Raw genomic sequence first — 262,769 nt, 5'->3', positions numbered from 1 at the left:
AGAGGGGCACGTGGTCCTCAGCTCCAGTCCATTGGTGCCATCTGAAAATAATGCTGCCAGCTGGGCACAGTGACACACAATTGTAATCCCAGCTCTCCAGAAGCAGGAGGGTGTCAATAAGTTTGTAAGTTCAAGGCCAGCCCGAACTGCATAGTGAGACCCTGTCCTCAGAACAAACCAATAAGAAAAGGGATAATGTTGTCCCGTGGGGGAGAGTGGAGGAAAACTGGAAATCCCAGGTGCTACGTGAAATTTTCCAAGTTTAACATTATGGCAACTGGTTTCCTAACTGTTTAAATCGTGTGCAGGCCAAGGTATAGATCTGGAGGAAGCTCTCACCTCCAGACTGCAGCCTGAGATGGGCAGAAAGACAGAAAAACAGACAGACAGATGAACAGACAGGAGTCCTTGGGTCTGAATCCAGGCATGTGGGGTGGGGACAGGAAGGACACAGACCCTGACTTCAGAAGCAGGACCGCTTGTCTGAGCTGGGCTGCAGAAAAAATCTTGAAGCCACCAAGCCTTTTCCTGCCTCCTGGCACAGAGAGGATCCCACTGGGCATCTGCACTCAGTATGCAGAGGCAGGCAGGGCTGGAGTCGGAGGCGCTAGGGCTGGTGACCCGGGTGGAGGGGAACACGGGAAGACACTCAGTAAGTTACAGATGCAGTGAAACCCTGACAGTGGGGGCCCCACCAGCCGCCTGGGAGGGGTGCAAGGCCCGGGAGCCTCCATCTCTCTGAGCCAGCAGGCCCTTGCAAGGGCTCCTGCCAGCCCTGCCCCAGCTGTGCTATGTTGGGGTCCCACCCACCTCCCCGAGGCCCGAGGGTGCTGTGCACATCGAACAGTCCAGTGGCTGTGCCCCAGTAGCTATGACCTCTCCCACCCACAACCTGCGGCTCAGGCAGAGGACACAGGGGAGTGAAGGGGGCCAGGCCTCAAACCCAGGACCCCTGGCCCCGACAGCAGGCACAGCAGACTCCCCGCTGCCACTGAGCCTAAGGCTCACAGGCTGCTGCCTTGTCTACAGCCCTGCGCATCCCCTTGTGTGATTTGTTTTCCGAGAAAACATGCTGAAGGCCAACACAGCCTGCATTTCAACATCTCCCAGAGCCAAGGGAGAGCAGTAATTCCACTGGACAGGAAGGATTTCCGGTTGGACTTCACACGGATGTCCAGAGGCAGCTGGCCACCGAGAGGCCCAGAGCGGGTGCCGGGAAAGGCACTGGGGACCTAAGAAGCTGGGCAGCTCAGGCCAGAAGCTGGCCCCCACTGCCCATGTGGCAGAGGCAGGACTTGAACCCCAGTGCAGGATTGGGGAGGAGTCCAGAGCAGCACAAGAGTGAGACCCGGGCTGGGGTGGCCCCGGGGTGGGGTGAGAGAGGAAGTGGGAAGCACAGCAGCCCAGGACAGTTGCGAGGTCATGAGGGCCCTCTGGTGTCACCGCCGGCACAGCAAAGCCAGCACGCCTGCCTGTCACCCTGCTCAGTCGGTTCTGACCACAGCTCAGGGACAGCTGCTCCCCTGCCACCAACCTACTCCGGGCAGATGCTTCTGGAGGTGGCCCTGGGGGCCAACCTGGCCTTCTGGCCTCCTACGTCCTGGCAGGAGCCAGCATGCCAACAGGGCAGGTGGGGAAACTGAGGCTGGATGGATCCCTGACCCCTCAAGATGACAGGAAGTATCCTCTGTTGTACCCTGCCCCTGTGGTACCCTCTATGGTCCATGCTGGCTCATTGAGGCTGCTGCATGCATGGATTTATGGATCCTGTCCCAGTCTCCAGCAGTCAGGCACCCAGCGCCATTTCCTAGGTGGCTGGACCCCAGGCCCTGGGCTACGGGGGCCCACAGAAGCCAAGCAGCCCAGCTCTCCACCTTGACGTCCTGACCAGCTTCTAATGGCCCGAAGATCCAGGTGGGCATCCAGCACTTGCTGCCCTTCCAGCTGCTGCCCGGCCAGGGTGGCCTGGGCCTGTCATCCCTGCCCCCCCACCCCGCGTGTTTGGGAGACCGGTGTTGGGGCAGGGGGAGGCGACAGCTGGGGGTGGGCTCCCTTGGCAGCCGAGTTTGGCTGTTCCCACAGTGCTGTGACCGGAGCCAGGAACAGCCTGTCCTGGCCTGGGGCCCCCAAAGCCTCCCCCACCATTGATCCTGGGGCCAATTCCCAGGAAGCAGGAAAGGCCCTGCTCTCCATCCCTCCCGGATACACACACACACACACACACACACACACACACACACACAGCACACACCTCTTCCCACACTCATGGACACAAACAGTTCCACACACGTACACATTCACATACACACATATTCACACTCATTCATACACATGCACAAACACAAACCCATATTCACACATACACACACACACACACACACACACACACAGAGCAAGGGCTGAGCACCCTAGGAAGATGCTCCCCACCCCAGCCAGGTCCCTATGGAGATGGGGTCCCCCAGCTCGGAAGCCTAGGGCACCCTCTTTTGGCCCTGTTAGCCAATCTTACTTTCAGAGGAAAGAGACTCAGAACAGAGAAATGAGCTTCTGGTGAACCCGCCCAGCTCCTGTGCTGCCAGCTGGGACCCCAGGGAGGGAGGGAGGAGGGAGGAGCAAGCCCCAAACCCTCGCCTGGCATCGAGGAAAAGCCTGGCTGGCCTCCCAGTGGCAGGGGGGAAATCAGACACCTGGGCCCTGTATCTAAATGATCCAGAATGGCGGGTAGGTGGGGAGCCGGGCCAGGACCCACTAACCTGTGGTGCCTGCTGGAGACTCTTCACCATGCTGTTTCCCGACTGGGCAGGAGCTGAGCCCTGAGTGAGTCTGGTCAAGGAGGAGCTGTGATAGCCATCATTGTGCTCAGGGACCATGCTGGGCCATTTTATTTTTTCAGTACCAGGGAATGAAACCAGACCTTCTTCCTATGAGCCACATCCCCACAAAGTCACTAAATTGCTCATGCTGGATTCAACATTGTGATTCTCCTGCCTCAGCCTCCCCAGAGTGCTGAGATCATAGGCGTGCACCACTCCTCTGAGACTATGACTCACAGGGGGGGAAGCTGAGGTTCGAAAGCTGGGGTGACTCCCTCTACCCCACCCAGAGTGGCTCTCCATCCGAAGAGAGAGCAGTCTGGGGTCTGGTCCCTGCTCTGCCTCTTCCTGCTGCAGAGCAGCGGCCCCCAGAAGCTCTCAGCCCCCTCCCACATCTGTCCTGGAAGAGTTGCCAAGGTGCCCCCCCAGGGTGGGCAGCTCCACTTGCATCCCCAGCGAGTGAGCCAGTGGCAGCTGTGCCTTTACCCCAGGACACACTCCTCCTTGTGTCCTGCTGACCACACAGACTCTGGGAGCCTTTTCTAGGCCCGAGATGCACGCACATCCTCCACGTCGGTGCAGGAAGTCAGAGGCCCTTCCCTGCACCCCTGAAGGGCACAGCACCCACTCCCTGATCTGGCCACACAGCTTAGCCTCGCTCCACAGCCCCTGCACATCTGCACCCCTTTGGGCAATGTAGGGTCCAAGTCCTGCTCAAAAGCCTAGGCTTATGGTGCTGCTGTTACCTCCATCTCTGCCTTCCTGTCCTCAACCTGAGCAAGGACTCAAGTCAGATGGACTGGGTCTTTCTGAGCCTCAGCTTCCCCCTTTGTAAATGGGAATGACAACACCCACCTACCTACCTGAGGGCCACGGTCAAGAGTAAACTAGACACGGCATCACAGTGCATGGGACTCGGGTGTGAGTGAGTTGTTGACAGGAGGGGGTAGGGGCAGCTAGGCCATGGTCCTCTGATGTGGCCCACGAGCCCACCTCAGTCTCTGCCCAGCCGTAGACTCTGGAAACTGTTGGGCTGGCAGCCGGAGCCCACACCTTACCCCAGGAAGGGCCCAGACCTGTTGGTTCTCCTTGACCCAGGCCATTCCCCTCCTTTCCCCTGTACCGAGCCTCTCTTAGCTTAGTTCTGACCGAGCTTGTGCCTCAGTTTCTCCATCATGCTGTGGCAAAGGACCCTTGGCCAGCATATAAATACCTTATCTCTTCTCCCTGGGAATCTGACCTTGGCTAGGCACCAAAGTGGACACGACTTCTGATCCTGGGGCCCACTCTATCCTGACAAATTTGCGGGCTCAAAATTCTCCAGATTTTGGCCTCTTGTGCCTATCATCTGGGTGTCTTCTGCCCTCTGGTGGCTGAATTGGAGTACTGCAATTTCCTGCTGGCAGGCAAGTGGGTACCGTGTAAGCGAATTAGAAGGGGTTTTTTTTCTTTCTCCCACATCCTAGGGTGAGCCCAAATCTCCCCAGATCTCATTGTGCTTGAATGAAACTCCAAAAGCAATAGACCTGGATTTTCTAGATATAAATAATTCACACAAAATGTGAGGTGGAAACAACACAGAAAGATGTAAAACATTACCAGGCAGCCGACTTTTCTCATGCAACACCACCCAGAGATCGGCTGTGTTCTTCTACAGTCTTTTTGCTTGTGTGTGTTTGCGTGTGTGCATGTGAGTGTGAGCGTGTGTATGCATGTTTGTGTGTACAGAACCGTCTCTTTTGTCTAATCGTTGGTCGTGTCCCTTTGCTGGATAATCCATTTATCATTGCTATTGAAGTTTGAAGCATTCTTGTTTGTAAAAGTCACAACCTTTCTCTCGCTCAGTCTCACATTCAGCACAGTGACAAGATCTGAAGTCTGGAGAGCTAGGGTTTGACTTGGAAGCTCTCAGCCACTGTCTCTGGCTTCAACCCTTTGCCCCTCCAGGCCTCAGTTTCCCCGTGTATACAACTAGGGCACTGGGCTCCGGGAGACTCCCGGGGGAAGTCTCTGCTCCAACAGGCTCCCTGACCTGGGAAGCCATCCACGCTGTGCCTACAGCCTTTGGGCTGCCTGGGTTCGTCCTTGAGTTTTTAGCAGATGCTAGAAGAGGTCTTAGAGTTTACAAGGCTCTCCGAGGCCTGGGCCAAATGAACCGTCGTGTGCTGCATGGTAAAGTTGCAGACAGGGACAGATCACATAGACAGTCTCTTGGGGTCACACTGCCTTGGGCTGTTGTTGCCCCTTCAGTGTATAAGTAACTCTATGATGATCACACAAGGGCAAAATCAATGTATCTTATCATTAAGCGAGACATGTCTATATATAAACTATGTATTGCTATTCCTTGGTGTATGATGGGGGTTGATAACCCCATTGAGAGATGAAAATATTAAAAGCCAAAAAATGTACTTAATATGCCCAGATTCCTGTACCTCCCAACATAGCAGCACGGTGCCCTAGAGGACTGGCTGCTGTCCTACTTGACAGGGTGGCTGGTGGGTGGGTACTCACCCCCGCTGCTCAGCATTGCAAGACAGTGCTGGATCCCACACTGCCAGCCCAGAAAAAGATCAAGACGCAAACCGTGCCTTCTACCAAATGTATCTTTCTTTTCCATCACTACAGAGCATAAAAATCTTAAGTCAAGCCACATAAATTGGGGACCATCCATTTCAGATGAGGAATTTGTATCTATATAAAAAGCTTTTACAGCTCAACAACAAAACAATTATGAAACAGGCAGAGGCTCTAAACAGACATTGATTCAAAGAAGATACACAAATGCCCAATAAGCACACGGGCAAGGTGTTCAGCGTTGGCAGCCATCGGAGGTAAGAGAAATAAAGCCACAATGACAGACCACACCTACAAGATGGTTACAATTAAAAAAAGATAACAGCACAGTTGGTGAAGACATGAAGAAATCAGAACCCCATTCAATGCTGGCAGAAATGTAAAACGTAGCTTTTTTCTTTTTTGGAAAAGTTTGGCAATTCTTTTTTTAAAAAGTTAAAAATAAAGTTACCACCAATTCTTACCTATCTATAAATGGGTATATTATTTGCAATCAGTTCATAAGTTAAATCACTATATACCTAGCCCTAAAGAAACCACTACCAATGAAGATCTGAAAGATAATAGTAGAGATTAAGATGTAATCATTTGGGTGGGGGAAAAATCCAAAAGAAGGCAAAAAAAAAAAAAGAATGAAGGCCAGTTAACAGGAAATCAGAAAACAGAAAATCAGATGGCCAATTTAAATTTAACAATTACATTAAATACAAAAGGTCTAAGAATTTCACTGAATGAATTTCAAGTTGCCTATGAAAGCAATTGGCAACACACCAGGTGTCCGAGTGCTGTCTCTGAGCTCTTAAACTTGTTCCAGTGCCCTGCTCCAGACACTCACCCCGCCCTGGCCTCTTGGACCCATCATTAGCTTCACCAGCAGTGGGCGCTGGAGAGGGATGTCCAGAAGCTTCCTTCGCCTCAGGAATCCAGGGTACAAATTACTGTGTTGTCTCAGTCTCCGCTGTATGGAATGGATACCAACCGCAGCCCCAAGAGATAACTCCACAGGGATGGGTTTGGAGATCTGTCAGGTGGCGCCCCTGGACTGGAAGGCAGAGCTGAACCTCTCGCCATGGGAAATGGTATGCTAGTGATCCTCGGCAGGCAGTGACATCAAAGTGAGTCATGTGGTCACCTGTGCGTTTGCAGCACGAGAAGCATGTCCTCAGGTGGCCAGGTGTCTGCAGCACTTGATCATCATGACTGTGGCGGTGACCGTAAAGACCATGATGTGGGATGAATTCTGCAGCTGCTTTCCTGCTTACCGAAAGCCAATGGAAGACTTGGGTTCTTTTTTAATTCTCAGCCTGAGTTAAAATCTGAGAATCAGAAAGCTTCAGTAATAGCACCAAAAGGTTCTCTTACTTCTTGGAGGCACTGAGCTGATTCACCACTTAAAATGGAACACAACTTTAATCGTGCAGGTTGTTGAATCACAGGATCATTTGAATTCAGTGTCACGGAGCTTTTCACAGGAAAGGGCATGAACGGGAAAGGGACTCTGACATTCGATTGGCTCCAAATGAAACCAACAACTCACGCCCTCAAATAACTGCACTTTTCCTTTGGTGGGGTGAATTAGCCTGCCCTCCTGTGTCTGAGAAGACTGCTCTGTTCAGAAATTCTGTGATGATCTCACCCAGGACCACTGCTTTGAAAGTAGAAGAAACAGCTTATATACCCTAAGAATCACGAGACCTTGCTACGACTCATTTGTAAGCTGACAGGTGGTACAATTCATACACTGTGCAATTCACCCATCAAAATGGTTGTTGGTGTGGTTGCAGATATATACAACGACCCCAAAGGTGAACCTGAGAACATCTGCATGATCCCATAAAGAAGGCTCATGGCATCTCTACAACTATCTCCTCCATCCCGGAGCATCTGTGAATCTGCTTTCTCTGTAGACCTGTGGTAGATGTTCCCTATGAATGGGATCGCCTAGTGTGGGGGCTTCTGTGACTGGCTTTCACTTAGCTTGTGGTTCCCAAGGTTTGTCCAAGTTGGAGCAAGCATCACTGTCTCCTTCCTTTTTAGAGTACAGTAATTCCACTGTACAGATACATTACAATGCTTGGACATTTGCCCACTGTAGGGCTTTTGGGATATGCTAAGGTTTAGATCTAGTGTCCCCCAGAAGCCTGGTGTTCAGGGGTGTGGCTTTTAGAAGGCTGGATCACTGGATGCTGTGATCACCAGTGGATTCATCCACTGATGAGTTCATGGCTGAATGTGCCCTTAGAAGGTGGAGCCTGGTTGGCGGTAGGCACCAGGGCTGTGCCATGGAAGGGTGTACCCTTATCGCCAGCTCTTAGGCTCTCTGTTTCTTGCCACAGGATGAGCTCTGTCCTCCACCAGGTCCTTCCAGCATGCTGTTTTCTGTTCTGGAGCGATCACCCATAGACTGATCCCCATGAACACTAAGCTAGAATAAACCTCTCCTCTTCCAAGCTGTGCCTGCCAGGCAATTTGTCTCAGTGACAGAAAAGCTAAACCAGGTCATTTCTATTTTCTGACTATTAACAATGCTGCTATAAACATCCATGAGCAGGTTTTTGTGTGGATCTCCATTTAAACTCTTGTAAGGACCTATCAGGCTATTTTGCAAATACAAGGGTTTCTCTTCGTTTCTGCACATTCATTACCACCCAGCTTCTTCATACTAACCCTCAGAGCAGGTGCAAACTGGTATTTTGCTGGCCTTTGATTTGCATTTCCCTGATGATTAAGGATGTCCACTATCTTCTCTGGCCATCTGTACATCTTTGGAGAAACAGTTAAGGGGCTGGGGATTTAGCTCAGCGGCATAAGCGCCTGCCTTGCAAGCAGGCAGTCGTGAGTTCGATCCCTGGTACCGATAAAAAGGAAAAAGACCAAAAAAAAAAAAGAGAAACAGTTAAGCATATGCCAACCATTTTTGAAATCCTGGTTTCATCCTGGTTCCAGCACCAGGAGAAAAACAAAGTCGTTTGCATTGCACCAGACACAAGTTAACTCATTAAAATTTGGCTTTAGATATTTAAATTATAGACAGTTTCTTTCTAAAACCACAGACACCAGTCTTGTAGAAAATACAATTTATTATCATGTTAAAGGTGTAACACAAGTGTTCCAAAATCTTTCATATACATCATCAGTGGATTGGATTTATTCAACACACTTTGACAAAGCAAAGCCCACAAGAAGTATTTTCCTCCAGGGCCACTTCCATTGCCACACAGGAATTCACATTGAGTAGGCGCCACTCACAGCAGCTTGGCTTCCAGGTTCAGAGTTGAATGCAGTGAACCATTGAGTTTCACAGTGACCTCAGTCATGGGAGCTGTCACACGAGCCCTGAGTTGTGTTGTAACAGCCAGGATCTGGGGCTCTATGACCGCCACCAACCCAGATCATGTCACAGCTTCATTTCTAGGCTATGTTGTTAATTAAGTTATTGCAATTAGGAAGACAACAGTAAACAGGTATCACAGTCCTTTGGCAGCAACTGGCTGTCTCCCAGTCAGGTGACTGAATGCTATCCCATCACAACCACCAGTGTCCAAGGCACAGAGGAGCTCGGGTAACTGCAGGCAGCGCCTGCTGAGGGGTGTGTGATGCTGGCTATGGTGGGCAGGTGAGGAAGGCAGACACGAGGCCCTGGAGGAGGTGCACATCCCTAAGTGGCCTCCTTCAAGAACACAGGGACAGCAGCTTCTTCTAGGCACCTTGGCTAAGAATCCCCAGTGGTGACCTGGATGGGTCAGCTGCTAATGTCCCAGCACCCTGACCACCAGTTAGCTCAACTGGCCACAGTCCGTGATGACAATCTTCTTGGATGTCTTCCCACTCTTAGAGCCGAAAGATTCTATTTTCTTCACGACATCCATGCCCTCTTTGACATGACCGAACACCACATGCTTGCCATCCAACCTGCGGGGGTAGTGGTGCCGGTGAGCAGATGCAACATGAGTGCCACCCAACGCCCTGGCCACGGGGTCAGGTGGTATTCACCAAAAACAGCGATTCAGAATGGAACCCAGCCAGGGATTTAGCTCAGCGACCTAAGTAGTGCCTACCTGGCAAGCACAAGGTCTCGAGTTCAATCCCCGGTACCAAAAAAAAAAGAAAGAAAGCTAATACAGAATGGAGCCCCACCTTGAGTAGCTGGATCCACCCCTTGAACATTAATCAAATCATTCTGAGCTCCCCAAGTACACCCTACAGAACACCCGGCTTCCAGGACATGTTCTGCCCTCTTGCACCATGCAACCCTGCCCTAGGCTGCTTGGCCTGCATCCTAACCCTGTGTGTGCAAGATGAGCTATGCTTGTTCTGCCCGGGGAGTTGGTAAGTATTGAGCTGCTCAGAAAAAGCACAAAGTCCGCACAGCCCAAACCCCTATGAAGCAAGCATCAAAGCAACAGGTGTGCAACAGGGCGCCCCAAGCGGCCTTTGTGTTGAGGGCTCCAAGAATGTCAGAGGCACCAGGACCACGCCAGGGAAGCTGAGAGTGGCGACAGCCATGGCACATGGGCCCATGACGAGCTCTAGGGTCCATGAGGGCTCCATGGAAGGAGCACAGAGGAAGGGGTCAGCGATGACCTGCCCGGCCTGGCACCCCATCTTTCTCATCTGGAAGGTAGAGATGTTAGCATCCTACCCCATTCTCCAAGAATCCCTAAAATCTTGGAAAGGAGCTTCACGTAGTCTTAGCTCCTGGCCAGCTGCTGTCCTCCCAACCCAGATGTCCCAAAGCTAGGAAATAAGGGGACTCTGGGCAGAGAAACATTCCCCAGTGAAAAGACAGTCCTAGAATCCATGGCCCGTGAGAAGGGGCCACTGTTCCTGAGTAGTTATGGATGCCCTGGCCACACATGGTTTTCCTTGAACCTGCACAAACCCTGCTCCAGCTGCAAGGGCACCCTCATGCCCCAGCAGTGCTTGGAGGGGGCACTCACCAGTCTGTCTTTATGGTGCAAATGAAGAACTGGGAGCCATTGGTGTTGGGGCCTGCATTGGCCATGGACAGGACACCTGCAGAAATAAGCAAGAGTGGGTCACGCTGCCAAGGACACATGTCACCTGGGAGGGACAGAGGGCTCAAAGCACACCAGGGACATTTGACTCTACATATCCTGGGCCCGGAAAGGTACCAGGGCCACCAACTAGCAGCACCCAGGGCTTGTCTGCTCTGCTGCCACTAGGTGGTGGCGTGGCAGGAAAGGGTCTGGGGAAGTGCTCAGTGGCGCAGCTTTCCACATTCCACTTCGAGTCTTGTAGGTGACACCACAGTGGAGTTCTGTGTAAAGGCTCTCCCCCAGCTTCCCCAAGGGGAAGGCTGTTTCTAAACTAAGAGCAGGGTCGAAAGCTCTAAGGAAACCCAGTGAGCCAGAAACGAGAGCAGACCAGTCGCTGGAGGAATCGAGGTGCAGCACAGATGGGGGGCAGTCGGGCCTGGTGCCTTCAGGGCTGCCGAGAATGGCCGGGGTATGGACTCAAGGTGGACATAGCCCATACTCACCTGGCCCCTCGTGCTTCAGCGTGAAGTTCTCATCGGGAAAGCGGCTCCCATAGATGGACTTGCCCCCCGTGCCATTGTGGTTGGTGAAGTCGCCTCCCTGTGCACAGAATGACTTATGAGCAGTCGCCACACAGGACTGGTAGGAGTACCCCACCCCCCAGCTAGAAGCCCCTCAGGCCAATAGACACCCAAGGAAATGAGGATCGATGAGATAATAAGGCAAATGAGCAAAAATCGAAGTTTAAATATTTTCTGCTATAAGAACTGTCCTGGTTTTCTGGACACTATCTTCTTGTCTGAGCAAGCTTTTATGCATTCCTCAAAGGACCTAAAAGGCGTTCTGATGCTTAGTAGCCTAGGACTTGCAACCCCCCAGGTCTTAGAAGGCAACAAGGACGCATCCAGGCATCCATCCCTGAGCCTGCTCAGGTCATCAGGGTGACTCCCCCTCTCTGACCCCAAAATCCCTCACATAAACCCAGTAGACCCAGGATTTGGCCCACCAGGGCTGGCATCCTTCCTCAAAGCTCACCTAAGGTCCTGGCAACCCTGGCAGGACTTCTATAACCAGCTGTGCCCCGCAGAGCTTTGGCCACGACCACACTATGATTTTCCTGAGACAGCATTCTCAGATGACACAGATGACCTGCACAGACCTGCTGAGTATCAACAGGTACCCATGAAGTATCCCCAGACACATGGCCTCTGGGACCCTCCCACAGAGTGCTAACTTGGCTTCTGCCTCAGGTGGCACAAAGACTAGGGTTTGGCCAGGCTTGCACCATAGCTAAGCTCCTCCCTGCCCTGGCCATTTTCCAAGCAGATCCAGGCAGCAGTGCATCTACAGGCCCTGTCCCACTGCCATATACCACAGCGGCAGCTGCGGAATCAGGGGGCAGGGATGGGAGAGAATTCCAGGCCAAAAGGACTTCAGAGAGGTCCTCCAGGCCTTGACCTTGAGGGTATGCTGTACTAGAGGACATTACCCAGCACTGCATAGGTCCGCACCCCTGGGAAGTTCTTGCTGCCAACGCCTAACCCCTAAGCAATGCTAAAGCTTCTGAAAGCCAGGCGGGCAGATGAGCAGAGAATAAACTCATCAGCGGAGAACAATGCCGTCTGCTGGGAACAGCTCCTGCAAGCCCAGGCATGCACCTGCCAGCTGGGCCTGGCCTCCCTGTTCCCCCTCTCTCCTCTTTCTTCGTCTCATCTCCCATGCCCAGAGCTCAGGGGGGCACAGAGACTGCTGTCTCTGCAGGTCTTTCAAAGCCTTAAGATCCCTCCCACACACAACCATCCCTCAACCCCGTCTCCCTTGGCAGCTCTCTTTCCAGCGCTGGGCAGGCCCATCTCACACTGTGCACAGGTCAGGGGGCCACCTCGGCAGCCCAGTTCAGTATGTCCTATAGCCTGGAACTTTCGGGCTTATGAATGTTCTTATTAACACCCCACGCACAAAGGGGAGACTGAGGCACATTACCTGGCACATGAAGGATGGGATCACCCTGTGGAATGTGGAGCCTTTGTAGCCGAAGCCTTTCTCTCCAGTGCACAGTGCTCTGAAATTCTCTAAGGGGTGAAGGGAGAGAGGCGGTCAGTAGGCCTGCACCCCAATACCCCTAGGAGGGAATGTGGGGAACCCAGCCCACCTGCTGCATCTGCCCTGCCAGACTGACAGGGACTAGGACAAGTCACTTCCTTTCCCTGACCCCGGAGCCCAAACACTGTGACAAGAGCACATGCTTAGGCCAGGGATACAGCTCAGCGACATAGCGCCTGCCTGGCAAGCACAAGGTCCTGAGTTCTATTCCCAGTAGGAAAAAAGGCACATGCTCCTGGCAGGGCCTTCCAGGTAGGTCAGTGGAGCAGGGAGTCCCCCCCAGGACTGCCCTCCAACACACACACTGGGGAACAGGAGGGCAGCTGTCTCTGGGAATCCCCTCATTCTAAGGCTCCCAGCTTAGTATAGACAGATGGGCAGAGCCACCGGTAAGGCCCAGAGAGAGACAGAGGCTGCCCTAGAGCACACAACAGCTGAGCCTCACATGGAACCCATAACCTGGTTGCATTCTTGAGCCTCAACTCTTGCCCTGTGCCCACCTGCCCTCTCCCCAGGCTGAACTCAACACCCTGCCCTGCCTTACCTGCTGTCTTTGGGACGACATCTGCTTTCAGCTGTGGGGAGCAAAGAGGAACAAAAAAATGGTTAGTCCCAAGGCAAGCTCGGGAAGAAGCCTCCAGCCACCCATACCCACAGAGGCCTAAGGCATGTGGAAGAACCACAGTCAGCCCTGTCACTGCCAAACCTACAGACAGCAGTGGAGGCTGCTATCACTCCTGACAGCTGCTTCCTGAACCCCAGCTGCAAGGAGGCAGCCTCAGATCCCAGACCAGCGAAGAGCCAGTCTAAGTCCTTTAGTGCACAGAAGGGAAATGGATGGAGGCAGGGGAGGTCGGAGCCCCATCCAGGCCAACCCCCACCAGCTCAGCTTCAAGATTCACTCTTACACTGGAAGCATGTGGGGAAGGTGCCTCCCACGAAGAAGGGGAAACTGAGGCTTCACAGGAAATACTGAGTGCTCCCTGGAAACAGGCCACTCAAGGTCAATTGGCCCCTTTGCTTAAAGGGGGGCCAGCTAGTGCTTCCCACTTACCTTGGCAATTATGTTTCTTACTTTGCATTAAAAGTGGCCCAAAGAAACGGGCAGGTACTGATGGACCTTAGGAGCGTGGCTGGACTGGGGGCACCCAGAATACTGCTCCATTTCCAGACACGGGGGCGCCACTCAGGTCCTGGTGGCCTTGTGGCCCAGCAGTGGCTTTCCACACTCACTGCCCGAAGGTGGGCGCCAGCGGGGGCGGGTAGAGCACGTGCCACTTTATGCAAAGGCTTCCGTGTGAGCGCACGCCCCGCCAACCCGCCCCGGGGACTGCTGCACCCACCTCGCAGCTCAGGGGCGCTGACCTCTCTCCCAGTCAGACCTGCCGCGATCGCTGACCCTCCCCCTCCGCGATGACCTTGAGGCTCCTCCACCACCCTGGCTCGCCTCGCCCCAGCTATTCCCTTGGATGCTGGAAGGCACCAAGCCGACACCCCTTCCCAGAGACGGAGAAACTGAGGCGCAGGGCCCAGAAGCGGGAGGCCCAAGGTCACCCGCACACCAGGCGCCGCGCCGCGGCTCCCGGCAACCCGAGGATCGCACCCAGCCCCTTTCCCGGCGGGCGGTGTCGGGGAAGCGGCCTTACCTCCAGCACCACGCGGCCGAGGGGCCGCCCGTCGGCGCCCACGTCCAGGTAAACAAGTGGATTCCTGTTCCCGGAGGAAGAGGTCGGGTCGCGAGCGTCACCGCTGCTGCAGGCGCGGACCGGGACCGCAGAGAGACGCAGCGGCGCGGACCGGGCGCCGGAGTGGAGGCCGAGCAGGCGGGGGCCGCAGCGCAAAGCCAGCATCGCGGACGCGGGTGCGACAGAAACCCGCTAGCGTAGCGCAGAAGATAGGCCCGGCAGCGCACAGGAAGCGAGTCTCGCGGGCGCCAAGCAACCGCTTTTATTGGCCCTCCGGACTCCTAAGCCACGCCTTTAACACGCCCCCGTCACGCCCCCTCCGGGCCTTCCGCGAGCGACCCCTGCCGGCTGCACTGGGAAACACAGCTGGCTCGGGGGACGGAGGCGCGTGAAACCCGGTGTATGTACCATGGACCCTGAAAGATAGGCACTGCTATGCGAAAGGGGGCGAGTTCCATTTTTGTGAGGGTCCCAACAGAGTTTTTAAAAGGAAAAATGCTAAGACGTAGTTAATTCCAATATACTAGCATCCATATGTTTGTGTTTATATATCATCACAAAAATCTATGTTTGTGCCCTTTCTTGTGCAAGGCGCTAAAGCGCCGTCACTGCTTCCGCAAATAGCTCTACAGACAGGCAGAGCAAGGGCGAGGCTAGCACTGAAGATCTGAGAAATCTGGATTGGAGGTGGGATTACAGAGGGAGAGGCTCTGGAGGTGGCAGATAAGCAGCCACACTTCTCTAGACACCCACAGGTCATCTCATTGTCCTAGGCTGGACTTGTCCCTTTTTGCTTTCCTAGACCACACCCTCTGCCAGGAAGACAGGACATGCAGCCTGGGCCTAGTACTCCTGTGAGGCCCCTTTCCACCTCCCTCCCTCACAGAGGTAAGCCCTAGTCCCCACCAACCTGGCCAGCCCCAATACTCACCCTAGAACAGAACTGTACTCTACACACGGGAAACTGAGGCCCAGAGAGAGGACAGCATTGGCCAAGCCTAGAGAACCCTGGGTCCCACTTCCAGGCTGTGCCAATCTTCCCAGACCTGCAATGCGAGCTCCATGCTCTTCTGAACTCCTTTCACCCAGGTTTGTTCTGAGGATAACATGAACTAGAAGGGCCAGGGGATTCAATGCCAGTTAAGTCATTGGACCTATGAGCACCAGTGACAGCAGAGCCTAGACTTACTTCTGAGGGTTTGGGGTTCAGAGGGTTGTGGGTCTCCACTGCAGGGGCTGCAAGCCTGAGGGGCCAGAGAGGGAATGGGGGCTGAGCTTTGGACGAGGTGACCTGGATCTGGGACCTGCTTTGGACTGACCCACTCCAGTCTCTGAATCAGCTGCTGGCCAGAAATGGGGTACCAGAGACCTGGCCTGGCAAATGCATGAGGTCAAAACAGTATCCTAGGTGCTGGGGATTTAGCTCAGTGGCATAAGCGCCTGCCTAGCTAGCAGGCAGTCATGAGTTCGATCCCTGGTACCGATAAAAAGGAAAAAGACCAAAAAAAAAAAAAAAAAACAGTATCCTAGTCTGACATTTGACAGCCCATCCCTGTGTTCCTGGTTCTGGAAGGGCCTGGGCACTCAGACAAGCCCTGCTAGGGTCCTCCCCATCAGGGCAGGCTGAGAATGGTGCTGATAATCCAGGGAAGCTATCAATGGTCCCTTGTCCCAATCCAGGATGGGTCCTCCTTTTGCCCTAGAAAGTGGCCCCTTTCCCCTTGTGACTGTGTCCTGAAGTACACAGGCCTAACTGGGGGAACCCATATGCTCCCTGCTCTCCTGAGCCCCTAGCACCTCTCCCAGACCCCCAATATCCATGCACACTGCAGACTTGGGGGTGGAGGAGAGAAATCACCCTATACACTGGCCAGGTAGCTTTCTAAAAGCCCAAAGCCCCCTGCAATCAGTTCCAGGCCCCCAGCTCACACAGATCTCAGCACACTGAGGGGATCAGTGGGATCCCATCACCGCTGCAGCCTGCTTTTGGGGGTCCCCAGTATATTCTCCACCCAGATGATGGATGAGTGGTTTGTCTCAGGACCAGCTGCCTACTCCTGTGGCCACTTCCACCCTCAAAGCCCTCCCCAGCCCTGAGCTCATCAACAGATGGGGCCAAGCCTGGGAGCTGGGGAGTGGATTGCTCAAGGGCAGAGTGCCAGAGCTGGGATCCTAACTGGACTCCAGGATCAAGGTTACTACATGTCAAGCCCTCCTTGCTGTCACCGAGGGACAGGAATAGAAGTAGGGCAAGAGAGAAGCCTCAGGCAGCAACACAGCTCCACAGAAACAGGATGCAGCTGGGGCTGTGGCACCCAGGGGAGATTGTTTCTGCCTGGGGGCAGAGGGTAGCTTGACTGACTATGTCTGAGGAACAGAGGCACAAAAATATGAAGAGGTGGTTCCAGTGGGGAATGAGCTAACACGAATCTATATGGGAGGGTTCAGGGGACTTCAAGGAAAGAAAGGCCATGATACTGAGTATGAGCTGCAGGCCCTGTGTGGGTACAGTTTCGGAGGGCCGTGAAGCCAGGGTAGGATCTGATGTTATAGGACAGCACGGGGAGACATCAATGGCCCTATGTCCCCGCCCTCAGCTTCCTTCCTATTTCTCTTCTCATCTTCTTTGGAAAGACCAGACATCGTCACTGCCACCTGTGTGAGCCAGAGAAAATTCCACCTTCCCCAGGGCTTGGCTGTGATGTCACCAGTGATGCCAGGAGAGGGACAGCCCCTAGGCTGAGCCATGCTGAGCCACACCCAGCCCTTGAGGGTGCCAGGCTCAGGTGAGGTGATACAGATGGTGGCACTTACCTGGCTGCCAGCTGGTCATAGGCTATGTCATCCTCCCTGTCACCTCAAGTGACTTCTCCTCCAGGGTGTTGATGGTGACTGTCACCTGGAGCCTGTCAGCCTGTGCAGGCTCCGTAGAATGGAGCAGGTGACACAAGCAGGTGAAGACATTGGGAGTGAAGTCGTGAGAGGCACCTGCCAAGGACACAGCCAGATGTCATAGAAGGGACTATGGGTCCAGCGTAGCCAGCTCTACCCGATTCTCAGTAAAGGATGAGAACTTTAAGTTTCATTGACATTCAATTTTTAAATGCTGGTGATGGGCATGGCAGTACAGGAGAATTACTGTAAATCGAAGGCCAGCATAAACTCCAAAGGGAGACCTTGTCTCAAGAAAAATATTCTAGAAACTAATTTTAGAATCAAATTAAACACTGAGTGCACTATAAACATACCCACAGCCTAGATGAGACCTGTGGACAGAAGTTCACGATTTCCAGTTCCCACCGCATGGATGTGAGAGAAGCTGAAGCCAGAAGCTCAGAGGGCCGAGACTTGGCCTCCCTGTGCCCTTGTCTCGGGCCTCTGTGCAAGGCTAATGTGACAGTGGTGTTTTCCGAGTGCCTGGGTCAGGCAGCCCAGGTGCAGAATGACAGAGCCTTGTTAGGGTGACTGAAACCAGGGTGGCCACCTTCCAGAGCTCAGTGTGGCCTGGCTGTGCAGGGGACCTTTGGGCTGAGTCACAGGTAGCCGTGTGAGCCCATGGAGGCATTTGTTTTTGGTTCTTTGAGCCTCAGTTTCCTCACTGGTAGAGTCAGTAGTACAGAACTGTTTTAGTATGGATAATTGGGTGACAAGGGGCTTGAACATCCTTGGGACTCAGTCAATCAACAAACAAATGAGACACCGAATACATGCTGTCCTGTCCAGGCTGGTTGAGGGATCATGAAAACTGAGAAAATGACAGTGTGCCCAGTGGAGGTGTCCTGAGGGTGACGGTGTTCGCTGCTTGTTTTTGCAGTGTCTAGGGATTGTAAACCGAAATATCGAGTTCAGTCATCCAAGTATTGTAATCCTCTTTCTAGTTTTCCCCACAATCCAAAAGGTTATATTTGTAATCCCGCTGGAATCCTAGCAAGTTAATTCCAATCTACCACCACCTATCCAAAGACACCAAGACATATTCCAAGTTAAGACAGCTAATGGGTCCTAAATCCAATCCCCGTGAGGCCATGCGGACAAAGGGCTTGATCCTCGGTCTCTCCCAGAATTTATTATCTTGTGAAGAAGAGGGGTGGCTCAGGGATGAGTGACAGTGAGGATGGCGGGAATTACCTGAGTAACTTGAGCTGGCTGGCCAGATGCAAGATTGACATCTCTGGAAATTGCAGAGATAAAGATATGCAGAAGGATCAATTTACAAAATCCAATTAGGATAGCAGTGGAATTGTTTTGGGGGGCTATAGCTTTGGTTTCTGGTGTGCAAACTCTTGTGCCCTGGGGAGTCATAGCCTCTTATCCTAAGGCTCTACCCAGTTGACATTCCCAGAGCTGTTTGCTTTAACATCTCACAGTGCTCAATCCTGTACATGGAGAACACTATGTGAGGAAACAGGACTGTCTGTCTGCTATAGAGAATGCGTAATAGCACCTCAGCTAGCCTTATTTGCAATGCTCAGAGCCGATTGAAGAGAGAAGGAAATATCCTAGCCAGCTTTTTACATGTCAGTATAAGGAAATGAGTCTCCAAGTAATAAAGTCACAGTGTTTTGGATTCAAAGGGAGTCACTGGCGTTGTCTCCCACACTAGGGATTGAACCCAGAGCCTTCACATGGAGCTACTTCCCAAGTCCTATTTATTTTTTATTTTGAGGCAGTAGCTTGCAATTGCTAAATTGTCCAGGCTGGGACAATGTGCTATCATCCTGGCTCAGCCTCCCAGAGTGCTGGGATTACAAGTATGTACCATCATGTCTGGATTACGGGGCTTTGGGGTAGGTCCGTAATCCTCATCTGGAAGGATATACTGTACCATGTAGTCTTTTGCTCACCTGGGTGAGGGGAAGACGGACCATGTCCTGGGTGTTTCTGCTCTGGAAAGAAGGTGTCAGCCCCCTTTGCCCCATTGCATCCCCACCAAGGCAGCAAGCTCCACATGGTTTCCCTGTGAAGTTCCCCTGTGAAGGATGGATCCTTCCAAGATTAGGTTACAAAGAAACTGACTCCTGCTCTAGGTTCTGTGTGCCTCTCTCCATTTCTGTCTCTGTCACACACATGTACCACATCATGAGGGCACCGACAGCCAATGGGAAGCCTCCCCAGAGGAATCAGGTCTGCTTGAAGCTGCACAGGGACCCAGGGTGTGGATCTCTCAGATGACAGCTACCCCAGCTCCGAGATAGACCGAAGCCTCGCAAGATGCCCTGCGCCAGCGGCACCCAGCTGTCCCACACCCAGTGTCATAACCTTCATTTCTTGCTGTTTTAAGCCACCAGCAGTTGGTTCACTTGCCACGCAAGACTAAGATGTCACCTGAGCCTCAGGAGGACCCTGCAGAAGGGAGATTGTTTTCTGTCTTATAAGCAGAGGAGTGGAAGCCCAGAGAGGGTAGGCGATTTGCCAGAGGCCACCCTGGGATAAAGCGGAGCACAGAATTCTCCGCAGCTTGTCTCAGCTGTGAGCTTTCTGCCGGAGCTGGTGGGCTCGGGCCATTCTGAGATGGAGCGTATCAGACACCATCCACTCAGCACAGCTCTCCACAGTCACGCCGATCAGTCATCCTTCGTAGTCGTGCTAAGAACCCTGCAAGGGAGAGTCTTCGCCCTTGTGATGGGTCCCAGGAGACCAAGCTGGGCACGAGTCCAGGGCTGACTCGCTCCAAAGCCTGTACTCTCCCCGAAGGCCCTTTTGCCCCAGAGTCTACCACTGGCTCCCACCCTGTAGCTGCAGCAGTGGCCTTCAGCAGCCCAGCAGAGCAGCAGGTAAGCCCACAACCCCAGCTGGTTACATGGCTGTTTACATGGTTCCCACCCAGAGTCAACAGGAAAAGGAGGTGGCCAGCAAGACCCAAGACCCAGCCAGCCAACATTAGCCCTATAGCCTCCTATATATGCTATTTACTGGTTTGCAGGGGCTTTTCTCAGTGCCTTGTTATCCTAATGAAAGGGTCCCATTGTCAGGGGAAAAAGAATGAGGCGTTCACCAGGCCTGAAGTGCGGTGAGACAGACTCAGGCTGTGTCATTGTGGTTACAGACAGCCCGTAGGTTTGCAGCCACCTCTCCCTGGCAGTTCTCTCGAATCAAAACCCAGTGCAGTTCCCTGGAATCTACTGACCTGACCCTATTTATTTCTGCTTACTAACAAGGAGACCTTTCCTTCCTCCAATAGAATAAATCACCTTCTAATCAATAATGCTTGCCTTCTAGGTAATATTCCTCCCTTCTAGTCAATATCACCCACCACTGATGGTCTTTTCTTCCAACTGAAATAAATGCCCCAGCTGTGGGTGCAGCCAGCTTTCACTGCAACTTAATGAAACCTAGCTGGCCAGCACCTGGGACCTTGTTCCCTAAGCCCTGCAGGACCTAGGCAGCAGGAATGCGTGCACTGATACACTTCATCATCTCAGCCTCCAAAGCTGGCAGAGCGACATTAGCAAGCCAAGGTGGCCCAGGACTTCCCTAAAGTTAAGTAAGTGGCTGGTGGCCAGCGATTGGCCCTGCTCTGCCTAATCCTAGAGTTTGGCTTCTGCCTCTAGTGCTTTCTCTAGTGTTGTTGAATTTTAGTACAGAATGTCAGCAGGTCAGGCTGAAAGCAGTCTCCATGCACATGACAACTATCTCAGATTTTAAGCAAGTAGTCTTTCAAACGGTTGATGGGCTGCCAAGCCACATTCCTAGGTACTGGCCCAGCAGCATATCAGGGACAGCTCCCAGGGACAGCTGTCCAGAGCTCAGTGGGAAACCCAGAGACAATGGTACAGGATTCTGTGAATCAAGGGTACGGGTCCAGTTCTAACTTCTGTATTCACTAGAGAAGGGGGTGGAGTAGCACCCCAGGGGTAGATGCCAGAGGCCCAACCAGCATCAGTGGGACCCAGGTTTGGACAAATTTAAATAAGAAAGTTTTCTGGCCATCCACTGTATTGCATGATGACTCTGAAGTGGTAAGCTTCCCATGATGTGTGAGGAATACCAAGCCAAGATGCCACAGAAAGAATACTTGCCCAGGATGGGTGTTAAGCCCAGGGGCACAGATGAGGTTCATTCCGGGTCTGAGACCCTGTGATTCAGTCCTCCTGAGAAGCTGAGCTGCCTGGCGGAGCAGAACATTTGAAGTGTGATCTCGAAGTGCAAAGTCAAAATCCTCTACTAGCATGTAGGAGAGTGGAATAAAGCACAGAACTATAAACACCAGAAAAGAACACTTGGCGTGGGGTTGCTGGTTTCAAAATGTTCCTAAGCATGGTAAGCAACCGGAAGGAAAGGTAAGGAAAGATGTGGAAACTATTTGGGCATAACTTTTCTAAACATCTGCGTTTCAAAACCACCATGGTCTCAACTGAGGCAGAGTAAGCTGTGTTCTTGTATTTTTGTATGTCCTCTCTGATAGAATTTTTGGCGCAGCTAAAATGATAAGAAGTATAAAATAAAAGTGGCTTTTATTTTAAGAATGTGGAGAAAAGGGGATGGAGGATTTAGTTCAGCGGCATAAGCGCCTGCCTTGCAAGCAGGCAGTCGTGAGTTCGATCCCCGGTACCGATAAAAATGAAAAAGACAAAAAAAAAAAAAAAAAAAAAAGAAGGGGCTGGGGATTTAGCTCAGCGGCATAAGCTCCTGCCTTGTAAGCAGGTAGTCATGAGTTCAATCCCTGGTACTGATTAAAAAAACGAAAAAGACAAACAAAAAAAAAAGTAATCTCAAGAGAAAAAAGACCAAAAAAAAAAAAAGAATGTGGAGAGAGACTCTATGACCTCCGGGGTCTGGCATTCTCTCCGCCCAACACGTGGTGTGGGGGCATACTATTTGGGGTGGAGCCTAAGGGGCATTACTGATGCACTGGGAGCCCATTGGAATTCATTTTGAGCCATAGGTAAATTGCTTAGGGGCAGGAAAGGTGACCTCAAGAGCCTCTTGGTTCCGCCTCCCAGCCTCCCACCGCTGCAGCTTCCCAACCAGGGCACAAAATCCTTTCACTTTCCTCTGGTTTTGAGCAGGTGGGCCTCAGAAAAAATGACAAGAATGCTCATACCTACGTTCGAGATTTCAAAACAAAACATAATACAACGAAACCAAAGAACCTCAGGACACAGCGCATTCCTTCGGAAACAACGTGATTGCACAACCTGACTTCCCAACCGGCCTTTGCCTGTGAGGAGCAGAGAGAAGGGTAGCAACTTAGACCAGTGGGGTGGGGGCGGGGTGGAGATGAGAAACACCAGGCTTGAGGAATCTAAGAACTGAGCTGGTTTCTCAATAGAGCCCTGGGAGGAGAAGAGCCCAGAGAACCCCTCCCAGTGGGTTTAGAAATGTCACATGGAATGTCTCAGCCGTGGTGTGGCACAGGAAGAAAGGAACAGACTTCCTGGGGGCCCCAGGAGAGCAGAGTGACCCACAGACTTGACCACCTGGAGGCCTTTTGGTTGGACAAGGAGATGACAACAGGGACTGTGTGAATGGGCAGAATCAGATGGAAACAAGGACCTTGGGACATTAGAGGGGTCACATCCCTACCATCTTGGCACACCTCGAGCCCCAGGCACCAAGAGGCAATTTGGGAGAGAAGATAGGGAAAGAGTCCTCCTCCAGCTCACTGAGCTTGAAAAGGAAATGCAGTTAGGTTATAGAAAGTAAGTGTGGTTAGGTTTCTTCCAGATTTGCAGCTGTGGGCCAGAATTCACGTCTACTACGTGACCAACCAGGGAAAATATCTGTGATAGCCGTGTAACCTGAATACAAAAATGGTGATGAAAATCAGTAAGAAAAGTGTTAGCGCTCATAGAAAACACGTGGAGGAAACATGCAGGAAGTTCACAAAGTAGGAAATAGAAGTGTCTGGTGATCTTGAGAAAAAGACTCCTCAGAAGTCCTGTGATGCTCACAAAAGGGTTGGGTGTCAGTCTGCTCCATCACCCTGGCCATGAAATGCCGTGTGGTTGTTTGTGGTTCTCCTCTGTGACCTGAGGTCCTCTTTGTGACAGCGCCAACCCCATGTGGCATCCAGGTGAGCCCATTGCTTAGATCTTGCCTGCAGGAAGCTACCCAGGCTGCTGTGTGCTGAAGTGCATGCCCCTGAGCTAATTCCCAGCCAGGCATGGAGGGTGGCCAGGATGCTAAGGACAAAGGGCACCTGATCCCTCTGGTGGCCAGTGTGAGCTACAGGGCTCCCCAAAAAGCTGTCCAAACCCAGCCAGGGGCTGGGGATGTGGCTCAGGGGTAGAGTTCTTGCCTTTCCTGCACAAAGTCCTAGGTTTGATCCCAGTGCCACAGGAAAAAACAAACAAAAAATCCAAATAGGCTTAGGCCATAATCTTGAAAGCCACTGTCCCAAATGTTGAAATTGCAAAAGATCAATATCTCTAAACTCCAAAGAGATCAAAACCTCACAAATGTAGCTCTGGAAAAAGTGATTTTAAATATCCTTTTGTTTTTTGAGATGGTCTCACCTGGACAGTTCAGGCTGGCTTTGAACTCACTGTGTATCCCAGGCTCGTTTTGAATTTATGATGATCTTCTATCCTCAGGCTGCCAAGTACTGAGATTATGAGGGTCGCTGCCAAGCTAGCCTAAAAACTTCACCTTCAATAGAAATCAAAAAAACTTCAGGACACAGCCTGTGTAAATGAGACAATTTTTTTTTTTATATTTTGTTGGGAATTCATTTGAGAAACAAAAAAATGACAGCAATTCCCAGGCCACTTTATGCAATAATAACACACATATTTCTGCAGGTGTGAACACTCAGGTATAGTAACAATAGTCAAGGGATATAACAGAATACACCAAGAGACTGCATATGTAGGTTACATGTAATATACGTGTCCATATATGCCAACTCCCCAAACAAATGTAACTATTATGTACCACAAACATACACTAATAAAAACAAAGCATTTGAAAGGGCATTCAGTTATGAGGAAACACATCATACTATAAAAAGCAACAGACCAGGAGGTGAAATTCGTTAACACACATCACTCTGGTTGGTGAATATGCGCGCCCAGCTTGATAATGTCACATGGTTATCTGAACTACTGGGCAGACAACTTCAGTTTTTTGATGAGAATGATTAAAAAACCTTGATGATTCACTGCTAGATAAGTAGTTGCCCAAAGAGCTTAGATCCCAAGAAATTTTCTTCCTCAATGCAGACATCTCTGCTTGTTGAGGTAGTTTTAACAGTTTTATGTACACACACAGTGCTTGAGGGCTGGACATTTAGCTCAGTGGCATAGGTGCATGACTGACAAGTGCAAGGTCGTGAGTTCGATTCCTGGTACCAACAAAACAAAACCAAACCACACACAGTGCTTGCACACAGACCTAGGGTTATGACAAGGTATTTTTGTGCAGTGAATTTGCAAAAATGCCTCAGGCTTTTGTATAAGTCTTTGTATGATCTATGCCTTTGGTAATGGAAATGTTTAAAGGTGAAATGCATAATATAGTAAATTTTAAAGCCTAGTGCAGGCCAGGTGTGGAGTCACACACCTGTAATCTCAGCATTTGAGAGGTTGAAGCAGAAGGATTGCTGCAAGTTTAAGGCCAGTCTGGGCTACACAGTGAGTTCAAGGCCAACCTGAACTACATGGTGAGACTCTGTCTCAAAATCAGTAAGTAAGTAAATAAATAAATAAATTCTAGCGCTGCTGATTTAACATAGTGGAAAAAAAATCTAAAATAAGAAAAACTAAAAAGGAAATATAAACTGGGCATGGTAGCACATGCCTGTAATCCCAGCACTTGGGAGGCTGAGGCGGGAGAATTGCCATGAGTTAGAGGCCAGCCTAGGCTACATAGTGAATCCAAGGCCAGCCTGAAGTACATGGTGAGACTCTGTCTCAAAAAGAGGAGGAGAAGGAAGAGGAGGAGGAGGAGGAGGTGGAGGAAGAAAGGAAGAAGAAGAAGAAGAAGAAGAAGAAGAAGAAGAAGAAGAAGGAGAAGGAGAAGGAGAAGGAGAAGGAGAAGGAGAAGGAGAAGGAGAAGGAGAAGGAGAAGGAGAAGGAGAAGGAGAAGGAGAAGGAGAAGGAGAAGGAGAAGGAGAAGAAGAAGAAGGAGAAGGAGAGAAAACAACCCATGACCGAGAGTATTACAGATCATTCTAATTGCTTGGAGCTAGTCACAAAGAGCCAGCTGACATTCATGCTTATTTTATTTTTTTTATTTTTAAGACAAAGTCTTACTATGTACCTCAGGCTGGTCTGAAACTCACAGTGACCCTCCTGTTTCAGCCTCCTAAATTCTGGGATTACGGGCATGGCCCACCACACCCTGCAGTGATATACTTTATTTTCTTTGTTTATTCTTTTCCATATAGGTTGTGGATTTTCTCAGAGAAATGGTTATGTCCATTGTCTGCATGGTGCAGCTCGTTTTGAAATTCTGCAGTACAGCACACCCGGACAGGAGCGCCCGAGTCCATCTCCCCATCTTCTGAGGCCCACTACTGTGTTATTTTGGGTGTGGAAATCTGCTCCCCAGCACTCAGCGTGGCTGTGAGTTTGGGAGAAGCAGCCCTGGAGCGGAAACAACACAGCAGTCTGAGCATCTTCTCTGGTAAGTGCACACAATCACTCTCCCATCAGCCAGGGACTTGGCTGGCTGCTTCTGGCGCTGCTGTTTTAATCCGTTAGCAGTCCCCAGGATGTTCTCAGCTTCGAGGAGGGCCCAGCAGACAACGGCACACTTTTAAACTCCAGATTTCCTAGCTCCCTTATTGGTGAGCAATCTCCCCCCAGAACTGAGCTTTCTATCCGTCTTACATAGCTTCCCTCACTCTCAGGAGTGGTGGTTTGAAGGATTTCAACATTCTAGCTTTGCTTTGTTCTGTTCTGTTCTGTTCTCAGGGTCTCACCAAGCAGCCCACGCTGGCCTTGAACTCACAGCGATCCTTCTGCCTCAGTCTCCTGAGTGCTGGGATGACAGGTGGGTGCTACTGCACCCAGTGTCAACATTCCAGGTATTAAAATTTCTGGTTTACGATTTTCATTTTAGGAGTTTAGTATTTGGGTTTGTGATACACGAGCACCACATGGCTGCCAGACCCCACTGAGTTCCCAGCTTAGAGACCCGCAAATGAGGAGGCCTTGGGCTGACTCCCTCCCCAGCCACCATCTGCAACACCTCAGGGTCCCACAGTTAGCCCCAGAACCCTGAGCGGGGACGGGTATTAGATCACTGTTTTCTCTGACTATAAAAAAAACTTCTGAGGCCTGGAACTTTATAAAGATTCTGGCTCATGATTCTGGTGGGTAACACATTCAGACAGCATGGCACATCCAGCTACATCCCAAGTGACGGAGAAGTGGAAAGGAAGGTGACTGCACACAGAAGAGGCCACGCATGTGGGGGAGCCTTAATTCATAATGACCTACGCTCAAGAGAAATCACACCTGTGAGACTCAACCCACTCCATGGGACCGGTGTTCTCCATTATTAAGGGTGGAGCACCATGACCTAATCATCTTCCACCCTGAGGTGGTGCCATGGCCTCCCAATGCCACCAACCCAGGGATCACATGTCCAGCACGTGGAGACTGGAGGGACTCTCTCTAACCACATCCACACGATGGAGTCAGCTTTCCACAGCTGTCCCCAGCACCCGAGATACTTCAGTTTAGAACAGTCTATTGGGTGGTGTCAGTACATGCTCAACAGGCCCATTGCTTGGGCCTGGGTGGCACATCATGCTAGGAGCTTGTGGCCGGGCAAAGAGAGTCCCACCCTTCCACGGAAGAGCCCCACTGCCCTGTAGTCTTCCACTGGGCCCCAGCTCTTCAAAATTCTAGTGGGTCCCAAAGCACCAAGCACTGAACACAGGGCCACTTGAGGACACATCCGGTCCTGTCTATAGCACAGCCCGCAGTAGATAAGGACAATGGCTGCTACTGTTTTACATCCCTTGGTTTGGGGTGGCTGGTTACGCAATTAGAGCTAACAAGGACCCCACCCCCACCCCCTGCGTGCAGGTGGTGCATGGTGGGCAGGAGCTAACTGGAGCCCAGCAGTGCCTCCTCCAGCCCTGTCTACACCGTGAGCTACAGGATGTGTCAGACGCTCCCTCCCTGTCTCCACCCACCCCTCCCAGACTCCAGTGTCCATAAATAGCACCCACCCTCCTGGGCACCCCAGCCACAAACTCGTGTTGCCCTTGGTTCCTCCCTCTGCCACCCTGACCCTGTCCAGTTCACACCCCCTGCACTGTGTCATGTGCCTCCCCTGAGCACCCCTGCTCAGCTTTCTGTTAGGTTGGCACATACGTTGGTGAGCCAGGTTGGACCCAGTCCTCGCTCTCAGGAGGCTTCTAAGGAAGGAATGCATTATGTTATTTATTTAATTTTTTTCTGCAGTACTGGGGATTGATTGAACTCAGAGCCTTCCTACTGAGTTACTTCCATATAACTTCTTTTATCTTACTTTTAAATTTTGAGATAGTATCTCACTGAACTGCTAAACGGCCTAGGCTGATCTCAAACATATGATCCTCCTGCCTCAGCCCCTCAGAGGGCAGGGATTACAGATGTGTAGCACCATATCTGGCCACATCAACTCTTTTTTTTTTTTTTTTTTGCAGCACTGGGGATTGAACTCACGATCTCACGCTTGCCAGGCAGACGCTTATGCCACTGAGCTAAATCCCCAGCCCCACATCAACTCTTAATAACTGTGCATAAATTAAGCACCATATTAGGCTCTTCCTATTCATCAAATCATTGAGTCTCCATCACAACCCTACAGGGAAGAGATGAGCTCCAGAGAATCTTCCAGAGATTACTAGCTCCAGGGAGTCAGATAAGGAAACTAAGGCACTGAGAGGTAGGATGAGATAAACCGCCAGCATGAGGGTAGTTTCCTCCTAGCCTCTCCCTCCTGCCACTGCTGTCCTCTTGGCTCAGTACCGGGGTCCTCCAAGATGACTACAGCAGAGTTGGGAGTCCAGGAGGCTTACAAGGGTGGCTGCCCCTGGGGCAGGTGGGAGGAGGCAGCATGACTGGCAGAGCTCAGCCTGCTGTGAGCTCTCCCCATCAGGGTCCACTTGGGTCCTCATCCGCAGGACATTTGAGAGGTGTCCACTGCACCCATGTGGCAGGGCCTAGGACAGAGGGGCCTCCCAGCCGAGGTGGCCCTGCAGACACTGCAGCTCTCTGTACTCCTTGCAGCGAATTCCTTCTGGAAGGGAGAGGCGGCCCTCAGACCTCTGTCTCTGGCCCCTCTGCCCCCAGCACCCAACTCCCAGTCTGCAGCTGTAGTTCTGCAAGAGATATCAAAGTGAATGTTTAAATACAAAGGAGCACAGCTAAATCTAGATGCACTCTATATGTCCAACAACAGATGAATGGATAAGAAAATGTGTTTCCACACAATGGAGCACTATTCTGCCATAAAGAAGGATAAACTCAGGTCATTGGTAGGAAAATGGATGCAGTTTTGTGCCCATAATTTAGAGTGAAATAAATCAGACACATAAGCTAAAATATCACATGATTTATCTTACATGAGAAATGCAAAATATAAATAAAGTGCAAAATAAAAGCTAGATAATGAGAGTAAGGAGGCAGGTCTTTTTCAAAGAGGAAGAGGGACTGAGATGGAGCAAGTGGCGGGGGGCGGAAGGGGCATGAACAAAGGAATTAAGATGTGCTAAGCATGTGCACAACTCCACGCAAGGAATATAAACATTATGTATGCAAACATGTACAAACCCAAAAAAGGAGACCAGGCATGGTGGTGCACGACTGTAATCCCAGCACTGGGGAGGCTGAGGCAGGAGGATTGCCATGAGTTCAAGACAAGTATGGGCGACATAGTGAGTTCAAGGCCAGTCTGGAATATATAGCAAAATTCTGTCTCAGGCTAGAGATACAGCTCAGCGCCATAAACGCCTGCCTGGCAAGCACATGGTTGTGAGTTTGATCTCAGGTACCAAAAGAAAAAAAAGATTCTGTCTCAAAAAAACAAAGCAAAACAAAGCAAAAATAGGGACAGAGGTCAGAGTGTGGGTAGAGGAAGAAAGGAGAGACGGAGAGGGGTGAATAAAAAGAATTAAGATGTATTACATGCATGTACCAATTCCTCAAAAGAAACGTAAATAGGTACTACAAACAGGTACTAATAAATGATGGAAAAAAATTAAAAAGAAATAAAATTGGAATTACATTTTTACAATGTGTTACACAAAAGGACACATTGACATTAATTCCCCTCAAAGTAATCCTCCTCTCTTCCCACAGGCGTATCCCAGCCTTCCTGCCACTTTCTGAAGCTCTTCTGGAAGTCTTCTTTCAGGAGTGTCTTCATGAGGTGGGATCAAACACACACTGAACACTGCTGCCAAGTGCCACCCAGCAGAGAGACAGACACACACGCTGTGTCTCAGCCTCTTCGTTCGCTGGATCTGGCACCGTGTGACCTCTGGCTCTTCCCCAAAGTCAAAATGACTGTGAAAGAGAAATAATTTGAATCAATTCAGGACACTGAGAGAGCCACAACAGTGAAGCTAGAGACCGGAAAGAGCTAGACACCAGATCTGCTTCGGAAAGCGTCAGAAAGGGTGGGCTAAGTGTGTCTGAAGGCGGTATAGTATTTTGAAGAGGATCAATGGCAACGTGTCTTTCCCTGTAATACATTTTTTAAAAAAGGTAAACAAGTACCATATTTGTCAGTCATATCTCATTCAGTACACACTTCTCTCTATGAAACCAGAGATGACTCCATGCCTTCCAGGGGTGGGGGCAGGTCCTGCCCTCCCCGTCCTGTCCACTGCACTGACAATGAAGGGGCTGGGCCATGGAGTCCCCTGCATGCCCCCCTGGGTCTCCTGGGGAGACCTCTTGACTTTGCTTTATTGGAACGTCCTCTGAAGGCAGCTGTGGGGTCCAAAGAGACAGCAAGGGCATGTCCAGTGTGGGGCCACACAGAAGAAGGACACAGGGAGCGAGATTTGGCCTGGGACTGCCCGCCTGCAGGGGCAGCGTGGACCACCCTTGGGGCTGGCTGCAGGTCACGGGTCTTTGTCATCCTAAATCTGGAAGGGTGAGCAGAGGGGCTCCTCTCAGGCTCTCTGGTTCCCTTGCCAAAGCTGAAAGGCTGCTGTGAGGAAGTCTAGGCTGGCTAGGTGGGAAGGGAGGGGTATCTTCAAGCATGTAGCTTGCCCGCCCTGGCCCTGACCCCTGCTCCAGCGCCGATGGGTATTCATCTGACTGCTGCTCAGAGCCCCAGCTGTCCTGCCCACTGGCTGCTCCAAGGAGCCTTGTTTGCTGAGGTTCCAGGCCTGCCTGGCGCCAGCCTGGCCCGTTTCAGCAGCCCCTCCTCGGGGCTGTCCTCATGAGCCATCGCCTCCAACAAAGGGCCAGTGTCCCCACGAGGCCAGGTGCTGCCCAGCAGAATGGCAGTCAGACCTGCCACTGGGCAGTGAGAGCTCAACACAGAGGCCAAGGCCTGGCCAGGCTGAGGCCACAGCCAGCCGCTGTCTGCCAGGCTAGAGCCACTGTTCCTAGAAAGAGGTCAGAGTGAAGCATACAGGCCCAGGGGACATTTTCCAAGATGCTGGCTGGTGGCCAGATGAGGGCTGCCCTGGAGAGACACAGGGTCTCTGCTCTCCCTGCTACTGGCTGGGCCCTGCCAGAAGCCCCTAGGATCCGATTCGACCTGAGACTTAGCAGTGAAGAGCCAGGGTCCACCTCATTTTTTAAGCAGGGAGGAGCACTGCCAGCCACCTCAGGACACATCAATAGAGGCTGGGTATCTAAAATCAGGGACATGAGAGTTATCTTTTCTACTTGCAACTCAGACCTAAGGGAACGAGACACTCTACAGATATTGGAAAGAATGTCACAGAACAGGAACAAATAAACAAGTTTCTGGGAGTGATGAAAGCCACAGACTTCAGCACAACATGAGGACAGATAGAAAACTGTGGAGGATTTTGTGTGTGTTGTATTTTTCTCTTCCTCCGATCACAATCTCTTTGGGGCTCTAACTCTTCCTCTGTCTGAGTCTCTGACTTCCTGTCATCCCTCAGCTATGGTGGTGGCCATGAGTAGCGGTTGGATGGATGGTTGGATGGATGGATGGATGGATGGGTAGGTGAGTGGGTGGGTATATGTATGGATGGATGTATGGGTGGGTGGGTGGATGGTAGAATAGATGGAAGGATGGATGGATGGATGGATGGATGGATGGATGGATGGATGGATTGGTGAGTGGGTGGGTGGATGGTAGAATGGATGGATGGGTGGATGGGTGGGTGATATGCAGATGGTGGAAGAGTACAGGAGAGTGAGTGATTGAGTGGGTGGGTATAGATAGATAGATGTTGCTTGGATTAGGCTGGGTGAATAAACATCTCCAACACCAGAGGGATGAATGGAAGGTGGCATGACCCTTGCTAGCACAGAATCTTAGCTTCTTAAAAATTTCTTACCAAAGATTCACAAAGCATTAAATTAAAGGGATACTATAGGTAACTTCCACTAATACACTAGTAACTTCTGTGTGTCTTGAAGACATCATTTGATCTAGGCATGGTGGCACACTCTTGTAATCCCAAACTAGGGAGAAAGGAAGCTGAGGCAGGAAGATCACCATGATTCTGATGCCAACCTGGGGTACATAGTGAGTTCAAGCCAGCCTGAACCACATGATGAGATCCTATCTCAAACAAACTAACAAGACATCATTTAAAAATGAAATTTGTAAGTAAAGGCATGGAGCGGGAGAAAATATTTTCATTACATACAACTACCCAAAGCTCATAATCTAATGTGCTTGATGAACTCGCATAAATCAATATGAAAAGGTAAACAGCCTGGTGGATGGTGTTAAAGGTGTGAGTAAGCATCACACACATGTACACACACACACACACACCAGTATCCACATGACTCACAGACATGTGAGAGGCAGATAGTGTATTTCATCATTAGAAGAAAACAAATCGAAGCCCCACCAACATACCACTGTGAACCCACTAGCAGAGCCAAGTTAGCATGTGGTGACCCTGGAGCTTTTCTGCACTGTGGTGGGGTTTAAACAGGCACCATCACTATGGAAAACTGCACAGCAGTTATCTAGTAAAGCTAAATATATGCCTACTTATGGCCCAGAAATTCCAGTCCTGGGCATCCATCCAAGAGAAATGAGCATTATGCCCACACAAATACTTCAATGAATATTCATCAGAGTTCCAAACTAGAAACACCCCTAAAAGCCCACTAACAGTAAAATGTGTTATAGAACTGGGTCCACCAGAATACTATTCAGCCATGAGCAGGAGCAGGCAGGGATTCTCACATGGATTGGGGAACAAGGTCCTGTGCGTATAACCGTGTGATTCCAGCTGTAGAAAGTACAAGGGTAGGTAGAGCTGAGGCATGGTGACAGAGGTCAGAATAGTGGCTCCTTTTGGGGAAGGGGAAACCTGGAAGGGGGACCAGGGACTCTTCAAGAGTCCTGGGAATGTCCCCCATCTTGATCTAGGTGAAGTATATCAGCTTTAGTGTTGATGACCTGTGCGCTGGTTTGATGAGTTAAACCTCTCGAAAACATGTTTAATTTTTTTTTTCTTTTTTGAGACAATGCCTCACCATAGTTTGTGTTGGGTCTGAACTCACTGTGTATCCTGGGCTGGCCTTGAAGGGATCCTCTGGCTTCAGTGTCCCAAGTACTGGGATCACAGGTATGTGTCCCCAAACCCAGGTAGCAGCACAGACACCTGGCCTTTATTCTGGAAGATTTTACTGGGCAGTATGGAAGTAGAGAGGACACCAGAGCCCAAGGGAATCATCTCGGCCCCTCAAAGACACGTGGTCCTCTGGACTTGGCCCCAGACATCTCGGAGGAGCCTTTGAGAAAGGTTGGGGTGGATCGCAAGGAAAGGAAGTCAGGAGAGGCCATGGGATGGAGTAGACCACAGCAGGGACACATCCGGGACTTTCCTGCCTGTGGTGCTCCGGGCTACACACTCACTTCCGAGGCATGAGGAGAGGCTGGCTGGGCATCTGTGCCCTATCCAGTAGGCCCGATCCTGATGTCACCAGGCCTCCTGCTTCTCATCACTGCTCTCCTGGCTGCTGTCCAGGCTTCCGGTGGGGAAAGGGGACCCAGGAGAAACTCCCCAAACCTGCTGCCTTGGCCTCTTCTCTGTGAGGTAGGAGGCAGATGCAAACCAGGTGGGTCTCCTGCAGGCCTGGAGGTTCCTCCGGCACCCCAGACCCCCATGGGTCTAGGAGGACCCTGGCCCCTGCCCTTCCCCACAGCAATCCTATCTGGAAACCCTGAGGGCTTTTCCTCTGACCTCATTGTGCTGAAGTCATGGGGCTCCTGCCCCATGAGTCAGAAAGTGTCACAAGATGCTGGCACAGGTGACAAGTTCTGAGGCCACCTGGTCAGAAGTAGGCAGCCAGGATCTGGCCCAGCCCAGGCAGGAAGCTCATAGATACAGCAGGACTCGGCTGAGGGGTTATCCCAGGTGCTGGGAGAAACCTGTGAGCCTCTGTCGCCTCCTCCCTCTCCTGGCAGTCAGGCAGCTCTCACTGCTCCCCAAGTCCCCTGGCACCCCTCCATCCTGGTGTCCCTGCCCTGCGTCCTAGCTGAAGCCCTGAGTCTGGAGACTATAGGAGGCACTTCCCTCCTTTATCAAAGTAAAACTGACATCCGGTGCATGCTGGGACCTTAAGGGTAGAGTTTAAAGCACTTTGACAAAGCCAACACCTTCATTAAGGCGTAGACATTGCTATCACCTAGGGAGCTTCCCTGAGTCCCTTTTCCAGTGACCCAGGCACACCCAAAACAACCCTGTGCTGACTTCTGCTTCCACCCCCACTGACGAGTATCACAGGTCCTGAGTTTCACACAGGCACAGATTTCAGCACACACAGTAATTATACAGAACACACTCCTTCACATCTGCCTTCTTTCACTCATAACATTTTGACCCGTCCATCGTCTGTGACTTTCATTGTGTGCTTCTCCACGTTATGAATTCCCCTCTATTTGTTTATACATTCTACAAGTGGGCAGCCAGGCTGCCTTCAGTTTGGGGTGAACTGGAATGCTGCTGCTATGACTTCTACGGATTGATTGTCTGATTGATTTATTGATTGAGAAAAAGGTTTTGTTATATGGTCCAGGACAGCCTCCTATTCATGGCAATCCTCCTGCTTCAGGCTCCCAAGTGTTAGGACTACAGGTGTGTTCCACTAGGTCTGACCCAGTGACTTATAGACAAGACTTGGTGTGGACAAAATCGATTCCTCTTGGATAAATATCTCTAAGTTGAGTTTCTGGGACATGCATTAGATAGATTTTATCTTTATAAGAAACTGTCAACCTTTTCCCAAATGGTTGCACAATTATAAACTCCCACCAGTAGCACAGGATGTTCTGATTGCTTCTTGTTATGGGTTAAGTCTCAAATGTCACCCCAAAAGCCTGATGTGTTCAGAGATGGGATTTTAGAAGTCAGTTTTATCATTTGGGTGCTTTGCTCATCAGTGAAGCAATCCCTTGATAAGCTCATGGTGAGTGTCTTCTTAGGAAATGGGACTGGTTGCAAGAGGTGAGTCCCTGGGGTGTGACCTGGAAGGGTGTATCTTGTCCCTGGCTTCACTCTCTGTTTCCTGTCTGCCACAAGTTCAGCAGCTTCTTCTGCCATGCCCACCATTGCATTTCTGCTGCAGAGTGAGCCTGCCATAGGCTGCACCCTCTAAAACCATGTGTCAAAATAGATTTCTCTTCCTTTAAATTTCAGATGTTGGGTATTTCTGTCACAATGATAAGAAAGTGACTCAAACACTTCGGATCTGGTTTGGTCATCACTGTTATGGTAGCCACCAGAGAATCATTTATTCTTTTTCTTTTCTTTCTTTCCTTATTTTTTATTTCTTTCCTTTTTTGTGGTGCAGGTCCTCTAGACCGCTGGATAAGATGCTTACCCCTAAGTTACACTGCCAACCCTTAAAGGATATTTTTAAAAATCGTACCTAAACAACCTCACATGTCCACCAACTGGCCAAAGGACAGGTGGCAAGTAAGATGTAACACCTTCACACAATGGAATGTGATTCAGCAGTAGGAATGAAATTCTGACACACACCTGATAAACCTTGAAAGTATGGCACTCCGTGAACAAGACCAGTCATAAAAGACCACATACTATGTGATTCCACTTACATAAAATGTCCAGAATTAACAAGTCCTGTAGAGACAGAAAACAGGTTAGTATTTGCCCAGGATGGGGGAACTCGAGGCTGGAGGGTCTGGATTTCTTTTTGGGGCAATGAAAATGTTCTGATACTGTGAATGCACTATAAGCCATTGGACCAGACACTTTCAATGGCTGTGTGATCTATGGATTGTGTCTGAAAAGAATTGTCAAAAAGGCCAAACCCACCACATCTGATTAGCAGCCAACCCTGTCCTTCCAGCCAGTGTTCCAACATCAGATTCGCAACATCATCTCCTTAGTCTCCACACACAAGGGTCACTGCCTCTCCAGATGTGCTCTGTGCCACCACGTCTCTGGGCACTGGTACATCTGCTCTTCCTCCCCGGGACACAGTCCTGCTTCACCCCTGTGGTCCAGTTCACCTGACAACCTTCCCTTCTCCCTCTTTGGGTCACTCATCCACTCATTCAGACACTGTAATTATTAGAAGTCAGTCACATACTAGGCTCTATTTTATGCACTGGGAAATAGCAGCCCTCCCGGAGCTGATTTGTTCTGGCATGAACAGATGGTAACTGTGCAGTCTCGGGCTCCAGGCCCTGCCCTACAGCCTCCTCTACTCTCCCAAGGAACTTTCGATGCTCTTTTGGTTCAGCTCTAATTTCTCTAGGTTTGCATAAGTCAGCTGTGGGTTGGGGACCCCACAGGGTAAGGAGACTGCCCAGGTCTTCTGGCTGTTGAGCAAGTGTGGTCCTTGGCTCTATGCACACTTCCCAGGACAGTTTATAGAGCCCTGTTGCAGCTCTGGTCTCAGCTGCTTGCATGTCTCCCCTGTTCAGCATGGGGGGACAGGGGAGAGGAGATCAGGGGGCATGGAGTTCCCTGCCCAGAGGAGACAGTGAGGCCCCAGGAAGAGAACACTGGATTGTACCAGGCCACAGAGCTGCAGGATGGTGATGGGAAGCTGGCTTCTCCCATTCTCTGCCCTGTGCAGCTCCTGTGGCCTGGCAATCTCTGAATGTTGAGGATTGGTGTCCCCACACCAGGAATCCTTTTCAGGCTCAGCTGGGATCATGCTCATAGGCTGGTTCTGTGGGTCATGGTATCACCCAGGTTTCTGTTTCTCAGGCTGGGATAGTAGGTGGCAGGATCTTCAAGGAGCAGCGATAAGTCCTCTAGGCCTCTTCCCACCCTCAGCTCACTCAGGTAAGTCACTGATACCTGAGCGTGAAGTCATTCTCTGGATTTGTCTCGCAGTGGTTATGCAGGTGATGAAGAAGCCATGGGACAGGCACCTGGGGTGCAGGGACACTTCCTTGGGGTGTGATGAATGCTAATGGGTTGGTACTTTCTTCCAAGGCCTGCCGCACACCTGGCTCCTTCTCCTCAGTTCCCACAGCAGCAGAGTTGGTGCTGGTCTTCAGCTGACAGCTGCAGTATCCGGAGCCCTGGAACCTGCACCCCAGGCCTCTTTGGCTTCTGTGTCTTCGGTTGTTTGGGGTCAGGCCCAGGGCTGATGACATCACGTGACTGTCCCAGTTTTCTGCCGGGGAGGAGGGGAGGGAAACCCCATTGGGGTTCCTGTTCCTGGTACTTCTCCCTCCTTCTGGGGCACCAAGATCTGGGGCTACACACTGAACACTGGGACAGGGGCCTCTTTCAACCCCGTCACCCAGGACAAGGCACTTGAGGCTGTCCTACTGTGTTTCCACCCGCTGAATCTGAGGGGCAGAGGCCACTCAGGTTGGAGCCCACAGAAGAAAAAAGCTGCCACCTTTCTGGACCCTGAAGGAAACCTAGATAACCCCTGGAGATCTTCCCAGCTTCACCTGCATGGTTACCATTGACTAGGTAACATGTAAGCCTTTCCCCACTTCTCAGCCCATAGATACCCCCAAATCCTTTTCTCAAGGGGGTGCATTTGAGACCTGCTCTCTTGTCTCTGTGCCCTTGGCTGCATTGTGAAGAAACTTTGACAAAACTCCTCATTCCTGTGACCGACACATTGTACATCAGGAGAAATAGGTCCAGCAGGATGTGACCCTCCTCAGCCCCCTCCTTTTCCGTGTGTATGGCCTTGTCACAGCCTGGAAGGCTGGAGGTCAAAGTCTCAGAGACTCTGGGGCTGGGAAAAAGGAGGAGGCATTGAGTCTATGGATAGCACCTGAATGCTTTCCTGGCAGACAGCAGGGGAGTGGGGATGGTTTTCTGGGTCCTTGAGTCACCCTTGAGCTTGGATGTCTGCTCCTTCCTGGGAGGCAGGAGAGGAAGAGACCATGTGCATCCTGCCTGTCCCCTCAAATGTGCACAGTGACACTTTGACTGCCAGTGCTCCGTGATGAGCTCTGAGCAGTACCATGGCTGGGTCCACAGGGAGCTAGGAGCCACCGGACACAGTTGCACGGTTCTCCCCCCAGGGGTCCAGCAGCCTCAGCAAAGGGCAGCATTGCACACAGGGACTTCACCGTGGGTCTGGTGAGAAGTCCCAGCTGGGCTAGAGCGGTCAGGGTTCCCTGGACATCTTCTACTTTCCACAGGGTCTCTCCACGGTGTCTCACCATGGCAACTTTCCACATGGTAGCTTCCCAATGTTGTATGCATGCAGTGTGGCTAAAGATGACTGGGTCTGTAAGAAACATTCTTCTTTCTCCATTTGACACAAATTTGCCCCATTTCCTGACTGTGACCTTGATTTACTAAGCTTACAGAGTGCCCGCTCCTCCCAGCTCAGAATTGCGCTGCAAAGCATCTCTTCCATTAACCTGACAAGGACAAAGCCAGGGAAGGGGACTCAGCATCCTGTCCACATCACTGCACTTAATTCCTGTACTGCTCCTAGATGACAGGGCTAGGGAGGAGACACTGCAGTCCAAACACACACACACACACACACACACACACACATACACACTCTCTCTCTCTCTCTCTCTCTCTCTCTCTCTCTCTCTCTCTCTCTCTCCCTTCTGTTAGATTTCTTCCCCTTCCTCACAACGCTCTGACTTCCTGCAGAGGATATCTTTTTTCCTTCCACATCTCCTGCTTTATACATCAGTGCACCCAGGTGTTTGAAGTTTTGGTGGAAAGCAAATGTCTGCAAATATTTTCTTTAAGGATCAGATAGTCAACACAACAGTTTGTGGGCCATGAGGTGAAATTGAAAGTAGGATACAGGTGTTTATGTAATTGTTTAAAATGTAATCAGCACTTTAAAACCATTGGTAGAGCCAGGCATGGTGGTACACATCAGTAATCCCACCACTTGGGAGGCTGAGGCAGGAGACTGCCTCAGTTTGAAGCCAGTGTGGGCTACAAAGTGAGTTCAAGGCCAGCCTGAACTACATAGCAAGACCCTGTCTCATAAAAAATATAATAATGTAAAAATAAAACTAATTCATGTAAAGAACATAAAAATCAAAGCCCGGCTAGATTGAGGGCCCGGACTTGTAGTTTTCCAACCCAAAAGACAATGTCCTCTAACCTTACCTCTTACCACCAGAAGCAGTCTATGGACATGATATCCTCTTTGTCCAGCACCCTTGGGATCTTCTGAGCAATGACATGGGTGCAGGAACCCAGCTAGGCCTAGCCAAGACACTGGATTCCCATGGCCCTCAGCCCTGGCATGGTTGCTATGGCACCAAGACCTGAGACCCTTCTCACTTTGGCTCTGGAGTCTCCAAATCTTCCTGTAGATCCCAAGGAACTCATCTCGCTTCTTGGGGTGAATGACACCCTGCTGTGGGAGAGGGGTGGCTCACAGTATCCTTGCCCAACCCCAAGTCTCTCATGGCTTTTTTATGGATCACCTGTGCCCGTCACTGCAATAATCACACCTTGGGCTTAGGCCCACTGAACAGTAAGAGGCCACAGTTGTCAAATTGTCCCTCCAGAGGCCTAAGTGGTGCCCAGCTGACAGCCAAGTCATATTTTCATAGAAGAAAGGGGCCCCGCTGGCTCATGGACCTGGGGAAGACATGGATGTGGCTGGGAAATATTAGAATGAGGGTCTCTGGGGTACCCAACTCTCTCTGTCATTTTTCTCTGCTCTTCTGTGTATGATCCTCTCATGACTTCCTACCGAAGCTCCCTCTCCATGTGGCCCAAGACAAGACAGCTGGCTACCACAGAAGGATTTACCCAACCCAGTCCTGGAAAATCCCAGGGAAAGCTTCTGATTGGTCCAGCTGAATAAAAGCAACAGGCCAATTATGATCATGCTCTGGAAAGCAGGTTGTATTGACTCCCATGGAAAGATGTGGCAGAAGGTGGCTATGGAAGATTGTGACTGTCCACCCTGAAATTTCTCTCTTTCTCTACTCACAAATGCCTCTTCACAGTGTGACACTGAGGCCTCTTCTTCTCTATCCAGGAGTAGAATCTCCCTTACCCTGCTTTGAGCCTGAGCTGGCCTTGGGGAATGAAATCTAAGCAACATCATACCGGTTCTGACACTTAAGAAGCTTTACAGATTTCCCCGTTTCCTCTGAAAACCTGTCATCCCCACCTGAACAAGTGCCTCTCAGGGGATGAGAAACATGTGGCCTGGTGACCCCATCATGCCAGCCGACTAAAACTAACTTCCAACCACACGCATGCAGCCATCCCGAGATAACTGACTTGCTGACTTCAGACAAATGAGATTCGCTGAAATGAGGCCAGGTCAGTAGACTCAGAGGCAAAACTAAATAAATGATCATTTTGGACCTTTAGTAAGATATAGCTGTTTGTTACACAGCAAGACCTAACTGATACATTGGCTAGCAGTTCATCAAGTTTTTGGGAGCTAACATGACTCTTCCAGTCCACAATGATGGGCCCAGGGGGCAGGCACAAGTCCCACTGAATTAACCAGGACTCTTCTCCAGAATTCTCTCCTAAGCATGGAGCATGTAAGTGTGTAGACTATGAGGTTTAATCACAAAATATGATAGATGTTTACATTTTTTTTGAGGGGGAATTTTGAGATAGGGTCTTATTCTGTGGCCTTAAACTCACTATGTAGTCTAAGCTGGCCTCAGACTTGCCGCAATCCTCCTGCCTCAGCCTCCCGAGTGCTATACCACCATTCCTGGTAATTTTTAAATAATATTTATAGTATGAGACATATTGTAGACTCTCCTTCAAAACACTTCCTCTTGTTTTGAACACACTTACCCCATAATTCTTTCCACTTTTTGCAGCAGTTCTGGAAGTGCTTTTTTGTGAGCATCATTAGTTGTGTTGTCATGGCGACTTCCGTGTCCCCAGTAGATTCAAAACATTTATCTCTCATGGTCATTTTGACTCTGGGAAAGATCCAGGCATTGCTTGGTGCCAGACTGGATGAATACAATGGATGAGAAGGTGCTGTGATGGGTTTACCAGTCGAAGTCTAACTTTCAGCTGAGTGGCGCTCGGCAGGGGCTCTCATTCTAGTTTTTATCAGACATCATAAAGATGAAAAAGAGATTTACAGAGGGGTTAGTAGCAATGTGTGTTTTACCATAATATATATATTTTAAATTAATTATTCACGGACTTCCAGGAGAACATGGCGGATAGATAGCAGCACCTTTGGAGGTTCTCTGAGAAACCACATTTAAAATCCAGGAATGGTGCCGGGCGAGAAGTCCTAAGCAAGGGGAGACATACTTTGCCGACCCAGGAACGAACTAAACTAAGAGAAACCAACTGGAAACGCAATCCTGGTGATATAACAGGAACAGATAAGGTCTCAGCACGGAAGCTGGACCTCCCACCACTAGAAGCTGCGATTTGAATTTCCTGCAGCCGTTGCTGTGTCCCAACTGGCATGGCAAGGAGAGAGGCGTGAAAGCTCTGAGAGTGCGAAGTGGTGAATGGAGTTGAGAGCAGGACTGGACAGGAGCCCTGCATCGACCTGCATTGAGTGAGTGGATCAGGGACCCTTCCATAGAGTAGGAGGCTTCAGCAAAGGACATACTGGGACCGGGCAGATTAGCTGGAACAGGTTGTTGCAGTGACTTCAGTCACATATTCCCCTCTCAAGCAGGATTGGTGGGGAGTGCCTGGCTTAGGTGACGCCGCTGACCAAGACCCAGTAGGCCAGCCCAAACCAGGTCCCAGCGCCTGGAGGTGCACCCTAGCAGTGAAGCCTTCAGTAGGTTGACCTGGAGGGGCAGGCCCAGCATAGGCTGCCCAGGTCTGTGTCTCCCTAGTACATTGCAGTGGGCGGGAACACCTAGCCGGTGCAATTCAAACAAACTGTAACTGACAAAGAAAGAAACTGGGCCTCCTATGTACGCTTGTATAAAAGGAACAAAAAATATGGGAAGAGGGAGCAACAAGAAAGGGCCTTCGGCCCCCAGTCCTGAGAAACATGCAATATCAGACACGACTCTGATAGACATAAAGTGCTATCTCCAGAGCCTCATAGACGAGTTCAGGAATGAAATTATTAACAACCTGAAGCAAGATATAAGTAGAATAGTTAGAGAAATGCTAAGCACTGCCCAAGAAAAAACATATGGTGGAATGGAAGAACAGAAAAAAAGGGGAGAATTGTTTGATAGAGAAAATAGAGAAAACATAGAATACGTGAAGCAGGTTCAAAGAGATTACCAGGAAACTAAAAACTCTATCAAAAACTGGCATAACAGCTTGAAAGAAACTAAGGATAGATTATCTGAACTGGAGGGCAGATTTTTAATATGGGAGCATGAAATGAAAAACTTCTTAAAAATAACAAAAAAACAAACAGCAACAATACAAAGACTAGAAGATGATAAGAGGATTTATAACTTAAGAATTAAGAACATAAAAGAAATAGGGACATAAACAAATGGACTACAAAAGCTATTCACAGAAATAATCCAAGAGAACTTCCCTAATTTAGCAAATGGTAAAGATACTCAGATGGATGAGGCATACAGGACCCCAGCCACCTACAACCCAAACAGAGCTACACCCAGGCATATAATAATCAAAATTCCAGAAATCCAATATAAGAACAGAATATTAAAGGCTGTCAGAGACAAGAAACAGATCACTTATAAGGGAACACCCATCAGAATTACAGCAGACTTCTCAGCACAAACCATCAAATCACGAAGAGCGTGGGGGGGAAATAATTCAAGCTTTGAAAGATAATAGCCACCAGCCAAGATTGTCCCTAGAACAATCTGTCCCTAGAAATTGATCCCTAGAAATTGTCCCTAGAAATTGATGGAAAAACAAGGTGCTTCCAGGATAAAGAGGAACTAGGGAAATATGCAACCACCAATTCAACTCTACAGAGAATACTGCAGGATATTCTAAAAAAGGAAAATACCAAGATTCCAGAAATAGTGGCAGAGAGGCCACAATGAATGGAGCAGAAAGCGAAATGAAGAAGACAAACTGACAACAAACGACAGAAAAAGAGCTCAACAGAAATGAGGCAGAGAAGATCAGATGGTAGGAACAACTATTTTGGAGAAAACAAGACATCATAATAGCTAGTGCTGATTTAGTATCATCTTGTTTTGAAGTCCCATCAAACTTGTATTCCTCTGCCTCCATCGGTCTTAAAAGGTGGTATCTTATTGGATTTTATTATATATGATAATATAAGCAAAAACTTTTATAGACAAGGAGATTATACAGAAACCATTGTTCATTTTCTGTTAATTGTTTCTAAATACCCTGTAATAATGTCATTCTCTTGAATGGTTTTATAGTGTCTTGATATGTTTGGTGATACAGCATACGAAGTTATACTCAAAGATTTCAAGGAAAGAGACACTATGGTAACTATTTTTATGTCAGGATATCTTGTGGTGAAACACTATTTTGCTTAAATGGTTATGTTTTGACCTGCGCTGTTCTGTTGTTATGCCCTCTTTTATCTCAATCCCCTTTTTAAAAATTATTTACTTTTTTCTTTTTACTATAATGTATCCTACTTTGATTTCCTATTAACTTGATTTGAAGCCCTGTATTGCTCTCACCATCTTGTTTTGACTGATTTTCCCCTATTCTGCTTTGCTTGATAGTACTAAGTTCGAAAGTATAGGCAACAACTGTGAAGACAATAAGATTCATTATGACGCCCATTCTGGTTGACTATTATCTTCTTTTAAAGTCCTGTAATGTCTCCAATGCTTTGGTTTTATTCTTTACTGTTTTGTTCAATTTTATTATAACTGGAAATTCTTCTTAAAATAGCAAGAGGCAGTATGGTAACCATTGTTGATCACCTTGTATTTTGTTTTTACATTATCTATTATGTCCATCATTTGATTTGACTGACTCTGTTCTGATATGTCGCATTTGGTTTTACTTTCTCCAAAAAAAGTAATAAGAACTGTGGGAGTAATAAAACCCAAAATGTGTAATTGTCATTGTACAAAAGAAAAGAAAGTGCTCTAAAGGTTATAACTGCATATATGTTTAAGTGTATAAGATAGATAACCATATTACCGAGTTTTTTTGGATTATTGAACAAAACTGTTTGCACTCTCACTGTTTGAAAGTTCACTTTATATGCTTTAATTTTGTAACTTGAACAACTATTTCTAAGATGAGAATATGTAATCTATTAGCTATGATTTCTTACTGTTTATTTTTTAAATTTTGTATTACTTGTACCCTTTTTCTGTTTTTTTCTTTTTCTCCTTAAAAAAATTAATCATTCACTTTATATTTTGATCTTCTTTTGTACATTTTTGAGGGGCTTAGCCCTCTTTATGAACTCTTGGTAGCAAGTGATAGCGCTTTAAGGAATAAAATGCAGTCCTGGCCTACAGACTCACTCCATAGAGGATACGCTTTAATCTCTCCCTGTCTGGTAGCCAAGTACAGGGAAATTCCGCATTTGTCTGTTACGGCAGCCAGGCCCCATTCCTGGAGCAGGGAGAGCCAGAAAGAGGAGCAGAGTGAGTCCCAAAGAGAAGCCCGTCTTGTTTCTAGGAACAAAGAGGCGCTGAATGTGTCCTGGGAAGTCAGGTGCCACCTTGAACACCAGGCTTCAAAACCAACCCAAACGGAAAGCCCGGGGAGCTGCCAGGGGCAGAGCCTACAGATCTTGGTCGCCTCCCCGCTGTGCCCTGACAGACACAGCCTCTCTGGTTTGGTGGGGAAGATGTGAGGTCCTGTGTGGGAGGCAGCAGTCGCAGGAGGAGAGGCCCCCCAAGCCCACTCATTGAAGCAGAACCCCATCTTTGTCTGACATAGATTCCCACTGTAACAAACAGCCTTTTTGTTAAAACTAGAAATTTCCATTTGTTCTGAGAGCAGGAGTTGGAAGACTTAACTTTTGATATCAGAAAATTCATTTTAAGGAAAAGGGAAATTATGCAGCTGACAGGGTAGAGAATAAGTCAAAGCAAAAGGTGGAGCAGAGGAGTTATCCAGAGAGGAAGCCAGACTTCAAACCCAATGACCTGCAGTCCTGGGGCCACAGGAAATTTCTTGTAATGTGATCACTTACTGACCAATGACCAGTGACATGGGTCCCATGTCAAGTGTGCATCCTGGTCCAGTGGGCTGAGGTCAAGTCAAGGGGGTTTGCTCCTGGTGACCAGCATGGCTGTCCTTCTGCATAGGCAGATGGAGGTGCTTGAGTGCTCACCAAAACCCAGCCGGGCATCCCAGGAGGAGGGGCAGCCATGGGCATATCCACAGCAATGAGAAACAAGGAGAGTGTGTGAATGGCAGGAGAGAGGACGATGCTCAGGAATGGGAAAGGCAGGAGCTGGGACCAGTCGCAGCTCTGGGCAGGGACAGTCTCTCCAGGTTAGAAATGGTGGTTAAGCTCAGTCCTCTTTAGTCTCCCAGGACAGAGTTTGCATCTGAGTTCTACCACCTATGCTATCCAGGGATCCTGAGTCAGAGATCAGGAACTAAGGGCAAACAAAGCAGTCCACCTCTGGACATCATCTGGGCCACACAAGCATATTTTTATTTGCTATAGTTTTTTAAAAATATTTTTCTTTCTTTTTAGCTTCTCCCTATGCAGTTCAGGCTGGGCTTGAACTCACTTTGTAGCCCAGGCTGGCCTTGAACTCACAGCAACCCTCCTGTACCAGCCTCCCAAGTGCTGGGGTTACAGATATGCATCACTACACTTGGTGTAAATTTGCATTTCTAAGACTTCTTAGAAAATTAGAGGACTAAGAAGCACCTAGGGCTTCAGCCTCACCTGTCAACAAACACCTGCAGAAGCAGATGGCCCTGGGTCACCACCAATGCTTTAGTTGTCTACAATCTCTGCCTCCCCAAGTACCAGCCAGGTCTTGGTATCCTCCAGCATCAGCTTTCAGTTCTGCTTTATTACAGTAAGGATAACTTTTTCTATCTATGTGTAGTGAGCTGATTGATTTCTCACCATGATCCTCATCCTTGGACACTATGAATTTGCCATACACATGGAAGATGAGTTAAAGGTCACTATTTAACTGGCCTTAAAGTGGGAAGATTTTCCTGGGGCCCAGTGTAGTCACAGGGGTCCTTCAGGTGGCAGAGGGGGAAAGAAGAATCCGTGTCAGTGCTGGGATAGGAGAAAGACTCCACCAGCCACAACCAACTTTGAAGATGAAAGGAGTCATGGACCAGGGAAGAGGGACAAGGCCAGAGAACAATAACCTCCCAGAGCCCCAGCAAGGGACACAGTGCCTGTGACATCTTATTTACTTTCTATTGCTGGGGCAGAATACCTAACACTTACACGCTAAAGGAGCAAAGGTTTGTTTTGGCTCACAGTTTGTGGAGGTTTCCGTCCATAGTCGGCTGGGCAGAACAGTATGGCAGAGGGGCAGGGCAGAGGAGGAACCGTACATGGTAGAGCATGTTCTTTCCCTTTTTATTGCATCCAGGCTGCAAGCCCATTGGCTGATGCTGTTCACAGATTGGGTGGATCTATCCTCTTCAATAAATCCATCACCCACACCCAGAACTATGTTACACCAATCAGTGGCTAATCCAGTGTCAGACACTTATGATCCAGTACCACACTCCCATGATCCAGTCACTCTCCAAACCCCTCGTGTGACCACATGGGGCTTTGGGGGGAACATCTAGATATAAACCATAACATTACCGCTCGATTTCAAGCCCAGTCAGACCTGTTTTGAACATCTGGCCTTAGAAAATGGAAGATAACGAGTTGGTCTTTTGTTTTGGTTTTTATTTTTATTTTTTGAGACAGGTTCTTGCTATACTTCAGGCCAGCTTTGAAATCACCACACTACCATCTCAGCCTCCCAAGTGCTCACATTATAGCTGCTTACTACCATGCCCTGCAGTTTATCTTGTTTTAAATCACAGATTTTGTCACAATAGTTTATGACAGTCCTAGAAAACTAGCACATCTTGTCTCTTGCCAAAATGAATAGTAAATCAAGAAAGTGATGCTTTGTGGGAAACACTGAGAAAGCCTGTACCTTAAGGAACAGGAACACTACTCCTATTCCTGAGTACTTAATTTGTCTGCAAATTGTATGTGACACCTGGCTTATTTATCAAATTCCTTTCCCTGTCTGGTACTCTAGGCATTTGGGTTTGAAATTCCTTTTTCAGTCAATTATTGTCAGCTCTCTGTATCCAGGAGTCCTGAACCAGTGGATCCAACCAGCTGTGAACTGAAAACATTTGAAAAAAATATGTGTTAGTTGTAAACATGTAGAGACTATTGTCATTATTCCCTAAATAGATACACCATCTATTTGTATCTTATTTACATTGCATTTAGTATTATAATTAATCTCAAGATGACTTAAAATGCATGGAGGATGTATGTAGGTTATATGCAAATATGCCAACCTATCTGAGGACTTGAACATTCCTCATGTAGGGCTCTGTGCATATCTGTGATAGGAGCCTTGAGAAAAACCTCTGTGGGTGACCACTGGTGACTGGTTTCACGTTTCTGCTCCTCACTTCTCTCTTCTGTAAGCTTGCAGCTTTATTTTAATAAAGAAAAATTAAGCAAGTAAAGCAATTCGTATAGCCCCTCACATGTTGATGAAATGGCATTAGGATTGGTGACATGGGTGAACCAGTCAGAACAGGCTAGGCCTTGCTGCAGGAACAAGTTCACTCTCATTTCCCTGACTTAGCATGAACAAGATTTCTTTTTATTCAATCTACATTTCCAGCGTAGACCAGAAGAAGCCTCAGGGCAAGAGGTCACTGAGGGACCCAGGCTGGACCCATTAGTCTTTAGTTGTCCCCTTCTTTGTCACTGTGGCAGGGGCAGGGCACTCAGGAGGGCCTCACAATGGCAATAAAGGCTTTGACCTAGAGATGACACACTTTAGGCTAACAACTCATTTTTAACAATGCACCTGAGAATGATGGGGAAGCATAATATTCCCAAGTTCATGGAAGGTTATAGGAGATTTAGACATGAAGGAATGGCCAAAGTCTCTTGTCTTAGTCTGTTTTGTGTTTCTATAGCAAATTTTTGGAGACAGAGTACTTTATAAGGAGAAAATGTTATTTGGCTCATTTAGTTTTAGAGCTAAAAGTCCATGATCAGGCTGCCCTGTCTGGTTGGCCTCAGTGAGGCTGCGTCTGGATCATAACAAGGAGAGAGATGGAGGGAGAGAGGAAGGGAAGGAGAAGGAGAAGGAGAAGGAGAAGGAGAAAGAGAAGGAGGGGGAGGGGGAGAGGGAGGGAGAGAGGGAGAGGGAGGGGGAGGGGGGAGACAGACACAGAGAGATAGAGAAACAGAGGGCCTATGCTCATTCTAACTCACATAATGAGCTGTTCCACTGCAGTAAAATGAGCATTTATCCCTTCACAAAGGCAGTCATGACCCAGCCACCTCCCACCAGGGGCCCCACCTCTTGAAGGTCCCACCAGTCTTTTATATTGTTCCACTGGGGACCAAGATTCCAGCTCAAGGTCCTTTGGGACGCAAACCATATCCAAATCACAACATTTTGTTATAGCTTGTGCCTAGATGTCCCCCAAAGCCTCACGTGCCCAGGGTGGGGCTTTTGGGAGGTACCTGGATCATGGGGGCATGATAGTCGTCAGCGGATTAGTCCACAGATGACTTTATAGCTAAATGAGATTTTGAAAGGCAGAGGCTGTTTGGAGGAAGTGAGTGGCTGTGGGTGTGGCCTGGAAGACTCTATCTCCCTCCTCCTCCCTGCCACCACACCATGAGCCGTATTTCCTCTGCTGTTCTCTCTGCCGGGCCACCCTTGGAACGAGCCAGCTATGGACTGAAACCTCTACAACTGTGAATCAGAATGGATTTTTTCTACTTTAACTTGTGGGTGTTGGGTATTGTGTCCCAGGAACAAGAAAGCAACTCAGATACATCTTTACTACAATGGATCTGAAAAGAATAAGAACAGGGCTAAGAGGTCACTTAAGAAGCTGTGAAGTTGTGCCAAGGAGAACTGTAGGTGGACCTGGGTTATGGTAATGGCTTTAGGAATGGAGTGGAGATAGGTGAGAGGGATATTAGGGAATCATCGAAACTTCTTGGTTGAAGTGATAGGAGGGGTTGAGATGCAAAGAGACCACGAACTGAGAAAAGGGTCTAAGATTAACATTGAGACTGCAAGAAAGGAGCTGCTGGTCTTGGGTGGAGCGCTGTAGCGGCGGAGTCTGCCACGAGGATCATGGGAAACTGATCTTTTGAGCTGCTGGAGAAGAAGGGGGATGAGGAGAATAATGTCAGGGTCTCAGAGCGAGACTCCCTTTGGTTGGGTCATAGAACAAGGGCTTAGGAGCATGGATCAGACCACAGCGTTACCTTCCCAAGGCAAGAGAGCTGGCCTTTTAGATTCTGGACTAGCCAGCCATTGCTCATGGACCATGTAAGGGGTACAATTCCAAAGAGAGCTCCTGTCATCTCAGGGCAATTCTCTAGAGCAGAAGTCACTATGAGCTCTCAAGAGTGAACACAGCAGCTGGGGACAGATGTGGCAGCCCAGTCAGAAGAACTGTGGCAGAAATCTCAATGTTGCTGCTCCTTTTGCTTGTCACATTAAGTTGATTCATGCCTGTCCAAGGTCATTGACTTAGGGAGTACAGGGTACCTTGAAGGACAGTAATCCATCTCCTTTCTCTTAGCAGGTGTAACTTTCAAGTTGTATCTACCCTTTCAAGGTTGGCAGCCACTGGGTGGTGTGGTACATGGTAGAATCAGTGCATCTGATGGTCAAGTACCCACTGCCACAGTACCCTTGCCATGACTTATCTCTTGGTCTGTAGTAGTGCTGTGTAAGAGATCACAGCAAAGAATTCCTTACCCTGAGAACCTCAGGTCAGACTCTACAGGAAGCACAGGCAAAGCCTGTCTCACACCCAGAATATGCTTGCATTCTGACCAGCGGGATGCAGCCTTCTCACAAGGAAGAAGAACTGTACAATAAATGATAGAGAGCCCATCCTAGACCTCGTAGCCATCTGGGGAGTTTATTTTTGTAAATCCATGGAAAAGTTATTGGAATTCCAATAAGTTAACTCCAACCTACCACCTTAACGTCCAGTGCAACCCACAGCAAGAATAAAGACACTAAGACATAGTTAAGGGACGTCAAGGTGTCCTAAATCCAGCCAGGATGAAGTTCAACAGAACAAAGGCCTCAACCAGGGCCCAACCTGGATTTTCATTAATTCATGAAAAGGCAGTGGCTTGAGGATGGTGACTGTGAGAATGGCGGGAATTTCTTGAGTACTGTGAGCTGGGTTAGCTAGGAGGCCTGAAAGCACCTCTGCAATATACAGAGAGAAGGGTACACAGAAAGAGTAATCTGCATAACACAGTTGGGACAGCATTTAATGTTAAGGGGGCCGGTGCTTCAGCTCTGATGTGCAAACTTTCTGGTCTGGGAAGTCATAACGTCTTATCTCGAGGTTCAATCCTAGTTGACAGCCTTGGAGTCATGGCTTTTCATCCCGTTTAGCTCAGCTATCTTTTTGAGAGTCATGGGGTGGGGAAACAGTGACTGTCCCTGTCACCTAGCATCAGAGATTACGCACCAGCGCCTCAGGTAGCTCTATGACTATTGCTTAAAGCCAGTTGAGTGGAAAAGAAAATGGCCCAGCCAGCTCTGTTCATATCAGTACATGGAGACAGGGCCAAGTTTAACCAAAGTGGAGATAACTGCTCTTCATTCAAGGAGAGCCATCCAGCTGGTCCTCCACAATCAACATGCTAACCACTAGCTAGTCAGTCTCCTGGGATGCTATTGTACCAGAATCTCTGTTTTGGTATCTGTTGGTGACAGTTTATCATTCACTAATAGCAGTAGCTGGATCAGCCTTGATGAGAGGGGGCCCTGTCTTTTGGAGTCATATTTAGGTTTGTTGCTGGCACTGTGATATTCTGCTAATGAGCCCATATTGTGAAAGCTCTCGATGAATGCAAGGTCAGAGACTGGCTGACATCCATAGCCAATGCCTCTGGCCTCCTTTCTAACCAATGACTCTCCCGTCCTGAGGGTGGATAGACTCCTACCTCATGATGGGTGTTAGCACCCCCAAGTACTGTTCCTGCCATGTGAATGACCATGTGTTCTGTGCAAAGCTTGATATGCAGCAGGGGATTCTCCATGGTGGGCTGAGGCACCCATTTACCAAGTTGACCTATCTGTGGACCAAGCTTGAGAACTTTCCTTCTAGTCCTCTGACCATTGTAAACCCTCCATGTGGCTGCAGATGTGTGCCGAGGAAGAGGTGTTGAGACAGTCCTCATCCCAAGATGAGAGCACTCTTCTCCCTATCACTAGGGGCCTGATTTGGTGGAGGAGACCAGCCCTAACAGAGAATTCAGCTTTTTCTGACCTTCCGGTGTTTTGGTAATAAAGTCCTCCTTCTAATCTTTTTTCTGCCTGCCCTTGTTACTTCCTGCCAAGTGATTGCCTCTCAGTTTCATACTTCATTTTAAATTGTCAGTTAAGAAATGTGAAACTACAACTTCCTTTCTTCAGTGCCTCACTGACACTTGGCAATAGCCACCCAATTCCATAGTCTTTTGGGGGGGTGGGGTATGAGGGACTGAACTCACAAACTTGCACTTACCCGTCAGGGGCATGGGCCACTGAGCTAAATCCCTGGCCCTCCAATTCCATTGTCCTCATATCTAATTTCTTTCCTTCTTTCCTCTGAAATGCCAAAGCCTTGACCCAGCCTAGCTCACTGCTCCCCCACCCCTGGGACTGGCAGTCTCTACCTGCTGGATTTCCATTGCTACCTGGGCGGGAGTCCAGATAGGTGTCCTTTCCTTGGGGCCTACGCTCTCAACCCCTTCCTACTTCAAGGACCTTTGTCCCTAGGAGCAGAGACTCAGTCAGGGGTTGTCATTTAGGATCTGTAAAGTGGAGAGCATCCCTTTGATGATTAAGAGAGGCAGAAATACAGATTGCATTACATATACTGGGGTCATTCTGGAGGTCACTCCCATTCCCCTGGAGTAGGGACAGTGTGAGAAACCTGTGGTAAGGACTGTGGGTGACATCTTTTTGGCTCCATGGTGTTTCCCAAACAGATTTCTATGGAGCATTCTGGTTGGAGAGCTAATACAGGTAGACAGGCTCCAGAAGGGCCCATTGGGGTGGTTACCAGGAGGTGGCTGTAAGCATGCAGCGGAGATCAGGACTGGCCACTGAGGAGCAGGGAGGAGGCACAGAACAGGAAACTCTCAGGAATGATGTTATGGCTTCTGCCTGGATGTCTCCCCAAGGCCTTGTGGGCTGGGGAAGTGACTAGATTATAGGATGCTAGAATTGGTTTGCTCTTGGGAGGCAGTGCCTCTTGGCGGGGGGTGCTCACTGGGGCGCGGCCTAGTGGGCTTTCTCTCCTTCCCTGCATTCTCCCTTTGCTGTCTTCTTCCTGGCAACCATGACGTGAGCCATGTCATGTCTCTGTCACTCCCCTCTGCCATGCTGTTCTGCCTTGGAGCCAGTTGACCGTGGACTGTAAATGTGAATGGAATAAACCTTTCCTCTTAATTTGTTGGTGGCGGGTACTGACTCCCAAAGACCACAAAGAGACTAACGAGTGACCGGAAAGTGATTAAGGTGATGAGCCACTTTTGGGGTGAGATAGTCAAACTTAATTTAACATAGATGTTGCAGTGTGGGTAGGTGGTGATCGTTCACTATACAGGCATGCAGAGGGCCATGGTGCACTGAGGGAGGGGACTCAGGGGAAGTCTGGGTGGGAAGGGGAGTAGGGAAGAGGACAGCAGAACAAGGACAGGCTCGGGGGCAGTGTCACCACTAGTACCCCGGGGAGGAGCAGGGCCCCATCCCGTCATTCTCTGCAGCAGGCAGCAGTGGGCAGCTTTCTTGGCTGAGGGCTATGCATGTAGCGTGGAGGGCGGTCACCTCCCAGGCGAAAGATCCTTGTCTGCTGTCGGCAGCCCACCCTGTAGCAGCAGAGGTAAAGGACCTTCTTGGGACTTCCTGGAAGCTCCACAAATACCTGGTCACTCTGGAATCTGTGAAGACAGAAGGTATGCGGGGGTATCTAAGAATGAGAAGAGAAGATGGTGTCATGGAATCCTAGGAAATTTCTGGGAAGCAGGGGCAGCTGTCACGTGTGACCATGAAGTCCAGGGTCCAAAAGCAGCATGAGTGCTAAGCAACCCAAAGGCCACTGGTGAGCAGAGGGGTGGGGGCCGGGCATGAGCTGGGGACACAAATGGGGATGGAAGGGAGTGACAAGGGCCTGTTCCTTAGCCACCACAGGAGACTGTGTGCAGAGCAGAGGACACAGACAGCTGGGGTGGGGACAGCCTAGGGTCAACCTTGCAAGGCCAGGACAAGGCCCAGGGAGGAGGAAGTTATAAGAGAGGGGCTGCTCCTGAAATCTCTCTTGGGAGACCAGGGGTTGGCCAGGGAGGGGCTTGGGTGGGGAAGATAGTGGGAGGAGCTATGCAAGACATGGGAGGGTGCATAGGAGGTGCAGGCCAGTGGGCCTCCTGTGGGCTGGGGATCCTGCTGAGAACGAGGTGGGTGTGGGTCGATGCAGGGCTGGCACTGAACCTGAGGAGATGGGCAACCTGAGGGAGGGGAGGCCACTAAATTGCTGGGAGTCCTGAGGGCTGACAAATGTCCACTGAGAAGCCCAAAGGAGGCCGGGCCTGTGGAGGTTGGAGCTCAGGCTCCCTACATCCGGTGTGCTTTGGTGACCATCCATGGGGCCAAATGACTTCGATAGGAGCACCCTGCAGCCTAGGAGGCTTTGTGTGAGAGGCTGGGTGAAATGACTCTTTTGTGCTACGCTGGGTGTTGGGAGGCTGAGCTCCAACCTCCACAGGCCAGGACTTCCTGTGGGGGCTTCTCAGTGGACATTTGTCATCTAGACACAGGCCTGAAGTCGGAGGGAATCTCTCAGAGTTAGCTGAGCCACACTGGGTGGTCTCTGTGCAGCCTTGGGGCTGCTGCAAGCCTGCAATGGGTTGTGACTGTCCCTGGTTTCAGGGTGCCAAGGCAGGTTTTTGTTTCAATCCACAGTTGGGGAGCACAGGATCCTCCTTCCTGGCCCTACTCCATCCACTTCCTGCCTTTAAGGCAACAGCATTCAAACGGTTTGTTTTTGACCACAACCCTCAAGTAAAAACTCACATCATGACTCAGCGTCTGCTCACTGCACCCCCAAAGTTGCCTGGTATAATTCTTGTTCTTCCTCTGTAGAATACACTATTGGTATCTCCTAATCTGTTTCCATCTATTTGATTAAAAACTGCTCCCCTCCATCCCACGCTGGTTTCACAGCTTGTTGTAATCACTGCTCTAAGGCAATGGGGTATGGGGCTAGCCTATCTAGGGACCTGATCCCCTTCCCACCAGCATGCTAGCCACCTCTTCTCTACGTGGCTGTTTGGAGGAAGCTGCTGCCGGGCAACGCTGGCAGAGGACAACACCTGTGGCTCAACAGTGACTAAGATTCCATCTGTAATATAAATCCTTCTCTCACCTTCCATCTCCAGCCCAGAAGCACAGGGGATCCTGGTGTCCAGTCCACACAGGTCACCCCATTGCCTCAGCTCAAGAACCCTCTAGAGTCCTGGGAAGCAGGAGGTGGAGCAAGGACATGTAAACATGATCACTATGTCATATCAGGAGACTAATAAAGGTCTCCTTGCTCCCCAAGCTCCCCAGGTGTGCACAAACTCAAAAATACATGCCCTCATCCAACCTCATTTGCATTGCAGTTTTGACCCAACTCTCATGAGCTTTGGACATCCTGACAGTTCCTCTAAAAACTTCATAGGGTCAACATTTCCTCTCCTAGATGGGTGGGCCAAGCGTCAGGTATCCTGTTGGACTGAGTCCTGTTAACCACCAATGTGGATCCTCCCATAATCCCAGGACCCTAAGAAACCCAGTGCTGCCTGTGTGGAACTCCTGAGCTGTTCTCATTGGCCCACTTCGGCTCTTGGATGGACCTTCTCTCGGGTTTGTCAAGTCTCACTCTAGTTACTCCTTTTCAGTATCCTGCTCAAGTCTGTGTTCAAGATGCTGAGAACCTGGACAGAACTCCCCTACGCCTATCATATAGCAACGCTGGTAGGTGTATTGGGGGTGTCTTCCCAGTCCCAGCCGAGATAGTTTTAAGGAATACTGGAAGGATGGGGGTGAGACACTGCCAATCAGATTCACTTTCCCAAAACTTCCATTGGAGACCCGGAAGCAGTTTGTGCTGGGTGCTCGGGCTGTTAGGCAGGAAATACCTGCAGCCTGGGTGGGAGATCCTGTGACGAGCAGTCTTCAGGTGGAGAGGGGAAGGCATAGCCCACTGGAGAGCAGCTGTGAATTCTTCACTTGTCTTCATCTCCGGATGCTTCGGACAGAGTCCAGTGTGGTTCAATAGCCACAGATTTCTGTTCCTGCATCCACAAGGGACTATCAGAGACGGGCCACCATCAGCCACCTGTGTCCCCAGCACTTCGGAGGATCTTGACCTGTTCAGCTCCACTTCCAGCCCAATCCCTTTGTCACACTGGAGACAGGGTCCTGTCCAGGAGGTGAGGACACGGGGCTGTGGCCACCACCCTATCCCAGGGTCCAGGGCTTCCTGCAGGGACAAATGCCTTCCAAATCATCCCCGAAACTACTCTAATCCTCTGTGCCTGCAGAATGATGGGACAGGGGTGGTGGTTTAAAAACCAAAGCGTAAGACACCCAAACCATTCCCTCACAGCCACAAAATCGCTAATCACCAAAACCTTCATTTTTGTCAATTTATTTAGAAAAAAAATTAACATGGGCAAATGAGATACCTCAGTGTTACAACAGAGTATAGAAATGTCTAGCAATAGTCAAATAATTTGATCTTTAAATACAAAATAACCACATGAACACCTAATATACAGGTTTCATCTGAATACATATTTATTAGATAAATATTAGAGGTTGTCACATCATCTAACTACATACAGCTTTGCAAGACTAGAAATCACAATTAGTTTTCTGAGCAGTTTAAAGTATGAAATGATTTTTGCATTGTACATATGATGTACAAAGACGATGATGCTTCTGCGGGGGTCACTTCAGGCTGCACTGGTGGGTGTGTGGATGTGGGCGTGTGAATCACCTGCGATCATGATATAAAAAATTATACAAAGTATGAATTTGGTTACAATTGTCTTCTGAAATCCCCATTTCTTTTCATTATTTCCATAGCACCCTAAAAATACACAGGTGGCAGGACTAAGTACACTGAAGCTAAATAGTACATGTAGGTAAAATAAAAAACAGAACTGCCTTTCCACACAGGTCAGAGTATATTACATGAGCGAGACGGAGGTGGAGAACTCACAAATGCTAACAAACAGGATCTAGTTTTTCCACGTTAAGATGGAGTTCCAAGCCTTTTTTTTTTTTGTTTCGTAAAATAAAAACAATACACATTCCGAGAGAAATGAATGCATCTGTTGACAAGTCTATTTCTCATTTACATATGTACACACGTCCCTTGAGTCACTGCTGCTCACCTGCCCTGTCTGGACGGGTCAGGCCAGAGGCCCATTGGGAGCAGACCTGTAGCTCTCTGGAGGTTAGGGCTCCCATCAGAGAGAAAGTACTAGAAGTTTCTTAAAAAATAAAATGGCTACAGGGAACATGATAAAGCTTCAAACCAAGGAGATGGGGGTGATTGCCCGTTCCGGGCCCTTCCTGCCTGCCCGTTGGTTCCCGGTCCATCTTGTGGAGTGGCGGCAGAATCGTGCCGTGGGTGGGTGGATGCTTGTCATGGGAAGGTGGCTTGCTGAGGCCTCGTTTTTGCTGAGGTCACTTATGGCTGCAAGTCGTCGTCTGAAAACATCAGGGAAGGATCTTTCCAGAGCTCAGGCCTGCCTCTGTCCACGCTGCTGCCTTGACCTGCACCTGTTACTGCCCAGGGACCATTCAGCCCCGGACCATTCTGTCCCTTACATCCTGGCTGAGCACCCATCACTCTGGTTCCCAGAGCAAGAGCTGCAGGCACCACGGATCTGAGCTGGCTGGAAGGAAAGCTCCGGAAAAGGAAAGCTTGCTGGTGGAGGCTTGCTGGGGAGGGAACCCAGGCGACCAGGCTCAGGTGCCAGCCCAGAGATGGCAGCGAGGTGCCTGGAGCCCAGACTGCTGGGAGTGGCTAGAACCTCTGCACTAGAAAGCTGAGACTAGGCTTGGGAGCAGGAGCTGGGCACACTGTGACAATACCCAGCAGGGATCCCAGGTCTTTCTGGGGCAAAGTCTCATGGCAGGAAGCAGGAACTGCTAAAGAAGGCATCTGTCAATCTGTCTACAGCTGAACATTCCAGATGGTCAGAAATAGAGCATGGCCACCTGCCAGGCCACAGGCACTGAGCACAGGTAGCCACAAGCTACCTTGTCCTATCAGCTAAGCTGGGGACGGCTCTTGCGACAGTGGGCTGCCTGGTCTTCAGCTTCCATCAAAGCCACTCATTCTGTTTGTCTCTCATCTGTACAAATAGCCCTGGTTGCTTTTTTGTTTTTGTTTTTTTAAAAAAGGACTCGGTTTTTGTTATTGAGTCAAGGTATTTTTAAAAACACCAGCAAAGGCTATAACCAGGTCATGAAAATGTTGAATATTATCAAAGACAATACTAAAATATTCACAAAGATATTTACAAAAGCGATTTCTTAAAATAAGTGATTTGCATACTGAACAACACACTTTGAAAAAACCTCGAACACGACAACGGGGACAAAGGAAGAAAAGGGGGAGGGGTGATGGCAGCTTTCCTTCTGAAAACCTTGTGCCATTTGGTACAGCGACTGCATGTCAACAGCTGAGGCCACCTTTTGGGTTCCATCCACAGAGGAGTGCCGGGGACCACCCACCACAGCGGGAGATGGGAGAGCGACAGTGACCAGGGACACTGACAGTGGATGACAGGGCAGAAGAGTGCCCTGGGTGGCAGCAGCAGGAAAGGGCACAAAGAATTTACAGATGGGACCCAAGGGACTGGACAACCCAGCATCATCATAGACTGTGAGCTCAGGGGACACAGACCAGCAACCTGGGGACCCTGAAGCGGGTGGAGTTAAGCAGTGAAGGAAGACCAGAGGCTGCTCTTGTGGAGCAAGCTCAGAAGGGGAGGCTAGTGACACCACGAAGTGGCCACGGGGACATTCTGGTGTATGCAGCAGTGAGCACAGATGGGCAGACAGGGAGGCTGGAGATGCAGGAGCACCGAGCTCCTTCTGCCTCTGAGGCCTCGTGTCCTGTACTGGCCCTACTTCTCTGTCACACTACAGCCATCCGGTGGACAGAGGACACACAGGGGAGCGGATGTCCCATGGAACGGTCTTGCAGAGGCGGGTGGGTGGGTGGCGGGAAACAACATACAGAGGGAAACCGTTTGTTTGCCATCCAAGTGCAATGTTCCTGTCCTCCAGAGCTGTCAACTGCAGCTTGAACCAAACAGCAAGTAGCTTGGGGCGAAGTTGTGGGTGGCTGGCTTTTAGGTGACACTGGCTGGTGACGCCCCCCATAGTCCCCGGCCCAGGGCAAAATCATCCTGGCTAGATGCCCTCCAAGGCCTCCAAGGCTCTGCCCTCCAAGGCCAGGCCCTGGTCTGGGTCCCCCAAGGCAGATCCCTCTGATGCACTGTCCTGGCTCCAGGGACCCTGTCCCCACTTTCCCACCAGTCCCCAAGCAGGAATAGCAGCCCGCCCCTCAGACACAGAAACTTGTCCTCTCTCTGCCTTCGGAGGGAGCATTCACAGGGCATCTCTTGGCTTAGAGGTTGGAGGCCAGAACCTCAGCCCTTGGCCCCAGAGATTTCTTCTTTCCCAGGGGTTTGTGCTTTTCTGTGGTGGGCAGCCAGTATCACTGTAGCCAACTGTCACTGCTCCTCTGAGGCTGGGGTCCTGTAGGTCTCAGGGAGCCCCCTCTCAGACTCCAGTCACTTGAAGGAGGCTCCGGGCCAGGAAGCAGAGAGCTGGGCTACAGTTCAGAAAATGGAAGAACCTTGGGGGCACCAAAAGGTCGGCTGCCTCTCACCAGGCCGCGCCCCACAGTGGGTCGTCTTCAGGGCCTGCTCTGGCCATAGCCCCAGCTCAGGGCATTCAGGTGGGACACTGGCTGTGGCCCCAAGCAGCCTTCCCCAGCCACCCCGGGCCTGTGGTCCCAGCGAGGGGTGGCCTGAGGTGCGGGCTCCTGGGGGGCAAGTGTGAGGGGCAGACAGGGCAGGAGGCAGAGTGTGGGGGATGACCCCAGTGGGGGGGGCGCTTCAGTTGTTCTCAAAGAGAGATAGGAGGTCGTCATTGCTATTGCTTGGAAGGTCAGGGGGGTCCAGGTAGGAGAGGAGCTCGTCAGGATTGGTGAGTTCTGGCAGGAGCTGCAAAAGAGGAAGTTGGGGGTCTTCACGAAAGGCACTGGGGGACGAGGTAGAGGGGTGTAACGGTCCCACTGCCAGTGCTCTTCTTTGCCTTTGTCTCCTAGGGCCCTGGCCCACCTTGCCTCCTTGGGGCAAGCCTCAAAACTCACTTCAAGTCTGCCCATAGGCACCTTCAGCCCACCAGCACAGAACCAAGCAGGGGCTTACATTTACTTATTTATTTGCTACTAAGAGCCAGGGCCTTTGCACAGCGCTAAATCCCAGCCTTCTAAAGTTCTGAGCTAGTCTTGAGCTAAATCACTCAGGCTAGGCCCCAATTTGCAATCCTTTTGTCTCAGCCTCCCAGAGGGCTAGGATTATAGGTGTGCGCCACCATGCCTGGCTCAGAGTGTTCCTCTGGTCTCTCAGACCTGCCATGAGCAGCTGTGGGTCAGCCAGCAGAGGCCACATGGCATCCTGTAGAAGCATGAAGACTGGGTCTGTGGGGAGGCCAGGGGGACCCCTCAGTGGCCACCCGTGGGCCCATCCCCAGAGCTCCTTGGTGAGCCTGTGGTTGGCCCACTGTCCTCTATCTTTTCCCTCTCCTTGGAGTCCCTATGTCCATGGAGGGGGCTGGGTGGCAGCAGATGCCCACCAAGATGGCTGCAGAGTTAGCACGATGGCTAATGCCACCAAGCCCTCTGACAGAGCAGGACCAGGAGGGGAAGGGCATGAGCAACAGAGCTCAGCCCCCAGTGGTATCCTGTCCCCTCCCAGCCAGCCCTGTCCAGCTGCCCAGCCCCAACCATTCATTCCATGCCCCCCACCTTCCTGACCAGTAAAGCCTGGAGGAGGGAGTTGCCCAGGAGTCAGCTGCTCCCAGCCAGGCTGTGACCTGAAGCCAGTCCCACTGCCCCACCCCCGCCGGTCACCCCACACAGGGGCTGCTTTGGGGGAGCGATGGAGCAAGCGGAAGCAGGGAATGGACAACACGAGGACACAACACTGCAGACGGACATGACTGGCAAGACAGTGGGGCCCTGTCTTGCCCAGTGCCGCTCCGGCCAAGGGCCGGAGAGGGGCAGACACAAAGACAGCAAGCTCAGCATGGGGCAGGGTGAGGATGGGGCTGGAAAGAGGAAAGGGACCCTCCGGACTGCCTCCCAGGCCCCAGAGGACCCTGCAGGGCCTGGGTGGAAGGGGCAGGGCTGGGAACAGGACTGTGGCCATGGGACCTGCGGGGCTTCCTGGTGCTGGACACAGGGGAGGCTGGTTGGGGCTCACCCACCACCCACCCAGCTTTCCCACCGGGGTGTCATGCCCTCAACATCCCCCCTTCTCTCGGGCTGGTCCTGCTGCCAGGCCCGGCCCCAGGCCAAGGCACACGGTATGACCCCAACTTACATCCAGCGAAGGCTCCGGCATGTCGGATGCTCCCTGCGCTCCGGCCTGACCCTCTAAGGCTGAGGAGGGGTTAAAGGTCAGGTCGCTGTGTGGATGGTTGCTGGGAGCGGCCTGTGGCGGCTGCCGGGGAGGCTGGGAAGGAGGAGGAGGAGGAGGAGCCCCACTGTGATGTAATGGAGGCCCTGACTGGCTGCTGGGGTGTGGTACGTGCAAACCTTGTTGTATGGAGGGATGGGGCTGGTCAGAACTGCCAGCGTGGGGCATCTGGAGGAGGAGAGAGCAGGAGAGAAGAGAGGTGAGGTGACGAGGTACAGCGACGAGATGCCTGGAGAAAATGAAAACCAACAAACCGGGGAGATCACGAACCCCAAAACAAAGCCACCCCTTGAGCTGAATGGCGGTTATGGTGTTTTTTGGAGACAGGATCTCCCTATGTTTATAGGCTGGTCTTGAACTGACTACGTAGGCCAGATCCTGCCTCAGCCTCCTGAGGCTGGGATTACAGGTGTGTGCCACCACATCCGGGGTGGTTTTTTTGGCAGAAAAACAGAAATCTGTCCTCTCCACAAACTGCTGCTGATCAGGGAAGCCCTGGAGAGGGAGGTGGATCACAGGCTGCTCAGGCCCCTTGGAGCAGGAAGGGCTTAGAGATGGGTGCTGCCTCTGCTCCCCATCTCGACACCGTCACCACGACAAACAACAGCGAGGGCAGATGGAGAAGCCGAATGGGCATGTTCCGGGCTTGGTGAGGCGGTGGGTGCTGCTGGCAGGGCAGTGCAGGCCCCTGAGGGCTGGGGCAGCACAGAGCAGACGTAGACACATAGCACAGGGCAGGCATGCAGCTCGGGACAGGGACTGTGCCCCCGGGTGGCCCTGGGCAGGGGTTGAGGCTGAGCACCAAGACCTAAACCCTGGCCGGTCGCCCAGGAGGGGACTTGGCTAATATCAAAGGGACAGGGAGGAACTGGGTGACCAGGCCATCTCAGGACACGGTGGCCCTTTCTCATGATGGGCACAAGGGGGCGCCCTGATGGACTGGTGGTGTCCCGTCCCTGTAGCAAACCAACTAGACACTCTGTGGCGCGGGCAGGCGGTGAAGGGTGGGGAGATGTGACTGTGCTCCCATTTTTGGCTGCTGCTGTCCCCAGTGAGTTCTTTCTGGGGTGCACATGACATCTGCAAGCCCTCACTCAGCAGTCAGACAGGGACTCAGCCCCAACTGCCCTCTGCCAGGTTTCTGGTCCCCTCAGCCTGGCCCCATTGTCTGACCGCACAGAAGACATTTTCGAGGTCCTCTTTCATGAGTTTGCAAGCCCAGCAGCCACATCACCCCAGCTCCTCTTCCTTTTTGCTGTACGCAGCTCCCCAGGCCCTCTGTGAGTTGGCCTCTGCCCACAGCCCAGGCCTCAATAATCAGGGAGGTCATACAACCATGGGGCTGGGTCGGGGGCGCTATGTGAGGAGAGAAGCAGGAAGAGGCTGGGGGAGGAGGTGAGGCCACCTGGCTGCCAACTCCCACTCATACCTGTGGACATCCTTCCCACCCTGCGGATGCCTCATAGTGCCCAGCTCAGGCCAGACAGTACCTGGCCTTACGACACAGCCGTTCCCTCAACCCCGGAACCTCTCTGGGCTTGGAGGGGGAAGCTCATCAATGAAACCCTGGCTGGTGCCTTCCGGCCAGTCCAGATGTGCATGGGGACTCTTCCCACCTATGTGCTTGACTGACTGCCCCACCCCACCCAGCACAGCTGTACTTCTCCGTCTGGCTGCCCTCTAGTGAGAGGAAGGATGGGGCGCAGTGGGGAACATCAACCCACAGCCCCAGGTCCCCTGCACACAGCCCTGGCAGCAGGAGGAAAAAAGCCTGGTTAAGAAGGGAAGCAGAGGACCTTCCCATGCCACCTCCCGGGGTTAGGGTCCGTGAGGGCTTGGGGATGTGTGTTGTATGCACATGCATGGTTCCTGGATGTGCAGTGCCGAGGTTCCAGGGACCAGCACTGAGGAAGGAGAAGCCCCCATTCCAGCAGGTGAACGCTCCACGGAGCTCACTGAGAATCAGGGGAGGTCAGGGTTCCTTTCTTTCCTGCCACACAACAGGAGGTGTGAGAGCTGGCGTGATTCTTCCCACTCAGGCCCCTTGGTCCTGCTGTAGGCTGTGGTCCCTCTCTCTAGCTGGCACAGTCTTCAGCAACTGCCCCTGCCCCAGAAGTTAGAGACCAGAATGACTGAGGCCTCTGATAAGCCATTTTAGCTCTTGGGCCTCAGTTGCCCAAAACTCTTTAATTGTTCGCTTTCTACCCACAACCCTCCAGAGGTGGTATCCTGTGAGCACAAGGCCTCTGTCTTGCTCACACCTGGCACAAATGAACCCAGGGCATGCCTCTGAAAACACTGGATAAACAGGAAGTGTCCAACCAGTGCTAACGGGCGGGGACTTGAGTATATAGCCAGCAAGTGCTACAGCTGCTGGGGCCACCCTGGCGTGGGACAAAGTCCTACACGCCTGGAATCCTGTGCATCAGTGTAACAGTGTGTGAGTGAGGCAGAGAGATGGCAGTGAGGCACAGGGGTCGTGAACCATGTCTGTTTGTGTGTATGAGGAGGAGCCTGAAGCTCCCTCCAGCTCTGGAGAATCCAAAGTCCTACATAAAAGAGCCAAGTTCATGGACGCTCACAGGTTACATCAGATTTCTTACTCACTTCCGACTCCCAGACCCAATTCTTAGGTCTTTCCCTCTGCTGGGAAGGGAACAGGGCTATCACATCAGAAGTGTCCTGAGGGAGTCCTCTGCCCGAGGAAGCCCTGGACAGAGTCTGGGGCCAAGAGGGAGAGTGGGGAATGGGGGTGGAGGGAGGTGGTACTCACAGTTTCCTGCATGGGGTGACTGAGGGGCTTCTCGAGGGCAGCCATGGTGTTGGGCATGTCTGGGGGGTGAGAGAGCTGGGGGGGCCCGTGCATGAAGTCATTCATGGACGTCCCACCGGGGTTCCCATGGGGGAAGTCGAAGTTGCCATGGCCCTGGTAGTTGTTGCCTGGGGAAGGAACAAGATGGGAACAATGGTCACCCAGAGGGCAAGTGTCCACTTCTAAGAGACAGAGGGTACAAAGTTCAAAGCCGGGTCCTTTTTCTCTGGAGGCTTTAGCCTGTGGATTGTTCGCTGCTGAGGAGGAGCAGAGTGTGGGGGGGACTGCCAGCTCTCTCGGGGCCGAAGAACACAGAGCAAGACCCACACAGGCACCTGGATGGGAGCTGCTGGGCCCTTCCTCTGAGCTCCTGTTCCCCTGAGCTCAAGCCCACAGGGTCTGCTGCTAAGTCTAGAGAGAAAGTGGCATCAGGGGCAAAATGACCCAGATAGGGGACAGCTGTCCAGCCTCTCCAGTCACTGCCCTCTATTACACAGCAATGACAAGATTCTGCTTATCCAGGAGAAGCCCGGGGGACATAAGAACAGGGCCTCGGTGGGGAGGTGCCGCCCTTGGTGTCAGATGGGACATTATTTAGGAAGCTTGGCGTGACCAGCAGAAAGCTCTAGAAGGAGTCAAAGATGGTGACCTGGGTGGCCAAGGTTGGGCCCCTGGTGCTGGACTCAGGCCCTGGCAGGGTATGAGAGTTAGAGTGACAGGGACAATAAAGGTGTCATGGAAAAACACAGGTGAGCCTGGAGGGGTGGGGACTATCTCAGCTAGTAGAGCAGGTTCTGAAGCTCCTAGCATGGGCTGCTGTCACCGCAGGTCTAGAGACTCAAGGGTTGTTTCTAGGTGTGTGTGTGCCCCTCTGTCTCTCCATTCCCCTCACTCTTTTCCCCCCAGAGCCTTTGCAAACTGAACTACACACTCCCTCATCCCTTTGGAAAAATGTAAAAAATCTGTTCAAGGGTATTGTGACTACGATTTTGCTGACTGGAAATCCTACACAAAGACATGCGGCCTCCTTATCCTCTAGATCACTCAGCACAGAAACCTTGTGCCCTGCTGGACTCAGGGCTGCCGCTGCCTCCCTCCATCACCCACCTTGGCTGCCGTAGTCACTGGAGTTGGTGCCCCCAGGGGGAGGTGGGAGCGGGTATGGCGATGGGCCTGGGCCCAGGGCAGCGATCATCTCCATGACGTTGGGCATGATCATCTGGCTGGGGCTCATGGTTTTGAACCGCTTGGAGGGGATGCCGTCAGGATCGTCCTTGATGTGCAGATCTGATTTGATGGGCACCGGCCGCCAGCTGCATGTGGGGTCAATGGTGACCTCTTCAAACTCGGAGCTGGGGGAAGAACAAGGGCAGGACTGAGGTCCTGGGGTGCCGGGCTTTGGAGACAGAAGCCCACGCCAGGCCCCTGGCCTATGTCATCACACCATGCCCAGCACAGAGGCTAGCAGCTGGGAAAGCCCAGGGCTGTTCTGGGCACCGTTGGTATCCTGGGTAGTTGAGTCCTGCCCCAGCTGGATGCTCACTGCCCTCAGATCCAGAGCTCCTGAGGTGCAGTGAGAGGTGGTGAGAGGTGTGGGAAGGGTCTGCAATCCAGCCAGGAAGTGGTCAGAGCTGCTATATTCTTCCCTCTCCCCTCCAATCCAGCAGGGGTCCCACTTACTGTTGGATGGCGTTCAGGATCCCCCACATGTACTGATCCACCTCCAGGCCCTCGAGCAGAGCAGTTTTACTGGAAAGAGAGAAGGTTTGGATTTAGTTCCTGGAAGAGACGAGGTGGAGCACAGCCCACCCTCCCATCTGGGCCCGGGAGAGCCCACTCTGATGCTGGTGACAGCCACATGATGGGGTCACCCAGAGCTCCTGGAACCTGAGCCAGGTCTTCAGCTTGGTTTTGGTTTTAGGGCAGGCGGAGGCCCAAGGGCAGGCCTAGAGGAAAGGCAGGCGGCAGAGCCCCGAGCAGAGACGCTACTCACTTGCACACAGGACACCTCCAGGTCCCTCTCTCGCAATTCAGCTGCAAGTACGACTCCAGGTCAAAGCACTACAGAGGCCAGAGACAGAGAAGACAGATGAGATCACACCTGCAGAAACTGCCTCACCACACCTCGAGGGAAGATTTTCCAGCCAGACAAGAAGAAGACGGACAGAGGGCAAAGCAAAGGAGGTTTAGATCTAAAATGTCCCCCCAAAGCTCCATGAGCTTCTGGAAGGCGACTGCATCACAGGGCCTGACAGCTGACTTATGTCAGGAGGTGGGGTCTGATCAGAAGAGCCAGGTCCCGGGCTGGGGGGGGGGGGCAGAAGGGCCTTCAGTATCTCCCTCTCCAGCTCCTTCCTCCCTTCTGTTTGTTTCCTGGCCACCTTGGTGTGAGCAGCTTTCCCTCCACCACGCTCTGTGTGTGCCGTTTCTGTGTCTAAGCCTGCTGACCATGTGCAGAAACTCCTGAAACGTGAGTCCAAATAAACCTCTCCTCCTTTAAGTTGTTGGTATCAGGTTCTGTGTTCCAGGGATGAGAAACTGAGACAAAAGGCTACGCCACCCACTCCGCGGCTCACACAGGAGCCAGCCACATTCCCAGCATCTCTCAGTACACCGTCCGTGCGCCACACAATCCCGTGTCCAAGTCCTCCCAGCTGCTTCTCAGTTTTGTCCTATGATGGCCTCTCTCACTGGCAGTATGGACTCTGGCCAGCCCCTGCCCAGCCAAGACACCATGGACAATCTGGTCAAGCTCATTTATCTGTGTCAGGGACTGAACCACCCATCACTTGAAGTGCAGTCTCTCTGAGCAGGGGAGGCCCAGGACCAACTTTCTCCTTGGAGGGGCTGAGGGTGACAGTCGAGGGCTACCCTGCACGCTCGCACTTTGGTTCCTTGCACCCCCTTTTTTGAAGACTTTCCTGAGCAGACCCACACAATAACTCTCCCATCTTGGGTTATGTATATTTTTCTGTGTTTCATCACAACTTTGAGAACGTGACCGTCACTTCTTCCATAGCCTGGTCTGGGGAGGGCAAAGCCCCAGACTCAGCAGCAAACTCTGGTCCTGAACCCTGCTGTAAGAGCTGGGTGGGATGTCCAGCTGGCACCTGCCATCTGCCAGAGTAAGGACCCCAGCCCTGATATGAAGATAAATGACAGTAGCAGTGACATCAGCTGCTGACCACATGCAGTACAGCAGAAGACAGATTCCACCCCTGCCATCCCTACCAGACTCCAGGAGGCTGGTCCTACTCCCCTCACCTGGACATGCTTGCAATCGTGGCCTCGAGCAGGCAGTTGAATGCGCCGGAATGTGATGGGACACTTCAGGGACACCTTGATGGCCGTCTGCTCCACACCGTCCTCCCCATTCAGGGTTGTGTTGCCCGACGAGGCAGCCACGCTGCTGAAGTTCCGCTTGACTGAGGGGGCGGGGCACAGGCAGGTGAGGAGGGAGGGGCAATCCTGAGGGGTGATCTGCACTGCGCATGCTCCTGGGCAAGCCTCGGCTCCCCTCCCCCAAGCGTGGAGCTAGCAAGACGAGCAGGGGGCGTCACAGCTTTGCAAAACAGCCCTCGTCTCTGCTAGGAACCGGGGATTCTGCAAAGCTGGCAGAAGCCCAGCCTGGCACTTCTCTGATTTACTGGGTCAGCGAAAAGCCCCCTCTTTGGCTTTTGCTCTCAAAGGTGCTGGTGTGGGAATAGGAACAGGTCAACTGCCCTGGTGGGATTTAGGGTGCAGGGAGCGACCCACAGAGGCTGAATCGGAGTGGCGGACAAGCGTGGCGCATAGGGTGTGTCATCTCTGGCTTCCCGCACACTCACTCACTTTTTGTGATGCAGTGCTCGGCCGGCAGGAGGCGCTTCTTCAGCAGGCCCTGCAGCACCGAGCGCACGGAGGGCCTGTGCACCAGCTGCAGCACAAACAGGTGCGACTGCGGGAGACAGAGACTATGCTCATCCCCGCCCGCTATGCCACCTGCCCCACGGCTGGGAGAGGGAGCCTTAGAAGGTGGGGATCCTGGCAAGATGACAAGTAGACTCTGACACAGAAACACCTGGATGAGGCCAGGGAAGACTCAGTGATAGGACTGGAGCCCAGCAGACTCCTCCTCCTCCCCTGCCACTGTATCTGTCCCACATCTTCAGCCTTCCCAGGGAATGGTGCATCCCTGCCACCCTTCCTCCAAGAAGCCTTCCAGCATTGTACCCCATCTACCAAGCTGGCTGCACAGCCTTGAACGACACTCCTGTTCTGGTGACTTCTGTTATCGTGGTCTCAGTGGAGAACACTTCCTTATCCTGGGCCATGCAATTCATTCCCACACAAGTTCCCCAGGGAAGATCAGTGTGCCAGCAGCTGATCTCCAGGGACCAGATCAACTGCCCAAGACCAGAGTCCTGGGTGGAAGGGATGCACACACACACAGATGTGTGTGCACATACTTCTAGGACAACAGGGCTGGGGGACAAAGGGCAAAAGCACTTGGCTACCAGAGGTGGGTCTGGGGGGAACATGTGGTTAGAATACGAAAATCACAGGCAGCTTTGAAGGACAGAGTGTTCCGCCAATGAAAGATGCGGGAGGCTACTGAGGGTGGGACCTGAGAGATGAGGGATAGCAACCTAGGCTATGGCTGTGGATGGGGAGGCGAGGATCCTGTGACCTGAGGGCCTTGCACGTGTCCCAGCCCTGGGACTGCCATACTCACACAGCAGCAGGCAGTGACTGTGATCTGGATGGTGTTGCGGCCCGGCTGGCACACATGCTTAAGGTGCAGCGGCTTGTGCGAGGTCTTATTGTCCCCTCGCTCGATGGTGAGAGGCGTGGCGTTGACGCTGACCTGCACCGAGGCCGGCCAGTTGGTGTTCATCTGCCTGTCCTCGTGGTGGTAGCATTTGAACTGCAGCTCTAGGTCAGACCTGGGAGGGGGGTGGTGCAGGACGGGGCTCAGCTCGGCTGGGGAGCCCCTCACACCTGTGCACCACTGCCTTACCCCTGCTTCATCTTCTCAACACCCCACCACAGCTCTGGTTGTGGCTGTAACCTCCCTGTATCCCCACTACCTGGGTGACTGCTCCCGGGGACAGAGACAGAGGGACAAAACAATGGACTCTGTTTGGCAACTAAACCACAGTGGTAGCGGCCTCTCCTCTAAGACGTGTGCGCTAGCAGCACCCTAGCCTGGTTCTGTGCTGTGCCCATGTCTTGAACACCTTCCCAGTTCTGAGTCCCTGGCACCCTACGGCAGCGGGCTCAAGGGTGTAAGCCTGTGACAGAGCAGACAGCAACTCCAGCCCTCAGGGTGCTCACTGGGCAGCTGGGGGGACTCTAGTTCTGGGCAGGGGTGACAATGTCAGGGAACCTTGCTCAAGGACAAAAGACTCAGCAGACAAGACACCACAGGTTGGTGCTGGCTTCCAAGACCCCAGGCTGCGCCTCAGCCCTTTGTGTGGCAGCTGAGAGAACCATACCTGTGATTCCTTGCCTAGCCTCAGCTTCCTGTTTGTCACTTCCCAGCCCCAAGAGCACAGGCGGCCATGCCCGCTGGCCCAGCACCACCGCCCCTGCCAGCCTCCTGTCTACACTGTAGCTATGGCCACAAGAGCCATGTTCAAATTCTTTGCCGCTTTTCCCTCTCGCCAGCTCAGGACCCCTCCTGGGATGGGTGCCCTCCTTCTCAGCCTTGCAGCCGAGCTGGCACCTGGTCCTCCGGGAAGTCCCCAGCAACGCAGGACTGGGCTGCATGACGGCGGACACCCATCTTGGGGACATACTGTCTTGGCCTCAGTCCCTCTGTGTGCCTGTGGATTTACAGGGCATCCCCAGGGCAGGTAAGTGAGCCCCGGCGGCCCCACCACACTCACCTCCACATCAGCGTCTGGTGCACGGTGGGCCGCAGGTGGAACACGTGGTTGCTGACGGCCAGGTTGTGCTCCAGGCGGAAGGGCTCCAGCACCACGCCGTCCCGCACGGGGAACGTGAGCCGCAGCTCATCGTTGTGGTTGGCTGGGGACAGGGCATGGGTGAGCCACAAGCCATTGGCTGTGCCGCCCTGGGCACGTGCTCAGGGGGACACAGACATGCGAGCCATGCCCTGACCAGGCACCTCTCCTCTGCCACTGCTTCCTCCTGTCAGGTCCCCCTGACCTATTTTTTGCCACCCCCTTGCCACGGAGCCCAGCTTCCAAGCCCCAGCTCCCTAACCCTAACCCTTACCTGGGGGTGGGGGCAGAGCACTCATATTTGGCTTGATGTCAGGTGGGAAGGGTGGTTTGACATCTTGGCTGGGGGACAGGTAGGGAGGGATGTTGCTCCCAGGGGTCATGGGAGGCGTGGGGTTCCCTGGAACAGGCGAGTGGGGGTAATTGGCCACAGGAACCGGCCTGGGAGGCTGGAAGGAAGAGAAACCACAAATAAGTTAGGAGGTCACGGGTGGAGGAGGGTATGACTAGGTATGGCTATGAATGTGCAGCCCGCCCTCTCCAGGGGGAATTTGATCTCTTCTGCAGGCCTCTGCTCCCCCTTGGAGGCCAGCTGGCCCAGCGAGGAACCCCATCCTTATCTGGGTGCACGCTGCAGCCTTGGAAAGATGCAGACTTCCAGGCCCATTTGACAGATAGGGACACTGAGGCTCGGTGTTGTGGAGGACTTGCCTGAACTCCATGGGAGAGTGGGGACAAGTCAGACAGGTTCCCCACACCATGGCCAAAGGCTATGTCCCTCAACCCCCCACAGCATCCCTACTCCCAGGAGCCCCTCTTCTCTCTCAGGCCTCTGCTCACACTTTCCTCAGTTCACCACCCCGCAGAGCCCCAGAGTGGCTAGGCAGGGAGAGCACCCATCTGTGGATATTCCAAAGAGGCTGGGACAGGAACCAAGAGGCCCAAGGGTGGGACTCCTGGTGACAGACACGGCGAGGGACATACCCTGTTGACACTGCCCTGGCTGTAGTTGCTGTAGCTGCTTCCCGAGAAGGTGCTGTTCTGTCCGTTAAACTGTTCTGGCTGTTAAGACAAGACAGACGGAGCTGGGGGGCATGCAGAGGGCCCCGCAGCCTGATTCCCCCCATGCTGACATCCACTGGACACAGGGCTGGGGTGGGACGTGGAGGGCTGCCCTTGTGCCTCTGTCCACAGTGACTACTTTGGCGAAAAGAACTGGCAACCCCAGTGTGCTGACACCCGGGCAAAACTGATGAAGCCACCTGGCAGCAGATGGTCGTGCAGGCTGGTGGGGTCTTTGGCAAGTAAGGTAAAATAACAAAACATCTTCACTGCTCTTTGTATTTTGTGCTTTTATTTTTTTTGAGACAGAGTCTTGCTGCGTAGTTTAGGCTAGCCTTAAACAACATAGCCCTGGCCTTGAATCTGCAGGGACCCTTCTCCCTCAGCCTCCCAAGTGCTGGGGTTACAAATGTGCGCCATCGTGCCTAGCTCCTTCTTTACTCCTGAGAGTAGGTTTTATAATAAACCTGCAGGAAAAGGCCAGAAGATATTTCTCAAAGTATTAGCTCAAAAGTGAAAAATCAGGAACAATTCAAATGTCCTGCAGAAGGCTGCGATCTCCATAGAACACTAGGTAGTACTGAAAGGGAAGGAGACAGGGACACTGTCACTATCAGTGCCACACATGTGAATTCAGGTTTAGGTGAAACACAAAACAAAGCCGGTTCATGGTTGCAGCTGCGTGAGAAGTGTTCTATGTCAGCTCTCTTGCAGGACAGAGCGCAGACTCGGAGGGTATACGCCTTTTCTTTAACAAAGTGTGTCCTTAATTGTTATCTTGGGTAAAGAGAAGGGAAACCATTCTCTAAGCCCCATGAGACTAGGAACTAAGAACAGCCAGGCTGACTTCCTGGCCACTTAGACCTGAGCACACAGGGGAAAATCAGACATCTTCTCCTGGCCCTTGGTGTCACCAGAGACCACAGGTAGGATGAGGTTGACCATGTGAGTGGTAGGAGGCCAGGGGCAGCCCTGAGGGTGGACTCACCTTGTAATACTGCCCCATATTGACCGTGGGGGGCGGGTACTGCCCAGTGCTGGGTTGGCTCGGCATCCGTTGCCCCGGGTAGTTTGGAGAGGTAAGTGGCCTCGGGGGGTTTGGGGTGGGGTACTGGCCTGGCTGGGTGGGGAACTGGCTGTTTGGTCCATATTGCTGGTTTCCATAGTTGGGCTGTGATGGCAGAAAGGACAGGGGAAAGGTGGTCATGTCACAGAGTTGACCTGTTGTTTCTGATCCCAAAACACCCTCCCTGTGTGCACAGGGACGTCCAGGATCCTGCCTGCTGTGACATCCAGGGAAGTGACATTCTGGGAACTTCGTGACACCTTTAGAGCATCTCAGTCAGGTCACGTGGAAGAGGCACAGTGCTAGCGTCTCCTTTGTGCCCTTCTGACTGCCTCAGGGCTGTTTCCCAGAGTGACAGAGACACACAGGCTGAAGGATGCACTGCCAGGGAGGGGATACCTACATACTGAGGCCGGTTCTGGGTGGGGGCACCATCCCTGAACCCCACACTGAACAGAACACAGGCCCAGCACTCAGCTCCTGGCCACTGGCAACCTGCCACCCATGCAGAGGCCCAGAGAAGTCGCTGGCAAAGGGACAAGACAAACAGTGCCACCTTGGCCATGTTCTCTGGCTAGAAATGAGTCAGGTGGCTTAGGGCCACCTGAGTCCCAGACAGGGGGATGTGATGTGCCATGGCGTCAGTGGTTTCTTCTCTGTTGCTGACCCTCTGTAAGCATCTCTAGTCCTCCAGAGAGGGAGCATCTGGCACCACGCCCAGGAGAGGCATGACACAGCTGGGGGGAAGCCATGCTCATGAGCCCTTTGGTGAAAACAGCCGTCAGGGTGCTCTCTGGGGCATATGGGGGAGGGGCACGCATGTGGGTGCAGAGCTGACAGCTTGGGGACTCTGCTTTGGTCTCCAATGAGATCACCTTCCTTGGGGCTGGCAGCTCCAAGGCTGGGCTTACAGATGCGTCCCCAGAGCAGGTAGTGGGACCCCTGGGGGTCTTGGAAGAGGGCCCAGGAGCCATGTAGGGCCATGCACTGAGAATGAAACAGCTGCTCGAGGTCACTATATGGACCTCCGGAGGTGGCCCTGGTCCTTCTCTGATCCCTCCTTTAACTGGTGATAATGAGGGCCAGGACCAGCAGCTGACCCAGCCTCCTGGTGTTTTAATCCCACTCGAGGCTCTCCCCTCCTGGACATAGGCCATCTCCATCAGCTGGCGCCCACCCAGCGTGCTCCAGGGGTGCTTGGTAGGACCTGAATGGATGTTCAGGGCTCTTCCTTCTTTGGGATGGAAACTCACTGCAAGCCCAAGCAGTGAGAGCAGACAGAGGAAGCAACCTACAGGAATGTGTGGGGGCAGAGGGCCGGGTGAGCAGACCACGCAGGCTTCCCAAGGGGGTGCTACTAGGTCAGGATTCTGGGTCCTTTTCTTGGGCATCAAATGGGCCAGTCACTGCCCGCGTGTTTTCTGACTGCACTGGAGGCCAGGTGACAATCATGCTCTCCTCTAACCTCATGCTGAGTTCCCTAAAACCTGCTGGGCTGCACTCCAAGTGGGTCCTGCAGATGGCGCTGCGCCCAACAAAACAGAAAGGGGGATGGGCCTCAGGGCCCATGCTGCCGGTTCCGCCCCTCCCTGACACCCCTACACTTTATTCACAGGCCAACCTCAGCTCCTATTCTTTCTCACTTATTTACTTATTTTTGCAGTACTGTGATTGCACTCAGGACCTTCGCACTGAGCAACATCTCCTGTCCTCTTTAAATGCTGAAGCAGGGTCTCCCTAGCTTGCTGAGCCTGGGCTCGAACCTGCGATCCTCCTTATTCAAGCCTCCCTGAAGGCTAGGGTTACAGGTGTTTGCCACCAAACCTGACTTCAGCCCCTACTCTTGCTAGGCCTGGCCTTCTGATCCAGGTGTTCCAGGGGGCACTCCAGGCTGCCCAGTTTGGGTCTCAAGCCCACCCTCCACGCCTGCCTCTCGAACTCACCTCTCCCGGGTATGGCCTCTTTATGCTCTGGATAGGAAGGGACTGGGGCCGGGGGCCCGGGTACGTCTGCTGGGGCATCCGCTGCCCATGAGTGCCAAAGGGGCTGATGCTAGGCGGCCGGGGCTGGTTCATGCCCATAGGAGGGCCGCTCATCCCCGAGGGCGTCATGCCAGCCGCCATGTTGGCGGGGTTCATGCTGCCCCCCATGGAGGCGGGCCCTCGCGGCCCGGGCTGGTTGATGAATTGGCTGTTATACGCCTGGGTGGGACCCATCTGGAAAGAGGAACAGACCTTCAACGGGAGAAGAAGAAAAAAAAAAGAATAAAATGCCACATGCATTGAAAGTGCAGGGAGGGAAGGGTGGGGGCTTGAGGGGAGGGGAGAGGGCACTTTCCCCTGTGGCTGCAGGAGGGACCAGGTCCTCCATGCTCTTGGGCTCGCTGCTGCCCTCCGCTGGCCACACGGGAAAGATGCAGCTAGGGTTGTTAGGGTGGGTGAGGTGCAGTCACTCCAATGCACAAGCAGCATCTCCAGGGTGGCAGGCAGGGGACAGGAAGGGGTGAGGGGTGAGGAAGGACACTGGAGGGTGGAGGCGGATGAGGATGGAGGCTGAAGCCGCTTTCTCTGGAGCCCTGGCCCTGCCCTTGTCGTCAGCCAACAGAGACACCCTGTGCCCAGTCCTTACCCTTCTGCCTACCTGGGCCATTGCCCCCGTGCCCCTTGTTCTGCACGGCTACGGGGCTTTCCCTTGTCTGCACAGCCCACCCCACCCTTCTGTCAGGGGAGCTGCACTGGGGGTCTGGGCAGATTCCACATATGTGGTAATGGCCTTCATTTTACTTTTTTTTTTTTTTTTGGTGTGGGGAGGGCAGGGTCTCACTCTGAGGCTGGCTTTGAACTCACTATATAGCCCTGACTGGCCTCTAACTTGCAGAGATCCTCCTGCCTCAGGCTCCCGAATGCTGGGATTACAGGTGTATACCACCATGCCCAGCAAGAAGGCTATCTTTTTAGCCTTGGAGGAACCCACGGAGCCACACCCACCCTTACCCCTGTACACAGACACACAGGACACTGACCTATGAGGCGCACAAGCACCCAACCACGCTCCCTGTCTCCACATGCTCCCCCCAAACATCCCACCCAATTCTAGTGGCTCCCGGTTGCACACGGCCCTGAGCGCCCACACTGGTGGCTCCCCAGGCTGGGGCCTGGTGAGGCTGGGCTGGGACACAGGGACCCTTACCGGTCCATACTGGTTTATGTCCTTGTTCTGCGTCTCCTGCAGCGCTGCCACGGTAGCTGTGGCTGTGGCCGTGGCTGTGGCTGCTGCTGCCGCCACTGCTGCTGCTGCGGCGGCAGCCGCAGGCTGAGTGAAGTCCGCGGGTGGCCGAGTGTGTGGAGGGATGCCCATGCCTGCGGGCGCGTTCGGACCCCCAGGGTAACTGCGGGAGAGGAGGAGGGGGCTTCAGACTCTGATTACCAACCTGGGAGAAGCCTGCTGCAGTGCCGGGTCCTTCGGACTATTAGGCAAGCGGCAGGCACCTCTGCCTGTCTGCATCTGCCCTGTCTCACATCCCCTGAGCTCCTCCTGGGGCTGCCCTGCCTCTTCCTCCAGAGCTGGGGGATTCCAGCCTCTGTTCCACTTTCCCTACGGAGACCAGCAGGGCACAAGACTTTTCCTAGGAGGCTGAAGCAGCTGTGGACAACAGAGCCCTCTACAGTCTCTCTCCAGTGACCCCTACCCAGCCTCCTGGTCTTTTAGGTGATAAAGAGACAAGGCAGGGGGGGCTGGGGATCTAGCTCAGCGGTATAAGTGCCTGCCTGGCAAGCGTGAGGTCCTGAGTTCAATCCCTGGTACCAAAAAAAGACATAAGGCAGGGAAGGTCACTGTGAGGAGTGAGACCCTCGTGGCTCATCTATCCCTGTGGCCCTGCACTGTTACAACAGCCTGAGTGCTCCTGGGACAACCCAGGTGACCGTGGCAGCACTTGCCCGTACTCCTCAGGCAGGAAGCAGGGAGCTGAGGCTTATCCTGGAACCCCACCTGCACAAGGCTGCTCACCTGGCCCCGAAGCCCCCGCTGCCGGGGTAGTTGGGCCGACCGTACATGCCCTGCTGGATGTAGGGCTGCGCTGGGCCGGCCTTGGCTGAGAACTGCTGCTGCTGCCCAGCGAACTGCGGGGAGTTGAGGCCAGGGTTGCTGGTGGTCATGCCCGACGCCATGGGGTTGCCGCCTGGATTCATAGGGTTGTTGGCATTGGCCATAGGGTTCCCGAGGACCTGTGAGCAGAGAGAGCGGCTGTCAGCCAAGCTGGGACCCAGGCTGGCATGGAGATAAAGGGAAGAATGGAGAAGGGGAGGGAGGATGCTGACTCAGAAGGACTAGAGAGGACACTCGGGGTGGGGGGGTGAATTGTTCCTGGGTGCAGGGGGTCCTGGGCGCAGGTCAGGACACAGGCTGCATGGAGCCTGAGAGCTTCTACCTATGCAGGATGAGGGGAGGACAGAAGCAATGGTCATGGGCAGCCTGTGTGGTCCCTAGGGCTAGGCAGCCTCAGAGGGAGGGAGGTTGTCCTGGTGGCAGGGCTGACTGAGCCATTCCCCCTGGGTAGGATAGTGGCCCCACAGATGCCCCCAGCTGCTGCTCTCAGGGCAGAAGATCTTGGTCCCGAGACCCCGTTAGTCTGAGACCAGGGGGACACATAACGGCCCCTCCAAGGCAGCAATCAGCCCTGAGCCTTCCATGTGGCCCATGGGTGAGGTGGCCACGTGGCAGGTGGGAGACCTTCTGTCAGAAGCACTCGTGGAGGACAGGAAAGGAGTAACAGGGAGTGGAGGCAGCTGGACCAATGAGGCATTGGGGGCTGTCACAAAGTTAAGTCACAGTATGATGATGAAATTTAAACCAGACCAAAGACCCCAACTTTGGAGCACTGAGGTCAGAAAATACAGGAAGTTGTCCTGCTTCTCCAGCCAGAATCAACACGGTTACGGATGAAACCTGTCACCTGTTAGATTACAGCCACTCCCTGGTGAAGGTTCCAGGAAGGGGACAGTCCATAGGGGCCCAGCTGTGGCCCTCCCTAGGCGGGTGTGGCCCTTCCTGGGGTGGACATGTCTCTGTAGCTAGGGGCTCCCTGAAAGCAGATCTTCCAGCTGGACAGTGATGAGAGGGCAGCAGGGAACAAGGGGTGCCCCTCACCAGAAGAGGCTGTGGCTGGGGCACAACTGGCTCTTACCTGGCTCTGGGATGTGTTGGTCACTCCCCAAACCGTGGTGACCACAGAGAGGGAGCCGGGAGGCTGGTTGGTGTTCTGCTGCCAAGGGACAGAGTCATAAGGGAATGACCCATCACTGCAGAGGAAGGAGATGGAGGAGACGGTCAGGGGCTGGTGGTGGGGCTCTGAAGGCTCCAAGCCTCTGGGCGCCCCCCATGCCACTACTGCTCCCAGCCACCAGTCCTGCATGGTGACAGGTGTGCAGAAGTGGCTGACTCCTGCATCCCCACAGGGCTACCAATGGCTGCATCATCTTGGCTCAGAGCCCATAGGCCGTACAAGGAGGAAGTGGTGAGACCAGGGGCTCAATGTGAGTCCCATCCCCAACCATGTTCCGCCTCCAAGGGGCACTGCCTTCCCTGGGGACGGCTCTATCCTTACTCAGTAAAGCAGGGGGGCCAGTCCGAGTTCCAGCTGTTCCTGTCCTTTACCTGCTCACAGCTGGATGGTCTGGGTGGGAATGCGGGTTTTCTGTCCCCCTTCTTTCTGACCCTGATAACACAGGGTCAAGCCAACCCACCCCCACCCATCTCTTGTGCTCTTCCCTGCCGAGTGAGTCCCTCTCAAACACCCAAGACCTCTGCACAATCCAAGTCCTCCAGCGGCTTCTGGTGCTTACCAGGCAAAGTCCAAACACACTACAGAATGACTGACCACATCTTCTTTTCTTTCTTTTTTGTTTTTTTGAGTCAGTTTCACTATACAGTTCAGGCTGGCCTGGAACTCATTTGTAGCCCAGGCTGGCCTCAAACTTGAAGCAATCCTCCTGCCTCAGCTTCCTGAGTTCTAGAATTACAGGTGTGCACCACCACACATGGCCTGCTCCATCGTTTTGCAGCTATCCCCGGACACCTGCCTCCTCTCCACCAACCACTGCTCTGTCTCCCCCACTCCCCTTCCCGAGACCACCAGTGCTTGTCTGGCTTGGTGACACCCCATCAGGAGCAGGAATGTCATCTCCAGCAGGTCCTGCCCTGAGGCCTACAGGAAGTATTTGATGGACTTTCTGAGCACCTACAGGAGTGGGGTGCACGTGCAGCGCAATATCCTGTTGGGTACCAGCTCCAGAGCACTGAGCTAAGGGTTTCCCACCACCAAGAGCCAGCACTGGCTTTCCTATGCCACCTCTGGGTGAGGGCATCCTGATGTAGGTGGGGCCCTGTGATGCCCTACACACAAGAAGATAAGTGGGAGCAGGGGCCACTGTAGCCATCAGAGACACTGTGGCTATCGAGTCCTAGAGGCAGGGTGCCTGGGGTAAGGCTGGGCCACACACTGACAGAGCCCAAACAGGGATTTTGGGAGGGAAGTGGGGTCCTGTGTCATGGGCAGGCAGAGGGAGCTAGGCCAGTCAGTCATGCGGTGGTGGCCAGCCTGCAGGGTGGCTGTGGTCATCACCCAGATGACTTCTTTCTTGGACCCACCTCTGCGAGCCCTGCTTACTTCCTTTCTGCCTCAGCCCAGAGGTCACCTCTTTGGAGAGCTGCTCTGCCCTACAGTGCACAAAAGCAGCCCCACACCACCATACCCGCCTGGGCCCCTCAGCTGGCTCTGAGATCTCTGTGCCAGCATGCAACCACCATGGAAACTGTTTGGTATCTGATCATCGCCACCAGCCCAGAAGCGCCAGGAGCAGGGACATTTGTGTAGCACAGCCCCTGCCTCAGCCCACTGTGTCCGCAGGTTCCAGTGGATTCCAGAGCTGGTGGACAAAGGTGCTTGGCCATAGCCAGGCCCTGGCCCGGAGTCCTGTGCTCTGGGAAGCACCTGCCAACTGCAGGCAGCATTGTTCAGGCCACAGGGCTGAGTGCTGGGGCTTCTGGCCTCTGTCTCTGCCTAACTCTAACCCCTGCTCCCCAGGTAGGTGGCTGAGCCTCAGGTGGCCCTAGGCCTGCGTGGTGTGTCTGTGTCTGTCTTCCCCGTAACTCCTGCACTGCAGCTTCCAAGGCCCTTTAGGTCAACATCCGGGGTAAACAAATGCTCCTATGCTCAGAGACTGTGTCTGGCCAGGCTCAGGAAGGAGCCCCTCTCCTCCTCCTGGAAGCCTGGACCTCTGATGCTCTACTATCTTGTAAGGACGCTGTGTTTGGACACGTACCCACCCCAGCCCTTGGGTGGGGCTTGAGGGTGGAAACTGGCTCCTTTCTGTTTCACCCACTTTGCACCCAACTTGTTGAGGAGCAGAGCACTGCCGTGTTCCCAAAGTGGGAAGCCCTGACTGGCCAGAAGCCGTGCCCCCCAAAACAAAGGTGCATGGTGGCGGTGTGTGCAGTGCTCACTCCGGGAAACGACGGTGCAGGTGGTAGGGTGGCTTCAGTCCCCCACTCTCACCTGCTGCAGAAGCAGAAGTGGCGGCTGCCCTGCTGTGGCTGTGACTCATCTGGTTTGGGGGAGGAGGCTCTGCTATCACCACAGAGGCACCTAAGGCTGCAGGCTTCCCACAGCGGTCAGCCCCACCAACATGATGCCTCCTCCCTGGTCTGTAAATATGTTACCAGTTAGGGACAATTCTCCTTTCTGCCTGCCAACAGAAAAGAATCTAAGCCTCAGAGAGTTTCCTTGGTATTATTCTGCCTTTTCTTATCTAGCTAGTGAACTCCTACCTATACCTCAAGGCCAGGCCTGTACACTCCCTTTTGTGATTCTAAGCCAAGCACTTTTCTCTTTCTCTTGCAACACCCTTTGCACTCATTTTCCTACAGGATGGAGGAGAGGAAGAGTCCTGGCCTTGCCTCTTAGCAGCAATGTGATTTCTGTGTCTCTCAAAAATTTAAAAAGATTTTTTCTGAGGCCAAAAAAGACCTACTTACTATAGACTGAGCTTTGGTTTTGCTGTGCAAAAAAAAAAAAAAAAAAAAAGAGCTGAAATCAATGGCACCTGTGAGCATGAGCTAATGGAACTAAAGAAAGGAGGAGGTAGGGCTTTGATGGACCCTTCTGGGTTGGCTGACCATGGACTATGTCAGGCTGGGTGCTACCAGAAGGGGCGGGGGAGCAAAGACTAGCCTGTGTGTCAGGCATGGTGACAAGCACATGCATCCTGCCGCCCCTGACATTTCCCTTCCTTGGACATGGACACTGAGGCACATCCAGCTAAAAGCGGGCGGAGCTGAAATTCCAGGTCTGTGCCCCCACCTGCTGCACCCCAGGGATCGCTCCTGTGGGGCCCAAAGCCCACACCTGGAGGAGGAAGGTGGCACCCTTGATCACACGCCTTCCCCAGCTCCAGCAGGATTTGATTGTAATCAAATTAACAGCATAAACAAGATTTATTAGACTCCTAATTACCTTTGCAACACTGATTTGCATATGGACAATGCGCTAATCACACATGACTTTTTAACCGCTCATCAGAAGCCTGGAGAGGGAGGCAGCAAGAGTTGTTGGCATTCATTCCAGGACCCTGCAGGGACAGTAGGCATCCTGTGGGCGGCCAGTGGCCAGGACCTCACAGGCCGCTCTGGTCTTAACTGCGTACTAAAAAGCTTCACTATGCTTCACTGTTCACTATGGGGGCTGGGGATTTAGCTCAGCAGCATAAGTACCTGCCTTGCAAGCGTAGTCGTGAGTTCGATCCCTGGTACCAATAAAAAGGAAAAAGACAAAAAAAAAAAAAGCTTCACTATGGCCAGTGGCAAGGATGGTGCAGGAGGCCCCTGATGACTCACGATCCCTACAGCAGAATCACGGTTGGGAACTGCTGGTTGTCCCTGTCTATGTCCTCCATCACATTCCCTACACGGAACTGCAATGCTCAGATCAATGGCCTCTGTTGGAGGCACGGCTCTTGGTGAAGAACTCTAGCCTGACTCAGCCTCCTGCTGTGGCACCAAACCCCTGGGGCTTGCAGTGAATGAGACTGTGACCGCAGGACACTACAGTCACCAAAGACCCTCCAGGTCTATGGGCGGGGTAGGCCTTTGAGTTTCAGGGCTCCCTGGCTCCCTTTCCTCTCTGCTTGTCCTCAGGACCTGCAGACAGGACCCTGGTCTTTGGACAGCAGGTCTCCCTTAATATGAAGGCAAAAGATCACAGTGACAGTTTCCTAACTGTGACAGTGCCCAGCTTTCTCTTCCATGTCTCTCCTTCACATTGTAGAAATTATACTGAGGCTTAAAAGGTGATGGCCCTGGTGGGTCCCATGGATACGAGGGGTTTCTACCCTGGGGACACCCACGAGGTTCTGAGACCAGTTAACTCCACAGTGTGTCCTTGAAGGAGCCCTGGACATGGAGAATGGGCTGGGTGCTAACGACAGACCTTTACTCCTATGAATGGGAAGTAGGGTGCACTGTGGATATGGGGTGATGCTCTCTCCGAGAAGCTTCTCCAAATCAGAGTGACCAGCGGCAGGGTAACTGGCAGCCAGGGTACACTGTTCCATGCTTCGCTCTGTCCCTTGCTGGCTGTGTGTCCTCGGACCCATCACTCTCTCTTTGTGCCCAGCTTCACTTCCAGTTCCGCCACCAGAAGGCCCACACTTCATGGTGCTCAGTGGAGCCCAGAGGTCACCATCAACACCGAGAAAGTCTCCCAGCAACCCTTCCTCGGAGACTACCCACAGCCAGAAGTAAACGCCAGATGGGTCTTCCCAGGCCAGCTGCTCTGCACTGTTCTCCACTGAACCCCGTCTGTCACCTCACCCTAAAGCTGCCTTGGTTTAGCTGCTGGTTCTCCATTCTGCCCCGTGAGCCTGATTTCCCCTGATGGTGAGATTCAGTTCTTGCAGAGACTGCTCATCTCTGCTTTACCCCAGGATCCAGTAATCTCCTGCCTGATCTCAGCAAAGGCTCCGTAAAGGGCTGCCCACGGTCCAGATGTGTGCTCTGCGGCTGAGCCACTGCAGTCAAGCAGTCAGAGCCATGTATGGAGTGGGGAGCGGCAGGGCTCTGGCCCATCACCAGTTTGGCTGAACTGACAAGGAAGAGGAGGAGGCTGGGGAGGGCAGAATATGCACTGTGATGACAGCCAGGATGACTCTGGCGGGTGGCTGATCAGAATTACTAAGCTCAGGTGTCAGAAGTATAACCAATACATCAACTGCTTCTATAGCCTATGCTCTGTAGCTGGGCTCTGACAGGGGCGACCTGCAGCTTTTAGCTGACCAGGGCAGGGACTGGAGGCAGGAGGTGGTGGTTTTGTCTGTCTAGAGCAATGGCTCCCAACCAAGGGTGATACCCTCACTCCCCAAAATTGTGAAGGTGTTTTTGCTGTTACAGTAGAGGAGGGGAGGAATGGTCACTAGAAAAATCAAGAAGGCAAGGACCTAGATGACCTGTAAAATATTGCACAATGAAGGAACAGCTGGACAGATGCCAGCTTTTATATCAAACTGGCACACAGAGAGGCAGCTTTGCTGTCAAGCACCAGACCCGGGGTTCAGCAAGGCAGCAACCCTGGGTGTGTGAGTGTGTGTGTGCGTGTGTGTGCGTGTGTGTGTGTGTGTGTGTGTAATGTGCATTGGGACCAAGGCAGGAAACCACATGTCAGGGCAGTCCTGCCCTGGCAGGGCACTAGCCTTGAGGGCTTCAGTCCTTTCCAGTTCCAGGAATCGACAAGCTTCTATTTACAGAGCAGGGATGGCACCTGAGTGCCGTGGTGGCTTGGTGCAGCCTGAGTTGACCGCAGGGAGCTCAGGGCTGTGGGTCTCTCAGGCTAGATAATAAGAGCTGAGCCATGATTGCAAATGCCCCTTCTGGTCATTAGTGGGGACCAGGACCGGGAGGGCAGACAGCATGACAGGCCCTGCCATTCCAGGGTCAGCCTGTGTAGTGCTCTGAGAGAGTTGAGTTCAGCAAGGAACCCACAAGATAATTAACTGGAGGAATTGCCAGGCCTGGCCGTGTGCTCCTTGGGGGCAGGAACAGGGCACACCAAACAACTCCTCAGGGTCTGGTGGCCTCACTTGGCTCCGTGTGATGGCCCTGAGTTGGCTCTGTACTCACTTGGGGTGGAGCCACCAGCTCTGTGGCCTTCCCGAGATCTGCTTGGCCCTGTTCCTCTGAGTGTGCCTGAGACCCTGCTCAGCAAAGAGGGAACTTGAATTCAGGACTTCCACTGCTCCCCTAGAAGTCTAAAACTGGAGACTCAAGGGTCCTCTAGGGAAGCACAGAACAGCCAGGCAGGTAACCAGCCTCTTAACCTGCCTGGATGGTGGAAAAATGGCTTGCATCTTGTGGGCCTGAAACACAGTGTATCTTCCAAGACTTGAGAGCCTCAGGGCTGCAGTTTCTGCATGGAAGGCTATCTCCTCCTGGGCGCCCGGACCTGCCCTCCCTCAGTGGCACGTGCCCACTCACCTGTGCGACAGAGTGGGTTTCATGGAGCTCATGGAGTTGAGGGGGGGCTGCATGGGGAGTTTCCCAGGGGGGTCGCTCTGGCGGCTCTTCTGATGTCGGAGCAGTAGCAGGCGGCCGAGTTCCTCACACCAGGAGGACAGCAAGGCTGTGAGGAAGGACACGATGATGTCAGTGGCACCGCAGTGGCTGTGCCCTGTCACGCTCAGCCCCTGACACCCCTCCCCTCCTGAGGTGTCCTTGCTGCCAGTTTTGCCCCCACCAGGCGCCTCACTAGGCCTTCTGGGGGAGCCTCAGTGTTCCAACTGCAGAATGGGACTAAAGCCTGGAAAGGGGACTCAAACCACGGGCCAAGGCCTGTTTCAATGGCCACCATGCTGAGAAGCGTGGGCAGGAGTAGCAGAAAGACGGCAGAGTCCAACCATGGAGAGGAAGGCAGCTGAGGGAGACAGGAGAGCACACTGCCCTGTGACAGGGCACAGATGGGCATTGTTGTAACTCTAGACTGGGCAGTGCCTGCACCCTGGCACTGAGAAGTTAGCTCGACATGGCTTCTTCCCAAGGGTCCAGCCAAGTCAGGCATGGTGGTGTATGTTTATAATCCCAGCCCTCTGGGAGGCTGAGGCAGGAGGACTGCATGTTTTGATTCTGGCCTGGGCAATTTACTGAAAGATCTTGTCTCAAAATAAACTCAGTGCAAAGGTCCTGGGTTCAATTCCGAGTACTGAAGAAAACAAACAAATCAAGACAAAATAAAGTAAGGTCTGGACAAAATTCACAGCCTTTCTGGAGCTTGTAACAATCCAGGGTGTCTGTAGGACTCTCCTTGTGACACCTGCTCAGCATTCACTCCACTGAGCACAGGTACACAGGCACACATCTTCTGGCCACATCCTGCTACTGGGCCCTGCAGGGCAGGGCACAAATGCTGGGGAAGATGACAGGCTTCCAGAGCTGAGGGCAGAGGGGCTTAGCGGGGGAACCAAGGCACCCCACTCTGCAAGGGAGGGGGTGAGCCTTAAGCAAACTGACACTGGGGAAAGAGGGTGTTTCTGTTGTCCTTCTGTTGCAGTGTGCCCTGGCCTTACCAAGTGTATGACGGTGCTGAGGCTGGGAAGGTGGGGCTCCAATACCACCCTGCCCTGCGATTCTAGGGAGCTCATGCACCCTCTCTGGGCCTCAGTTTGCTTAAACATTCGGAGGGTAACACTGGCCCTGATTTCCTCTGCACCCCTGCTGCAAGTACTTCAGCTACATGGACCCAGGGGTTCATGATAACACTGGGTGCAAAGCTGAGCCCTCATTTCCAGCTCTCATTAGCTCACACCTGCCCTGCACAATCCCGGGCATTTGCTATTATGGCCTCCATTCTAGACAGGTAGACTGAGGCTTGGGGGAGGGGATGCACACATTCATTCAATCACAGCTGCAGAGGGCAGACACAGATGGTGCCCTCCCTGGCAGAAACCTTCAGCAGGCAACTCCTCAAGTGGTCACGGTCTCCCAGCTCTTTGGATTGAGTAAGGAGTCCCAAAGTCACCCTTTCACTTCACTCAGCTAGCACTGGAGTCAGATGCTAAGATTCACAATGACCACTCAGATCCTAGATGGGATCCCGTCAGCCTAGAGCCCCAAGAGGTCTCTCCAGGGCCATTATGTGCATTGCCTTGGTTTTGGGTGGTATACAAATATACCCAACCAAAGTCTAGGCATGGTGGTACATGTCTGTAATCCCAATACTTGAAAAGCTAAGGCAGGAGGATTTACTACAGGTTTGAGGTCAGCCTGTGCTGCATAGTGAGTTCAAGATCAGCCTGAACTACATAGTGAGACCCTGTCTCAACCACTCCCCCCAAAGAGGCAAGAAGGGGTGTGCAGGTCTGGAGAAGGCACCTGTTTCTTGCCAGGGGCAGGCAGAGGGAGCTGCCTTAAAGGCTGCATCCTGCCCTCTCCGTGGGATCACCTGGCTGCCACCTGCAGGGAGAGGCTGGTGTAAGAAAGGAGAGATGCCCCGATCCCGGTGCGTCACCAGGAAGGCTCCTACAGCAGGTGCCTGGCACACATCTGCTGTGGCTGGTGGGGCACAGCCTGTTCAGAGGCTGGAGCCGCTCATAATGCGCCTCCAGACCGCTTCCTTCTTCTTCCAGGTCTCTTGTTAGGCTTCTTGTGCGGGGGCACCGGGCATCTGGAAACTCATTTGCATGCCAGGCACGAGGCCTGCCCGACTGCAGCGACGAGGACGCTCAGTTGCCAGCACAAAGGAAGGCTGCAGATGGTGCTGCCTGCCGCCCGCCCCACCCCTCCTAGACCTCGCTCTGCCTGGGTGCCGACCACACGGTACACAGCGGGATTCAGCGTTGGTCTCCAATAACCCTGGCTGCCCCAGTCCCTGGTCCAGTCTGGCTCTGTCTTTCTATTCCTAGTGAATGGATTTCTGCAGAGGAAAGAAAGGCAGGCAGCTCAGTGGCAGGGCTGGTTTGTGGGGAGCAGGTGTGATGTGTATTAGTCCTCTCCTGCTTAGGAGGCCAGGCCGGATTCTTACTACCAGAGACCCACCTCTGCCCCTGGCTAAACAGCTGGCAGCAGAGGCCTGAGGTAGTCTTGGGCAGCCCCACTGCAGTGAGCTGCATGGCGCTTTTTCTATTAGAGCGCATAGTAACAGGAGCTATTCAGTGTAAATGCTGCTCAGTGGCATTTGCAGCCAAAGAGTGTGGGGACCATCAGGGAACGGGGAAGACTAACACGGCCAGACACAGGCAGGTAGAGAAGACTCAGCCATGGAGCTGAGCAGGGCCCATGGCAGTCAGGTCCTGTATGCTGGCTGGGTGGGGCACAAGCAGTCCCAGGATGGAGTGGCAGAGTCAGGAAGGTCTGGGGTGATCTATCAGAGTGAGCCTGGTAGCGAGAGGACAGTTTCGGTCCTAACCTAGACGCCCCTCGTAAGGCCCAGGTAGCCCGCATGCCAGCGCCTGCTTATCTACTCACAAGTAGCAACAGGGCTGGCCCGAAAGGCCATTAAAACAGCAGCTGGGACACTGCATCCCTTCCGCTTGCTGGGTCCCAGAGGGCCTGGGCAGGGCATGTCACTCCCTCTCTGATCAACAGAGAACAAGTAGCTCCACCCAGTGCTCCTGTGGCCTGAGATCTTCACACCACCTGCACACCACGGCTGGCACAGAGGCCACCCCAACCCTGGGCTGGCCTCCAAGGAGCTGAGTGTGACTAGAGTGACATGTGCCAAAGCTGATAAGGGGTGAGGAGAGGCTCGGGCTCCACCTCCAGCCCCTTCCTGCATTCTCAACAGCCAGCCCAGACACTGCCACCTGGGCCCTTCTGGTTGATCTCAGATGTCCACAGCTGGGACAGGGCAGCAGCCAGGAATTGCTGCCTCTGAGCCTCACATTTCCAAGCACTCCTCAAACTTCCGAGTATAGACAACATGCAAACACATGTGACCCACAGACATAAAATAATTGGTCAGACGTTCTCGTGCCCTTCCTAAGCAGCATTTTCTGTCACCAGGCTTCCAACACCCAATATTCATTTGACAACCAGCTGCTGAGCATCTACTAGGAGCTGGGGCTCCTGTGGTGGAGGACACTAGGTCTGTATGTTTCCCAAAACCCTTCGTGGTTCAGTCGCCAAGTCCAAGCCACTCAAATGACATGCAAAGTCCAATACGCTGGGAGGTGGCCTCAACTCTCTCTTTTTCTGACCTTGGGGGAACAGTGGCTGCACTGTGGTTCAGGGCAGGGGACCCTGACAGTCTGAGATCAGAACCCAGTTCCACCCTACTGGTGACGGGGAGTGGCAGCTGATCTTTTCAGCAATGCTCCTTGCCGACGGGCGCCACCACAATGTACCTTAGGGAGAAGAAAAAGCCAAGCAGATGTCAGGATGAGGCAGGCTGCAGTGGAGAAGCCTTGCTGCCCTGGCGTGCCCTCATAAAGGCAAGGACAGGTCCGTGTTTATCTCTACCCACAACTCCCAGCACAGCAGGAAGTCATGACCAGCTGACCTCAGAAAGGAGGCAGAAAGCAGGAGCTGCAGAGCCCTAGTCTGGAAAGCCAGGGAGGGAGGGGGAGCTGCAGACAATAATGGGGTTGTGATGAAGGGAAGCAGAGGCCAGGTCCCAGCATCCAAGGAACAAGAAACCAGAGGGAAAGAGTCACTGCCCACAGGAGGTTGGGACAGCGAGGCCTGGGAATGAGGAAGGGAGGGAGAGGGGAGGAAGCTGGGGAGAGAGTGCACAGCGGTCTGCAGGATGCGGGGACCTGGACGAGGTCCAGCAGGAGCATTATCCCACGTGCTGCAGCCTGGGAGCCGCACTCAGAGTGAAACAAAGGCACCTCAAGGATCACAGAGTTCTCCTAGGCTGGAAGACTGGGGACAGAGGGACTGTGCATGTGCTCCTTCTTTCCTCTGTGACCTGTCCCCAGCATGCTGGAGGGCGTCTCTAGGGGGTCTCTATTCCAGCTCAGCTCACTCTGACCTCCGCCCTTTCCTTTTTCCTAAGGAATACCTTGGTGGCACCTGGGTGCAAAGGGCATTGCTGGACATACTATAGGGAGTCTCCAAGACTCAGGAGAGTCCTAGGCAGAACGCAACACAGCCTCCTGCCCTCAAATCAGCAGGTAGAGAGTTACGCAGACAAAGACAGGAAGAGCCCCTAGGAGGGTGCCAGGGAGTTCACTATTGCCATAAAAATACCAGCGTCCTTTCTAGATTGTTCTGTACCACCAGCTTCCTAAGGCCATGCAAGACTGACACAGCAGCAGGGTGGTGGTCCTGGTCCCACCAGGGAAGTCAGCAAACAGGAGCTGGGAGGCCCTTTCCTCTCTCCTCTTCTATATATACCAAGATCCACATGGATCCCAGGAGCACCTCTTGTCACCCCAGGAGGAAGCCCCTGCCGGTGTCATCCACACACTGGTCACCGCAAGCTGACTGTCTTGACAGCCTTGACCCTTTGCTCCTTGACTGCCCAGATCTAAGTCCCCTCTGCAGCCTGACAGTGGTCCCTGAGTTAGTGCAGGAGCATTCCATCCTCTCTCAATCTGTAGGACATGCAGAGAAGTCCATCCACGCATGCAGGTTGGTCGCCTCTGGTCACCTTTGGTGGTCAACAGATGTAGACACTGGTCATAAGCTCTGCTAGCTAGAGGAAAGGTGTGTCACCCAGGGCCACCACAGGTTGCAGGGGCTTGCTCCTGCAGCCCCAGCTCCCAGCACGATGTTTAGCACACGCTACACAGCTAACACATGACTAATAGATTTCCATGAGTCACAGACAGGAATAACCCAGTACGCAGAGAGGATGGGGGAGACAGCCACACACTGAGCACGACATCCAAGTACCAGAGAACTGGGTGCCCTGTAGTTTTGAAACCCACAGCAGCGCACCATTCCTGAATGGAGTCCAGGATGTGTCCAGACACGGGCAGAGTCACCCCATAAAACCAAGAAGGGAGTCAAGGGTCACAGTCACAGGGGAACTGGGGAAAAGGTGAGGAGTCCGTGGGAACATCAGGACCAGAACGCCCTGGTTTTTCTCCACCCTGGGCTGGCTTTCTGCTCAGCTCAGCGTGTTGAGGGTCTCTGGGTCTGTCATATCTCCCCTGGGACCCTGAAAGACTGTCTCTTTTCTGCTTAGACTCAGCCAGGCCTCCCAACCTCTGACCTTCTTCTTTTCCTCTCCCTCACAGGGTTTTGGGACCACGGTGGAGGGCAGAGCGCCACATGCAGTGCAGCCTCCAGCCTTGGGTCCCAGCTCCTGTGCAGAAAAGGGGTGCTGAAGGTCCAGGAAAGGGGTCGGGGTGCATGGGATTTAAGGTGGCTCCGTACCTGTAAAACAGCAGATGACAGGACGAAACTCCTGCTCCCTGGAGCTCTGAGGTGAATGACAGCCTACAATTTGTGATCACATGGGAAACATCGAATCTTAAGCCAAAGGAACCTGGGCAGCAGGAAATGCTGTCCACCTCTTATCCCCAGAAGGCAGAATGGCTGGACATGCGCTCTGGCCAGGCTGCCTGGGTTTATGTCTCAGCTTACCATACAGCAGTTGGGTGACCCTGGGACGATTCCTGAAGCTCTCAGGGCTTTGGTTTGTCCTTCCACAAAACAGGACTAATAAATATTACTTGCCTCGTTAACTTATGAGGATCAAAGAAGCTCGAGCACATAAAGTACTGGTCCAAAGCCGGCACGAACAAAGCATTCTGTAAGAAGCAACTGTTCCTATCATTTCCTGCCACCCTCCTCTTAGGCCACCAATGCTGGACACCCCCAGAAATGGAAACTGGGCCCTGTCCTGTCCCTGCTGGTTCTGCTTTCAGGCCAACTCCAAAAAGACCACACAAATGCTCCTCCTAGATGCTCAAAAATCCAGCCTGCTACGACCTCCTTCATACTGTATACTCTCCGGGACTGGCAGGGTTGTCCTGAGCTCACAACTGTATGGACACCCCACATTTGCTCTGCCAGAGATTGCACAGCAGTCCCCACGCCTCCTAAGGTCACCCCACAGTGTCCACTCCTGACTCAGCTTCTGGGTCCTGCAGGCCGAGGTGGGGAGTCTTTCCCTGAAAATACTGGACACAGGCTGGGTGGACTCTGGCAGGCGTCCTCACCACCTGGGTCCTGCACTTAGGCCAGCACTGGAAGTGGGACAGAGCCTCACCCTTTCCTTAGCCCATCCTACCAGGGCCTGCAGGTGGGGGCAGCGTGTATGGGGGTGGATGGGATGTGGGCAGAAGCCAGGCTCCTTCTCTTACTGCTCCGCTCTCAGCAGGAACCAATGGTCTGACCTGTCACCTCCAAGAACAGAACGATCCACAGAACGGTCACCCAGCCTGGTGGTTTCTTACTGTCCTCCCTGCAGGCCCCCAGAATGGAAAACAACAGCCTTCCCCACCATGGCCAGTCCCCTGACGTTGTCTCCTCTCAGGAGAAAACAGCAAAGGATGCACATGGCCACGAATGTCTGGAGGGCTGGTGACCTGGGGGCCCTTGAGATGGGTGGGATTCTAAGGAGGCCACTGGTGTACTCTCAGGTCACCTGTGCAGGTCTGTTAAGCAGGACAGCTCAGAGGAACCAGGAGACACACAGATATTCCTTCCCCGCAGAAGGCTGCCCACATTGGGAATGGGAAACAAAGACCCAAAAGGGTTCCACTGCTGCTGCACAAGGGTTTCATGTTCCCAGCCTGGGACATCACATCTGAGATCAGGCACATCCCGAGGAGATGGTTCAACACCACGACTGCTCCTTGCCTGCATCTGCTCTAACTTCCTGTTTGACTATGGGGAAGCTTCCTCCCTTCACCGGCTACACTTGATTGGTTGGAGGGTGGAGCAGGCACTGCACTCTGACCTCACAGTGGGTCACACCTCTTTCACCTGAGCACGCCCCTTCTCACCCCTGCAGGTGTGTATGGTGGCCAAGCCAGAACCGAGGGAGGGAAGGAAAACCTTTGGTCAGACAGCTGACTGGTGCAGGAGCCCAGCAGAGTAGGTGGGGGAGGGGAGCACTGTGCAGCCTCCTGAGGATCAGGACTTCTACTTGGTTACAGGAAACACCATTCCAGGGAGCTGGAGGTTGGTCTTGGTAGCCCTGACAGAGGATTCCTGGATCCTAAGACCAGAGCTGTTTTCCTTGGGGAAAAGCTCACTCTCTGCAGAAAGGACATGTTGCTACCCTATCACTGTCCGTACCACCTGTCCTGGGTTTCAACTGCCCTGGTCCTTCTAGATTCTTATTCTCTGCTGCTGTAGTCATCTCCAGCATGTATAGGGCAGAAAAACAATACTAGGAGAACCTACATGCCAACCCTTTAGCTGCAAGTGACCTTGGTACCTTTGCTTGCCCCTCTGTCCTTGCTTGTTCAGGACCCATGTGCAGGGAAGACAGGCCAGGGCTGTGTGCAGCTGGGCTGCTCGTGGCCTGTGCTTACCTGCTCCCCAAAGTTGGGTAGGTCCTGCCTTCCAGACCCAGCCAAGAGAGAGCCTCAGGCATCCCTCCCTCCTTCCTTTCTCTCCTCAGCTCCCAGAACCCTCCTGCTTGCTCCCACCCCCTCTCCCCAAGGGCTCCCAGGCTGGCAGGAGCTGAGTCTCCAGGCAGGCGTGTGAACACACCCTGGGAACTGAACTCTGGAGGACCTCGGAGCCTGCAGGGTTGATTCCCAAACCGGTTTGGCTGTCCCTCACCCAGAAGAGGCTGGGCCGGCTGAGCAGGATGCAAAGACCTAAGAGAAGCCACCAGAAGGGACAGGTCTTTCTCCCTGGTTTCAGGAAAAATCCCCACCTGAAACCTCTCTGTCCATCTCACACAGCAGGAGGGATGCCTGGGCGACTCAGGTTTGACTGCAAAGATACCTCCATGCAAGGTCAAAGGTGTGCTTTCAGGAGAAAAGCACATTTTCCTCTCCTCCTGGGGGGAAGGGCTCCTTCTCTGCAAGGTGCCAGCCATCTCTGCACCACCCCTCCCCCCAGGTGCTGCCAGTCTAAGGGTGGGCCTGAGCTAGCTTTTGTCATCTTACCCCAGGGATGGCTATTTGCTGGCTGTGGGAAATTAAGGAGCATTAGATAACACAGCAAGTGTACTTGCTAAGAGGAGACTCCCGCCAATTCTGGGACCCAACAATGGGCCCAAATCACTGTTTCACAATAGACTGAGGCCAGGCTAGGGTTGGAGATTTAGCTCAGTGGCATAAATGCCTGCCTGGCAAGTGCGAGGTTAAGAGCTTGATCCCCAGTACCACCAAAACAATGCCCCAAAAAACAATAGACTGAGGCCAAGATGGCTCTGTGTACCTGTCTTCCATCTTCTAGGAAGACATGAGATCCCACAAGATAGACTTCCTTGGTATAGAGGGTGCACCGGTACCCACAGTCTACCCACCTCCACCTTCCTCCAAGGAGCACCCCAGCAGGTAGAGTGCAGCCCACAGACCCAGGGCAGCTGGGGTGAGAGGTCAGCCGGCCCAGGGAAGTGAGGATGCTTTCCAAGTCAGCCCTGGGTCAACCCTCACATTACCAGTGTGTCTGCAAGATGAAAAACAGGCCACACCTGCTACACATGGAGCCACTGGCCCCCCCAGGAATCTCAGAGCTGCATGCGGGCCCCATTCCAGCAGGAGCCACCCTGAGAGCCTATTTTCCATGCTGCATGTATGGTTTTCTCCTCTGGCTAAACACCACTGCCCGTTGCTTGCTTTCAGGGAGCTGGAGGGCTAAGGAGGGGTTACGGGAATCAATTTCTTCCCTGGGTAATTTACTTTTCTCAGCCCTCCCAGTTGGATGTGTGCAGTCTGGCTGCGTCCACCACTCCAGTTTAAGGACAGGTTGGAGCAAGGCCTACTAGTTCCTAGGACCGCACAGTCCCACATGTGGTCATGCAGCCTCTGTGGATGGCAACAAGCCATGAGTCTGGGTGCCTTGGGGCCTCAATATGCACTCTCTCAACCAGATCTGGACCCCACATCCAATCCCAGGCCTTTGTCTCTTTCTAGGGGTGCCAGCAGCCAGTGACAACACTTTGTGTTGTGGTCTCACAATGCTTTTGTAAATAAGGAGGGGAAGAGTGTTTAAAGAGAGGTTAGGGAAATGGGGGGAGAAAAAAGTATCAAGATACATCATGTACAGGTACAAATTTCCTATGATGAATGTGATCATTATGCATACCGAAAATGTGCCAATAAAAATCATTTTCTTTGAAAAAACGAAAACAAATGTTGGCTTCATCCCATCCACCCTGATCTCACAAAACCAAAGGTGGGTGGGTATCCTGGTGAGAAGGAACAGGGCAGGGATAGAGTAGGAAGTGCTTCTCCAGAAGACCCACAGCCCTGACCACTCAGTTGGGGTTCAGGTCACTGGCAAAGGGCAAGCTCAGGGGAGACTTGCTGAGCAGATCCCTGCTGCCCCCAGCCTCTTTATAAAATAAAGCCTGGCTTTATTGCACCTTTCCATCCTGGGCCAAGGCTGCCTGACCCAGTTCATTTCTAAGAATCTCAGGTTCCTGGTATAAGAAACCCACAGGGTAACTCCTCCCTTCGATGCTGGGTTAGTGATCCTTCAGTCCAACTAGGGCTAAGGTCTGAGCCACCCGGCAGGTGGCTCCATGCCAGCTCTGCTCACTCTGGAATCACACAGGTGTTCTCAGCCCACGAGGAGGCTGGCACTGTCTGGGCCTCTCCAAGCATGGTTTGCAGTGGTTCCCAACCCTGCACAGTGAGAGATGGAAACCTCAAAATCACTCTTCGAGCGAGAGCATAAGACTGATTGCCTGTATGTTTCACAGTTCTACATTCTGGCTTCCTAATCTGGACCCAAAAAATTACCCATGCCTGGCTGTTATCACCTGTCCACATGCCTGGCAGGTGGTGACCCGGCTACCCTGAGCACTTGACAGATCCTTTGTCGTCCCACTGGGCCAACTCTCTAAACCACAGGAGTCTCACACGCATTCTAGAGCACATCTGTCAGCATCTCAGCACACTGCCTGCCTGTTGTAGTCGTGGCTGTCATGTGCTTCATTCGAAGAAAACCTGACACAGACACTAAATTTATAGAATGCTGGAGGTACGGTAGGAAATGGGAGATTCTTCTCTTCCCAGAAGATTCTTTACCTGGTGAAAGGATTCTCCAGGAGGTTTCTTTAGCTCTCCAGTTGCCTGGTGCATTATGAATGGCTTATGCAAGTTCCCTTTCCATCCAGTGCTTCTTGGGGCCACCTGGTACTCAAAGAGCGCAACACACACACCTGGGTGACATGGTACAAATCCACATCCTGCATGCTAGGGTCCCAGGACAGGACTCAGCCACCAGGCCGGGTCTTCTCTATCCTATCCAACCAAAATCATCAGGAAGGCTTATTAAAATCCATGAGCACTGGGTTCCACCCCAAGAATCTGCATTTCTAACCAGTTCTTGAGTGATGCTGATGCTGTCGGTCCAGGGACCTCACTTGGAGAATCACTGCTCTAGATCAGGGGCCAGGGCAAGCTCAGATCCTGGCAGGATGTGGAACCAGCCTAGCAGCTGGGTGAATGGGTCCTCTCTGGTCTCAGAGTGCGGACAAGTTTCACCTCCCTGATCTTTGCATTCAAGGCTCTGGAGAAAGAAGACTGAGCAGAAGTCAGAAGTGGGTGGAGCCCTGGTTTTATCTATGAGTATGACCAGGGTGATCTTGGACAAAGCCCCACGGTGCATGCATTTATCGCTGCACGTGTGTGTAGACCTTTCTTACCCCATTGCTCCAAAGGGGTACGAGTGTAAACCTGCCAGTGGCCAGGATGGAGACTGACTCTGGCCAGGCCCTGCTCTCAGCACTCTGCTCTGTGGCCTAAAGAAAGTTTCCCTTGATGGCTCGACACTGTTGTTCCCCATGGCAGCTCTCAGCTCCACCACTTGCTGATGTGCTAGGCAGGTGGCCCTGCACCCTGTCTGCCTTAGGGTCTGCCTTGTGAAGTGACCAAGAGATCTGCTTAGGTTTTACAGGGCTCCACATCCCTGTGTGCTCTCAGGTACGGCAGGGACAGACAGCAGCCTGGGCCATGCACAGCAGCTCAGGCCCAGCTCCGATTCTCTTGCAGAGTCGCTGGGGGAAGGCGCATCATTTGTTTAGGCCTCTGCAGTGTTTAATCACCACACAGTGTTCCCTCCTCCCCCTCCCCTCCAGCACTGGCTCTCTCCCTGCAGGAAACAGCTCTCTGCCTTCTGCCTCTGATGAAAGCCATAAAAAATTAACACAGCAAGCAGAGAGGAGTAAACACCAGGGTAGGAGGATTGTCAGGTGAATGACCAGCTGGACAAGCCTGGAGCCCAAGAACTGGCCAGGCCACACATCTGACCACGCAGTGCTGCCACTGTGTCTCGGATGTGGTCATCCAGGAGTGGGGCACAGCCCCAGCACTCCCCTCGGGGGACAAGGATTATACAGTCAGGACTGGATTACACAGTACTGAGACCCTGGAGAATCTGAGGGCAGGGAAATACTCCACTCTACCTGGAAGACAGCCAGGTCACACAGGGACATGCTCTCGGGTCAAGGTCAACACCAGGCCAGGAAACTCAACACACCCCCTTTCTCCATTAACCTAGCTGGCAACCCTAGGAAGTAGAGATGCTACCTCCATTCTACGGGAGGAAACCCACACTCAGAGAGGCTAAGGAACCCTCCCAAGGACAGCCATGGAAGACAGTCTACAGGGTAGGTCTATTTGCTTCTAACTAATACAATTACTTTTTATTTACCTAAGCAACATGCAGACTCACTTCTTTATAGAGCTACTGTTTCAGAGAGAAGCCAGGAAAGGATGAAGAGGGCCCACAGGAGCCAGCCCCAAAGCCCTCATCCTCCTGTTGCATGTCATGATTCTACTTCTTCCTTCTGAGATGGGATTTCGAAGAGGTACTGTGTGTGTGACCAGAACTAAAGTAGTAAAAAAGCAGCATGTCTTGAGAAAAAAAAACACAGCCTCTCCCCATTATTCCACTCGTCAGGGGGCCACTGGGGTTCCCTCCTCACCCCCGGTTCACCTCTGCCAGGGCTTCCCTGACTTGCCAGTTCATAAATGGCAGTTTATAAATGCCACGCCCGTTTCCCTTCCCTGTGTCATCACTCTCCAGAGCACTGTCATAGTCTTTGAGAAAAAAGCTTTATTTTTGCAGTACTGCAGATCCAGCCCAGAGATGCTCTACCGCTGAGGTACAACTCTGGTGCTTCTCATTTTTTAAATTATGAGACAGGGTCTCACTAACCTCGCCAGCTAGCTTTAAATCTGCAATCCTGAGAAGCTGGGGTTATAGGTATGCGGCACTGTGTCTGGCTCTTTTTCTATGTCTTCTTTCTCCCAAAGACCCAGCCTGGTTTGGGCTATGTGGTAGGGGCTCAGAGCTCAGGATGAGCAGGCTGAAAACTTGATCCCTACCTCACAGCATAGACCAAAATTGTTGGGGTGGAGGGCAATACATAATCTAAAACAGGAGAATATCTTAATGATCTTGGGGTCTGAGAAGACTCTTAAGGAAGACAAACCACAGCTTGTGAACATCAGCTTATTGGTAAAGTACTTGTCTAGCATGTGTCATGGGGAAAAGTTGATAAGTCTTCCTACAGTACTATGAAGAACTTATGGACCAGAAGTACTGAACACTAAAATATTCCATGAAGAAAGAGGGAGGGCAGGAGCACTCAGGTTGCCAGGAGACTCACATAGGACAGAAGCTACACAGTGCTGGAAGGAGCTGGCCTCCCCAAGACTGCAATAACCCAAGAACATTCTCAGAAGAGGGTAAGAGACTCTTCCCCAACCCAGCTTCCCCCTCCACTTCCATAAAATCCAGACACTTTAAGACAAGACAGAAGCGTTCCAGCTCCCTGCCCCTGCCCCATGTAGAGATAACCAAGCAAGAAGAAACAAATCAAAGAGCCCAGGAGCCTGGCAAGGCCTTGGGATGTATGGCTCGACAGGGCAACCGCATTTAACAAAGCTCACACCATCCATCACTTGGGCCCAGTCGTTTAGATCCTGGGCATTTGATTAAACTAATATGGGTGGCTGGGGCGAGGCATGGCTGGGCGCTTCCTACCCTCGCCTACAAATTAGACCGTCACACACAATCTGATTACCTTGACTGCCACATTTATCTCGAGAGAGTGTCCATCCATCACTCCCCAGCAGCTGGCTCTGCCCACCCCACATTAACTCCTTTGGGAGGGAAGCCAAGTTTGCCCCAAAGTTTCAGCGAGCAGTGTTTACTCATTTGGTCTACCAGTCACTCAACAGGTACTTGCCTCAAATACCCTGTGAGAAAGCAGCCTTTGCCCTGTCTCTGGGAGTGGGGCAGAGCTTGTGGAAGGGGAGGCACCATTGCTGGGCAACAAGGGTGGCACAGTGTGCCAATACCCACACCTGCATTGGTCACAGCTCTATCCCAAATCCTCCCATCAAGCTGTGACCTATCACGTGCCACTGCACCAACCTTGCCCCCACTATCACACCTATGTGAAGTAGGGTGACCATGTAGCAAAGCACTGCATGGGTGGAAATGTTTAAGATTTGTGCTGCCCAAACAAGGACCGGGAGTCACGTGCGGCCATCAAGTACTTGACCACAGCTGGTGCAACAGAGGAGCTGAGTTTCAATTTCATTTAACTTTAATTCATTAAATTTAAGTGTCAATGCCACAGGGGGCTTCTGTGTTGGACAGCACAGATCCAAGGCACAACTTGCCTATGACAAATGTCCCACCAAGGCCAAATCCTTTTTTTCTGCGTTCTGAGATGGAGGAGGAAGAGGACAGTGGCTGCTACCTGAAGAAACCTGGATGACAATGTAGTCACCTCTTTGGTCTCACAGTCCTGCAAGGCAAGGTGATTTTCAATTTTAAAGAAAAAAAAGGGGGCAGTTCTGAGGTTAAAAGATGGCAGAGGCAAAGCCTAAGCTCACGTCTCTGTGGCTTTGAATCCTATCTTTCCAGTGGACACCTGGCTCGCCAGCAGACAGACAGCAAAACACAGGAAAAGGGCAGATGAGGACAGGTGAGCTGGGCAGGGAACAGCAGCCTCCTCCTTGGCCAGCATCATGGTCTACAGGGATCAAGATTGCCAGCTCCTCCTCTAGGTATCAGCACTGAGGAGGTGGATGCCAGGCATAGGTTCCCCTCAAAACCTGGCCCTGCCGAGCCTGCCCCAGCCCTGCAGGTCCAGCCCGAGATGTCACTGAGGCTCTGAGAGCTAAGGACAGAGCTGGAGCAGCTGCTGGTATCTGTGGATCTAAATATAACAGCTCTAGTACGGACTGCCATCCTAAGACTTCTGCAGAATAAGCAGGGCAGTCTGAAAGGGGCCTCTGTGACACCAGGACCAGTGACTGAGAATTCGGAGACATCAGGCTTCCTTCTGCTTCCTAGGGTGCCATCCAGCACTGCTCAGAAGTCTAGCAGATGGACATGAGTTCAAATCAACTTCTGTGTCCAAAAATCTCTCCCCACTGAGGGCTGTGGGACCTGAAGTCAGCCATCCCGCTCTGCAGGTCACTTTTAAAATCTAAAAACTGAGGCTAAGATCACAAGCACGTGCAGACCTTCCTGTGAGGGTCAGATGGGCTCTGTGAATACATCAGCAGCTGAGACATGGCCACCCCTGAAGGCATGGGCAGCCAGTCATGGGCAGGGCTCCCTGATCCCCAACCCCAGAGGCGCCCACAGGGTTTCCCATCAAACTTCAGGCTGCAAAGAACAGACCTGGGTCACTTAGGCTGCATGTGATCCCCCCCTCCCCTGAAGTGGCTACTTTGTCCCATAAGTAGGATGCTGCCTGCTCAAGTTGGCAAGGGTGGCTGGGAAGGTCTGAGGGACACAACTGCAGGAAGGAGGGCGCTGCCCAGGATGGCACGCTGGAAGTGCTGGCCCTGGGCTGGGCTGGTTGGATGAGGTGACCTAGAAGAGCCAGAGGTGAAAAAGGAGTGGGATTACCAAGGAGCCGAGGTGGCCCCGCAGCATCTCCTCTTTGCTATCCCAGTTTGAAAGCACTTAGCCACTCACATATTAGTATAAGTAAATTTATAACAAACTGTGTCAAGATTGGGCAATAAATAATCAACAGGAAAAGGACAGGGGAAGGTGACGGGGAGCAGGAAGGTGGCAGGGAACTCTCCCTATCGAGCCACCTCCCCAGAGCCAAGGAAGGCACCCAGGAGCTTTATAATGGGGACCCTCTGCTGCCAGGCCCACTAGCTTTTCCCTACCCTCCCCAAATGCCAAAATGCCAACACTCTTTTGTTGCCACTTAAACCAATTTGGGGGTAATTCTGCAGGCAATTGTCTTCCGATTTACAATGCGGCTCTGTGATTGCATCCAGGCTGATGGTTCAGGCTGTAATTGTATGGTAATCACTTCTGTTTATGATCGATGCGGAAATCACTATTGTTTTCCAGCAGGCTTGTTAAATCAAAGAAGTGCAGGGGTGGGAAGGGAGGGTTTATTTCTATGAGTTGGAGCCCCAGGAAAATGAAATTAGGCAGAGCAACCCGATGTAGGGGACACGGCTCCAAGGTACCCGCAAGAGCTTGGAAGCAGAGTCAGAGACAGACAGGGACACCGAGAGGCAGCAAAATAACCAGGGAGAGGCACAGGGGGTTTCAGAGACTGGACAGTGGCTTGGGGCAGATGATCAGGAACTTCTGTACACAGCAAGGTCTCGTGGACTGCATCCCACCTACCTGCACAGAAGCTGAGATGGGAGCACACTCAGAGGGGCCCTCCTCAGCACCCCTACCCTCACCCATTCCTACAGAGTTAGGGCCAACCAGGTGCCAGGTGGCAGGCTGGGCACAAGTTGCCCCCCAGAGCTGCAGCCTCATACCTTCCCCACCCTGGCTTGCCTTCTCCTTGCTCTGCCCTGAGGCCGCCTACCCGCGGCCGGCAAACAGGGTGGCATATGGCACCTGGGGGCCCAGGTGGCAGAAGCCTGACAGCGTTGTGAGCTGAGCTGCTGCTTTGGGGAGTGAGGGGGAGCTGCCCACCTGGCAGGCAGAAACCTGAATCTCCCAGAGGTCACAGGGAACAGGCCCAGGCCAGGTGGGGGGCAGTGCCTTCTAGGGCAGTGGGGGCACTGCGCACAGAGGTCTGGCTGTGCAGGCTGGAGGCCAGCCGCTTGGAAGGCCCAGCTGCACCAGCTGTCGAAAGCAGGTCCCACACACCACGAGGTCACAGGCTAAGCCTGGCTCCAAGGCATATGTTTGAAGGGGACCATCCGGCAGTGCTCTGCAAATCGGGATCCTGGTGACAGTATCAGGTGTTACCGACAAGGCTCACTGCCCTTGCCTCGCCTCTGCCAGCCCCCCTTACTCCTGGGTTCTGCCTGCCTCCCCTGGGGGATTCCCCACCCGCTGGATTGCTGGCTCCCGATGTCACGCTGACCGCAGTGCTGAACCTGGTCACCCTTTTAGCCCATTCATGGTGACTTTGCTTCAGCATTGCTCTGCAATGAGCAGGAACAATCAAGCTGTACCCTGTTATGGCAGGCTTCCCAGTGACAGCAAGGACCGTATGCAGCAGCCCACCAGAGCCAGCCTGGGCACAAGGGCCTCGGAGCTGAGAATGTGCTTCCTTCAAATCTGGAGTGGTCTCTTTCCCTTGCTCAGATGCCCACAAAGGCAGCCAGGCAGCCAGGCCTGGGACAATGATCTCAGCCTGCTCCTTGCTTTTTTTTTTAAGGGGGTGGGGCTTGCCTTGTACCCAGGGTAGTCTCAAAGCCTTAGTTCTCTTGCTTAACCTCCTCAGAGCAGGGAATCACAGGCCTGTGGCATCGCAGCCAATAGCCCACCCTTTGAATGTCCAGGAGAGGGCTGTCCCCTGGGCCCTTCAGACACTTGTGGGTTTTAGGCCTTGAACACCCCAACCGGGCCCTCAAACAGGCCACCCCCTGCCATACTGGGCCTGAGCTGGGATGCCCCTGGTTGCCTAATTAGGGGCTCAGCAGGGCATGCCAGCAAGCTCTGGAAAACCCTGAAGTGGAACAATTGCTGTTAATTGGACTTCCAGGATTCATCTTAAGAAAACAGACTACTTCCACCCCCCTCGGGGACGGTTTCTGAAGTATATACAAACAAGTGATAGTTATTCCACATTAAAAACAAAGTTGGTGAAAAATGAGAATTTAAGTCATAATTAAGTTTCCTAAATAGAGAAGGAAAATCCAAGGGTGGGGGGTGTGTTTGTGCAGTACGCGTGTGTACATGCTCAGGCTTGAGCGTCCACATGGGATGAGCTAGATGCCGAGTCCATGGGTATCTTTTGGGGTCACAGTGTCAACCTTCTACTTGAGCCCCAGACTGGTGAACTCCCTCAGACCCTGTGGGATAGTGAACACGGGACTTGGTGGGATCCTAGGGTGCTGAAGACAGTCTCTGAAGCCAGATGCCAGAGCCACACAGTACCTGCACCCCACAGTACCTGGCTCAGGGCCCCTATCTACACACTGGAGATCACAAAAACACCTCCATTTCCGGAGTATCACAGACAGTGAAGAAGTGCTGGACACTAAATGCCCAGCACATTTTGGAGCTGGTCCATGACCTTTGACATCAGTCCTGGGTCTTGAGTTTAAGGTATGGCCATGTACATGTTTCCCCTCCCTGCACACCTAAAGAGAGAGTAGGGAGGGTGAGTCTGAAGAGTGGACAGTGGTTGGCTGGATGGAAAAGCAGCCAGGCCACCGAAGGAACAGGGGGTGCTCAGAGACCCAAGCTTCCCTGGGTCTTTCTACCCTGGTACTACACAACTGTCCAGAACTCAACAAGACCATTTTTCAGATAGGGAGAACAAGGGCCCAAGGAGGCAAGGGAATTTCTACTGGAGCAGACAGCAGGTGTTATATAAAAACAATTCACAGGTTTCTCCCTGCAGGTAGCTTTGAGCAAATCCACAGCGTTCTTCAGTCACCCTGAGATGGACAAGAGAAAGCTGTGGATACCAAGTCAGACTTCCCCAAGGAGCCACAGGTACCCTTTCCTGAAGGCCTGGGAGGTCCTGTGTCCTCCCCAGGACAGGATGGGCCTCCCGGAGCCACCCATACTCCTGGGGTCAGCTCTGGCTTCCCAAGCTCTTCCCTCAGTCCCTCTGGCAGTCACAGGCCTCCACTCCTGAGTGGGCTGGGGACCTGCCTGCTCCAGGGAGAGAAGCCAGGGCCTCTGCACATCTGCCTTCGCACCTGGATGACTAACATTCAAGCATCACATCCTTTGTGCCGGGCCTGGGGACTTGTCAAATTCCCCAGTGATCCTGAGGTTGCCGTTCTTATCAGAGCTTCAGTAATGGGCCTGATGTCACACAGCTGGCTCATGGGGGGGGGAGGCACCTGCATGCCCCGAAGGGATCAGATGTCTGCACTCATACATGCATGTGTCACCTGGCTCCTCTCATGTCATAAACATGCTACCAACACCCTGTGTGTGCAAAGCCTGCACAAACTCACAAGAGCACCACTCACACCCTCATCCGACAATGACTCCATTGGAAGCATCCCAGTGTGGGCACTCGCATGTTCCAGTGTAGGTGGTATATACCCGGAAGATGTGAACCCCGGGGAAATTTGCAAGCACTCTAGCTCACTCACTCCTCTTCTACTAGCTCTGCAACAGGCTCCCGGGATTTAGGGGTAAGGCCCTGCACAACCACGTTCTTCTGGCAACTTTATGCTGGGTCCTTAAGCTCCCAGGGAGCAGGCCTGTCACCTACAGCCTGCTCTTTGCACTTTTGTTCATTTGAAAATATACTACTGTGTGTATTTCATCCACCTGGCTGCTGAACATACAAACTTAAACAGGTCATAGCTACGAACTTGAATGCAATATCCCTGCACAAACCCACAGGGGTGCCGAGCACTGCCATGTCGCTGCAGGGTACCAGGGGTCTATCAGTACAGGCACAGGCAGGGAGTGTGTGTACTCAAGGTTCTCAGGAATAGGACTCCGCATGCTCACACTGAGGGCAGGTCGCACCACAGCTGTTATGGTGACAACAGGTCTATTCCATTTTGTAGAGATGACTGCTGAGCATACTGCTGGGTTACAGAGGCAATCTAATGCTCAGCTGGGTGGGGTGACAGCAGGGCTTCATGTAGAATGTGTCCAAGACCAGTGAGGAGTCCAAAGAGGTAAGAGATCATGGGGTATCACTGGGTGTGGTAGAAGAAGCCCCAGGGTAGGAACTGCCATCCCAGGGGCTGCCACCTGAGAAAGCACTTATCCAGGTCATTGAAAGTATTTCTGGAGAAAGCCTGCCACCAAGCAAAGCTCTGAGAGGATTACAGCCCCTGCTCAGCTCCAAGCTGCAGAGGCTTAGTTTTAGGCTGGGTGGGCGGGTTTTGGGGACCTCGCCTGCCAGGAAGAGGCTGCCTCCATCCCAGGGGACCAAAGTCAACCTGGACAGAAGGAAGAGAAGACGCTATCTTGGGCCCTGTTTCTCTTGTCCTGATCTGATTCTGGAGGTCCCCTCTTGCCACTGCCCCCCAGAAGTCACCAGAGACCCAGTAGTCAGGGCTATGCTGGGTCCAGTGCGGGTAGGATAGGGGGTTTCTCTGCCAGGTATCCCTGGGATGCCCCGAAGCTTTGGGGGCCTTTTGTCACCAAATACAAAGCAGGCACACCTGAGCATTACACAGGTTGTCCCCAGTACCCTACAAAGAAGCCATAAGCCAAGTCTTCCCTGCACTAAGGGAGTCCTGAGCTCTGGGAGCTGGAGGACTGTGTGTACAAGGCACCCCAAAAGGAGGTGCTCGGTGTCTTCCACCAGTTCTGTGCTTGGGCTGGGTGAGGTGCCACTCAGACTAGTGGTGAGTGATTAAGAGCCCCCTTCAAACCCAGGGCACCAGGGAAAGCAAGAGGATGGAGGGTCCCCAGGGGAACAGATCTGGTACAACCATAGAGGCCTTGACAAATGACAGGGGGATCCTATGCCAACACCAAGTGACTTCAAGAGTCTTGGGGTAGACGTCCAGTTTGGTCCCCAGGACAATGCAGGTGGGTGTGTGGCTGCTGGCCCTCATACACTTCCTCCCAAGCTGGGACCTCCTGGATGTCTGCAGGCAGCTTTGTACCTGGGCAAATGACAAGCACACTCAGGCTCCTTCCTCTGCTTCAGGCCATTCAGGCTCTCCTGTGACAGTGGTCACTCAGGAGGCAGGGACAACCCTTCCACAGGACACAGCAAAGGCTCTGGTCACAAGGTACATTGTGAAGACAGGTAGGATGAACTAAGGCCCAGGATGGGGCGCGGGGGAGTCAGGTGGAGAGAGAACCCATCTCAGGCTTGGGGACTGAAAAGAAAACCCAGTTGCTCTGGGGTTGCATGGAGGGAATGAGGTCAACCTGATGGGGATGAAGGCTGCCACTCACCTAGCAAGTCCAGGTGCCAGACATAGAACTAAGCCTGGCAGCTGCCGCTTGCACACCCCCATAGCAGTGCTGCCTGGTGGGGGCTGACAGCTCTGTTTTATTGATTAGGAAACAGAGGTTTGGAGAAGTGAAGTAACTTATCCAAAGTCACCCAGGAAATGACAGATGTGGGTTTCAGAATTACTCTCTATTACTGTCTGGGGAGGACTCTGAGTGGCCCCATTTTAAGGCCCCTGGAGGGAGGGTGGTTGGGGCAGGGAGGTCCTTGAAAGACCAATGCCCAGGGGACAGGGTAGGACCAGCCAGCAGAGCTACTGACAGGGAAGCGGGTGAGTCCTCTGTGTCTCAGCCCTTCCTGCAGATCCTGCTTCCCCTAGAACTGTGGGGACAGAGCTGTAGGTTCCCTTAGAGATTCAGCCCAGGACTGTCCAATCAGCCTCCTACCCCCTCCAGCAGGGCGGCCACTAAGACCTTCAACAGTGGCTACCACAACTGGGGAACTGAAAACTTCACTTAACTTTACCTAACATGCACTGAAATAGCTGCACGTAGCTAGTGGCTGCTACCTGGGGTCCAATTCTTTAAAGAGGGAGACACCAGGGGCTGGGGATTTAGCTCGGCGGCATAAGCGCCTGCCTTGCAAGCAGGCGGTCACGAGTTCGATCCCTGGTACCGATAAAAAGGAAAAAGACAAAAAAAAGAGGGAGACACCAAGAAAGGTACAGATTCCTTGGCCACTGCATAGCCAACCTGGAACCCAGAGCTCCTCATTTTCTTCCTGGGTGACTGTCTTTGCTGCCGCCCACCTATGCAAGGGGAAGGGGTCTTGTGCCAGGCATTTATGGAACACCTAGCATAGACTTACAGTGCACGTAGCCTGGCCTTCAACAAAAGTCTAGCAGGGCTGACACCCAGGAGGGCAAGTGACTACCTGAAACATACTATGTGGCTGTGGACATAGAAAGACACTTAAGGAGCTAGAGAACAGTGTCTATGTGCGCTGGGGGGTGGGGACTGCGATGGCTTCCTGGGCAGTTGGACACAATGGGATGAAGACGAGGCAGAAGGATCCTGCCCTGAGCTGATCACACGTACTGAGATGTCGTACCATATCCCGTGGACATGTACACTTTAAAGAGAAAGAAAGGGGGGCTGCTGGGGCTGCTTCTTCCTTCCTCTCTGAAACACCCCACCTCCTTTTCCACAGTCCTCCCACCCACACACAGGGCTACATTTTCTGTGCACGCTGCACCCACCAATCAGATTACAAACACGGAGGCAGAGAGGCTGACTCAGGCTCTGCCCAAGGGGACAGGGGTTAAAGACCAGGGCACAGAGAGCTCAGAGGCTGTTCTTTCTCTCTGCTCCCCTCCAGCCCCAGCCTCTGAGAAATGCTCACAGTGATTTAAAACCTCCCGGGCCAGCTCTAACCCCTATGGGACTGTTTGTCCCCAAACAGGACTGGCTCTCTTTTTCTCCAGGAGAGAGCACCAGGGCCTCTTCGGGGAGGTCTGGACAAGTTCCATGGAGTTCCTGGAGCTCCTCGGAAGGCAGAGCAGGCTGCCCTCGCCCCCTACCATGGGCAACTGCAAAACAGGAACCCTGCAACCAGAAGAGACTTTCCACTGCGTCAGCAGACGAGGATGTTCCCGAAGCGGGGCGCCAACCTCCCCCTGCCATGCACAGACTCCAGCCCTGCTCCTGGAAGCCACACGCGTCCCAGGGGCCTCTGTGGCTCCAAAGCCTTCAATGGGTCCTCACTGCCTTGGGATAGAGTCTGTGTTCTGGGCCAGGGTTTCAGCAGCAGCCCTACTTAACCTCAGTAGGAGGGTCTGCTCACCTACCCCCCTCACCACTGCCATATCCTTTCCAGTTCTAGAGCCCGAGTGGCCTGCGAGGTCAGTTCTCCGGTCTGACATTTACCACACTTTATACCTGAGACCCAACTCCCACTGATTTTTGGAGGAGCTATAGGTTGTTCCAGCCCTACAGTTACCCTTTCCCCTAGACCAAGATCTCCACTGCACCTTCAGATTTCCCACAGCACCTCTAGATGCTGGCGGGGATACCCACCTTACTAAGGGCTGGTGGTTGATATCCTGGGCTGGACTCTGTCACTTACAGATGACATGAAGAAATGAGACAGCAACAACCTCAGAACAGATGAGCTGCCTGGGGACCCCCAGGGGAAGTGACTTGCCAAAGGTCACGTACTGACGTGGCATCAAACCACAGATATGATGATCACTTGAGGGCTAGGTTTGAGGAGCTATTTCCCAAACAACGTGTGAGGTTTGTGGGGAGTTTTACAACGCCCCACCTGTGCCCCAGAGGAGGGCTGCCCTGGCTCAGTCTCCTCTCTCATTTACCAAACACCCAGGAAGCACCCACTGCTGCCCTAGGCAGGGGCCAGGCCTGGCCTCACCCCATGGGATGGTGGGAGGAGAACTCAGCAAGGTAGAGGAGACTCAAGAAATGCCCTGGGGAACTCCAGAGCTGGCTCCAAGCAGAAGTCAGGACCACAGCTGGGGCTACTGAAGGAGGAGGCCCAAGTCCCCTGGGGGACAGGGGTAGAGGGCTGGTTTTGGGGTACCTAAGGCTCTGGCGGGCACAGGGCTGGGTTCCATGACTCAGTTTGGAAAGGCCCAGGGCCCATGAGCCTGAGGAACTGGGGTTTTGTGGGGTACCCCCCCCAGGAGGCCTTCTCTGGCTACAGAGAAGGGTGCAGGGGCCCCAGAAGCCCTTCCTATCCTGAAAGTTCCCTTGGACAGAATGTGAAGATTCCCTTTCAGGGTCCTTTATTGCTGGGAGTGATGGTACCCCATGACAAGGGGACAAGGTCCCTGGCAAACCACGCTCAACTGGCTGGAGCATGACACAAGAAGCAGGGCCCAACTAAATCACAAGCCTCAGCTCCAGTGATGGAGCTGGGTGTATAACAGTATAAGGGCATCAGTGCCATCCAGGCCTGCCTTGCTGTGTGACCTTGGGCACTGTCCCTCCACCCTCTGCGCAGCAGGCCAGCTGGCCTTCCTTCCCTGCCTGTGGCACTGCCTGGGAGCTCCCTGAGAAGCTGGATGTGCGGGGGGTGGGGTGGGGTGTTGTTTTTCCCTGAGTTGGCTCCCCTCGAGAGTAGCTGCTGCTTGGCAAGCCCCAGGAGAGTTTCCTGTGGCAGCTGAGGCTTCTGGGGAGTGTGAGGGCAAGCGTGGCCCAGCAGATGTCCTGTGGCATGACCGGCAGTGAACAGGGGGAAGGAACAGGAGGGGCATTTTATATCACGTGCCTAATGTCCAGAAACCTTGTCCCTCCTGGACTGGGGTCTGCAGCCCCCTCCCTGGGGTGGTGCTGAGCACGTGGTAATAGGCCCACTGGTGAGTTCCTCCCTTTGAAGGAACTGACTTCTCCCAAGGCACCCGAGCCACATCCATCAAGGTAAACACCTCCTTTGCCCAGAATGCCTCTCGCCTGCGCTTCTAGCTCTGCCAGCTCAGAACTGTCTGTTCCTGAGGACCGGGGCTGGGCTGGCTCTCCATCCAGATCGATGGATGACTTCACAGAGGCTGACGCCTACCAGCACTGAGGCTGTCCTCAGAGAGGTCTGACGCTGTGCCAGGGCCCTGCTCCCTGCCTGTGCCCCCTAGCTGACCTCTGGATGCCAAGGCACTGGCTGTACAATGGAGACCCAGGGCCTGTGCCAATCCCTCATTAGGTGACAGAACAAAACCTCAGCTTTTTGCTATGTGAAATGGGAGCATCTGGCTGCTGCATGCCTCCTCCAACATACTCAGGACACAGAGGTTCTCTCTCTCTTACCAGTTGGCCACGGGCACACGGTGGGCTGGGATCTTCTCCTCACCTCTGTCTTAGTCTCTGCTTTTCTGGTCTAGGGCTGTCCTGTGAGACTTTCTGCCATGGTGGAAATGCCCTATAATCTGATCTGCCCCTGAAGTAGCCATGAGCCTTCTGTGGCCACAGCACACCTGCAGTAGAGCCAATGCCAACAAGCCTCCAAACTTTTACTCTGAATTAACTTAAACATACATCAGCCACACGTGGCGAGTGGCTACCACATTAGACGGTTAAGTAGCCTTAGACCCAGCCCTGCCATCCTCTACTCCCTGGTTGTGAGTCACTGAGCTGTTGAGGAAGCCTGGGGGCGAAACTCTGGCTAAAGAGCCATTCAGGATCATCTCTCACCTCTCTCGATCTTTCAGTTCGACTCATCTTAAGAGGTTCTGGGGACTGAGCATGGGCTGGGTGCTTAGCAGAAACTCAATCAAGGCTGATGTAGGTCCAGAAGTGCTCTTTAATCCCTCTGTCAGCTCCCACAACAAGGAAACAGTTCAGGGATCGCTTCTGCCTATGCCATCACTAAGAGTCACTGAGCACCCAGCAACTGCCAGGCGCTGTGGTACACAGTGTTCAGTAATACGTAGCCCCTGCCCCAAAGAGCTCATCCATTCCCTGGGTGGTCTCCAGCACATGGGTTTCCCATCTGAAACCAGGGCTCACAAGTCCTTGGGTGCAGGAGGATGTGATGAGAGAGTGGGCAAAGGCTGGGCTGTGTGCAGGGTTGCAGGGACCTTAGAGGAAGCAAGTCTCAAACTCTGCAGGCTGCTGCTTCCGGTAAAGACCCAGATTCTCACCAAAGCATCGCTGTTTGGTGGTTTCTCACGAAGGAAGTTCAGGGTAAAAATAGCTCAGAAGGGACTCAATCCAGCTAGTTACAGGGTAGTCACTGCCTGGCTAATTCATGAAAAAGGGGAACAGGCTTACCAGTAGCATATGGCCCCCAAGACTCATCTCTCACTGTGGGATGGGGGCATTCTACTCTGTAGGGGATGGGAAATCAGCTTGAGGACCAGAGCTCCAGAACTGGAGCACCTGGGTCCTTCCACACCATCTGGGGTCACCCTGATTTCCGGATGACACAGCCTTGCTCACTTCAATCCTTGGCCCGATTTCCAGCCACTCTGTTGCCCACTCTCAAGGATGGGGCCATTGAGAAGCACTCTGGCACCAGCTCCTTGCCAGCTGCCTCACAAAACCTTCCTGTTAGAAGAGCCATCGGCAATACTCACAGCCCATCTGGCAGTCCAGCCCCATGGTCAAGGACAGGGCACCTGGGCCCCCACTCTAAAAATGATCTCCTGAAGCCAACCGGAGGTGCCCTAGTGTCCCACAGCTGGCTCTCATTTAAACCCAGGAACTGGGACCCATCTGGGGCCTACTCACCAACACAGCACCAAAGCCACATGTAGGGGACTTCTGGCATTTGCCCTTTAAGTGTTCTGGGAAATGCTTTTTCAAGGTCTTGTACAGGATGCTGGGAGCCTCAGGTCGGAAGGGACCTTTCAGCCCTGGAGTACAGACCCATCCCTCCTTACTCCTTCCTGCTTTCCAGCATACACTTGTCAGGAGCCTGATCTGCACCCACCACCTCTGGGAAGGGCGCCCTACCGCGTGAGTGGCTCCATCGGCGTCAGTGCCGATGGGGGTCTCTGGGTGCTTGTAGCACCAGGGCTGCATTCTGACAAAGGAGTAGTCTTAAGTTAAGACCCTCAGCCTCTGCCTCCACCAAAAGCTTCCTGGCTGATTCAAAGGACGAAGCCTTGTAAAATGTCTGCTGGAGAGCCAACACTCCACCTTTGGGAGAGGGACATGGGGAGCGTCTGCCACCGGGCTTTGGGAGGAATGATGCCCCCCACCACCGCCGCGTGGGCGCACAAAATGGGCCCGGTACACGCCGGTGCCACTCTCCCAGCCAAGCCTCAGGCTGACACCATGCAGCACACGGCGCTACCCACAATGCACTGGCCCTCCTCTGTCACACACAGGCACGCACACTAGCCCCCGCGCCCGGAGGGAGTCCGGGCCAGTCCCGCGGGCGGCCCGGCACCGACCCCTCTGGCCCCCACACTCACCTACAAGTTGCTCTGGTCGAGGTCCCGCCCTGGCGCCCGCTGGGTCTGGGGGCCGGCCCGCAACGGCTGCGCGAGCGACTAAGGGCAGGGTTCAGCCCGCGCCGAACAAAGGCTGCACGCAGGCAGCGGGCGCCGCCTGCATCCCCACTTCGCGCCCGGGCGGCGGCGGCGGCGGCGGAGACGCGGGGGCCCGGGAGGCTCCGGCGCCCGCTCGCTCCGCGCTGCCCGCTCCGAGGGCGCCCCGGCTCCCGCTCGCTGCCGCCCGCCACCGCCGCCGCCGTCCGGCTACCGCACCGCACACATCAATTATTCATCGCCCGTCTCCAGCTTCCCGGGCGAAGCCAATCACAGGCGGAGGCTCCGCTAATGGGGCCGCCGCGGCCGCCGCCGAGGAAGCAGCCAGCCGCGCGCCCGGGCGCAAGCGACAGCCCTCCAGGGACGGGGATGGGCTGGGGGTGTGTGGGGGCGGTGGCGCACTGGGCGCGCTGGCGAAACTTCCCAAGGCCCGGGCCCCCGCGGGCGTGACCACCCACCCTGCGTGTACCCGCGTGGGGCTGGGGACTCGGGGGAAGTCGGGCGCGTCGCGGCTGGGGGAGGGGAGGCAGAAGGAGGAGGAAGAGGAGGAGCGCGGGAGGAAGATGAAAGGCGAGCAGACCTGCCTCGGCGTCTCCAGGGAGCCCCGGCTCGCGCGCGCCCTCTCCGCCCCGCAGCCTCACCGTCCGCACCCCCGCCCCTCGTCAGCCGCCCGCACTCACTCGCGCGCGCGGACCGCCAGCCTAGCCACTTGGCTGCGAGGGAGCTCGGGCGAGCAAGGATCGCAGGCAGCTCACATTTCAAACTTGCAGGCAGGGGTGGTGCTGGTGCACGCCGCCGCCGAACGAACGCACGACCCGGCGAGCGGCGCTCCAACCTCCGGGCGGGGGCGGCGACCAGGCCCCTTCCCTCCCCCGCCAAGGCAATTAATTGCCAGCGCCACTTGTACGAGTGGGGCTCCTGGAGCGCTGTCGCCCGAGGGGGCCGCCGAAGAGGCGCTAGCAGTGCAGGATGACTTCGGGTGTCTCCCGCCCCGGGCCAGGAGAGTCTACCCAAGGGTCATGCTAATGAGGGTCCCGGGCGTGTTGGGGGTGGAGAGAGCTGGACCGGAGGCGGCCTCAGCCCAGGGAGGGGCGGGGCAGGCTAGAGGCATCTGATTAAACCTCGGTCCGTTTAAAGGATTTTCGGAGCTGGTTAGGGGGCGGGGAAGGTCAGCAGCCTGGCATTTCACTTCCCTGGCACAAGGGGCCCTGTCACCTCTGGGATTCCCCGAGCGCGAGGCCCTGGACAGGGTGAACGCGCGCGCGTACGCCCAGGCTCCCCGACTTCAGGGAGTTCCTATGCGTTGCAGCCGGAGGCGCGAGGGAAGCCGGGGGTGGCTGCAGCGTGCGGCCCGGCCCCGCCTCGCTCCGGGAGCTGCCGCCTTCCTGACATTGCATCCTGCGGTAGCTGCGGCCTCTTCCTTCCAGCCAATTTGTCGCAAGGGCTCCAAGCTTTGAGCTGAGCTTCCCAGCTCACTCTGCGCTGCTCCCGCTGACACCCTGGAAGCTTACTTACTGGCTTCCCTGCTCAAAGGGCCTGTACCTCACCTTCTTCGGAGGACACCTAACTACTTCCATCACCCCTGGGGGAAAATTATTTTTGTGGCCTCCTCCCCTGATCCCCGATCACCTGCCAGTAAAAGGTGCTTGAATGGGTATCTAACTGACTCCCATCAGTTAGGAAGGTGAGCCCCCATCCTTCATCCCCAAAGAAAGGTAGCCAGGTCCATCCAGCTCCGGGAGGCTGTGCACTGTCCTTACACCAGCCGGCGCCAGGTGGTGGCAGGTCCACCTGCCTTTGAGGTCGCTGCTCCTGATTTCTTCCTGTTTCAGTGTGAGCCTCTGGTTTGTCCCTAAACCTTCCTGTCTGTCCAGCTGCCCACCCTGGAAGTGGCTGTGACAAATCACTTATCTAGAAATTATGTTCTTGCTCCTTGTTTGACATAAATCGTTAACAGGCTCTAATCCCACCCACTGCCACTTGAAATATCACTTTTGGGATGGCATTTGGAAATGCAGTTGTCACAGGATTTCCCTCTGAGGAGCTGGTTAAGTGGATTAATTCATACTTCATAACTTGCTGCCTTTTGGACAAGAACTAGCTTCCTGCATGAGAGATTAATTGGCATCTCCTTCCTACAGGGCCAATTGCAGGGCAGCCAGGGAAAGGACGTCCCCTCCTGCTCTGCAGGCCCTGCCCAGTCTAATCTCTTCTTGGGTTACAGTGGCTTCTCTGGGGACAGGCTTTCACTCACTGAGACACTGGTGACTCCAGGCAGCCCCACAGGGATCTGAGACCCCAACAGGCCTGGGGAGGACTCTCACCTTTTCCACTATAGGGCCCTCAGAAGGTAGGGCCATGTACTCTTGCCCATATTTCAGAAGGAAACACTGAGATAATGTTCCAAAGATCAGTTTCTGTTATTCATCTGGTTGTAGCACAATGCCAGGGCTTGGGCCTTGATTTTCCAGAATCCAAACAACTAAACCCTCAAATAACCAGAGCACCTCATCTCTCTTCCTCTCCTCCCAAAGCTCTGTACAATGACAATTCACAATTTTAATCTGATCCATAGCACCTTCTCAACATCAAAGGGGATCACTTGGGTTCATTCTTCAGTTACTCTGTATGTTGGTGCCAGAAAGCCACACACACTGAGTTCAGAAAGACTGCCCTTGCAGGTTGAGCCAGAATTTGTATAGAAATGGATCAGAATTTACACTGCAGGAATAGAGACCAGGAAACTTTAATAACATTGCCAGGCTCACTGTCTCCATCCCCACCCTCACCCCCTAGTTACTCCAGGAACCCACCTGGGTAGAATATGTAACAGTTTAAAAATCTCCCCAGGTAGTCACCACAGTTGTAATTCCAGTATTTGAGAGGCTGAGAAGGAGGAATGATGGGAGTTGGAAGCCAACCAGAGCTGCATAGTGAGTTCAAGGCCACCGGGTTAGAGAGTGAGCCCCCGCCTCAAAAGAAAAAAAAACTCCCAGGTAAATCCCCCACCTCAAAGTAAATACTCCCTCCAGCATTTACATAATTAGGAAAACAAATTGTTTGAAGCCACCACTCAGCACCCCAAACAGCAGCCCAAACTAGGCCCTTTCACATGCTAATTTCAGAGCCAGCTCCTGGGCCCTGAAGGTCTCTGTCCACTTGGTCATTAGCAGGCTCTTTTTAGTACTGCGCTCCTGGAGTGCACAGAAATCCGGGCACTCCAACCAGCGCCTGCTTCAGAAGGCTGTCTCTCCTTACTTGGTCCAAGTTCCAACTCCACTTCTCTAACTTTCAAAGCTGTGCTCAAAGGCCTGGGGCCCGGCACAGCCGCACCTCCCCGGGGCTCCCCTTGATAAGGATCTACAGCAAAGAGGCCGCAGACAAAGGCGCTGTGCGCCTTGGCGCGCAGACGCTCCGCGAGCTCTCCAAGTGACCTCGGCGAGGGGGGGGGGGCGGCCCCGGGGGAATGACTTGGGAGGGAGAAGAAAGGAAGAAGAAAGGGCGAGCTGCAGCCCTGCGCAGCGGCTCCTTGATGAATGCCCGCCAGCGCTCAGGAGGCCCAACGCGGGATCAATAGCGGTGGCTTTTCTCTGGGTATTTGAACTGCTCCTGCCGTGGTGAGAAGGAGCCGCCAATAAATCACAGAAGTGCAGCCGGGAAGGCCCGGCGGCAGCGCGCTCGGAGAGAGGATGCTTGCTTCCTCTGGCTAGGGAGCCTGTCATCCGGAACCCACCTCAGCAGGACCAACCGGCTATGGGGGGAGGGGAACGCTGCAGACAAGCTCCAGGGCCCAGGGCTGGGGCCTCCGCTAGGGTTCCCCAGCTGCCCAACGCAGGGACGGACCTCCTGGATCTTGTCCCCGCCCAGCGCGGAAGGGGAAAAGAGCCAAGTCACCTACCTGGGATGTAGGTCACCCAGGGGTGAAAAGTGGCTTCAGGCTGGGTGGCCTTCTGTAGAAGGCTTTGTGCAGTGGGAGGCCCACACAGGAGGGAACTGAGAAGAAAGGACTAGGGACCAGGGCACAAAAGCCAAGCTCCCTATGAGCTGGGGAGTCACTGTGTTGTGAGCTGGAGAGCTCTGTCTTCCTCAGGCAGTGTGCTGATTCAGCAGGCCTGAACAAGGATCCTGAGGTCTGGAGATGTCACCATGCGGGCTCCAGCACTCAGAGGGAGGGAGAGGTGGACATGGAGGCCCCGGATGTGTGTCCATGTGGATATGACAGGCATGAGCTGCCCATGTCACCCCCGCACCTTGCCATGCCTGGTCCCACTCAGGATGCCCAGTGTGGATACTGGCCTCTGTACTGTCACTCGGACAGTCATACCTTACTCAGGGAAGGCTCACCAGCAGCACTGGATGCTGGGGTAAGGGTGCCAATAGATGCCTCTGCCTGACGCTGCTCCCTCTGCTGCCTGCCCCTCCTCCTTCGCCCTGGCCAGCCTCTTAGAATCGTAGCTTGGTCTTAAAGATGGAAGGCATAGGTGAGGTTCAGCTTGCCTTTTGGCCAACACAGGTGTCCCTGGCCCTGCCCACACCTGGGGACACAGAGTGGAGAACCAATGCTGGACCCTGGCTCTTCCTCTGCTGGTACTACTGGTCATGCAAGTTCACGACCTGCTGTTGCCAAGCACAGGTTTCCAAGTCTAAACACTCCTGCAGCCCTCTCTATTGAAGGAGATAATTATTTCTACCGCACAGAGAGAAGCTGGGCACAGAGAGGTTTAGGCAACTCTGGAGGGAGTTGGGTTGAGACAAGGTTTTGTTATGTAGTCCAGGTTGGCTTCCAATTTACAACAGTCCTCTTGCCTCAGCTTCCCAAGTGCTGGGATTATAAACATGTAACACTACACTTGCTAAAACAGCTTCTGCAGAAAGATTTAAAGTACCTGACAATCTAGTAATGAAGCCTGACTCTAAGACCCAAGGGAGAATAGGGACCATGCAGGTGACAGGGCCCTGAGAACTGTGATGAGAACGCCTGACCCTGCTCTTTTATATGGTTTCCAGCATACTGCATTAGAGATGAAAAACAATTTCTTACTTTACTTCTTTTTTAAGTTCAGCATCTGTGCATTTGTAAGCATCCACTTGACATGTACACTTGGCTGGGTCCCTGCCTGAGGGGAGCTGGGACACGCTATGGAGGAGACCTCTGCACCTCCCAACCTCTCATTGTAGTCTGTGACCCCAGCCTCTTCCTGGATTCATCCCCCCGCAGGGCTGCTCATCCCAGATCCAGGCTACATTCTCAGAACTCTGCACTTGGCGTCTGCCCAAATCTTATCATTTCATTTTGAAAACCACACCCGCCCGACCCCACACCTCCCCCTGGCATGTCCGAGAAGCCCTTGGAATTCCAGGTTATTGGAGATCCAGGAAAGCCTCCTGCAGATCTGAAGGAGATGGGGGTGGAGCCAGGAGGGGACCTAGGAGACCCACAATGGCCATTCAGATGGCCTCTGTCTTACAAAGTTGCCTGTCCCCGACTTGTTCAGCCAGAAAGGAGAGGCCTGAATGAGGCTGTGTGCTTTGGGAGATCTCTAAAGGTGACCTGTGGGCTAGGGCTGGCCTGCAGAGGCTGGAGTAGAGATGGTCAAGCTTCTGGGGTAACTTTAGGGCTGTAGAGGGAAGGGGTTTACCTGGATTTGGAGACTGAGGGTCAGGAAATAAGTGCTAACTAGCTAGTGGCTTTGGGGGAAGACAAATCAATTGGGCTTTTTGGGTCCCCCCTACTCCTTTGTCTAATGAGACTGAGACCACCTGACACCAGTACTAGAGGAGACCGAAAGAGAAGAACTTGAGATAAGTTGGTCTGCTGTGGTGTCAGGGGTGAACTGTGTGTCCCCAAAAGATGCTGAGCCTTTAGCTCCCTGTTTGTAAAGGTGACCTTCACAAACAAAGTTTTTGTACACAATCAAGTTAAGATGCAGTCCTCAGGGTGGACCCTAACTCAACAGGACTGGTGTCCTGGTGAACAGACTGGTGGACAGAGGCACACCAGAAGAATGCCTGCCATGGGGGGCTGGAGTTGGCCTCCAGCTAGGGACCTGCTAGCTGCTAGGACAGGGACCTACAGCTGGTCCTTCTCATGTCTTTGGAGAGGTCCTGGCCCAGCCAACACTTTGATCTGGTCTCCAGAACTGTGAGCCAATCATAGCCCATGGTTCAAGTACCTGGTTTGGGGACTTGACTATGGAAGCCATAGCAAAGTAACGCGTGGATGGTCCATTGGAAACCTAAGTCACAATGCTTCATTCCTCCAGGTGCTCTGGCTTGGTCAGTCAAAACCTGAGCCCTTACTGACCCAAAGGATCCTGTATCAGGGACCCAGGCCCTCCACTCTTTTCATGTGATTCTCTTCTAGTCCCTGTGCCTCATATACAACCGGAATATGTCTCTCCAGGTGCCCAGGCATCCCTGGCTCCCTCCCTGATTCTGGCAGGCTTTCCTGTGGGGATGCCTTCATGGGGGGCCCTTCTTCAGCCCAGCTGTAACACGCTGCAGCTCCTCCCGATGTGTCTCAGGATGCTCTCTCCTTAGCTTGATGACTGGTGTATTTCAATTATTTATCTTGTTTAACACTGTCTCCCTCGCTAAAAGGCGAGCTTCACGTCAACTGGGACTTTTGTCTGTTTGGTACGTGTTATGTTGACAGTATCTAAAATATGCCCAGCAGATGCTCAGTAATATTCACTACATGAATGAAACAAGGACCAGCTGCCTGAAAGAATGAATGAGTTAAGGAATGAATGAATGAATGCACAGTAAACTATCACAGATTCCAGTGGGCTGTGGTGGCCTCGCTACCCTGTCTGCCTACTTGGGGACTAGGTCCCAGCCTGCTGCCTGGAAACCCAGGGCTGTTTCTTAGGGGAGGGCCTGCTCAGACCGGAAGCTGGGGCTGGTTAACAAAGCGACTGCCGGAGGCAGTGGGGTACACACCACCAAGGCCTCTAATGAATCTCTTCCCATTGATTTTTAAAGTCGCCTTGGAAGGCCAGGGACATAAACATAGCTCAAATGTCTGTGCTTCAGCAGTCCCGGGGTTTTATTGCTTCTCCCAGGACATAGCTCTGACGGGGGGCTTCCAGGCAGCACTGGGGTCCCTGATGAAGGTCTCTGCTGTTGGAAATATTATTTTCCTTCCTGTGGCTGAAGATGTCTGTCTGCTTTGCTGCCTGATTTCTCTCCTAAAGATCCCCAGGCAAAGGCCCGCCCTGCCCCTATCTCCTCTGGTCCATGATGTCCAGCTTTTTTCCCAAGTCCTTACTTGTCCACTTTATAAATAAGGAAACTGAGGCTCAGAGAGGGGACAATGCTGCCTCCAATCACCCAGCAAATTAGTGACAGTGCCAGTACAAGCACCCAGACCTCCTGGTTTGTCACAGGCCCAAGCCATCTCTCCTGTTGCCTCCTATAGTGTTGGGAGCATGGTCTCCAAACTGACACGAGGCCTGCCCCTTCTAAAGGCTGCTTGGTCACCCCCGGGCTCGTCTTCAGGCTCACAGTAGGGGAGTATGAGCAGGGAGGTTCAAAATAGGGAGGGCACACCTCATTCTTTCTCCTGTGCATGGAGAGACTGGAGCCTGGACCCAGACCCTGCAGCTCCCTTCCTCATCTGCTGGGTGAGAACCATGCATAAAAAAGGGTGGGAAATACCAATTTGGGCTTCAAAGAGGGGGGAGCTGGCAATTGGGGGCTGCTCAATTTTGGCAGTGAGCACCATATCACGGGCGATACGTACACTGAGGGTGCAGAAGGATCCCTGCACCCTGTGGGCTCATGAAAGCCGAGGCCCTTGATGTTTAGAGTGTATGGAGAGATAAGGGGAGAGACCAGGTAGGAGAAGCATGTTCCAGCCTCTCAGCATGTTCTGGGCAGCAGAGAACAGTTTCATGAGTCTCCAGGCCTTTCTGCCAGGAATCCATCACCACGCTGCCTTCCGGCCTTCTGTCCCAGCTGTCCTGGAATGAGGGCCACTCCCAGATGTTTGCCCCCTTCCATCCCCTTGTTCCTGGCCCATGGGACCCAGTAGCTTCCTGCACTCTTCAGTGTGGTCCCAGGTGTCCCTTACCTTCAGGGGCTCCAGACATGAGCAGACAGGCCACAGAAGAATGTCTGTCTGGGGAGAATCCAAAGGTGGCCGCCCGGGCAGGACAAGGAGTGGGAGGCCTGATGTTGAAATCAGGACCTACGGAGCTGAGCTCAGCACAGTAGCATGCACCTGGGCTGGGAGGCCAACTCTCCAACCAAGAGAGACGATGCCTCCACAAGGTTTGGGGGCTTGCTGTGTGACCAAGTACAAGTTGCTGCTCCTCTCTGGGTCCTGGTTTCTCCAACCAGGGGAGAGATCTAGGCAGCTGCTCTACGTCTCCTTGGTGCTAGGTGCACTAGTCTCCCTGAGTCATTATGGAGTTGCTCCCTGCCAATCCCCCAGCTGGGCTGAGTAGGAGGCCTCAATATCCACCATCCTGCCAAGGTGAGGAAGGTGCTTCTAAAGCAGTGAGTCCACACAGATCCATTCTTACCTATTGTTTTGTGCTCATCTCTAAAGGTAGTCCCAGCAACTACACCAGCCTCCAAACTGTCTTTCCTGCCCCTGGCCCACTATCTGCTGAGGCAAGCCTGGCCATCTCTCTCTCCTGTTCACCACCTTCCTGGCTCCTGTGGTCTACTGAGATCAAGTCCAAATTCAAGTATCGTGGACAGATGTGGCCCCGGAAAAGGTTCCACTGCCCTGGCCTGGGCTGCTCTACAGAGTTCCCCCAAGGCATACAGCATCTCTGGTCCACCCAGATTTGTATGGGGGTACTGCTCTTCCCAAAGATCCCCAAGCCAAAGTACTAGGCAGCAGCTAGGTGCAGTATGAACATGGGATTGGCAGAGAAGCTGTACTCAGATTCTACTTATTCTCTAATCTCTGGGATTATCCAGGGGAAGGGGGGCCCCCGGCCCTTCAATACGTTGGGAAGGAAAGGCAAGCCCCACTCCGGCTCCACCCAGTGGGTTCAAGGATCACTGGGGATCTCAGCCCCTGGGATGCCAGTTTGGGATGCTTTAGTCTGAATGAGTGTGTTTCTCTACATTGGTGTTGAATTCTGGTCCCTAGAATAATGATACTAAGAGGTGGGCTCTTTGGTAAGTAATTAGGCCACGAAGGCTCCACCCCATAGATGGGATGACTTCTCTTACAAAAGAGACGGCACATGTGTGTTGCTCATGAATCGCCATGCTCAGGTATTTTGTTATAGCAGCCCTAACGGACTAAGACAGGGGCTGGGCAATGTTGCTTTGCCTTGCCTCAGTTTCCCCATCTATAAAGCAGGCAATGTTCTGGAATGTGCTGTGGGAAGGCACAGTCCTGAGAACTAAGCCAGTGCTCACGATAGTTCTGCTGCAAGGGGAGCCCATGGCCCTCCTCGGGCCCCAGACAGACCTGGGAGCATGGTGTGTAATTGAATTTGGCCTAAATTACCTAACAGCGCCCGGGAACAACCTGTACCACAGAGCCTGGGTGTCCAGGGTGCATGGCAGTAGAGTCCAGACACCGCCTCCAGAACCCCCAGGCATCCATGGAACCAAAACCAGAAGCTCTGTAGCTCTTAACCTCTTCTTGGGTGCTCAGAACACAGGGGCAGTTAATGTTGATCCTGTTCTACGGATGAGGAGGCCAAGGCTCAGAAGGACTCATGCAGAACAGATACAGAGTCAGAAGGAGCAGAGACAGGACTGGGACCCACACCCTGTGCAGTACTGTTCTCTATGCCAGGACGCCCTTCCCTGCCTCCTCCCTGGGCAGCTTTTTTCCCTAGGAGCCTCCTAGGCAGAGTTCTGTCCTCCACCAAGCCTTCCCTAAGAGTCCAGTCTCAAGGCCCTGCCACTGTCCTTCCTAGAACATCGCAGTCATGACAAAGACATCTTCAGAAATGTCGTTCCCTCCATGATGGTCCTGCCTGTTAGAGGGCAAGGATGGTAGCCTCCTCATTCATCCCCCGTCCGGTGCCCCGTGCAGGGCGGAGGATGCAGCATTGCTTTTTAGGCAAGACACCTTTACCTTTGTCTCACTGATGGCCTGACTGGAAGGGCAGAGACTCCTCTTTGTGAGGCCCTGGGGTCTGGGGGCTTTGGATACAGGATCTTGCCTTCGGGAACAGAAGGGACAGGCCCAGCGTCACAGCCAGGACTGTCTGGATCTGGACTTACTGCCCCTCCCCCCTGCTGTGGCCAAATCACAGAATGAACAAGGCTCACCTACTTATAAGCATTCGGGTCCAAAGACAACTGTGGGACAGGAATTTCAGGTCTGGTGAAGTGAGTCAGGACACAGACTGTCGGATGCCTCCATGGAAACGGAGACGGCTGCCCCCTGCGCTGAGGCACAAGTCCACCCAGCTTTGCAAAACCTCTATGGCCCCCATTCCTCTGGCACGTGGTCTTGTCCTCTTCCTCCTCCTAGGAGGCAGCCTGGCCTGAGACCCAGGTAGGCTGGATCTGGGACAGGGCTGCCAGGTCTGAATTCTAGCCCTGCCCTGTGCTAGTTGGGTGAGCTTAAGCAAGTCGATGACCTTCCAAGTCTCAGCTTCCTAAACTTTTCAGAACAGTAAAAGGAGAGAATGGGTGTACAGCATTTGCCTATCAATATGACCAGGATGAGATGAAAGCCCATTTCCCGATTAGCAGTAGCACAGGCTGAGTGTCTTTTCTTCAAAATGCCTGGGACCAGAAAAGTGTTAGGGATTTCAGATATTTTCAGATTCTGGAACATCTGCCTACACGAAATGAAATACCTTGGGTATGGTGCCCAAGTCTAAATGCTAAATTTATTTATGTTTCATATACACCATGGACACATAGCCTAAACATAATTTTATACAAGTTGTCTTGTTGTTTTTGAGACAAGGTCTCCCTACATAGCTCAGGCTGGACTTGAGCTCACTATATAGCCCAGGTAGGCCTCACACTCAAAAGGATCCTCCTGCCTCAGCCTCCTGAATGCTGGAATTACAAGTGTGCACCATCATACACAGCATGGGAGTTGAGATTTTAGGATCAGCAATGCGGTATCTGCGGAATAGTGTGGTATTAAAAGTCATTGGACGGCAGTAATTGGCCGAAATACTGAAAATAGTAAAAGAATCAGTACCAGTGACACTAAGGGGGAGGAGGATTAGTGATAATATTGTGTGGTGCCAGCCTAGCCCCAGGGACAGTGTGGCCCAACTGCTGGGAAGATGGCACCCTCTCTGTGCGTCTCTTCTCAGATAAATGAGGTCAGGCCAGGGAACCCTAAAATGTCTCCTGCTCTCCGACATTCACATCTGAGACTAAACACAGGAAAAGAGCAGTGAGACCACCAATGCTTCCTTGAGCGAATCCCGTCTTTCCTGCCCCACACACGGCATCCTCCCGAGCCAGCCTCCTTCCACCCATGGCCATTCTTTTTTGATGAGGAAGGCTGGCATCCACCCACCTGTTTGGTCTCCATCCCTGGCGTGTGGCAAAGGGCACAATTTTCCCTAACATCAGCCCTGCTACACGGGATTCTGTCAGAAGGAGGTGCAGTACGGTGCAGTGTTAGAGCACACGCTTAGCATTCGAAGCCCTGGTTCCATCCCCAACATCAATTAAGAAATGAACACAGATAAAGTCACACAGCTCTAAGGTCACTGCAGGCCGACCTCCCCCATCAGCCACTGGCCCACCTGGGCCTACCTTATTCCTCCAATGGTTTAAGGCTGATGCCTTCCCTGGCCACCCTAGGCCGCACGGGGCTTCCAGCACAGCACCTTAGGTAAGAGGTAGCCAGTGACAAGTAACACACCCTGGCAGTCTGAGCACACCTTGTGTGTCACAGCTGCCTAACCAGGGGCTGCTGCCCACTCCCCAGACCCACTTCTGCCTCCCTCAGCCTCAAGCTTGGGGTGTCTTTGGGTGACCTGCTTGGCTGTGTGAGTCACACACTGAACTAAGGTGGATCTTCCCACACAAGGCACTGAAGGCAGCACCTTGACCCCTCGGGCCTCAGCAGCACCCTGAGCTCCTTCCTTAGAGGAGCAGTGCCTCTCTCTCTCTCTCTCACCCTCTCCCTCTTTCTCTCTAAGATAGACTCTCACAATGTAGTTCAGGCTGGCCTCATTCATTCATTATATATCCCAGACTGGTCTTGAAATTGTGACAATCCTCCTGCTTCAGCCTCCAGAGTGCTGGGATTAGACTTGTGCCACCACAGCTGACCATCTCTATTGTTTTTCTCAACCCACAGTTCTGTTCCGAGAATCATTCACAGAGGTCCTGTGCCCAGAGCAGGGTGTGTGACTCTCTCCCTGGGGACCACCTGGACACCTTCCTCCCACAGTGGCCCACAATGAAGTGCATGGGTGCCTTCACTGGCCTGCTACCTGGCTTCCCCACAGGGCTCCACAATGCACCCATTTTCTCATAGTCTCTCTCTAAGCCGGGCCTGCACAGCTATGGACTGCACACAGGAGCCCCTCACCCCTGGCCTCAGGCAGTTGCTTCATAGGGAGGCAGTGATTCAACACATCTGGGGTACACATCTGAGAGGGGCTGTAGACCCCATGGAGCCAGGAAGTGGAATAGAGCAATGACATCACTTCCTTGGCTGAGGGCACTCAGGAGGGGGCAGAGCTGAACAGCAGCCGGCATTCAGGGTGGGGCTGGGGCCTGGAGCCAGTCGCTGCTGCTGGGGACAGCAGTGGGGACAAGCTGCAGCTCTCCAGATAGCACTAGCAGTGCAGGCAGCTGCGGTCCCCAGGGGCAAGGGGACAGACAAAGGAAGTAAGGAGAGTGGAGGGGGAGGGAGGGACTGGGAGAAAGGAGAGGGAGAGGGAGAGAGGAGGAAACAGGGAGCCTGTACACAGGTGGGGAACTGTTCCACTAGCCTCATAAAGTGGCCTCAGGCTTCCGGGAAATGGAGCCCCTTGGCTCCACCAAGGAGGGCAGCTTCCCTTCCTGAAGGGCACTGACCCAATTCTGATCCAACCTCCCCACTGTGCAAGGAGAGCCTGGGACTTAACCTCTCTGGACTCCAGTTCCCTCACGGGGAAAAGGACAGGTGCTTTCCACAGTGGGAGGCTGCAGGGGCTTCCCAATGTATCTTGAGGGCAGGTGGCTCTCCCTGAACTGCTTCCACCCTGGCCAGGGTGCCCTAGGGGCTTTCCCGCCCAGCAATGGAGTCTGGCAACACTGCCTTCTTCCTGGCATGTGCCCGCTGAGCTCTCTGGGTATAGACAATCTCCCGTGCCAAGGTCTGCACAGAATGGGGACCAGGAGCTGATGTTGCAGGGGTGAATATAGCTTACCCTTTTCTCAGAGTTTCTGCTGTCATTATAATTATGAGCCTGTTTGAAAGGCAGACTCCTAATTTCTCTCCCCAGTAATTCCTATTTCCTGACAGAAACAATACTGTCTCTTCATCTGGAACAGGTGAGACTGGGCCCTTTGGAATTCCCTGCAGGAGTCCAGCCCCAGGCAGGGTTTCCCATCTGGCTGGCCTTGACAAGCCAGGAAATGTCCCTAGGAACCTAAAGATGTCTCTAGTAAGGACTCTGCTGTGAGGAAAGACCTTGGCCAGTGTGGCTCCCGAACCAGTAAGCTTCGGGTGCAGTTTCTTTCCGGGCCCAGGAAGAGCAAACAGAGCTGGTACAGCCAAGGTGGCTCTGCCTCCTTCCAGCCACCTGCCAGGTCACCACCCTGTCCCCAGTGAGGGGAATTACCACCTTCCACTGCAAAACACAAACACCTGGTTGCCTGGGCAGCACCTTGTCGGGGTGACACGATCCAGATGGTCCCTCGAGAAGCAGCTGGGTTGCCACGGAAACAGGATTGCTGCCACTGCAGCCAAGAGACCTCAATTGTAGAGCCACTGGACCCCAAGCTTAGAGAAGGAGAGTGATTTGCATAAAGTCACACAGCTAGGCTTCAAAGCCTTGTCTGCCAGCAAGGTCTGATAAATACTCAGAAGTGCCAGTGCAGAGCCCCGAGGAGATGACAGCTTGTGCTAAGTTCTTTGTACCCAGCGTTTCCTGAGGCTGGGAAACAAGGCCAGGGTCACACACAGCATGGAAGTGGCGGAGCTGCGCTGGACCCAGGCTAGTTTGATCCAAAGCTTGAACTGGACCCTTACATTAGGCTGCCCTGGCTCTGGCTTCCAGCTCTGGGCTCTCTTTATCCTCAACCAGTGCTGGTCCAGAAGAGAGCTGACCCTGATTCAAGGGCCACTTGGAAAGTTAGGGAGAGAGGAGGCTGAGGTCTCAAGTCACCAGGGCTCAGCCCTAGCCCGAATACTGTGTGCACCTGACCCGGCAGCTCATGTGGGGCCACAGTGCACGGACTGCTGGCCAGGGCTTTCCTCCCTCAGTTTTCCAGTCTGTACAGTGGGCTGGTTTGTGAGGATCAGCACTGATGTTCATAAAACACTCAGTTCCACCTTCCTTTCGATCTGGAGTTTTGGGAAAGGCTGCTAGAAGATTTAGAGGGGAGCCTCAAAGTCTTTTGCTTGGGAGAAACCCCAAGGTGCTGCCCGCTGCTGTTTACTCCTCCGGGCCACAGCCTCCCCCTAGGGGCCCAGCCTCCTCTTCTGGGGGGACAGCAATGTGCTGTGCTCCCAACTGCATGGAAGACTACTGGTTACCTATCTATCCATCTATCCATCTATTTTTGAGACAGGATCTTGTTGCATAGTTTAGGCTGGCCTCTAACAGCGATTGTCTTGCCTCAGCCTCCTGAGTGCTGGGATTGCAGGCCTGACCCCTCTACCCTCAGCTGACTCTATTGTTGTAGATACTGGTCCAGGGTTGCTGGTCCTATAATTCCAAGAAGGACTGTTTCTAACAGGAATGGGGTCCTCTTCACTTCCTGGCTTGTTGAAGGTGGGTGCAGCTGACATTCACCTTGGCCCTACTTACAAATAGGATCCACTTTCTCCAGACCCAAAGATCTATTCCACCTCCACGTGTGAGTGGCTGCCTACGTATGAACACAAGCACATTTGGGATAAAATTGCTGACACCATAAGGCTGACACCATAAGTCGATACCAGGCCCTGTTCTAAGCACTGTATACATGTTAAGTCACTTAATGCTTGTGATATAGACATTAAGATTCCCTCTCATCAGCCTGGTGAGGGAGTGCATGCCTCTGATCCAAGTATTTGGGAGGCTGAGGCAGGAGGATCACCACAAATTCAAGGCCAGCCTGACCCTACTGCAAAACACAGGAACAGATCTTCCATTACCAAATGAGGACCCTACATACACAGAGGGTAGGTGAGTTTTCTAAGATCACGCAGTGGGTGAGCCAGAGGCTGGGTGGGATTTGGAGTCAGGAAGCCTGCTCTGAAGTGCATGTGTTCCACAAACATGTGAAACAGAGCTGCATGGTTTCTGCAAAGAGCGTTTGAAACTCGGGCTCTCTGCTCCTCACTGTCCATGGGACCATGAAGGTCACATGAGTTCAAAGACGAGAAGGTGTGTCACTTAACCAACTGGGATATGTCACTGTCACAAGCTAAATATTGTCACTTGTGACCAGTTCAGTCTTTACCAGTCTTTCTCAGGACCTCAAATTAACCCATTCTTAGACCACAGGGGTCAGAGGATCGCTTTGGAGGAAGTCACATATTCTTGCTTGAATCCCAATTCTGGCTCTTTTTAAGCCAGGCTGTCTTGGTCAAATTACTTCATCTATCTAAACCTCAGTTCCTCACCTGTAAAATGGGGTGGACACAAGTACGCGGGATCATGATGTGGGGAGCGTGGGGTTTAGAAGTGCTGATCCAATGTGTGCTGTGTATTAGGACAGAGAGGGATAGAAATTGGATCTTTTCCTAATCCCCATGCTCTTCCTTGACCCACCTGTAAATCTAAACAGGCAAAACTGGTAATGACTGCACCATCATCAACACCTGGCTGCCTAACCCAGAAGATAGTACAAGGCGGCAGTTTGCAATGCTTCCTAAGAAAGTTCCAGAACCAACGCGCCCACTTCCTGTCAAGGCTCTGCTCTGTTTCACTCTCGCACCCTCGAATCCCCTGAAATCCCTGCTCTGGGGGTGAGAATGCTAAGCTGCATCTTAAAACCAAAGCTCTGGCTTCCTTAATCCTCTTACCTGGCTCTTTACTCTGCAGAATTAATTGCTGCCGATGGCTTTATTAACACTCGGCATCCTCGGGGCGACCTGGGGTGTTGGAAGGGGTACTGCTCTGGCAGGACCTCTGTCCTGAATGTTTCTTTGTGCTGTGCAGCTGAAGGCAGGTATAGAAAGTCTCAGGAAGGTGGCACTGAGCTTGCAGGGCGGCAATACCGTGGCCCTGCATCTCCAGAGGGGCCGCTCTAGCTACTCAGACACATATTGGCCCCTGGTCTCCTACTGGGAAGCAGGGATGGCCTGGCCAGGTAGCTAGTCCCACTTTGAATCTTATCTGCCCATTCCCTGAACCTCAGCTTCTTCCTCCAAGTAGGAAGGGGCCTGCCTAGGTCATTCACGGAGCTGGGTATCATCATGAGAGGAATTCTGTCTCTGCTCCTTCCCCGCAGAATGGAAACATATCCGTCTCAAGCCACAAGAATAAGGGCCGTGTGCGTGTGTGTTTAGATATGTGTTTGTGGGCCCTGTGCTCAGAGTTGTGGCATCAGCAGCAAATCATTCTTACCCTTAAAACTCTAGGGTCGCTAGCCAGGTGTGGCTACATCTGTAATCTCAGTGCATAGGAGGCTGAGGCAGGAGGGCTGCTGTGAGACTCTATCTCAAAAAGCCAAACCTATTTTTCATTTTGAGAATGTTTCTGACACTCATGACTTTAGCATTTTTCCATAGCCTTGAAATGGTCCAGATGCCTCGAAAGGAGGGAGGAAGTCATGCTGGGCTAGGGCACAGCCCCCTCCTGGACTCCCCTTGGGGGAGCATTCTGGACTGGCAATGTGGGCCACAAGATGGCTGAGGGTGTCCAGAAGACCACTGCCTCATCACCTGGCTTCCACCTTAGGGATGCGGTGACCTCCAGCTAGACAGTCCCCTTTGGTTTCACTTTAACTCTCTTGTAAGCCCACCACTGCCCTCGGTGACTGGCAGGGAACGGTCCAGGCTCTAGCACTCGACTTAGACTTGGGTGTGGCTGTGCCTGTCTTTATTGTGACCCTTTCTGACCTTGGCAAGGGAGAGCAGCTCACCAGCTGTGGCAGTGATACACAGTTCCCTTTTACAACTCCCACGTGGAAGTCCAGGTAAGCGAGTGAAACTTTTAGTAAGGTAATCACAAGTTGAGCTGATTGGAATCCAGCTGGAACACCAAGGTAGGGTTTGAGTGACTGTACCTCAGGCACTGCCACTGCCTCGTCCATGCCCCTTCTGCCCACTGTGCCCCTTACTGGTGCTTTCTGCCCTCACACGGAGCTGGCCGGATGCTGGAAGGTTTGTCCACCACTGTGGCAGGCAGGAGGATGACACCTTCTCTCCCTGCTCCCCAGTGCTCAGCAGACAAGGCTGGTTCCTGGCAGGATGAGCCCAGGTGCTTAAAGTAGATAACATGCTTAATGACTGTGCTTTTCTGTGACTTTCTTCCTGCCTGTGGGGTTTTCTAGGACCCTCCTAGAGAAGTGAGGAGCCTGGAATATTCCCTGCAGGATCTCCACCTGGGGACACGCAGCCTGGCCACTCTACTGCTTTCCTTATTAACCCCCGGCCTCTACTTTGCAGACCCCCAAACTAGGCAGGCGGTGAGGTTGTAGACTCCCAGGTGGACTCTGGACTGGTGGTACTCAGGGTCCAGGAGAGAGGAGCAGGCCCATTTTGAGAGGACTCTGCGCCTCCTGTGAGCATCCGGCCCCCAGACCTCTCCTTCCCTACGGCTGGTGACCTGCCATTACCTATCCCTTTTGGACAAGCCCTTGGAGAGCAGATGCCAGATGCTGCTGGGCCTCGGTGGCCCTGTGTCCTGTACACCAGGCTCTGTAGGACACAGTGAGGTGGTGGCGGTGGTGGGGGTTGTGTCAGTGATGAGCTAATCCAGCAGATGAGAGGAAGACAGGAAGAGTGGCCTCCTGACAAGCAGAGGCCTGTCCCTGGGCTCTCGGAGAAACTGCTGAGCCAGCTGGGAGACAGGGCTCTCCTCTCACTCACCCTGCAAACCCCAACCAGGCTCAGAAGAAACTCACAGCAAGCACTGCGGATCCTGCTTACCAACAACTCAAGTCCCCTGCAGAAAGTGTGGAAATAAAGAAAAGGTGTCACCTCCTACCCCCTAGATGGAGCCATTATTTATAAGCTGACATTTCGGGACAGTCCTTCTGTGGTCTGTGCTTAGGTACATCCCTGTTTTGTTTCTCAGCCCGGCTGAGGTCAGAGGACCATATTGGTATTTTGTTACTGTCTGGAAAGTTAACATTATTTGTCCTGAGCATTTCCCCCTCAGGGCTTGTTTTTAAAGACTGAGCAGCCAGGAAAGGCTCAGCCCCTTTTCCTGGGCCTGCAGGCTATTTCCACAGCTACCCTTCCATTCTCCATGCCACTGTCCCCCCATGGTGCCCACCCCCCACTCCAGGGACCATGAGAATGACCCCCCTCTCCCCAGTTCCTTGGCTTGGGAACACTGTGTCCACAAAGGCCCTCCCACTGTCTCTCTTCTCCAAGAGCAGAGCCAGGCCACCGGATCCCAGGCCTCATCCCTCGGGGAGCTGGAAGCCAGGGCCACTGCCTCAGGACAACCTGCCCCGCTGAGTCATCCAAGGTCACTCAGAAGACATGGTAGCTCAGGGGTTCAGACCTGGCCTCCCAGAAGCAAATCCTGGTCGAGGAGCCGTGAGACCCACTTCTGCCTCACTCTCCTAGTCTCAGTATCCCCCTCTTTGAATGGGCTGACTGACAGGCATTCCCAGCAGCACAAGGCAAGCCCAAGAACAGGTTTCATCCACCACAGGGAGCTGGCTGCCAGTCAGCAACCAGGGGCCTAGTGATGAAATCCAGAGCCCTTTCCAGGGGGGCCCAGCAGCAGGAAGGAAGCCCTGTCCCTCCCCCACATCCCAGCCTTGCTGAGCTCAGGGGTGGGGGTGGGGCCGGGTCCTGGAGGAAGTCTGTTCCGGCCTTGAAAAGGTGCCCTAGCCTGCAGAGCTGCTCACAGCTTTGTCTTAGAGAGACAGCTCTGGCTAGGTGTCCCTGAATGAGGCCATTTGTCCTCCCTGGTGACGGGAAGGCGGCTGCATGCTCTGGAGCGGGCAGAGGCAGAGAATGTTAGAGAGCAGGAAGGTAGAAATTCCAGCGTGGCTACTAACAGAGACCAAAGATGTTCCTGCCACCACATGGGTCTGGGAACTCCCACTCAGCTTGGTAGGGGCAAGGAGATTTGTTTTCAAAGACCCGGACAGAGAGGGGTTGATGTCCTGCCTTTCCCTGGCTTAAGGACTCCAGCACAAGGTAGAAATGACCTGGCTGGCTGATGTCCCTGTCCCTGCTTAAGGCTCTGACAAAAGCCCCTGGGATCAGTCAGGGCTGCTGCACAGGATATGGTAGAAGCCTCCTGACACTGTGGGGACTGCCTCTCCCAAATCCCTTTTTCTGGAGGCCACAGGCCACAGATGGAAGGGTAGGGACCCCCATATTCTTGATTCTTTACCTCCCAGTTTGGCTGGGCCCAGGGCATATTTCAGTTTCCTGTGATCTGCCAACACCCCCATGAAGCACATTAAGGAACCCAGGCTGAGCAGATATTTGGGGACAGAGCCAGAGAGCCTCTTTGCCTGGACTTGCACTTTGGCCACATGCTTAGAACAGGGCGGACGGCGCATGTCCTCGGGGCCAGGATAGTTCCCAAGGTGCTGCATGAAAGAAATAGGGGGAGGATGGGGCTGCGCACTGTCCTTGTCCCAGGAGGGAACTAACTGGACAGAGTCATCCAGTAGGGAACTCCAACCCAAGGCTGCCAGTGTCTCCCACAGAGCAAATGTGGATGCCCTTGACATTGTATCAAGCCACCTTGCAGATTGACCAGAGCTGACCTCTGGCCACATTTAGCTCAGGGTAGCCACTCTGTGAGCTCTGACTGACGCACATCTCTGCCTGTCCGTAAGGATGCAGCCACTTGGGGGAGGGGCGGTGCCTTTTCCTGCCAGGACCATTCTCCGGAGCTCTGGCTGCACCCTCTCAGGACAGCCCTGGGAAGCCCCGTGCCTCCCAAACCTGTCCACATTTCTACCTTGCCATTAGTAGTGGGACATGCCATGCAGCTGTCACTGCCTCAGGGAGACAGGCAAGCCACTAAGAAGGACAGCAGGTACTGCAGACCCTGTCTGAGCTGGGGTGGGTGCTCCCTGTCGGGCCCCCAGGCTCCTTACCGCTGGATGCTGGCATCCCGTTCTATTTCAACATGCACTGGCTGTTCGGAGGAGCCAGGTGAGTGGGTGCAGATTTATTCAAGTGTGGGACACGGCTGAGGAATGCAGGCTTCTAGGGACCTTGAGATGGCCACTGCCTGATGCTCGGCGCCCACCTGGACAGCCGGTGTGGACAGCTGGGTGCTGAGGAGCTGATGTTTCAGCACAGCCTGCCAAGTCGCTGGTGGCGGGGTGGGCACGCTACGCAAGAGAGTGTGTAGGCATCGAGCAGCTGGGGGGCTGGCCAGGTGACCTTAGGGGATAAAGGGGAGGTGGGCAGCCAGCCCCCAGTAGCCTTCGCGGAGGCTGCTGACTGCGTGCGTGCGCGTGCTTCTGTTCCCGTGTGCGCGCAGAGGCTAAAGGCTGCACCAGAACAAAGAGCTGGGGGCTGGGCACCAAGGGCCCCACGTGGAGCCGCCTGCTTGCGCGGCTCAGCGTCTGGCTGGGCTCAGCTCCGCACCGCCCAGCTCCATCTCACGCGCACACACGGCACACGCGGCACCGCCCCGCGCTGCCCGGCACAGCTCTATGAGCGCACGGCCACCAAGGCTGTCAGCCAGCTCGCCTGACAAAGCACCTCTCCGCCCCCGTGATCTCATCAGGGCTCCAGGCTCCAGCCCACAGCAACAGACAAGGAGGGGGCGGGCAGGGAGAGAGGGAGAGGAGAAGGACACCCACGTGCACACAGGCGTGCAGCAGGCAGCATCACACTGGCCTGGCCACGCATGCACACACCCACAAAACCATGCACACACCTACACAGCCATGCACACACCTGCTCACACAGCTTGGGAACAGCCACACAGGCCCCAAGCCCACACTCCCCTGCTTAATATCCCAGAGCCCACACCACACACCACACAACCACGTACAAAGCCTGCATACCACACAGCCACACACCTGAGTCATGCACATACGCCCACAAGCCACTGCCACACATACCCAAGCCACACACCCCAGTTATGCACCCTGTTGTGCAACGTAGGCCCGTATATAAGAACTGAGACTCCTCCCCCAGATGTGCACACTAACCCCACCCAGAAGGCCCAAGAGGAGCAGGAAGCTGGACATGGACAAAGGCAACAAGGGAGGGACAGATAGATAGACAGATGCCAGAGGCCCACAGGACAAAGGAGAGGGAAGACTGGACAGGTGAGTCTGACAGAGCAGGTGTTTGGACAGACAGGGATAGCCTGGGTCACAGGCTCTTGGAGGACAGAGAGCTCAGGAGGGTGAGGGCTTCTGGGGCACAGCCTGCAGTGCCCAGGGCAGGGTTACTGAGTGCACCACCAACCCCTAAAGCCAGGAAAGGCCAGCCTTTGAGCAGCCTCTGAGCACATGACAGCTCCCACCTCTGCAGAGCCTAGGCTGTCCCTACCTGGCAATTTCCCCTTGAATAAAACCAGCAGCCAAGCCCAGACCCTCTCTGATTGCCCCTGGCCTTCCAAGCAGAGGACAGCCACATTTTATAAGGAGGAGGCTGGGGGGGGGGGAGCAGTGGGGGGGGCAGGGAAACTGGGAAGAAGTGCGCACAGATAGGGGTGCAGATGAAGGACACACCAAACCTGGGATTCGGGACATTAGAAGGGCCACATAGGCGCACAGGGCCCTACGGGAGAGATCTTCACGGAACCAGGCAGGCGCTCCCAGACCCTGGGCCAGCACAGAAGCCCCCAGATCTAGAACCCAGCCAGCCCTGGGGTCACTCTGACCCAGTGGGCAGAGCCAGCCCTCTCTTTGCCCAGCTCAGGAGGCTGGAGTTCAAGTCCAGCCCTGCTGCGTATGAACTGTGTGATCTCAAACAAGTCCCAGGATCTCTCTGAGCATCAGGGTGTTCGCTGATACAAATGTAAATAATTTTCTGTGCCTCACAAAGTTCTGAACTGCTGCAAAATTCCAGGGTGTGCTGCCAGGTAAGGGAACCCGTGGGAGTCCCTGTGCCCTGAGCCCCTCTTCCTCCACAGGGGAGTAGGTGGTGCTTCCTCTTTGCCTTCTGCTTCTCTGGCTATGCACTCCCTGCCTTGGCTTTGCAGGGATGGAACCCAGGTGCATGTTAAGGAAACCCTCTACCACTAAGCTACCCCCAGCCCAGTGTGGCCTCTCTATATTACTGCCTTTCCTGTGCCACTTTTGCGTTCTTGATCCAGCCACTGCCATGCACCCTGATCTCCCCAGGGATCTGGCAGCTCCCCGTCTTTGGTAGGAGGAGAGATCTGCAAACTGAGAAGCTAGGCATGCTTCCATTATATTCAGGACCACAAAGCAACCTTCAAAGCAGGCCCTACATGTTCATTTGTTGCTGACCTTCCCAGCTTCACCTTTGCCACATGTCACCGCTAGACTCCTGAACAGTTCTGACATAAAGCCATGCTCCTCTCCCCACCCTAGGTCCTTTGCACATGACTTTGCCTGAGAAGCAAGCTCATCTTCCTCTTCACCTCCTTAACTCTTTCCTGACTTTTGGATACCTATCCCAGAATGGTCTGCATCCCCCCGAACATCCTATGGCATCCCGAACTTTTCCTTTATGGGCTAAGCACACCCTCAGCGGACAGAGTTGCCACCCCATGCATATGTTCACACCTGCAATCATTTGATTAATGGTTTTCTCTTTTTCTAGTCTGGAGACACAATGCTATAGGCTAACATTTGTTCTCGTAAATAAAACCGAGTGGGGACTAGCCATGCTCATTCCTTTACACATGGTCTATGGTTGCTTTGGTAGAGATCACAGGCCTAAAATAGACTCCATCTGATCCTTTATGAGAAAAGTGTGCAGAGCCCTCCCCCGGAAGCTTGGTTTCTGGAGCCAGCACCCTGCCCATTTGGTTTCCCTGGCCAGCAGCCCTGGCTGGCTTCTGCACAGAATGGCTACACACAAGACAAGTGTTTCTTTGATACAGTGAGATTTTTCCCTGTCTCAGTCATATTGACCTGGACTGTATTATTACAACAGAGGAACCCATCGAGAACGGACACAGCACTTGTGAGATTCTAAGATGGTTTCTGACAACAGTCCCATGTGACGGTGCTGTCCCAGCACAGGCAAGAGCGGCAAGGGTTTCAGCTTGTGGCTCACGAGGCCCTCACACACCTTTTCCTAAGTGTAGCACAGTGCACAAGCATGGGGCAGACGCCCCGCACAGCACGGGGTGCAGAGTACATTCCCAATCAATTCGGGGACGTGCACTGTGAGAGCCCCACCAGCAGTCTCCAGAAGCCCACTCTAAATACGGTCTAAAAAACTGGCAAGCTCAGGGACAGCGTGTACTATATTGTTATGCAAGGAATTTCTGCTTTTGCAACTAACCCTTTTTCACCTATTTGTTGTTAATCAATCAAAAATGTTAACGACACCCAGACATACTGTGTAGGCACTTGATGTACTTCTGGAAGTTACAGTGACCACTGGCAGACAGGTCCCAGCCTGCCTGACTTCCCGAGGAGATAAACTGAGGCACAGAGACCACACACAGAGCAGGGGTCAGGTTAGAGGGTCACAGGTCTGTCTGGTTTCAAGCTTGTGGGGCTAGTGGCCAATGTCAGACTGTATCTTTAATGTGCTTAGAACTCATAAGACAGAAGGCTCCCTGGCTCTGTGGGTGGCCCCTACACCCCACATGATGACAGCATCACAGTACACAATAAGCCATATTATTAGGCAGCCTGAATGTACCACTGCGTTTTTCTGTTTGTATGTGTGTGGTTTTTGTTGCTGTGTTGAGACAGGGTCAGCCTATGCTGTCCAGGCTGGCCTTGAATTCATTATGTAGCCCAGGCTAGGCAGTCTATTTGGCCTCAGATTTGTAGCCGTTCTCCTGCTTCAGCTTCCCAAGAGCTGGGATTACAAATATGTGCCTCCATGCCTGGCTCCTGTGTTTGGTTTTCAATAAATTTTAAAAATGAATGAATGAACAAACACAGTGAGGTGTAAGAGTCTAGAATCCTGACCCTGGAATTCAGCTTTATAAGTCTAGGACAGCTCTTCTGCTTCTCGGAGCCTCAGTTTCCTCCTCAGGCCAAGGTGGACAATCCCAGAGCGATGTCACTGTTTGACAACAGAGGATGCACCCCCTGCCAGAGCACAGGACGCCTTGGTGGCCCTGCAGGACCCCTGGGGGCCGGGCGACTCCTTCAAAGAGACTCACACACACAGATCATCCGAGACACGAGCGTGGCGGACACCCCAGTTTCCAGTCCCATCCTACTCCCCACCTTCCCATGGCGCCTCCACAGCCCCCGGGAGACACTTACCGGCAGACTTGGGAGTGAACTTGTCTCGGTTTGCAGCACACACGGCCAGCAGTCTGTAGCCGAGGTCCAGGTCGAAGCCTTGCTGGGCTGCCACCCGACTGACCACCTGCCACAGGGGAAGCGCAAGTCAGTTCTTGTGCACAAAACCCTCGGCACTTAGGGGCAGCAAGCCCAGGTCACAGGTGAAGCAGGCAAGCAGGGCGGCTGATGGCAGGTCCCTGAGACTGGGCAATGATGGGATCCCACTCTGTTGGCTCCCCAGCCCCTTCCAGTGGTCCGCTAGGGACACCCTGCCTTTATCTTTAGGACAGACCCATCCAGGGAACCATGAACTCATGTCCCAAGTCCTGGGCTCTAGGAACTCTTCCTGCCTTCTTCAACCTTCCTGAGTTCCCGCAGTACCATTTTGGGGTGCTTGCTACCCCTGGCTACTTCTAACTTCTCAGCCTCTTGTGGGGGATTTTTAGAAATGCAAGCCCTCAGGCTGGGTGTGGTAACTTACAACTGTAATCCCAGCACTTAGGAGGCTGAGGCAGGAAAATCATCATAAATTGGAGTCCAATGTGCACTTTGGGGGGGGGGGAGAAAACAAACTCTGGTCCCTATCCACTGTCCCTGTCATCTGTGTCCCATGAATCATACAGGAACTATGGAACACAGCCTCCCAAGGATTGCTGCAGGGTCCCTGGCTGGCTGGGTGAGGCCCCCAACGCTGCTCTGTAAATGCCTTAGAAATGCAGGACTCTGGTGCTCAGTTTCAGTCTGGGAGTGGCACACACAGGACTCCCATCCCCTTGTCCCCAGAGGCCCCACCCATCCCTAGCGGGAGGACTATCAGGCCCCAGTCGAGGTGCAGTGTAGAGCTGGGTGCTCTGGAGGCTCCGGCGCATCTGGCTTCACTGTGTCCCTGCCCATTCCTGGGTGTCCCGTGACTGCCAGGTCTGCTTCCCCTCGCCCGCCTTCCTCATTAACAGCAGCCAAATTAGGTTTCCTTATTAAGAAGGAAGGGCCTTGGAAAATGGAGGCACTGTGCAAAGCAGCTGGACTGGCCATGGCTGAGTGGGAAAGGGGCCTCCCACAGGTGGCAGCTGGTGCTTCTGAGAAACGAGATTGCAGTGGGCAGGTCCCAGAGGTGTTGCGGGTCTCTGAGGGGCTCAGGCAAGCAGGAGCTCTGGCCTGGGCCCTGGGCCCTTCAGAATGGCTCTCCACTCTGTTTACGGTCCCAGGGGTCCACAATTGGGATATGAAGGCTGAACGAGGTTAGGAAGACCCAGCCTGCAGTGGGGGGAGCCTGGGACCCCCTCTCCTGGGAATCCCTTGAGCAGAGTAACATCTGAGCCAGGCGGGGTGGAGAGGGCCACTGTCATATTACGATGTCTGCTCAGCTTCCCTGTTGCAAACAGAAGCCTTGACCTAGAATGCGTCCTGTCTCTTTCTGGCCCTGAGTGTTCTCTCTGGCCCTCTGTGTGCCCCAGAGTCTCAGGGCTGCTCCAAGTAGAGGTGTTTAAGCAGAAAGACCAAGGCTCCTAACATGCCTGCCTGTGCAAGGTTTCCAGTCCAGTCTGCCGGCAGCTACTACCTGCAGGGCCAAGGAAGACGGGGATCACAGAGCCACTGCGCACAGACACTGCGCACAGACACTGCCTGTGGAGCCAGCAGGGCGGCCTCGGGGCGGACGCCGGAGACAGAGCCGTGCAGCCGTGTTAGGACAGGAGCACAATGAGGCTGCTCTCTGTGCCCACGGGTAGAATCGGAGAACACCGGCTGCCAGGCAAGAGGGCTCAGTCTGACTCTGTGGTGCCACCCAATGCCAGGTCCCCGCACAGGGGTTCGTTACCTCCTCTCTAGACAGGGGCACTGAGGATGAGTTCCACCCACGCTGGTCAGCAACACAGCCAGAGGTGTCCGGGGCAGTCTTGCTACAAAGCCTCAGCTCTCTCTAAGACCAGCTGACTGGCTCACAAGGGGTTAAGGCCACAGGGCCCAACCTCCAGGGAGGACCCTGGGGGCCTGGGTCAGGGCAGGAAGGCAAAGGTCCCAAGTTTGGCCAATTCCCGCTCATCCTGTCGCTCTGGTTTTAAAAACAATACTGGCTGCGTTGATCCAGAGGCTCTGGAGCTGAGCCCAGGCTGCAGGGGTGACAGCTGGCTGGGCAGCACGCGCATTTGCTTGTGGCCCAGACCCCTGGAGGCACACAGCACAGCAAGAGTGACCCTGGAGTGTTCATATGCTGCCATGCCTGTCCCCCTGGCAGAGGACCCCAAGAAATTTCCACGAGGTAGGCTGTGACAGGCAGCCAGGGTTAGAGAGGGTGTTTCCACTACAGGGTAGCAGAGGTCCCAGAGGAATCGGGACTGCTCCCTCAGCATTCAGGCCCTGGGAGGCTGGCAGTGAGGACTCTGACAAGTCGGGGTGCAGCCCTCATGGCTCTGGGAAAATCGTGCCACACAGGGACAAGAGACAAGGCTCGATAGGGACCTTATGGCAGGCAAGTTTCATTCATGCGCTAGAAGGGAGTATCACTCTGAAAACTGGTGAGCCTCTGACCACTGAGCTGGCTGGGGAAGGGTCCTGCTTCCAGCAGGGGCCTTGAGGGAAACCATGGCCCACTTAGGCTTCTATCTTTTTCTATCCCATGCTGTGCAGCCCAAGGGAAGTTACTTAACCTCTCTGAGTCTCAAATTTCTCTTCTATAAAGGAGCCAGAACATTCCCATCTCTGCAGAGGTACACAGTGGGCTGTTCTTGGGCCCCAGTTCTGTCTACACAGCAGAGCCCTATTTCCTACCTTGCTACCTCTCTCAGCATGCGGGTGCAGAGAGGGTGGGTGGGATAGGTACTTGTGCCTGCTTCGAAGTCAGGCATGAGACTGGGGGGTTACTGTTGCCACTTGCTGGTTAGTCTACCTCACATCACTTTTCTGGGCCTCAGTTTTCTCTTCTGTGAAATGGGCACAAAACACCCTCTTTGCCAGGATGACCTGCCAGGACTCAGCATGTCGGCTGCGCTCTGGGTCTCCTTCCTGTTGTCTTTACATGTCACCAAGGATATACTCCTGTGGGAGGCCAGGAGCGGGTCTAGACAGCCACCAGGAACGGGGCACCCAGAGCTTGGCCATGCTGATGGAGAAGGGAGGCATGAGAGGGATGTGTTGTCCCAGAGCGTGAGGGAGGGCGAGTGGCTGGCTGGTGACCACAGGGCCCCGTCCCCAGAGTCTCTCCCTTCAATTGTGCCTGAGCTGCTTAGGAGTCCATGGCAAAAAATGTGTCCATTTGCCGCGCACAGCTGGCTAAGTGTTTTAGTTTCTACCCTCGGAGTCAGGCAGCTCCAGTGGGCTCTGGAGCACACTCCTCCAGGTCACACCTGGGGCTTCAGCAACCTGGGCCCTGGCTGCTGCTGGCCGGGGAGGGCTGGGCCCACCCAGGACCCTGGGGACCTGGGACTCCCGAAGAGCAGAGCCCGGCTGTGGCGAGACTGGGTGGGGCGCACAGCAAGGACCAAAGGTCCCTGGGGGTCTGTGGTTGCTGCTCCCTGTCCTCCCTCACTAGGAAGTGGGGTGGTGACACAGCCCCTGCCTGGCACCACCTTGGGCAGGGAGGGTGACCGCTGCAACACCCTGCCCTGCCGCTGCCGAGCGACGGCCACACTCAGACCTTGCCCGCTGTGAGGGGTGGGTCGGTGAAGGGAGGCAAGGTATGGTGTGCCCTATGTCTCTGTCCACAGCATCTGCCAGGGACCTCCATCATCCCCCATCCACGGGCGAGCCTTCTTGAAGCTCTGGCCCCGACACAAACCTGGGCCCCTTTCCCACTGCTTACCGCCCTGCAGCTCACACCCAGGCTCTGATCCACGGACCCACAGGACCCAAGGTGAGTGAGCTCCTTCTGCTTCCTTCTTCCTTTTCTCTCTGGCCCCTCCCCTGCTCCAGCTCTGGCCCCAGGCCCTTTGCACACGCAGTTCCTTCAGCCTGAAGCACTCTCCTCTCCTCTTCCTGAGGAGGTCAGCTTGGGACAACTTTCCTGACCTGGTATAACCTATCTGCTTGTCCCCCACTGGAAGGGAAGCTCTTTCAGAGAGGCACAGAGCAGACCCACGGCAGGGAGTTGGGGAATGTTTGCTGAATGCGTGGATGAGCCATGGGGTGAAGCAGCACCTGTTACGATTCATCCAGGAGGGCCAGGGTGCCTGACCTGTTCAGTTCTGAGTCCCCTATTCTAAGCAGGCTCAGGATGGCATGTTGGGGGACAGTAGTGGCCTGTCTGCCCACATGTTGTGCATGTCCCTCCCGCCTCCTTCCCCTGCAACTGCTGGCAGCTGGTGTGGGAGCAAGGAGCCTTGGGTAACATCTGTCTCTGTCCACGGGGCTTAGGCTGAACCCAGATCCCCACAAAGAGGATTAGGGCAGTTGGGGGAGGGGAGGGGCTCCTGAGGGCCAGAGGATGCAGAAGACTGGGCTGTACAGGTGGCCCTGATTCAGCCTGGTGACCTAGAGGGCACCAGATGCTGTTGGCTTCCATGCGGAGGGGAGCCCTGACAGGGTCTAGGCTGCAGCCTCCCAGGGGCCAAGAGCATCCCCTGTGGAGCAGACAGCCACAGCTAGAACCCCAGCCCCTTCCAAGCTGTAGACCTGGGGTCAGTGCAGCGTCAGCGTTCTCTATAAAGTGAGCAGGGGCACAGGCTGACCTTATCCTGGGCTCTGAGGATGCATATCCAGGGCCAGCTCAGCCTCACCTGCCCCCGCCTCCTCTCTGGGCCCCTCCTCCCTGAGCTTCAGGATGTGCAGGGTTCCAGCAAGAGGCTCCTGAGAGGCTACCCTGGCTGGCCCTCTCACTTAGGAGTGCAGGCTGTAAGGCAGGAGATATACTCAAGCTATGAGCAACCTCCATGTGGTTCTCTTAACCCTGGTAAATCATGCCATGGGCTGTGGCCTCTACCCAGTGTGCAGCCCAGAGCCTCACCTGCTGCTCTGTGCTCTTGGACATCAGGCGTTTGCACATCCTGTGCAGAGCAGCTTGGCAAAATCTCCATGTGTATAAGCCGCTCCCAGCCCGGCCGGGGCCCAGGCAGCTGAGGGATGGATGCCTCTCTCCTGCCCCGTTTATTCTGTATGTGAATCTCTCTGCCACCTCTTTACACATCAGCAGCCCTGGCTACAAGGACATGAGGCCTGGATAAGTCTTTCTCATCTCTGGCTTCCTGGGACTCATTTGGCAGAGGGGATCATACATGATAAATGTAAATCGGTCAGTGTTTATTTGGCTCGATGGTGGATGTAACAGGGGCTTAATAAATGCTTCCACGAGTGGGTGGATGACAATAACGAGGGCTCAATGAATGTTTAGTTGGTGGATGAATGAATGACTTGACGATTTGGCTGAAAACCCTCCATGGGGCTGTGGCTTTGCTTAGGCTGGAACCTTGGCCCTCAGTGTCTGCCTCACACAGTGTGGGGGACCCTCATCATTTGTGGGGGATGCTCAGGGGTGGTCACTCACCGTGAGGCAGCCCATCAGGCTTTGCTCGAAGGGCCGCTGGAACGCACGCGGGTCGCCACACCAGTCCAGCAGCTCCGTGGCGGCATTGTGGAAGTTAGCAGGATTCTGTAAGTGCTGTGGGAGGGAGAAGAGACAGCTTGAGGCTCTGAACCGGGCCCGCAGGGGTAGCACTTAGGGGCCTGGGGCAGGACATTCACAGAGGGGCCTTGAGACCCAGCAGCTTCTCAGATCCTCTCTTCCCCCAGCAGTCAAGGTCAGCAGCCCTACCACAAAGGCGTGGTAGAGAAGACACCCCAATGCCTTGTGGCCCTTTAGGCTTCTGGCAGGGAGAGGTATCTGGCCTCCATAAGTGTGGGTGGTGCTCCCTGGCCCAGACAGGCTGGCCTGGAGATGGACAGCCTCTCCACAATCCATCCACCTTCCGGTCTGTGGCCTGGCGTGCCATGGTTCTGGTTTCTGAACAAGCTCAGGGTGAACAGTGGGGGAGGCCACGCCCTGCTAGGAAGGGGACCAGGCACGTGGAGCTCTGGGGTTCGAGTCATGCTGTGCTTGGTATGTGGCTTTGTGCCCCAGGTTCCGGGGCCCAGATCTCTCAGGCCATGTGCCTCAGTTCGGGCTACTGGCTTTACAGTGTGGAGTCCCCTCCTATTTGAGGAGTCTGAATTCTAATGCATGGGCTTTCCAGTTTTACTGGAGGCCCAGAGAAAGGAGGTGACTCTGGGCACCCTTTCCTTAGGTGACACTGAATCCTGTCTTTCTGGGCTCTCTGAGTTGAATAGTTAGACCAGCAGGTATGAGCCTTCCCAGGGCCAAGGGCATGATACAGCTGTCTCTGGGATTTTGGGGTGGGACTTTGGCTCAGGAGTACGAGTGGCTGATGGTGTCCCCTGGGGATTCCCAGGGTGTTCACAAGGACAGAATGTGAGACAGTGGCCCAACTGCGGGATGGTGGCAGATCCTGGGTCCCTGGGACCCACCCTGCAGCATGAGCTTGGAGCAGAGGCAGGTCCCCACAGCCTAGGAAGGCACGGGTACTGTAGGAAGTCCTGAGGGGCAGGGCCAGGGTCCTGTCTGCCACTCCCTTCCACTCCTGCCGACTAGGACCTCCCCTCGCCTCTGACAGCTCCAGTGCCCTTTCGGTTACGTGAGGACACGGACCACGGTGTAGCAGTGGGAATCTCTGCTTTCTGCACTACGGGTCCATGACGGTTGTTACAGTGTGGCTTGCCCTGGGCAAGGGTTAAAATCAGAGGAAAGAAAGGCTCTGAACGGGGCCTGCAGGGGCTCTCAGTGGGGAAGAAGAGGGAAACAAAGGCAAGAGGAGGGTGGGGGTCAAGCAGCAGCAGAACCCCTCCCCAAAACTGGTGGAGGGAGTTTTCCCCCCCCAGATGGCTGTCTCCCCTCCTCCTGGCCCCCTGGGGCACAGCTGCTCAGCACCTGCAGTGCTGCCCTCTGCAGAGGGCGTTTGCTCTCTGCCTTCAACTCCAACAGACTGAGGGCTCCCCCGCCTCTGCCACCCGTGCCCCTCAGCCTGCACCTGGCTTGCTGCTGCTCACCAGCTCTCCTGCTAACCGAGTTGTTCCGTTCACTTATGTGATGTCACAGCCAATTAGCAGGGTCAGCAGCCATGCATGCTGCTCTCAGAGCTGTTTGCTCCCTGGCAGCCACAGCACCCTGTTTTGGCCAGCCTTCTGTATGTTTGTCTGATTGATTTTTTTTGAGACAAGGTCTTGCTCTATAATCTAGGCTGGCCTCAAAGTCACTATGTAGGCCTAGCTGGCCCTGAACTCATGGTGACGCTCCTCGTGAGATTACAGGTGTGCACCAACACGCCTGGCCTCCGTGTCTTGCAACCTGAGATCCCTGTCCCTGACCCACCAGTTTGTTCAAGCAGGGAATCTCAGATGGAGCAAAAGTCTGGAACATCCTGTGCAGGTTGCAGGACAGCAACTCTGTGGCCTTGACCAAGTCCTCTCCCCTCTCTGTGTGTCACTTGTTCCAACCACGAGGGGGCTGAAGTGCACAGAGACCAAGTGATTCCGTGATATGTGTGGAACACACCTGGGCCAAACCTACCCAGCCTTTTGATGAGAGCAGCCCTGGGGATATCACTGAGCTTTAGAGTCCTGTCTGCAAAGTGGGGTGGTGACAGCTTGTGGGGCTGGGGCCAAGGTTAGAAATGGTGTATGTGAGGAACCAGTGACAGAGCGGTGCCGAGGGACAGCCTGATCCTGCTGTGTGTGAGGCCGTACTCTAATCCTGGGTGTTTTAGAGGGCCCAGAGGGTACAAACAGCCTTCTGCTCCCTTCTGGAAGCCCAAAGGCTGGCACGAGCTGACCCTGCAGGAATGGTGGGTGGCAGCTGCCTGTCTCAAGGATGCCTCTCTGCTGAGCAGGCCAGCAATCTGGCCACTGCACACGGGGACCCGAGGATACAGGGAGTGTCCAGCTTGGGCTGGGACGGGAGTGCACACTGCACCAGAGGTAGAAGTCCTGGGGGGCGGGGCTTGGTGGATGCTCAGCCTCCCCAGAAAACTGGCCCATCTCCATGACTCCTCAGAGGATGTGTCAACAGCCCATGGCTGCTGACTCTTCTGACAGGCGGCAGCAGGGCACACACTTCCCAGGGCAGGGCTGGCTACCCTAGAAGCAGTGGATTCCTCACACACAGCTGCCCACAAGTCCATCTGTGAATTAGGTGGTCTGTCCATCCATATATCCATTCATGTGTCCATCCATCCATCCATCCATCCATCCATCCAAAATGGATCAATCCACTCATCCATCTACCTACTCATCCACCCAGTTGCTCATCCACTTGCTATTTATCTGTCTCTCATCTACCCATTCATTCGTCTATGCATTCATCCAGAAGTCATTTAGCCACCCACCCTTCCACTCTTCCATCGCTTCTCTCCAGTCACCCATCTAACTGCCATCCAGATGCCTATCCATCCATTCACCCATCCATTCCCTTGTCTATTTGTGGCGCCAACCCCCTCCACACTTGTCCCAGATACTTAAGCCCCTTCCTGCACTGAGCACTGGGCCAGACTCTGCACCCTCAGCATGTATGTGTATGACTGCACGGAGGAACTGGAGGGGAGGTGCAGGATGCAGGGGCCTCTAGAGGGCTCAGCAGGCACCCCATAACCTGATTGTGTTCACGAGAACACAGGGCTCCGTGAGTTTGCAAAGCAGGCAGCTGGGGTTCTGACACCCCATTTTACAGGTCATGCAAAGGGGTATGACAACTTTTCTTTTTGGTTGTGTTTTTGGTCCTGGGCCTTTGTACTGAGCTACATCCCCAGCCCTTTTTGGGTCTCCCTAAGTCTCTAAGTTGCTCATCCTGGACTCAAGCATGCAATATTCCCGCCTCAGCCTCCCAGAGTCCTGGGTGTGAGTTGGGATATGGCAATTTAAGCAAGGACAAGTGGCTTCTAAATGTGGGGAGGAGGACTCAGGCCTGCGGGCCTATAAATCTGAGCTGTGTGCCCAGCTTTGAGGGGTTGCTGCAGGGCAGAGCCCAGGAGGGAAGGGCCCCTGTCTTCAGGAGGAAGCCGAGAGAGAGCAGGTGTCAGGAGCAGCCAGGTGGCTGGTGAGGACTGAAGCTGGGGCTGGGGTCACAGCCAGCCGACCTGGGGAGTGGGAGGCAGGTACAGGTTTGTATCCGTGACTGTGAATAGAGGCGCAGAACAGGTGCGTGGAGCTGCCGGGTCAGGTTTAATCTGTAACAAGTCTTTGATCTCCCCTGCCCAGAGCCATGCAGCCATCCGAGATTGCTCTGCCTAATGTGAGGACACATGGGGCTCCTGCCATGGGGGGACCATAGCACCCCAGGTGATGTTGGGGGGCTCTGTCACCCCAGCTCTCAGCAGAATGCAGGATCCCTGAGCTGTACAGCCACTCTGCACTGAGATGCTGAGGACAAGTCACTACTGCCATCAAACTGCCACAGGCCAGGGCCGGATAGCGTGTGTCACAATATCTCCTGGTGACCTATCAGGGAGGCTCGTGGGCTACATTTAATACAGAGGGAAACTGAGGCTCAGAGAAACAGAGTGTCCAGCCTGAGATCTCTCCATGGGGCCACCGGGATCTGAGGACTCAGTCTGGGACTCTGCACCTTCTCGACTCTTCTGTCTCTGTGTGCGGTACTTGTGACTACCACTGAAGGTGCCCCGGGAAGGGGACCCCTCCCACTGATCCAGAGTGGGGAGCCCAGGTGAGCTGCATGTGGGCTTGGTGTGAAGCAGGAGGAAGTCCTCCCAGCACCAGGAGCCCCGTGTGGGGTTGTGTGACTTTAGGCTACTTCCTTCCCCTTCTGTCATTTTCCTTTCCTATAAAATGATTTATTTGCCAGGCGTGGTGGTACATACTTATAATCCCAGCACTCAGGAGGCTGAGGCAGGAAGATCCCTGTGAATTCAAAACCAGTGTGGGGCTACATAGTGAGTTCACGACCAGCCCAAACTATGCATCGAGACCTTGTCCCCCCAAACCAATGATGATGATGATGATGATAAAGTTAAAAAAAAAAATAACTCCCCAGGACTTTTTCTTCTTCTTTTATAATGTTTATTGACCAACAGCTGGGGCAGAGGCAGGGTGCTAAGGTCTGGGCGGGGAAGTGGAAATATTAGGACTTCCCTGTATCCTTATCCAGCCCAGAGCACAGCAGCAGAGCCCAGAGAGGGCATCACACTGACCCACAGTTACACAGCAGGGAAGAGACATGGCAGTACTGAGCTCCAAAGCCAGGCGTGTATAATTCCAGCATTTGGCTGGTTCCCGCTCAGGAGCCCCAAAGCCCCTTACCAGGCGGGTGCTCAGGGAGCCCAGGCACAGACCCGAGCTATAGTTCCTGACATGGTCCCCCCGCCCCTCCCGCCTGCATACGGGCGCCCACCTGCTTGATACACTGCAGTCGGTCGTTGGTCTGCTGGATATGCCTGTCCATAGAATTCATCCTGGCCGTGTCGCTGGGTTCTACCTGAGAGCCATGAACGTCGTCCAGCCTGTGTGGAGAGAAGAAGCGTCACTGGCTGGGCCTTTTATGCCACCCGGCATCCCTGAACCCCCGGCTGCTACACTGGAAGGGCCAGGGCCCTCTTTACAACCCAAGGCCTCCTGTGCCTCTGGCCACCGTCTCATGGAGGGCACAGCTGGGGCGCCCTTCGAGGCTGAGGGCAGGAGAGGCCGTATTGCACGTGATTTGTGACTCAATGGGGGGCACCCTCGCCTGATTCCTGGTTCAAGGCTTAGCCTGCTGGATACAGCCATGTGCACGTGTGTGTGCACAAGGGCAGGGACCTTCTCGAGACAACCTTCACGGCACAAGCGCTGCCATGTGTCCCTCGTCACAGACGCCACACGCTTTCCCTAAGCCCCTCTGGCTTTACAGCCACTCACAAGTGCATGGTTCCGTCTTCTGCCCTTTGCCTTCCTGGCCAACAAGGAAGACAGATAAGGAGGAGCCTCCCCCAGTTCCAGAAAGCCCCATGCACCCCCAGGCCACACAAGGGGGACCACGACAGCATGACAGGTGGCACATCCCCACCCCTCACTGCTCAGGGCCGGGGGACTGGTGCAGACTCGTGAGTCAGATGCAGGGCTGGACGGCAGCCCCCTCCTGGCTCTCCCACCCTCATTTCCGGCATGTCCCTAGATGTCCCCTTTACGGGGACACATTCTTCCGGGCAACACATTCTCTCCTTCACTTTTCACCCCTCCCAGAGACACTCTGGGAGGCTGGCACTGTCTCCACATTAGAGAAAGAGGCGCTGAGATGCTGAGGTCTCAGATGGCCACAGGTCTCAGATGGCCACAGGCCAGCCGGGCCTTTTCGGTTTCTAACAGCTGCACGTATTCTGTGCTACAAGAAATCATTTACCCCACTAGCATCTGAATGCCAGCCCACTGCCCAGGGCTGTCCCATAGCCTGATGCCTGCTTAGGAGACACAGGCTCCTTGGGCCAGGTCCTGTCCATGTAGGGGAAGAACTGGAAGCTGTTCCCATGTCACTAGAAGGACCTTTGAGACTCGCACGTGACACACGTGTGCCTTCACCTAGAGAACCTATCAGAAGTGGAAAGGCCGGGTCCCTTGCACCTTTGTCCTTCTGAGAATGCTTTACCCAGGGCTTTCTGACAAGAGGAGAAAAGCAGAGACCATGCCACATATTCACACCCCATCCCTGCCGCCCCTCACCATGGTCACCACGCATGTTGCAAATTATCTCCCTGACGTCTGGATTTCTCAGCTGTCATTTACCTGTCCCAGTGCCAGTCTGTCCACCCGTTCACACCTCCACAACCATCCCAACGTCCTGAGGTCACTTTGCAGCTAGGGGCCTGCTACAGAGTGCACTTTCCACAGTGGACAAGGACACTGGGCTGCAGGGCACGAGGTCAGGCCAGGTGTGGTGGTGCCCGTAACCCTGTAACCCCAGCACTTTGAGAGCTGAGGCTGGGGGATTACAAATTGGGAGCACAGCCCAGGAAATATAGTGATTTGATGAGACCCTGTCTCGAAAGTTTTAAAATGGGGATGGGGTGTAACTTAGTGCAAAAGCCCTAGGCTCAGTCTCCAGGATGACTAAGACTGTAACAAACACAAGACCCACTAGGCCAGGTCAGCTGGGCGGCCAGGAAGCCTGAAGGAATCCCCATGTGGGGCAAGGCCGACTCATAGGGGACTGTGGAGCCCAGGCAGCCGGTAGGGGTCACTGCTGACAAACCTAAGCGCCCACAGGGCCAGACATCTGCACTGTGCCTCAGCCTGAGGAGTTTCCCCCTTGTAGGACAGGATGGCCTCCGGGGAGGATTAGGAGGTCTCTAAAACTCCACCTCCAGGAACATTTCTCAGGATGGACTGGCATGGTCCAGGCATTTCGCAGTGTCTGGAGACTCTAGGTACCCGGACCTACCTGGCCAGTGAAGGCTCAGCATTGTAGCTTCTGCCAGGGAAGATGACCCAGCCTCACTTTAGGAGACAAACTACAGAGCTGGGTATGGCAGAGCCCATAACCCTAACACTGGGGAAACTGAGGCAGAAAGGTCCCAAGTTTAAAGCCAGTCTGGGCTACAGCCTGGAATGCATAGTGAGACAGAAAGAGAGAGAAAAGCTGGGACACAGCTGTCCAAAATTCCTGTCCATATCTGCTCCTGGGCAAGCCTGTCTGCAGGCCAAGACTGAACTGAACTGACTTCTGGGTTCAAGGATTTCCAGGATGTCTCTGACCAAAGGCGACCTGGGTGACTCTCCTGCTTTCTAAACCTGAGGCCACATAGCATGTCTGGGCTGGCTCCTGACCCAAGAGTGTCAGCCCAGGCCAGGCTCCATCCTGCAGGAATCACAACAGGCTCAGCCAGGCTTGGGACATCTGAGATCAGGGTGTTAGGGGACAGATGGGTCACAGACACAACAGCACGGCTCGTGCATATTCTTGTACACGAGAATACGTGTCACTGAATAAGGAGGCCACACAGGTGCAATGACATTGCTGAGCCACCAAGAGGAGCAGCCAGAAATGGAATGATGAGCAACCAGCAATGCATGGGCTGGGCCATGGTCCCACAGCACACCGAACAAAGCCTTAGCAGCTGGGGTCTCAGGCATGAAGACAGGAGAGATGTGCTTGTAAGGAGTGCTACCTGAGTCCAGCATTGGGCCAGGCCCTGAACACAGGCCCCGAGCAGGGACACAACTGATCCAAGGTCACACAGTCAAGAAGCTGCTGGGTTACAGCTGTGACTGGACCCCAAAAGATGTCCTCCTTGTTTCACCCACCCGGTCCAAAGCCAGTTACGTTTCAAAGGCCTTCTCTGCTCAAACTCTGTGGGCCCGCCAGGGCTGGGAGGTGGCAGCGCTTGGCAGCCAGCAGAGGTCGCCCTTGGCTGCGGAAGCGCTGGATGGTAGCAGCCTGGTCTTTCAGCTGCTCAGATTCTCCTCACAGATCCTCTGTGGCTGCAGCTCCGGCACTCAGGGAGGCCTGGGCTACTCCTAACAGTTTACTGTCCTGTGCCCATGGCCTCAGCTCCTGCCCCTAGGTGGGTGCCATCAGGTGACTTAGCCTAGCTCGAGGCCTTGCAGTCTCTTCAGTCTGAGCAGAGCCTTGGGGTAGGGCATCTGTCACACCCTTCTGGGCATGACACTGGGTCTCAGTTTCCCCTTCTGTACAGGGTCAGACAAGTTGGCCTTTGGCAGCTCATCAGATTCCACATCTGAGATTGCTGTGTCTTGGGCATGGGCTGTTTAGAAAACTCTACCTTGACAGGAAAAGACACTGGCTACAAAATTGGCCCACCTAAGCAGGTCCCAGGGAGCCCACGAACATGCCCCTGAGATTTGCCTTAAGTCTGGCCGGGCTTGACTGCACATACGGAGATGGTGAAGGGGTAGGGGTGGTGGCTGAGTCTTCCTGACTCATGGGGAAGGAAGGCATTTGCACTTCTCAGCCCATGCAAAGCGCAGGGAGTTAGCGTTGCTGGGCACACAGGCTGCAGGGGCTGGGGACCAACCTTTCCTGCATCGTTGGCACAGGGAGAACACAGAGGGTGTGAGGGCCCTGTGGTTATTCTAAGCAGGGCCCTTGCCTGCCAACATTGAGGAAGGCAAAGGATCTGGGGTGGCTCCTCCATGAAAAGTCGGGGTGCTCTCACTACCCCAAGGGTGAAGAGCCCCACAGGGAGTCCCTGAAGGTGGTAGTATGGCCATGGTGTTGAATACAAGTGATTTGTTTCCCATATTTCAGACCTAACTAGTTCATCGGCATGCTGGACCCACATGCATCCAGGAGGCATTTGCACCCGGTGCATGTGTGTGGAGCACCTGCCTACGTGCCCCTCTGCACACTCCTAAGCAGGTACGTGCACATACGGGCTGCTGGCCCAGATGCACTCAGGCACACACATCTCAAGACAGCTTGCACAGGCAAGTGGCGGGTCCCCAGGGAGCCGTGTGAGCAACGGTGTGCAGAAACGATTCAATCACCACACACATCTGCAGCTTGGTCCCCTGGGGTGAGTGGTGCCAGCGGTGGCAGAGCTCTCCCCGCACAGCCTGCAGGGAGCAGAGGCCGTGCTCCCAGACGTGACCAAGGCAGGTGACCTGAACACTGCCTGCAGCTTGGCAGTGAAAGAGCCTAGGGTCTAGAGGTCCTGACTCATGAGGCTCAGCTGTGGAGAGGGACCTATGGGCCTGCTACTTTGCCTGAACTAGCACCCTGGTGGTCCTCCTAGGCTTGTCTCACCTTCTACCACTCCTAGGTGTGTCCCATGTCGCCTACAACCTACCTGGGCTGTTCACTTCATCCCTGTCCCCTCTATGCTCCATTCCCCATTCCCATCCGGATGGTGCTAGATCAGAGGTGACTTTGCCTCCATCTCTCCAGCAGCTTGAAAGTCTCCTAGGCGGGCCTCCCCTGGGCCCATCCAGCACCCCAGAACCCCACAAGTGCTCGCTCATTCCACACATAAAACAGCTGGGTAGATGCTTGGGCATTGTTATATGTGTGTGACCCAGATGGCCAAAGCTGAAAGTCCAGTGACCCAGCATAACCACAGGACCCTGGGACTCAGGAGATGCCACACACCTAGCGGGTCTCAAGAAGTGACACATGAGCCACTGGTGAGACAAGGATGATACCAGGTGGTCCCCAGGCAAACCTTTTACATTTCCCCAGTGAGGTTTCTGAATAAAGACAATGACCACAGTTGAATTCATGAATGGTATTTACAACGAAGTTAAATTAGAAGGCAAAGTGGGCTCTAGAAATGGTTTGGACACAATGCGAGTCCGGGGATGGTGACCAAGGCTGGAAAAACTCAGATGTGGGCTGGCACTCTTGTCATCTTAAACAGAACGAGCAGAAGCTTAGAGAGGTACAGGACCTTCCCTGCCCATCCCCCCAGCAGGCAGATTGTCCACTCCTGACCCTCAGGAGCCTGCCCAGGACGCACCTTGGAAGCAGAGGGGTGGGAGCCAAGCAGACAGTTTGACTTTGGGGCCCTATCCAGGGAAGTCAGGAGGAAAAGCTGAGGAACAGGAGCCAGAGGGTGGGGAGCAGCTGCTGGGACCAGCTGTTTCCCACTGGGGCCAGGCAGTGGGAAGGGGTGGCGGCTGTGCTCAGGGTGGCCCGGCAGGAAGGGGCTGGGAGCCAAACCTTCTGGCTGGGGGGCCATGAGAGGCCTTTTACCTGCTGGAGCCTGTGTCCTCAAAGGTGTTCTCAATGGATAAACAGGAAGAGCTACCCCTTTCCCCTTCCCTTCCCTGCTGCCGGTGGGGCTGAGAGTCAAGCCACTTAGGGACAGTGCCTGCAAGGTGAGAATGTGGATTTGTACCCCAGCGCTTACAAAGCCAGGCCTCCCCCAGTGACACAAAGCAGCTGACCTGTACAGCTGTGTCCCATAGCCTGATAGGGACTGAGTGGTGAGTTCTGGGGAAGGTGACCCCGACAGAGGTGCTGGCCACCATCCTGGCCACGCTGGGCTAGGCATCCAGCTGTATTGGGTGTGTCCTGTCCCTTGGAGCATACAACATCCAGCATGCCTAGTAAACTGCCCTGAGGTCATAGCCTCCTGCCACATTCTGGGCACATACCAGTCCCTGACCTCAGCTTCTCCAACAGCTTTGTCCCCTGGAAGGTTGGTGTCAGCCCTGAACCATCCCCTGGGGTGTCCTCTTCTCCCATTGCACTTGTGTTTATTTCCTCGGAGTGGAAAGAGAAATAGAGACACTATAGAACTGAAGTAAGCCAGATGTGAGACTCTCCAGGTCACCTCATTTGTGATGCAAAACTCCATAGCAATGTGGCCATCACTACCCCTTGCTATAGGAAGGAGTGAGGCTCAGAGGCCCAAAGGCCTTGCTCAGGATAACACTCCCAAGGAGCGGCAGCACAAGGCCTCAAACCTGGCCTAACAGCAGAGCCCAAGTCTAGTGCCTCACTTCTCCACAGAAATGCAGCAGGCCTTCTCCACGTGCTGTGTCATTCCCCAGCCCCAGCCACCTGGAATGTGGGGAAGGTGGCTGTTACTGCTGCAGAGGTGGAGAGCGGGCCCTGACACAGGTCCAGAGTGGACCCAGGCCATCAGCACTAACACAGATCCCTGCTGGCTTTGTCTCAGGCTCCTGTCTGCTATTGCAGAGGCTCAGATACATGGTGGCGGGGGCGGGGCAGGGCGGGAAAGTGGTCTATCTCCCCCACCCTCCAGGGACTGGAGGATGAACACAGGGAAAGTTAAACCACCTCCCCAGTCCTTTCGCTCAGGCTAGTCTCTTAACTTGCAATCCTCCTGCCTTAGCTACTGGGGATTACGGGGGTGGGCCACCATCCCCACCAAGGAGGTGTTTTTGACTGTCTCTTCCCTACTCTGGCTTTAAATCTATCCACCTGGCAATCCTGGCACTTCAGGGAGGATGGGGACAATAGCATTTCTTGGGGAATGATAGCTGGATGAACCCAGAAGGACCACTGGGCACAGAGATGGCAGCTACCACTTCCTACACCCAGGGCAGGCATGGCTAATCGCTCTCTGCATTTTCCCCACCGAACCTAGACATGCCCAGCCAGTCCTTTACATGCCCTCTGCCTAGCCACCTTTAACCACCTGGTACCAGCTGAAGATTTCCAGGTGGTCTGTCTGTGAAGGGAGAGGGGACCGCTTAGCCTGAGCACCAGGCAGACCCAAATGAAGACCTCCGATTCTTGACTTGGAGCTCCTTCCCTGCACACAGGCTCGTTTGAAGCTGAGAGCCCTGTGGGCAGACCACATATGGGGTCATTCCCCAGACAGCACCAACAGGGGCCTGGCTGGAGCTCCCAGCCCTTGGCCTCTGTGTCAGCAGGGAAAGAGGTAGAGAAGCCGGTGTTCCTGGGGAAGTTGGCCCTCCCCCACTGGGGTGCTAACAGTTTTCAAATTAGAAAAACCAAACAAACAGTGTTTTAAAGCCTATTTTTTTAAATCTTATCATTTCTGGGGCAATGAGAGGAACAAACAGGACAATGGATGGGAGTAGGGGCAGGTGATGGCCCTTGCTCTCCCTCCCTCAAGGGCCCTTGAGAACCCAAGAGGCCAAGGCTGACAGCAAGACAGGGACCTGTGTGTGCCCACCAGCCAGGCTCCTGTCAAAGGCTGCTCATCAGGGAAGAAGGCCAGGCTAGGAGCTCTGGGATACATGAGCCCCTCCACAGTAGCCCAGATGGCCAGGTAAACTCTGTGTCCTGTAGGCCGGAAAAGAGCCACTGCAGGATCCCCTCCCTGAAGAAAGGCTCCTGGACAGGGAGACCAGCGCCACCTGGCCTGTCCTTTGGGGTGGGGGGTGGGGGTGCTACTGATACTCCTGCAGGGATGGGCCTGCAAATGTCTGCCTTTTGCCAAAGTCAACGGGGCACGGAACGACTTTCACTGAACACATCTTAAGATTGATTTCTCCCAGAAGTCATTTGGAGAAATGCCAATCTGAATGGAGGCTCCAGGGGTTACAGAGGCTGGAGCACTTCGAGGCCTCCTGGGTGGGGAGCCCAGGAGCTGGTGCAGGGAAACCCCCAGCTCCTGGTGAGGATCTAGCTGCACAGAGTGGCCAGACTCTCCGACAGTCCCTGTGAAGAGAAGCCAGGGGAAGAGAGGAATCATGGAGCCTGAACCCAGGACATGTCCTCCTTCACAAAAGCCACTCGGGGAGGTGGGGTACTTCCTACCTCCCCAGCCTGAAAAGTTCAGAAGTGGCGGGGGGCACGGCCATGTCCCATGGGTGAAGGCGAGAGTGAGAGGTAAAAGGAGGTGCTGGTGGAGGCTGAGGACACTGAACCCCTTCCGTCCTTGCCCAAACAAAGTGCTCTGTGGCCAGGGCACAGGGCACAGGGCACAGTAGCCCAAGGCACCCAGGGGGTCACTTGCCCGAGCTGTCTCCCCAAAGCTGCAGAACTGGGCGGTCCTCCACACCACCCTGAAACCTCCCTGGTAATTATGAATAATAATGAACAAAGGTGTAGCCTTCCTTGTCTACTGCCCGCCAGGCCCCGTGTTGAGCCTTTTATGTGACATAACAATACAGCCAAGGCAGAATGATTAGCACCATCTCCCGATAGGAAAAGTAAGGTTGAAAATAACTGAAGAACTTAAAACTTGTGGAGATCAGAGAAAGACAAGGCTGGCCGGGTGTGGTGGCACACAAATCTGTAATCCTGACATTCAGGAGGCTGAGCCAGAATTGCTGCAGTTCAGGACAGCCTGAACTACATAGTGAGATGTCATTTAAGAAAAAAAAAAACAAGGCTGGGATTCAAATCCTGGTCAGTGAGACTTCAGCACCCAGTAGCTCACTCACTGGGGACCGAGAGATGGTCCACAGTGCGGCATACATCTTTTCACCTTGTTCTCTCTCTGACCCACGCAGGTGGGCATCATTGCCCATACCTTATGGCGATACTCAGAGGCCACACAGCTGGGCAGGAAGCTGCTGGAATGGAATCTGGACACATGCACTTTGAAGGCCTTGACCTAACCCACAGCTCCATTGGCTGTGTCCACCCAGTGGCTGCAGGCCCAGAGGTGGATGATGAGGGGTTCCCACGCAGCCCACCCCAAGGTGCCCTGAAGCTGGGCACTCAGCTCCTCTACACTGGCTTTGGGGAAGTGGGTGCTGGGTGAAGAGGACAGGGGACAGAAAGGAACATGGTTATCTCTGTCTCCTAAACTCTGTAATCCAGGGGTAGGCAGATAAGCAGTCCCTCCCACCTGCTGAAGGGGGCTGGACAAGGAAATAAACCTACATGTCCAGGGACTTTTCAGCCAGACCTCTTTAGGGGCCTTCCTTCCTCAGGACTGAACCTATGCCATGCCATGCCATGCCATGCCAAGCCATGCTATGCTATGCTATGCTATACTATACTATATCTATGCTCATACTATATCATAGTATATTATACATTATATTCCCAGCCCTATATTTTGAGATAGGGTCTTGCTAAGTCACAAAGTTGCCCAGGCTGGGCTTGAACTTGCATTCTTCCTGCCTCAGCCTCCCAGAGTGCTGGGATTACAGAGCTGCACCACCACACACAGCCATGGGGTCTGTCTTAAAGGAGAAGGTATTTGAAGAGAGTAGGACCTTAAACTCATCCGCTTTTTAATTAACTTGCCCTGCTGCCTTTAAGTGATTCCGTGCTTACGCTCATTCTTTTGAAAATTCCAAAGTGCTATTTCTGACCTGTGATTTACTATTGCCGTACGTCTCTATAAGCAGTGTTTTAGCTTAAGTGGCAGTTGCATATTAATTACAAAGTTAATTATGTGCTGTGTAATCATGCTGTAATTCATTAGTTTACTCTACACTCTGAGAGCCTCATGCTAATAGCGAGATCTGACAGGGTTTCAGGAATCAACATGAAAGATCCATTAGAAAGGCAGAACAGGGCCAGAAAGGCTTGGGACCCCACGGAGACACTTCCTCGGGACCCCTGGCCAGGTCTTGTGCCTCCATGTGGATGGAGCGCTAGGCCCACAGCTGCCTGGGGCCCCGCACAGCCTTGTCTCCCAGAGCCCACAATGCCTGGGGCCGAGGCTGCTGAGGACGGCAGAAAACCCAGCTGGCTCTTGCTTTCACCTCTGGAAGTGCATGGACAGGAACAAAATTTGTTTAAAATTACTTACGGAACAAGGAGTCACTTTTAGGTGAAAAATTAACTGCTCAGATGACCAAAACAAAGTGGCCACAGGAGGAAGTGCAGACCGTGAGGCAGGCAGGGTGGGAGGACTCCAGCATCAGTGTCCGGCAGTGATGGGGAGACCCAGGCCCAAAGGGTGAGGGGCCTGGCAGTGAGGTTTAGACTGAATGTCCTTTCCCTTCCTCTACTGGATACTCAGAAACGTCCAGGGCCCCAGAGGGAGCACGGCTCCCATTTCCCACCTCCCTTCTCCCTGTTTGTCTTCTGATGGGAAACCATGGAGAAGGTTGCAAGCTCTCCAGCCTGGCTGCAAGCTGGGTGTTCTCCTTAGCTGATCAGGAGGCCCAGAGTCCTGCCTGCAAGGGCCAAAGGGGCTCCAGCCTGGACAGACACCTTGACTGTTCTTAGTCACTCCAGGCTATTTTTTCCTAAAACCATCTTTCCCAAGGCCCAGAGCTGTCAGCCACTGAAGGATCACCCGTGATCCTCCGGTGGCATTTAAAAGTCACTGCCAGTAGAGCCAGGCTTGCTCCAAGCACCTCGCCCCTCTGCAAATCTGCAGATCGAATTTCAAGCCCTTGTGCAGGTGGGGGTATCAAGACTGTGACCTACCCCCGGACATAGCAATCTGGTGGCTGAGACCCTCTGCTTTCCAAATATAAACCTGCTTGTTTATTTTTTCTGACAGCTGAAAGAAGGGGAGGAAAAAGACATGGAAGTCCTTTCTCTTCTGGTTTCAGTCAACAAGAAAAAAGAAAGACTTGGAGCCCCAGCTGGCACGGGAGGAAGATAAATAAGAAAAAACAAAACATGTCCTTGTGCTGCAGCAGAATGTTTTAAAAAGAGGTGAAAGACACAAGGTCAGGGGCAGACTTCATATTCCATCATTCCAGCAGCTTGGGGAGGAGGCGGGGTGCTAACGACTGGACGCTTCACGGGGAATCATTTTGGGGGATTTTGGAGGGGGGTGCATCTTAGCAGCCAAAGCACTGTGGTGTCCTTTCCAGGAAACACACTGGTTGTCCTGGCAACAGAGAAGTCCGGCCTCCAAAGTTCTGACAGGATACCAGGCTTGGCCTGAGATGCTCCCCCATGATTATCTGAAGCCAAGCCTTCCCCCCCTCCCCTCAGTGAGCTGGAGGAAAGGGTGCAAAAGTGTCAGCTCTGCACAAACACAGGTGCCAGTCCCTGCCTCTCCCTTGTGCAAGCAGCTACTCATCCCCCAGATTCATGGCTTCCCAGGGCTTTATGGCTGAGCAGGTAAAAATGCCAGAAATAGCTTGGAAGTGATCCTGCCTCTGCCAGCACCTGAGGGACCCAGGAGACCCGAGCCCGGTGGAAGGTGAAGGGTCAGCCAGGGCCAGGTACGGTACACAGTGCACTCTCTGGAGAGGTTAGCGGGCACAGGGGGCCAAATCAGAACACAGCAGGTAGGATTTTCTCCAGTCATCTCCCTCCATCCATGCTTGTTTGGGGTGGCTCTGGAGATGCTTCTGGATTTAAAGCCCATTTTCCCAGAGAGAAATATTGAAACACCCAGCCTGAAAGAGGCTGTCAGGGGTGAATCAGGTTCTCGCAGGAAGAGCAGGGGAAGTGGGAGAGAGGAGCAGAGGCAGCAAAGGCCTCGATCACATGGGCAAGAGCACTTAGCTGGCCACCACCAGGAGCTGGGCTAAGTGCTTGATGTGCATTATCTCATTTAACTCATTTTCTAGCCCCCCAGCAAGGCGGGTACAATTATCCCATCCTCAGGGGGTTGGGGGAGAAGAGGGGCTCAGCGACCTAGCCAAGGCCACCCAGTGAATATGAGGTAGAGCTGTGAGCCACACCTTGCAGTCTCCAAGGCCCTTCTCGCACTCACAGCACAAATACCAGGAGGGGGTGGACCAACGTTGGCAGGCAGGAGGGATTCACTGCTATTAATCCCTCCCCTTTCAGTTCCTGGCATCTCTCCTGCACCCCCTATTCCCTGCACATTCTGCGCTCTGTCCCATGGACCAGACCAGAGCCTTCTCTGAGCCCCCAGAAGCAGATGCAGCAATGCTGACAGGCCCCGAGGGTCTTACACTGCACCTAACATCACCACTGTCCTCTCTGGGCCCAGAACCATCCTAGGACATAGGTAGTAACTGTCCATTCTACAGCTGCAGGGCTGAGGGTTCAGCCAGGGCCAGTAGTACATCCAAGCTCACACAGCTAACAAAGGACAGAGCTGAGCTTCAAACCCTGGTCAGTCACAAGTCCCAGAGGTCATGTTGGACTAATGATGACGACTGGATGATGAGGAGGGTAACAGCTAAGCCTCCCCAGTTTCGTGCTGTGTGCTCTGACTGTGGCAAGCGCTCTAAACACATTAAGTTATCTTATTCTATCAACCCCTGATTGAAGTCCACGGCTATAAATAGCCCCACTTCAAAGATGGGAACATGGAAGCTGAGGTGTGAACTCTGCTAGGCAGACTCCAGAGCTCACACTGGTAATCCATAGGGTGCCCTGCTTCTCCAACCACAGAGACCCTGCCTGGCTCCCTGCCTATGCCCTGGACCCCAGAGGGATGGGCAAGCAGCACTGGGGTCTCAGTTTCCCTTTCACAGAGGTCAAGGCTCTGAAGAACACTTCTCCAGTCTAGGAGAAGCTGGTCCTGCACTAAGTCTGTGTGCATGTGTGTGTGTGTACATGTGTGTTTGAGTGTGTACAACCCTTCTCAAGCCTCAGGCCTGCACTGCTAGGAGGATATGCACACAACTGATTTATAACCCTTGTAGAAAGCAGAATTGCAAATCTCACCCACAAATCTTTCTTATCGAGGTACTGTGACAGGCAGACATGCTGTGAATTCCCAAGAACAAGCAGGCCTCCCCTCAGCCTTGGCTCCCTTCTGCTCCCTGGAACTTGCAGGGGGCCAAGGATCAGCTCCCTGAGGTCCCTCTGGCTGCTAGCAGTCAGGCCAGCTCACCCGGGAGAGGTGATTAGAAACCCTGGCTCCTGAACGCCCAGCTTGATAGGCCTATGGGCCCCCTAGCCTCTCCCACCACACTGACCACCCGCTCCGCCCTCATCTCTGCTCAGGGGGTGGGGAGCAGGCCCCATAACTGCCAGCCCTCACCTATCTCCCCGAGGGCTCAGCCCATCCCAGCTTGCACAGATGTGGATCCTGGGGGCCAGGGCTACCACACTCAGGTTGCTGCTCCCATTGTCCCCTCCAGGCCACCCCAGCATGGTGAATATGAAGCAAAAAATAAGAAGCACACTCTGTCCCCAGGCTCCACTTGCAATACCCTATCCACCCACCGGCTTCCTCAGAGGTCTCTGACGACCTACTCAGTCCCCTGCTGCCCTGTCCTGAAGACCAGTGAGCAAAGGTGGGCGGATGGGCAGTGCTGGTGATAGGGTGGGCTCAGTTCAGTTCTGCCATAATGTGCTGCATGACCCGGGGCCAGTGTGGCTGCCTTTTCTGAGGTTTCTCTTTTTCCTCTCTAGGAAGCAGGCTGGACTTGCCCCAGCCACACTGGGAGGATTAGATTAAGTTTAAGAGAGGCCGTGACCTTCAAGAAAGGCATACACAAGTACACATCCATACCCATGTACATAAGCACACATGTGTATACACAGCGACACACAAACAGAGGTCCCAAGGGTCAGGTGATGAGAATCCCCAGTCTCTCCAGGGCACACTGCCTGCCCTCTGAGGTGTCTCTTGCTGGCCTGACTCCAGTAAGCATCTCAGCTCCTCCTCCTCCAGCTCAGACTCCGTAGGCCCCAAACCTATAATCCTGGGCAGGGAAAATGACAGCCTTGCCCAGTAGCCGCCCTCACTGGCGGGTGGGGAGCCGGGCAGTGGCCACAGTGGTGGCTGGGAGGCGGGCCCAGGACAGGCAGCCGCCGTGGCATGAGAGGTCAATGGTGGGGCCAAATGCCATGGAGACTGTGGGCTGTGGGCAGAACACAAGGGAGACAGAGGGATAAGGCTGGCACAAGACCCCGGGCTGGCCCAAGCTGGCCTCTTGTGGGATAAGGGCCAGAGGGTCAGCGAAGGAAGGATGTCACCCTCATGCCAAGAAGGGAGTAGGGCGGCCAGGCCCCTGGACAGCCCACTGTTAGGACACTGAGCCCTGGCCCTGCCCCCTTATCTCCTTGGAAGCCTGGGAAGCTGCATTTTTAGAGTGGATTTTCTGGGACCTGCTGGCAGCTAGCTGGAAGGTGGCTGGCCAGGAATCTGGGTTGCCTTGCACAGGCAGGCGCTGGGGTCTCTGCTGCCTCTGCAGCACCCCTGAGCACTCACCCCACTGGCAGGAGGCCACCACTCTGCCAGGGGCACACTGACTGCATCAGCCACCCACTCACCACCTGTCTTCTCCGAAGCACCGCCCCTTAGTGGGTGGGGCCAGGAGACTGGTGTCCATTTCCCAAGGCCTGGATTAGCTGCTGGGGTGTTTCTCCTCTTGGCCCTTGCCACGGAGAAGTGCTACCAGGGAGCGACACCAGGGCACTCTCCACACCTGTGCATCCTGCTTGGCTCTGGGTCCAGGGCTATATGGGTCCTCGGTCCATCTCAGTGGAGACTGAAGCCTGGCCTCATGGGAATGCTGCCCCAACTCCCCTGCCCAGAGCCACAACTTGGGCAGGTCATTTCTGTCTCCAGCCTCAGTTTCCTCATAAAAGCAGGAAGAGACTGGGCTTGAGAGCTGGGCTAGGGCACTGTGGTGAGCAGGGATTGAGTCAGAGGTCAAGGCTGAAATTGGAGTTGGGTCAGCTCTGAGTTTCTGATCAGCCCTGTCTAAAGCAGGGGCTTTTGGTGGCGCCCAGCATCTAGACCACAGAGTGCCCAGCTGAGGCTGCCTGCTCAGAGGATGGTGGCAGTGCTTGCCTGGGGCTGTCTGGATGATCGGCAGGGCTCTCATGTCACCATGAGCTGGGAGAACAGGTACAGCTGACCGTGCTTGGGTCAGCCTGTGCCTGCCTAGGTGTGGCAGCTCTTGGGACACAGGCCAGCGGCACCCAGGCCTTGACCCCAGTCAGAGTCACAGGGATGGCCTATCCCAGGCTCAGGACCCAGGATGCCTCGCTGTTACTCCATAGCCACCACCGCTCCTACTGTCCCAGCTTGTCTTAGGAGGGTTCTGCTGAGAACAGGGACACTCCGCTGACCCGGTCCCAGGTGTGCTGCAGGGTGTGTAGCCTGACATCTCAGGGCCAGCTTCCCTGCTGGTGGGGAAAGGCTCCTCAATGTCTTCTCCCTCCGCCCACCTGCGACCTCCAGGATGGCATCAGGCATGAGCCTGTCCCCACCCTTGGCACCCCTCCAGGAAGAAGATGATGACAGGGCCAGGGGATGGCAGGTCAGTGCCAACCTGCTGATCCCTGCTGCCTCTCTCCGCCCAGGAATGGTGAACGGAAGCCAGGGCCCCCGAGAGCAGGCGGGTGGCACAAATGGCATTTGTTCCTGTAGCCTGCCTGCCCAGCGTGCCTGCTCACCCACTGCCCGGTCCCACTTGCCTTGGCCTCACCAGCCCCTTCCCTGCCCCCTTGCCAGTCTGAGATGGCTGTCGCCATGGCAACCCTGCTCATTCAATCCAAGGATAATGAAGCCAATGTGTTTTTCATTTCCATGAGCTCGAGTGCGGAGCAGCGTGGAAAGGCGGCTTTCCCCTTTCGCCCCTCCCTCCTGCCCTGACCAGCAGAGGGACAGACATGGGCCGGCAGGAAGGAGTGAGGCCTGGAGCCACCAAGCTGTCAGCCTACCATGGCAGGCATGTGGCTGGGCGATGGCAGCTAGAATGGCAGCGCTCAGACTAGAAGAAGTAGCTGGGCATCATGAAAACAAGTCAGGGTGTGGAAGCCAGGTCAAAGGGCTCCATTTCAAGCTGTGTGATCTTGGGCTACTTTCTCTACCTCTCTGGTCTCTCAAGTTCACCAAAAGCTACCTGGGTCCTACCCAGGGCCCCTGGGCCCCTATCTTCTTATAGGAGGGGTCTATATTTTCTCAGCATGAAAATGGGGCCAGCAACTGTCACCTGCTACTACCAGGAACAATGCACCAGAAAGCTGGTACACACAGTAGGCATTTTGTAAGTGTGAGTCTCCCCTCTCTTCATCTTCCCTGGCCCACACAGCACAGAGGCAACAGATGTTTGGGAATCTTCCTGTGTGAGTCAGCGGTCAGCTGGCCCTGACACCTCGCCTTCCTGCAGGCCGTGGCCCAGGACCTGCCCATCCCACTGGGGGTGAAACCGAGGCCGAGCAGGGTGGGGCTGGGTAGGAGGCAGGGCATTTCTGTAGCCCAGCCTTGGAGCTCTGCACCCGAGGCTGCTGCCATGGCCACCTACCCTGGCCTATCTCTACTAAGGCAGGAAGCCAAGCATACAGGTACAGGAACCTGGTTGCCTCTCCCAGTGATTCAATCATCCTGAGGCTGGTGGCCCTCTCCTGTTTGGGCTGACAGATGAGAAGGCAAGGAGCCTGCCATGGAAAAACCAGTGCAGGACTTGAAAAATGAAATAAACCTGCCAGCAGGGAGACAGTCTCCATCCGTCCTCCGTAAAGCTGTCTTAAGGCCACCAAGGATGCCAGTGATGGCTCCTCCTGAGCCCCCTGCACCCAGCCAGGCTCCAGCCTCTGCCTGGGGAGAGCTGGCAAGGAGGGTACTGGGAGGCACTGGGTTAAAGTGGCAGGAACACAGCACGGGGGCTAGGGGTGCTGAAGTAGACTCCTCAACACCTGCATATAGTAGATGCTCAGCAGAGGCTGTCTGTGGGTGACTGAGTGAAGGTGCCCAGCCAGTAGAGCTCATCACAGCCTGCCTGGATGCCACTGAAGAGGCCAGAGGCACGTGACAACCCAGAGCAGCTTGCGTCTCTAGGAACCAGCGTCCAAGACAAGCCAGTGTCACCGGGACCTGCACTGCAGGTCAGGGAGTCTCCCCATAGCGGCCTCAACCCAGGCCTGAGGCAAGCAGACTGTGCAGGGGATACTGCCTGTCCCTTCCTTGGGCCTCCGTGGGGCCATTAGGAATCATGCCAGAAAGTCAGGGGTGATGGTACACTCTTAATTCTAGCACTCAGGAGGCTGAGGCAGGAGGACTGCTGGGAGTTCAAGGCCAGCCTGAACTACATAGCAAGATCCTATCTCAAAAAAAGGAAGAGAAAAAAAAAAAAAAATCATGCCTGAAACTTGCTTGTGACGTAAGTCCAAAAGAGAAGGAAAGGGAACAACAAAGTGACCAGAAGGAAACACAGCCAAATGTCATCCAGCACGACCTCTGGTTTGGATGATTACATCAATTTCATTTCTCATCTTCCACTTTGCTGTGACCTCCAGGCCACCTACAACAAGCACGTGTCACTAGGGGGAAAGGACATTATAAAGTTGAAGATCAATAAGTCACTTCCACTAACAGCTGCTTGTGCCAGACTCCCCCATTTATAGGCCAAAGTCAAAGAAATTGATATTGAATGAGGTGGAGCAGTTTCCCTGTCATCCAGCTGCCCTAAGAGGGCTCCCGCTATGGCCTGCAGGTCCCAGGAAAAGTCAGGGCAGGAAAGAGGGGACAGGGTCTGGATCCCCTCCTTTCTTATGTGGCTTTGGGCAACTACTGTCCATCTCTGTATGCTGGTGTCCTCCTCCTGCCCTTGGCAGCGTCAGGGCAGGGGCCAGGGCTAAGAGCTGGGCGGGAGGGAAGAGGGAAGCCAGGAGCGATGGTGCATTCTTAATGGTGCTGGGGAAGTTGGGCGCAGGATGGCGCGGGGAGCCTGGCTGGGAGGCTGCAGGAGGCTCAGGGCCAGCTTTCACCCCCTGTTTACAGTGGAAACACAGACTTAAAAAGGTTTCACTTTTCCACTGTTTTTGTGGCGGGTGCTGCGGGGAGCAAGGCTTCCTGAGCCTGAGGCCAGCTTTCCAAGGCCACACCGAGTCCAGCCCTGCACTGGCCTCCAACAGGAAACATTGTGTTTTCAATTTACAGGTCCCTGCCAGGCTCTGCGCCTACAGACCCTGCAGTGTGAGCCTCCAGGCCCTGCTGCAGCCTGGAATCCATGAGGGGCCCTGCTCCCTGGCAGCTCCATTCCCCAGATTCCACATCCTGGCCTCCCCGATTCTGGAAATGTGGAGAAACTGAGGCTCACAGAAAGAAAGGCTTCCCAAAGCTACCAGGATTCTACACAAAGAAGGCCCTCACCTCAAACTGGAGATCTTTAAACAGGGTCCCTGGCAAACTGAAACCATCCCATGCCTCACTGAGGACAGCTGACACTACCGTATGCTTATCACAGGCCAGGTCCCAGGACATCATGGAAGCCACAGGACCAATCTGCGAGCTGTCTGGTCCACACATTGCCTAGGTGAGGAAACAGGCCCAGAGGACTAAGAATGCTGGGCCACAAAGCTGCTGGGCTGCCCCATCCAGCCTGCCTCGGCTGTCCTTGGCTCTGCTGTTGCTGTTTGGGGTCACCTTCCCCAGGTCCCACTAGCAAGCTGGTCCTGCCAGCCCTGCTCATACCCAAGTGCTTCTGGGAAATTCCAAGTGAACTGAGATGCTCACAGCAGAAGTGTTCATGCATGTAGTATGCACAGAATGTGTGGGTTCCCAGTCCATGGGAACCATGTGGAGGCTCTAGGGACTGAGGAGGATCCTTCGGGCAGTCCAAAGGGCCAGAGAAATGTGTCCGTGTATGCAAGGGATTTAAGAATGGGGCGGGACACACATGGTGTGCACACATGCATGCACACTTCCAGAGCTGACTGGAAAGTCCTCGGACAAACCCGCTCAATGTGGAGGTAGAGACAGGGACAGAGGGAGCCCTTAGAAGGGTGTCCCTTTAAGACGAAAGGGGACAGACCAAAGATAGCACAGCAGAGTGTGGGCAGAGAGGGACAGATGGGCACCCAGCCCCGGCACGCTCTCCAGTTGCTTTGGGTCATGTGTTAGGTGAGACTGCTGTCACCCTGGTCTCTCTCTGTGTCTAGGTACTGTGTGACCTCAATGTCTAGGGACAAGAGGATACCCTGGTATCCAGCGCTGCACACCACCCTGGGTGCTGACTTTGAGCCTCTTCAAAGCCTTGCCCGGCTCTTGGCCTCAGTTTTCTCCTTCCTGCCACAGAGGCGGGACTGACATATGCTCTGATGCCTCAGCCTCTAACATCCTGTGTCTCTAGGGATTCGCATTCAGTTGGCATCTGTGTGAGTTGCTGGCCTGCGAATGCCCTTTCCTATCCTACCCCATTTGAGTACTTTGTTAAAATCCCAAGCTCCACCCACACTGGGCTTGGATTTTAAAGGCCAGACCTGGACCAGGACAGCTCAGCCACAAAAGGGATCACCAACATGAGCACCTTTCCTACCAGCACCCACCCTGGTTGCTTTTTGCTCTGGGATCTAACATGTTGGGTTTCAAGGAAAGCCTGGGGAGAAATGGTGCCCAGTGTCTCCTTACATATCCCAACCTGTGCTGGCGCCCCAATCAGACAGAGCTGTGGTCCGGAGGACCCGTCCCATGCTGCTTCTCCTATCCAACTGTCTGCAGGTCACAACTGGTGCCCAGGGACTGTGGTACCTGTCTGTGTGCACTCCTGCTGTCCTTTCTAGATCCTCGCATCCTGACCCTTGCAGTGGGCATTGCATGTGTCAGGCAGCCTTGAGGCTGACTCAGCTGGCTGGCAGGTGGATCCCCAAGGCTGTAGGCTGGCTGCCCCAACAATCCCTGCAGAGTCTGGAGGGCCCAGGTACTGAGTACCCAGCCCTCTAGACACCTAGTAAGAGCCTCTGGAAGGAAAGCCCAGGGTTCTGATGATTACAGACCAGGTTCATAGGAGAGAAAATTCTGACGCACCTTCCACAAGCCTCCTCTGATCCTCCTGAGTGGCAGGTCCGCACTCATCCCCCACAAAGCTCAGGCAGGTGCCCTGTGCCAGTGGGGAGGCTGAGGGCTTGGCCTTGAACGTTAGATGCAGCTAGGCTGAAATTCTAGCCCCATTTCCCAGTAGCTGTGTGGCCATGGCCATTTTACTTCACTCCTCTGCTATTCAGTTTCTCATTTTTAAAACAGACTTCGATGAAGGTACACTAGATGACGCATCTTGAGTAACTGGAGTAAGTGGTAATGAACACAGCTATCACCAAGACTCCCCAAACACATGACACGCTCGCCAACAGTCACAGCACGACACAGTGACTGACTACAAGAGCTGGTGGCCTTGGGCAGGTCACTTGCTCTCTTTTTGCTGACTGAGGTCCATCCTTAAAACTCTTCCTTCTAGAGAACCCCTCCTTACCACCAAAGCAGCAGGTTGTTCCAGCAGCTTGGTCACCAGGCTGCCCTCTGCCCCTTAGGTCCTGATCTGCTCCTACAGCCACCAGAGCAATGCTACCCCCCTGCTGAGGAGCTCCTCACGGATGCCTCTCTCACAGGGCCAGCGAGGGCCCTATGGTCCAGCCCTAGGGAACCCAGCCCCAGGCACAGGGAACCTGGGGTCTTGGGTCAGCTCCTTCTTGGACCAAAGCATGCAGATTTGGAAAACACATGTTGTCCTAAGATTAAGCACTTTTAATTCCGGCCCAAACCTGTTCTGACTCACACTGCCTCCTCCCTGGCTGGCCCCACGCTCATTACCATTTAAACACCTGAATTATCGCACTGCCTGGCACCGAAGCTTGGCAGATAATTTACTTCCGTTACAAAAGGGCTACAGGGGGAGGGACCCGTTCTCTAACCGATGGCAGTCAGCTTTGGGGCGGGCAGGCAGGCGGAGGTCGGGCCTGTGTGAAGATCGATAACAAGAAACTTCAAATGAGGTTCTGGAGAGTGTGCGTCCTCCTCCTTGTGTTCAGAGAGGTGCTTCTGGGGCCCTTGAGCAAACAATCAGGGTGGAGGAGGTGACGCCCAACTTAGGTGTGTTGAGGTCACAGTCTGAGGATGCATACTGTACCCCAGCTGCTCTCCTGATTCCCTCTGCCTCAGTTTATTCATCCACAGAATGGAGATGATTATGGTCCCCACCTCCAAGGGCACCACTGTCATGGAGAGGGAGGATGCCAATGCCATTATTATTATTAATAAAATATCCTAGTTGTTACCGTCTCTGGGTCCTGCAGTCTAGTTGGACTCTGCACTTCAGTGACAGATGTGTGCTTCCGTCTTAGGGGATCAGGGATACGTAGCATCTCTGGACATATGCCCGATGTCTGATACCAACGTGCCCCACAGAGACTACCACTATTCTGCAGCTGGCCCGAGCACCCTCGCCTACTAGGTCCCTGCTCTACCAGGTGCCACTAGGCAGTGACAGCTCAGGAGGATGGCCAGCGCTTGTGTGTTCCAATGAATGAGGCCAGCGGTCCCTTGGCTCTGTCCTCTGTCCCTAAATTCCAGCAGCCTGCCTCCTGTCCCTGCTGCTTCCTGGTCTGGGTTCTCAGTCACTCCACAGACGCATAAGTATCCCCTTTTCTCAGGTAGCATTTATGGGGTGACTATGCAATGAGGCTCACTACCTCAACACTCACGGCACAGCCACTGAAAGGTATTGATGATGCCCTGGTGCCCGCCTGTGGCTGCCTAACACCATTTCAGTCTGCCCAGCAGCCCCACGCTGCTACCTGCCTGGAAAAGGAAGGTGTATGCTTTGCCCACAATGCTCTGGTGCAGGTGCCAGCCCCTGCCTCTCCTCTAGCCCCACTCGAAGTCCTTAAGTATCTGAGTATGAGTGGCTCCAATACTCCTCCTCCAGGAAGCCTTCCTTGTACCTCACTCCCACAATCCCCTCCTCTCTGGATCTCAGCACATGTCCCTGTTTCTCCATGCGCTCATATCGTGATCTGCACCTTGAGCTCCCTCCTGGCTCTCCCAAGAGCAGAGCACAGGGCCACATAAATAGAAGGTGCACACTACCCACTGCGACCTTAGCAACTGCAGACGGAGTGCGCAGCAAACGAGGGCTGCCCTGCACCCACCTAGGGTCACCATGGCAGCCCTGCACAAGCTGGTTTGCACTAGCAGATGCTAGCAATGACAGGAGCTCTGGCCTTCATCTGAGTGACAGCACCACCCAGACCCTGAGCCCTGACATCATCCAGGTGGAGGGGTAAGTACCCGGCACTGAGTAATTCCTTCTCTGTGCCTTGCCAGGGTTCAGTCGCCTGAGTCTCCTTAGGACAGATCCAGCTTGTCACTTCCCTCACTCTCATGGACACTGCACAGTGGAAACCATGCAAGGGAATCTGGGCACTGTCCCTCCTCTGGAGCCACATAATATTCCTGGACATTTGCCATGAGTGGGCACCCAGGACTGATATGGATTTGGGGTGATGGTAAGGATCAAAGAAGGGACTAGTTTTTTCCAGGGGCTGCAAGGGATGGTTTCGGTTAATGCCACTGTCCTGAGTGGACTTCCCCAGGGAGCTGAATGGCATAGAGCAGCCCAAAGACCAGACTGTGAGCCCCAGGCCCACAACACTCCCCGCAGCCTCCCTGGGTGGCCTGGCAAGGCACAGGCCACACCAGGCCTCAGTTTCCCCACCTGTAACAGTAAGGGTTTTGACACTGATATGGCCCCAACACCCTTCCAAGGAGCCAGACAGCCTCATCACTCCTGTCCCCTCCTGTCTCTCCCTCAAGGAAACAACTCAGCTTGGCCGGCAGATAGCAGTGCGTATCTGAGTGGACTCTGCAGACTCCTGTCAAGTCAGAGGGTTCCTGGAAATCCCAAAGTGACGGCCACTACGTGGTACATCATGTTCAGGGGACAGCTCTGTCCCTGGGGCTCTGGAGCTGGCAGGAGGCTGCAAAGCCAAATATTCTGTGGCCAGAAGGAATGGGGCTGAACAACAGCCTAGAAGGGGAACAGAGGGAAATGCCCATCAGACTAGCATGAGGCTTTATAAGCCCTGTTTATTAGCACAAGGGCTGAGCCACACAGAGACACAGAGGCACTGGGCCTTGACTGTGCTCCTGCAGTGGGGACACGTCACTGTCCAAGGTCCCCCTTGGAGGCTGGCTGCCCTTTGCAGGCTCAGGTGTTATTTGGGGCATGCGTTAAAAATGCAGATGCCTTGGGCCAGGGATTTAGCTCAGCGGCATAAGCGCCTCACTGGCACAAGGTCATATGTCCAATCCCTGGTACAATAATAATAATGATATAATAATAATAATAATAATAATATGGCTGGGTCTAATTCCAGACCTACAGAATCAGACTCCGGGAGAGATCCTGGGAACCTGTATTTAAACTCGCACCCAGGTTGGCCTGTGCACATGGGCAGACTGGCCAAGCATTTCCTCTACCCAGAAGTGTCACTCCCAAAATTCTCACTCGAGAGCTCAAGTGAGGACTAGAGAGGCCAGTGTCCCGGGGGAAGGCATGGACTGGAACCCGCCACACTGTATCCTTCACATCCTGAATTCATAGCCAAGTGGTGGTTGGTTAATTCTCCAGCAAAGGATGTGTTGGAGCAGCAAAGGATGTGAGGAGCCACCAGCAGGCATAAGATGGCCTTTACCACCTCTCTGCAGCCGTGACTGGGGACAGGCTAAGCTTCCTCAAGGATAGAAGGACATTCTGTGTTTTTTCCACATACACAAAAAAATGTTCCAGATTGTGGACAGGTTCCAGTTCATCAAAGCCTTCCTGGCTCACTCCCCAGCCACCTGCAGCTGCTGGGCAGGAGAAACAGGAGCTGGCAGGGTGCAGGGCACAGTGACAAAGGCAGGGTGGGTGCCATGGGCACCCTAGTTAGACAGGGGGGTTGGGAGAGCTCCCAGGGCCACCCCAGGAGGATCAGTGTCTCAAAATAGACCATCACACTGACCCTTTGGTGGTCAGTGTCTGGCCTTTGATGGCCAGACAGATAGTTTGGGGGAGCATGACACAGAGGTTATGAAGCAGAGCCCTCAGGCTCAGATCGAGTCGCCGATGTTGCCTCAAGGAAGTGGCTGAAAGTCCCCAGGAGCTGACAGGCAAGATGTGTAGCTCCCCAAATGGGAGCCATGGAGGGTGAGACACATGGAACAGGAGATGCATGTGAAAGGAGGCTTCACAAGGCTTGGAGAACCCCAATTCCCTGCTCTGTGTCAACCAGTCAGCTCTCTGGGGCTCTGGAAAGCTCTCTAGGGCACAGCTCAGCCAGCAGTCAGAGCAGACGACAACACTGGGAAACACACTGATGTCACTGCTTGGGGATGTGGCTCTGAGCCTTCAAAGGACCAGAGAAGGAGACAGCAGTCTCCCTGGGCTGGGAAAGTGAGGAAGGCCCTCAAGGAGCTCCTCTTGGGTGGGCAGTGGCTGTCCCCATGGGAGGAGAGGAGCCTGGGATCTGACCCTTCCTGAATCCCCACAATACAGCCTGGACAGAGCCAAACAAAGTGGGTGGACAGAACTCACACAAGCAGCCAAGTGCAGCTGTGGGGGGCAGGGGCGGAGCTCCTAGGAACACATAGGAAAATCTGCTCAGGAGGGTGGAGGCTCTCCAGAGGCTGGGGAGGCACCTCACCTCCAAGAAGCAATTCCTGTGTTCCCCTCCAGCTCTTGAAGCCAGCATCCTTCACACCTGGAAACCAGGTTCAGTGGAGACCTCTACAAGTCAGACTGAGTCCTGGGTGACTACAGAGGGTGGAGGGAGGGGTATCCTGCTTTTCTGGGGTGGCTTTCACCCTATGAGCTCCTGTCACCACTGTGTACTCATTGTCTGGAACCAGGATGGGTGAGGGCAGGCTGGCCCCCATAGGACACTGTATATAGTGGCTGCCTTGGTCTGGGCTATTTGGGGAGTACGTGGGGAGCTCTGCAACCCATGAAAGGGAAGGGAATGGAACCCTTACCATCATGTATTCCTTTATTGTGTGAGCTTCTGCCACGGTCCTGCCTGCCTCTTCCTGTGCTGCGGGACAGGGGAGCGTAGCCACCAAGGAGCGCACACGCTCAGCAAATTCTTCCCCACCACACCGCCTTCCCCAGTCTCAGTTCCCCCACCTGCAGAGTGAGGACGTTGGCCCCTGTGAGCCTTTATCACCCAGTATGTTAGGAGCCACCGTGGGGGCTGCGGGGTAACAGGAGGGTTCAGCATGTGTGTCAAATGCCCCAGGTTTCCAAGGCTCAGTGCGGAAACAAGAGATGGAAAACGGCGGTGTATCCAATAGATCATCATTCCAATATGTAATCAAGCAGCCACGGCCACCAGACCAGCACAGATTTGCAGGGAGAAGAGAAGGCGGGAAGGAAGGACCAGATGTGCAGGAGAGGCTTCCAGGGAGCTGGTGCTTAGGGCCCTCAGGGGTGGAGGCTGTGTTCTCCATGTGTTGGAATCACGGATTGGGGTAGGTGTCAGGACCCTGGAGCACCTGGTGATAGGGGCATCTTGGGGAGGTGAAAGTGAAGGGGAACAGGAGTGGGGGGGTCTGCAGCCCAGGGCATAGTGAAAGGGGTCCTTGACCAGATGACAGTGGCTTTTCAGGCCGGGTACATGGCAGGCACTATGGGGATGATACTGACCTCATCCCATGGACAAGGACAGGGTAAGGGAGCTCCTGGGGGCAGGGAAATCCACGTCCCTGAGATGCCCCAGGATCCCCCCTGCAGCACACTCTACCCTTGGGGGAGGACAGAGTGTTTATTCATGAGCTCACCCACCCTCCCTCCAGGCCCCAGCTCCTGACACCTCATTTCTAATTATAGCAGGAATTCCATTAGCGCTGGGGGAAATGCCAGGTTTCCAGCAGCCCCCATCTCTGGGTGGCTGGGCAGCCATAGGTGGGCACTGAGCCTTCCCACTGTGCTGGGAGTGCCATCTCCAAGGGGCCCCGGTCCTTGGGGAGGGGCTGGTGCCTGCCCACATACAGCATAGCCTCCGAGCAGCTCGGAGTGCAGGAGGCTGGCTGGACACCTCCAACGGGTAGCAGGGTGAGGGCCAGAAGGACATCTCTGCTCTGCCCAGCCTGGAGATGACAGGAGCTGGTAACATAGAGCTGCTGGGTGGCCTGGCAGGTGTGGATCTGAGGGAGGTATAGAGAGGCTGGGCTCATGGGGACCTTAGGGGAGGGTGACCATACAGAGGGGGAGTGCTTGTTGTGAGGCCACAGGGAGACCAAGATAGTGATGGGGAGAGGCAGAATGGTGGAGACACAGGGAGACAGAACACTGTCCATCCCTGCAAGAACACAGAGACACTTGAGCACACACACGCAAACATGCAGAGGCCTAGCAGACTGGAGACTCAGCTCCCAGACCCCGGAGGTCCATGGCAGGACTGGCTGCTAGGAATGGGAGACCACAGCTCTGGAGCCTGGATGCCCTCATGCCAACTCTCCGTGGGTCGCTCACAGGCAGCAGGGCCGTCCTGGCCAGTGTGACTGGGGGTTGTCATGAGGATCTCAACAGGAAGCTTCTGGTGGGGGTCTGGACACAGCTGGGTCTCCCTGTTCCTCGGCTGCTCACGAATGGCCACACAAATTCCACATTGCACCACAGCCTGGCCTACGCCTCTGTGCTTCTTCCTGAAACCCAGAGCCTGCTTAAGCCCCTACTGGGGCTGGAACACTGCGTGGGCCTCTGGGCAGAGAAATGGGCCCACGGCAGGGTCAGAGCAGGGACACCCCAAGGCAGCGGGCTGCATCTGGCCAGGGAGACCTCCACACTACATCCACCTGGGGAGGGGTGGGGTTCTACCAGGGCTCCCCAAGACCTCAGGAGAGAACAGGCTTCCTCTGCTAGCCCAGCCTCCCCACTGCCCATCTCAGGGGGTCTCTGTCAGACTCAGGGATGCACCAGGGCCCTGGCCAGTCTGCTGCCCAAGCGTCCTCGGCAAACCCAACTCCAACTTGAGTATACTTAGCAACAAGGAACTTAGGACATCCAAGGAACAGCTTTTAAAAAATGAAATAAAATCATCCCCAAGAGCTCAGCCCTTTGGAGAGCTGAATTTGAAAATACCAAGGAGACACTGTCGTTTGCCATCATGGGCATTAAGCTCCCCTGGCCAGAGTCCCACAGGCCAGATGGTCTTTTCACCCTGGCCCACTGCCCTAACTGTCCCTGAGTCATAGGCTCTACCACCTTCTCGTTTAAGGACTGGTATCGGGGACATAGGGCAAGCATCTTGCTCAGTGAAATACCCTCAGGGCAGCTGCAGTGTGCCAAGCAGTAGGAGGTGGCAACGGAGGAACACTCATTCAGTATATTTGGAACAATAGTCTTTGTTTGCCCTTTACCCATTTTATAGGTTGAAAAGCTGAGTCCAGGGAGAGACAGAGGCTTTCCAGAGTCACCCAAGGAATCAAGGGTCAGGGTGAAAGGATCATGCTGTGGCCTGCACTGACCATCTATCTATCTCCCTGGCCTGAGACAAAGGGCAATATCCCCATGCTGCCAGGCCATTTCCAGGACATAGAGATGTGGATTACCACCTTTGCCTTGGAAGCAGGTTTTTTTCCTTCCTCCAAGGCTTTCTGTTCTTCATTCTCTTTTCTTTTTTCAAGAATAAACTCAAAGTGGCTCTTATGATTAATTACCAGCTGCCTCATGCCCCACCACTGGCAACTCTGCAAAGGGAATGAATTACCTTGAAAAACATCGGAAAAGAGAACCCACCGTGAAGGAGAATTTCAAAGGTTACCTGACAATTAGCAGTGGGGTCCCCCAGCAGACTGGAATGTGGGAAGCCCCCCTGGGGAGGGGTTTTCTGCCTTGTGGAGGCTCCCTCAGGCTCCAGGCAGCAGCAGGCTCAGGGGCTGAGCACGTGACTGCCCGGTGACTCCCGTTCTTGGTCCCCAGGGCATTCTGGCTGTCCAGTTTTGAGGACCTTGGTTCAAATCCCCACTCTGCCACTTACAGCTCGATGGTTTTCTTAGCCACACCAGCCTCTGGAGGAAGCCCAGGCTGGCCTTGAATTTACAGTAATCCTTCTATCTCAGCCTCCCAGATGCTAGGATTACAGGTAGGATTTCATCATCCTCTGAAAGATATACAATTAAAAATATTCACAGAACTGGGAGTGGTAATCCATGCCTATAATCTCGGTGCTTGAGAGATTGAGGCAGGAGGATAGCAAATTCAAGGCCAGCCTAGGCTACATAATAAGACTATATCACAAAAAGTTTCTTGAGCACTGTCACTCACAGCAGCCCATCTGCAATGGTATCACAATTGTCCTCATTTGTAGATGACACCCTATGGCAGGAAAGGGACCGACCGAAGTATACACACAGGAAACTGAGATTCCAGCCCCAGGAATTAGACAGAGCCCAGCATCCAAATTCCAAAGCCCACTGCAGCTCAGCCCTGATACCTGCCATGGGGACACTGGCTCCCCAGAGTGCCGTGGCCACAGGCAAGGCCTCCATGCTGAGGCAGGGGTCCTTACTCTCTGGAGGAGAGTGCCAAGGTACCACATGACCAAGAGCAGTGGGCTAGTGTGCGTCCTTGCAAATCCTCTCCTCTGCAGGCTGAGGGCCTCATAGGTCACTGTCTGGTATGTGATTAGGCATGACCAACCCTCCAATGCTCCTCTGTGATAGATACTGGTGTCCAGGCCACAAGCTACACATGAGGCTCAGCCTCAGGACCCAGCCACTCTCGGGAGCACATGAAGGACTCGGTCCTCTGCTGAGGCCAGGGCCCACTTCACGTGTCTCGTGGCATTGGTGGATGCTCCAGGGGATGGGGGATAGTGTGACTAGCATTGGGGGGACAGGAAAGCTGACATTCTGAGGATTTCTGTGTCCAGGTTCCCTAGACACAGCAGCAGGGCAGGTACTGCCATCCTTCCCCATTGACAGACAGGTAAAATGAGACCCACAGCAATTATACAAGGTCACAGTAGTCGGGCACCGGAGTTAGAATTTATCCCTGCAGTGTGACCTCAGCATTTGTGACCCACTGGCAATCATGCTATGGCTCTCTGTCTAGCTCATCGAGTGGGCCAGGCACACCCTCAAGACTCAGGGTGGAATGGGCAGGGCTGTGGCATCCTCCCATGCACGCTCCCAGCAGCCACATCAGAGACAGACCAGGGCAAAGAGGTGTGGGGCACACCAGGCCACGGGGACGACCCAGGGATGCTGCAGCACCCAGCCCCACCCATGGCACCCGTTCAGGCCACACCCTGTCCTCAAGGCAGGACTTTAGGCCACACAGGGTCTTGAGATCAGGGCAACAGTACATCCTTACCTCTGTGGTCTGAGAGTCACCAGGGTCCCCGGCGCCAGTCAGCAGCGTTAGGCCCTCAGTCCCGCTCCATCCTTCTGAAAAGAGAGCAGGGTCAAAGTCAGGGCAGTAGGATGTGGTCCCCATGCACCATGGCCCCCACTTGTTGTCCAGTCCCCAGCCACAGACCATCCCTAAAGGGGCAGTCACGTGTTCATTCAACACACGTCATGAACCCTCAGTGCTGTGACAGAGGTCCCCAGCTTCATGGGGACCCAGACAATGAGCCAAAGGGGGGGAAAAACAGTATCAAATTTAACCAGTACAAAATTACAAGTGAGCCCCAACAGAAAGAATGGTATGAGGGCTGCACAGCAGATACGATCACGTGGCCCCTGCAGGGATGTGAAGCGGGAAGCTGAGGCAGGATGAGTCATGCCAAGGTGCAGGACCAGCAGACTTGGCAGGTGCAGGAAGAAGGCCTGGCCTACGAGGAGACCTCGAGAGTGGGATGGGGGTGGGTCAGTGGGGATCTGTCACAAAGGAGGGGATGCTGCGGAATCAGCACAGTTGAGTGGTTCATGTGACCTGTTTGGGACAATTGGCAGGGCTGTGGAGGGACAGAGCTGGGGGGGGGGGGTGGGCACAGAAACCAGGGAGGCTGCTCCAGGATCCAGGAGGGATACAGTGGCAGCGGGCAGAAGCAGCCGGAGCTGCTGGGATGGGGTGGGACTAGCAGGAGGGAAGCCAAGGCTTGCCGCTTCAGAGGCTATGATGGGCCACTGCCCTGCACAGCTTCTGGGGCCTGGGGAAGGCCTCGGGCCAGGCCACTTTACTGCGCAGCAGGCCAGGTGCCCAGGGAGGCCAGGGTCCCCCAATAAGGCCTGGTGTCCGGCATCAGCAATGAAAATGATGTGATTCAAAACCTGTTCCAATCCCTGACAAAGTGTGTGGCCGGAACATGGATCTTGCCTTGGTTTCCTGAGGCGGGCTTGTGCAGGCATTGGAGACTCCCTTTATATAGATATACAGACCAGGAAAAGGGTCAGACTCGCAGGTGGGACCCAGAGTATCTCGCAGGGCCCAGTGTCCCCACCTTGCCACCAGGAAAGGCAATGACCTCACCTCCTGCCTCTTGGACACTGACAGCCACCAAACGCTACCAGCTGGAACATGAAGAGCCCTTGGGTTTGATGCCCCAGGGTCACACAAGCATCACAGTCTGGAAGGGAACCGCAGGGGCCTCCTGCCTCTCTCCCCGCCACCCACGGCTCAGGCCTCCCCAAGGCATGCTGGCTGCAGAGCCGCTGACAGAGAGAAAATCATTCTTTCGGCAGCTGAGACACAAGCCAGAGCTGGAGAGCTCTGGCTCATTCGGCCAGCACCACCCACCACGCTGCCGCTCAGCAAGCTCAGTCTAAAGCCTCACCACACTGGCCCCTTGGCACAGAGCTGAGCCAAGACACAAATGGAACAGAGGGGAAGAGACCTGTCCAAGGTCACACAGTGACAAGGAGGGGCACGAGGATTTGAACCAGTCCCGGTCAGGGACTAAGTCTATAATTCATGACTCATCTGGGAGAGACTTCTTCAAACAAAGAAGCAGTCACAGTTTGTACACAAGGCCCAGAGAGGTTCTCTGACTTCCTAAGGACACACAGCTAAGAAGCTCTTGAGAGCCTGGCAGGGATAAAGAAGCTACCTGCCCCAAGCCTGCAGGGTCCAGCAGCTGCTCACCAGAGGGAGTCAGGGCAGGACCATGACAGAGGCACCCACTCTGGCCCTCCCCTAAAACTCAAAGCCTGTGTGGGTTTGGTTAAATGGTGAGACAGAGAGGAGGCAGAGAAACATATGTCCCCAGGGGGACCCCAGCCCACACAGTCCACAGTTTAGGATAAACACAGCAGGGGGCAGTGCACAGCTGCAGACACCTGCAGCTCCCAACGGTGGGCAGGGCAGAGCAGGACAGAGGTCCATGCTGCACAGCAGGATTCTGAGGTTCCAAGGAGGACAGGCTTGCAGGGAGTGACCAGCCTGGGTCTGGGGCAAGGCAGAGGCTTCTAGGGGAAGGGACTGTCCCAAAACTAAGAAGAGTTCCCCAACCACACCTGACGTCCTGCCCACGTTTCTTCTGGGGATTCCTGAGAAGGAACTGGGTGGGGGGGCCGGCGTGGTGGAGGTACCTGGTCCAGTCCGCATACTGGGCCAGGCAGAGTGGAGCTGAATCCCTGTGGCACTGTTCCCTGCTGCTGTGCTGCTTCCGGGCCTGAGGAAGTTGCTCGGCCTCTCTGCGCCTGTCTCCTTTCTCAGCAGGATTAATTTTCCCTCCAGGTTGATGCAGTGACGTTGCACTTTGGCCACAGCACAGAGCTAATCATAGACCAGGAAGGGGTCACATGCCGGCAGGGTGCTCTGCTGGCCACGGCAGGGACACCCGAGCCCTCCCAGCACGTGTGCACACATGTACCCTGCACTCAGGCCACGCAGAAACAGGTGTCCGAGCCAGAGAGTTCAGTGGACAGGGACTCTGAGCTCAAGGTCACACACAGCGGAGTGGATCAGAACCACTGTCACGTGAGCAGCACTCACTTCTGCCGAACCTGCAGAGCTGACCTGAACTGGCTTAAGCCAAGCTGCACCGGAGGAGGCAGCTGCTCCTCCCATTTCGGAGGGGAGAAAGCTGCAGAGCCAGCCCCAGCCCTCCCCACACTCTCCTGGCAGCCAAGGCTTCCTTGCTTAGGTACTCTTTGGGCAGGCGTCCCCTGACATGACCTTAGGGGACAGGCCCATCCTCCCATGGTGGCCAGAGCAGGCTCCAGGAACAAGGCAAATATTTACCCCTGATGGTTACCCAGACCTGATCCACAGGCTCTGCCCGCCTCCCACATTCCTGGAATATGCGTCCTCTGACCTCACTGAGCTGGGGCCCTGGCTGGGACCCACTGGGGAGGAGCCCGGCTGCTGGCCACTCACTGCCCAGGGGAACCGCAGGTGCCTGGGTGAGCCAGGCCGGTGGGGTGGGAGCACCAGGATGAGGCCATACCAGGGCAGCAAGGGTGAAGCTGATGCCATTCATGCTGGGGCTCATCAGGGGTCCTGTCACCAAGGCTGTGCTCCTGACACCTGCTACTGAGCACAGACAGCCAGAGTGAGGGACTCAGTCTGCTCCTGCCTGTGGGCTTTGGCACAGCTCCCAGGGTCTCTGCATCCCAGGCAGATCCTTTCCCCAGGGAGCTAGGAGGTCCTAAATTATGGACAAGGCTGCCCCACAGGGCCCAGAGGTCCCAGTGAGAGACCTCAGTCGTACCTCGTGGATTCTGTGGTCCCTCTGCCCACCCTTCAGCATCTAAAGGACCACTTCCCTCCATAATGCCTTCTGTGATGGTCTCACAAGTGACCATCCCCTCCCTGAACTTCCAAACCATTCTGATTGTTTTCTTCCTTCTCATGTAGTTAAAATGGGGCGCTAGATTAAGTCACGAGGGCTGTACAGGTACAGAACTTGCTGCCCTCCTTCCAGACACAGCGGAGTAGAGCCCCGAGGCTGGGCAGCCCTGAGTGCTCCGTGGAGGACTGGACATCCTCTGCATCCCGTCCCAACAGCTGGCCTCAAGGAGCAGATAAGACAGACACACTTGCCAGGACCACATGCCTATAATTCCAGCACTCCTGGAGGCTGAGGCAGGAGGACCATAAATTTGAGCCCAGCCTGGGCAACTTCATGAAAACTTATCTTAACATAAAAAATTTTTTTAAAAAGGCTAAGGATGTAACTCAGTATGAAAGCCCTGGGTTCCATCCCTAATACCACACACAAAAAGAGAGGAAGGAAGGGAGGGGAAGGAGGCAGGCAGGCTGGGAGGCAAAGAGAGAAAAGACTCAGCAAGCTGGCAGCCTGGAGTCTGGGGAACTCTGGGCAGGGCTGCCTCAGAGCCACGAGGTGCCCGTGGGTGTGGAGGCTGTTCCCACTTCCTCTGAGAGCTGACCCTGCCCTGCAGCCCCACAGGGCCCTGGTTCCCTGACTTCCTCTCTCCAGCTGAAAGCACGGCAAGGGGATGGGGGTGGCAGAGCCAGGTGGGGAGTGCAGGGCTGGCAGGTTGGGATCAGGGGGAGGCGACAGATTTAGGCAATGTGCAGACCTTGTAAGTCCAGGTCTTGGGCAGTCCCGCCAGCACCTGTTGCTGGTCTTGCAGAGATTCTGTGTGTGCAAACTTCCTGAGGCCGGAGACCTCCTTATGCAAACCTGGTGCTCTGTGCTGGCACTGGGGACTCAAACAGAATGTGCTGAGAACAGGTGGAGTTCTCAGGACTATGGTCCCCAACATCTCTGATACCTGGTTGTCTCCTTAAAATGGGAGCCATAAACTATCTTCTAGGTGATCTCCATTTACCTACACCCTCAGGCCTTGCACTGGGACTGGGGACTGAACCCAGGGTCATCACACTGAGCTACATCATCCTAAGTTGTTTTTTAGATTTTTAATTATGAGGCAAGCTCTCACTAAAGTTGCCCAGACTTGACCTGAATTTGCAATCTTCCTGCCTCAGCTTCCCAAAATGCTGGGAGGACAGGTGTGTATTACCATACTGGGCTTTGTTTCCTTCTTTTAGCAACGAATGACCATGTCTTCTGTCTGCTAGAGGTTGACCGGCACCCCCACTGCCTGCAGTCTCCTAGGTGTCCTGAGGCAGAGAAGACAGGAGATGGATGGATGATTCTGAAGCAGTTAGGAGCATAGGACCAGAGGACGGGGGATGTGCTCAGCTGGGTGCGGGAGAAGCCTTTCAGAAATGTTGGGCAGGGGGGCTGGGTGAGGAAGAGCTGGGCAGGAGACAGAGCTGTGGGTAGCCTCAGTGAGCAGGAGCACTGTGACCCTGGGGCAGGGCTACATGCAAAAGCACTGCCCCGGGTCCTGCCCAGGCCAGATGTGCCATGTCTTCAGGGCCACCCTGGAGGACCATCTCCAGCAGATCTGGCCAGGGCTAGAATGTCCTCGCTCAGTCCATGAGCCCGTCCCCGCCCAGGGCATGAGTTCCATCCATCCTGTGTCTCCACCATGCTGAGATTCATGGTACCCTATGTGTGTCATCTCACCCCCTGCCTCAACTGTGGCAGTTGCTGGGTGTGGGGCTTGCACAACAAGGCAGGCAGGCTAGAGAGGAAGAAACCCGAGGTCTGTGGCTGTGACACACAGCCCACATACTGGGGGAGGCAAGCAAGAAGGGAATCCCCTCTCCCCAGGTCTTCCCTTCCTTGTCTGCCACATCAGATCCTGTACAGTGAGCTCAGCCTCCCTTCCCAGAGGTCTTTCTCAGAGGGTAACCTGGCCTGGAGTGACCAAATCAGAGTTCCTGGTGACTGCAGAGGATCTACCATTCCCAACACCAAAGATCTAAACTAAAGTCTGGTCTCTTGGCTCTGCCCACACTGATTGGCTCCACCCACTGTTCATATGGGCGAGGGGGGTCTGTCCATCCCTGGGGTGTCTCCAGCCCCAAAATCCTTGCAGCATAAAGGGCCTTCACACAGGCTCTCAAAATAAAGAAATAAATAAATAAAGTCCTTGGAGGTCCTTGGGGACCTGAGCCCGAACCTATCACCCTGCAAAAGAGGGACACAGCCCAGGAGGGACAGCACAGGCCCATGGCCAGTGTAGATTCGGGTCAGTGCTGCTATTGGAGGTAGGATGAAGGAGTTGAGGGTCCAACCTTGGCCCACAAGCAAGACACTGCTCGTATCCAGGGCCTGCTTGCCTCCTCTGAGTCAGCCTGTCTCGGATGCATGCAGGAAGGTCACAAGGCTGAAGGGCACGGGTTCCATCAGGGCCACACACAAGCAGCCCAGCACAGAGTGTTCCCAATGACCCCTTCCTGGGCCAGGGGCCAGGTCCTGGCTGTCACGTTCCCCAATCAGGCATCCCTCTGGGATTCTGCCCACATGTGGGCCCAGCCAGTCTGAAGCGGTGGCTGAGCCCCAGATGCATAAATGCTGGACAAAGGACAGCACTGTTCTTGCTGGTGGGAGGTGGCAGCTCTGAGCACAGGCTTTAATGTCACCCAGGCCTGGACAGAATCCCAGCTCTGCTGCTCCCAAACCAAGTGGCCTTTGCCAAGTCCCTGTGCTGCCCCCTGCCTCAGTTTCCTCAATGGGGTTGTGTGAGCAAAGAAGGTCTTACTGAGTGACAAGTGTGTAGCCCAAGCCCAATCTGCAGAGAGGCCAGGTGGCAGGAGCTCTTGTATTTACAGAGTCATCAGCTTCCACTCCACGGGTACCCAGGGGATCGTGTGGACTGTGAGTGCTCACACTTCCTTCCATGGCCATCCCAAGGCATCGCCCTTCTCGGACTCTGAGGAAGCCAATTTTCCCACCAGTATCTGTTAAGGGTGGAGTTTGTGTCCTGTCCTTGTCTCTCCCCACTCTCCAGGCTCCCAAAACTTCCTCATCTCCATCTCTTCTGCACCACATAGGAGAAGGGGTGTCTCCCAGGTTACTGGGAGAAGTCTCCCAGCCGGAGGCTGGATAAGACCAGCAATGGGCTTTGAGGAGTGTCCCTCATCAGTTCTGGGCTCTACTCAATGCTGGATGGCCCTGCTTCCCCAGGCAGTCTGGGCGCAGTGCAGTCTGAACAGCATCCACTCAGAGCAGGTTCTGGGGCCCCCCAAAGGTACTAAGGACCTCCCCAGCAGCTTCCTAGGTGAGCCCTTCGGGGCAGGCCTAAGATGCCCCTTGTCTTCTCCCAAATCTGGGGTCTCCCTTATTCTTTAGGAAGAGGGGTGCTATGGTTTGCATCTGTATTCCTATGCAGACTCTTGTGCTCATAGGCAGGGCTTTTGTAAGTGATTAAATTGTGAGGTACTATAGCTAAACACACTTAGGAAGGGGGGCTGGTAGGAAGAGGTGGTCACTGGGGGTGTGGCCTGGAAGGTTGATCTCCCTTCCTGGTTCCTTGTTTCGCTCTCCTGCTTCCTGGTCGCCCTGAGGTGAGCAGCTCTCCTCCGCCAGACCCTTCACCATGATTTCCTGCCCCGGAGCGACAGACTGTGGTCTAAATGCATGAGTTAAGATAAACCTCTCCTGCCTTACGTTGCAGGTATTGGGTATTTTGTCCCAGTGACAAGGAAAGTGACAAAGATAGGGGACTCTCTCTGTGCAGCAATCTGTTGGATTCTCAGGGGAGTGACCCCCTCCCTGCCCATCCATCCTTGGGATGAGAAATTGTCTGTCTTGGCCCTAGATGGGCCTAAAAGGAGAAGCCTGAATGGTGCCCTTTTCCTGTCTCCACAGCACCAGCACTGAGCCTGCTGGTACAGGTGTGGCATGGTCAGCATGTGTTCCCAAAAGTGCATGTGTTAGAGACTTGACCCCCAAATTCATGCTGATGATGTTTGCAAGTGGGGGCTTTGGGAGGTAATTAGGGTTAGGTAAGGTCATAAGAGTGAGATCCCCAAGTTGGCATTAGTGGCTTTCTAAGGAGGAGAGCCACGCTGGCAACCTTGCTCTGCCTGCCTGGCCACATGATGCCCTCTGCCATGGATGCAGCAGGAGGCCCCCATCAAGCATAGGTCAGTGCTGGGCTCTTGAACTTCACAGCCTCCAAAGCTCTGGTCAAATAAACCTCTAGTCTTTAAAAAGTATTCAGTCTCAGGCATTTTGTTATAGCAACAGAAAACAGACCAAGACAAGGCCATGGCAGGTGTGGCATGACCCACCTTGGACCAAAGATCAAGCCTGTTGACACCTGCACAGTATTCACAACACCTGTCACAGGCCAATTTCAATAGATTCTGTTTACAAACACTGCAGAGTCCCCAGAGGGATTCTTCTGAGTGGGTAATGTCACCTCCATTTCACAGGTACAGAAACAGCGGCTTGGAAACATGAAGTCACTGCTCAGTTTTAGGAAGGGGCAGAGCTGGATTTAGCACAGGCTCTGGGCTCCAGAACCCATGTGTTGCCTTCCTGGGGGCCTGGAACCAAAGTCTCCCAGCCTGACCTCAGGTACTGCCCAGGGATCTGATGTAACTGAGCTGGGCTGGGACAGTCACATTTTTCTGGAGAAAGGTACACACTCAAGGTGGGTGAGCCTGGTGCCCTGCTTACTAGTCCTGGGTTTTGAGTTTTTCAAAAAAGAGCACCACCCTCCCAGCAAAGCAGTCCATGGGCCCAGATGTGGGTGGGACAGACGAACAGATGGCCGGGGAGGCCAGTGCAGCACACAGCCAGATGACACACAGGCCCGGCCACCCCTGACTCACTACCACCATCCTGTGACTCCACCTAGTGCCGGCACCCCCACCCTCACTTGTACCCCTCAGCCTACTGCGTCCTCCTCGGTCCCTCCCACCAGGACGAGAAAGCCACAGACGGAGGAAGGAGCAGTGGGCCCCACCCAGGCTGAGAGGGACACAGGGACACCCAGAGGAAGAGGCGAGGGGCATGGCGCCAGCATTGGCTCTGCCTGTGCTCCGGGTGGTGCCCCACCCAGCTGCCTGTGGACAGACCTGCTAGGGTCTGAGTGTGTCCCCGGGAGTCCTAGTCCACTGTGGGGACTGAGGCTGGCCTGGGACAACTTTCCCGCCACTTGACTCCTTGATTCAGGTCCCACTCCACGCATGTGTGGCTTCTGCCTGCCAGCTCTTCTCCCCGAGGCATTCACTCTGGTCACACCAGTGTCTGGATTGTCAGCTTCCTCTGACTGTGCCTTGACTGTCTGCCTCTGCACTGTCACTCATGCCAGCCCTGCAGCCTGGAAGGTCCCCACGGTTTGACCTGAAGGGAAGAGTCACAGGGGATCCTCTGTGAACCCCCTAACTCCAGCTGACACCCCACCCAGCACCCCAGGATACTGCTGCAAGGCCCGGTGACACAGGTGCCATGAGGCTCAGAGTGATGTATTAAGGCCAGTGCACTGAGCTGTCACCACCCTGTGGGAGGGGCTTGTGCTGCCCAGGAGAAGGAGCTTCCCATGGTGAGTGAACTCCAGGTGGCTCTTAGGCTGTGTCAGTCCACCCAATGCCACAGTCACTTAGACCCACTCCCCTCAGTGTCCTGACCCTTCTTGACCTTCTTGTGACGTCCCTGGCTGCTGTCCCTAAACACAACTGAGCTGGGCTGGGCACACCTGGCAGGGACAGGTGGGCCAGGGCATGGAGAAGACCAGGAAGGAAACTGGACGCTCCTGGCTTCCAACAAAGCCCACTGACTGGGTCACCACGTTTCACCTCCCACCACAAGAGCTGGAGGATGCAGTGCCCTCTCAGTCTGGCTGGATGTGACAAGGGGCCTGGCACCCTGAAGTATAAACTCATCTTGCCCCAAAATCCCCACCCACAGGACACTCACAGCTGGGCAGAGCGGCTAGTCCCTGCTTCTTCCTACAAGCAAGGCTTAATCGGTGAGGGACTATAATCCCAGGTCTCCAGGACCAAGCCTCATTAGGGGGCCCCTCCTAGTCCTGCTCCAGGTCACCAGTATTCATAGGGTAAGGAGGGGTGTGAGTCCAAGCTCCTGCTGACAGGAGGGCTGGAAGGGTCGGGGCAGGTCAGAGGCAGGGCAGCATGACAACCAGAGGTCGGGTTTCCTTTCTTAAGAGGCATGGCTCCTGGCGGCAGCTCCCACGGGAACAGGGGCAGGGCCAGCCTTGGGAAGCTCAGGGTGGGACGGAGGTGGTGCTGGGCAGGGTTTCCCGTTGGGGGTGGCAGCCCTCGAAGAGGCTGGGTGACCTGTGTGGTGTGGCCCTGGGGACACGCCAGGCTGATTTTGCCTCATCCCTAGCCCAGGCCCATCCTCCAGCTGGCCTGGCTTCCTGTCTCAGTGGCCTCACCCGGCCCAGGGGAAAGGGAGGACCCTCAAGGCCTCTGCAGAAGCCAGTGCTCACCTTGGGCAGAGCTGTCAGGCGAGCCCAGTATGCTTAGTGGCCTCTGAGCCTCCCAGTGTTTGGTCCACAGGATGAGGCCCTGGCCAAAGTGTCACAGGAGCTGGGCATGCACCTCTCAGTGGCTACTACAGAAAGAGTCCAGAGGGGAGAACAGCAAGGGACCAGCAACACAGGCCCTAGGCCCCTTCCCTGCCCCTAGTGGCTCCCTCCATCTCCATCATGGCTGCTGCCAGCAGGCTACCTGGAAAGCTGGCAGGTCACAGCAAGACGGCCTCTTGTCTGGTCTGTGTCCACCACACACAACAAGCTTTTCTGCTTCAGCTGGGAAGCAATTGCAGATGGGGGCTGGGCTACTCTTAGGAGAACTCAGAGACAGAGCAGAGCTGAGAGCCACGGCCCATCCCAACAACCTCCCAGGGAAGGTGAGCCATGTTTGGAGGAAGGGGACCCACTTCCCAGCCAGATACACCTGCTCAGTCCTCAAGGGACTCAGAGACAGCTCCACCTCTCCTGTGGAGGAGTCCTGCTCTATTGCTGGGTTTCACCCTCCTGGATGGTGGCTGACACGGACATCACATGACAAGGTCACAGGGTTTCTGCAACAAAAGAGAACCAGGCTACAACAGCAAGAGAACGGGTGATAGATGGGTTTGACAGAGGATCTGGAAAGTAGGTGCTAACACAAATGTGCTGATTTAACCAGGGCTCACTGGGTGCACAGAAAAGTCCTGACTTCTGTGCTCTTACCACGGAGGTCAGGGCTCCACAGCACACTCTGGGGCACGGCAGGCTGTGGCCGTGTACATAATGCCTATTGTCCGGGCACGATGCGGCCTTTTGGGCACTTCCTGGCAAGAGGATGCTACTCTTTCTGTTCTGGGGGTCATTCTGTGATCAAACCCAGGGCCTGTTCTTGGCAGACGGAGCGGGGAAGGTCAGAGAACCTAGGCAAGACAGAAAACCAGAACAGGGCTGTCCTCCAGCCTAGGACCCTACACCTGCACAGCCCCGAATCACAGCCTCTTGGCCACAGCCAGCATGAAGTGCTTACTGAGACCAGGAAGGGAAGCAGTCATGTGGTAGCCAAGGGTTCCTTGACCTAGAAGGCAAGTGCATGCGTGGAAGGACACACATGTGCATATACACACACACACACACACACAGAGCCACTCACTGCAGGTGAACATGTAGTCCCGCAGGACAGGGGCTGAGCCAGCTCAGGTTTCTGAAGGACAAAAGATGGGCTGCCTTTCTTCACCCTTTAAAGCACTCTTTCCAAATTCTGGCTTTCCACTTCCTGGACACACTGGGGCCATGCAAGAGGGGAAGCAATGGGGTAAGGGGTGCATGCACCCAGCCTAGCTGCTGCCTCTGCCTGGTGTTTTCCTTCTGCCTTCCCCACCCCAAGGCCAGATGTTGGGCAACTGTCGGGTCAGCTGCTCCCAAGCAGCAGGGAAAACCCAGAGCCCTGGTCCGGAGCAGGGGGGCTGGGACTCAGCGAGGCACCAGCTGTCAGTGAGCTGCACCTGGGAGCTGGCTCAAGCTGGCTTCCACCATGGAGGGGATGCAGAAGCGGTGAGGAGGGGTTGTCTAGTCCCATCTCATAGATGGGCTCTGCCTTTGGTCTCTGCATGGGAAGGTCTGTGGCCAGGGGCTCCAGAGCCTGGTACCCCCAGAAGGCAGGCCTGGATGCTCTGTGGGTGCCTGTTCTACCTCAAGCCCAGAAGCCCACTGCACAGGCATTTCAGGAGGCTCCAGAGAATGAAGGTGTGGCCACAAGTTCCCGAGCAGAGGCACCTGCAGAAGCATCACAGCGTCCTTCCCACCGCCTTCCATCACGCCACTTAATGAATCAGGGGCAAGGCTGCACATGGAAACTACGTCAACCCACAGGATCCAACCCTGGGGCCCAGGCTTTTCCCCAGTACCCAACCCCACTACGCAGGAGCTGGCCCCCTGCCCCCAGGCTGGGCCGGGCCCAACCCTTGCAGAGCGTTGGACTGGGCTTCCCAAAGCCGGGCCTGCATTCTAAGGGTGCACAGGGCTCCCCACCACAACGGTGGCCCCAGCCTAGAACCAAGCCAGCTCCATATCATCCATCAGCTGCTTCTTGCTTGGGCACGGTGGAGCTCCAGGGTAGAAGAGGAAGAAGAATGGGCGGGGAGGTCGAGAAAGAGACAAACTCCAGGAAGCAGACAGAGCTGGTGAAGCTCAGCAAAACTGGGGAAGGCGAGGGACAGCCAGGAGAAGAATGAGAAACACAGGAAGAGGGAAGAGCCCTGGAGAAACAAGAGGAGGATGTGAGAGAGGATGGAGGGAAGGGCTGCAGGAGGCACAGAGAGCGAGAGGGGTACACAAAGAAAGAGGGGAGCACAACGGAGGGGAAGAAGGAAAGCAAGACCTGGAGGATGGAGAAATGGCAGCAGAAAGGCAGAGAGGCAACCTGGAGGCCACGGGAGAGGCAGAGGCCTTGGAAAACCGGGAGCAATGTGGAAAGCAGGGCCGCCCACCGCACATTAAATACCTAACAGGAGATGACAAATCAAATGGGAATTACTGCGGTAAAAACATAATTAGAAACTTGATTGAAGTTAAACAGAATTTACATAACACTGCAAATTAACTTTACATGGAAACTATTCACTGGGAAGGCATGAAAAGGCATTTCATTAGTAATCTATATTTAAACAATAGGCACAATGGAGCCCTCTGATGAAGAGCTCCAGGCTTCCCATCAGAGCGGGTGCCAGGGGCTGTTAAAGGACCAGGGGGTGTGGAGGGAGGCATGGGTGCTCCCGGCGGAAGTGGGCAGGGGCCAGGGTGGACAGGAATAGGGCAGATGGGAATCTGTTGCCAGTTCTGTGTCTGACTCCCTGTGTGGCCTTGAGCTGGTGTCTTACCTTCTCTGGGCTTCTATTTGCTCACCTTCAAAAGTGAGGATTTGGAGAAGCGGCTTGTGTGCCTGGATGGTTAGGTCTTAGGACAGCCTGGATAATGATATGGTAAGCCTGTGGGCTTTAGAGGCAGGCACCCCAGTTGAAAGGGGTCACAATAGCTGTGGCATCACATGCGCTTTGTTCCCTCTGGCCCTGGTTTGCCTGGCTGATCAGTGGGAATGCATCTGCCTCACCTGGCATCACCAAGACAGTTGAAGGAATCAGGAGTGCATGGGTGGAGCCAGATTCACAGAAAACCACTCTAAAGGCCCAGGGTTACCTGTCTCATCTGCCAAGCAGGCAAAGTGTGTTACCCGCAGCCACCAAGGCAACACGATGGAGCCCTGCACCATCAAAGCAGCTTTTGCTGCCTCCTCTGGTCCCAGAGGCAGAGCCAGAGGGCAACTCCCCAGCTCTGTCCCCAGAGAGCAGGTCACAGTCTCTGCCTAGCTGCACTGATTCCCAGCCTGGAGCTGTCTCATCAGCCTGTGCAGACCCATACAGCCAGGCTGGACTCTGCTCCCCTGGCCTGGATGCATGACTATGAACACCCCCTCACCTCCAGCTGCGCCTCCAGAACCTGTGGCCTCTGGATTCATTTTGGCCACCTGCCCCTCTCTGCACTTCCCTGGCGGGCTTAGTGTGGTGGACATTTGTGGCGCTAACAGCTTCGCTAGAGGTCACTGGTGCCATACCTGTCCCACCTCCCCACCTGTGACTGCCAGCTCTCAGAAGGGAGGAACCCTGTAGCTGCTCTGTGCACACCACCCTGAGCCCTGTGCAGGCACAGGGAGGGTGCTCGGCAAGTGCCCCCAGTGTGCTCCTGCTGCAGGCAGAGGGGCCAGACGCCAAATCCTCAGCTTGCGCTCCAGGAACCAAGAGCATGTCCTGGACAAGCGAGGAGACAGGCCACACCCATCCCATCCTGAACCAGAAGGGACACTGCTGAGACAGCAACTGAAAGACCGGGATGGAGAAAAGGAAGAGGCAGATACTGAAACAGAGACACACACAGCTCTCCCTAAAGGCAGAGGACAACTACTGTGAGCTAAAGGCTGAGAAACATTCACCCCAGGGAGGAGGCGGCACAGTGCTTGGATGAGTGTCCGTAGTCCATGGGTAGGCAGTGACCGAGTCCAGAGCATCCATCAAGTGCTCCATATAGGAGAGGGCCATGGTCAGAGCTGCAGAGGGCTCAGGAACTCCCCAGAGGTAAGTACAAAAGTGGACACCCCACTGGGTATGGGGGACCATGCCTGTAATCCCAGCACTTGGGAGGCTGAAGCAGAAGGATCACTGTGAATTCAAGGCCGGCCTAAGCTACATAGTGAGTGCAAGGCCAGCCTGAACCACAAAGCAAGGCCCTGATTCAAAACAAACTACGAAAAAGTGGACAAGAGGCTCAGCTGGAGTCAGGGGACCAGGAAGGGCTGGACATGAGCTCATTCTCAGCCCAGCCAGATACTTGCAGGCCTTGGTGCCTGTGGGGGTTAGGCTGGGGAGGAAGAAGCCCTGCTCCCCACGCCCTCCCCACACATGTGGGGTTACTGAGGTCTCTGGGTTCCCTCTGCTCCTCTGCCTGCAGTGCCTGTCCCTGTCTGCCCGTGCAGTGTGCTCCTGCTGCCCTCTCTCTGCAGGGCTGCTCCTTCCTTCCTACCCTCTCCCAAAGCTTCTGCCCCTGTGGCTTCCTCCTGAGGACCGTGACTCAGGTCCCTGCCACCTCTGGTCCAAGCTGCCTCCACCTCCCTCTAGACTAGTGGCAGTTTTTGGCCACCTCATGCCCCAGGCTTGCTGCCTACGTGCCGGGTCCACATAGTGTCTGACCTCACATAGTATCTGTCCCTTCCTGAGCACCAGCCACACAGCCTTGTGCTCTGCCCTTGATTGCTAAGGCCACCCTGGCTCACTCACTGATGGCTGGTGGCACTCACGCCTTATTCTGTCAGAGGCTTCCTTCACCACCCCATCGGAAAGCACTTCATCTCAACTGGTTGGCTCTGTTCCGTTCTCTGGCTTAATCCTCCTTTTTAAAACTTAGCATTAAACGGGGCATGGTACTGCATGACTTAATCCCAATTCCTCAAGAGGCTGAGGCAGGAAGATCACAAGTTTGAGGCTAGTCTGGGCAACTCAGCAAGACCCTATCTCAAAATAAAAAATGAAAAGTATAAAAGCACTTTGAGGGGGAGTTTTTTCTGTTTTAAAACTGCTACATCTCCCAAACATCAGGAGTCCTTCCTTGTCCATTCCCATCCCCTCATCCAATCACAAACTCCACACAGCCAAGCACCACCACACCGGAGGGGCTGGGCTCCATTGCATGCTGTGTCCTCTCAAGCAAGACTGGATCTGCTCTGTCTCCAAAACCCAGCCCTTAGTGCAGGGCATGCCTTCTGTAGGAGTCAGTGAGTGACGAATGAATGAAGTAGGAAATGGGTGGTTGGATGGATGGATCTATGGATGTATGGATGGATAAAGGGATGGATGGATAGATGGACAAATAAGTGGATGGAAGGACAAGTAGGTGGTGGAGTGGGTGAGTGGATAGGTGGGTGAATGAACAGATGGATGAATGAATAGGTAGGTGGTTGAGTAGGTGGATGGATGGATGGATGGATGGATGGATGGATGCAAATAGGTAGATAGATGGACAGATAGGTGGTTGAGCGGATGGATGGATGGATGGACAGATGGATGGATAAATGGCTGCATAGATGGACAGGATGGTCATGTAGATGCATGAACAGACAGAGGACTGGGTAGATATATGGGTAGGTGAGTAGATGGATGGGTGAGTCCCACCACAGGCACCCAAGGAAACTAAAGATCACTTAAGTTTAACAGCAACACTTCTCTGGCAAAGACCAGAGGTAAAATTCAGAGTGTAGAAGGTGATGTAGTCGACAGAGTAAAGCCAAGTGTGGCTGGGGCTTGCTGTGAGGCCCCTGGCAGCCCATTAGCCCCCTATACCTCGGGTGCGGGCCATAACTCTTGCCTAAGGTTCCCAGGGAGATGGCACCGAAGACAGCCACATCTGGTGGAAGCACATCTCCGCCAAGTCTGCTTAGCCCATCCTCTCCTCACAAGCCCCACTGACCTTGGGGCCGCATCACGTTACATCCCCAAGGGCTTCATCCCTGGTGCTCTAAGTGGGCCCAGCAGCTAGTGTGGCTTAACTCAAAGATCAGTCACTCCTCCTGATTCACAGGCCCCTGGAGACTGGGAGGGAGGAGAGAAATGACACCCATGCCCATTTTAGAGACAGATAAACTGAATCTCAGTGTGTCTATAGCAGGACAGACACCACAAAAGAGCTATAGGAGCCCTGCAGCCAGGTCAAGGAAGGCTGGGAGAAAGGCGATAGCTCTCAGCTCTGGTCTGCCTTGTCATCGCCCAACTTTGCCCTGCCCAGGGCTTGGGAGGGATGGTGGCATGGTGGTGTTACCTTTCCGGGTCAGCAGCTTGGGCACAGGCAGCAGCAATTCTCCTCACACCCCTTGCAGCATTTCTCTGACCCTCAGTGGGGCCCTCAGCGTCCTCCTGGGGACACAGAGGAGAGACAGACACGCTGAGCAGCCAGGGACACAGGCAACCACCCACTCCCTCCCAGCCCTGGCCTCGCTCCTGGGTTATCTCAGCGGCCTCTGGGCCCCTTCAGCACGCCCGGGATGCCTGATTTATCACAACCACTGTGTCTTCCCCGCCCTACCACACACCAAAGGGCAGGCTCACTTCTCCTAGTGGGATTTTTTAAAAAATGTACGTACATCTAACTTCTGCTTCTTCTGGAGCCCAGGGACTTTGGTTATCTTTTTCTTCTTGGTAAGAGCTACAGAAAGCCATCGCCTTCCTGTGTGGCCCCCAGGCAGGGTGACAGAGAGAATTTGTTGAGGTATTTTTAGCAAGACATACAAAGCCCTTGCTTGGTCACCTCTCTGTGCCATGTCTGGTTTTGGAGAATTATCTTACATGGCTGGTCATTGCCTGGCCATTGCCTGTCCTCCCAGCAGCCACTTCCAAAGCCACTCTCTGACCCCTGCCTGGATCTCTATGGCATTATGAATTGCTTACCAGGTCTCCAGCTGACAAAAACTTGGCATCATTTTTCCAGTCCTTTTCTTCCTGTTTTGCCTATAACTAGTGGAGGTGGGGACCAGAAACAGAAGAAAGCAAGACAAGTCCTATGACCAGTTACTTTCTGTCCCAAACTTATAGCTTTCTCCTGTGTCCTTCATGATTCTTGGTTGGAAATGAGGCTGAGACGGGAAGATGTCCCAATTAAAATGCACCTTGACTTAGGCTCCTTTTTTGAAGCTCCAAAAATACCTGGCCTTGTCCAAAGCAATCATGGCCATGAAATAACTGGTTTGATATGCTAGTTACATATTTCTTATACACCTTCATAAATAGATAATTCATGGGATAGAGGCCTGCGTTCTTTTCAGCATTAACCAAATCTAGAATCTTGTCAGAGATGGATGAAGTTTCCCAGGTCAAATTCTGGCAAACTTGCCAGGGCGCAGGAGCCATCTCAGTGAACACAAGGAGAAAGACGTGTGGAGGAGAGCCAGAGAGCTGACAGGAACCAGTGCCAAGGAGAGGGCTAAAGGCCTGGTGTGCTGGATGTTTCCCTACACTGGGCCGGATCAGGCCTATCCCACACTTGAATCTTATGTGAGAATCTGGGTGGTTATGTAGAAGGCCTCCTAGGGTATTGTGTTCCAAAGGGGGGCAGCAACCCAAAGACCCAGGGCCCCAAGATGGCGTCGTTTCCCAGCATTCCCTAGGGCCTCTGACTCTCTGCTACCCCTAATCCTACAGCCTACACTCTTAGTCCTTGGTTTTGTGGGCTCTGGGGACAGCTGCAAGCCCTCCCTGGGCCTCGGTCTCCCCATGTATAGTTAGGGGGCAGACCCTGGAGATCTTGGTGTCCACAGACCTTGCACCTCAAGGCTGCTCTCTATCCTTCCCTGTTCTGCCTGCAGGCTGAAGACCCCAGCTGGGCTCCTGGCTGGCCCTGCTGCCCGCCTCTCCGGCTGAGAACAGGATGTGGTGTGAGGAGGGGACGGGAGTGTGGGGTCGGGTGGGGAGTGGCCTCAGGACGGGACTTCCTGAAGCCAGATCGGTTTACCACAGTCAGTTGGGCCCAGGACCGCACAGCTGTGAGTTATAAATGTCCCTGTCAGAGCCAGGGCTGGGAGGCCCTGCTGCTGGGGAGGCACACAGGGTCCCTGGCGCCCATCCTGGAGGCCTCCTTGGCCATTGTCTGTCTTCTTGGTGGTTCCTGCCAAGTGCCAGCCCCATGACCCTTGGCCTTGCCTCACTCCTCTCTGAAATGCACTGATGATGGGGTCTGATGCCACCTCCCTGCCCATTCTTTGCCCCTCCAGGTGTGAAACTTGTGGTTCCCACGATCTTGAGAGCCCCCAAAGAGCAAGGCACGCCCTGAGCCAGCCTGCACAAACCCTGGGCTTGGAACTCCGCCAGCACCCCCATGACAGCCGCAGGGGCAACTGCTCCAAATCCGAAACCTGCTTCCCATGGCCCCAACTGCCCCCCAGGCCACCCACCAGGTGCTGAGCAGGGGGCGGGTCCCAGCTAGTGTGTAGGGGGCTCAATGTGGAAATCGGGGCTGCGGGAGACCTTCCCAAGCCCCATTCTCCCTATGCCCCATCTCTCAGGCTCTTGTAGTGCAGGGTAGCAGGAGGCCAACCATACTGAGCATGGCTGTCCTGGGCTGAGACATTAGGTCACTCTGACCCCAGGCCAGGGCCACCTTCCTGCTGGGGCCACCAAGGTGGGCAGCACAGAGCCAGCCACAGGAGCACCACAACCAAAGCAGATTGTGGTTCAGGTTTATAAGGACTAAAGCCTCTATGGCTGTTTTGTTTTGTTTTGGAGTGGGGGGTCCTCTTTTTAAAATATATATCGAATTACAACCATGTATTCAGACTCAGAAATCACAGAAAATTCCTGGAGTCGTAGGGAACCAGGCACCTTTGTCGTGCAGCCTCAAAATGCTCGCAGTGAAATATTGCTGGTCGCACTCCACATCTTACCCTCAGAAACTTAACAGCTCCCAGTTACTCTAGGCCTTTTACCCTGCTACATGAGTCTGCCAGGGAGTCCTGGTCTGGTCACAATGACAGTGATGAAACTGGTGATGATAATGATGGATAAATTAAAAGACCTGTAGCTGTACCATCCTAAGTACCATGTGTGAATTAGTTCATTTCACAACCTAGAAGGCAGGTACTATACTAATTTAACTGATGAGGAAACAGAAAGATGAAGAAACCAGCTCGAAGTCACACTGCCAGGACATGAACCCAAACGCCCTGTCGATGCAGTGGCACTTCCCAATCCTTTCTGCTCCCTGCCTGGAGGAGCTGGATGGTTTTGGCTCTGAGAGAGACTCTAATAGTAGCAGCAACTGCTCAGTAAACTCCTCTGCTGAAACCATTCATTCATCCCACACAAAGGCTCCCAGTATCCACAGGCACCAAGATCTCAGTGGTAAAGGGGCCTCCTGCCTGCCTCCCACACCTAGGGAACACTGGGTCCTCCTCCTGGTCCTGAGTCTTGGCCTCTGCAGGGCTAGTGGTATAGAGGTTGAGCACCTGTGGGAGGCCGAGAGGTCCTGGCTCAGAATCTGGCTCACTAGGGCTACAGGGAGCACTGTGGCTCTGGGCAGCTGTGGGCAGCACTGTGACCCAGCCCCCCAGCCCCAGAGCCTTGGGAACCTCCAGCTTCAATCTTGAACTCATATGGACTTTGTCAAAGCCATTCTCTCCTCCCTTGAGGACCAGCCACTCTGCCCAACCCTGGGTGATCACAGAGAGCAAATGACCCTTCTCTAGGGGGCTCACTGCAGAGCCCCAGGAATATCTGCTGGCTCACAGAATAGAGCCACAGTGGCCGGCAGACCAGGGGCCAGCCAAATGCTGCCCAGGTAGCTCCCTGTGTCTCCCCTAACCTGGCGTCACCCTCTGGCCCTTCACTATGCCCCCACATCAGTTCCAAGACATCAGAAGCACCTCTGTGCTCCACATTTATTATTTATGCATTTATGATTTATTTAAATCATTTCACACCAATCACTGTCTTTGTACGAAGCAGCATCTTCAGCAACAGTATCTGTGAAATCATGGGTTTGATGGAGTAATTATATGTTTTTTTCCTAATCCACACGAAAATAAATACAGAATGCTAAAATGTGAAATTCAGACCCTGGCACATGTCACGGCTGTGCAGACAGCCTGGGTGGTGCACCCCGGCTGTGGGGAGGCCCAGGCCAGGCAGCTAAAGAGAGCCTGCGACCAGGCCTGTGTGGAGAAGTGGTGGGCTCCCACAGGCTCAGACTAGCCCCTCTTTAGACTGGAGGGGGGGTCCCCACCTGCAAAGACAACTCAAGCCAGGCTTGTTGAAGATGCTAAGCCTCTCTGGACCTCAGTTCCTGCATGAGAACAGAAACAATGTAGGATCTGCAAGTTCCTCCCAGCTCCACCAATCAGATAGTAGTCCCCAAAAATCTAAGGGAACCTGGAGCTCCTGGTGTCCTCTAGGCCTCAGACAGGCCCCCTGACCATGAGTGATTCCGACTTTTTCCCTCCCACCCGGTCAGGGGCCTCGGGTGGCATCTGGTGCCGAGGGGAGACAGGGCCATCCTGTGTGACAGCTATAAAATTAGATAATCAGCTAATCACCAGCAAATTAGCATCCCATCTTTACATAGAACAAATATAGTATTTACGTAAAAGTTGTTAGGAGTTTCTCTCTTTTTAATTAGCAGAAATAAATGCAAAATGAATGGTAATTAGGCAGCTGATGGATTTGGTAGTACAATTATGCCTGCAGCAGCGCCCCAGTCCTTAAACACTGCGCTCCCAGGAATCAGAGGAGCCTGTTTATGTAATTTATTTATAAAACAAAGTTAACGGGAACAGAGGGGTGAGGACTGGGCTGCTGCAGAGGGGTCCTAGCTGTGGGGCTCGGGCACTGGGAGGCTGCTCTGTGTCGAGCTACGGGTCTATTTCAGGTTTGGCATGTGTCTCTGGGGGCTGGGAACAGGCCTCCTGGCAGGAAGTAGGCTGGATGGGGGTGAGGGGCTGGGAGCAGCTGTCTCACCCCGGTCCCCACCTCTCACTCCTTTGTTGGCCCTAGATCTTCACCAAGGACTCCCTAAGCCCTGCCCCAAAGCACAGAGAGAAAAGTAGTATTTTTCCTTGGCTCCTGGAACTCAAGGGAAACTAGATCCAGGAAAAATACATGAAACACAGGAGACATATGTTCTGGAACAGCACAGCACCCAATGTGGTGAAAGTCTCATTTAAGAGATGTAAGTCGGGTTCTGAAGAATAGGTAGTTTTTGGAGAAGGCAGAATGTAGCAAAAGCAACCTCCCGGGTGGACACAGCATGGTGTGACTACTCTTAGGAGTGCACCGGAAGTGGCGGCTAGACAGATAAGCAGGGGGGTCTCGGGTGCCAAGCTAAGGATCTGGGCTTCATCCCAGCAGACAGAATGGTCTGAACGGAGGCCACAGGGCAGTCCCTGCCCAACCACTGTCTGCTTAGTTCCCCTCCCCCACCCAAGCTGAGAGAGGGCCAGGTGGACAGGCCATTAGAGGCAGCTGGCCTGCCATCAGAGCAGCAGGGCAGGAGGCTAACCTGATTACAGGCCGGGAGGTCTGTCTGCAGGGAGAGGGAGGCAGAGCCCGAAAGCCTGGGAAGAGGGCACGCCAGGCCACACTTGGGTCCCCTCAGGGACGCACTTGTCTTTCCTAGCAGAGGCCCCTGCCTTGTCCCCCTCACTTGACGGCTGGAAGCCTTATCAAGCCTGGGGGAGGGGAGCCAGTGAGGCCCCAGGGGCTGTGTCCCCTCCCAGAGTCCACTGCTTGTGCAGTGACCTTGACGCACCACTCCTGCCTCTAGGCTGCTGCAATGTCTCTAAAACAAAGGCCTGCGCTGGCCTGGGGGAGGGGTCGGTCCTACAGGTCGCTACCAAGGGAACTAAGGATGGGTTGGGGCTCTCCAGTTTGCCATAGTCCTTGTCTCTCCTTCCTTTCCCCCTAGCTACCCCCGAATCCAATTCACAGGCTCCGAGGGAAACCGAGGCCCGGGAAGGATCTGCCACAGGGTCCTAACAGTAGACAGCTGCGACTTCAGCTTGTGGAGACACAGGTCAGCGGTCACTTTGTGCACTTGAGGACGATTGCTGGTTGGCTATGACACCCCACTGTGTACCTCTCTTAACTGGGAATGATACCAGTCCACAGGGTCACTAAATAGCTCAGAGAAATCAGTACATGCAGCAGCCACGGAGAATCCCAGCGCTCAGTGTGGTTTGCTGGTTAGAACTCTGCTGGTTCTAAAGGATTTCCCAAAGGAACAATGTCACACTTCCCAGCCAGTAGGGCTCTCAAACCTTGGGTTTCCCCAAGGTTTAAAACAGCAGCGCTCCAGTGCCTTTCAACTTGGCAGCCCAGAAGGTGTAGGATGGGTACCTGGGCTGTTGGATGTCACTTGGAGGTATCCCAGGCCCCTGAGGGAGGACGAGATTACACTGCACACTTCTCAGCTCTGTAAGTCTTGCTCCTGCCTTGGGCCAAAATCGATCAGAATCCCTGCTGTGGCTGCCTTGCTAGTGCATGGGAGGCTGCCGACCCTCACAATGAAGCCTAAACTGCCACCCTGGTGCCCTCAGGTTCCCCCTCATCTCCTGACTCCTGCCCCAGCTACAAGCTGCAGAAGCAGGTTTGGGGTGGGGCGGCGCCCAGAGCAGGGTCAGAGGGTGCAGCCCTCCTCATCAGCCGGCTCAGGGCTATGAGAAATCAATGGGTCTGTGCTGCAAATGCATCATTAGGACAGGAAAAACTCTGCAATGGAATTGATTTGTTTAAATATAAGAACGCAACTTCACAGAACACCATGGAGGCAGAGCAAACAAAACCCACAATAAGGGAGCTCAGAGGATGCACAGGAACCAGACCTGGACACCTTCTCTGCCAGGGCCATGACCTGGTGAGTGACCATGTCACCTGGCACAGAGGGGGCTCCAAGATGCCCTCAGCAGCCTGGGCGGTCGCTGCTGTGTTGCTCTGGGAGGTGACTGTCTCAGCTGCAGTCCAGCCCCCTTTGGTAATGGGGACAGGAGTGAATTCTGGTCCCAGCTCCAAAGGCTCTGGGTGGGGATGAGGGGACAAGACAGTTATGAGGGGCCAAGAGGGATGAGCTTGCTGGGGTCCCAGAAACTGTGGGAGGGAGTGCCAGCACAGGACGAAGGTCAGAGGCAGGGATGGAAGGGTCTCCTAAGAGCAAGGAAGAGCCCACTTGGAAGATGACCCTCAGCTTGTGGACATGGCATGTGCCTGTCCTCACCATGATGATGACCAGTGAGAGCTGACTCTACTGATCCTCTCCGCCTTCTAAGACCCTGCAGACACTTCCCACAGTCATGTCACTGAGTACTCTGGAGGGAGGCTATCATCTCCCCCCTTTCACACACAATGCCACTGAAGCTCAGAAGGGTTTAAGTGACTGCCCAAGATCACAAAGCAGTTCAAGGAGATGTCTGGGAAGGGCATGAAATGGGCAACCTCCAGGCATCCTGGAACTACACAGAGTAAGGCCGCAGGCGAGTGCTCCTAACCCTAAAGACCTCAGAGCAAGGGCACAGGTTGGCTGCCCTGAGGACCTCATGAGAGACCCTAATGGCACAATCGGGTGGCAGTGGGAGCAGGAAGAGCAGCAGCAAGAGTAATTCACATGCAGGTCACTGCAAGGCCCGATGCCTGGCAGGGGTGGGCTGGGGACGGGGACCTGCACCCACAGACAGGGAAGAGAGCCAGTCCTCACAGGATGTGAGGGTGACAGACGGATCCTGACTGCTCCCCAGCCCTCATGGGGCTTGGACACCCTGCTAGCTGGAACAGGGGGAGAACCTGCCACAACAGGACCAGTCCAGGACCTGGTGAGCACCAGCCCCGCCCTCAACAGCCCTGAGGGTGGGTACTGCAGGCCATGGACCACTGTCCCTCTGCTCTGTACTCGCGCTGACCTTTCTCTTTTGTCAGTAGCATCCCCCATCAATGCACCAGAAGGGCCAGGGCAATCTCTCCCTGCTGCCCTGTCAGCTAGGGCTGGGGGTGGGGCTCCCTCTGCTCTGCTTTCAAGGAAGAGGTTCTCAGACTCCTCAAGAGCTGGGAGCCAGCTGCCACAGCCCTCGTAGAAACAGGGAGACTGAGGCCAGGTGAAAGGCAGCTGGTGGTCAACTTCAGGGCAGTGCTGGACATACAGAGTCCACAGGGCATGACCCAAAACCCGACCAGCTGGAGGGAGGGAGGAAGGAGAAGAGGAGCCTGGAGAGGAGACAGAGCCAAGGCTAGAGGATGGGCAAAGGTGATAGGGCAGGAGAGGGGTCTACAAGAGACAGGTGGAAGCAGAGCCCAGATCACTGCTGTAAGTCCTTGAGCCAAGGACGGGATCCTGCAGCCTTGGGCCCAAGGCCAGGGTACTCAGACAGGACACACACATGATCATCATCCTGGCTTACCTGGGGGAGTGAGGTTTCCAGGATTCGCAGTTCTTGTACTAAAACTGGCCAGTTCTGGTTTCTGATTTCCTGTCCACCACTTGCAGACTTATGTGGTCCCTGCGCCTCAGTTTCCTCCTCTGGAATGCAAAGCTTATATATGTACGGTCCAAGGAAGACTGAATTTGATGATGTTGCCAAAGTGCACAGCATGTGACTCGGATCACTCAGCATGTGGCAGGTGGCTGCTGTCATCACCACAGCTGTGTGACAATTCTCACTTCTCTGAGGACCAGCTAGCATGTACCAGATTTGCCGGTACCAGGCCCTTCCCTAACACTGGACACATGTTGCTAATTTAGCCCTTGTGATACTTCCAGGATAGCAACATCATCGTCCCGGTTTCCAGGTGAGGAGGCTGAGGGAGGCAGGGGCTATGGCACATGCCCAGCCTGAACAGCTGGCAAGTCCTGAGCCCGGAAACCACTTCTGTTTCCACTGGGCACACCCCAAAGTCAGCCAGCCACTGGAGAAAGGCCAGCATCCAGAGACTTCAGGTCACACTGACCCAGGGCAAGAACTGGCCAGACTCAGGCTGGCAGGCATGGTGGGGACTCTAGGGTTCCCAGGAAATGGACAAGTGTGATTTGGGAGAGACTGAGTCATCAATCCTTAGCCTGAGTCCTGAAGACCTTCCTCTTCTAGTCCAAATGCATAGATCTAATTGATTAGGTTCCCATTGGGACACCCCAAGATGGCAGACACCTGACTCCAGTCATTCCTGCAATACTTCTCGGTTGGGTGGCGATGCCCATGCCAGAGAGGACAAATCAGAAAGGGGCAAAGGTGACACAGCATCCAGCTCCAGACCTGGGCTCCTCTTGATGGCTTAGACGCAGTGCAGCATGGGAGGAGTGCAGCCCTTCCCCAGATCCTGGCGGGGCAGGAGCTCTGACAGCTCAGGGAAGGGGTCTGAGTGCCTAGGGGAAAAGGCCATCCTGGGCACAAACCAGCCCACGGAGGAGGAAGAGAGAGGAGAGGCGTAGGCAGGGCCCCGTCACCCAGATCCCTCGGAGACGCAGGCCCGGAAGTTCTCTCTTCCCAAGCAGCCCCTGCCCCAGGCCCTAGGAAGCCTCAGCTTTGAAAACTATAGACACAGCATGCAATTAGCTTCTAGCACCCAGGAAAAAGGTCGCCTAGGCTGGCAGGCAGGCACTGGCTGGGCAGGGGCCTTGGGAAGTTGGATCTGGTTATTTTTAGTATCTTGATTCAAGAGGGAGAGGCCCTCCTCCCCACCAGGTAAATGTCAGCGCCACCACAGACCCAGCCAATTAAAGCAGCTGTAGGCCTGGAGGGAAGATAGTGCCAGGGGCCCCCATCTCCTGCTCACCCCAGCAGCTCCAGCCAGCAGCCTCCTCCTCGATACACCTGTGCAGTAGCCCTGGACAGCTCTGGTTTGGTGCCAGAGAAGCCTGACCAGGTCCCTGGATCCTGGGCTTCAGTCTTGGCTTGGCTGTGTGACCCTAGCAAGTATCACACCTCTCTCTAGTGTGTCCCATTGGAGTGCAGCCCTCCTCTGCCCCCTTGATATCAAGAGAGTGTCATAGGTCTGAGGTTATGAAGATGCTCTGAGTTCAAGGAGATCAGCTACCTTCAGCTTTGGGGCAGCTGCCATAGTAGCTCAGAAATAAATTCTGTGCTTCCCGAGCAGGAACTTGGGCAGCCTAGGTCGGCTGCTGGGCACAATGCTGGCAGAACCTGTGCCCTGAGTACGTGGAGTCCAGGAGCCAATGGCTATGCTTCGCTGATAGGAGAGGAGTGCAGGGAGGCCATTTCAGGTCACTGGAGGCTCAGCAAACACTCGGGACAGGTCCAGGAAGGCACTGGGCAAAGACTGCAGGCCTGGCTGAACAGGGCACGCACTGTACCTGCATCTGGGTCTGCACCCTAGCTGTGGGGAGCCACTCCCACCCCATTCCATCCCTCATAGGAAAGCCAGGTCCTGGCCCATAGGTGGCTCTGTCCAGGCTGGTGGGGACCCCAGTCTAGTCAGGACTCTCAGGGTGATCCTCGCCAGCCAGCCAGAGAAGGCCTCAGCCTTAGGCCCTAGTATTAGCTCACATCTGTCCAAAGGCAGACCCTCCCAGCAAAGTACTGCCCTGCTGTGGCTCCCAGGTGCCTGTAGCTTAGAGAAATCTGAGGGAAACTGAGGCAGATAAGTGGGGCAGTCATCTGCTCAGGAACATCTGGCACAGTAGAAACAATTTCCTTTCTTCTGGTATCATCTGGCCTCCAGGGGGCATCTCCAACCTCCTTTCTTTACAGCCTGGCTATGTAGCTGGCTGCCCTGTCTTAGTTCAGCTGGTACCCCAGCTTAAGGGCTGAGGTTCAGCTCACTGTTGGGCTCCTTCTTGAAGAGCCAGCTGCAACCTCACCTCCTCCAGAAAGGCTTTACTGAGCCAAGGTCCTCAGAGGCTCCAGTCCACTGCCCCAGGTAACGTGGATGCTATCTTGTGGCCACCATGTGACCACAGTCTGCTTAGCTTGGCCAAGGGGGCCGAGGGACATAGGTGGTCCTTGACTTCTGAGTCAGCTCTCCTTCCTGTAAGCTTTTAGGCCTGCACCTGATGCGTAGTCAGTCCTTGGCCCCTGGGCTTGGAACTCGAGGGCTATTTGTGCAGTGACCCTCATGCCTCAGCCTCCCAAATGCTAGGATTACACACTTGCACCACCACCTTCTGCTGTCTGGGAAAGGGCGGGAGGAACAGAATGCAAACCTCACAGGGGACTCCAACTGTGTTAGAAATGCACGGATTCCTCCTTGTAGCCCACCTGGTATCTGCTCCCCCAGGATGAGGCCACTGAGGCTGTGGATCCAGAGACCTAGGGAGTGGATAAGGTGGTCCTCTACCCCAAGTGGTGGCTCCCAGGCCATAGGAAGGCAACTTCAGAGCTCAGGAGGCACAGAGTGAGCTGATCTCAGCAGGAGAGTTGCAGGTTCTGACACCCACAGAATTCTCTGTAGCTCCCACGCCAACACAAGCAATCCTACCTAACCGGGGTATATCTCCTGGGCCTGCTATGATGATGCTCTGTGTCTGTACACAGGTCTCTAGGACTCTCTGATCCTATCTTGTCACTAAGCAAACTGCTGAGGTAAAATCCCCCGGTGAGGAGGAGGATGGCTTGTGAGTTGATAGTGCCACAAGATGCTGGCACCTGGCTCCTTCCTCCTGGGACAGAACCCAGCCCTGAGCCAGCAGGGCTGCTGATGTCCTGGTGGTGCCTGGTGGTCTGCCCACCTGAGCAGAGGGGCCCACCACACCTTGCCTGGCTTGTAGGCCCTCCCAGCACTCACATGGCTTCTCCCAGTCTCCTCTCTGCAGAATCCAGGCCTGATTCTGCGCTTAGACTTCAAGGCCCTTGGGAGCTAAGTGCAAGACCCCAGGGAGCCCCTAGGAAGGCATCTGACTCCCCTTGCAAAGTACTTGTGGCTGCCATTCCCTGGGACTTTGTGACCTTGGCCTAGTGGGGCTGGGCTCTCTCCACGCCTCAATGACCATTAGTTTCAGGGCACCTGTACCAGCGCAAGGTTGAACCCACAGATATCTCATACCGGCTGACAGGTGAAGGGGTCACCAATGGCACACCAGGGCCTATGCTAGGCAGTCTGACCTCACAGGGAAAACTCAACAAACAAAACTGGGCCCACTCCACACTGTGAACAGCTCTGGGACCCTGGCTAGGTGCCCTAACCGCTCTGTTCTGAGTTTCCACACCTGCACAATAAATTAATCGCAGCGTCACTTAGTTGTCCCTGTCCTGAAGGAGTATACTTTGTGACTGCCTAACTTGTGCCAACCACTGGCTCTACAGATGAACAAATAGCAGCTCAAAGAGGCTCAGTAACTTACTTAAGGTCACATAACAGGTCTGTGGTGACACAAAAGGCCAGTTCTGGGCCTGCCAGGATGATCTGCCCTGGGCAGGAATGAGTAGCAGGCCTCGGACTATTTCCAGCCCCAGGCTGGAGTGGGGGTGACAGGGCGGACAGGGGGCGGGCTGTGCATTCTCAGCTGGCCTGCAGACTGACAGGCTCACCACATGCATGTGCCTGGAATCCAGGTCCTACGCGCCCACGGCTGGGCGGGGCAGGGTGTTGGGCACTGACTCCAGCGCCTGGGTCTTTGTGACCTGCCCCTCACCACTCCACAATCTGGAAGCACTCCCTGACAGCTGCTGGTTTAGGGTGGGCTGCAGTGCACAGCCAGCCCCTGGGACTGTCCCAGAGCACAGCAGTGGGCTGGGTCACTCCTGGGCACCCCAGATGCACCCCAATCCAGCCCTGATCTCCTATGTCTTTTCCTAAGACCACACAACCATGCATCTCTCCAGGACCTCTGCCTAGGTACCCACAGCATGGGGTCAGCCCCTGCATGCACCTACATCTGTGGCCACCTGCGGTACTTTCTTTGCAAAGAGGTTAAATCACAATCTGAATCCCACAAAGAAAGGAGGGGCAGCACTGGACAAAGCCAAGACAGAGCCTGTACCCTTAATCATGGCAGTGTCCTCTCATTTTATCCATCTAGTGTCTGAATCTTTTTTTTGGAGACAAGGTCTCACTATGTAACACAGGCTAAACTCTACAGCACCAGCTGGCCTTACACTTGTGTCAATCCTCCTGCCTCAGCCTCCTGAGTGCTGGGATTATAGGCCTGTGTCTCCATGCCTCATTAGAATTGTTCATAAAGAACACCTTGTCTCACCCAGATGTGATGCCCTCCCCTCCATGCCCATCAGGCTGCCAGCCCTCTAACCCCCATCTGGTCTGGTAAATTTGGAAAAGAACAAAACACCAGGCCACTGAGAAGGCACAGAGTAAGCAGGCAGACAGGGACAGGTGGGGAGACTAGAGCATAAACAAAGTCTCTGTCCCCACCTGTCCCTAACATGCCTGGGCTACTGGGCCAGGACTGAGCCTCAACAACCTTAGGGGCTTTTTTGGGGACCCCTCCCACTTGAAGACTCTCACAGAAAAAAGACAGGGGAACAAATCCTGGGGTACAGCATGGTTCAGCAGTAATAATTCTGGCCTTGCCATATCTTGGTTGTGAGACTTAGCCTCTCTGTGCCTCAGCCTCCTCATCTGTGAAGTAGGCACCCATCCCCTGATCTCAAGGGAGGTCGCTGGGCTGAAGAGCACAAATGCAGGCAACCTGTGGCCCAGCTCTAAACCACACTTCCAGGGAGGTGGCCTTGGGAACCTTCCCAAACTCATGTGCCTGTCTCCCCACTTGGAATGCTTCATTAAGATGTTCCTCTTGGGGGGATTCAGGGAGTTTGTAAGCAACATGGCAGCCTGCAGGGTCAGATGTTTCAAAGGTGGGTGTCACAGAGCCTCAGGGAATCAATCAGGGTGGCACAGGGGGAAGGGATGACAGATTCCCCCCACACACACTTGAGGAAGCAGTGGGGTGCCAGGCCCCCGAGGCCTGAATGGAGTCTCCAGAGGAGTTAGGGCAGGAGTGGAGTCTCTGACACCAATGGCAGCCCTCACAGCACCCTTCTACCTATGACCCATTTTTCATAAGAAGAACTGCTCAAGGGCCTCAGAAATGTCCCAGGAAGCTCCCCGGGGTCTGCAGAAGAGGAAGCCATGGCCTGAGGAAGCAAGACAACATGTACAGCTGGTCACATGGCCACCCTCAGAGGCACCCACAAAGCTATGGCATGAGGTGGGCATGGGATCCTGAGGGCTGCTGGAAGCTGCAGATGACAAGCCTCAACTTGAATGTACGTGTGTCTGTGTACCCACATGTGAGCTGCATGCGTGACATCTGTGCATATATGTATGCAATGGAGCATGCATTTGCATATCTGTGCACACGTGACCATTCATGTATGTGTCTGTACATTTGGGTACCCTTACTGTGTGTGGCATGGCTATGTCTGTGTGTTAGAGGCCTCAGGATATGCAGGTGAGGATGTATCTGTCTGTCTAGACTATTTTTTGGGGGGGTTTGCTTTTTTGAGACAGGTCTTGTTATGTATTCCAGGCTGGCCTTGAACTTCCTATGTAGCCCAGGCTGGCCTCAGAATTGTAACAATGGTCCTGTCTGAGCTTCTTGAATGCTGGGATTACAGGTGTGGGCCACCACATCCAGCTATGTATCTAGATTTTAAATGAGGGCATAAGGTCAACTTGTCAATACAATGCCACCCAACTCATCTTCTTCCCATGAAAACCTCCGCCCTCTCAGACACTTTTTAGGTCAAGACCAGCCTCACTTTCTCCAAGAAGCCCTCCTGGGTCTTCACGAAGAATTCCAGCATCAGCCCCTGCACATCCTGGCACTAGCCAGCTGCAGATCTATCAGGGTCCCTTCCTGTCTCCCGGGCCTGAGCTCTGTAGCTTTCCCCAGGGACTAGCAAACAGCCCACCAGTGCCCCTACCTACAGTCACAAGATCTGGCTGAAGCACACCTTCAAGAGCATTGCCTGTCTTAGAAGCCTTGATGCCTCCTTCCTATCCCTGGGGTCCAATGTCCAACCTGGCATTTGTGACCCATCACAATCCTTTGCCAACTCCTCTGTCAGCCCTCCCCACGTGCCACTGTGCCTGCACTGTTCCTCACTTCGGGGTCACCTCCCCAGAATTCTCTGCTTTAGAGGAACCATTCATTTCCTTCACAGGCCTTGTGGTACCTGGTACAGGGCCCAGGATGCAGCAAGTGCTTAAAACATACTCCGGGAACCAAATGAAGTGGGCAAAGCTGGACAAAGCCTCATTTAGCAACAGGCCCCTTTTTTAGGGGGGACCCTGGGTGCCATCTCTGCAGAAGGCCGAAGCCAGACCTGGCAGAAGCCCCATCACAATCACACAAGTCGTGTGCCAGGCTTCAAAAAAAATTTGAAGTCTTCTCACGTGCCAAAAAGCAGCCACTATGCCTTGGGGGAAAGGTCCCTCCTTTGCCCTGGGACCAGACACTAATGATCACACCAGTCCCCATCCTTCAGGAGGAGCTGCAGAAGGGAAGAGGTGAGGCCAGAGCAGGGTGTCCAGGATGCAGGCTGGTGCCTGAGGGCACCCAGACCTGGACTCCAGCCCCAGATCTGGCCAGCTGTGAGAGCTCAGGGAAATCACCTGCCAACACAGAACCTTAGTTTTATCACCCATGCTGTGGTGATAAATGTAGCTACTAAATCCTCAAGTGATTAGGAAGAAAGGGTGCTAACTATGCAGGACTTAGTACAGTACTCAGAACACAGTGAATGCCCATAATGTTAGAGGACCTTGTATTGTCTCGTTTCCTTTTGAGACATGATCTCACTATGTAGTTTAGGCTGGCCTGGAACTCACTATGCAGCCCAGACAATCCTGCTTCAGCTTCCTGAGTGCTGAGAGTACAGGTGTGCACCACCATGTCCGGCGGGATGTCACATTGTCATTATTATTACTAATATTACTTCTGTGTTCTCCATGAGAAAGCCAAGGTCCTCAGCAGAAGGACTAGGCTCCCCCAAACTGCACTGGGAGTTGTACAGAATAAAACAAAGGTCCAAGTTCCAGACCAGGGCACGAGCCCTCCAGTGTCCCACCCAGAAGGCCAAGAAAGAAGCGCAAACTGCAGAGCAAGCCCTTCTGCACCTGCTGCCAGCTCACCCTGCTGGCAGGCACACACTGCAGGACAAGCACTGACCCCTACCTGTTGAGATTCTGGGGGCCACGCAGGACTCAGGCTGCTGAGGTATCCCAGAAGGGAGGTGGCCCCAGTCCCGCTATATCCGAGCACAGCCGCTGCAGGCCCTGGGGAGAAAGGAAAAGAAAGAGACCATGAGTTCCAGCTCTGACCCTGAGAGCACCCCCTTCCCCTCCATGGACCTCCAGGTTCCACTGGCCTCGGCTCCTCTGACCATCTGGACAATGGAGCTGCCCACCCGAGGGGAACCTGGGTGCTGCTCTCCTGCCTCCTATACTTCCTCCAGTTTGGACCCTGGGATCAGCATAGGCAACTTCTGAAGGCCCACTGGACAGCAGCAGATGGGGCTACACCCACCCCAGTGCAGCATGGTCCAGCCGCCTGACCCCAACCTTGACTGGGCCTCTGGCTGTGGCTCCCTGACCACACCTCTCTGTTTGCAAGCTGTGCTCAAATGCTTCTAAGTCTCATGAAAGGGGCTGCCATCCCATCCTAACTGAAGCTTCTGTCCCTACCTGTCCCCCATATACCTTTTATTTCTAAGAAAATGGCACAGGGATACTGAGCCAGAACTGAGCCCTGACAACACCAAGAGTTATTAAATCAGGAAGCCACAGAGGCCTCCAAAGCACTGTGTCCTTCTTGCTGCTAAAGCGCAAACCTTGGGGTCAGCTTGACGAGAGGACAAACACTCTCATTTCACAAATGAGGGACAGAGGCCTGATGGCTCTTCCCACGATGCCTCAGCAAGCGGGACAGGCAAGGTCAGGTCTCGAGGGTACTGTGATTCTGCCAATGCCTGTGGCAGACACCAGGCTCCCTTGGCTGGCCCAATCCCCCAGCCATGGAAGTTAGCTCCAGGGAAAGGGGACATCCTTGGGAGCCCCAGCAGGGTCTCAGTAGCTGCCCAGGGCCAGAGATGCCCCTGACATCCCTCAAAACCACCAGCAGGGCAGAAAACATTTAGAAGTACCTGCTACACGGTAGCCAATGCCACCTCCCCACAGCGCTGCTTCTGCAAAAGTGCGCGCACTTGTCACCAAATACACATCCTGGAAGATTCCCTGCAGCATTCTGCATCCCAGCCCAAACTGAAGCCTGGCCAGGGGTGGTGATACATGCCTGCAATCCCAGTACTTGGGAGGCTGAGGAGGAGGATCATGGCAAGTTTAGTCCAGCCTGGGGTACACAGTGAGTTCAAGGCCAGCCTGAACTAGCAAGACTCTGTCTCAAAAAAAAAAAAAAAATTTGAAGTCTTCTCACGTGGCCACAGACCACCAAGTGGATGAGCTGATGTACCCACAATGAGTTACTCCATGTTGTTGAGCTGAGCAGGGGGCAGCTACAACTAGAATACAAATGCACCTCACACGCACCACGCTGATTTTAGAAGCAGTGCAGAGTACACTTTCAAGATCCATTTGCATCAAGGTCAAGGACAGCCAGAACAAGTCCACGCCAATAGCCCACTACACAAGGCCAGAGCATCTCCACAGCTCCTCCCACCAAGAGGCGGTGCCTGTCCTCTGCCCCTAAATGTGGGAGGGTCTTGAGACTAGTTTTAACCAATCAGGTGGAGGGTGTAGGGACAAGTCTTCTAGGGTCCTGCCCTTCCTGACATTGACATTTGGAATTTGGCCACAAGAGGGAGCCATTCTACTTTATGGGAGGTAAACTGAGTCCCAGCCAACAGTACCACTACCTCGCTAACTTTGACGGTCAGAGCCAGCTGACAGCACAGGTGACTGGAACCACATAAGCCCAGGCACTCCGGTGCATGGTGTGATTTCTAAGCAGTGGCTGTTTTAGGCCACTCACTTTGGGGTGGCTTTAGGGCAATGACACATGGTGACAGCAGGCTGCTGGAAGGCAGGATCGGCTTTTCCTCGAGGGAGAGGTCCCTGGAGGCATACAAGGGCTGCTAGGGGACTGGATGTTCTACTCTTTGATAGCAAAGTGGTGACTCACACGACCATATTCACTTCCAATTTGTTAAGCTACACGTAGACGATCTGACATTTCTCTGCATGGACGTAACATCCCAGTAGAAGTGAAAAACAGATTCCAAGACCCTCCATCCAAGAGTAGCAGGTCCGGCCCCAGGCTGGCCAGGCACCCCCTCCTCCAGCAAGGCTCCCTGACTGCCCCAGCGTGCATGGGGCTGGGCCTGCCCGAGGATGCAGTTCTGACTGGATCTCCTGATTTCCCAGCCTTTGGAACTCTCCAAGCACCTCACTTCCTCTCGCTCAAGGTTGAGATCCCCCTAGCCTGTGTTGACCAGAGCAGTTTCTGGTGATCGAGGGACATGGGTCTGGTAGTCACACAGTGAGTCACAAATCAGCATCAGACAGAGCAACTCCCCCCAGCTAGCTCCCCAGTCATTAGGGTAATCTGTTTACAGTCTCTGCTGGGTCCCTACTTTCTCTCTCCCATGGTAGGGACTGTGCCCCAGGTCAAGGCAGTTCTGTGACCAGGGTCTCTTGCTAGCTTTCTCAGGGGCCCTGCTGTGCCAGTCATGGTACCAGCCTGGAGCAGGCTGCATGGCATCCTGTCACCTGTCCCTAGCCTCAGGCACCCCTCACTAAGAAAGGCAGCTCTCTGCCCAGCACAAAGGCACAAAGCCAGAGTGAGCCCAGACCCCTAGAGAGGTGACGATGGGCACGTGGGACAGCTAGGGAGATCACAGCCCAGTTTAAGAAAGAACTCTGGAATGGAGCATGCTTGCAGTTTCATGGTTCAAGGGGTGAGCACCCAGACCACAGAGGTATGCAAGCAGAGAAGTGGCTACATGGGGCTGTGGCCGCTGTGAGCATCAGGAGGCAGCTGGACTCCTGATAAGAATCACCTGGGCGGATGGTTAAGCACAGAGTGGCCCAGCTCTCCCTCCACCCTTAGGATGAAGTCTGTAGGTCTGGAAGACAGCCCAGAAATTTAAATTGTTAACAAGTCTTCCCAGGTGATCCTCCGCATCTGGAAGGTTTGGAGGGGTGAGGGGCCAGCAGATGACCTTCCGGGTCCCTCTGGGGCCACAGATTAGTGATTCTGAGTCTCTCCGCTCCACCCACCCAAACCCCATCTGGAAGATGCTGGCCTCCCTGCATCATTAAAATAAAAATGATTTAAAAGCTGGGGAGAGGGGCAGAGATGTCAGGGGAGAGGGGTTCTCAGCCCATGGCGACAGCAGTCCAGCTCCTTCCTGGCCCTGAGCCCCCCAGAGCCATCCAGAAAAGCTCAGCATTGTGGGAGGGGGTGACAGCTGCTCAGCTGCTGCTCAGGAGGCCTGGAAAGCAATTATCTTGCTCTTAGCAGAGAGGCACCGGCTCTCACCACCCTTCCCTCCCCTTTCCTCCCTCCCGCCCCCTCTCCTCTCTCCCTCTCTTGCGTGCACACACACACACACACACACACACACACACGCACACACACGCATGATCACGCTCACCGTGGCTGGCTGTGCACCCCCCTGCTCCCAGCCTCAAGATCTCCCCAGCTCCCTCGCTCGGCCTCCGTCCTCAGAGCACATTTCCAACACTTAAATCATTTAGCCCGCTAAACCGGAGACGGCAAAATGGGTGCTATTTCTTAAAAACATACAGAGAGCGTATTAAATTATTGATAGCCATTAAACAGGGGGAAAAAAATTAAACAGCTCTCAGCTCTTATCAATCATTCATGCAGTTTCCACTGGGGTGTTTTCTGGGGCCAGCTCCTGCCAGCAAGGAAGGCAAAGGCGTGTGGTGTGGCTGGATGCAAGCGGGGCGGGGACACTCAGGCCCCCACGAAGATCCTCACACAAGGACAGGGCGGGGGAGGTCAACTCTCCACGGCAAACTCCGCCTCCTCTCTTCACCACATCATTAACAAAGGGAGACTCCAAGGCTGCCTTCAGGAACCCCCTTAATTAAATCCAGCCTGCTTTTATTAGGCACCTACTATACATCAGCCTGCAGGATGTGCAGATAATGGAGTCCCCAGGTCTCCTCCCAGGCAGCAGGGGGGGGGGCCCTTTGCAGAAAGGGATGACTATGCCACAGAACCATTAAGAGAGGTCCAGAGAGAGGTGGCTCAGGAAAAGGGGGCTGGAGGAGACTGCCAAGCAACACGGCCAGAGAAGTGATTCTTGGGTGAATTCTTAGATGAAGAGCAAAGAGTGCTAGAGAATGGGATTGCAAAGGGACAGCCCAGGCACAGGTCCATTGGGCAAACCAGTAGAGCTGGGCAAGGGCCAGTGCCCCTCCTGTCGCAGCTCTGCCCATCCTGGACAGCAGCTCCTGGCAAGCAGGGAGGCAGTCCTGGGTATGGCCAGTGGAGAGTAGAGTGGCCCACGACCCACAGCCACGCTCAGATCCAGCCCAGGCCAGGGCCCCCTGAGCTGTGCGCAGGCGGGAGGTTGAGGTTCAGTCCAGCAGCCTTGGACAGCAGCACCTCCACCTCCACATGGTAGATCCATTTCCTGGCTCTCACTCAAGACACCTAAGCCAGTGCAACACAGGCCCCAGAAGCTCCACCGCTCTGGGCACACACAGGCCTGGCGGAGCTGCCTTGGGAGCCAGGCTCCCCCCTGCCGCCAAGCCATGCCAAGGACCTGGGCACAGGGCTATGGGAGCCAGCTGACACCTAACACCACTCGCCATGCTGCTCAGGGACCATCCACAAGCAGAGGCCATCTGAGGTTCCGAGGCCGTGGCTGCAGTGGGAACAAACAGGCCAGGCACTGCTGCCTTCTCCCTGTCCAGCACACCACACCGCGGGCTCCAAATTCTTGAACGCCTTTCAGGAGCTCTGGCACGCTGGGAACCCGGGTTGGGAGTGGAGCTGGAGAAGGAGAGGCCCTGCCAAATGTGGATTGCATCCTTGCCAGAGAAAGCTGCTGTCACAGGGAAACATTCTGGAGAGAATGGCTGTTTCCCACTGCCCAGGACGTCACAGTATCACAGGGAGATGTGAGATTTGCAAAGTCGTGAGCTACTCGAAGGCGCCCTCTCCCCAAATTCCCCAAACTCCAGCCTTGAGGATCAGGCTCTCCATGCTGCTGGTGGCCCAAGAGCTGCAGGGTAGGTGGCTGAGAGAAGGGTGTCACAGGCCACAGCCCCCAGTTGTGCCCAGACTTAGCACCCAGCTTCCCCTCCATGGACCTCAGTGGCAATACGCAGTGGGCTCCGGAAGGCCCTGTGGCTCCCAAGGCCACAGCAACCTCCAGGCTGTCTGTCCTCACAGCGTGCCAGGGACACGTTGTTCCTGAAGTCACCACAGCACTTCGGCTCTGCTTGCCTCAGGACTCGGTGCGATGTCATTGGCCTGCTTCCCTAACAGCTTGTGACTCCCCTGGGTCTCTGCCGCCCCTTGCCTGGGTTGCTACACATGACTCCTCTCCCGTCCAGAGTCCACACAGGTGCAGGGCCCTGGCAGAGCCGAGGCCTAAGCTAGCCAGCTGAGCAGCAGAACCAAGATCGGAATAGGCGTAGGACTTTGCAACCCAAATCAAACACACCTGTCCCTGCTCCATTACCAGCACTGACTCCCCACTGCTAAGTCCCCTGGACTTTCATGCCCCAGTGCCTTTGCATATACCATTGCTTTCTCTGCCAGCCAGGTTCTTCTCTGGGTCAAGTTTCAGGTCACCTTCCAAGGCTAGTGCACATTTTCCACACTATGCTAGGCTGCACTGTAGCCACATCTGTTCTGAGCTAAGTGGGGGACATGGTGAATGCAAATGGGGTTCTCTTCACCTGCCAGACAAGGTCAGAGGGAGCCTCTAACTTCACTACACTCAAGTTATCTCCCCACCACCCACTTATTCATAGTTTTTTCCCCCCAGAGAGGATCTCTCTGTATAGTTAGGCTGGGCTTGACCCCATTTATGTAGTCCAAGTGATCCTCACCCTCCAGAGCAGACGTCTTGCTGTCACTGTTAAAACCACTCCATGGAGAGTGGATAAGATGGCCAAGTGTAAAGGAGCCCATGGTCATGGAGGCCCTGAGCCCAGGGAAGGAGCAGGGTTGGGAATTTCCAAGCAAATGCCAACAGTAATTGGCCATGAGTGAATTGTTGACTTCGACTCGAGAGCTCTGAGAAACACATGCCAAGGTCTCAAGTTCTGGCCCGTGTGGGCCACTTGGCCTCCCTTGGCACAGGCCTGAAGGCACCCCCGTCATGCCCTGGCTGGCCATCTGCTTCACCTCACAGCCACCAGTCACTAAGAGCTGCGCACTGGAGCCAGAGCAGCCCAGATGTCCTACGGGAGAGGGGACGCCCTCCCCAGGAAGGATGCCAAGCTCTGCCCGCACACTTGTGCCCTCCTGGAATGTGCTCCCTCCTCCTCATGCACAGGGGCTGGCTCTGGTCTGGCCTGTCCACCTGTGCCCACCTCGGCCCTGGGCCTCCTGCAGCCTTGTACAACTCTCAGCTGTCCTCTACATGCCCTGGTCCAGTGCCAGGACGTCCATCCTGCAGTGCAGCCCCTGCCAGGATGGGATCCTCACATCCTTTCTGGACCCCGGCAGGTACTCGAGTCAGAAGCCTCATACACCTGTACATGCAGTGGCAGCAATGGCATGAGTGGCCTCTGTCACACACAGCAAGGATCCCCCGGCCCCACGTGGAACACAAGGACACGACAGCCAGGCAGGGGCCGGGCCCAGGAGACCAGTATGGCACCAGGCGGCCCATAGCCATCTGCGGGCGGTAGGAGGAGCCATCATGCTGATGTCACCTGCCATTCCACAGCCACCCCATAAATCAGGAAGCCACCTGCCACACGTATTTAAATCACAGTTCCGGGCAATAGCAGCCAGTAGCAGGCCCAGGCCCCCCTCAGCATGTGGGCAGAGGAAGAAAGAAGACATTGGTATTTGGCATTCCTGTCACCCAGGGCCACCTCCTGCCCTCACTGCCGAGTGGCCCCAAGGCCCACCCAGCCCTGCCTGCACAGCCTTTCTTCCTCATTCTGTTTTCTTCTTCCACATACAGCCAGGACCCTTCAGAGACCCCCCAAGCTGAGCACTGTCCTCTAGTCCTCAGTGCTGAAAGCTTTCCTAAGCCCCCAGAAGTCCAGGCCGAGGCACGGGCAGGGAGTGAAGAGTCCACCTCTGGCCCCCAGACCTGCCTTGGAGCCAGGGCCTCACGCCAGCTCCTGCTGGCCTCGCATCTCCACCGTCCAGCGGCAGAGTCGGGAAGAGGACCTCCGAGAGCTGCTGGTCCCGAGAACTTTACTGCTTTGGTAGGAGACCTCTGCCATACCGATTCACTGTGACTGTGAAGCAGCGCTCATGGTGGAACAGAATGACTAAAAGCGGGGGAAACTGGGCCAGGGATTTAGCTCAGCAGCTCAAGCACCTGCCTAGCAAGCACAAGGTTGTGAGTTCGATCTCCGGTACCAAAAAGAAAAGAAAGTGGGGGACCATGGGTCTGGGGTGAGTCTGGCAGCAAATCCGCAGTGGGGTGTGCTGGGGCTGGGCTGTGTGTCTGGCACAGACAGAAGCCAAGAGGTCAGACAGACAGACTGGGAGCTGGTTCCTCAGACAGTGAACACTGGACAGTTCCCAGAAACCCACTGACCTCCCTGGGCAGGGCCTCAGCTGCCAGGGGCTGGTGGGGGCATGTGGGCACCACCCTCTGTCCTGAAAGGCCTTGAGTGCTGCTTTGCACCAGCCCCTGTAATGGATTCAGGCCAAGCCATTTCATACCTCTCTCCCTAGTCCCCTCCCTGTTCCCCAAAGCCTGGCTCTCTCTGCCTGGCAGGCTGGGCTTTTCCAACTGCCTCCTCCACAGTGGGACCAGTGGGCACTGTTCCCTCTCCTGCCACCAGGTGGGGCTTGGGTAACCCCGACTTCCCAGCCTGCCTAAACACATGGTCATTTCCCCCACACCCCTGCAGAGCTGCCCCATTACGGATGAACAATGCCCAGAACCCCCAGTTTGAGCCAGGAAGGTGAACCCCAAGATCCCCACAACAACCCCATTAGGTATTTATACCCATTTCTTTGATGAGGAAACTGAGGCACCGAGAGATTAAGAGCAAGCCGTCCAAAGTCAAGTGGCCAGGAAGTGGCTAAAATGCCAATCAGGCCATCTGGCGCCACAGTTCTCACCAACTAGGCCACAAAGCCTCTGAATGAATGAATGAAATTTAAATACCAGGAGGCACAGTGCCTTTGGAACTGTTTTTGTGAATGGAAGCTGAAGTGGCCAGGACGTGAGTGTCAGTTCTTCAGGCCAGGTCTCCACAGTAACCTGTTGTGTTATCTCAAGCAAGTTGCTTTCCAGTGCTGGGCCTCTATTTCCTCCCCTGTACAATGGGAACAAATGGGGCTATCTCATCCACAGGCCGGACACAAAGGCCATGGTCAAGTGACAGCTCCCAAGTGACACAAGGGCTCGATGCTGATGGCTTAACAGACAGGGCCGAATGTGCACCTCGGAGACTGGTGCCTGCTCTGGAGGGAACCACGGAAACCGCAGGACTGTCCTGGGAAATCTCAGCACATCACCCCCCAAAAGGACCTTGTAATCGAGGCCAAACCTCACGCAAAGCAGGCCAAGGCCGCGCCCAGCTCCTCCCACCATCCTCTCTGTGGTCCTTCTCTAGGCTGCGGAGGCAATGTTCTTATTTCTGGTGCCCTGTGCTGGCTGGAGTTGGGCCACACACAGGCTTCCTCAGCACAGGGCTGGGTGCCAGTCCTCAGTGGCACCGAGTCCCCTCCTCGATGCACAAAGAGCACCTGTTAGGTCCCCAGGGGAGCCTCTGGGCTTGAGCACTTGCTGATCACGCTGAAAGCTGGGAGAATGCCTGCTCCTGTACCACCCAGCTTCATGCCCACGACGTGGCAGACATCACCAATCGACTCCCAGGTGCTCGTACAGCTCAAGCCTGGTCTCAGAATTACTTTTTCTCTCTCTTTACTTACACAGCTCTGGCTGCCTCAGTGTCCTAAATCAAAATGAAACATTTACCTTTCATGGTCAGTTTGACTTTGGGGAAGAGCCAGCAGTGACACTGTGCCAGATCTGGTGAATAAGGTGGATGAGGACGCACTGTAATATCTTTACGAGCCCGCCTTTCTGTTGAATGACACTTGGCAGCAGCGTTTGCCATTTTGATCCCACTTCGTAAAGACACTCACAAAAGAAGACTTCCAGAACTGCTTCAGAAAGTGGCAAGGAGGATGGGATAACCGTGTTGGAAGCAACAGGGAGCACTTCTTTTGTTTTGTTTTGTTTTTAAGAGGAAACACTTAGAAGGGGGGTTCATGGCAAGGTGTCTTTCACTGTAGTAATATTTTAAAAATTTAAGCATCCATCCTATACTCTGATCACACTATTTGCAAGTTAAACAAAAACAAAGGTGTGGCTATTAAACAGTGGCTTTCTGTCAGTGCCCTCTTGGGGCTCTGACCCACCACCGGCTCAGTTCTCATGTTAAGGGGACCTCAGCAGTGTGCAAGCCCTGGAGACTATCCCTGACACCCACAGAGGACCAGCATCAGAGGGGTGCTAGATGACAGTCCTGTTCTCTCTCTCTCTCTCTCTCTCTCTCTCTCTCTCTCTCTCTCTCTCTCACACACACACACACACACACACACACACACACACACAGAAAGGTCACAGAGCAGTGAGTGGCAGGGCCGGGATGGTGACCAGGGTCCTCCTCTCTGCTGGCGCTGCCCCGTCTGTACCACGCAGAATCACTCAGGAAAGCAGAACCCCCCTGACCTGTGGCTGGTGCAGTAACAGTTTTTACACCTGCCATTAGCAACTGTGATTTAAGAGGTTATTTGTCTTAATTTTCAGGAATCAGCTTCTCAGAGAAGAGGTAATAACGAACACATCGGGCTGGGGAAGCTCGTCTTTTTGGAAAATATTTATAGCATTTCAAGACAGTTTGGTGGCAATTGGATACAGCATCTGCTATTTTCCTCACGTTCCCCCACAGCTCTAGACCCACAGCAGTCAGTCATACACACACACATGCATGCACACACCCTCATGCATACACAGGCGTGCACGCCCCCCACAACAACACAACAGCATCCACGTCAGAGTGGAAAGGAAGTTGAAACTGATCACTTCTTGGAGAAATGAAAGACCCTGGTGACTCCACAGTGTTCAGACCCCCCACCCACCCCAGGTGGCAGCCAGGCCCCCAGCTCTCCCAGGAGCAGCACCTATGATAGCTCAGAGCTGTGGCCAGGCCCCAAGGCCACCAGAGTCACAGCTCCAAGTGAGGGCCAGGAGGACTCCCAGACCAAGATGCTGACTCATAGGAAGCCCCAGTGGTCAAAAGGGCCCCCACCTACCAATCTGGAACCAAGCTGCAGGCTGGAGGATGATGGGAAGAAATCAACCCCTGAAAATCTGCCACTGGGCACTGAGGGCACTGGCCATGCAGGAACATTTCTCTGTCCCTATTTTACAGATGGCAAAGCTAAGGCTTTCACAAGCTGAGTACTTCCTGGAGGCACAGGCGCTGGCTGTTCTGTGGAAGCCCAGTACTCCTCTTCACGCTGGTGGCCGCCCTCACATGGCCCCCTTGCCACATTCACCACCCTGCAGGCCACCTGTACAGCCCACCCTCCAGGGAGACCTGGAGCCTCCCGATGCCAAGGCTGCACAACCCCGCTGCAGTGTCTGCCATGGAGTCCCCAGGGACCTTCTGCTCCAGCTTAAAGCCCCAGGTCCAGAGAGAGGGGACAGGCTTAGGGTTTCAGTGCTGGCCTGCGCTAACACAGAATCTGTGTGGAAACTTCTCAGCCATGCAGCTGCTCCCTGGCCTTGGGGTGCTGGCTGGCAACCCGAAATCCATTCCACCATGTGGGAGGCTTTGGTTGACACCCAGGGCTGGTGCAAGTAGGGTGCCAATATCCATAGAAGGGTGCCTTTTCACCACCCAGGTCTCCAGCCTTTGCCCCTCTGCACCCAGCTGCAAGCCTCCCATCCCCTGTTCCCCATAGTGCCTGGGGATGAAGCCCAGGCCAGGCCCAAGGGCAGTGCCCACTCACAGCCCAGATGGAGGCTACTGACACCTGTGTGGGCATTCCCTGGGCTCCCCTCTCAACTTGGGGGTCACAGATTGCACAATCCTGTGTCCCAGGATGGCACCACCCCTTCCAGATCAACAGCCCTCCACTCCAAGCAATCCCAGTGTTAGACCCCCAAAAATCAAAGAGCCATCCTGACTCTGTGACACTGCCTCCGCAAACACTGGACACCTTTACACTCTAGGCTGCTTTCAGATGTCCTCCTCCCAGAGTGACTGGCCTTGGTTTTATCTCTCAAGGGGTCATTTCTTGTTGCCCTGTTCTGCAACATAAGGCTAGCCCCACCCAATCAGCCTGGAGCACAACTCTCAGTATTATCCCTGCACTGCAAGTCTTATAGTTGGTTATTATTTGGTTGAGGGTTCCCTACCCTTGCCTCTGCCCAGACTTTGGCCCAAAAGGTCAGCTCCTTGTCACACTGCTTTCCTGCTTCATATCCAGCTTCATATCCAAGTGCCTAGAACAGCAGCTGGCACAAAACTGATGCTCAGTGCTTGTTGAATGAATAAGTGAATGAACATCCATGATCTCATTAGCTCCCCACCAAACCCAGCCAGGTTGGGAATGATGCCACTTCAAGGATGAGGACGCTAAGGCCTAGGGACACACAACGCATGGGGCACACAGGGCTTCTGCCCTCCCCAGGAGCCTCGGAAAGATGGTGAAAGTGTGGGGCTCCCATACTCCCCCTGCAACGTGAAATGTCGCCTCTGTGGAAACCACATCCTGTCCCCGTGCCTGGCCCAGCCTCAGCTGCAGGCCCTAGGTGCCCTTGCTGAGACCACGGTCCGGCCTGGCCCGGCCCAGTTCCTTTTCCTGGCTGTCCTGAAACTCACTGGCGGCCTGGGGCCAATGGAGGGCGGCAAGGACAGCACGGGCCTCCCTTCCGGGAGGGGTGGGGCACAGCTGAGTCAAATTTGGGTCACACTGCTGCCCCCATGGTCCTGTGAGGCCTAAAAATAACCATATTTACCCACTGCCCAACCCCGGCTTCTGCCTGTCAGAGGGGTTGGGCCTCAACGGTGATCTGGTCCCTGGCGTCTGCTGGGCTGCAGGCCTGGGCCAGCACTTGATGGGGTGAGACATTCGGGGTCCACAGTTTTGGGTGCAGGAAGAAGAGCTGAACAGGACCATGCATTCTCAGTGAAGAGTTGTGTGGGGACAGCAGGAAGGACAGGGTGGGGGCCAGATCGAGCTGTGGGAGGCCAGGCCAGTTCACCGTGAAGCCTCAAGGGGATGGGGAAGCTGGGTCCCAGGCAAAAATCCAACTTGTGTGTGATCTGCGCAGCCCACACCCGTCTCTGGTCCTCAGCTACCTGGCTGCCCTATGGCAAGTGCTGCTGGCAACAGGTGGCTACAGGCGACCTTGGCTTATGCGTGGTAGGTGGGGCCCTGAGGCAGCTGGGAGCCCCATGGCTATCTTGGTGTGGATGGCACAGTACCTTTGCCAGAACAGCTGTCACCTGGCCACCTGCCTCCTGCCCTGCTTCTCCCAGATGGACTTTAACACCGGAGGGGCTGGTGCCAGTCGCCTGCCAGGAGAGGACCCTCCCTCTGGGCAAATAGGCCCTGCCCTGTGCCAGGACAGAACTCAGGCCTTCGGAGGGTGTCATAGGGCGGGAGCACAGGCCTCCCTCACACCCTGTGTCCCTGGGGCCAAGGATCCTGGCTCCAAGGATACCATGGCCCCAGGCTTTCTTCTCTGACTTGGGATGCCTGTCCCACTTGCTGCCCTAGAGAGAAACAAAGTCCACGATGATGGCCTGGCTTCCAGAGCCACACCCCTGGCCGCCTTCTGTGCCTTGACCCATGCTGTTCCCTTGGCCTCCCATGCTCTCCCCTCACTTCCTGTCCTGGGGTTGCCTCACACTCCCTTCTCCAGCAGAATGAGCTCAGCCTTCTAACACACAGTATGTAACTCCCTAGGGCTCCTCCCTAAAGTGCCCAGGAAGTGCCCCTATGGCTACTGGCTGACCTATTCTCCAACCTGCAGCCCTTCCAGGTTCTCCTCCCTGTAGGCAGCTCCACCTAGCTGGCTTCTAACAGAACCCACCCAGCGGTGCAGCGGCATGGCCCACATCTCTACAGGCAGCTTCCATGCAAATACCCAGGGCTCAGGGCTCTTCCTTAAACTCAAATCCACACCTTTTGAGTATCATGGTGCTCAGTGTCGCACTGCCCAGAGCCATTGCAGTGATGGCTCTCCAGACCATATCTGTGACATTACCCCTTACCTGACTTTACACTCTAGGCACAGTTTGCATTCAAGGCTCTAAGGCCACCACTGTCAGAATCAGGTGAGCCCCAGGACTGTCTTTCTGCTGGTAGAGAAAGTGACATTCAGAGGTGCTGGGGATGGGTCAGGTCACACACACAGGGTGACAAGCCAGCACATGCTCTGACCCGCCTGTATGACCTGCCCCCCAGGGAACAAAGTGGGGTTCAAATGCCCCGCCCATAGCAGGGGCAGCAGCTGCTGCTGTGCCTCACCCCGCTCTCGCTGGAGCCTGGGCCTTTCTGGGAAGAGGGGCTACTTCCTTCAAGCCAAGCCATAGTATAGTGTCACCTGGGAAGGAAGGGCCAGAACAAAGGTTGATCCCAGGCACAGCAGCATGAGGGTCCCAGGGTTCCCTGAGGATCACAGAATGAGGCGAGCTGGCCCAGAGGCTGCCCCTGTGCTCACCACAGTGTCGCCTCTCTGGCTGCAGAGCAAACCCTGGCCTTTTTCCATGCTTTGGTCTCACGAGACTTCCCTCTTTCCTAAGGCTCTCCTGTCCTCACAAGCTGCCTTCCTTCAACATCAAACACAAATCAGCAGCAGCCAGTGGTGGGCCCTGGAGCTCACCAAAGACCACCCTGACAGAGCTGGATAGGGTCCCTGTGCCCAGGGGGCCCCCACACTTGACCCCAGGGACTCTCCACATGGGCACCAGCCCCACCTGTTCCTAATCCCAGCTGTGCTTCTCACCAGCAGGAGTTTGCATATCAAATATTCACTCAATTATGTTCACAAGGGCCCTTGAGGTAGGTGTTCTGGATACTCCTGCACCGACTTAATAGAGAAACCGAGGCATGGAGAGGCTGAGCCGTTTGCCCAATGTTGCCCAGTTGGGCCTCACAGGGAACTCAGACACAGGGCCCAGTGGCCTGGCTCCAGGGTGTACACTACCCACCACTTCACACTGCATCCAGAAAGCGTCTGGCTCCCCTCCGACGCCCCTAGGGCCTGGCCTGCTCAATCCCTCCTCCCCAGTGACCTCCAGAGCTGCCCAGACACGTGGCCTAGTTCTGATGCTCCAGCCACTGTGGAATCATCCACACCAGGTCCAGTCCTTCATCTTTCCCTGACTCTGGACCCTTAGGGAGGAATGGCAGCTGTGTAACCACCCTTATACTTCACCCCCAAGCCCTAGGCTGCCACCGGGGCACCTGGTGCCCCTGCACAAGGCGCCAGCATATCTGTAATCTGCAGGAACACAGTCAAGGCTCAGGAGAGGCTGTGACAGGGACCACAGGGACCTCGGGTTCAAGGCTTCTGGCTCGAAGGCTTGAGAAGCTCACAGGAACGGGACCCCACAAAAGGGTTAGGGTGCATATCATGCTCCCCTCCAGCTCACTACTGCATGGGGCACAGTTAGCATCCAAGCACCCTCTAAGGGGCCCGAGAAGACCACATATGTAGTGAGCACAAAAGCCCAAAGTGACAGAAATTGATAAAAACTTCACCGCGCCACTGACACCCCATATATCAAAGGCCCCAAATCTCATTCTCTCCTTGCCTCCAATTTCTATCAGAGCTTGCCAGCTGCACATTTATTGAGAAGTTTGTGATCTGACAGGCTCTGTATTACCAACATTAATGATGCGTCAGTCTCTAGAATTACTGGGGAAACAGTCCAATTGATTTCATTATCATCTCGAGTTCTTCACATTTCATTCCGGGCAGCTCGCTCCTGGGGTCTGAGCAAGGACTAGAGCAAATAAATAAAAGGTATGGGCCGGGGTGACCCCAGGCTGGGGATCTGCACTGATCTGGAGACCCCAAGGCAAGAGCCCTTGCGGCCCTCAGCCTTAGCTTCCGCTATCGGTGACACGGGAGTATCAGGTAGTATTCAGCAGGGCAGAGCAAGGCCTGGGCCTGGCCTCTCATTCATGCTACCAAGATGGAGGAGGCCAGCGGCAGGCAGAAATAGCCATGATGTCACTGTCATGTGCCCCCTGTCTGGGCAGGGAGCAGGCCTCACGTGGAACCCAGGGGCAGCACTGGCCATGGCCCCACCTGGGCCACATTTGCTGTAGGCCTGGCAGCTGCCATCTGTGGAGCCAGGCAGAACTGAAGGGTGTGCGTGGGGTCTACTGTGTCTCCAGGTGCTGTGTCCCTGGCCCTCTGTCTCCAGCTATCCAGGTCTGCTTTCAGTTGCTCGGCCTTGGCCATGCTGTCCCCTTCCTACCTCCATCATCGCATGGTGCCCCTTGGAAAGGCTTTTCTTGTCTAAAGGCTCTCTGTGCATCTTCTGGAATTTCCCATCGAGCATCCTGCTTCTTTCTGAGCACTTGGCCTAATCTAAAGAGAGGTCTCAGTTGGCTAAAGCAGCAGCTCCTTTTGACTCCACTCCCACAGACAAGGCTCTAGTCTGCTCTGTTCCTCGGCAGCCCTGTACGGACAGCAGGTGGGGCCGGATGGCCCAGTGGCTCTGGGTGAAGAGGACTACTGGTTTCAGGGCCTTGTGACTTCTTCCAGCCCCAGCTCCACTGTTGGAGGTTCTGAGAAGCGTCTTACTCCCAGCTTTCTGCATAAACACTCACCTACCAAGACTCGCCATCTCTGCTGCAGACCTTCTGCATGCTCCACCTCCCCTATGAGCACAAGGAGGCAGTGGGTGGAGTGGGGAGCTGTGAGCTTTCAGTCAGGCCAGGAGCTAGGTTCAAATCCCAGCCCCATGTTAAGCAAAACACATAAGTGCTTTACATTTTGCTTAATCACCTCAGCTACAAAACAGGTGCCAGAGGCCGGGGCGGTGCCAGGGAGAGGATAAGGGGAGGGACCACTGTCTCTTGGGACCTTCAGATTCAGGACCAAGGAGAGGGACCTCTAGGTCCCCAGGAGCAGGACACACCTAAGGTACCTTGAGGATGCTATCGACTGTCCACTTTCACTCACCGTAGGGACTGCTTCCCCTACCCCAGACAGCAGTCCTAAGGCAAGGCCCTGAGCGACGCTTGGAGTGAGGAAGGAAAGACTCCTGGCGCCCAACCATGCAGGGTCCAGGGTGTCTGGGCATACAGGTACCCAGGGTGTCTGCCTCAAGGTGGTACCAGTTAGGGTATCCCAGGCCCAAGGTGATGGCCGGGAGCAGGGAGGAACAGGTGATGCTTCACGTCTACACTCTGAGCTGCCAGATAAGAGGCAAAACCATGCTTATCTAAGCACAAGAGGCCAGCTGGACACCAGGAGGGCCACCACTGGGAGGCCTGCAGGGCTAAGCGTTGGCCTTGTGGGGCAGCCTTCCAGATATGGGCGTGATGGCTATTATTGTTATTTAGTACCATCTGGAATTAAATCAGGAGAATATTGGACTTAATAGATAGTGCTGACTTGAAAATAGGTTTTTTCCCCCTGAAATAAATATTACTGACATAATTTATTTATGAACATTCTCCATGGGGCTGGCTCTATGCTGAGCACTAAACATATGTTATTATATTTCATCCTCCTAACAACCCCAATTGTCCGGACTCTATGCCAATAAAGACGGAGACCTCAGAAGGGACCCTTGGATGCCTGAAGTCCCAGGACAGAAGACAAGGGGTATGAATCCAGGCTGGAAGGAGTACCTACACCTTGAGGAGACTGAGAAATACCCCTGAGGCCCCCAGGGTTCAGGAAACAACCTTTTAAGGCCCACCAGGGTGCAGAAGCAGGCCCTATAAGTCCTGGACTCTGACCATCGAGCAGTTTCATTTCCTTCTGAAGAGGACAGTGAATGCCAGAGAGGCCCTGGACTTTTCCAGCGTCACCTGCTATGCTGGCAGGGCAGGGACACCTGATCCATCTCCTGCTGCCTTCATGTCACCAGATTCTCAAAGGAGCCTGGGAAGAGAGAAGGACCTGCTCCAGAGCCAAGAGCAAGGCTGCAGAGCAAGACAGCCTGCTGGGGCTGGCATATGGGCTCGGACTCGGCTCAGCTCTGGAGTCTGCCTGGTAACAACCAGGCACCAGGTCCGGGCTCCTGGCCCTGGCCCAAGAGCTCACTTGGGATCTCTGGGAGCCCCCGAGTCCTCCAAGCTTGAGCTGTTCCCTTTGTCATCGCCAGCAGCTCTGCACTTGCAGGGGCTTAAGACGCCCAGGACACTAGGTCGGATATGGGCTTCTTGCCATTTCCAGCAGCTTCTCTTACTCAAGTAGGCCATTCTGTCCAAAGGGCAGCTGTGACGTGCAGAACAGGCTATGGTGTCAATATGAGACTGGCATTGTACGGCTGTGGACAGACAATGCCCTTAGCCCACTGTTTATTTATAAATCTGCCCGGCGCTCAACCACAGCCTTTACATACAGCTTCTCCCCAAATGCAAATCGGCTTCTTCCTGTAAGTCAAACCGGCTTGCTCGAGCTGATAAAAATCATCCCAAACGAGTTCCTTTATCTCCCCAATACAGAAGGTCCTCTGCACCCACACCTCCTAGAAAGAGGAAGATGTCCCACTGCTGCAGGGACAGGGACACAGAGAGGCAACCAAGGACAAGAGGAGACCTAAGTTCAAATCCTGCCACCAACACGGTCTCGTTTTGCACAGTCCAGTGATCACCTGTCACCATAACCATTCACAGGGGGTGTGAAGTGCAAACAGTCCCTCCTGCCCAGGGTGCACTGGGAAACTAAATGAGAAAATCTGCACATAAGTTGCTTGTCACGCTTTTGAGGGGCATAAGAAGTCCCCTGGATTCGGCAGTGATGACGGCAGTGGTTAGGAATAATAAATTAATTCCTGTCACCCATTCACTCTCTTGCCGGTGGCTTTAGGAACAGGCCTTTTTGCTCTCTGAGTCTTAGTTTCTCCAGTGAGTGACCTCTCCCCTGCAGGCAGCCGGCTCAGCCCCTCAACTGCCTGTTTCCTACTGAAACAGTGCTGGGGGTGCTGTTTCCAGTACTATCTCCTCTCTCTCTCTCAAGGGCTCTGTTATCACAGAAACCAAATCTGTTTTTAAAAGCCCCCAAACCCCATGTTACAGAAAAGCAAGCTACCTGCTGGCCGCATGCAGCTGGTGCTGGGACACAAGTGTCACTCAGAGGTTTGCTGGGTGGGAGGGAGGCAAGACAGGGATCTGATAAGGGTGGGTTACCAAGGAGACCAGCAGGGTGGGGGGTGGGGGGCAGGGGGTGGTGGCACAAGGTTACACATGAGTAAATGCAAAATGGCCCCAGAAGTTACCAGAGACCCAGAGGCGTGCAGTGGAACCTCTTGGCGTTGGTCCCAAGGTTTACAAGCTAATGTTGTGACACTGTCATGACAACAGTCCTGCCAGGTGATCAGAGTCCCGCCCACAGAGGACACCCCTAACCTTGCCCAGGCCTGGCTTGCTCTCCCAGCATGGTGTCCAGTGCCCATACCCCGTGAGCCAGTAGGGCGGGGGCAGGAGTTTTGGGGTGTGCGGAACACTGGGACCTGGAAGAGGGAGGTGACTGCCTGCAGCCATTTGGCTTGGTAACAAATCTCAGGACCCAAGTGAGCTCCAACTGAGAGAATCTAGGCAGGCCAGAGGTTCCCAGTGGGCCATGTCACAGACTTTCCAGAAAGAGGGAAATCCAGCAATGTCAGCCCACAGAGGACACCCCTTCCTTCTGCCTCATTTGTTCCTCAATTGGGCCAGGATGGGGTGAGGGTCTCCCTACCTTGCAGGCTTCCAAGCCAGCACCGGCCACTTTCAGAATCCTCTGCTGCCTCTGCCCTCCTTGGCATGGATGAGATGGGAGGAGGAGGGACCACCCCAGCCCTCCCACCACTGCAGGGGACAGGTTAGTACTCAGGGCACCTGAGGGAAACACACAGGCCTGTGTTATTAGCAGGGCTCCATCTCCTCCAACCCTGCCAGCTCCCTGTTGCCAGATTAATCTCCTAAAACGCTGCTGTGTCCCTTCCCTCCTGCTCTGCGCAATCATCCCAACTGCAGGATGAGCACCCTCCAACTCTGCCTTCCCTTGGGTCCCAGCATCCACGGAGACACCTCCACCGTTATCCCAAGTCCCTGGCGCTGGCTGAACCACCCAGGACCCTCACATGCATACCCCTTCCTCGCTTCCTGTCCTTTCACCTCCCAACATAGCTCTTCCCTGGCCTACAGTAACCAAAGCTTCTCCATCCCCAGCACTCACCTTAGATGGCCCTCCATGGCCATTCTAGCCCATGATCACCTCTTACACCTGGGATCCCTATTCCAATTTCTCTGCGGCCTTCAGGCCCTATCTTTCCCATTCTGCCACGGAGCTGAAGCTCCTTGAAGAGAAGATCTCACAACTTTGTTTAGCCATCTTTCCATACCAGAAATAGTGCCTCGATTGGTCCCTGTACAAGAGACAAAGCCCTGCTCTTTGCAAGTGTAGAAGAAGATAAGCCACATGCGTGGGGTGGAGGCAGCAGCAGCAGAGACACCTGCGTGTGTTATAATTTAGATCTAAGATGTCTCCCAAGTACAGAGGTGAGGCTTCTGGAGGTGACTGGGTCACGGGGGAGGATCATCGTCAGTGGATTCATCCATGGAAGAGCTCTGTGCTGTCAGGGTACAGAGCTGGGGGAGGGGTGGCGCATGACCTGGAATGCCCAGTGTTCAGGCTGGGTGAGAAGAGGGACATGAGGTGGGCACGTGTGGCCCCCTGGCTGGGGCCACTATTGGCACAGGTGACAGGTGGGCGGCAGCATGGACCCTGCTAACAAGGCAGAAGGCTTCACCCTGGGGGCCAGGCCCAACTGTCCCCAGAGAAAGCTGGTGAGATGCGAGGCTGGTCAGCCTGGCCTGGGGACACCCACTCGCCCTGCTTGTGCTGTGGGTGGGTCCTCTTGGTCTGGGCCTTTCTGAGCGGCCTCTCCAGATGGAGCCCCGCTGGAAACACACGGCTTACACTGCTGGCTCTCGGCCCAGCAGCCCGGCCACTCTCCTAGACTGCGACCGTCTCGGCAAATGGTTTCATTGTTCTCGCATCCCCAAGGCTTCTCTGAAGCGGGGCACAGACTTCTGGAGAAATAAATAAATGGAATCCTACATGCCAGGGTGGCACTGCCCATCACACCCCCACTCCAGCTCTCTGCCACCCTGGCGGGCAGCCCAGGCCCATTACCACCCCCTGGTTCACACCCTGGGAGGGGACAGAGGGCCTTCTGCTCCAAGTACCTCTCCTTTCCCAGGAAGGAGGTCCCTGAGGGCTTCAGCCATCTCCACAGCCACAGCAGGCCAAGTCTACGGTGCAACAGGCACAGTCCCTCCAAGTGCAGTGACCCCACGCTTTGCGATGCTCAGTGACTTCCCTCCTTCTGCTTCAGGAAAAATGGAGCATGGGAGGAACCAGCCTGTGAGCCTTTACCTCACCCAGGCTTGTTTTCCCATCTGTAAAATGGAGCTGTTAGTCCAGTAATGGCATGCTGTCCCTCACGCCCCCACTTGCATACTAACTGATGTCACCTGAGGCAGCGACGGTGACAGGGATGTGCCAAAGGCAGAGGGAAGAAAGAGGAAGGCAGACTGGGGGTGAGGGCTGCTGTCCATGGCATCAGAAGCCTTAAAAGCTGGTAAAAGGCTTAATCCTGCATAATGATTTACAAAGTGACAAGTAAAATAGATTTACCGTGACAGCTTGAAAGGAGAACCAGAGAAATAAAATGACGCTGTGGCTCACCCAGTCTCTGCAACCTGTCCCCTCTCCTCCAAAAACCAGGAGCTGTCACGGACACACATGCGGCAGAGGCTCCTGGGTAAGATGATAGAGTGGCCTGGGGTGGTGCCTGGGAGAGGGACGAAGGAAGGGGCAGGTCTGTTTTGTGTCCAGTGGTCTTGCGCTGGCCTGGCCAACACCCTCGGTGCAATTCCACCTGCACGGAGCTCGAAGCAGGTGCCTGTGCTCATAGGCCACGCACTCCAGCTCCTACCTGCTCCCAGGTAGGATAGAGCAGTCCCAGGGCTCTGCTGAATCCCAGGGCCCGCACAGAGGAAACTACTGTTCACCCAGAATGAGGCAGGAACTCAGCACTGGAACCAACAGCAAGAGGGGAAAAACCACAGAAGGCAAAAGCACCCGCAGCCCAGCTCATGTTGGACAGCACAGTGAGCAGGTTCTCCACCCATGCCGGTGCCCTGGCTCTGCTTACAGAGGCACCCCACATACCAATGCTCCTCCCCGAGATAAGAACATCATCTGCTGCCCACAGGCTGTGCCCCAGGGCTACAGGGCCCAGACACTTGCTCAGGACTCTCCGGTGACTGGGGCAGAGGCGGTGACTTGTCTGCACCAACAGACACAGACAAGGTCTCGTGCGAGAAGAGAGACCAGATTCCCCTTGATAACTGAGGGGCCTCTCTGAACGCCAACTTCCTCCTCTGGAAGTTGGGGACAATGCCACCCCTGCACAGTGTTCTATGACAGCAGGATGCCCCCAGAGCACTGTGCCAGGTGGTCAGTGGATGTCCTTACATTGCCCGTGGGCATGGACTGGGGCACATTTGCAGCAGGGACAGCCTGCTTAGGGGACAGGAGCTCTAGTGTCAGACCGAGCTCAGGCTTGTACCTGCTCATGGGACACCCACTCCCCAGGGCTCAGTGTGCTGTAGAGGGGAGATAGCTGTAGGGAGGTATAGTAGGCAGAGGCCGGCCTGAGGACTTCCAAGTCTCCTGCAGTCTCCACTGGAGGGGCAGAGTCCCTGAGGAGGCCCTGCAGGCTCCCTTGTGTCCCTCCCTGTCACCCTCTCCCCACTACCTGGCAACCCCCAGCTCGGGGAAACGTCCTGCACAGTCACTGACAGTGCCAGGGATGTGCCCAGGCAGGCCAGATCACTGTGTTTATCCAACCGCGGTGGCCCTCCCTCCTCCCGCTTGGCACTGTGGCAAGCTGGAGCCAACGTACCCATGTGCCCACAGCCTTACCCATGCGTAGGCTGTGCGTGCGAGGCCTGGGCCTTGCCCAGGGTCTTGCCCAAGAGGCCCTGCGGCCTGGCCCAGCTGCTACAGTGGCAAAGCCAACTCTCCCAAGAACCCGAGTGGCGGCGGTGTGGGCTCCACTGATTCACAGGTGTCGTAGGACCCAGCAGCTTTGTGCAAAACAGCCACGCTGGCAGGCCCTTCAGGAGCCCAGCCCTGCCCACAGTGAGCCCCAGCAGCTGTGAGCCCAGACACTGACATTTTTGCTTTTTCCAGCAGGGTGTACAGGTCATTCCCAAAGTGCCATCCCAGGGTTCAGACACTTTTTCTAAACCCCAGAACCACCAGGCAGTGCACAGGGGGTGGGAGGGGGTACTAGTCATCAAGCAGGAAGCACTGAGGAATCCATGCCAAGGGGACAAAGGTGGTGCTGCTGGCAGCCAAGTGCCAGAGGCGGCCTGTGGCTGGAGATCCCTGACGGGACTTACCAGGTTGCTGGACTAGGCTGCAAAAGCAGCCAGGAAACCATGTAGGGGACAAGGAGATGGGGCAGGGGACAGGTCAGATTCACCTGACCCGCCTCATGCACACGGGCAAGCTGAGATTTGAAAAGGTTTTGTAGGATTCCTAGAAGTTCACTGGATGGACAGAGCAGAAGGGAACAGAACAGTTGCTACTAGGACCAGAGAATAAACGATCTTGAAAGTCAGACTCAGGAACAGGAAAGCCTGAGAGCATCTCAAGCGAAGTGCAGGAGGTGACAGGAGCAGAGGCTTCCTTTATTAAGGCCCATATACTGGAAGAACAGAGCGGGACAGAAGGGCAGAGGGTGGCTTTGCAAACACTGGGAAGCTGGTGTCAGAGTGGTCAGTCCCTGACTGTCCCCTGACAAGTCTGCTCTGGGCAGATCAGTGGGGGCAGAAACCCAAGGTCTCAGGCTGCACTCCTGGGGAGGAGTCATGGTGATTTCCAGGTTTCAGCCTGAGCTGCACGCAAGGCAGTGACAGCCCTACTCTTTGTCCTTACTGTGGTTTTATGAGAATCAGAACAAGCCCCCCCCCAACCATCTGCCATAAAGTTATTTAATAGTTGTCCTATCTGGAGCGACCACAATGTGAACTCCAGCCCCAAGTTGCACAGTACGTAACACGCACCACCGCACACAGCTATCCTAGCAGACGCACGGCCATTAAGCAAACAGTGAGGAGAATGGCTAGAGGCCCGCGGCTCAGGCAGGTAGAGAAGGTAGATAAAATCAAATACACACAGGGGCGAAAACACTTACCTAAGCAAAGAACAACCAAAGGGGAGCCTTTACTAACCCTCTCTGCCTTTTGGCATGAGAAATCTAAATAGTGTGAGAGGTACAATACGGCTTCAAAACAGAAAAATCAGTGGCTCCAACGAGACAGATAAAGGAAATGCAAAATCTCCAGTCAGAAAGCACTGGTTTTGACAGATAGGGACTGGCCAAAGGGATAGGAAACCTAGTCATACGGCTGGCCTCACTGTGTAGCCCAGGTTGGTCTCGAACTGTGGTGATCCTCCTGCCTCAGTCTCTTGAGTGCCGAGGTTACAGGCATGTGCCTCCACATCCAGCTGATTTTTTTAAAGACCCTAAATGCTAAGCAGAACACCAGCAAACAAACCTAACAGTGCAACTTGAGTTGGTAGAACGCACTGGTGCTCTCAACCAGCTGATCCACACGGGTAGCCGAGGTCCATCAGTCACTGCGTAACTACAACGCACCTCTCCGCTCCAGCTTCTGTCTGGGGATATGGCTGGTGTCCTCACAGAGCCCTGGGCAGAATTCAAAAGACGGGGGATCGATCGGGGACCTTATCCTACCTGCATTCATCCATAATGTGATGGCAAAGACCCTTGCTTAACCAAAGTGAGCCTCCAAAAGGAGATTCTTGGTACCCATCTGGGCACCAATGGGGAGAGAGCTAAGGGTTTGCCTACGCTGGAAAGGAGGGCAGAGGTGGAAGTGGAAAATGATCTTTGGACCCCTGCCAGAGTCCCCTCAGGGCTCAGTGCTGTCCTGAGGCTCTATTCTGCCCAACACTAGAAACTCAGGGCAGCGAAGATACCTCTGGATGGCTCCTGAGGTCCCTGGTCCCTGGGCACAGGCCCTGATCTGGACGGGGGACTTCTGCCCAGAACCAGATGCTCACCCCACTCCTCCGGGCAGGGGACTGAACCCAAAGCTAGCGAGGTCTTTACTGCTCAGCAGCTGTCGGCCTCCACATGCTTCCTGGTCCTTCTGCCCATTTCACTGATGATTGACAGGTGTCTCCTACTAGCCACTCCTAAGTGTCAGGCAGGGACCAAGCCCATGACAGGTGCGAGGCTCGGACCTGTGCTGGGATTCCCGGACCTTTGGCCTCACTGTCTTGGATAGGCCAGATATGAGCCCCAAATGTGGGTGTGGAACCCCAGAAGCACTCTGCTTGATGCTGTAGGGCCAAGCAAAAAGATACCAGCTGCCTGGCTACAGTTTGTGCTTGGCTAACTCACAGCTTCTGAGCAACGAAGCGGACAGAAGAGACACAGTGAGAATGCACTGACTACCCACTCAACCACTGCAGGCAGGGGACAAGTTCTGGAGCCAGCCCAGGACGTGCTAGCCACACAGGGCAAGTCAAGGCCTAATGTGCAATGTAGGGGCGGGCAATGTCCAGCAGAGGCAAGGGCCACCCTGGCCAACACTGGCTCAGGCTGCCTTCAGGGGGAGCGCAAGTGACCCAGAGCTTGTGCAGGTTCAGACTAGAACCAGCTGGCCTGGGCACCACAACCTACCCTCCTGTGTTGCCCGCCTCCTGCTCACCTTGGCAGTTAGGACGTCCCTCTGTGTGCCTTTGCAAGCCACAGGAATCCCAGCTAGTTATCGAGGACCAGCCAGGCCGCCAGGACTCAGATCCTGGTGACATCTGACCCAGGCAGGTATCTTGGGAAAACTGAGGCCCACACTGTGAAAAGATTGAAGCCACAGGAATTTGGAACCTTTGGACAGAGATCCCGACTGTGCCAATATGCTTGTCTCACAGACTAGTAAACTGAGTCTCCGGACAGGAACAGGCCCGCCAAAGGTGAAATACTAAGTGTCCCAGAATGATCTTCCTAGGTTGATCCCATAGAGTCAAGAGAGAGCAGCCTTCTGTGACCCCAACCTCAACTTCAGGAAGTTGCAACACTTCCTCGTTTCCATGGTAACCAGCTACTGCTCCAGGAATACACTGAAATGTTTTTGTTCCCTCCTCTGTGAGGGCCAGTCCGGAGCCAGGCAGTGAGGACACAGAGCGGAAAGAGTGGGCGTGAAGGGGGCACGGTCTCAGCCCCAACCCAGGTTATCCTGGGCTCTGGAGAGGAGGAAGAGAAGCGTAGAATTCTCAGTGTGAAGAAGTGCAGAGCGCCTGAGAGAACCGGGAGGGGGTCAGAGGGGCAGATTTGAGCTGGGCTCCGGGGGATGAGTAGGAACCTACCAGACTGAGGGGCAGGGCTGGAGGAACTGGCATATACAGAGGCTTGAGGGGCACTGGCATGTCAAAAAAAGCATCAGGGGATGTGACAGCACAAGAGATGATGGGAAAAGATTTGGCCCAGAAGGAGGACGAAGACCAAATGCAGAATGACAAAGTTGCACATGTACATCCGAATGCCAGAAACACTTCCCAGGCCTCTGCTTATCCAACTTTGAAATGAGCATCTTATGACAGGGAAGCACAAGCCAGCTGAGCATAAGAAGAACGGAGCTGGGCATGTTGGTGCACGCCTGAAATTCCAGCACTCAGGAGACTGAGACAGGAGGATCCCCAAGAGTTCTAGCCAGCCTGGACCACATGTAAGGCTTGGTCCCTAGGGCCTGCTTTCTGCAGGTGCACAGGCGTTCCCAAAGGCTTCCATGCGCAGGCTCTGTTCATTCTCAAGACTCATCCCCAGGCTTGATCTTTCTCATCATCTCTGCTGGCCACTTTGGCCCACGCCAGCAGTGTCTTTTCCTGAGTTACCATAAAAAGTGCCCAGCCAGGCTAGAGGGGTAGGTCAGCAGTAGAGCTCTGTGTAACACACCCAAGTCCCTGGGTGTGAGCCTCAGGACCACACACACACACGCACACATGCACACAGGCACACACATAGCCATGTCACCCTGCTGGCAGCGACTGCCACATTCTCTGTCCTCAGTGCACCAGCCAAAGGGATCTTCTTAGCGGGCATATCAAAAGTCACAATCCTTTACTTGAAATCCTCCAGTGGCTACTGAATCCCTGAATGATGTCAGTAGCTTTTCCTGCACTCAGTGAGGCCCTCTGTGACCTGGTCCCTAATCATTCTGCTGACCCCTGCCAGTATCTCCCATCTTCCCTGGCTCCATCAAGCCATGCACTACGCATCCCTGTCTTAGAGAGTGCCCTGCATGTACTTGCACGGGGCCTTTGCAAGTGCTGTCTCCTCTGCCTGCTGACAGGGTTCAGCCCACCAGCCCCGCCGCGTGCCTCACTGGGATATCTGTTCAAATGCAGCCTCTTCAGAGAAGCCTTCTTTGACTACACCAATTCTCACTTCCTACTTCCCCATATCACCTTGCCCTGGCTTGCTTCTCTCCAAGCACTTATCATAGCTCGTGACATCATTGTGTCATTGACTCGCCACCTATCTCACCTGCTTGAACGTGAGCATGGCCTCCGTCAAGTTTCCCACCGTATCCTCAAGGCCAGATACACAGCAGGTGTTTGACAAACTCAGTGGATAAACAAAAGGACTCATCTTTCCTAGCGGAAGGACAAAGGATGCTAAGCACTCATCTCCCAGGAGCAGAGCACGGGGGCTTGAGACTCTCATGGACAGCTGGTCCAAGCTGGTATGTGGACCCCTGGAGGAAAATGGAGGAAGATGGACTGCCGTCCTGAACCACTAGCACACGTGACCCTGCTGGTCAGCAGATGCCAGGCCACTTTCTTCCCCCTGAGCCTCAGGGATGCTGTTGGTGCCTCCCTCCCAGCTGACGTCCATGTCTCCTGACCCGAACTAGGCCTGATGTCTCCAAGCTGCCCAGACTCTTACTAGAGGCAAAGAGGGAAAATAAAGAAGCTCAGGGGAAATAAGAAAAGCCACTACCTCCAGGGTAGTGCAGGAAGCAGGCATGTGCTGACCCCTATACCTGGCTCCCCAGGCCTCAAAGGGAAGCAGGACCTGGCCTGGGGGAGGAGGCCCCTGGGAGGTGCATCGTCCCTCCTTTTGTGTGCACTTGACCCCAGACAGACAAGGACAGCCTTGAGGGCAGTGTGGAAGCACAGGGAGGCCAGCCCATTATGGGGAGGAACTTAGCATTCTGCTAGCTCTTTGGGGGCTGCTTCCTTCTCTGGACCTCAGTCCTCATGTCTGGAAAACAGGGATGAGAGAAGCTGCCAATAGTCTGGGTGACTTGGCTCTTTGGGCCCCGGGACACATCACACCAGGGATGGAACAACAGCCACAGATTCTTGCCGAGAAGATGTTTTTATGACTCTGCTTCCAAGGCAACCACTTGTGGCCAGCTGGACGAGGGGTCTTCTAGGGGGTCTTGGGACCTTCTGTCCACTCAAAATGACAGTCAGCAAAACCCAGGGCAGTTCTGTTTGAGCCAGCAAAATGAGGGGACACTGCCTGCTACAGAGCCAGCTGTCCTCAGGAACCACAGCAGACACCCACCTGCCCCAGGGCCCAGAGGTTCTGGGGAGCAGAAGCACCAGCACTGCAAGAGGCGGGGAGCAGAGGCTCCAGGAGAGGCCAGTCCCCTCCCCACCAGCTTCAGGGGGACCTCTCCCTGCACCTCACCCCAGCAAAGGCTTCTGCAGTGACAAGGCAGAGGCTGAGCCCTGGGTGGGTGACTGTAGTCCTGAGTTTCAGTTCAAGCTCTGCAAAGGACCTGTCTGTCTCCTCTGGGGTCAGACTCAGCAGCTAAATGAGGGGTTGGTCTGGACAACCTTGATGTTGGATCCACATGGATATCATCATCATTGTGCTTGGTAATAAGACACTGCGTCCCTGACCCAACTGTGACACTGGACATGTGTGACACTGGACAGCACGCAAAGGGCAAGCCCTCCCAGTCACTCTCTCAACAGTCACAAGTGACACCACAGCAGGAGGCAGTGAGGACTCCTAATGCAGTGCTCCCTGCTGAAAGTCCAGTCTCTGCAGCCTAAGGACACTCTAGGACACACCACGGTAGTGTGGCAGGGTAACTCAGAGGGACAGAATGGGGAGCAAGAGCTAATCCCAGCCCCCACACCCACCCCAGCCACCTTCCAGCAAGGGCTCCAGTTCACGCCCAGCAGAGGCCAGGAAGATGGACTGCTGTCCTGAACCACTAGCACACGTGACCCTGCTGGTCAGCAGATGCCAGGCCACTTTCTTCCCCCTGAGCCTCAGGGATGCTGTTGGGGCCTCCCTCCCAGCTGACGTCCATGTCTTGTGACCTGAGCTAGGCCTGACATCTCCAAGCTGCCCAGATTCTTACTAGAGGCAAAGAGGGAAAATAAAGAAGCTCAGGAGAAATAAGAAAAGCCACTACCTCCAGGGAACCCACTCCGCCTGCTCCAGCCCTGAGCTTGTCTGGAGAGAAGTCTCCTTCGGAGGCAGTTCCTGAGAGCCAAGTTCACCATTTCTCCACAGTCCCAAGATACACACAGGGCACAGGTGTCCTTCCAGGCTAGAACATGGCCTGGGACTTGCTAGGGGGAGAAGCTGCTGGGAAGCGAGGAGCAGCCAGTCTCTAGGGTACAGCGCCTGGAAGGATGCTAAGGGTGGTACACACAGGGCATAAATCATTCATCTGATAGGCATTGGCTAAGGTGGTTAAAAAGGTCCCTTGTGGTTTGAGAATTACAGATCCCAGGAATCAAGAAAATAGCAGTATGCAGGGCCCTTGAGTGGGGTGGATCACAGGGCCCATATACCTCTGGGGAGCCGGCTATGAGGGAGGCCTGAGAATTCTGGGGCCCGTGAGGATTTCACACCCAAAGCAAGCCCACTCTTCTTCCCTAAAGGGACTAGTCTGGCAGATGAGGCACAAGCAGAAATGCGATGTCAAACAAGAGAAAATGGATGCTTGACTTAGCTTCATGGCCCTGTCACGAAACACAACATGGGAAACCACACGAGAGCATCTTGCTTTTCTCCAGCTGGAGCACAGGCACCAGGCTGTCCTGCAGCCAAAAAGCCAGTGGCCAAGATATCCCTCAACTCATTTTGTGCCAGCCACAAAACCCATTTCTCAGAACACAGACAGAAGGACTGCGCCTGTGTGCCTGGGAGGTGGCATGGCTCATCATCCATGGTCACAGATCAGGGACACGGCTCTTCTCATGGGTCACCAGGACACCCCAAGCCACAGCAGTCAGGATCTGAAGACAGAAGGTGCCCTTTTCTGTGATGCTGGGGTTCTCCTGCACTAGGGAGGAACACAAACCCAGGAACATGGCCCGTACCACTGAAACTGACCTCCTGACCCTATAGGGAGTTTAAACCAGCCCCGCTGGCCTTCCCAGGAGTGAGTGGGAACTTCCCTCTGTCACTCTCATCCCCAACACTTTCTGGGAACACTGAACCCTGACTTTTGGTGCATCTCATAGAACCCAAGAAGGATGGTTCTAGGGTAAAGTCAGCTTGCCCAGGAGGCCACACCTGCCCACCATTCTTCCTTTGTCTCCCGGGGCCACTTGAGCCCTTACGCCAGGTAGACCATCTAGAGGTTTTCAGTGACCTTGGTCAAGGCTCCTCTATTCCCCTCGTCTCAGTTTCTCACCAGTAAAAGCTGAATTAGAAGCACAGTCATTAAAACAATGTCTTCTCCACAAAAGTGGTCACATGGTGAGTTGGAATGGAAGGGTTTGTGGGCTGGAGAAAGAAGGTGGTCACACAGCAATGCCACCCCACATTACACCCCAAGGCCTGTATCCAAGACTACAGGCCTTGGATTTGGGCCACAGTTCTGACACTGTCTCCTGGGGCCCACACAGATTGCAGGATCTGAAGAAAGCTGTGGACCTCCTCTCCAGACAAAGGCCAGGTCACAAAGGCGGTTCCAGGGCCATGTCTCCTGCAGGCCAGGGACAGGTCCTTCCACTTGGACGGTTGCTAAGTCCTTGAGCCCCATCACAAGGGATGAGGCAGAGGTCCTAACCCTTTGCCTGACTGGCCTTGCTTTGGGACTGCCCAACCACAAACAGATTTGTGGTCTGGTAACAAAAACAAGGAAAGAAAAGGAAGCCAGCTAAAGTGACAGAGATCTGCAGACTGAAGCAGGGCAGAAGTTAGGCGGAAGAGCCAGGAAAGGGGCTCCCGAGAGGATTTCTGTGCGTGTGGACCTAGCCCTGGACCTCCTCAGGATAAACCCTTGAAGAGGTGCTTCCAGAGGTAAACCATTGCCAGGTCCAGCCACTGTACCAGAACCTTCGGCCTGGGAATTCCAAAGCAAAGATCCCACTGGCATCCTAAGTGTAATTTTGCATTTAGGGGGCAATGGTGAGGCAAGAGCTAATGCTTCTGTTTCCTAGCACTTACTACCTGCTGTGTGCTGCCCACAGGATCTTCTTAGCCTAAGGGGAAGGCAGGACATTACTGGCTACTACAGAATTAGTAAGTCTTTAACAGATGTTGAGACTGAGGTCAGAAAAGTAAAAGATAACTTGTCCAGAGTTTCAGAGCTCACAAAGGATGGGGCTGAGAGCTGACCTCAAGCCAATGGAGAAGGGAACAACTGCATTCCCCAAGGGGACCTGGCTTTTGTAACACTGATGGCACATCTTGGGTAAGTTGTTTGAAAGACAAGGTTGTCCTGCAAATAAGAGCAGGACGTTGCTGGCACACTCCTTGCCCACATCCAGACCTCAAAGCCCAGGGGCCATGTCTTGCTATTTGACCTGTGGCTGGTCCCCATAGCTCTCTGGACTTGGGGTTCCTCCACCTTTGAACTGGAAGGGTGGAGAGGCTCTCAAAGGCACTTCCTGCTTGTAAGGCCAAGAGAAAACTTGGGGACTCTCCTCCAGAGGTTTCTGAGTCCAGGTTCCTGGCTGCTGGCAGCTGGGTGCCCTGCTTCCCAGCTGTGGTCAAGGTCCACCATGGGCAGGGGTGGGAGTGTGGCAGGGGCCCTGTAGGCAGGGCAAGGTCCAGGCCTTGGCATCTCCTCCCTCCTGAGCTCTCACCTGGGCTGGCACAGGTGACTCCCAGGGTGGAGAGAAAAGGTTCCCGCCCTGCCTCCCATCACAGAGCAAGTGACAGCAGCAATGAACCAGCCTGCTATTAGCCCTGTAAGGGACAAAGCCAACACAGGAGGGCTGGGGCAGGCGGGCAAGCCATCCACACTCTCCAAAGACACCCTGTGCCCTCCCTGGAATGATTCTGTGAGACATGGATACCCCTGCAATGGAACCCACCTTTGAAGATACCCCCTGCAGGGCTGGGGCTCTAATGCCACCCAGGACCACCCACTCCATCGGAACTCAAAGCCAAACCCCTCCCTCTCCTGTTCTAGCCCAGGTTAGGGCGGAAGAGTATTTCTATTATGTGCTCAGAAGAGTGGAGAAAGGGGCTGTGCCTGGCCAACAGTAGATGCTCAATAAATGTTTAATGAGCTCCTGGGCTGGGAGAGACCGGGTTCCAGGGCTGGCTCTGTCGCCCATTCAGGGCTGACCTTGGAGGAAGCCAACTGCTGCTTTCCAAGTTTCAGTTTCCTGGGCTAGAAAAGAAAGGCCAGAGCAGGTAACCCAATCGGTACCCCTAATTCTCTGTGCTTAGAGGCTCGAAGCCCAGTGCCAGGGAGGTCTCAAAGAATACTGTGGCATCCAACTCCTCTGCCTGCTGCACCCGAGCTGGAAGGGCAGCCCGGGGTGCTGGGCAGGGGTTCAACCCTGCGGGTGGAGCATGGGAGGAGGATGAGAATGGGGCGGGGAGGAAAGAGGATGGAGAGTGGGTACAGTCTGCATTCAGGCCAGATACCAAAACAGACTTCTGGAAGAAAGAGCCACTGAAAGTACAAAGCGATCGTATTCAACACCCTCCCCCACTGGGCAGCTTGGCCATTTCCTGGTGTGCAATGAATTGGACAAGTGTCTGGGAAAGACGGGGCGGGCATGTGTGTGTGTGCGTGTGCGCATGTGTGTGTGTGTGTGTACAGGCACCAATGTACACACCTGAGGGAGAGGAGGAATGCTGCCAACTGGGGCATAGGCCAGAGGACACAGGAATCCCCTCAAATCCTGTCCCTGGGACTAGACATCTTTGGGAGGTTCACCAACCCCTGGAAATTTCAGACTTGGCCTGGCATCTCAACAAGCAAAGATCACAAATCAGGTCACCAGACCTTGACAATCTGCCACTGCCAGCTATCAGAGAGGTCAGCTATCAGGGCCCTGCCCCTCTGTAGACCTCAGTTTCCCCACTGGTACTGTGAAGACTGTAAGCTGGAAGACCTTGAAGGGCATATCTCCTTTGACATTTAAGATGCCATGGAAAACTGCACTTATCATCATGAACCCTCCACCCTAGAGCGCTAGGAAGCAATTCTGGGCCCCAATCTCTGTTGCAGGATAGGCTTGGGGGCAGAGCTGAGTCCCCACACCGTCTGTCCTCAACAGCCTGCCACGGCCAAAACCTTGAAGTGGTTACAATTACAGCCAAGCTAACAGGATTAGGGGAGTGTTGAAATCTAAGAAATCTAATTATCTCAGACACCCCAGCCTCCCCAGCACAATCCTGCAGTAACCCCAGCAGCTGAGCCTGACAGGAGGGGTGGCCTGGGGCCTTCTCGGGCTACATCCATGACCTGCACAGGTGCGCTGGGCACAGGTGTGCCTGCTGCCCTGTACCACATCAGTTGCAGCCTTGACCTGGAGTGGCACTCAGATGAGCTCCAGAATACCAGGCCCAGAGACACAGACCACCCGGGCAGGTGGAAACCAAGGGCCCAAGGCTGGCTGTCCAACACAGCCTGGAGACTGACTCCACCAGAGAAAGTCACCGTCTTTAGCACAGAAGTCAAGGCAGCCCAGGGGAGCCTTGGGCTATCTGGTAACCAGGGCTGGAAACACCTCTGTGTCCTGCTCTAGGGCCCTGGCCTAGATGAATCCAATATGCAGAAGCCCAGGGGAAGTTGAGGCAGGATGTGAGGCTCTGAGCAAGCTCCAGTTGGAAGAGATTGTGTCACAAGCATGGGGACACCACGCTGCTGGTTGGGGGCAGGTGGATGGATGAGGCCCACCTGCGACCTTTCCCAGGAGCAGCACCACCTTAGTCTCTTGTCCCCCCAGCCTTATTCCTAGGGTCAACACTAGTTTTACACCCAAGCCCCCTGGAGCTCTTGCTCTGTGAACCGTGAGGGAAACAGCACAAAGTGCTGATGCCCCGAGCTGAGTCCAGACTTTGCCTTAAGTCTTTTGACCTCTCCAAACCTCTGTTTTCTTTTCTGTTCAATGGGGGTAATCCTTAATAGCAGAGATCTCACACTGTTGTTATCCAGGCTAAACAAATTTGGAGATGAAGTCCACAGCCACCAAGTGCCACCAGGGAGAGGGGCTCCACTTACTCCTGTCCTCACACGCCCGTGGCATGCGGCCAGCTGGTGGTGAATTATTTATTTGGGCTGATCTTCCTGCCCTTGCTGGATGTCAGCTCCTAAGGAACAGAAACTGTGGGGCCCCTGCCCTGTCATTCCAGCTCCAAGGGAAGTGACAAGAGGCAGGCCTGGCCCCCAAAGGCAGGTGACAGTGAACCTCTTCTGCACTGCTCCCAACACACTGCTAAAGACTGGAAACCACCATTTGGAAGATGTCCCCTTTCGCATGTCAGTTAGATGCGCTCTTGAATCCATGATCAAACAGAAAAAAAAAATGAGTCTGTGATCTAAAAGTCCTCGGCAACTAAAGCCCAGACCAAGAGTTGGAAGGTCTAGATTTCCAAAAGGCAAAGCATGCTCATATTCACAGCTAACACTCACAGCACTGAAGGCAGCACAGTCTCAATGAGCACCTGTCACTGGGGGTGTGCAAGCTGACACTGGACAGCCAGGGAGGTGAGCACAGATAGGCTGGCAGCTTCTGGAACATGCTTCTAGCATCCCTGAACCAGCCCCTTCATGTTCTATCTGCACCAGAGCCTGCTAAGCCTTCAGTGATCCATGCCCACATCTGCTTCACCTGCCCAGCAGCATTCTGTCCTTGAATCCATTTTACAAGTCAGGATACTGAGGTCTAGCAGAGTAAACTGGCTGACCCATAAAAACCAACAAGCTACAGCCTTCTGTCTCCTTTTTGTCCCCTCTATTTTCTGCTAATAATGGGAAAATCTGGTTACCACAGGATGGGCTGGTACCCAGCCCAGGACCTGTCTGTAGGATTGGTGGCATTGGTGCCCCCTGCCTCCCTCCATCCTTGAGGAAAGAGTCTTGCCCTAGTCTCCCCATGGAGCTTAGAGACCAAGTAGGCTGCTCTCTCTGGCCTCAGGGCGCTTGAGGACAAAGAGTACCCCTCTCTCAGAGGGCACAGGCACAGGCCACCGGTGTCCTGCAGAGAGGTCAGGGCAGTTCCAGGCAAGGCTGCAGCAGCTTCCCGGGTAATTACAGCAGCCTGGCCTTTGTTGTTCACACAAAACCCAGGAACCTCATAGAGATGCAGTAGAGATAGGAGCCAGGCCAGGGCCCATGGGAGCAGAGTTATGAATGAAACTGTAAGGGACCCAGTCTCCACCTAGCAGGCCCTATTTCCTGGTTCCATGACGAGAGATCTCAGAAGTTTCCCAATATTAAATTGTTGATGCCCAGCTTTCTGAGAACATCTTTCTCTGAGACAGGGTCACAGACAGTCAATGGGCCCTGGCCAAAACCAGGCAACTCAGTAGCCCTGGCTTCCTAGGAAGGTCCTCCGGTAGCCACAAAGTGCCTGCCTTCCTTACCCACCCTGTCAGTCAAGGAGAAAAGTGAAGTTTGCAGGTTTCTCTGCTGGGTCGTTCTGCCTGCAGCTGTCTAGAATGAGACAACTTGTGGTCACCTGTGTCCCTATGTTGGGTCATCTCAATGGGGGTCGGGGATGGAGATAATGCTGTCATTGTTGCAGCTAGAGAAGTGTGTATGATAGAGAGAGAGAGAGAGAGAGAGAGAGAGAGAGAGAGAGAGACAGAGAGAGAGAGACAGAGAGAGACAGAGACAGAGAGCAGGTGTGTGATCACTGGCCAAAACCCCATTTCTGGGCCTGTCTTTGCTTTGCTCTGCTTTCCTTAGGAGCTAAAAGGGACATCCAGTTCCCCATGAAGAAGACAGTCACTCTCTTCTACACAGACAAGGCAGTTTATTCAAGGATTTCCTAAGTCCATCTATTTCTCTCCCCACTCTTCAGGAGCCTCAAACCCCAGCCCAACTCCTAGAGCCTCTCTAGCTCCTCCCCCTCAGCCACTGCCTCCAATAAGCCCACCTGAGTGTCAACTTTTGAGATTTACATGTGAAAACAACATTTCATAACCTCCTGACACTTCCAGACAAGGAGATGCCTTTGCACTTTGGGGAGAAAAGAAAAAACAAAACAAAAAAAACCCAAAAGACAAAAAACTCCAAATCATAAAACTTGCAAGAACACACCACTTCTCTCTAAGAGCGTCCACAGCACCCCAAAGCCACACGTGCTCCGTGGCAGATGGGGCTTTCAATGTGTCTTTTGTTTCATGCTGGTGTTTCAACATCCTCAACTTGAAGAGGGAAAGGTCAGCACAACTCCGGGTGTTCACAGGCCCCAAGGCCAGGAATCCTTCCTACTTGGGACCCTCCTCAAAAAGCCCCCAGGTCGGAGAAAGGCGGGGATTTGTTCCCTCCTCTAAACTTCCCAGAGCTCATACAAGCAACTTTTCCCTTCCTGGCCCAGGCAAAGGCAGGAGGAGGCAGGCTGAAATTCATCAGGAGCCAAGCAGCCCAGTTCTCCAGCCCCTCCGCCTGCCCCTTTATCTGTTCCTTCACAAAAACAATAAGCAAACCCAGGCACCTCTGGGAACAGCCTCTGGCCTCCTGCCCTGCCCTGTGTAACCAGCCTGTCCTCACACCCACAGCCGGCAGAGGAGGAGACTGCACTAGTTAACCCTCTGGTGTACCAGGCCGGGTTCCCAGGTTGCAGCAGGAGGCAAACTGTTGCTCAAGGAAACCCTTCAGAAAACCCTTGGCTGCGTGCAGCTCCCCGCCAGGACTTCTGCACTGCCCAATGCCCTTCCAAATCTCCAGGGCTGGGCACGACAGCCCTAAGCCCTGGGTGTCCGACCAGGGGTCTCCAAATCCCCAGGCAGCACTGAGAGGAGGGACTGGCTGGCCCGAGCGCTGCCCTCACCCCGCCAGCCCAGCCGCCAGCTTCTTGGAGGACCTCAGAGAGAACATTTGTTGGGCTGCCAAGTTAAATCTTCCTCCCTCATGTCAGGGCATTGGAAAAGCAGTCAGGGGAGAGGGGAAGGGGGAGAGCGGGGGAAGCAGCGGCGGGAGGGAAGGGGGAGGGGGGAAGGAAGCAGGCGGGCAGGCGCGGAGCCCCAGTTACTCGGGCACTGCCTGCCTAGTAAGCTGCTGCTCTCGGACTGAGCAGCCCCAGCTCCCGTCACCCAAGCAGAGATCCGGCCGCCAGGCCTTCCCGGTCAGCGCGGGGTACCTGAAGCCTTGAAGCCGGGCTTTACTCGCTCTGCGCCCAGCTGGAGAGGGTGAGGTGGAACAGGAGGGTTTACAAGGGAAAAGTTTGAGACAGGTAGAGGGGGTCAGGCTGGGCGGTCTTGCCTCCGGGCTGTCCCCCGGGAAGGGGTGGGGGGCCAGGCCAGTGGCGGCCCCGGCGCGCTCCCTTGCGCCCGCCCTCCCGCCTGGGTTGTTTACATTCCTGGAGTGTCTTTTAAACCCCGGGCTGAGGCCGGCTCCCGGCCTTCTCCGGCGGCTCCGGGGCAGTCTCCCGTGAAAATCTGCTGGCGCACAATGGCCGAGAAGACGGCCGCCCCTCGCCCGCGCCCCCACCGTTTCAGGGCGGGGAGCCTGCCCTCCGCACCGCGCCCTCTCGCTGCCCGGCCGGCTTCCTGGACAGATGTCCCCTGCGAGGGGGCGATGCGCGCCCGCTGCCTGCGCCCCTGACGCCGAGGCCGCGCTCCCCACTGTTTTCTCTCTCCAACGCAGACGCTAGGAATGTGAGACAAGCATCCTGAGCCCGCCCCATCTACGACCCCAGCACCAGCCCGGGTCCGGCCCCAAAACCTCCGCCTCGGGACCAGCCTCCCACTCCCCGGGGGCCACCGTCGCCAGAGACCGAGAGGAAGAAAGAACACGGGGAAATTACTTTCGTATTTGCAACGCGCGCGCACACACACACACATGCACATGCACATCTTCCCTCCGCTTCTCCTAGCTGGGGCAGCCCCGATCAGGGGTGGGCCAGAAAGCCCTCAGGTTTCCAAAACCCTTACTAGCACCCCCTCCACCTCCACACACCCCTCGGCGCTCCCTGCCCCGCACAGCGCGCCGCGCTTCCCCAAGCGATTCCCACACAAACAACTTAACCGCGCCCCCACCTCCCATTTACAAAAGTGTATGTTTTCCCTAGAAATTCAGATGCACAACTTAACACCACCATCCCTCGCCACCCTGAAATTCCGCGCCTTCCCGGCGGTCGCAGTACGCACACAGAAGCACAACTTCAAATCGCTCCAAAGGAGGTGAAGGAGTCCGAGCTCGTCCTTCCTCGGCCTTCCTTACTCCTTCCTTCGGAGCCCGGTCCGGCCCGGTCCCCACGGTTCTAAGCTAGGGCTGGAGGAGCACCGGCGAGAGGCATAAGGCGGGCTCGGTCCGCGCGCGCACTGCTGACCACACTCGCGCTCCGCACGCCCGGAGCTTCGGCCCCCGCGCGCAGCCAGAGCCGGCTCCGCGCAGCCGGGCGCTCGCCAGGCAGCTGCCCGGGCCTCCGCCCCCGGCCAACGCGGGGAAAGCAGGGAACTGCGCTGCGGGCCACCCGCCCGACCCGAAGGACCCTTGAAGGGAAAAGCCCCAGCGCTCAGCACGCCAAGCTCGCACCCCAGAACCTGCGAGGAGCGGAAGAAAGCCTCGGGGCTAACGGGCTCCTGGCTCTGTCCCCAAACTTACCCGGCGCTGCGAGCACCGCTGCCGCCGCTGGAGGACGCGCCGCTGCCGGCCAGGGCCGGCTGGGGCCGGGAGGAGCGCGGTGAGGGCGCCGGGATCGCGCAGCTCGGCTCGGCTCGGCTCGGCTCGGCCCCTGCTCCGCTCCGCGCCGGCCGGGGCCGGGGTCACCGCGCTGCGCCGGCGCTGCTAGCCCGCCTGGTCGCCGATCGCTGCTCGCCGCCCGGCCGCTGGCTCTCCCGGGCGCCCGCCGCCGCCGCTCGCTTTTTTAATGTCCACAGACAGTGAAAAGGAACTCGGCGTTAGGGGGTGAGTAAGTGAATCAACTCGCCCAGAGCCGAGCAAGTTGAAGTGTCAGATTACATTGGCTATTCTATTTCCAAAGGGCCCCGCGCCGCCGGCCGCACGCAAAAGCCGGCACGGAACACAGCCGGAGCGGAGCGCCGAGCCGCAGCTAGCGCTCTGCTCCTTTCACCGTGGCTCGCGCTCTCTCTGCGCTCTCGCCGCGCTCTTTCTTTCCCTTCCTTTCCGCCTCTCCTGGTCTTTCCTCGCTTTCTTCCTTACACCCTTGGCTCAACGCTCCACAAGCTTTTCCTCACTTGGCACTGACGGCTCCGCGTCACTCCCCCCCACGCCGCTAGTCCACTCGGCCTCCCCCACCCGAGTTCTCTTCCCTCCCGACTCTGCTCGCACACGCCCCACACACACACCCCCGCCCCAGTAAGTTTGGAGAAGGGGAAAAATTTTGAGCCTAGGATCGCGTTGGGGAGGACTCCAAAGTCACCAGCTCGCCAGGCGCACGCCGCCCCTGCGCGCACTCGCACGCCCCCGCCTGGAGTGCACCCCGGGCCGCGGGCGCTGTCAGGCACCTGAAGTGGTATGGGCGAGTTGCTAACAAGATCTCTAAAGCCTTCTTTGAGGAGACTTTGGGTTAGTTCCCAACATCAAGGCCCTAGGGGATGGGAAGAGGGTCGCCACCCAAGGCGATGAGAGGCTAGAGCGCGCTCCCCTCGACGGCCGGGAGGAGCTAGTTGGGTGAGACGTACATCGCGAGTCGGGGCACCCGAGTCAGTCCTGGACGAGTGGGTGCTCCGAGGCCTTGCGGGCAGGGCCAGGGGCGTCGTGCGCGCCGGCGACCTGGGGGTGGCAGACCCGACCTCCACCCAGGTCTGGGCACAGTCGCAGGGAAGGCAAGGAGCCAAGGCAATCATGAGCCTACTCCTGGGGTTCCCCTCGCAGCCCGCCTCCAAGAGCGTCCTAGTGCACGCCCACTCTGGCTCACGTCCACTGCCACACGCACAAAAACTCCTACACAAACGGCACACACATTTGCGCCCACCTTCAACTCTGCAAACATGCAACTCCCCGCACACAAACGCACTCACACACTCACACTTTCCCTCACAAACACGCCCGCGCACAATCACAGTGAGCACACTCAGACACGCAGCTGTACATAAACTTGCAAACATCACTGCACACAACCCCACGCACACTCAAAACACTCCCTGTGCACGAAATCTCACGTTCATATACACACGCGCCTCCCCCATACACCTCTTCCACAGCTCTTCCTCGGGACACCCCACCCTTGATGGGCGGCACTTCCATTGCCCGGTATAATCAGCGCCTGGGTTGGACACACACACGCGCGCGCGCACGCGCTCCCCTCAGGGCAGACAGGCGGGGAAGGTTGGGCCTGAAGCCCGCTTCGCCATCCAGGTGTAGAAGTAGTTCCGCGCTCCGCGTTTTGCAGACCGCCGCGGTGTCGGAGGCGAGGCGAGGAAGGGAGCTGGAATAACAAAGGCAAGTTGGGGAGAGCGCAAGGGGGCGCAGCCCTGGCCGGGCCGCGGGGGGAGCCCTGCACCGCCCGGGGGGTCGGAGGCTGCAGGGTCGCGGGCGCCGGGAGCCGGCGGTGGGGAGGGAAGGTGGGGGGCGAGGGGCGGGGCCGCGGCGTGACGTCAGAGAACAATGACACCGCTGGGGGCGGGCACCGGGAGGCGGCACGGGCGGGAGTCTCCCCCGAGGCCGGGCGGGCGGAAGAAGTCCTGGCCGCTGCCTGATTGACGAGGTCCGCATGGGAGCGCCGACGTGCCACGCAGACTCTAGGGCTGCCGAGGCCTCGTGGGCGCTGATCCGAGAGAGCTTGGAGCCGGGGGAGGGGGTGGGGGAGTGGAAGGCTAGAGTCCTTCAGCCAGCACAGACCCCTATTTTAGAACATTCTTCTGAGGGCCGCTCTGACCTCGGCTTGAACTCCTTCAGGGCTGGAGAGATCACTCCTTCCACCGGCGGGAGAGAGGAGGCAACATGAATTCATTCCCAAGGCTCTGGTAGTCTGACAGCCGGTGAACTCAGCCTGGAATTCATGAGGGCTCCGAGGCTGCAGCTCGGGGCCCCAGGGACTTGATGTGTCTGTGTGCGGGTGGGGAACCTGTTTGATTTTCCCAGGGGAAGCCCTGCCTTATCCTGCCACTGGGCGCTAGGGAAGGTGCTCCTTTGCAGCCTCCCCGTCTTCCGATCTGATCCGGCACACAAGGAATGGACTGTTACTGCCGCTGCTCCCCCACCCACCACAGGTGACAGCTGGGTATCTCTGGGGAGAGTGGGTGGTGTGCAGTCACTTCCTGACCTCCAGGGACACCAGGAGGCACAATCCCAGCAAATTCCTGTGGGAGGGAGTCCCTGCTTCACAGCCTGTGGGTGGCCCAAGTTCACAGGTGGCCAGAGGGCAGCCTGAGAAAGCCTTGAAGGTGGAAATTGAGCTTGCTGCCTGGTGGCTAGACCTACAGCTCTCCCAACCGCAGCATCCTACACCATTGCAATGAGCAGAAAGCCAACCCACCCCCAGGTCCAAAATCCCACAGTGGAGTTTCTGAGCATTGCAGGATTTGGGATGCATGGAACCAGCCCAGCCAGCAACTGGGCCAATTCCTGTTGCGTTGCTGGTGCCAGGTTAGGACACTTGGTCCTCTCAGCCTTCTGTCCAAATCCCTCAGGGTGACCACTCATGTTCAAAAGCTCCTGCCCAGAAGCTTCCGGACAGTAGTTATACCTGGAGAATCAGGAAGTGGCCACAGAGGAGCCAAGAAGAATGAAGCCTTAGCAGCCAGAGCCAGGAACGAGGCCAGCTCTTCCTAGATGTGCAGCAGGGCACTTGAAGCAGCAAATCTGATAAACCCTGCCAGGCTTTTCTGGAGACCCTGGGCCCCACTCCTTGCTCTTGGAGGACTCCACTATCTCTTGACATCTTCCAGGGAAATCAGTGGGGGTCAGATCCCTCTGGGGTCTTGCACAACAGTACACTGTAGGCACTGAGGATTGTGGGGAGGGTGTCTTGGGCAGTAGCTTAAGGAATTGGAGCTGTGTATTTAACAAGTGCACACTGGGTCCAGATGCAGACTCAGGCCCTTGCTACCAGTTTCCTGCTGGCTGCAGCTCAGCTCTGTATCTGTATCCATGGACTCATATGTGGCCCCAAACAACTGGCTTTCCCTCTCTGGGCCTTTGTTAGCTTTAAGGGCAAGGTTCCCTGCCAGTGAAGTCTTCCTGAGAACTGTGTGTCTCTCTGCCTCAGCCTTGCTGGTCCAGGAAGTCTGGACTGAGGCAGAGATGAAAGTATCTTTGTGTCCCAGCCCTGGGACATGGAAGATTATCCTGTTCTGCCAAGGCTGGCCAGGCATCACCTGGATCCAGAGGTAGCTTTAGGGCCTATTATAGGGGTGTGGGTTACATGAGCCCAGTCTTTGGGTGCTCTTGCAGAATCTTAGCTTACACCCACCTTCCCCCACAGACTGGTGCTATACATTTCCCCTCTCTGGGAGCCATTATCAGAACAAAGAGGCCATGACTGAGAGCAGGACCCAGGTCTCAGGAAGCCAAAGTCACAGGCTCAAAGACTGGGAGGATTCAGGCCCCTGGGTACACAGAAGACATGTACAGAGTGCAGTGAGTGGGGCCAGCTGGGCCAGGAGATCCTTGGTGGGCTGGGGGATGAGGACAGGTGCGGTATGTATATGGCCAGTTCCTCCTCCCAAGGACTTCCACCCCTCACCCTTAATAGGAGCCAGGGGATGTCTCATTCAGTCGCAGGGAGGTGGAAGGAAAGTCACATGTATGGAGAGCCCACTGTGAGTCAGGTACTGGAAAAACCTTCTTCCGTATGTGCCACAAGCCAGGTGTCACTGTGACTGCAGGAAGATGCTCAGAGGCTCCATGACACCAGCACTGGGCTTTAGGTCCAGCTGTTCCTGGGGAGTAGAATATGTATTTTTGCCCTCATCTTGTTGCCAGCCACAGTAGAAATGAGGTAGCCTGCAGGTACTTTGAGATAAAGACCATCATCCACCTCCCAGGAAAGTTGGGAGCCCTTTCCATGGCAGTGATGTGACAGAGAATGCATTTAACCTTCACCCCTTGGTGGATCCAGGAAGCACTGGGCACTGTGCAACTTTGAGCCTGAGCCTCCTGGAGGTGAGTGGTCAAGTACAGCAGAGAGGGGCTGTGTCTTTGTTGGGGTCCTGCCTCTTCCTTCTCATCTTGTTCCAATAGGATTGTCCCTCCTTTCTCAGTCCAGCACTTGGCCATGACTCTCCAGCACCCTTCTCTTGGGCCAGTGTCTCACTCTCCACCTTTAAGCTCTGTTCTTCCTGCTCCTGGTTTCCCATCTAGCTCAAGCCCCCACACCCACTGATAGACATAGGGTGGAGCTGCCCAAGACAGGGGACATCCAGAGCTGAAGAAGTAGTAACCCTTGCTCACAGGGCAATTCTCATCCTCTGAGCCACACAATAGCACTTTTATGGGTGATTAAATAGTGCTAAAGGGAGGGGGTGGCTTTCCCAGAGCCATGCAGCTAGGCAGTGCCAGCGCTGCCTAAGAGTTCCCTCCGTATCCTCATGAGTACCCTGTCCTGGCCCTGAGAGCCATGCATAGAGTATTCAGTGCAGCAGGCTGGGAGGGCACACAGAAGACTGCGCCTCCTGCCCCTCAGCATTGCTCCAACCTGTAGGCTGCTGGCCTCGGGGCTGGTGCCCCCTTGCTCTGACCTTGTCCCTTTGCCACACTCGGTGGCCTCTAGAATTGCTAGCTAGCATTCTGTGCACATTCCTTCCTGCCTCCTGGAACACACCCCTCCTAACCTTCAAGGCCATAGCCATAGCCACCTGCCTGGGAGCCTGTCCAGGTGTCTTGGCCAGACCTACTGCTCGCCGCCTCCTGACTCTGGGTGCCACTGGCCCTGTCTCCTGCCCATTTACCATGTAATAACTTGTGCCAGGCCCTAGGTAGCTCAACCATTTGAGATTTTCTTACCCTCATCTGAGCTGTGGGTATTAACCAGTCCATTATAGAGCTAAGGAAACTGAGGCCTGGGGAATTTGATTTGCCCAGGATACCTCAATGTGAGCTGCAGGATACAGAATGACCCACTACTCCCTCACCAGTAGAGCACCCAGTCACACAGTAGAGCACCCAGGGGCTGACAGATAGTCACATGTGGTAGGGGCACACAAGGGTGGATGCCCAAGCCCCCAGGAGGAACGATCCCCATCAAATGCCACTGTAAGAGCAGAGAAAGAGAAGTGGCAACCTTGTGTGAGCCTAAAAGACAGACTCTTGTGGAGGCCGTGGGGCAGCAGACCAGACTGGGGCACAGACCTGCCCATGGTCACAGAGTAAGAGCGGGCTAGGACTAGGGCCCCCACCCTGGTGTGGCTTCCTGTACCTTGTAGCCAGCTGTGGAGCCCCTGAAACTGCTTTTTTTTTCAAGGACACACAATGCCAGATGCCTCCAGGATGCTGAGCTGTTCAATGAGTGACTTCCCACCCACCCCCCATTAAAATAGAAAAAAGGAAAAAGAGAGAGAAGAAAGAAAGAAAGAAATCCAGGCATTGTTCCCATCCACAGCTGGTGCCAACCAGAATCCTGCAGAAGAGAATGGAGCAGGAGCCTGCCACCCAGGGGCCCAGCTGCTGACACAGGGCCTTTCTGTTTTGCTCCCCACTGTGGCCCCTCGGTGGAAGCCCTCCACCTGCCTCTCTGGTCCCAGTGCCCAGTCTCGCACGACCCTCAACAACTTTGGTAAATCCAGGTGCTGCTAGCACCCTGCCATGCTTTCCTTCCTTACCAACTCATTGCCTGAGGCAAGCTGGGCTTCCTCCCTGCCAGCCTGGTGCCCACCCTACCAGGTGAGGACTGCAATGCCTGCCTGGAGAATTTGCACAGGTGCCTTCTCCATGGAGTCGCTGCTTTGCTTCTGGGATGGACTGGAGGATGTCTCACCCTGCTACTAGGCACCAGCCCTTCCCTCACGTGTGAAGGCCGTCACAGTAGGGACTGTGGACTGATGACCAGCTCTACAAAGATGAAAACACAGTACTTTAAAGTCACTCAGAGACAAAAGTGATTTGAAAATTTCCCAGTTCGTTCTCTGTCTTTAGTCTTAGAAGGAAAGAGTTCCCCCAAAGTCTCCTATGCCATCTTTTTTGGTTTGGTTGGTTTTGGTTTTTTGAGACAGTGTTTCCCTGTATAGTTCAGCCTGGCCTTCAACTCACTATGTACTTCAGGCTGTACTAGAACTCCTGGTGATCCTCCTGCTTCAGCCTCCTGAGTGCTGGGCTTACAGGCATGTGCCACAATGCCTGGCTCCCATGCCACCCTATTGCATCCTCTCCTCCCTGTCCTCTGGGAGTTCTGTCTGCCCTGGATCCCAGGTGCCTAGACATGAGCTGGTTTGAGCCAGATTTCTCCAAACAGCCCTAAGGGGGCCACATGCTGCCCACTGACCAGTATCCACCAAGAGCCCTTGGGTGGGGCTGGCTGCCAAAGGTAGCTTTCCAAGCTGTCTCCTCCCTCCTATGGAAATAGCACATTAGAGTCTGTTTTAAAAAAAAGTGCTTTATGTCACATGTGAGTCCCACAACAGCCTCAAGAAGATGTGGATTTGCGCACTGCACAGTCCACTTTGTAGAGAAAGAAACCGAGCTTCCAAAAGCCTGGCGGTCTGGATAAGGTTATACCAGCACGGAGCAGAGTTGGCATTTGAACCCTGATCTCTCAATTCCATGCCACAAATGGGAACAGAAACACAAGTATCAATGGCCACAGAAGACAGCATTCCCAGCCCCTGCATGCTACCAGAAGACGGTGTCTCAGACACATTGATTCAGTCAACAAATATTTGTTAAACACAAGCTGTGTGCCAAGCACAAACCTTGGCCTTGGGTGTTCAACCATGAAGAAGCAGATCCAGTTCATGCTGCCCGGTACCTGTGTTTGGTGGATGAGACAGACCTTGTGTAGAAAAGTCTTCCCACCCTATAGGCAGCATGCAGTCCCTATGCCCTTGAAAAGCCCACGGCTCAGGGGCTGGAGAAAGGGTCTGTGGTCCCTGTATTGCCCCTCACTGGCCCTGCATGGCAAGGTTTCCCATCTGTGAAATCACAAGTGGCTCCTTACATGTTTCCTCAGGTTCCTGCCCAACTCCCATCTTCTGGGTCAAGTGGTTAATGATTTCTTGGCATAAATAATTACCCTGATTTAGTGTTTTCTTAGACCCAACTTTTCATAGGCACTGGGAGCTGGAAATGGGGCTTCCGAGGTCGCCTGAGCTGAGCCCCTCACTAAGCAAAACCCCCTTAGCCTCAGTGCCTCGGTGCTCCGGCAAAGTGCCCAGCATTGCTTGTGCGCTTCCTGAGATGGGTCACTCCTGGCTCCTCCACACTGCAGACCTCTCTCTGCGTAGTGGTGTGCTGGTAAATGTTTAACATCTGGCTCTCCAAAGCAGGGAGAACCTGATTGGGAGTATTTGCTGATTTCCATCGTGTAAATACGCCCACCGCAGCCCATTTCAAGCTGCCAGTCTAACATCAACCCTCTCACACTTCCTGAAAATTTGAGTCAGCTCTTAGGAGCCGGTCCAAGCAGGCTGCAACCCACGACTGACTGCCCTGGCCCACAGAGAAGCCTCATCCGGCTTTACTCACTGGAAAGTTCTTACCAGTATGGAGTGCAACACTGATTGGCCAGGCGCTCAGGCCTGAAGGAGGACTGAGCTCTGAAAACCTTCAGAGGTTCCCTTGTGATGGAGATGGTCCTGGGCCCAGTGGACACAGGGCAGACCCACCCTCCTGCTTGGCCTCTCCACCTCCTCTCCTCTTCCCCTTCTCTCCTAAGTATGCATTGGCTTTAGTGACACTACAGTTTCCTATAGCAACAGGGACCAAATCTCAGCTCCCAGCTCGTTCTCTCCCTGCCTGCACCTTCCAGGACGGAATCAGACACCAGTCCTCCCCAAGCCTGACCTGACCTGCACCCTTTTCTGTCCTGCAGTTGCAGGCTCCGCCTCCCCAACCTTATCAACTTGGTACTTATCACTCTCTACCTTGGATTACAGCTATTTGTGTACAGGCCTTATCTCCCTGCCAGACAGAGAGGCAGCACTGGCTTGTTGAAAGAGCTTGGACTTTGGAGCCGCATGACCTGGCTCCCTGCATCCCAGCTCTGCAGGCACTCAGGGAGCTCACACTACCTTTGCAAATCTCAGTTTTCTTATCTGTAAAGTGGGACCGCTGGTAACTCCTCCCAAGATGATTTTCGCCATTAAATATGACTAGAAATGTTGAACTCCCTTTCCTGTTCCTGTGTGGACTCCACTCCCCTTGGGAACAGATTACCTCTTTGTAGGCTTCTGTAAAAACCATAACAATATTTATAGTGACAAAAGTTTATGGCATTGCTATGTAGAGAGTACTGTTCTAAAAACTTACATAGGCTAACACTTCTCATCCTTGCAAAAATGGAGCTATAGTATTATTTCCATAGATAAATGGCAAGGTAGAGGGGTAAGTAGCAAGCCCAAGTGGAAGAGCTGAGATTCAAATACAGGGAAATTGGTTGCACAGCCTTCGTTATTGAACTCGATGTCATGTGCGCAAGGTGGTTTGTACAGTGGTAGAGGGGTTGCGGTCTTTGCAGTCCTGTTCCTCATCCTGACCCATCCTGACCCTGGTCTGCCCTCTAGGACCTCCCCAAAGTTGAAGTGGTTTGTACCAAAGAGCACAATGTCTCCAGGTTCCTGGAGGCAGGGGACAGAGAGGCCATTTGTGGGAAGAGGTGGCATTTGTGGTTGGCCTTGACAAATGAGAGTTTGGAGCAGGGTGGACAGCACAGAGAGACCAACCTGAACAAAGCTATTGAGGTAGGTGGGGCACATGAGAGCTATCAAGGTGTCAGGCCAGGCCTGGTCACACCCTCTGGTGGGTGGCACGGACCAGAAGCTGGGCACTGGGGGAGGGGCTTGCTGATTGACAGCCTGTGACCCAGGAATGGCTGGGTTGAGACCAGTTCAGGGGCTTTGGAGGCCAAAAGACTGAGAGTTGGCTAGCTAACTCCCGGGCCAGATTGTTCCCTGACCTCTCTCTCAGCCTCTCTCAGCCGTCTCCTTTTCTGCAGATCAGGCATGAAGAGGCAGTGGAGGGAAGAAGTGGGGTTGTAAGAGGTTTGTGTCTGATGCTCCTGGGGCAGGAGGCAGCGTGGCAGGTGCTTGGTGGGGAGATAGGGAGAGGGGCGCTGAGAGGAGCCTCAGTTTCTTCATCCGAGACAAGGTGCTTGCAGTGAGCCTTCCCTGCAGCCCTGAGCATACATGGAGGGCTCTGGCCAGTGAGTGCCAAGCCTGCCTAGCTGGCCCCCATGGCATCAGTACCACATGCCTTTTTTCCTGCACTTCTGGGCTGGTCCAGCAACACTGGCTTCTGTAGGGACTGCTCTGGGCTGAATCCCAGTCTTCTGGCCACCTCCTTTTGCCACAGCCACGTCCCTCCCAGATACTGCTGAAGAGTCCTTGGAGAGCCCTCCTCGTGTGCCCAGCGCTGCTACAACACCTTCCACACCCATAGACACACCTCATCCCTACACATATCCAGTGCCCACAGTCACACACACACACACACACACACACACATATGCACACACGCACTCCTGTGTATCCAAAATGACACTTCAGGGACTGTGGGCCCCCAGGAGGACACCCCCATGGCCCAGTGAGCCCAGGCTCCAGCCTCTGCAGACAGAGCCCCAGCTCTGCAGTTGCGAGTCTTAGTCATTTGAGCCAGTGGCTTCACAAGCCCTGCATGGTGGCTCCCATGTTCCCAGCAGGTGCTGCCCAAATCATTACGCTCATCCACCCTACCTCCTGGATAAGAAGTGGGCCTCAGGTGTGTGACTGGGGTTTAGGGATGGGAGATGACCCTTCCCCCAACTGAGGCAGGCTCTCTAGGCTTTGAAGGGACAGCAGGAAGGGGAGAGTGAATTAATCCCCGCCTCTCTCCCCCTCTAGGCTCACTATGATGCTAATTTTCTCTGCCTTTGATCCACACTCCCCCAGTCCGGCCCCTGACTCTGAGCTCAACCGGCACTGAGCATGGTCTGAGATTAGGGCTACCCTGGGTGAGGGCCCCGGGCAGATCCCTACATGCAGCAGATTGGGGTTTTGTCCCTGGGGAGGGGTCTGGGGGATTATAGCCCTGGTTACTGAAGGGGCATTCTCTCTCTTCTCTGTTCCCCTCCCCTGTCCTCCTGGGGGGCTCTGTGTTTTCGATCATTGCAGAGCCCAGTGAGAGGCCCCGGAAAGGACTCCAGAAACTCTGGCCAAGGCTAGTGGAACCAGGGTTCCATCCAATTCAGTCTTTCAGCCTCCAATCGTGCTATTTCCACAGAGGGCTTCTTTCTGTTCCATGATCTTTTCTTTTCTTTGTTCTTTGAAGTGTTTGGTTTTCTGAGACAGTGTCTCTCTAGGTAGTTTAGGTTGGTCTTGAACTAACTATGTAGCCCAAACCAACCTTGAACTAGTGGAGATCCTCCTGCCTCAGCCTCATGAGTGCTGGTTTATAGACATGCACCATCATGCCTAATCTCTTCAGTGGTTTTTATTGTGTTTAAACCAGTTGTGTTTAAACCTGGATGTGTGTGGCCTCCTACAGACCTCACATGGCCTGTTGTGAGTCCTGCTTTACAGGCGGGCAAACTATCTTATCCTATTCTGTCATAGACGGCAAAGTCTGATCAAACCCTGGACACCAGCTACCCGGAGTCCCTTGCTATACAGAGAGAACACTGAAACCCAGACAGGGCAAGGGCCACACTCAAAGCCATACAGAGAGCTGGCTAGCATCCATCCCCTCCCTGCCTATCTATGGCCAGCCTTCTTCTGGAAATGACTGGAGTATCCCGTGGTCCCCATGGAGTTGACACAAGGATCCAGAGCTCCCCTTAAGCAGGGGATGGGACTGCTGTGAAAATGCTAACTTCAGGTAATCATGGAGGCATCGAGGCCAACTTGGCCTTGGAACAGCCTGTAAACTTGGGTATAAACACAATTAAACTTTTTATTACGTTCTATTTCATGCATATAAAAGACTATTTGAGAGCTATGAAACATATCACAAAGAAGGTTCATGACCGCTCTGCTTCAGAACTGGATTATTGTGGACACCAGGGAAGATCTTCCTGCAGGGAACCTCTACCCAAATTTTGTTAAATTGCTCTCTTTTTTTACAATAGTTTCAGCACAGGTGTGGCTACCTTTTTGAGACCTTGTGTCTGTTCTGCATTCCTGGAAGTGCCTTCTCTAAAAGGACAGAGGGAGAATGTGAGGATCAACCTGCACCCCAGCCCCATGTGCCCCTTCCCTTCACTGACACTCGATACCCTGCTTGGCTTTCTTGCTCTAGCTATTGCTCTGAAACAGGTCACTTCTTCCTGACACAGCCAGTAGGAGCAGGACAACTGGGCTGTCCCTGAGCAAGGCAGATGACTGAGAATTTGCATAAGGTGGCTCTCAGGTAGCCACCTGAGAGCGGTTCTCACCTGGGCTGCTCTGGAATAGACCCTTTCCAGCAGCAGTCCTGAGGGTTCATTTTGGGGAGGCTTCCCCTGTTGGATCTGCTGTAGTCCTAGGGCATCCTTCTCTCAGCTCTTGTCCCAGGGCTGTGGTACTAGGAGCCAGTACGATCCCAGGTGCAGCAGAGCTTCAGAGCCATAGCTGGTGTTTGCAGAGGACCAGAACAAAACCCAAGCTCGGGCAGTGCCAGGTTCACCCTTTACCCATCTGCTGTGTTGATGTGTGAATGCAAGACACTTGTGCAAGTTGTTCAGTGCAAGTGCCTGTGAGTGTGTGTGACTGTGGCAATGCACACATTTATATACATGCTCATACTCATGAGTGCAGAGCATCGCTCCACACCCACTGGCCCTGTGGAGTGTGCATGGGCACTTCCTTCCTCTGTTTTTGGCTCCCTTTCCCAGAGAGGTTTGTTTTCTCTATGGGGATCACACAGTAGACTTTTGGGGTGCCTGCTGAGTGCAAGCCTTGGAGGGTTAGGGCAGAGGACCTTGGAGAGCCCTCACACTCCATCTCCCCATCCCAGCATCTCTGCTGTCAAGTGCCACTGCCTCCATTTCTTAGAGGAGGACCCTGAGGTCCTGAGGCCAGAGAGGAAGCTGTGGAGCCAGCAGTAGGGATGGGTCAGTGAGACCCAAATCCTCTCTCAGGCCCTTTCTTCAAACTGCACCTGGAGGACGTTCCCCTCAGCAGCTGTAAGAGGGCACCAGGGAGCAGTAGGGGTTCAGGGCAGTTGGGATCTGAGTGGAGCTGCCCCCAAAAGAGTCCTATGGCTGCTGGCCTTCTTATTCCTCTGACCCCCAACCTCAGATCAGGACCTGACAGCTGGAGGGGATGAATTTAGGTGTAGCAAGGCGCTCCTTCTTCCTTCTGCCCTTCAGGTGGCAGTGATGTGGGATACTATCCAGTGTGAACAGAGAGACGGAAGATTCCCCATCTATCTGCCCAGCACCTGGACACCACGCAGAAGCTCAGTAAGGCCTCTTCAGAATGAGGCTGGCCGTGCAACTTGGAAAGTGTGGTCTCTAGCTGTAGACTCAGACAGTGGACAGAACCCAGGGATCTCATTCTAGCTGCAGATTGTGGACAGGTCATTTTGCCTCTATGAAGCTGAGTCTCTAACCTGTGTACAGAGAGGATGGACGCTTTATGTTGCTGTAGATGGTGATTCTGGCTCAGACCAAGGCCAGAAATAGTGGTTGGGGTGGTCAATGCCGGGCTCATTCTTAGAAGCACCACATTGGCTAAGGTGTGTGGTGTCCAGCACCCCACCCCATCCCACCCCAGCAGCAGGGCATCTTGTACCCCAGGAGAGCCTCCATTTCAGTCCTGGCATCACCTTCCAGCTAGGTGGCCTCAGTCCCAAGGACGTATGAGGTGAGGATGACCTTTCCAGCTAGGTGGTCAATCCAGAGACATGAGGTGAAGATGACCCTTTTGAAGATGACCCAGGAGACATCCAAAAGGGCCTGTAGGTCACAGTGCAACATCTTGTGGGATGTTGGAGGTCAGTGTGGGTCTCTGTCCTTAGGCATCTAGCACTTGGTCTCCAGTTAGGCTGAAGGCTGATTGTCATTCATGGAAGAGAGCTGTATTCGTTTGGGGGCCCTCTCTTGAGTCTCCTGTAATCTCCCCACCGCCCTAAGCTGCCACACTGAATTGTGCCCCCTCTAGAGTCTGAGGCTGCTCAGAAGCTGGGGAGTTGCCCCCGGTGGGGCAGAGTTGACCTAGTTCAAAGACTCTCTCCCGGCCCTTAATTACCCTTTCTCACCCATGGGTGGAATTGCCAGTGGGAGCTCAAGAGAGCCACCCCTGGTGCTGCTGGGGACCGGGTTTCCCTACTGTCTTTTGTGTGGCAGCCACCAGCTCCACAGTGGCAGCCAGTTCAGGTTTCTGATTTTAATGATTTCCTGAATTCATTCTGTTTCCTACCTCAGGGAAAGGAGGAGAGGTGATCCTCTTGGAAATTCACATAATTGCTTTTATTTGATTTTTATTAAAATGCATTCAGGAATAATGTGATTGCCCCCTTTATTACGTTGTTCATCAATCTGGCATGGGAATCAGCTAAGAAAAACGTGGTGGGTGCAGGAGCCTGGCGTGTGGCAGGGGTGGGCACTCTGTGGCAGGCTCAGGGGTTCTCTTGCCTTGCCCTGGGGGAGCAACAGCCTGATCCTGAGCCCCTGCTGCCCCTGTCTGGGGAGATGGGTGCATGTTAAGGATTCTGTGAGCTCATTCCTGATGCCTCCCACCCCAGCCTAGCCCACCTCTATAGCCATCTGGCCTCCCAGCCTTCCTCCCCCTGCTCCCTTCTATATCCCACTGCCTGCACTTTGACGACCTCACTGTCTTCAAACTCAAGGCCCTTGGCCCTCTTTCCCACCACCCACCTGCTTAGCAGCCTCAGTGGCTCCCAGCAGCTCCTTTCTTGCCTGGAATTTTACTTGGATTCCAGACATCTGTTCAGACTTGGATGTGGGCCTTGCTTCACGTTACCAGGTAGGACACCAGGCAAGTCACTACGTTTTCTTCAGCCTCGATTTGTTGATGACAGCAAAGAGAACAGGAAATCGGTCCACAGGGTCAGAGGGAGAAGCACACACAGGCTCAGGGACTGCACCTCGTGTAGATGTGAGACCATGGCCCTGCCTGGACAAGGCTGCAGGGGCTGAGCAGGGCACACATCTGGTCCTGGCCACTGCAGAGGCTACAAGCTGGCTCTGTGGTGGCCACTGTGATGGGGACGATTGTCCTCCTAGCACTTCTGCCCCCATTCCCTGTAGTCCTGCCTCATCTTCCTCCCAGGGGTTCATCTGTTTCTTGCTACCCTCTCTCAGGATTGGCAGTTTCCAGAACAAATGTGTTCGCTGGGCTTTCTGGAAACTCCTAGGACCCCCGACCCTGATAGGTGGGGTGTTTTGAAGGGGTACTGTTTAGCATGTGGGCACCACCAGAAGCCCTTGCACCCACAGTGTAGGTGGCCCCATGAACCTCAGGGATGTGACCCTGGTTCTAGGGTGTTCTAGGGTGGTCCGGCCCTGCAGGGGTGCCGCATAGGAAGTCAGCATGGAGCATGTGCTGACTTTCTCTCTGCGGGCTTTAGCAATATTTTTATGAGTGTATGTTTGTGATGCATAATGCATACACTCATCATGGGGCGTTGGTGTGTATGCATATTGCATTTTAGACCTTTCTGTTTTTCACTCCTCCTTCCCTCCATCCCTAGAACCCCTTCCCATCTGTAAAAGGTCTACCTCTATGTTTCCTATCATCTTTTGTTTTGCTCTTTGCATTATTTATAATTTGGGTTTCTCGCATGTGAGAAAGCGTGTATAGTTAACTTTCTGTGCCTGATTTATTTTTGTTTAGCATTATGGTCTCAAAGTGCATCCATTTCCCTACAAAAGGAAGGTTCAGCCCTCGGGTCCTCAAGGGCTGTACCGTCTAGCCTGGCCCTTGGGGATGTGGCTTGGTGGACTCCACTCCGCTTTCTGGCCTCTTAGCCTTGCCATTCTGGCTCTTCTCTGTTTACTGAACTCAAATCCTCTGTCTCTGCCCAGGACCTGTGCCTGTACCCTTTTGAGTCTCTGGTGGTTGCAGGTCCTTCTCCATTGCTTCTCAGAGTGACCTGCAAGGGAGCAGAGCCCAGAGCAGGTGACCTGGAACCAGTCTGTCCCCAGACAGTGGCTCATGGAGCCTGACCCGTGGGGCTGTGTACTCAGGCAGAGTGTGTGCCACCCTAGGCACCTCCGATCTCTGGCCTCAGTGTCCTCCTCCTGTCTGTCCCCAGGCCCTGAGTCGCACTCTTAGCATATCTGATTCTCTCCTGGAAGCTGCTGCTTAGCCTGACTCTGCCCACCCCCATGTCAGCCCTTTCATCTCTGAAGCAAGCACAGTGCACAGGAAAGTTTGTTTCTGATGCTTTAACAAAGCCTCCTTCTTGGAAGGGGTGTGGGGCTGTCAGCTGGGCCTGCAAAGCCCCACAGGGCGTGGTGTGGGCGTCAGCTGGGGCTGGGGTGGGGGCGGGATTTGGAGCTGTGGGAGGCTGCACCCACAAGCTCAGCTGTTGGTTCCCATGCAAAGGTTCAAGCGTGCAGGTAATAAGGTTGTGCACAGCTGCAGTTAGGTGTCACAGGATCCATTCACAGCCCTGGGTAAGCCCGTGAGGTGGGGATTTCCTGGCCATTTCTCATAGCCAGCAGCAGGAGAGAAGTGGAGCTGAGGGCAGAGCTTCAAATGTGTAGTCTGGTTTCTACCCATGCTATGGTGCTGTCTTCAAAGATCACCACCCGGCTCCTTCCTCCTTGTCTGCGGCTCTCTGTAGATGCACAAGCGCTCCCCAGGCAAGCAACACAGCACAGCCTCGCTTCTGGGCCCACGTTGTTCTGAGGATAGACCAAGAGTTCTGTGGGCTGAATGAGAGCTCTAAATCTTCATGCTGTGTGGCCATGGGTAAGTCACTTGGCCTCTCTGATCGCTTAACTACCAAATGAGAAACTTAGAGAAGACCTGGTAGATTCATATGAAGCTAGGAGGCAGGGGGTTGGTATCCTCTGTGTGTTTCACAAGTATCTCAGGAAGCTTCAGTTGTCAGCCAGACTGAGGAAGAACCAGGCCGAGGTGATAGGGAGCTAGGAAGGTGGGGAAGGAGAGAGTGGCATGGTTGGGGTGTGTTCCAAAAAGCTCTTTGGGCAGCAGAGTGGAGGACTAAAGGGGAGTGGTCACTGCTTAAATAAATAAAGGTCCTTCTCATTTGGAGCAAGAATGACAGAGGCCAGGCTGCTCACATAGCTTAGAGCAGGCTCCCATCCAGGACAGTGACCCAGTGTGGCCTCCTCCAGGGGCGGGGGAGCATTTGCACACACACACTGTAGATATCTTCGGGGTGAGACCCAGTCTAAACACAATGGTTTTATGTTTCCTGTACACTTTATGCACACAGCCTGAGGATGACCTTATGCAATGTTGTTAACAATTTTGCACGTGAAACAACGTTCAAGGTGGGGTGTTTTCTGCTTGGGATGTCACCCTGGTACCCAAGTAGTTTCAGATTTTGAAACGTTTTGAATTTTGAAGTTGTGGATTATAGATGCTGAGTACACACTGGCTATGTTGCTGCCGGTGGGGCTTTCCCCCCGGGCTGTCACAGAAATGTCCTGAGCCCAGGGATCCCTCATCACAGAGATGGGACAGGATGCCCCAAAGACTGCAGCCTGAGCCTGCTACCCCCTTGAGCTAGGTCTGGAAGGCAGTCTCATGCTTGGCTCCAATCTGATCAGGGAAGCAGCATCCCAGGAGACACTGAGGCCACGAAATCCTGCACCATCAGGGCCTCAGCCACAGCCAGTGCAGACTGGACACTAAAGCCCAGGCCCCGCTTCCTGGGCACCAGGAAGTTCCAGCCTTCCTAAGTGAGCTGGGAAGTGGACACCTCACAGACACACAGGTGGGTGGGTGAACAGAAGCCTCTTTCTGTCTGTCTGTCTTTCTTTCTTTCTTTCTTTCTTTCTTTCTTTCTTTCTTTCTTTCTTTCCTTCTTTCCCTTTTTATTTCTTCTCTTTCTTAATCCTTCTCTCTGTCTCTTTCTTTCTTTGAGACAGGGGCTCCTTAGTAGTTCAGGCTGACCTTGAACTCTTTATGAAGCCCAGACTGGCTTCTGTCTTATGATGATCCTGCTGTCTCAGCCTCCTAAGGATCATAGGTGTGCACTACCATGCCTGGCCAGAAAGTACTTTGTTAAAAGAAAAATCAAGAATAAAAATGTTTAAAAAAAAAAAAAAAAGGAAGAGAGAGAAAAGAAGAATCAAGAATGTGATGTTTTGGGTTGGGGATATAGCTCAGTGGGAGAGTACTTGCCTAATACATGTAATACATAGCTGGATTCCACCCCCAACATTGCAAAAAGGAAAGAAAAAAAAAAGAATGTGATATTTTGTACATCTATGCATTTTGGTATAGCATCGTGCCTACTAATAGTACCATTAGCCTGGGAGACTGAGGCAGGAGCCTAGAAAATCTATTGAAACCTGAGTAATTAGTGACTTAGTAAGACCTTGTCTCAAAAAAATTTTAAAAAGCACGGAGGAGAGCCAAGTACAGTGGTACATGCCTGTAATCCCAGCACGTGGGAGGCTGAGGCAGGAAGATTGCTGTGAGTTTGAGGCCAACCTGGACTACAAAATGAGTTCAAGTCCAGCCTGAACTGCATAGCAAGACCCTACCTCAAAATGATAAATAATAAATAAATAAATAAGGGCTTGGGATATAGGTCAGTGTGAAGGTCCTGGGTATTCAATCTTTACTGCAGAAACATGTAAAATAAAATATTTTACTTTACTTTCATTTATGCCTACTCCAAAGCTCCTTCTTCACACAGATCTGCGTTTCGGATCCCTCTGAAGAATTTCTGGTAACATATCTTGCAAGAAAGTTCTGCTGGAGACAAACTCCCTCAAATTTTGTTTATCTGAGAAAACCTTTATTTCTCATTTACCTTTGAAGGATAATTTGTCAGGCTACAGAATCCTAGGTTGCTGTTTTCTCTCTCAGCACTTTAAATATTCCCTCCCACTCTTTTTGCCTGAATGATTTAAGACAAACGTAGTGTCATTCTGACCCTAGCCTATACATCATAATTTTCTTTTGCTTCTTACTTATTTCAGGACCTTTATCTTTGATTTTCGTGCAGTTTGAATGTGGTGAGGTAGTTTTTTGGAATTTTT

At 54.2% G+C, this 262,769-nt stretch overlaps 2 protein-coding genes and 1 long non-coding RNA gene across 14 annotated transcripts; 1 reads left to right on the top strand and 2 right to left on the bottom strand.

Moving 5' to 3' along the window:
- Nucleotides 1-8,452: 8,452 nt before the first annotated feature.
- Nucleotides 8,453-14,422, bottom strand: Ppif (peptidylprolyl isomerase F). The gene is made up of 6 exons (XM_003473819.5): nucleotides 14,140-14,422; nucleotides 13,038-13,068; nucleotides 12,374-12,462; nucleotides 10,894-10,990; nucleotides 10,331-10,406; nucleotides 8,453-9,302 (listed from the first exon to the last, which is right to left on the bottom strand). The coding sequence occupies exons 1-6, from the start codon at nucleotides 14,341-14,343 to the stop codon at nucleotides 9,167-9,169; spliced, it is 633 nt and encodes a 210-aa protein (XP_003473867.1). The 5' UTR covers nucleotides 14,344-14,422; the 3' UTR covers nucleotides 8,453-9,166.
- Nucleotides 14,423-49,704: 35,282 nt separating this feature from the next.
- Nucleotides 49,705-244,440, bottom strand: Zmiz1 (zinc finger MIZ-type containing 1). 12 transcript variants are annotated; one of them, XM_013156674.3, is made up of 25 exons: nucleotides 244,157-244,440; nucleotides 205,886-205,986; nucleotides 190,091-190,185; nucleotides 173,856-173,929; nucleotides 144,946-145,054; nucleotides 140,038-140,151; nucleotides 134,544-134,649; nucleotides 83,002-83,146; nucleotides 76,664-76,778; nucleotides 75,487-75,704; nucleotides 74,668-74,866; nucleotides 73,422-73,712; nucleotides 71,401-71,583; nucleotides 70,335-70,412; nucleotides 69,625-69,799; nucleotides 69,273-69,414; nucleotides 68,117-68,327; nucleotides 67,234-67,339; nucleotides 66,667-66,827; nucleotides 65,396-65,463; nucleotides 65,083-65,151; nucleotides 64,510-64,754; nucleotides 63,364-63,530; nucleotides 60,495-60,758; nucleotides 55,492-59,111 (listed from the first exon to the last, which is right to left on the bottom strand). In XM_013156674.3, exons 5-25 carry the CDS (start codon nucleotides 145,003-145,005, stop codon nucleotides 59,004-59,006), a joined length of 3,225 nt encoding a protein of 1,074 aa, XP_013012128.1. In that variant the 5' UTR covers nucleotides 145,006-145,054; nucleotides 173,856-173,929; nucleotides 190,091-190,185; nucleotides 205,886-205,986; nucleotides 244,157-244,440; the 3' UTR covers nucleotides 55,492-59,003. The 12 variants fall into 12 exon arrangements, with proteins under 12 accessions (XP_063094828.1, XP_013012128.1, XP_013012129.1 ...); XM_013156675.3 differs by having other exon boundaries at nucleotides 173,856-173,926; XM_063238757.1 differs by lacking the exon at nucleotides 244,157-244,440 and adding an exon at nucleotides 243,700-243,717.
- Nucleotides 244,441-246,056: 1,616 nt separating this feature from the next.
- On the top strand, nucleotides 246,057-255,543 carry LOC106028514 (uncharacterized). The gene is made up of 2 exons (XR_002792213.2): nucleotides 246,057-248,620; nucleotides 249,918-255,543. It is a non-coding gene; the product is annotated as an uncharacterized LOC106028514 (long non-coding RNA).
- The last annotated feature ends 7,226 nt before the right edge of the window (nucleotides 255,544-262,769 follow it).

Source organism: Cavia porcellus, unplaced genomic scaffold (genome assembly GCF_034190915.1).
Source record: "Cavia porcellus strain 051 isolate PalLab524CR breed Dunkin Hartley unplaced genomic scaffold, mCavPor4.1 scaffold_28, whole genome shotgun sequence".
NCBI lineage: Eukaryota > Metazoa > Chordata > Mammalia > Rodentia > Caviidae > Cavia > Cavia porcellus.
Note: the sequence above shows the minus strand (reverse complement) of the source record. Positions and strands in the feature narration are given on the sequence as shown.

Coding starts and splice junctions, on each gene's coding strand:
- Ppif (XM_003473819.5), bottom strand. CDS start 14,343: ATGCTGGCTTTGCGCTGCGGCCCCCGCCTGCTCGGCCTCCACTCCGGC. Junction 12,463..13,037: donor TGTCGTCCCAAAGACAGCAG/GTAAGGCAGGGC, acceptor TTCACCCCTTAG/AGAATTTCAGAGCACTGTGC. Junction 10,407..10,893: donor GCTGAAGCACGAGGGGCCAG/GTGAGTATGGGC, acceptor TTATTTCTGCAG/GTGTCCTGTCCATGGCCAAT.
- Zmiz1 (XM_013156674.3), bottom strand. CDS start 145,005: ATGAATTCTATGGACAGGCATATCCAGCAGACCAACGACCGACTGCAG. Junction 73,713..74,667: donor ACATAAACCAGTATGGACCG/GTAAGGGTCCCT, acceptor CTCCCGTTGAAG/GTCTGTTCCTCTTTCCAGAT. Junction 68,328..69,272: donor CACCAGACGCTGATGTGGAG/GTGAGTGTGGTG, acceptor CCCCCCTCCCAG/GTCTGACCTAGAGCTGCAGT.